The 214,252-nt window shown below is 35.9% G+C and overlaps 10 protein-coding genes and 1 long non-coding RNA gene across 12 annotated transcripts; 5 read left to right on the forward strand and 6 right to left on the reverse strand.

The window, feature by feature from the left end:
• Window positions 1–29,079: 29,079 nt before the first annotated feature.
• Window positions 29,080–31,495, reverse strand: LOC136808915 (uncharacterized). Its single transcript, XR_010846932.1, has 3 exons — window positions 31,171–31,495; window positions 30,418–30,564; window positions 29,080–29,297 (listed from the first exon to the last, which is right to left on the reverse strand). It is a non-coding gene; the product is annotated as an uncharacterized lncRNA (long non-coding RNA).
• A 3,642-nt stretch (window positions 31,496–35,137) lies between these two features.
• On the reverse strand, window positions 35,138–41,111 carry LOC136808916 (ubiquitin-conjugating enzyme E2 Q2-like). Its single transcript, XM_067065477.1, has 11 exons — window positions 40,829–41,111; window positions 40,306–40,512; window positions 39,830–39,960; window positions 39,470–39,560; window positions 39,030–39,114; window positions 38,712–38,775; window positions 38,248–38,341; window positions 37,658–37,716; window positions 36,959–37,106; window positions 36,496–36,568; window positions 35,138–35,633 (listed from the first exon to the last, which is right to left on the reverse strand). The coding sequence occupies exons 1-11, from the start codon at window positions 40,985–40,987 to the stop codon at window positions 35,602–35,604; spliced, it is 1,143 nt and encodes a 380-aa protein (XP_066921578.1). The 5' UTR covers window positions 40,988–41,111; the 3' UTR covers window positions 35,138–35,601.
• Window positions 41,112–53,528: 12,417 nt separating this feature from the next.
• On the reverse strand, window positions 53,529–59,759 carry LOC136808917 (uncharacterized). The gene is made up of 9 exons (XM_067065478.1): window positions 59,609–59,759; window positions 59,128–59,211; window positions 58,447–58,566; window positions 57,544–57,615; window positions 57,134–57,226; window positions 56,216–56,248; window positions 55,594–55,992; window positions 55,218–55,379; window positions 53,529–54,577 (listed from the first exon to the last, which is right to left on the reverse strand). The coding sequence occupies exons 1-9, from the start codon at window positions 59,679–59,681 to the stop codon at window positions 54,006–54,008; spliced, it is 1,608 nt and encodes a 535-aa protein (XP_066921579.1). The 5' UTR covers window positions 59,682–59,759; the 3' UTR covers window positions 53,529–54,005.
• Window positions 59,760–71,004: 11,245 nt separating this feature from the next.
• Window positions 71,005–74,259, forward strand: LOC136808958 (salivary glue protein Sgs-3-like). Its single transcript, XM_067065531.1, has 4 exons — window positions 71,005–71,242; window positions 71,706–71,930; window positions 72,388–72,987; window positions 73,514–74,259. The coding sequence occupies exons 1-4, from the start codon at window positions 71,194–71,196 to the stop codon at window positions 73,765–73,767; spliced, it is 1,128 nt and encodes a 375-aa protein (XP_066921632.1). The 5' UTR covers window positions 71,005–71,193; the 3' UTR covers window positions 73,768–74,259.
• Window positions 74,260–87,207: 12,948 nt separating this feature from the next.
• On the forward strand, window positions 87,208–89,958 carry LOC136808959 (zinc metalloproteinase nas-14-like). The gene is made up of 4 exons (XM_067065532.1): window positions 87,208–87,452; window positions 87,891–88,106; window positions 88,632–88,925; window positions 89,260–89,958. Exons 1-4 carry the CDS (start codon window positions 87,407–87,409, stop codon window positions 89,514–89,516), a joined length of 813 nt encoding a protein of 270 aa, XP_066921633.1. The 5' UTR covers window positions 87,208–87,406; the 3' UTR covers window positions 89,517–89,958.
• A 6,451-nt stretch (window positions 89,959–96,409) lies between these two features.
• Window positions 96,410–98,634, reverse strand: LOC136808925 (salivary glue protein Sgs-3-like). Its single transcript, XM_067065487.1, has 4 exons — window positions 98,396–98,634; window positions 97,980–98,153; window positions 97,227–97,643; window positions 96,410–96,783 (listed from the first exon to the last, which is right to left on the reverse strand). Exons 1-4 carry the CDS (start codon window positions 98,439–98,441, stop codon window positions 96,527–96,529), a joined length of 894 nt encoding a protein of 297 aa, XP_066921588.1. The 5' UTR covers window positions 98,442–98,634; the 3' UTR covers window positions 96,410–96,526.
• A 5,562-nt stretch (window positions 98,635–104,196) lies between these two features.
• On the reverse strand, window positions 104,197–136,811 carry LOC136808921 (putative uncharacterized protein DDB_G0279653). The gene is made up of 9 exons (XM_067065481.1): window positions 136,686–136,811; window positions 136,265–136,327; window positions 135,540–135,588; window positions 134,453–134,598; window positions 133,085–133,337; window positions 131,790–132,344; window positions 130,649–130,807; window positions 130,031–130,126; window positions 104,197–105,547 (listed from the first exon to the last, which is right to left on the reverse strand). Exons 1-9 carry the CDS (start codon window positions 136,742–136,744, stop codon window positions 105,449–105,451), a joined length of 1,479 nt encoding a protein of 492 aa, XP_066921582.1. The 5' UTR covers window positions 136,745–136,811; the 3' UTR covers window positions 104,197–105,448.
• LOC136808919 (stimulated by retinoic acid gene 6 protein-like) lies at window positions 106,567–108,705 on the forward strand. Its single transcript, XM_067065479.1, has one exon. It carries the CDS (start codon window positions 106,636–106,638, stop codon window positions 108,406–108,408), a length of 1,773 nt encoding a protein of 590 aa, XP_066921580.1. The 5' UTR covers window positions 106,567–106,635; the 3' UTR covers window positions 108,409–108,705.
• A 1,225-nt stretch (window positions 136,812–138,036) lies between the features above and the next one.
• On the reverse strand, window positions 138,037–140,061 carry LOC136808920 (Golgi pH regulator-like). Its single transcript, XM_067065480.1, has 2 exons — window positions 139,321–140,061; window positions 138,037–138,874 (listed from the first exon to the last, which is right to left on the reverse strand). Exons 1-2 carry the CDS (start codon window positions 139,994–139,996, stop codon window positions 138,168–138,170), a joined length of 1,383 nt encoding a protein of 460 aa, XP_066921581.1. The 5' UTR covers window positions 139,997–140,061; the 3' UTR covers window positions 138,037–138,167.
• A 14,185-nt stretch (window positions 140,062–154,246) lies between these two features.
• On the forward strand, window positions 154,247–163,025 carry LOC136808924 (aldehyde dehydrogenase, mitochondrial-like). The gene is made up of 13 exons (XM_067065486.1): window positions 154,247–154,320; window positions 155,561–155,665; window positions 156,466–156,606; window positions 157,021–157,150; window positions 157,543–157,733; window positions 158,086–158,199; window positions 158,610–158,683; window positions 159,410–159,623; window positions 160,007–160,171; window positions 160,531–160,688; window positions 160,890–160,964; window positions 161,143–161,182; window positions 162,644–163,025. Exons 1-13 carry the CDS (start codon window positions 154,285–154,287, stop codon window positions 162,674–162,676), a joined length of 1,476 nt encoding a protein of 491 aa, XP_066921587.1. The 5' UTR covers window positions 154,247–154,284; the 3' UTR covers window positions 162,677–163,025.
• Window positions 163,026–170,398: 7,373 nt separating this feature from the next.
• On the forward strand, window positions 170,399–202,057 carry LOC136808923 (alpha-2-macroglobulin-like). 2 transcript variants are annotated; one of them, XM_067065484.1, is made up of 31 exons: window positions 170,399–170,541; window positions 171,356–171,616; window positions 172,422–172,564; window positions 173,443–173,492; window positions 174,276–174,299; window positions 174,885–174,936; window positions 175,260–175,333; window positions 175,571–175,610; window positions 176,088–176,172; window positions 176,387–176,510; window positions 177,035–177,274; window positions 177,626–177,844; window positions 178,167–178,361; window positions 187,495–187,680; window positions 188,129–188,278; window positions 189,175–189,282; window positions 190,187–190,262; window positions 191,489–191,702; window positions 192,502–192,730; window positions 193,132–193,320; window positions 193,903–194,104; window positions 194,354–194,530; window positions 196,652–196,733; window positions 197,709–197,865; window positions 198,115–198,349; window positions 198,552–198,772; window positions 199,512–199,739; window positions 200,223–200,341; window positions 200,767–200,929; window positions 201,347–201,449; window positions 201,757–202,057. In XM_067065484.1, the coding sequence occupies exons 1-31, from the start codon at window positions 170,459–170,461 to the stop codon at window positions 201,816–201,818; spliced, it is 4,491 nt and encodes a 1,496-aa protein (XP_066921585.1). In that variant the 5' UTR covers window positions 170,399–170,458; the 3' UTR covers window positions 201,819–202,057. The 2 variants fall into 2 exon arrangements, with proteins under 2 accessions (XP_066921585.1, XP_066921586.1); XM_067065485.1 differs by having other exon boundaries at window positions 178,170–178,361.
• Window positions 202,058–214,252: the final 12,195 nt, after the last annotated feature.

Raw genomic sequence — 214,252 nt, forward strand, 5'->3', positions numbered from 1 at the left:
TTTGATAAAAACAGCCTTTTTAGTGGAAAAACATAAGAAAAAGTGCCCTACTTGGCCACCAACAGACGCTGCCTTGCCTTTCTAAAATATGGCCTGTCGTCCAACCACGGTGGATGAAATGATCTTTTGGTCCCTGTACTAATAACACAACTACCGTAAGTTGGTCTAATTTCGACATTCCTCTTCGAATTTCAACACCCTTCTTTGGAGATAGGAATAATAGGAAGGTCAGAATTGAAACTAATTTTCTTTGCTTAGCAATCAGAAAGAAAAAATATTTTCTCTATCAGTGATCCTGACCTTCATATTGTTCCAATCTCTAAAGAAGGGTGTCGGAATTAGAAGAGGGATGTCGACATTAGACCAACTTACGGTAATATCTGCTTCACTTTGTAATACCAAAAGCTGACTGGCTTCGTAAAAAGCCTTGTAAATTGCTTCAATACACTTTAAACAGAGAAAATTGAAGATCTTGATCCAAAGTTTCAGACTTTAAATTAACAAAATAAACATTGTTGCAAAATAATGAATGATCAGTGTTGCAAATAGAGAAATTTCAGTTAGCTCTGGTTAGCTAGTAATTTTGAGAGCATAGCAAGAATAATTAGAGCAGGGGTTTTGCAGGCACTACGGAAGCTTTTTATATCTGGTACGGCGAATGAGGAAATTTAAGCGATTTTACCGACGAAGAGGAAAACTTCGGGTATTTTTGTGAAAATCTGGTACGCGGCCGCCGTACCTGCCGTACCCGTTGCGTCGTGCCTGTTTTGGGGAGCTCTAAGAAGGCCCAAAGCAAGGGTTCCAGGGGACAGAGCCCCCTTAAAAAATTAGCTAACCGGCTATCTTAATTCAAAGAAAGGAACTAAAGAAAGGAACTTTTTTTTTTTAATTGCAAAATCCACCACTTTCATATAAGAATTCTATGGATTTGAGGCTATTTTTGGAAAGCGTGTATGCTGAAATAGGTTGTTATGGTCTTAAGTCAATTTTTGAAAAAATGGACATACGTCGCGTCAAAATAAAAAAGCTTTAAGTCCATTTTTTGGAAAATCGAGTTATGGCCATATTGATGCTTTACACCTCATTTTTTATCAATTTTTTGGCTCAAATCCAACAAAAACCAACCAAAAGTAGCCTAATTTAAAGCTTTTAGAAAAACAAGAATTTTACTTTTCACTTTATTTTCAGGGTAAAAAAGCCTTAATTTACATCAGTTTAGGGTAAAAAGCCTGAAGTCCAGAATGGAAACAATTTTGAACTAATGGCTTTTCTAACACAAAAATATTTTAAATGTTAATGATTTTTCAAGATTTAAGGAATGATAATTTAAAGTCGATTTTCTCAAAACAACAAAAATGGACTTAAAGCTTTTTTATTTTGATGCGACGTAAGTCTTTCTTGAATTGACATGGCAAATAAATTTTAAGGGTATTTTCCAAGCACTTTTCCTTACCACTGTTTTGGTCTTGAAATTGAGTTTCAATGCAGTGGTTTTGAATATATCACCCACCATGGTTGGGTTATGAAGAGAACTTTTGCCCTCTAAAATCCCTAATAGGTGTTTTCATGCATGTTAAAAGTTAAATTTGTTTAATAATAAATTTCAAACTTATTGAAAAAACAACTTTGATACTTGTTAGACTCATTATTAACACATAGAGTTCATTTTCCTTCGAGTTTTATACCATCATTTTATTTTTCTACTTTGCATTATTTAATCTTCATTTATTTTCTACACAAAATTGAGTTTGAAAAGTCAATTTAAAATTGAGTTTTTGACACCGAATAACGGTGGTAAAAAAGGGCTTGAAAAATACACAGATTTTCCAGGCATTGTCAGAGAGCTTCACCTACATTTTTATAACTAAGATAAGATCTTTGCATTTATTGTCTAAATGTTTTTGAAATCTTAGAAAAATATTTAGTGCGTCAGGTGTTCTTACCTTAAGTGGATTAAATTTGGCGTGGATTAATTTTGGTCATTTTCGCGAAAATTGGTTTCTTGCAAAAAAATTTAAATTATGATTGTTAGGATTCCATTTAGGAAAATGGAAAAAAATAGGTAAAAAAGAGGCTGATTTGCTAAATTTAGTCCATGCGAATATTTATCTACTTAAAAGGTACAAATTGTACAGGGCTGCAAATAAGCGTCGGTCATCGGTCAATGTCCGACTGAAAAAGCTATTTGACCGACTGAAAATCTTTTGTGTCGGTCATGATGTCCGAATGAAAAAAGGAATAAACCATTAACTTGAGAGTTGAAAATAAATCTCTTACACCCCTGTCTCTTACTTAGCCTATTCTTTTAATACTCGCTTCCTTTGTAGCTTTCAGGGTGTTTCTAAGTTAACTTTTATCGACTTGCTTTCTTCGTTACTTTCTTTGTTTCTAAGATCACTTTTATCAACCCGCTTTCTTTGTAACTCTTTTAAGAGTGATTCTAAATTACTTTTGTCAACTTGCTTTCTTTGTAACCTTCTTTGTTTCTAAGATCCTTTATCAATTTGCTTCTTTTGTAACTACAAGGGGTTTCAAAGTTAACTTTTATCGACGCGCTTTCTCTTCGTAACTTTCAAGAGTGTTTCTAAGATCACTTTTATCAATTCGCTTTCTTTGTAACTTTCAAGAGTTTTTTTGAGACCACTTTTATCAACTCGCTTTCTTCATAACTTTCAAGAGTGTTTCTAAGTTAACTTTTATCAACTTGCTTTCTTCGTTACTTTCTTTGTTTCTAAGATCACTTTTATCAATTTTCTTTTTTTGTAACTTTCAAGGGTGTTTCAAAGTTAACTTTTATCGACTCGCTGTCTTCGTAACTTTCAAGAGTGTTTCTAAGATCACTTTTATCAACCCGCTTTCTTTGTAACTCTTTTAAGAGTGATTCTAAATTACTTTTGTCAACTTGCTTTCTTTGTAACCTTCTTTGTTTCTAAGATCACTTTTATCAATTTGCTTTCTTTGTAACTTACAAGGGTGTTTCAAAGTTAACTTTTATCGACTCGCTTTCTTCGTAACTTTCAAGAGTGTTTCTAAGTTAACTTTTATCAACTCGCTTTCTTCTTAACTTTTAAGAGTGTTTCTAAGTTAACTTTTATCAACTTGCTTTCTTGGTAGCTTCCAAGGGTGTTTCTAAGATCACTTTTATCGAATCAATTTCTCTGTTATACAGTAACAAACTGTTCAAAGGTAACTTTTATTTTTTCTACTCGCTTTCTCCGTAACTAATATACACTGAATGACCGACAGGATTTCATTTCTGTCGGACATGATGTCCGATTGACTAAAAATATTTATTTGCAGCCCTGATTGTATCAGCTTTTTGTATTACAAAGTGTGGGGTTATTACAATACAAAGTGTATTAGTACAGCCCCCTCTATCTGATCCACGCGCCAGGGGCCTGTAAAAAATTCCATATGTTCAATCTTATATTGAAGACAAATCACATTCTCGAAAAGTAAAATTTGTATGTCCACATACCATCATCTACTAATTGGGGCGCTGTGGTATAGTGGTCACCTTGGCTGACCTTGGTTGCTGCACAGGCGACTGAGGTTCGATTCCCACTCGCAGCGGTTCAATTGGAAAGTGAATGAACCTTCGCCCAGGTCAACCGAAAGCCATTTGAGGAGAATTGGGTAGTCAGTTCAAGGTGCTGACGGGGCACTCATTGAAAGCGCCTATAGTTGCGAAAATAGGCCTCAAAGCCTCCTGCAACTCAACCAAATAGAAATTCTATCAGCTTTCTTTAGAGATAGGAATATTAGGAAGGTTGGAATGGTAAATTGAGATTGAAAACCTCTCTGGCTTTTGGCAAAGAAATTTAGTTTCAATGAGAGTGATTTTGAGCTTTGAGTAACCCTTTTTTCTTGGAACAAACTTTTAAAAGTGTTGATGGTTGAAAGCCCTGGGGGGCTAGCAAGAATTTCATGAATCTTTAGGGGGACTTAAAACTCAGGAGGCACCTAATTTTTGCCTGGGACCTAAAACCAGGCTGACGCTATGGGTTCAATGACAAAAATTGGTTTGGTAGGATTCCATTTATATACATTGCCTGGAAGCATTTCCTGTTCTTTTAACATATAGAGTTCATTTTCCTTCGAGCTTTAAACCACCTTGGAACCAAAAAATCAAATTCCATGAAACACAAATGTGACTCCCCAAGCGATTTGAAGTACATTAAAGTCCGATCGGTAAAAAGGCCGTTCTTCTTTGGCCTCTACTCTACCGGTCTTTTTACTGTTTGGGCCACTCGGATATTGAGGAAGGCCGATACGAGGCCGCTAATTAAAAGTGGCCACATAGTAAGTTTTAAGCTGCTAACAGCGAACGACGCAAACACAAGTTATTTGTGTTTACCAAGTCGGTAAAAAGGTCAGATTTCCTCATCTTATATCAATTTTATATCAACACTTTGTCATGTCATACATCTTCTTCATCGTGATATATTCTACTTTTGCCGCATATTATATGGATTTTTGTAGTTTTTAGATTTTGTAACGAGAATGGGAAATTTTATGTCCAATGCTAATGAAAAGATGGAAAGATAATTGCTTCAGTTAATTAGGATAATGGAATCTGGTCTTGTAGGGAAACTTTTTTGACAAAAGAATGATAGTTCTCATTTTACAGCCACTTTAAATTAAGCTAAGGATTAATAAACGAACATTGAATAAACGTACAGTATAGCCTTGAGCTCTCGAATTTTGTTTTTCAATTTACTTACATTTTCAAGTACATTCAGAACAAAGAAAGTTTTTTTCAGCCAGGGTGTCAGGTACAGACAGCAGGGGCGTCTTCTTCCATTTCACATACATGTTTGAAAAAGAAACTTCTTACTTCAAAACTTTCCTTCTTCAAGCTTGTGATATTTTCAGGAATAAATAACTTAGTTTTCGTCAGTCACCGGCAAACATTCATACCGGCTTTTTAACCGATCAAAGAGAGGCTACTAATAGGCCGCTAGCCGCTAAATAGGCCGCTGGCCGGTCTCTTGATCAAGAAAAAGCCTCTAATAGAACCCTTCAGGCCGTTCTTGGAAAAATTCCATTGGCCGCTTCATGGCCGATCTTCTAAAATGTTAGGCCACTTGAAATTTCACTTTGCCCGCTATGAGACCGGTCTTTTACCCGCTTTAGCCGATTGGACTTTTGTGTACTTCAAGTCGCTTGGGGAGTCACAAATATTCTTAGAATTTAAAAAATCACCTCTAAAATTGGCCTTTTAGGACGAAATAGGCCATGTATTCTAAACTAAAAATTCTCTAAACCGCGAAATTAAAGTCTGCCAAACTTCCACTGGAATTTTGAGCTGTGAGCTGAGAAATTTTAAATTCTGTGAAAAATTTTTCGCATAAAAATTTCCTCCCTTAAGGTAGCTCCGTCTTTTGGGCTTGTATTTTCAGTGGCTTAGAAACCCCTTTAGAAAATACATATATACCACAAGTTGGTAAATTGTAAACAATATCTTCATACAATCTCAATCAACCGGAACCTTACGATATAACCAGTCGAACCAAATTGAACACAAGCAATCAATTGAAATTTGAGCATACCTTATGTCTAATTCCTTCGCAGCAAATATCTGGTAATTTAATTTGTTTATAAATAAAATTGCTTGTTGGGTAAGATGTTTAAGAAAATCACTCTAACTAATTTGCAGACCAGATAGTTGGTGTGAGGGAATTAGACAAGGTATGTTGGCATTATACAAAGTTATGGTACTGCCATTATCAGATTCGATTAGATTGAAGACATCGAATTTGAACAAGATCAAATGTGAAGATGGCAATTGTGAGTCAATCAAATATAGCCAGAGTGTCAGACTGATGTTTAACCTCTGTTCAGAGAGTTTTCACTTCACTTTGATAACAAAATATTTTTAATACCTTTGGAATACGAAAAGTCTTCAGCAAATGCGAGCATGTTTTAACCAAGTTTGTTTGCAACTAAGCTTGCTAATACTGTAATCTTTTTAAAGTCAAAATTATACCGTGAGATCGGGTAACTTGCATCAGTGGAGGCTAACATGCATACCCCTCAAATGAATGACCTGGCTGGTCACTAAAATACAAAATTAAATCAAATTAAAATAGTATGGTCGAGTAGAGCTGCGAGCGGAGCTGCGTAGTTCATTTGTTTTGAAATTTTGCTGCTTTGATTGGTCAGTCATTTGATGGCTATGATGCAAGTTTCCCTCTACTGGTTGCAATTTACCCGACTTCACGGTACTACTAGCTTAGAACCTTGGCTACAATCAAATATTACCTAGAATTTTATCATTCAATTTTCAACAATTAAATTTCAAATTGTGGTCAATTACATTCAATCTGATTTGATAGAGCTTTTGCAAGGTTATCGTAACTTGGTCTAATGTCAACACCCCTCCTTTAATTCCGACACCCTTTTTATCAGCTGAAATTCACAGTCAACTGCTCTAACTTGGGACTATCTGACAAAACATGCATGGGACGGCAATTCGGCCACCATTTCACCGTACCGAACCACCAAAGTCATTTGATTTGAGTTAAGGAACGGTGTATTAAAAAAATACACGATTTCTCTTTCGATTTTACAGTAAGTGAAAATACAGACCAGATATGCAACAGTCCCATGTTTCGACCAATTGTCTCAAGTTAGAGCAGTTGACGGTATGAAACAAACTTTATACCAAAATTTCTTACACTTTAGTTTATATACACGCTGCCTTGAATGTTCAAGCATATAATTTCCAAAGGTAATAGGAAGAAATCAGTTTAAAAAATCTTCAGATTCGTAGCCAATAGCAAATATTTTCCTTGTTTTTATAGAAATTGCCCATAGTAACAAGTCTTAACAAGTCCTCAATATGAAATGCAATCGAAAGCCACAACGTGAAGTATAAACATGCAAAAAGAGGGAACACAGATCATTAAAAAAAAACAGACCCATATGATCATAACAATCAAACAGCTCCATAATGATTTGGTAAAACAATCCATTTTGTCATTATTGGTCAAAATATCTATAAAAATAAATAAGATTTTCAGTGTAAGTTTTAAGCAATTTCAACCTGTCGCAAATTGAAATCCCATGGAAAATACATTGAAGAAAAACAGATTTCCTCGTTACCGGGGGATCAAAATGAAAACACTTTATAACAATCACCAGACATTGTAAGAAGTTAAAGGGACGAAATCTCTTTGAAAATATATTGATTTCAAAGAAAACCTTCAAAAAGAAGAAAACATTGAAACAGTTTGACACTTTGATCTTGATTACGGGGTTTTCTATTGATATTTTGCTCTTTTAAAGCCGCCATCTTGAATCACTTGACCCCCGGCAGAGGGAAGCGATATGATTTTATTTCAGAACAAGAATTGATTGGAACTTTTCCCAACATCCAGAACAAAGGCTTTTTCCTTTAGACGCTTCTTTTTTCTGCCACTTAGCACCTCTATATTTTTCTTTCACAGAAAAAAAGAAATATATAGTAGAGAAAATATATTATAGTGTGACGCGTATATTTGAAGGCTTTGAAAATCGAAAAATAGAGAGAAATGACGTTATCTTTTTTCGAAATGTAAAATATCGAAGCCAAATCAGCTGAGTTGGGTAAATCAAGAGAAAATGCACTGAAAGGGTACCTTTTCACCCATATTGAACTGCACTGTAATACGATATTTTGAAAGGCAGATTTTGCGCGGCACATACCGTCGTTTCAAAATCGAGTGCCCCAGTTTCCAGAGATTTGCCGCTCTTAGCCTTATACTACCTGCGGTTTTTTATTTATAGTAATATATTTCGCAGGTCTATCGACCTCTATGAAATAATCATATTTATTTAACATTTTGTAGGCGCACAGTTGGCCTCTAAATCAGTCGTCTTTACAATATTTCATTTTCAGTAACGCGTAAGTCACAGCAGATCTTCTTGAAATAGAGTCTAGTCCGAGGACTTCCTCTAACCTTTATTTGACTGCCATCCTTTTGTAACTTTGTCTTCTCTTTTGCGTTCCTATGCCATTCTTTGATGGTTTCGCGTTCTTTTTTAGAAAAATCATCGGTTACTCGTAAATCAGTTATAATTTTCTTTAGCTTGTGGACTGATGCTAGAATTTGACGTTTCTCTTCTTCATTCCTTAACACAACTTTTAAGGGTCGCCAACGTTTCGTCCTGAACATCTCGTTTCTTTCGAGCTCCTATTCTTTCTGCGCTGACGATGTTTACCTTTAGTCCCATTTGGTTGCTCACAAATTCTTCGACGTAATCTTTATCACTTGTTCGCTGTTCTTCAAGGGTTTCATGTTTGAGTTCACCAATGTTGTGAACAATGATATTGCACTTTGTCAGGTTCAGCCATCGTACTTCTTCTTTCTCTTCTTTGATGAAGTTCTTGATCGTTACCTCTTGTTTCTTTAACTCTGTAATGCTAGCATATGTCTGTTGTTTCATAGTTACCTCTTGCTTCTTCAGTTCTTCTTTGGTAGTTTCTGCGTATGTCCTTTGTTTTTTATCTTTAACGACATCTTCCTTATCTAAAAGTTTCTCGATTTTCTTCTCCAGCCTGTCCAATCGAGCGTTTGTAGATTTATCTCCTTGTTGCTCTCCATTATAAACCTTATCAGTATTTGTTGCCTTGTCCTTACGCACTCTTTCTGTACTTGTTTTGATTTCCAGAAGAATTGGCGTGACTGTAACACATTTGGCACATTCGAAGCGCCGGCTTTTGTATTGGAGACACAGCTGTATCTGGTAGGCAGGTAGCTCCGTGCATGCATAATGGACAAACCTTTCGCATCTTCTACATTGTAGCACATCATTGTCCTTCACAATCTCGTTCATGAAGCAGTTGTCAGGGGTGCAGAATCCATTATTTTGTTGAATTTCGATGTTTTTTGGTATTTCTTTAGTTTTCGCCATTTTGATGCATTTCGACGAGCACAACCAGCCAGAAAAAAATTTGACGTCAAATTAAAATTTTGCAGAGGTCTGCGATTCAGACTAGGTTGATGCGAGGTATGATGTGGACGTTTTCAACCAATTATTAGCTAAGTAATAAAATAAATTCTTCAAGGAGCTTAAACCTCGGTGGTACACCTTGCTGCTGGACGGATAAGCCTCTGTTTAAAATGTTTTGACTTCAAATTTGTCACGTTCACACTAAAATTCTGGATTTACAAATTCACGCAGGAAAATTTTATTTTCACGTTCACGCTGATATTTCAATTCACGTATTCATTCACATTTAAAAAAAACACCAATCACTCCTGATTTTGACTACAAGGCTGAACCTGTGTCGTGGGAGAAGCCTCTCTTTTTTAGTGAAAATAAAAAAGAGAAACAGAAAATAAAACAAGAAGTGGAAAAACTGGTTTGTCATTGTGGAAGTACTGTACCATTTGACAAGAAGGATTGATTTCACAGCTTTTGACCCTGGAACAGCTACGCATGACAAGAGAACACCTGGGTTCCCATGCGTAGCTGAGCAGGTACCAATCCTTTATTTTATCTGCATTATCTTGATCTACACGTTGTGCGAGCATTCTTCGGATACACCCCTCCCTCAGTCTTGTTTGATCTTCTAAGTCTGGGATGGCAAATAATGAGTGCAACAAAACTTCCAAACAAGAAGATGTTAACTCAGTAATTAGTGAGCTCTGCCTACTAGCTCCTACCGACGACATCAAGAGATGTATCAAAACCTACCAATATGGAAAGGACCTTGATCGTTTGAGGAAGAATTTCAACGGATTTACCAAATCTATTTTAGAAGATACCTTGTCTTTTCTACAAGTACCTGAGCAAAAAGACTATCTGAAACCTTCAAAACATACATAACCTTATATGTAGGATCCAGAACTTGCTTCCAGAGAGATGCGTCATCTGTAATGAATCTTATTGTGTAAGGTTGGAGGATAATCCCCTTCTTCAATGCGTCATGTGTGGACAGGATGTTCATAGGCCAATGTTTTCTTCTTCAACTCGGTGCTGCTGACCAAAATATGGACAGTGATAGTCTCTTGTCTATCATTAATCCACATAACATCAAAAACCTCTACTACCTTTGTGATCACTGTGCTAATGAGAACCTCCCAAAGAGCGAAGCAGGAAAGAAGAAAAACAAAAGACAGAGAGACCTTAATAACCTTGTCAAGCCAATACCAATGGCAGGCAAACAAGATGAGGATGACAATATGAGTGATCCAATCCTGAGTGATAAAGACAACTCAGAGTCAAATGAGAAAATTGAAATAAGTGACAATTTGACGGACCAAAATCGACAGATATCCAAAACCTGTGCGCACTATGTAAAAGGAAAATGCAAGTACGGAATAAAGGGAAGAGAATGCAAGTTCGACCATCCAAAAGCACGTCGAAAATTCATGAAGCACGGAACCAGAACCAGAGTTGGCTGTCAAAAAGGTAGAAACTGTCTCTTTTTTCACCCAAAAATGTGCATTGATTCACTGAGGAAAGGAGAATGTTTCAATAAGATGTGTCAGCTAACACACGTAAAAGGAACAAAAAGAAATGCCGAAACCTACCCACAGAGAGAGAGAGAATATCAAAACAAATGGGATGTCAAAGAAAATCAGTACCAAAATGATTTTAAGGAACAACACTATCAGCATGACAACAGGGAGTATGGATCTCAAGAAACCCATCAAAGGAATAACCAGAATACAAACAAAGAAATGGATTTTTTAGCTATTTTTCAAAAATTCAAAAAAGACTTAATACTGGAGATCGATCAGAAAATATCCACACTGATGGACAAACAAGTGAGGAAGGAAATACCACTACAATACCAGTATCCTCAACGAATGATGTCCCCTCAGAACACCAACTGGGGAATAAACCCGTCAATGATCAACCCGTCTCGCTAAATTCATTATTCTTCATCATCATGATATCAGACATTGATGAAGGGACAACCAAAGCAGAACTTGCAAGTTTTGCTGATGACACACGAGTAAAGAAAGGAATCCAAAACATCATTGACCAGTTTCACCTACAAAACGACCTTAACAATGTTTATCAATGGTCGACCATAAACAAAATGATGTTAAACGGAAAAAAGTTCGAGCATCTCCATTATGGAAACGGACCAGCCACCAGTTATTTCACAGGTGAAGGAAAGATAATCCAAACCAAATCTTCAACAAGGGATCTTGGTGTTACCATGTCAGACGATGCGAAATTCAACCAACATATTCTAACCATTGTAGAAAAAGTACAGATACTCATTGGTTGGATTCTGAGAACATTCAGCTCAAGAGAGAACATGATGTCATGCTCACTCTTTGGAAGTCTTTAGTCATACCACACATCGACAACTGTTCTCAACTATGGTCACCCAATGAAGTTAATCTGATCCAGCAGATCGAAGATCTCCAAAAATCATTCACAAGGAGGATTAAAAACCTACACAACCAAAACTATTGGGAAAGACTACAAAACATTAAAACTGTTTTCACTGCAGAGAAGGCGTGAAAGATATATTATCATATACACTTGGTGTATTATTGAGAAGCTTGTTCCAAATCCTGGGACAATCACGTTCTATGCCAATCCCAGACAAGGAAGAAAATGTCACATACCACTAGTGAAAAGGGGGGGCCCTGGCAAAAAGTCATATACTCAAGTTTTAAAGTCCAAGGACCAAGGCTTTTCAACTCGCTGCCAAAACGTCTGAGGGATCTCACTGGGTGCAAGAAATTGAAATTCAAAACTGAGCTGGATAAATATCTTTTTACAGTTCCCGACGAGCCACTCGTGACTGGCTACACTATGATGAGACGAGCTGAAACAAACAGCATCATCAATATGAAAATTTACATCGGTCCTCACAGGATGGATGCGTAAAGATATTACGAAACAAGCTCAAGGTAACTCAAGGTAGGTAGGTATTCACGCGCTACAAATCCAATTTACGTATTCACGGCAGAAAAAAAGGCTCATTCACGTGTTACGCAACCCCTCCCAGCTGGCACACAACGTTGTTTTAAGGTTTTTCTAACGTTATATGGATACGTTATGAACGTTGTATGGACGTTAAAATAACGTTGTAAGCCGGCTGGGCTTTGAGAGAGCCCTTATCAACGAAAGTAATACCGCGTTGCACCTAGTCAATATTTAAATGCATGAAAATTTTTTGAAATACAAACAACAAAATGGGCTCTTCCAGAAAAAATCCGTTCATGGGGGGTGGAGGATATATAATTTTTTTCATGAATTACCCCTGGACATTTTGATTTTTAACCCCCTGGATACGGGTTATACCCCTGGACAAACATCAAATCAACCCCGTGGACACAAAAATTACCCCTGGACATTGGAATTTACCCCCTGGACATTGTAATTTTTTGGTATTTTTTCAATACCCCTGGACAATTCATCCTCCACCCCCCATGAACGGATTTTTTCTGGAAGAGCCCAATACACAAATCAAAATGAGGAAGAAGATTTTCACTTTTCCATCCACGACACGAAGAGGGTTTCAATGAGTTTACTCTTCACTTAAAACTTCACACTTTCGTTAATTGCGTCAAGACAACTTCTAGAAGGTAGTTGCGAAATTTCGCATTCTTCGACGTTACGACTAAAGTCCATTTTCTTACCTTGCACTTAATGTGCACTACAATCATATTGAGATTTTAGTGTATCTTAACGTTTTTCAGAATCTAGAAGTTCGGGCGGGAATTGCTATTTTAGCACTTCCACTTTCTTTCATTGAATATTTCGATTTTAGAGGGGTTCGGTGGCTTCTAGGCTATATTCCAACATCCAAGCCTTATTCGAGCAAATTTGAGCTTTCAAATCCTGAGATCCTAAGGTCTAGGTATTAAGTCTCATGTTAAAACTCAGAGTTAAAACTCAGAGTTAAAACTCTCTACTTTCCAACTTTAGTTTAGGGCACTTAAAAATCATGTGTGATGTTTAAAATTTCGCCGGGAAATCCCTTTTGTCTCAAATATTTTGTCCATGATTGTAGGACTTGTAGACTAGCAAGCATCTTCACCCCCTTCACAGACCCAGTGGAAAATTACACTCTAATTTTTGTCCACGCTGAAAATAATCAGATGAGCAAATCCCCACTGCAAAATATTGTGCTATTTTTCTATCCCCACTAAGATTTTCTGGCTAGAAAACAATGGAATTCAAATCCCCAGCCATAAAAAACATGGGAATATCAATCCCCATCGAGTTTTGGTACGTCATTTTACTCCCACTGTCGGATAAGGCCCCACTGGGTCTGTGAGAAGGGGGTGTGAAAGCTGCAGCGAAAGACTATGACGTGGTCCACTGTCTATGAAGGTGCTTGCGAAAACGCATTTTCGATCACGACTAAAGTTCATTCACTAATATGCAGTAGTTCTTGATGAAATTCAGAATCAGAGAAAGATTAGGATTCTGCTCATCTTCTAGCGAAAAAAGTTTCTTATAGGAAGTATATCTATAGAGGTCTGCGATTCAGACTAATAAAAAACAGTACGTATTTCGTGCAGAGCTTGCAACCGCTTTTTATACAATAACACAGGACGTAAAGTGGCGATTCAGACTAAGATAAAGATGGGATTTACAGTACAATCATGGTCGTAATATTTGAAAAAAAAGGGAAATCCGCCGGGAAGTTTTGACACCACAATCAATTTGTAAGTGCTCTAAAGAAGGTTGGAAGGGTAGAGTTTTAACTCTGAGTTTTAATAAGAGATTTATGATCCAAAAGTTCAAAAATGGTCCAATAAGGCTCATAATATAGCCTGGAGGTCTATAAACCCGAGCCAAATTGAAATATCCGATTAAATTTGAGAGATGGCCCAAAATCGACTTTCGCGCCCGAACTCCAAATTTCAAAAAACGAGCTTAATAAAATAAGCTTAATTCTCAATAGATTTCGACCATGATTGTAGTTTCTGATGGAATCCAGAACTGGATCAAGATAGGATTTGCAATAGTTCTTGATGAAATCCAGAACCGGATCAAGATGGGATTTGCAGTAGTTTTTGATGGATTATTCCCTGATTCTTTCTAGCTGAAGCGAAGAAACTAATCGCGGAGCTTCTCAACCCTAAAGGAGATACCTTCTTCAAAACACCCCTTTGTCACCACAGACCCGGTGGGACCTCCTACCAACTGAAAAATTTGGCTAAAATTTCGTCACCGGTGGAAAGAATACACTTCAATTTCAGCCACATTCGAAAATCGATTCCATTTGGAGTTATCCTATCATCATTTGAAGTTCCATGGAAAAATGCACTCCAAAACCATCCCCACTGGACTTTTTGCTGGGAAGAATAGAATTTCTATCCCCATCAGAATTTCGATATAAATTTTCATCCCAACTTTGGGAAGAAATTCCACCGGGGCTGTGAGACAAGGATGTTTCAAAGACTGTAACTTCTGATATAGACCTTTTCATAAATTATACGTCACGGGTAACGCGTGTCTCGTTTTCAAAATATTGCTATCAATAGTTATCAGAGGAGTTTATAAGATGTTTACTTTCTTATAAAAGTAGCACTTGAAGACTCAAGGAATATAACTCCATGGTTTCAAAACGAGGCAGTCGTTGCACTCAAAATAACTAATAAAAAGGCATATTTTTTGGGAAAAAATTGAAATCAGGTGGTATTTTTAAGTACTTAAAAGTACTAGCTAAAAGTGAAGCATATAGCTCCAAGAAATAAAAATGTTATTCTTCTTTCATTGTTGTACACCCCTTTTCACAAATCCACTGGTACCCTTCCCACTGGAAAAATTGGCCTAAATATAGTCCTCGTCGGATGAAAACTTTAATTTAGTTTGTGTCCCCATTGAAAATAATCAGATAAGAAATTCCTCACTGCAAAATATATATTTTCGTTCCCACTGGCTGAACAAATCCTATATCGGGTCTACGTGAGAAGATCAAAGTGTTTTGGTATGGTATTTGGCTAGTGTTAACCTGTTAGACGAAAACCGCTTTTTTATCGGGTTTTAAAACAAAGAAAAAATTTGGTTTGTGGGAAGGTATTGGCTAACCTAGTGGTAAATTCTTCAAAATACGATGTGTCTTTACCCCCCCCTCCTAGTCTGAATCGCAGACCTACTAGTAGATATACTTCCTATAAGCCTTTTTCGCTAGAGGATGAGCAGAAGCCTACCCCACTCCAAAAACAATTCACCTGAAATTACGATGTATAAAATTAACTTCGGTCAATGGTTTAAAGAAAATTTCACATTTCAAATTTCTTTAGATAATATCGAGTCTGTTTACAGATAATTGTCTCGGTAACCTGACTAAAAATCTAGAAGCGGGTAGAGCTTGCAAAGCTTAACGATCGTAACAAGGAAGAACGCAGACGTAATGGTTTTGTACAGAAACGAGGAACGTTGCCAATGAGTCGATTAAGAGATGGCCTTCATTATCGTCATCTTTCGATATAGGTCTTTGAAGACGTAGATCGGAAACATACAATAACCCTCCCTCCACATCTCACGGTCGTCCATCGCTGTCTCCAATTCTCCCAACTCAAGCCCTGTTGTTCTTTTTAAAACTCGTTTAAAATATCTAAAAAGGTATGTTTTCTTAGACGCTTTGGGCTAGCAGGACACCAGAGTAGCAGATCAGACATAACTTCCTGTTTTGAGCGGAAAGAGTGTCCAGAGAAGGTAAGCATTCTGCTGGTCAGTACAGTTGAAATTCTCGGCAGTCCATTATAGATTTCTTGTAACATTGGAAGGCTTCGCCAGTCCACTTTTGGTTTCCACCTTTTTTAAAGAGTATAACACCCGTCCAGACTTTTGAGCATAGTTTTTTATCATTGTTCAAGTCTAAAAGAAGAAAGAAGAATTGGCTCTACGAGACTTTTAAAAGTTTGGAGTTTAAAAACATTAGACATATTGGAGTTCCAGATCTTATTTACTTTATTACTTGCCTTCCACGCGAGGCCTTTTCTAGTTTTAAAGTCCCTTTTAGAGTTATTAATGTAGGATCCTTAGTATTTGAAGTCTTTTAATGACTTTATCTTGATACCGTGTAGAGAAGTTATAGAAGGTGGGCATTTGCTGAAGAACTGATGAATTCGGCTTTACCTTCGTTACAGTAAAGACCGACTTGGCTAGCTGACCTTTCTAGGGAACGATTAAGATCTTCAAGATTTCGGATAGTTTCGGCAACAAGTGCAAGGTCGTTGCCAAAATCAAGATCAGTAAAAAACAAACCTTTCCCACGCTTACGGAGAGGTGCCTTTATTTTGATCCCTTTTTCACGGAAATTCTTAAAATGTCATCTAGAACAGGGTATTACCCTGAAGGACTCCTGTAAGAATATCAAAAGTATCTGAGTCTCCGTCGGCAAGTTTAGACCATAGAGGTATAAAGAAAGACAGGAGATGAATTTGTCGGTAATTGGTCGTTAAAGTCTTTTGATTTCTTTTATGTAATAAATCAAAAGAAATTCTAGGCTCACCCGATGAAATACGACTTTTTAGTAGAACTCAAGTTTGCTCCGAACATTTTTACTATCAGCATCGAAGATTTCTAGCCTTGTATTATACGAGAATAAAATAAAATTTAGCTCCACGAAATAAGTTTGCGTTCAATTTTGTCATCCATTAAATTTTGTTTTGAAAAGATATTTTCTCAAGCCAGAAAATAAAAAGTTCTGTATAAGCACAAACAATTTCAGACCCAATTTGTAGACAAAAAGTTGCTGGAGAATTTTGGAGGGAAGTATTAAGCAATAGAGTTCACCTTGAAGAAAATGTTGATCGAAAAATCTTGTCAATTGATGAAGGATTGCAAAGTTTACAGGCCTTTTTTAATCCAAATATTTTCTTACACCAATGGCTGCGTTTAGACCAACTGGCATTTGTAATTTGGCATTTGCTCATGAGGGATTCGATTTTAATAGCTCTTCCATTGTATTTTCTTTCATGGCATTTAAGAAATCATCTTTTTAGAGTCATTACTGAAAAGGTGATTCCCTCAAGTTCAACTTTGACAGATCAAACAATGAAAAGCATGGAATTTCTCAAAAACTGCAGTCATCAAGACTGAAACTTTTTGCCGTAGGGCTAGGCTATGGCAAATCTTGCAAATTTTACAATCTATAGAAAGAACTGAATAAAAAACGTGCAAATACTTTAAAAAATCAAAAATGTCATTTTTTCTCTTTGTTTTGGTTCCTTTGTTTGATTTGAAATGCCAGAAAAGGGGATTCCTTTGCTCAAAATGGCATTTCAAATGCCAACGAAATGCCAACACGCTGGCATCATTAGGCATTTGACAAACCGAACAATTGTGCGGAACAATAGAATTCAAAAGAATACTGCAAGCAATTACAAATGCCAGGCTGGTCTAAACGCAGCCAATGTCAGAAACAATGAATCTCGTCTCATCTTACTTCCAACACTTAAGTTAGCCAATAAGATTTCACCTATCAACAAAAGAGCTCATTAAAAATGCACGATATATGAGATTATGAGCATGCATACCTCGTAATTTTTTTAATCGTAGGGCGAGCATGGTTACAATAGCATACTTCTCCTGTTTCTTTATACCTCCATGTTTAGACTTCGTAGAAACATAATACACCGTATTGGCACCGTATTATTACTAGGATTTGGAAAAGCGTGCTTCTACCTTTGCGGAAACCGTTTTGGTTTTTCCTATAAAGTAGATCAAGTACCGGCACAATGCGCCTTAGAATCATTAGCCCAGCGCACAGCGGTATGGGCCTTTAAAAAGCAACTGGTCGAAAAGATTTGACTTTGTCGGGGCCTATGCGCGCAATTATCAATTGACGCGTCCAGGCTAAAATTGAATTATCTGACTTTCTATTGTGCGCATGCGTAAGAAAAAATCACATAAATAATCAATACCTCCAACTTACATGGTCAAATCTTTCTTTCTCAATTAGTAAGAGGTACTTATCTCAAAATGTTAAAGTAATTAAATTTCTATTGCTCGCGCGACCCGAGTCAATACATCAAAAGAATTTACTCCTGTAAATTTGTATTGCGACTCTGCAACGAAAAAAATATGTTGACACTGCCAACACTGCTGGGCCTTTACGCTGCTTAGACTTTCTTGTTTTATTATATATTTTGGCAGCGATTGAAATCAACGTTATGCCTCTTCTATAATTACATAGTCATTATAAAAAACACTAGCCGTATGCGCAGCGTCGCACGCTGAGTGTCCCGATCTAGTGAATCACTACACATCTAAACAATTCTAACGGAAGAAAGATAGCCGCCGATTGATGATTTGATTTAGATTTTAGGAAATAAAGAAGAAAAAAGATAACATTGCATTGCAATTTTTAACCACAATTAAATAAATGGCTTAGCAAAAGTATATTTTAGATCTTCTTAGCCATCGTGGCTAGCCATCGTGGTTGGACATTCGAGGGTGACTTTGAAAGACTTTGAAAAGTTTTGAAAGTGTTAGGGAGCCGCTGTTGTAAACAGAAAGTTTAAAAGAGCATCTGAATAGGAATTCTTTAAAATGACAAAAAAAAATTTGGGAAGAAGCTTGATTTTCACGCATCAAGCTCCAAACTTGGTGAATAGAAAATAGTTTCTTGGGGTCTCAAAGTTAGTCTAGTGGTAGAAAATCTGCTTAAGGTGCAAAAAGATGATGGTTCAACGCCATGAAGAGAAGGCTTTGTAGGGCTTTGTTAGATTTTCGAAAACTTTTTACAAAACGTTGTAAACACACACGTTTAAGCGTATTAATATATAGACTGGTCTGGAAGGCTTCTGTCTCTGTTTTATTGTTAAAAAATGAAGCTTACGTACCAAACTTTTTGATCATGAAAATAGACCAATCCAAAGGGATTTTGGTAACGTGATCAAAAAGTATGCAAATCGCAACTTGTCTTTTGTTTGTAACAAAAGAAAATTGAGCAAAAAGCTAAAACAATACATTGCCAGACCGGTGTTTTTTATAACGACTATGATAATTAGAAGCTACAGTCATTGCACCCTTTTTAGGAACAGGGATATAATAGCACCAGTTAACCAAGAAGATGGTGGACTGGAGTTTTCAAAGGTTATAAAACTCAAGGGTGGCCTTTGTATTGAGCTATGAGGAAGCTACAGGTATCTCTCGGTATTCTAAGTCGATCGTTCGATCAATGATCTCGAAGGCAAAAACATTGTATTTCAATACGTTTTTCAATCTCTAATAGTTATGTTTTTATTACTGAAGAAGTCAACCACAAATTTGTCGCTAAATACATCTAATGTCAGTTTATGCTTGTGCCCTGAATTCTACAATGCCCAAAAGGCTTTCCCCTTCTTCCAGTGTTGGGTTCCAGATTCGATCCTAAATACAAATTGATTGTTATCAGAGAGACAGTTTCCTTTGTCTCCGTGACAATGGGATTCTTCTTGCCTCTAAGCGAAGAAACTGATCACGGAGTTTCTCAACTCCAAAAGAAGATACCTTCTTCAAAACACCCCTGTGTCACCGCAGACCCGTATGCACTGATGGAAAATTTATATAACATATAATTTTTATCTCTATGAGATTTCGATAGAAATTTTCACTCTAGGAAGAAGTTCCACCCGGGATGTGATGCAGACAGATACGACATACAGCTGGAGAAGATCTATGCATCACCTCTGTCTTAGAACCTTGTACCGTAGTGTACTTAGCGTAGAGTGGTAGCAAAGTTATCAAACGGCAATAACTTTCAAAAGCTGGTCAATCTAATCGGCAGATGGAGGGATAGCTCATACAGTCGGAGAAGAGGTCGTAAATCTTGAAGGTTTCCCCCGTCTCAACATGGAGGTAATAAGAAATAGATGGAGAATAAATGACTTTTATTTCATTGTACCTAATCATCGGAAGCAAACGGCTCCTTGGTTGCAATGGGAAAAAGTGACTAATTTTGTGTGCACTCGTGGGAATATTTAAGTTCATAAAAAACTGAATAAAAAGGTGTTGGATTTTTAACAGCTCTATTGTGAGATAATAGCTTTGTTGATCAAAATGAGAAAAAGCTTGCCGGAACAAGCACAAAATCCTATATTTTTAAGGGCCCCCTCTCATAAAATCATCGATAGATTTTAAAGAAAATCTATATTACGATTAGGTAACCTTTGAATTAATCATCCACCAGAATTTGAAAGCCCCCTCCCTTTTAGACGTAAAGATTTCCAACGAAGAAATTTTCAAGGAAAATGTGCTGAAACTCTCAAAATTAGCAATATGTTTGACCAAAAATACATCGATATGAAATCATAGAACTATTGTAACCTTACTACGAGAAAATTATTTTGGTATCGCGTTTGAACAAGAACTTTTTGCATAAAATGTTTATTTCAATCAGGATAACATTCTCACTTCTGTTCTTATAAATTTACATTTCGGATTTTTTTGCTTCCAATGATAGTAAATCAAAGAAAACCGATTTGAATGAAAATATAAAAGAATTTAACGATAACTTAGGCCATTACCGAGTCATTTATTCTCCATCTATTTCTTATTACCTCCATGGTCTCAATAACCCTAACTAAAATCCAGAAGCGGGTCAAGGTAGAATCGGCAGTTGGCAGTATTATAATATAATATTTGTAACACGTCAATGCATTAATTGTAGCATATGAGAGCGTACGTTAGATGAACAATTTTTGACGCATTTGTGCCATTGCCATGGTTACTTTTGTTATAGATGAATAAAATTTGAATTTTCACATATTTTGCAGCTCCTCTCCCCAGGGAGGCACTGAGGCAAAATTGGGAACGTGCCGCTGGTCAGGATCCCTTTTTTAGGCTCTGACAGGGTCCCAAATTTACTAATTTCAACATTTGTACCTGACAGGGTCGTCTTTTGGTAGTTTTGGACAATTTTAGGATGGAAAATTTTTCAATCTTTTGTCTACATTTTTCAAGGTGAAAATGGGAAATATTTTCGATTTTCCTTCCGACAGGATCCCAAATTTACCAAACATTCATATCTGACAGGGTCTTCTTTTCAAACTCCAGCGGCACGTCCTCGTCGGCCGTCAAAGTCCCCCCGGGCTTCTCCCCCTTCTAAAAAGGTTAGAGGTGAGCAATGAATGTCATCGACTTTCCAAATCAGCTTAGGAGGAAGAAGGCTTGGATATATTGAAGTAGATTTTGCAAAACTTTCATATATTTCAAACAATGTTGCAGTATACCTTGAACACCTCCCTAAAAATGATCAGATTATCAGGCAACCATTTTACACCTGAGATACGATACCACTAACCATTCAAAATCAAAACACTACACTTATCAACCCTTATAGGCGCGGTCAGCTATGGGTTTGTAGCAGGTCACTAATATACGTCATCAGAAATGGGTAAAAATTTATCTTATCTTGTTTTTCTATCATCAAATCAAATGGTTTTGTAGAAGCGATCTCAACCGATCGATCATATCGCAGAGTATCAAATACAAACAAACTGTTTTATGGTTTTTGTTAGACCATGTATTTACTAAACTTTCATCATCTGTTTCAATACACCTTTTCGACCGTAGTCGCGCGGTCAGGTGCGTGCCACTTAATTATTTAATTATCCTCCTAAACTCAATCCAATTCTTTTTTGACACATTTTTCTATTGTTTATAGGTGCGAAAAAGGACTGGGATGGTTTTAGTTGGATAAAGCGGACAAAAAAATGCCCACGTGGCAATTGGCGGCTACGGTCGAAAAGGTGGATTTTTTCATATTCGCCTCTATCTTATATGCCATTTTGAATAAAGTTCACACTTCTAGAAGCTCTTTTTTATTAAGAATATACATTCATGACATATACATTCAAAATACATGTCATTATTAAATTGGTCAAAATATTGACAATAGGCTAAGAATATCACCATCATGGAATTTGAAAACTGAACCTAAGAATGCCAATTTTTAGAGCATTTTAACTGTAAATTGTCAATTATCCCCCGGTAACGCTAAAAGCCTTAACAAAAATGCCAAATTGCTTTGTTTGAGGTACTCCATGCTACATGCTATATTTAGGCTGGGTAGGATTCCTAATCTAAGAATATATTGTAAGTTAATTTTAATTTTCCCGAAAAAGTTAAGAATACTGCTCGTTTCCATGATGAAATGGAAAAACACCACACAATATAACAAAATTGGCATTTGCGATTCGAATACCTATTCGAAGTGTAAATTTAATAAAGAGAGGGTTCTTAGTTTTTGTAGAAGTATCTATGGAAGTCTGCGAATCAAATCAAACACAAGTGGCTAGACATTCAGGACAAATGTTAGAAGAAAGGCAGCACACAATACAAATAAATTACCCCCAATGACTTCAATACTACAATCATGGTCGAAATATATTAAGATTTTAGTGTATTTTAACGTTTTAAGTTCGGGCGAGAATCGCTATTTTAGCACTTCCACTTTCTTTCACTGAATATATATTCCAAGCCTTACTGGAGCATATTTGAGCTTTTAAATCCTGATATCCTAAGGTCCTCTTAAGTCTTAAGTCTAATGCTAAAACTCAGAGTTTAAAAATCTACTTTCCAACTGTAGTTATATTAACGCGTTTAAAAATCATTTGTGGTGCTTAAAATTTCGCAGGGAAAACCCCTTTTTCTCAAATATTTTGTCTATGATTGTAGTTATGCTAGACTAATAGTCAATGGTGTAGGTGATCAAGAACTGTGATATTCTTGAAAAAAAATGCTGAATTCTACGAAAGTGCCTCATAGAAACTAGGAAGATTTTTTCATTAAGATTACATCTACGACGTCATTTCATTGCGTAACATGATTATCAGCTGATAAAATGTTTTTAAGATAAACTAGTTATTAGCGAGCGAGTACTTTAATGGGATAAACTTTCGCGGGGATTAAATTTCGCGGATTTCGTGGATTTTGGTGTCATCCGCGAAATTCCACGAAATTAAGTCCCAATGGAAATTTGAAAGGGTCTCATCCGCCAAATATTTCTAAACAAAACTCAAAATATGTCAAATAAATACTATTTGAATGGTTATTTGCATCAAAGAGGCGCCAATAATGTGTATTTCGACAACCAACATGCATGATTTGACAGTAAAAGTCACAAAATCGTGAAAATATTGCCACTCAATAGTGCCATCCGCGAAATTAAGTCCCCGTGAAAGTTTATCCCATTAAAGTATGTTGGAGATTTTTCTTTGTCTCGATGACCCAGTGGAAAATAAAGGGAGACAAATGCTCATCAAGATTTTAGTGAGTCACATTTGACAGTAGTCGGGTAAACAGTTCGAAGTTCAAAGTTCGATGAAAAAAGCTGTCTCAAAATATATTCACAGAAAAAGAAAAGGCTGTAACTTTTGCTAGATTTTAAATTTATTAACGATTTTCTTGCTTTTGAAAATATATTCAAGAGTAGAATATTATTAAATGAAAATTTTTTTAAAAGTCACTACCGGAGAAATGATAAGTAAATCAGGAAAGAAGCGAAAATCATTATTGTTGATTTTGCCAAAGATTTCGACAGGTCACCATATAAAAGCAATTTCACATTTTACAGAACTATGGCATTCCTGACAATATCATTGGTATCAAACGTGGCCATTGTTGTCATATTTGAAAATTCCTAAGACCGATAGAATTCACTTTACAAATATTTCATGGCATCAACACAAAACCAATTTACGTAACATAATACAATTCAGCCTCCACCATAACCCAAACCGGCGCGGGGAAGACGAATCTATTCAAGTTATTGAGTAAGGTTTGAAAGACATTGTTAACTGAAGGGACCATAATGAACTTGTTTGAGTTAAGGAGACATTCGAGTCATAGAGGTTCGAGTTAAAGAGAATCTACCCTTTTTTTGGACCGTATCGGGAATGTTGATCTATACGGTCATTGTCAAAGGTCGAAGGAAAATATTATTTTCGATGTACTGTGATTTTAAGGTTCAAGATATTCAGACAGAGGGGGACATCCTTTTAACTTTCCCAGAGAAATAAATGCACGGCTAGAAAATTTGCCGACAATGATGGTGACATGATGAGATGGTTGGTAATTATGAAGACATTCTCCGCTAATCAAATTTACCAAAACTCTGATAGATCAAAACATTAATTTTTACCTGTTTCCTCCCTCGGGTAGATCGTGTGTATTACTAGCCACCGCACCATAGGCTCGAGAAATCTCCTCAAATGTTCCCAAAGTGCACTCGAAGGACTTTTGTAAGATTAGTTTTGCTGAATCAGAATCACTGATCCCTAACGGCTTTGGCTGTAACGGCCCTTACAAAGAAAGTGTATCTAATCTAAGAGCCGAATGGTACAGAATACATGGTTGAGAATCCCGGCATTTGAAATGTTTCAAAATTCGAAGCGTGTTTGAAAATCTTACTTTTGGTCGGTCGCTAAAAATCTAGTCAGAATCGCAGACCTCTACAAATATACTTAGATGCAAGAAACTCTTTTCGTTAGGCAGAAGCCTTCAAAAAACTGAACACACGCCAATCATTAGAACTTTGATAGGCTGCTGGTATGCACTAACGGGTTCGTTCTCCTTCCTTATATACTACCTGCAGTTTTGTAGAGATCTGAGATTCAGACTTACATGTAAAAGCACAAACCATTCACAGCAATTTAACGGGGACGTTAGAAAGAAATAACAAGGAAGAAAGATTAATAGCAAGGTACGTCACTGACGTCACCACGCCCGAAACGAGAAAAGCCGAGCTTTAACCAGCTAAGATAAGCTTTTCACTGTATCTTTTGGAATTTCAACAAATATTGTCACTTGACGTAAGGGTATTTTTTAATCATCAATAGATGCCGAGCTGCATAAAAGTGCCTCTTCATGGAAACAAGGAATCAAACATTTTTTGCTGACGTCATCTACATTTTTCTCCAACTGATAGGCGCAGTATGATTATCAGCTGATTAAATTCCTTTCGGTTGAAGGGGTATTTTTTATTGTCTCGAATTCTTTATAAGAACAACTTTTTAAGAACAATTTTAAGGATAAACGGGTCATTTTTAAGCATGGGTTTCATGCAATACACTGGAAATAAAATTTCTTCAGAAATCTAAAGATAGTAGGGCGATGAATAAAACAACGACAAAACTAATCGACGGAATCTAGACTCGGCTACTAAGAATTGCATTAAACGTCAGCTGGAGGGACCATGTCACAAATAAAGTTCTGTACGGTTCAGTTCAAAGGTCACCACCAAAATTAGAGAGCAAAGAATGAGACTGACTGGCCACTACAAGCGATACGATGAAGAAATGACATCCAAATTGGTGTTTTGGCAACCAGAAAGAGGTAGAGCCAATAAAGGTAGAATATGAATCACACTTATTGACACGTTGTTCAATGACATTGGCTGCAGTACAACACAAGAACTAAGCACTGCAATGGTGGACCACGAGCCCGGCATAGACTTATTCAATTTAAGAATTAATTAATTAAGAGTTTTAAGATTGAAACTGTCGATTATAAAGCTAACTGCGAGTCAAAGTAATAGAAATCTTATTTTGATGATAAAGTATTCGTTACACGATGAGAACAAGCCTGTGATTATAGTTGTTCTTAGATGTTCTTAGATGTTCGAGGGAGTTGTAGATTCTGTAAGGTATGCTGCACCTGATAGACAACATTTTCTCTGGTGACAGATTTCATCCCTTCATTAAACATTGGAAGCGATTGGAAGGTGCCAATGACATCATGTTATGATAGTTGACCCGATTTTTATAGCCCTGTACCGATAGACCAGAACCCAGGAGTACTGTGACCCATGCTACTCTATTTTAGAGTAGATATTTTACGTGGATAGCCCAGTAATCTAGGTCTTTTAGACAGTCTTTCGATTGTTTTCACGGGGTCATGGACAGCAGGCTCAGCTATCTATGAACTGAACGGAACTTTGGAAGGAACGGAATTCGAACCGCGAGCCTCTGGTTTAAGACGCTTATGCCTTTGATCACTTGGCCATCGTTCCGTAATTCCGAGTCAAAAGAATTGGTGCGTGTACATGTACGCACATTAGAAAAAATCGAAAATTGAACGTAATAATGGCATTTGATGGGTAAGATACTGTGTAAAATGTGATATTTTAAAGTGTTGCTGTGAACTTGAAATCTGAGAGAGTGAGTTCCGGTTTTCTTTCTTGATCGGATATCAGACACCACTGTTAAACACTGAGGAGAAGCTATTCAACTATGTTATTAGAGAAAAGAAATAATGACAATAATTGAGGCGAGATACTGATAGCACTGTAACATGAGGTTGTTTAGAAAGTGAGCTTTGATTGGCTGATTTAATTCAATACTTTTTTTCCAAATTATATATAAGAATATAAGAATTCGACTGCCAAAATATTAAAAACGAGTTTTAAGAACATTTTAAGGCTTTGTGGACTCTAAAGTACCCTATTTCTTTGGAAAATTGACAAAAATACTCACAAAATGGTGAACTTAATAACATGATAAGTTGAGAACATCCCAAGGCTTAGAAATTGTGTGTGATCTTATTTAAAAAAACGTAAACTTTTACTTTTACATCCAGGTATAAAAGATTTTTAATGAATGGAGACGTGATAAGGTTTACAAGTAATACATTTTTGCTTCTTGCAAGGAATTTACCAAGTTAACCAGTTTACTAAAATGCTTTTTTATAAGTATATCCAAAATTTTTTTAAGCCTTTAAATGTTCTTAACCTTTTGAGATTTAAGTCTCAAAATGTTCTTAATAACTATAAGAACTATGTTCTTATTTTCACCATTTTGTGAGAATTTTTGTCGATTTTCCTAACAAATCGGGTGTTTAGAATCCGCAAAGCCTTAAAATGTTTTGACATGTTCTTAACATTTTGGCAATCGAAACCTTATGTTCTTATATAGTTTGTTCTTTTATAAAAAATGTGTATCCTACTATGACATAATGGAAGCCACTGCCCAATCATAAGTAGTCTTGTAAAAAACTGTAACCTTTATCAGACAGGCACGCGATCAGATATAACATTTTAATGGAGAGATAACATAGGGTACAAAAGACAAAGTACTTAAGTTCGGCTTATCCATTTGACTGTTGACAAGTTAATTGACGATAGAGGTGGTACAACAGGAGAAAATTTGATCACTAGGAAATTTGTTTGTTTTGAGTTGGGTGCAGTGCAAGATTGTAAAGAAGTCATTGATCTGTATAGTCTCTCTTTCATTTGGGCTTATAGAGTGGTTGGGCTATACACACAATATCTCCTTCTCGGAAATGGGGTTTAAGATTTACATTTAAACGTTCTTAATTTTTACTTTTAGAGACTATAGATTTGAGAAATTATTTCACGGGTCCGTGACGCCATCAAGAAGAAAAGCCGCCGAAGAGAAATTACCAGATTAGTGAAGATGGCATCGTTATTAGCGTTAACAAATGCATACGGTAAAGCAAAGAAGCAACTCGATGTACAGAAAAGATTAAAACATGGCGGCTCATCACCCAATATAAACCACTGTGGCTCCACAAGCGGTAGATCACCAAGATCAGAACGTAAGGGATATACAGGATCTAGTGAGTGCATATCTGGGAAGTCACCACGCTCAGAGCGCCGCTCACACACTGTAACTGGCTACGATAGCCCGAAGCATCGGTCTCCCCGTTCGGATCGTCGTTCGCACACCATAACTGGATATGATAGCCCGCACCATCACCACCATAAACCGCACACTCCACCACAATCAAAGTCAGCTAAAAATTCACCTAAAACATCTCGAAAACGTACACAAACAATAGATCCTTTAACAGGGTATTACCAAACAACCGCCATAGCTGCTAGTGTCAGTAATTTGGTGGATAGAGACGAGGAGCTGTTTATGAAGTACCGGAGCTGTAGTCGATACAATATCAGAAGGACTTCATCGTTGCCAACACTGGTGGTAACATCAATCCAGTAAAATGGATGACTCGGGGTGTGGTTTATAAAAGTTCAATCAGTTGACGCTCTCTTATTGGATTTTCAAAGCTTATTGGATTTTCATTGAATAAGGGAGCGTATCGAAAGTAGAGCGTTGTTTGTGAGAGTTTTTTTTGTTGACGGCAACTTTCAATATTATCGAATAATGGAGGGTATCGAATGGCAGAATGTCGAATTAGAGGGCGTCAACTGTAGATTAAATTAAAGTCTTAAACTTTAGATGAACTTGAAGATTTATGATGAAATCATGGGAGAATTGACATTTGTTTGAGCAATAACCAAATCTTCGATAGGTTGGTTTTGTAGAGTTTCCTGAAGAAGAATTGTGACTGATTTACTTCAATGGAAAGAACTTCACAAGAAGAAAATGGTGATCTGTTACATGAGAAAATTTATGACGATAGGAAATTATTCCTGCTGAATAGTGGGCATTGAAAAGAGTGGGCATCATGTTAAGTAAGGATGTCAAGTGTAGAAGATGTTACGAGAGAAAATGAGGCTATCACATGGTGTATTGAAATCAATAATATACTTTGGTGGACGTGCTTATCCTGAGGAAAATAAGTAAAAGAGATATCATTACTTTTAACAGTCTCTGACTGTGCTTAAACCTGTGACTATTAGAATTTATGACAAAAGTATATTAATAAATTTCTCAATGAAATACATTTTTTACGATATCAACCATAAATGAGATATGATCAATCCAAAAGAACTTATCTTTTATAAATTGAATGGTTTTTTTCTTTCTTTGAAAAAATATTCCAAGATATGTCTCGCGGAAAAATCTCGTCGTTGTATTTCACTGCATTCCACTACTGAATACACCTCGCTGAATACGCCTTTTCGACCGTAGTCGCGCGGTCAGGCGCGTGCCACTTAATCATTTAATTAGGGGATCCCTAAACTCAATCCAATCCTTTTTTGACACATTTTTCTATTGTCTATAGGTGCGAAAAAAAGGACTGGGGCGGTTTTAGTAGGATAAAGCGGACAAAGAAATGCCCGCGCGGCAATCGGCGGCTACGGTCGAAAAGGTGTATACACGACTAGTCTGGCTTTACAAACCACTCTCACAGCCACCCTTTTTTAACTTTTTATAATAACTTTTTATAAGCAGACGCTTGCTACCATGAAAGCAATAAAGTTTTAGAAAGCGATCGGATGAGAATTATTAATGATTTGACCCCGAATTAAAGAGTTGAAAATATTTTTCGTATATCTTATCATTGATATGGACAATTTTAGCTGAGACAACTTCTAAGCTGCCACATAAGCTGACGATTGAAAAAAAATTACTGCAATGCAGTAAATGACATTAATAACATATAAAAGTATTCTTTGTCTTTCATCGAGTGCCATCTCAATTCCTTAAGTGTTTTGATGGATCATCCGCAATATACGAAGCAATCTAGAAAAAAATTGAAAAGACACTTTCAACTTTATTCATGCCCAAGAAAATATACACGCTTTTTTTTTTTATAAGAATGGTGTAAATCCATTTCATCATTGATATTCTTAACTTTTTTGGGAAAATCATCCTAAAATATTTTTACAGCATTCTTAGGTTAGGATCCTAATTGAGACTAGATTTAACATTTAGTACATACGTCTCAAGCATAAAATGGCCGTACTTGAGGATAATTTATAATTTATAATTGAAAACGTTCTTAAAATTGCATTCTTAGCTTCAGTTGCCAAATTCCATGATGGTAATATTCTTAGCGTATTCTTAGTTTTCTGGCCATTTTCATCATGAACATTCTTATAAAGTGTATTCTTATAAAAAAAGAAGCGTGTACTTGAAAAAATTCCCCCGTGTCACAGGCCTAATGGGACCGCTACCTACTGGAAAAATCAGCCAAAGAGTTGTGACAGTGAGAAAATACACACTCATTGGCAAACCCCTGTCTCACACTCACAGCCCCGGTAAAACTTTTTACCACGGCGGGGATAAAATTTTCCATCGTAATCCAAATGGGGATAGAGGAGGCCCCCCAGTGGCACCCCTAATCACGCCATCACGGGAAAAAAATTTCTTCATCACGCATCACGAAAATCGCCAAAATTTGTCATCACGCAAGAAATAGCGAAAAATAACTCAAATCACGCATCACGCCTCAAATTTTTGCCCTATCACGCATCACGCCAAAATCTTGATCACGCCATCACGCCAAAAAAAATCTCCAATCAAGCCATCACGCCAAAAAAGTCCCAATCACGCCATCACGCAAACCACTGGGGGCCTCATAGAGATTATATTGTTCCAAGCTGAAAAAATCCAGTGAGGATGGTTTTGGAGTGTGACAAAGGGGTGTATTGGTCAACCTGGGAATGACACTGAAGCTTTTAAAATTCTCACTGGATTTCTGAAAATCCTTACAAACTAAGCGCAGGACATTTTTCCATTCTTTGGAATTTAGTTCCTTCATTTCATCTCCAATGACTATATGTAATACTCTAACAGGGTCACTGAGACAGGGGTTAAAAAAAATAGAACGCAGCTACTAAATCATCTGAGTTTCACATACGTCGGCAAGGTCCTTTATGTTTAATCTTGACATCTACATTTTCGTCACATATTGCGTTCTCAAGACTGCATCGGCTGCCGTAAGATTTGCCATCCGTTCCACACCATGGTTCCCAGTACTCCATTGAACAATCCTTTAACTCGCAATCTAGAAGTATTAAAGGAATGATAGTTCCGTTAGGAAATCCGTAGCATTTTGATGTCCATCCGACACGAAAATTCAATTCAACCTGGAGGCCAGGCAAAGCAACATTTGGCCTAATTAATTCTGCATATGAGAAACATTTTGATAGACTTTGGAAATACAATCATGGACAAAAGGTCTGTAGACTTTTAAAAAAGTCCTTGCGATTTTTAGACTTCCAAAAATGGATGAACTTCAGCCACACAGGTGGTGAGTGCACCAAAGAGCTGTAAAAAGTTGTTTATAATTGATTGAACCATCTCAAATATGTGATTGACAAATTAAGTTTATACACAAGTTTTTTACAATATCTAAACACAGGAGGAAAACTTTCGCTAGAAGAAAACACCGGGATGGGGAAGACTCAAGTTAGAATTCTTTCTTCAATGACAGAAGATTTAGTCAAACCTAAAAGAGCAAAAAGTTAACTGTCTAAACCCAGCTGGCACACAACGTTCTTTCAACGTCAATTTAATATTAACAAGGTCCATTTAACGTTAGATGAACGTTGGAACAACGTTGTGTGTGAATGTGGTAAGTTCCATCACAGAATCGAACAAAATGACTTACCGTTTTGAGCCACGTCATTTTCAGAGTGTGTTGGAAAACTCTCCACTTCAAACCATGGTAGCACGAAGAAAGAAATCGTGAACACCAACAAAATAGACGATTTCATAAACATTGCAATATCTTGTGTTGGTTCTGTCTGGTACTGCAAATCAAGGACAATCGAATTTGGTTTAGTTGTATTATCTATAATAACAACCAATCGATTATAGCAAAAACTAGCACCAATAATTAACCAGAAACTGTCAAGAATTATATTTCTTAAAAGTCTAGTAATAGATAACCCTCCTTAACACAAGTTAGACTGATGCATTTAAAGACATCGAGAAAACGGTTTCAAACAGTATTGAGCTTTATTTTTATTCTAAATAGCCTTTTTTATGACCCATCAACGTCACTTCACTTCATTGGGAGATTTTGACAGATTATAAAATTAGACAAAATTTGTCACGTCTTTAAACCGTTTGCTTCACAGAGAAACAAAATAAAAAAAACATCAAATTTTTGGAATTTATATTTTACCTGAATTTGCGGTCGTTTCTACTTTATATTGCGTCAAGGTCAAATTCTTTTTCGTCCTCATGCATACCATCTACACTTCATCAAAACCAAAAATTGGCTAAATAAATTATCGATCTTTTTTCACAATAGGAAAAGGGATTCTCACAGACCCGGTAGGATTTTTTTAGCATATGTAGTAAAAGTAAAACGGACTGAAACTCCATGGGGACTGCTTTTATGTAAAGAAATCCAGTGGGGATGGAAAATATAGCACAATATATTGTAGCGAGTAATATATTTTTATGATATTATGATATAACATAGTTGTATATTGAAAACGTAATATGTTGCGCGGCGGAAAATAGAGTGTTTACTGACATTGAGCCCCTCCGACTATTTTTCGCCCGCGCGGACAAAAGTTCTTTGCGTGTTTGAGGTTATTCTTTACTTTTGGAATTCGTCTTCAGACTATAGTACAGTCTATGTTTTGACCAATTCTTACAGTGGGAAGAGATCCCAACGGGTCTGTGAGAAGGATTTTTTTTCAATGAAAACCATTTTGTAGCGAAAGAGGTTTTAAAGCGTACAAAACAAGGTGTTCTAAATTCAAGGCCTGGCAGACGTACTTTGAGGGTTTAAGCCAAGGAATCAGTGTGTGGAAAAGTTCAGTCAAATCGGACCACTTTCTGAAGGTTACCCTGAGTATCAGAGTTCGAGTTTCCAAAGAGAAATCATTAATTTATATTTATTCGAGCTGTGATACTCACGGTAGCCAAACCTTTCCTAAAGTTAAAAGGGGACGTCCAAACAAAATGGCTGAATAACAAAAATTGTCAGATTCTAGTTCAACTGAAGTTGAGAATAATTGATTAAAATGATGTAATCCGGGCAAATAATTACAAGGTGAAATTTGTGTACCGGTTAAAAAAAGCCGGCTTCTACCTGCTTCCTAGAAAATTATGCACACATTCTGCATAATTTGATGGAAAGTGAAAAGAAATGGTTTGAAAAACAAAACAATGGAAGACAAAAAGCAAACAAAAGAATTATAAACAACGGGAACAAAAAATAAGCAAAACTAAACAAAAGAAGACGAGCAAACAAAAGAATTACAAAACATACCCAATAGGTTGGATTAAACGTATAACAAGATCAATTATTGAAAAATTGGTGGATGAAGTAAACGTATTAATTCATCGATGGTAGTTGTCGTCTAACTCTGCATATTCTTCTAAGATTGTTTATGAAGTTTCATCGGGTGGCTACGTAGAGGAAAAGAACCAGGAAAAGAACTTTTGACCGTCACCGCATTGGTTTGAGGAACGAAATAATTGTTTTGTATCTTGACTGGATGGTTTAACAGTTAACACTGCAAGAAGTTTTGCGTTCACTGGAGCTAAAATAAGTCAACATTTAAATTTAATAAAAAATTCACCTGAATTAATGCTTACATCATTATCCTAGTTAATTTTACTATAATTTTGATGATATCCAACACAGTATACTAGTGTTAGAAACGTTGTTGAAGGTTGAAGTTGAAGGATTAATTGACCGGTTATCATGGAATCAGCTTACGATTTACTATGCAAACTATCTGACTTACGTAAAGATATTTACGAGAGTGCACGGTGTATTACGAGCATGCTGGAAACTATCGAAGAAGAACGATCAAGTTTATTTGTTGTCGATACGAAGAAAGATAGCGGGGTAAAATCTAAAGAACTGAAGCGAAAACAAGGTGTTCAAAGTGAAGAGGAAGTTGATCGTAAAAAGAAGAAAACAGGCTCGTAAAGACGTAAATAATTTCGAAACAAGCATGAGACGAGCGTAAAAAAGAAAGAACGGAGGGATGAAAGCAAAGATGCTCGTAAAAATGTAAATAATACCAGTACAAGATAAAAATCGAACAATTTATTGCGAAACAAAAAACAATCATCGAATATCAGATGCCAGTACAACAAATGCTTTGGTGATTGAAAAATATATCTAAATTGAAAACAAGTTAAAATGAAGTACGTTGAACTAAAGTAAAAGAGAATGGAGTGAAGTGTTTGCATGTTTTATTGATAATAACTTTCCATCAAAATTTATTACGAAATATACCAAAAAATGCCTACCTGTGATATGATGGCTGAAATCATAACCATTGAGAAAATGTCTAAACCCTATTTTCGAGGCTGGCATTTCTCACAGCTTCGCTGTTCATTTTGAAACACAGTGCGATGCAATGAATTACAGACAAAAAAGTCTACCATCTATTCTTTATAGCTACAGATTGAACAGCTAAACAGATATTGCTATGGGATGCAAATTATAATCTCTGCTGTATAGTTACGCTATTACATGACACTTAAACGTCAAAAGAACAAAACTGGTCCGACTGAATGGATCCATCGGGTGTCAGTTTCAAAGATGTTTAAGGTAGCTGAGAGGGATAAAATCAAATTCGAAATGATAAATTCAAAATAAAAATTCAATTTACTTTTTTGGTAAATGAAAGAATAACTATTATGTACAAAAGTAATGTTTTTTTAGTATGTACATATCTCCTTTTAATATTAGTCCTGAATAAACCCATTTAAATTAGACACCTTTCCCAAACTAAACCTTAAAAATCACAAGTTACTCGTAGATTTATTGGCAGGTCTAAATTAAAAATAATTTTGCTGATGAAATGGTTTTTACGACACTATGAGTAGAGCTGATTGAACATTTCTTTTGTGAGGAGTATATATAGCTTCCAGGATCAGTGGCGTTGTGGCAGGGGGGGGGGACTTTAACATCTCTACTTTATTTCCCCAAGGTTCTTTTTTAAAATTTTCAATTCCAAATTTTTTTCGATCACTTAAAGATGGGTAACTTTTTTCTAATGGCCCACAAAAAGTAGGTTTACAGAAAGATTTTCCCACAACGCCACTGTCCAGGATGATGACTTTGAAGTCACTTCTTTACTTTACTTAAAACGCGAACAAAGGTTTGTCCTTTAAAAAGCCTAACCGTATAACCCGAAGAGGGATATTAAAAAAGTAAGAATTGGTAAAGAGTAGAATGCAGGGGTCGGGAATTTCTACACCTTAGATACATATTAAGATGCTCTTGGGTGATAGATGGGGGGGGGGTCGGAACACGGGAAGGGTGGGAAGTTTAATAACGGGGAGGGGTTGGAACAAGAATGTCCAGAGTGGAAAGTTTGGAAAAGGAGGATAATGCAATGAATAAGGGCCTTAAAAGGGACTTGGGGTTTGACTTTTGAAAAATTCAGTGTAAGGAGATTAAAATGAGCCATCACACTTCCAAAGTTATCTTTACGGCGATTTAGAAATTTCCTCTTTTTCAAAATTCAAGACGTAGATGTCTTGAACAAGTGGGTGAAAAAGATTGTAATAAGTCTGCATATACCGGGTGGAAACATTTAAACGGGGGTGTAGGGGTCAATATAAGATACACGAAAGAAAAAGCAAGAAAAAAATTGAAAGCTTTTGGCAGTCTACTTTGTTCAGCTTTTTAAGAAACTTTAAGTTTCATCTATTAGATTTATAATGTCCTTTGTAGTGTCCAAAATATAAAATAATCTATTCTTGACACATCCGATCAACAAATAGCATAAAGCATTATTATACTGTTGTGGTAAAAGACTCGAAGTGCTCTTGTATAACTTCCATTACAAAATACCAGCAATGAGTTTTTATATCAAATGAAGTACCAAACCAAAGAAAAATGAACATGTCTTTTTTTCGATTCCAATGTTCAAAATCGAATTGAAGTAACAAAAAACGGAGGGGATGGAGGGTTTTCAAGTCACCAGGGATGATGACACCTCAACGTAGGAGGACTCTTTCTTAATCACCAGCACAGCTCAGGAGAACATCAACGTAGGAGGACAAACAAAACAAAACAATAAAGAAGGAGAATACTTGACGTGTGTTTGCATGCTTAACCTTCGTCTTTTGGCGGTGTAAACCAACCTAGAAAATTCGATAACAAAAGATAAATTTTTAAAGTCTATTAGAACTTTTTACTCAGACTTAAAATAATTTGATGATGATTCTCTGGTCATAGCCTGTACCACCCCACCCATGGGTTTTTTTATCTAGCGTTATCTTTTCAGTCAGCGAAGAAAAGTTTGCTTTTCTGGTCATGGAATTAGGTTTTTACCATGAACTAATTTATATTGCTTAGGAATAAATGAAACGTTCATTCACTTTAGGTTTGCACCTTTTTCATTTTGCTACCATTCGGGAACATAACTTCCTGGATGGTTTAAACCCCCCACCCTAAAGGCCGAACCCCCTATATATGAATCTCTCAGACCCCCCCCCTCCCCCTAATAACCGAGGTCGTGAACCTTGGGATCAAATTTTTGACTGAGAATGACACTGAAAATGATAAATTTTGGAGCCCCTCTATACAACCATCCCCCTGTATAACCATACCCCCTATAGGCCAAACCCCCGCTAATTATTGAGACTTTTTCAACCCCCCCCACCCTTACAGGTTGTCTGAGAATTTGAAGCCCCCCCCCTAAACATAGGGGGGTGAAACTATGGGGAATCATGCCAACATCGATGATAATACTTTGTTAAGGGCAGATAACAAATTATAAACCGTTGAGAAGAGTATTATACTTTTTGAGAGAAATCTATGGAGATGAAAAACAAAGAAGAAGTGAGAGGGTAGAACATTTATTTTAGAAATCTCAAATAGTCCTCTTCTGTCGAGGTAAGAGGAAAAGTCCCCATTATCCGGGCAAGATCGGGACCGAATGAAGGCTATAGTGGTTTTTGGATAGGCTTTTTTTTGAAGTGTTGATAAAGAGGTTATTCGTACCACTTTTTTCGTGTATCTGTACCATGGTTTTATATGATTGTTGTGCTTTATTGAGCGAGTATACTGTGTTTATCTGAAGATAAGAAAGAAAAAATCAAGAGTAAAAAAGTCTAAACAAAAACTGCTTCTAGGATGGATCATAGATTAATGGATGGTGGCGCAAAACTGTTACTTAGAAATGTGAATGTTTTCTTTAGCGTTTCAGCATCCTCTTAGATATGAATAAGTTGGACTAACGATTCTTCGTAGAACTGAGAGCCGTGGAGCCTATTTACGAATGCCAGATTGACGGTTATATGTATACTTATAATATTGCCACGTCCATTGTTTTAAATTCCAAATTTACTAAAACCTAGATTAGAATATAGGCTTCCCTGGTCGATCCTGAGAGCCTCCACACATTGGCTTGCGATACGAGTTTTCAAATAAGAAGCCTTGTAGAAATCGCACGAAAAATAATTACCCTGTTTGTGCTCGAGAAATCGACTCGTGCTTTTCCTTTCACAAGGGTGGCCGATATTTGCATGATGAGAGCTTCTATACTGTACGCACTGCTCCACCCTTGTGGCGTTAGAAGTTCCATACAGATTGCACCGCCATTCAAGACGTATCTGCAAGAAAAGTTGAAATATAAGGAAATTAGGTTTCAATTATTATTCATATTAAGTGCTTTTGAAGGGGTTGAAAGGTTTCACCTTGACTTGGTGCAAACAAACGTATGGTACTAAATGCTCAATAAAATTATGAGTATCTCGGGCCATTCACTCAAACGAAGTAAACTATACGTCATGATTTGAGGGTTACAAATAATAGCTACAGTAACGTGATGGATACATAGACAAGTAGGGACAAGTAGGTATATTTAGTTCGCATGGACTATAGTCGTAAGTTTCAAGCAAAATCAGTGAATGTGAATTTATGGGTCAAACAGTAAAATTTTGAGGTCCAGGCCTGGCCGTGTATGGCGTGCTATTGCACTCGCACACGCTGGCACACACCTTAAATGGTTTGCGAGTGCTGAAATAGCACTCCTAAAATATAAAAGAATGTACAAAATCTATGACATTTATTTTTTATGGTGTGCTATTTTGGCACGCGCAAGGTATTGTTCATGGCTAGGCCTGGAGGTCCATTCATTAATCTGTATAAAAAGATTGTTTACCCTCCAGTGATTGCTGGATAACAAACGCGAACAAACGGTGGTTCCATTGGAAAACGTGACTAAGAGGGAAAAGAAGGTCATCAACATCTATGTTCACCAAAGAATGTTATACGTAATCCTCTGTAAAACACTTTTCTTATTCATGAACACAACATTGCAACATATCCAGGCTAAAAATCTTGAAAAAACCAAGCATTGTCTTTATAAAGCGCGTGCTGAGCCCAAATTCATGAAATTTCAAAGCATCATATGCATCATATCTCCCAAATATCAGCACAAAAATAAACATGAATAACAGCGCATTACGTAAGAAAGGCGCATAAGAATATTCGAAAGCGCAAAAGAAACTAAATTACAAAAAGCTACCCAATTCTCACAACAAAACATGTTAATACTTTTCCCAAAATGTTGCCGGCGCGAAAAAATTTAGATCCTCGATTCCTGAAAAAAGTGGACGCGAAAACTTATCAGCTTAAGGGTATAATAAACACCCTGCGTCTCGAAGAAAATGAAAATGATTTCATAATTAACAATAATCAGAAATTATAGAGCGAGATAGAACATTACTAAGCAGAAAATTTCATGGATACCGTATAACTTAGGTTCAAGCATATGTGATCGGTTTTGGAGTCTGATTTGAAAAGTTTCAGTAAATCCTTATGTAAGTGGCTTTCTTTGTCGAATCTGAAAGAAAAAAATTTCACATTTGACATGAAACTTTAGAGTCTGAATCGGAAGTGTTATTGTAGAATAAACACATTATCATATGAATTTATAAGTCTGTCTGAAAGAGGCTGCATCGTTCTGGTTTAATTATATTATGTGATGTGTAGAAGCCGACAGGCAGATCGAAAGAAAGGTCCATTTCCGGCTCACAAGTAATAGTTCAGCTAATATCGGCTGTCCCAGAAAACTGACCAATTTGACAGTTGACCCCTCAAAAGTTAAGTTTATTCTTCCTCTTTCAAATGCAAAAAATATAGATTAGAATTCGCTTCAAAGATGGAGACATTTTCCTGGGACACTCAGTATGACAAAGAGAACTAATTCATACCCTTTCAGTTTTACAAACCAGTCATATAAATTACTTTCTTCTTTTAACTCCAGTGTATATAAATCTGAAATAGACAAAAATGATAAAATCTTAAAATCCCATATCTATAATCCCGAAAAAGCACCACACTACACCCGACGTTGCAATATGTCTAATACTTTAACTTTCAAATCGAAATATCTTGAAAAAAAATACAATGCTGTCTACCATTTTTATAATTGCTTTTTAAATATTCGTGATAAGGTGAAAAGTTTAATTCAAAGGACTTCTTTCTAGGTAGGTCCAAAGAACTTTGGTCATCAATATTGGAGCACTTACTTTTTTTGAAGCTATCTGACTTATAAATATTTTTTAATTCTTTCATCAATCGATCTGTTGCTTGTACTGAGCCGCTTACTTTGCCCTGAAAATATAATATAGAATCAGTTATTGATGTCATGTATGTTTTTGAAGGATAGGTAGAGAGAAAATCAAATTTGTAAGCCTCAATTAATTTTGGCTGGAGCTTGGCTGTTCTTATTTTTTTTTTTTTTTTTTTTTTTTTCAGGCTTAAAATGTTCTTCATATGCTTACTACCGTGTTAACAAATTTACTATAAAAAGGAATTTAAAAACTTAGGCAGGAATTGTTCTTAGTTTGTTCTTTGGTTTCAGGTTTTTTTTTTTCATTTTTAGAACATTATGTTCTTATAAAATCGTTCTTAAAGAAAACGTGTATATATGATAAGAAAATTTTAGGAACAGTTTAAGACCCCTTACCGATAGATATTCTTCCCTTTGGACGCCTCGTAACTTTTGAAGTTGTGAATAATTGGCTTCCCCAACTTCATCTTTCTCCTTTGATTCGTCACTAAAGTAAAGAAAAATAAATAGATATTCTTTTTAATGATATAGAAAGTCAATAATGCTGACAAAGCAGAAATAACAAAACAGTTTCCAAACAAATTGTACTTGCAGCGCAGCGAGAGAAGGGGGATAAAGTTTTTGCTGAAAAAATACTGGGTGAAGCACATGGTTGAAGATACGTTTTATGATGTCCTTTTTAGAACGAGGAATGAATCTCAAAAGAAACGAAACAGCCTTGGAAAGGTGAAGATAAGATACTTTCAAAACACTCACTTGACAGGGTCTTCCCTGAAATCGAAACACTCTTGGTCAATGGGGTCATCGTCATCATCTTCATCTTCAATTTCATTTTCCTCTTCATCATCACAGTCTACTTCATCCATCTCGTAATCTTCATCTACTCCCTGAGTAAAGAGAAAAAAAACTGAAATTTTCTTTCCGTTTATAAATGGAAGTTTTTCAGTACAATTTTTCATCTTAAAAGGTGGGAGGGAGAGACGGAAAGGTCAGGAGAAATGTCACAATTTTATTTTAATAAAAAGAAGGTTGAATACTATTTGAAGTATAAAAAGCTGCAATAATCTCTCCAAACTATCGAACATCAAGCTTTGTTTGAGGCCTGAGATATTTGACCCTCTAATAAGCAAAAAAAACAAAAATGAACACTTTTTGATATTTCCTGATTCACCACTTTTTTGAGCAAAATTAAGGGAGATGAGCATTTCCAGAAATCCAGGTAAAGTAAATACCTTCTCATCAGAGACTAAAGTAGCTTCTAGTACACTTGTAGGTACTTCAACTTTGATCATTGTAAAAAGTTCAATAGCCAGTGTTTTAGTCATTGTAAATAATAAATGATTGCTTGATGTGATTGCATTAATTTTTTCAACGATTTCGACAAGTTGTGGCGCCTCAGATTCTGAGCACCATATTGGAGGAAAATCGGGATAGCTATCCTGGAAGAGGAGACGATAGAGGATTTTCAAACTGTTTTAAAACAATAGTATATGAAGAATCACTTTATTATAATGCGTAACCTTTTTTAGCAAAAGTCAAATTATACCACAATAAAAAAAGAAAACATCAGAGAACAAACAAACAACAAGTTTATAATTCAAAAGCCAATTTTTGTTTGATCTAATGCACAAGTTGATAGATAATTCTTCCTGATATAATTTGCCTCTTCAGAACACGGAGTATCCGGCACAGTACTTTATTATACAGAGTGCTTACAGAGAACAATAGTTTTATTTGAAATATTTCATAACTTACTGTAATGCTACATATAATTGTGTGCTTCTTGCCAGAGTTGTCGGTAAATGAGCAAGTCAGATCATCTGTACTTGCAGACAAGATCCGTAGAACATGTTGAGTCTTCGGAAAGACTGTTTTCAAGTATTCAATTTCCTTTTTCAGCTCTCTCCGAGACATATTTTTTGTGATATTTGTGTCAACCAACCACTGCACATCAATTTTACTGGAAATCCAAGTTGTTAAGATTTCATTTTTATGTGTTCTGTATTGAGGGACAATTTTCAAATGTTTTTAATTATTACTGTAAAAGAAAAAGAGTGGAGAAAGATACTCTCCTGGTGGGTTAAATATAAATTTTCAATGTACCTTGATATCGTGATGAATTTTCACAAGAAATAAATTTGCTGATGAACCAACCTGTCTGCAAAATTTAGATAAATTTGCGGGAATTCTGTGGGTGACGCGTTTTCAAATATTTTCTGGAACTTATTTTCGCCAATGGTTGAAAAAACGATAATTTTCATGAAGGAGTTTTCCATTCATTGAAAAGTCCATTTACTGTAAGAATTTTTTTCGCAGCTAAAACTTTTTTGAATTTGCCTCTAAAGTTATTCCGATGCAAATGACACCAAAATTTGCAAATGTCCGAAATTTAATCCCCAAAAAATTTCATCCCATCAAAGTATTACAAAAATAGCTTTATTTATAATTTTGCTGTTTCATATTCTACATGAGGTTCTTGACCTTGAGAATTTGCGCCTTCGTATATTTTCACGTGCCTATATTTTTAGAGCACCTTAATTCATTTTTGCTTTACTTAATAAAAAAGCGAGTTAAAAAAGAATTGGAACAAGTGATACTTTTATGGACCTACCTGGTTATGCATTTAACACATATTATAATTGATATCTACGTGAGCGTGACCATTAAACAATCATTCATAACGCAAATAGTGACGATCTATCAAAATTAGTTGTTTGTTTCTTATAAAACAAACGTTTAGAAAGCAAAATTTCATGCTTTTTAAATATTCTTTCATATTCAAGACTTCGTGAGCAAAAAAACATATCTCATCAAAAAATTTGGTAATTTTAAGAACATTGATGTATGCTTATTAATAGTGATTCTTACAGATAAACATGCGTTTTTTGAGCTAAAAAATTATTTTTTTACAAAAATCAGCTTGAGCCATCTTTTACCTACTTTCATGCAAAAAGTCAATGATCCAATATTTCACAAAGTCCAAAAAACCCTTTTTTTTGTTGCCGTTTTTTAGCTGAAATTTAACCCAAAATTTTTTTTCCAAAAATCGAGCTCCATCACATTCGAGGGTTTATAGTTATGCATCTTTGTGCAAAAAATCATAAAGAATGAAAGAGCCAATCTCGAGAAAAGCTAATACCTGAGTAATTGATAATGTGCTTATAAAAAAATATCGAATTTGGCCAGTTTTTCTATAAAAACACGCCAAGCAAACAAAATTTCATATCCAAACACATATATTCTTTAAAAGTAAGCCCTCGTGAGCAAATAAAACATCTATCTCATAAAAAAATTGAATAATTTGACTAAGAACATTGATGTATGCTTATTAAAAGTGATTCTTGTAGGTAAACATGCGTTTTTTGAGGCAACAAAATTTTTTGCAAAAATCTGCTTGAGCCATCTTTTACCTATGATGGTACCTACTTCCATGGTGAACATCACTTCTTTTTCAACAAATTCAAGGGTTTCTTTTCCATTCTTGACTAATTTTCCAGGGTTTCAAAGGTTTTTTACCACAAACTTTCAAGAGTTTCTAGGGTTTTTAGTTGATCTTTGCTAGCTTTAAAGGATTTCAAGGAAATCTACCAGACAATAAAATACCCCAGACGTTTTCTTTTAACAAAATCATAAAAACCTTAAAATCTTTCGAACAAATCAGTCTTTTCAATCCCCTTGATTTTAAACATAACCTTAATAACATTCTTCAACAGACACTTTCTTTATCGTTGTGGTAAAGGAGGGCAGTTGGGTCCGACAGAGAAAATCTTTGATTTTCAGTTCTTTAGATTGGCTGATAATTGATAATTTTACAACCACCCATTCTATCACCCAGACCTGCCGATCTCATGTAATTCCAGTGGCACTTAGCTAACGGATTAAAGGGTAAACCATTTATTAAGAATGAGCGTGGAGTCCTAAATCTGACAGCCCTGCCTAAATCTGACTCCCCAAATAACTGCTATGAAAATGTCTATAAACATTCGCTCTCCAAGTTGAACAATAAACTGTTGTAAGAACTCTCGAAACAAAACATCTAACAAGATGACTATAATGACAAGATGTCAATTAATGTGATTAAAAAAGTTTTTAAAACGTTTATAACAATTTTGTAATAAAAAATTATGTTTTGTATAATGAAGCAATTATTGTTATTTGGTTCAATTGGTTCAGTGTATCAAATCTCTCAGTTTAATTGACACTTTGGTATCTTCATTGCGTCACAGCAAAAGGTTTTTTTTTAGATTAAGGACCACTCACGGTATTTCCGAAAGTTAAAATGGCTGAAAATGGCTGCAAAATTTGGCATTTCAAGGGTGTCAAGGGTATAAATCTTGCACATCAAGGGTCCCCAAAATAATATTGATTCTTCAAGGGTTTGAAGGAAATTTTTAAGAGCAGGAAAAAAATCAAGGGTGTTTCAAGGAATTCAAGGGTTGCTGGCCACCATGACTTCATACAAAAATAACAGCCCCCGCGCCCACTTGTGAAATTGCAGGTACCCCCAAACACCAGGTACCCCCTAAATTTAAGAATAAGAATACTTTAAGAATACTTCCAGGTACCTGGTATTTTTAACACTTTTTTTTTGCGAAGCGAATTTATGAGCATTGTGTGCACGTACCTTTAACTTCTATCCCAAGCGAAACTTTGCTATATAAATCACATCTTCAAACCGATGATTTTGTCAAAATGACCTTGAAGGATTTGGCTTAAAGCCACGAAAATTTTCTCGGTTAGGTAGCTAGGACTGCGAAAAATGCTGTTTTAAAATGGTGTACCCTAGCAGTGAACAGGAAAAATTACCGGAAGCCGAGACACGGACTTTAAGAAGCTGAAAATTATCAAATTGATACGCGGTGCGTATCTAAACAGTGTTTTTTTGGTTTTAAATTTTTTTTTGCTGTTAAATGGAGAAAAAAGTAGTTAGTACTGAACATAAAGCTTTTGACTTGATTATGGTTTCTCTGTAAGTGTAAATTGGAAACTTTTGCAGCTAAACACCAGAGGCTTAATTTCTTTTTCGCAAGGGGACAATTTACCCAGGCACCACTTACAGAACTAGAAGGAAAGAAGAGCGTTGTGCCAGGCGGTGGGTGTGTTGTGCCGCCGTGCTTTGTGTGTTGTGTTTGGGGTATTATAAGACTTAAGACCCTGTCTCTTTTGGGGTTTTATCAGAGTGGCTCTTATTTTGCTAGCAACTTGAAAATTGAGGTGGAATCCGGAACGCTTCGCAACAGGACCCTCCCGGCGCTCCGGAAACTTCCGGAGTTTTCCGGAGCAGCTAAAAAACACTATTTTCCTCTCCGGAAAGTTCTGGAGCTCTTCCAATGCTTCCGGAGTAAGTGATTTTTAACACGTTCTAAAAAAACATTTAAACATGGTTACAAAATTGTATTTGTCCCCAGAAGATGGACTTTGGTCAAATAAAATACTTATATATATATAGTCTTTGAGGATGATTGTTCAGCCATTAATCCAGACGTAATTAATCGAACAGTTCGATTACCGAACTGTTCAAAATGAAATTGGTCAAAATTGGAAAAAATGACCTCCTTTGGATACCACCGTGGCCGGCCCCTGAAGGTCCCGGCCGGGGTTCCGGGGAGTTTGATCGGTGCCCACTGGTCAGGGGGTGTGAGGATACACGTCTGCACCAGCAGGGGTGCTTCAAAGTTCCTAAAAGTGTTGTCAAAGGCCGGCAAAAAGTGCGATCGAATTTCGCGCAAGTGAAGCGGCCTTCAGTTGCTCGGGTTTTCTCAAATTTTTGTTCGATTTAACTTGACAAAGTTTGATTTTAGTTCGATTTGTTCGATTTAGTTTGATTAATGTAATCGAACTAATCGAACTGTCAAGGTCTCTTTAAAAAAAGTTCGATTGAGTTCGATTTCAGTAATCGAACTTTGTATTTTGAGAAATTTGTGAGAGTATTCCATTAAATTCGACAACCAAACTTAGTCAAACATTATTCGGCCAACAAAGTTCGATTAAGTTTGACAAAGTTCGACTAAAAATACAGTTCGATTGGTTTGATTAATTACTATCCATTGATGACCCGCGGCACTATCGTAAAGCTAGAATCGCTTCGCGTACTCTTCGCTTGAGAAAATGATTGACAGATTGAAGTTTTTCACCCGCGCAGGAGTTCGAGTAGCGATTCTCGGCTCAATCCTCGGATCGCGCTAAAAATAGTGGACTGAGCTGTGATAGATCATTTCGATGGAAGTTGTTGGAATGTTTACAAGGCTTTGACAGAAAATCGTTTTATTGTCAATGATGACAGTGCAGTTATTAATTTTGTTAGATCTGACAAATTGATGTTTGTAAGTGCACTTTATAGTTTTGATTCCCATTGAAGAATCATATTCTGGTTTTCATGTTATTAGATGCTGTTTTAGAGCTTTAGGTCTACACTGCAGTGAGCACTATTGTAATTATATCGTGGATATCTTGCTCCAGAATACTCATATGGAGAATGCAAATCGCTCTAGGGCGGGAGACCAGGCTAACCATTGAGTTTAAAGCCCGAAGGGCTATAGTTCAATCTCTAACCTTTCTCAGGCAAGAAAAAGTGAAGCCTTAACTGTACAGCTAAGTGAAGCCTAACATGTACAGCTGTCTGTTTTTTTGACGAAAGCATCCACCGAAAGGAAGGGGACTTCAAAATATCTGTTCTGTTCTAGTTCTAGTTCTAGTTCTAGTTCTAGTTCTAGTTCTAGTTCTAGTTCTAGTTCTAGTTCTATTGAATTATCACATAATACATTACGTACATTTTCGTGATTTTAAACATAAAGGATAAAATAAAATAAAAAGTTAAAAACATTAGCGCAAGATGTTCTAAGACGCTGAATGAAGGCGGCACGTTCCAGTTAGTTTGCTGGAATTTTCAGGAGTCGGTCGGGCGACACGAAACGAAGATATTTGTGATTGCCGCCTTAAAGAAAATCTCTTTGATCTTTCTTTTTTTTATTTTGTTAATTGCTTGCGTCATCGCAAACAGAAACAGAAACAGAAAGTCCTCTTGAAAAAAAAGAGGACTTTGCTATACCAGGTTACGAAAAAATTTTTTACACCAACTGAATCTTCTAAAGGTGGAGTGGCCTTATATATTTCACACTCTTTCTCTTACAAACTTATGACAGACCTAGACCAAGTGATTCTGTTCAAAAAAGAATGACACATTGGAAAAATGCAATTTTTGTTGATTTTGGATAATGTCGTGTAACTTCTCAGCAAATGTTTCACGAAAGAGGGAAAAATACAGGATTGTGGATTAGGACTCTAGGAATTCACTGGAATTTTTTTTTATCAAAATGTGCAGTTTTGAGGCTAATATTACCCTTTTTCTATCTTTTTTTGAAATAGCCTCAATCAAGCACTTATTGAATATCCACATTTGGAACTGGTTCAAAGTTGAAGATCACAGATTGAACTTTTCTAAGATATACTTATGTGAAAGAATTTCAAGTGATAAATGTGAAAAATTGTGGCTTGAACTCGCTGTTTTGATATTTTTTCAATAGTTAAAAAACCAATATAGCAAATAAATACTAGTGATGAAAATAATGAATCTGGTGTTCTTGAAAAACTAGTAAAAAATAGAACATATTTGAAGTATTTTACCTACTAATTTGTGAAATCATGCGGCTAATATTCACACTTTTTTGAAAAAAGGCCCTTATTTTAAATGGTAGCCACACCCATTCACAAAAGAATTCCAAAGACCTGAATTGTTTGAGACTATAGCTTGAAGATCAAATTTTCACTTTCTGAATTCAAAAGTATCAACTAATAGTTGCCCTGTGATTCTACGTGGCTAAAAAAAACTTACTAAAATTTCCGGATTATTAAAAAGGCTACCCACATTTTTTCACGTCGTGAGTGAAAGAATAACCTTGTCTAAACTTTGGAAAATTCCATTGGCTTTCTTTTGATACCTTGTATACCTTTCTTTAAAATTGATATGTGAATAATTGTGGCAATAAAACATGACAGGGGAAATCTATAAATTAGGCTTAAAATGAAAAAAACTGCTAGTTACTAAGTATGCAAATAGCCACACATTTTAACACAAAATCATACAGGAAGTGTTACAAAAAGTATTTATATGGAATTAGCCACATATTTAGCACAATATCCCAAAATTTCATAACTACAGCTTTCTTACATGGTGAATAAAGTCAGTACGTTTTTCCTCAAGTCAAACATCACAATTGCAAGGAGTATTTAGCCACTTAAATTCACATTTCTGATGTTGTATCCTCAGAAAATGAAAACAAAACCATTCAATAAGTATCATCTCCAGCAAAAAACTTTCAAATTCCACGATTAGACTTTTTTATTCAATACTTTTGTCTCTGGGTGCATTTTAAGTCTATTAACCACATTATTTCACTTTCAAGGATCAATAGCCCACATCTTTTCACATAATCTCAAAATTTTATTATTCAATGTAACCTGTGCAAAATTTGGGTGACTGATCTTTTAAATTGAAGTTGCTACACCTTTTTGAAATTAGTTGGTAGAATTAGCCACTCAAAAAATTAGCCACAATCTTTCACACACTTTAAAGGCTAATTACTAGCCCCTGAAGATCACTAGAAATTTCGTTTCAAATGCAAAAGAAATTTTTGTCATTTTGGGACGTGGGAATAAATTTTTTTAACTGTAGCCACAAAATATCACATTATATAGGCTTTTTGAAATCATCACTAAAAAAGTTGAATTATGTCATTCTTTTTTGAACACGATCAAGTTTGCTATTCTTCATGTAGTCTTGAATCATGCTTTGCTGAAATTATCCTACCAAACAGTACCAATATCATTGTTAGTACTATATATCGCCATCCAAAAATGGTTGGCTTCAATCAAGATTTTCTAAAACCTTTGCTAAGTAAAATTTCTTCTGAGAAAAAGCAACTCCTCCTTCTTGGAGACTTCAATCTTAATCTTTTAAAATGCGAGGATGACTCAGAAATAATGTCCTTCATGGATATCCTCGATTCTAATCTTATACTTCCACAGATCCTTTTACCAACAAGAATAACTGAGGACTCAAGGACTCTCATTTCTGTGCCAATATTGGCGCTGATAAACTACTCCTTTCTCAGTGGTATTTTTCCCTCTACTCTCAAAATATCTAAAGTTGTGCCTGTCTTCAAACACAAAGGTTCTCCCCTTGAAGTCTCTAATTATAGGCCAATTTCACTTTTATCCAACATTGAAAATTTTTCTGAGAAAGTGATGTATTCACGTCTCTCTGACTTTCTTGAAAACCATAATCAAATCTACTCTCGACAATTTGGTTTTCGTAAGGCTCACTCTACTGAGCATACACTCATTAATATTGTCGAACGTATCCGAAACTATCTTGACAATGGTAGGTTTGCCTGTGGTGTATTTGTCGATCTACAAAAGGTTTTCGACACAGTTGATCACGAAATTTTACTTGAAAAACTCGATCACTACGGAGTCAGAGGCATTGTTAACGACTGGTTCCGATCTTACCTCACTAACCGCTCCCAGTATGTTTCTCTTGCAGGCTCAAATTCCCTTTTAAAATCTATTAATCATGGAGTTCCTCAGGGTTCAGTCTTGGGTCCTCTGCTGTTCTTGTTGTATATAAACGATCTTCACCGCTGTATAAGAACCTCTGAAACATATCATTTTGCTGATGATACTCATTTACTAAATTTTTCAAAAACTGTATGGAGTCTTTGTGGGAGGGTAAATGCTGATCTCAGAGTTTTAGTCAGCTGGCTTAATGCCAACAAAATTTCTTTGAATGCTAGCAAAACTGAGTTTGTTATTTTTCGTTCCCCTTGGAGACAGATGGACTGTATTCCAAGAATTAAGCTTTGCGGGAAAGTTCTATCACCAAGTAAGAGTGTGAAGTATTTGGGTGTTCACCTTGACAATCATCTAAACTGGAAGGTTCATACTTCTTTCGTTGCTGCTACATTGAGAAGGGCAAATGGGGCAATATCCAAACTTCGTCACTATGTTCCAATTCACATCCTTCTAAACATTTATCATGCAATTTTTGCTTCTCATGTTCGCTATGCTAGTCAACTCTGGGGACTGTGTGACAATACTGTCACACATAGAATTCTTACTCTTCAAAACACTGCACTAAGACTCATGACCTTTAGTGAGCCAAGAACCTCTGCCACTCCTCTGTTTGCTGAGCTTAAATTACTCAAAATCTTTGATCAGGTGAAAGTAATGAATATCTTATTTATTCAAAAATACCTCCAGGGTAATCTTCCATCTGATGTCCTATCAACACTTAATTTTGATGAAATTGATCACAAAACTGGCACCAGGGGCAAAGCTATTAAATAGACCATGGCCAGGTACCTCAAAACGTTTCACTTTTTTTCAAAATGTCGGTGAATAAACTTTTGATATCTTTCTTGGTCAATTTGAGGGTGCTGATTCGGAATTTGAATGTTACCAAGCTTGAAAACCCGCAGTTTTTACGTAATTTTGCGATTTTTTGGGTTTTTAGGCAAAATTGTAAGCCCTGAAAATTCATGATTTTGGGGGGGTCTTCAAATCAAAAAAGACCTATACCACGTGATAGAGCTCTTCAAACTGAGCAAAAAAATGTATTATATCAAAGTCTCAACTTTTCTAGATCAAAAGTTATGGGCGTTTTTGTGGTAAAAAAGTGCTATAATTTTGCATAAATTATGCAGATTGTGGGGAAATTCCCTGTTTTCAATCAATTTTTGACCATAAAATCGTCTATAACTTTTGATCTAAAAAAGTTGAGACTTTGATATAATACATTTTTTTGCTCAGTTTGAAGAGGATAACGTCAATTTGATGTTTTGCGTTGTCAAATGAATATGGACGGGTCCCCTAAAACTTTCAACGGTCAAAACCACAAATTTTGGACTTAACTCTTTCTCTCGTCTTTCGTCAAAACAATGGAATGAGTTACTAATAAATCATCCTGACACTGATTTTCACAACCTTGATACTGATGAACTAAAATCTTTAGCTACAAAATTCTATTTAGACAAATACAAAGCTGAAGACGAATAATCTTTGTGTGTGTGTGTGTATGTGTGCGTGTATTGTGTGTGCGTGAACTTAGTGTGTTTTCCCAGGGTGGGAGGGGGTGGGTGGTGTAACAGGAAGAACTTTATAAATAAAACTTCTCAAAGAAATTGTCATAAAATGAAAATAAAAAAATATTTCTTATATTCATTATTTGTTGTCACTATTAATATTATGATAATCGTTTATTCATTTTTTCTTTAGTTCTGTAATAATTTTTCAGTTTCTTCTAGGTTCCCCATTGTATTAGAGAAATCTATTTTTTTTTTTGTAAGGGGTTATCCTGCTGTGTTGCAGCGAAAATATATTCAGTTAGGAACATTTGACGAGTTCCTGTAAACCGCGATCTAAAAAATCATAACAACACTCATTAAAAAATGACGTTCGTGTATTTTCGCACTTTTTTTAGCCTAGACGATGTAGCAAACACAGTAAATATAAGCACATTGTGCTTTTAATTGGCTGAAATTTTTTTTAGCGTCGGAAAAACTTTTTCAAACTTTCAGCTATGATTGACCAAACTGTTACAATGAAAATTATCCAGCGCATTTTTTATCTTCTTATCTTCTAAATCTTCAATGAAGAACTCAAAGTTTACTGAATTTAAGCACATAAGATTTTCTTATAATTATTGATATTCACTGAAACACCGTTTGTTGTGTGCTGCGGTGGAGTGTATGACGTAACTCGCGCGGTAAATAACTCGCCTTTTGTTGGAAGATCGTATTGGGCGTTTTGGCGTTGCCACCCTCGAAGCTAGCGGGCGCCCCTGTCTTTCCGCAACTCTTTCCACCATTTTAGATGGCCATAACAATAGATCTAAAAAGGCGCCATAATCTTGGAAGATAATTTGTTTTGGTCTCCAGCTTTGGGAAGTAGCAAATGTTTTTGGTTGTTTTTGATGGAAAATAGTAAGAAACTTAAGTTTACAAGTGTCATTTAGTTTTTTCTGGCTTATAGAATGGCAGGATCCTGGATGGTTTCCCTAACTGATATTCAATTCAATTCAATTCAATTCAATTCAATTCATCATCGATATCACACTTGGACTTCTGCGAGGTATTTCTCAAAATGAAAACAGATTTTACCAAGCTGTCTGTTTTGATTGCTAATCTAAAAAAAGGCTTAATCCAAACACAGTAAAAAACTAAAGATAGGAACATAAAACTTACCAGCCGAACGGAAAAGGTGAAAAATACACAAGTCGTGAAAAAAGAAAGCTCGGTCGTCATTTTTAGATTTTTTCTCGCGACACTACTTTGTCTACCATTTTCGATTAAAGATCATGCTTTGAAATAACATAAAAGGAGGGTGGACCAGGGCGTGTTTGACTGAGTCCGCCTAAAATTGTTCTGTGGTGATGATATGACATCGAGCGGGTCGTTGATACAGGGGTGTATATGTCTCCTCATCAAAAGAATCGAAGACCCGGGGCACTCATGGTCCGACCCACAGCATGTGCCCCGCCGCCTTAATTGAAATTAAGGGTAGGTTTTTCGAGCACTTTGGAAATGCACTGTAAGGGTGTACTTTTATAAAGTGCACTAAATAAAAGGGTCTCCTTTTAGGTAGATGGCACTGTAAGGGTCTGTTTGGGAACTGCCAAATCGCATGTCTGACAGTAAAAATCTGGTGTATCTTTATAGTTTTGACTTACATTCATTTTAATTTATTTTGCACATTGTGTCGACATCTCAGAGGCTCATTTTCAGGTGGTTTCAGCAAAATAAGGTACGTAATCTATCTAGGGTGAGAAACATTCGGTAAAATGTACTGCAAGGAGTACCTTTTCACTGCTCAAGAGCTGCACTGTAAGGGTCCAATTTTGAAAGTCAGTTATTTGGTGGCACATTCCGGTTTAGAAATCAAGATATAACGATGACGACCTATTAGAATTTCATCGCATCAGATGTCTCGTTCAATAAAGAATCGGAGGGGAGATCGCATTTCCTCACATTGAAAGTAGATTAACACATTGAAAGTAGATTATGAAATTACATAATTTACATATACAATCTAGTTTTTATTCTGGTTGAGACTTGTAAATATGTATCCGTGCAATATGAGTTTCATTCAAAAGAAATGTATTCTCCATCAGTCCATGTCCAAGTTTCTCAGAGTACCAGTAATTACCCAGTCATTATTCAAGTTTGGCTCTTTTCTAGCGTTAACTTTATTTATTTAATAGCAAAACCTGTATGTAATGTTTTGAGAGATGGCTCTCTTTCAAATCTTTTATGGTTTTATGATACGTTTTTTACTTGAGATTTGATTTGTACAGCATTCATCCAAGATCCTGGACACTGGGCGAAATACAGTGGAAATATCTTGAAAATATGATATTTCCATATATACATTTATAAATATGAAAATATGACTTTTCTATATTTCCAAAGTTCAGGAAATATGATATTTCGTGATATTTCCAGGATTGAAACATCATATTTTCAAAATATGATAATTCAATGAATTTCAGATCTGGAAATATCATGAAATATCATATTTCCTAAACTTAGAAAATATAGAAAAGTCATATTTTCATATTTACAAAATGTATATGGAAGTATCACATTTTCAAGATTTCCAAGGATTGGATATTTTGCTCAGTGGGATGATTGACATGGTTACTTTAGATTAGATTTACTAAATGCGCGTTGAATGGAATCTTCATTCAGTCATCAAACGGCGCCATAACAGTCAAACAGCGTGATACTCGCCCCTGGTGAATTAAATATTGGTTACTTTTGTTCTCACTGTATCTCATCATACATTAGTCTACACAATAGACGGATCCAGGCATTTAGGCCTTACTCTTAGAGAGTAGGAGTTTTACGCTCGAAACGAAGGAAGATATGACGTAGCCTAACCATACATAAACTACAAGTTAGTCGTCGCTAGAAAAATGTGAAGAAAGAATTCAGGTATTGACATGTTGATATGATAAAAACTTTCATATAATCTTAGTTAGATATTAAAAGTTAAATATTTTACAACCTAATAGTAAAATAGTATAACCATCTATTATACCAGTCCTGAGTCTATTTCACTTTCAAAATTTTACCACAGACAAAAATATTGTTATAGTCATCCAATGCACTGACCTTTATATACCCTGGACCAAGCTTTATCCACCATCTTTGATCGGAGTTTTTTGAAAAGCTACACCCGAATGGTAGTACTCAATTTATAATCCAATGAAGTGTTCAGCTAAAGGTTTTTCACCCTCATTGAAAAGTCTAAGGAGCGCTGGGGGTGAGAAACTTTTTTGAGGGTGTATATAAAGGTCAGTGGTCAAATGCAATTCAACTATCAAAGTTTTGTCTCGTTGATGCGTATTCTGTTACTGTATCTTTGTACCCAAATCTTCGAAAACGTCTTTTTTTCTTTTGTGATAGTATAATGGTGGCATATGGTAGGTTCATTCATGATTTAGTATGTTATTAAATAATGATTTTATCAGTGTTAGTACAATCAAGGTCGTAATATTTGAGAAAAAAAGGGAAATCCACCGGGAAGTTTTGAAACCACAATCAATTTGTAAGTGCTCTAAAGTAGGTTGGAAGGGGGGAGATATTAACTCTGAGTTGTAACTTGAGACTTAGGATCTGAGCATCCAAAAGTTCAAAAATGGTTCAAGGCTCATAATATAGCCTGGAAGTCTATATTGCCTGGAAGTCTATAAACCCGAGCCAAATTGAAATATACGATTAAATTTAATTGATGACCCAAAATTGACTTTCTTGCCCGAACTCCAAATTTCGAAAAACGAGGAAATAAGCTTAATTCTCAAAAGATTTCGACCATGATTGTAGAACGGCTAAAATGTTTCTCCACCAATTAATGAGAGTGAAAATAATTTTAATGTTTACATACAAGGAACATTTCCTTCTGACGCTTTAATGTACGCTAAAATGGTCTCTCCTTTATCAAATGTAAAATGTGCAAAGTTTAAATTGTTGCCTAGCGACGTACCACTCGGCTCCGGTAATTTAGTAGCAGCATTTTGCGAGATATTGATGACGGTTTTATCTTCGCGATAAGCATGATCGACTTGCCTCAAGTCCTCTGTCGTTATGGGATCTTCAGTAATGACTATTAGAACTTTGAATCGAGAAGTTGACCCAAAGTCTTCGTTCATTTCATAATTGACAGCTTTTTGTACACGTTTCGTAACGCTTTGGTATGGCTGCATTGATTGGTCAAATACTGAGCCAAGACGGAAGACCTGCTTTTGAAAAGTGTTTTCGGAGTATAACTTAAAACAACAGCTCCATCGGGGTTTTGGAAGATTTAAGAATCGCATACGGATTTTCAGGTTACTGCCAATATTGTAGAGTTGGTTTAAGAAAGTCTTGACTGATTCGAACCGTAGAAAGTTTTGCTTTTTCGTTTCAACCAAGATAGCTATATCTGCATATTGGAGATCGCAGTTCGGTCCTAAAAGTGAAATTAATAAGTCATGAATTGTGTATCGATATTTAAAGTTCAACACGGTATCAACGTCTAAACGTTAGTTAGAGGTCAATGAGCATAGGGGTAGCGCCAATATATCATCTACAGCAGAATCTCTAGGACTTGAACCTCTATAAATCGAATGTCTCATTCAACATTCATCTTCTTAGCTTGAACAAATTTTTATTCCCCGTGCGGGTCGAGTTATGCGGATACTCAACTATGATAGCTTGTAATAACGAACTGAGGGATGAAATGAGAATCAAGCTCACGAATTCTACCACGTGTTTTAGTTTTGGTATAGTCCGTTTCACATTCGAAATGAATTATGGGTAATGAGCTATTCCTATCCTGGCACATTGTTGGGACATTACACTTAACACAATAAACAAAAATATCGATAAAACACACCCCTAAACCCTTATTCTACGCAGAAGATAGGTTGAATTAAAAGAAATTTTATTTTGTTATACGCATTATCGCACCCTCGTAAACTTGAGTCTCAATTTTCTTTCGATCACCGTTTTAGACACAGGCTGCGTAAAGAGAGGCTTAGAGGATGCAATGAGCTTATTTGACCCATGAACGAGCAATAGACTTAAAATCTTTTATAAAAGATACAAACCTGATTCGATAAGGCGCGCTATGGTAGGTATGGAAATTTCATAAGCAGTCGTTGAGTTTGGAGTACGAATGACATGGTCTGTTTTTGTGGGTGAAACTAAAGCACGAAGTACTCTGAAATCTGTGTATCGTTTGTTTAATGCCACCGTCATGATGTATACACCTGAAAAATTAGGACATTGTATTTAACATATATTGATGATTTCGTGAAGTAATGTCTTCTACTGAAACAACCCGCTTTTTACTAGCAGTGGCAAAAACCGGGAAGTTTGGGTTCATAATTTTCATTTTCATTGGATTTAATTTCACGAGCATGCCAAAAAAGTGGTAGCATTTTTTCCTTAAATGGATTCAAGATTTAAAAGAAAAAAAATCACCTTCTCGTCTCATAATAATTGCTTGTTGTCTACTCAAATGAAAACCACTTTCACCAAAATAGCGATGCGAAATACCCCCGGAAACGATGACCAAAATTCGTGTCTCGTTACGTGAAGACATTGTTCGAAACATAGCTTTGGCGGAGCGTAGTCCAAGATGCATGTAACGCCAGGCTCCGCCAGCGTTTAGCCTAAGTACCGCTTCTTCAAAAGTACGCTGTGAATCTTTCAAAATTTTGAGTTTATAAATCCAACTGTGATATGAGATAAGACCGAAATGGACTTTAGGGATTGTGTTGGAATAATGTTTGTATACACCCATCATATAATTTTGAACACGCTTCTTGTAATATTTCATTGTGTATTTGGAAGCATCGACCAGGAAAATGATGCTCGTATCTAGAATGGAGGAGAATAGAGGAAAGGTACTAGTAATTATCAACGAGTCTAAGAAAAAGAACATGTCAAAAAATTCAGTTTTATAGTTATCAAAAAACGTCAAAACTGGTTAAGTTTAAAAAGATTGCCATGTCACGACATTCAATTAATTAGTTGGTCACTTGCAGTTTAGCCAAAATTTGAATATTTGAATGGTTAAACCTAAAACTTTGCATACAAATACCTTTCGTAAGATCACTGTTGTGTACAAACGGCTCTAGAAGGTGAAAAAAATAATGATACGGGTTATTAACGGGTTATTAACAGTGTAAGATATTTTTAAATTGGACCTCTAATTCAAGCACTGACCTGTATACATCCCTGAACCAATATAGCTTGGTTAACGCCATCTTTGATCGGAGTCTTTTGGAATTGGTACCAGGGAAAAGGCCATTGCTAAGAATTAACGTCTAACGGCGCTACATCATCACCGCTATTGAGTATTTTTATCCATATAGCGGTCATTAAGTAAGCCATTAAAGATTCGAACGGCGGGCGGTATTGAAAGGTTCTATGACTGAAATAGTCATACCCGCGCTGAGAAAACTAAGGCGTCGCGCTTCCGAGGGCTGAAATATCATTAACCACCCTGGTTATAGGGCGATAACGTCATTTGCAGCCCGCTCGGAACTTTATTGAAGTCGTTGCATTGAAGCGAAAAGACTAAACTAACGTCAGAAAAAAAACACTTTTTGGTCATTTGCAGCCCGCTTGCAAGGGTATTCAAAACTTGTTAAAGTCATTGCATTGAAGCGAAAAGACTTGGCTGACGCTAGAAAAAAACGTTGTTTGAATTTCTGATATGGATAATAATAACAACAACGACCTCAAACTGAACGCTATTGTTATAGTGCCGCCATTAGGGTACCAGTTTAAAAAAAACTCCGATCAAAGATGGCGGATATAGCTTGGTCCAGAGATATATAAAGTTCAATGAATTCAAGCTATAGAAAGTATAGAAAAGCTGTAGAATTTTAGATCAAATCAGTGATAATCCATTGTTGATTGAGATAAGTCATAAAAATCGGCACAATTTATAAAGATTTTTTTAGAATGAAAATTATGCTACATTTCTTATGGACACCCTGTAGAGAGCTCTTACCAAATGTGGTTTCAGGTTGTAATGTGGTTTGAGGTTCAACAGCATCTTCTGTCGATTGTGTTGTGGTGAGTGGCGTTTGAGTTGTTGACGGTTCTGGAAAAAAGTACAATAGTAAGTAAGTTTGCAACCATAATTGAGGATCGAAAACTTCCTTTTTCTCAGCTGTCTACTGCAAAGTAGGAGAGGGTGCCACTCCTTTCCCCAAGATTTTTTCGTAAAAGTACAAAAGATAAATAAAGGCGTTAAAAGCAAGATACTGACATCGGTTAACGGAGTTAACATTTTCTTGTTAATAATACGAAGCAACAAAGCAGAAAAATCATACAGGATAAATACAACTAGGAAATGTAAGATTGGAAAAATAACGTTATTTTGACTTATGTATTTCAAAAATCATTATATCGTCTTACCGGGCGTGGTGGTAGTTTCGGGGAACAAAGTAAACGGGGGTAAGGTTGTGGACGAACTTGAAATCTCATCGCCTGTAATCGAAGTGATGGTTTAAAATAAGACTGTCGACTGTCGAAATTTTCCCTCCGCCCTTTACAGAGGGTAGTAGAAATGGAGGAATCTGGTGAACTACATTGATGGTCAAAAATCATAGCGTCGTCGAAGCACTTAACTATCCTACAATCATGTGCAAAATATTTGAGACAAAGCGGATTTCCCTGCGAAGTTTTAAACACCACAAATGATTTTTAAGCGCGTTAAACTACAGTTGGAAAGAAGAGTTTTAACTCTGAGTTTTAACATGAGACTTAAGACTTACGACCTTAGGATCCTAGGATTTAAAAGCTCAAATTTGCTCCAAACCCTTGGAATATAGCCTAGAAGCCACTAAACCCCTCCAAAATCGAGATATTCAGTGAAAGGAAGTTGAAGTGCTAAAATAGCAATTCTCGCCCGAACTTTAAATTCTGAAAAACATTAAAATACACTAAAATCTCAATATATTTCGACCATGATTGTAACTCTCCTAGCTTCTAGGTGTGTTAAAAGAATTAAAAAGCGTGAAACAAAAACAACAAGATATAAATAAAAAATGAAAGAAAACGTTTGACATTTAATTGATTTTTGACCCTTTTTTGGACGATTCCAGTGTGTATATCTTACGTATACAGACAATTTCATTATGACGAAAAATTGACTCTACGCCGCATTCGAAATTATTATTCCAACGGTATATAGAAACCTTCTAAAAAATTTTTCTCTAGGTTGAGCCTATTTTTGATGGAATTCTACTGGACTATATTATTCGAGCACGATTATTGCAACCCAACTTCAAGACCAAGTTCTATGATTGGTCCACTTACCTTCAAAGCAATTTCCGCACGTGGAACGACACAGGAGACTGGGTAAGAAATCATTACAAGCTCCTACATCTTTATATGTTTGACAGTCTTCAGCAGGAATCGAATCGAAACAGTAAGGAACTAAAATGCGGTGAAAAAAGAAAATTAAGAATTTAGGCCTAGCTGTGTAAGATTCAGTAGATTCCGGTTGCAGAGAGTCTCTTTAGAAATCCTTTGAATCAGGGAAATCTTTATGAGACAATCTGCATATTCATTCTCAGGGGGGGGGGGGGTACTAGGGCAAAATGAGTTACGGGGATGTGCCGCTGGTCAGGGTCCCTTTTTTAATCTCCACGAGTCCCAGGTAGGGTCGCAAAAACACCAAATAGAAAAATCAGTTCCTCGTAGGGTGCTTTTTTCGGAAAATTTGGGTAACAAGTAAAAAATATGTAATTTCAGTCCCATTCCGGGTCACTTTTTCCCTCAGATTTTAAAGATTGTTTTCAAAAAACCAGTCCCACGTATGATCCATTTTTTGAACCTTAGCAGAGCACCCCCGTGGGCTAGCAAGGGTAGTACCCCCCACCCCCAGGTTCATTCGACACGAAGGAATGAGAATTTCAATGCTACCAAGAAGCAAGGCACAAGCACTGCCTACAATTTTGAATCATCCGAACTAAAGTGAAAATGAAAATCTCAAACCTGGGCCAGTTGATTGTGGAGTCGTCGTCGGGGTGACGGATGACGTACTTGTGACGGATGTCACATTGGCTCCAGCAAACCCATCTAGTGGGAAAACGTTTATTAAAAGAATTATAGGGAAAAAAATTGAAAAATTTACCGTGACGTTTAGGTGAATTTACCCAAATTAAAGGGATAATCAGATGGTTTGAGAAATTTGGCCTGCAGAAACCTTCTGTGGTCTAGAGTGAAACCCCAGAGAATTTTTGTCTAATCACCTCTCCCTCCCTAAGGTTTAGACTTGTTAGCCAAGAGTATACAAAAAACTTGGTTTTAACCACCCACAGCCTCTTTGATACCAGCACATAATCTGTAAAACACTCTGCTAAAGTGTTTTTATCCAAATTTTCATATCAGTAGATTTAATAATTTAATTAATGTGCTTAAAATTAGTCAACTTTGATTTTTAAGGATTTCAAAAACAACAACAACAGAAACTCACTCGCGCTTAGCTCCTGGGTATTTGCAAAAGCAATGGCCGAGGCAAAAACGACTAAATATACAGATAATTTCATAACAGTATTTAAAAAATCTCGTCAACCAAATTCTAAACTCTAACTCCTTTTTACATAACTGAATTAAAATTTAAATCTATAGATTAAAAAAGTCTGACGGTTTAAATAATAATTTTGCATATATCACCTCGTAAACCTATCGCTGTGGCTAACCTTAGAATGGAAAGATAAAACATCTGTGAAAGAGTGTTTGTATCTCCCTAAAGTTACCTCTGAAAAGTAATTTCCAATCTCCACCCCAGGGTTGAAATCCTACCTGCTAGAAAAATGGTTCGTTTAATTTTGTGGTGGGTCAAAAAATAATCCCTTTAAAACCCACTGGAATTTCTCCTCTTAAAAACCAAACAAGAGCCGCAAAGATGCGGATAAATATTTCCTTTACAAATGTTAAAATAATAATTGATGTCCTCAAAAGATTTCAAAGTGCTTTAAATCTCAGACAACATCAAGCAACAAGTCCCTAAGAATTTCAAAATTCCATTTATGTTATTGCCAGTTTACAGGATTATTCATAAGATGACTGTAGGTTCAAAGCTACGGACCACGAAATATATCCAAGCTGAACCCGACTGAGAACAACATACAGTAATCAAATTGGCTAGAACTTTAATTTTCGTTAGGTGGACTTTAAATGGATTTTAGTATTATACTAGCGGTCACCCGGCGTCGCACCGCCAAGTAGAGTGTTGTTGAGCACATCAAAGGACCTGATTATATATAATTATTACAGTATTTTAAGCGCTGATTTCCCAGGATTTCCAGAAATATTATGTAGCCAAAAAGGGCAAATATTTAAAATGAAAGAATAACAAAAAGGAGAATATTCCACAGTAAGAAAACCAAAGAAAATTTTATATATTTTCCAATAAATGAGATGAAATATTTTGCATTATACTTTCATATATAAAATATAAAAAATGTAAAAATTTAAAGTAACTTTTGGAGTTTTTTGAAATAATGTACGTGCTAAAAAGTAAAAATCTTTCAAAACAGGGAAACAATTTGATATTTTCCGACAGAATGCAAAAAAAAAAAAAACAAGCAACATGCTGAATGGACCTACCTGATGATGAAAGCTGAATAATAAGGCAATAAGGAGAAAAATGAAAACAATCAGTCAGACGATATAGCGCTTTGCAAAAATGCATAACACATTAAATCTTATCATAGATTGTTGATGGGGGAAGAGGGAAGGGGAGTAGGGAAAATAGAAATAGAAAGTTCCGGTTGCAAAAATCAGTTTTATTGACAATTGAATCATGCTTAATGGTGGGATTTGTTATCAATAATGTTTTTGTGTGAAAAAACAAAGAAGTAAGAAAAAAGCCAAGTGAAAATCTGCAAAAACGGCGATTACCGGCATATTTCCGGCATTTTCAGCCGGGAAAGAATTTTTCGCAAAAAGTAAACTCGGTCATGTTTTGAGCATTGCGAATACGCATCTTTCTGCAAAAAATCATTTCAATTTCAAAAATCAAATTCGAGATAATGTCAAAAAAACTGGTTTTTACCGGCATATTTCCGGCATTTTCAGCCGGAAAAAAATGTTTTTTCGAAAATCGGGCTCCGTCACATTTTAGGTATTGTCATCTTGCATCAGTGTGCAAAATTTCATAAAAAAATATAAAGTACAGCTCGAGAAATTCAAGAAATACTGTCTTTCCGGCGAAAATAGGTTGTTCCGGCGATTTTTGAGTAGTCCCGGCTTCAAAAATCAATTTTTTTGAAAATTGAAACATGCTTGATGGTTGGCATTGCTATTAATAATGTTTTTAAATGAAAAAACAACCAATTATAAGGAAAAAGTCCAATGAAAATCCAGAAAAACGGCGATTTCCGGCATATTTCCGGCATTTTCGACCGAAAAAAATTTTTTCTCGAAAATTGGACTCGGCCATGTTTTGGGCATTGTTAATACGCATCTTTGAGCAAAAAATCAGAAAAAACTAATGATAAAATCTCGAGAAAATGCCAAAAAACCAGTTTTTCCGGCATATTTCCGGTATTTTCGGCCGGAAAAATTTTTTTTTCGAAAATCGGGCTCCGTCACATTTTGGGCATTGCCATTTTGCATCATTGTGCAAAAAATCAAGAAAATCTGTCAAGTATAACTCGAAAAAATGAAGGATATCTGTTTTACGCCGGTTTTCGGCTGTTCCGGCGATTTTTAAGGAGTTCCGGATTGAACAAATTATTTTATTGAAAATTAAATGATGCAAAGTTTTGGGTATCACCACAGAGAACCTTTTTCTGTAAAAAAACGGTCAAATAAGTTGAAAAAGTGTCACGGAAATACGAAAAACGGCGATTTCCGGAACATTTCCAGTTCTACAGGCCGGAAAAATTTTTTTTTCGAAAAGCAGTTTTCAACATCTTTTCGGTAGTACTAAGGCGCCTCTATGTACAAAAAATCAGAAAAAACTAATGATAAAATCTCGAGAAAATCCCAAAAAACCGCTTTTTCCGGGACATTTCCGGACCTGGCGACCGGAAAAAATTTTTTTTCGAAAATCGGGCTCCGTCACATTTTGGGTATTGCCATTTTACATCATTGTGCAAAAAATTAGAAAAAACTAATGAGCCGATCCCGAGAAAAGCTGGCAACAGACGAACGAACGGACGGACGAACGGACAAGGGTTAATTTAAAGGACTACCTTAAGGTAGGTCCAAAAAAAAATCTCATACTGGGAAACATTTCATAATCTGAAAGAATGGCGATAGGAATAAATTCCCCAAACAGAGGCCATTTTATGATTTCTAAAAGCATGCTGCAAGAGCAAAAAATGTCACATACTTGGAAACAATCAAAATTTCCAAAAAAATGTCAGAAAAGAAAATAAATTGTCATGCCAGGAAATCACTTGAGTTTTCTTCATTTTTTAAATGCATGTGGAAGAAAATGTCAAGCTCACGACAAAAGTTTTCCATGTTTTGAATGCACGTGTAAGAAAATCTCCAAATTTATCACAAAAGTTTCCACGTTTTAAATGTACATACCATCAACTGCTTTAACTTGGGACGATCGGTCGAAACATGGGACTGTTTGATATCTGGTCTGTATTTTCACTAACTTGTTAAATCTCTTTGACAACAAATTTGTTTTGATAACTCCACCAAGCCTATCAATCATACTTCCTTTCGTAACATGTAACGATAACTTTCACTGATAGTGCCGATCGGAGAATGGGCTCTTCCAGAAAAAAAATCTGTTCATGGGGGGGGGGGTGAGGATAGGATTATATTTTTTTTCATGAATTACCCCTGGACATTTAGATTTTTAACCCCCTGGACACGGGTTATACCCCTGGACAAACATCAAATCAACCCCTTGGACACAAAAAATTACCCCTGGACATTGGAATTTACCCCCTGGACATTGCAATTTTTTGGTATTTTTTCAATACCCCTGGACAATTCATCCACCACCCTCCATGAACGGATTTTTTCTGGAAGAGCCCAATTAGAGAACCCCCGCCGCCTAACAGCCTATCGCCCGATGGGATTAACAAATAACGTGTGTGTAACTTGCAGCGCGAGTGATGTCAAACGCTCCATCGTTTTGCCATTTTTTTAATACGCTGTTCATTAACTCAAATCAAATGACTTTGGAAGTCCGGTGAAATGGTGGCCAAATTGCCGTCCCATGTTTTGTCAGATAGTCCAAGTTGGAGCAGTTGATGGTAAGAAAATCTCCAAATTCACGACAAATGTTTCCACGTTTAAAACACACGTTGCACGCGGGGAAGAAAATCTCCAAGTTCAAGAAAAATTTTAATAATATGTGAGGTGATTTCAAATTATTTACATCCATATTCAATGCAATAAACCTTTTAAGAAGTATAACATAACATTCTTCATATTGGGGCCGTGGTGTTCCGGATCCGGTTATCAGCTTTAAAATTTGAAACTTATAACTGCAACGAGTTTTCACTAACTGTCACTACAGCAGTTTAATTCATTGTTGCAGATAAAAAAACCAAAATTCAATCATTAACCAGTCAGATTTGCTCCATGTTTAAATTTTTAGCTAAAATCAGTTCATCAACCATTCCCATTGTTGCATTTGCCGGCGCATTTGCTGCATTCGTTGGGTGCAAACTTTTTTCATTATTGCAATAGTGTAATTTTTCAGGTATAAAATGGTCAGATTTATTCACAGTCACTTGCCTTCGTACTATTTATGTAAATATACAAACAAAATGGAAGTTAGTTTGTTGTGAAAGTTGATAAAATGTCCTGTTTTTCCAAGACCAAGAGATTACATCATCTCTCATTCCAGCTCATTCCAAACCAACAGAATTTGAACGAAACATCAAATCCAGAAAGAAATATTAAGAAAAGTTCACTATCGACCATTCCTTGTGACAATCTTTCAAAAATCATGATCCAATTCAACTCATCAAAGCATAAAAACCAAAGCAAAGAAAAGTAGCGAAAGAGCAAAAGTTGTTGTCTATTTTCTGCCATCTTTGGTTTGACAGTTAGAAACAAAGCAGTATGGTCCGATCAACAATACGCTTCTGAAACGGCCGACGTTGCCCGATCGACAAGGAGAATAGAGCGCCGTACGGATATCTACCATAGACGTTTTTCGAAGAAATGACGTCTTCCGCCTCGAAAAAAAGAACTTCGTACTGTTTTTACCGCCGGAGCTTGATTTAAAAAGAGACTCATGTACAAACTCACGAAATTGACCAAAACCGAGCGTTAGACTTGAAGAAGGAGAAGAAAAATTACCGTTTTAACAAATATTTCCTTCTCAAAGGAAATATTTAACAAGACTTTATTGTAAATTGTGAGAATTCTAGTTGCTTGAGGTAAAAATATAGACCATTACTTCATTAAACGGTCAGGAGTGGATTTTTTAATCAATTCGAGAATTCATCTGAGGTGGGAGTTGCCCGCGGTTAGATTTGGGATTCAATTTTGGTCACAAAATATCTTTTACAAGGAAATTTTATTAATGAAGTTTGGCCAACAAAGCCTTTGTTGTTGTTCGAATTTTAGCTGTCGTTCCCAGGGAGGAGCTAGACAAAGACGGAACGACATTTAGGATTGCGTCGTCAAAAGAATCCTTTCGACGCTACTTTGAAAATACAGTAAAATAAGGCCATCCAGACAATCGCTGACGTTGATATCATCTGATTTTTGTAATCGGGTTTGGGAAATCGGCTCCGTAGGTGGAGAGATAGAGAATACCCTCAACCTTCCTCTAGTGAGGCCACCTCCTTGTTTGGGAATTCAAAATTCAAGACTAAAACCCTTAACTTCAAGATTCAAGTCTGGCATATATACACGAAAGATCTTTTAATCGTGATGTATTGCCCAATGTCCAAATGAGACGATACAAAACATTGAAGCTCTGTTCAACTTTCGTGGGAAAGTATTTCCTGAAATTGAATGATGAAGCAACGTCTTTGATGACGCGTGTGCAGTTTAATTGGTATCAGTTTTTCAATCAAGAAACATTAATTTTCACTCTGTCCATTTAATTAATTAGAGAAAAGAACCAGATCGTGATCAATACAGCCATTCATACTTGGATTTTAAATAGGAGCAAATTTAACTTCGCCAATGTCATGATAGACTAGAAATTGGGAAGCCCGTCAATGAGGCGAGAGTACACTGGCCTTCAGTGGCGTTTTGGGAAAAATTTTTCTTGAGGGGCCAAAGTAAATTTTTTTAAATGGCACCCCCAATTTTCCAAAGTGGCACCCCCACCCACCAGTTTCTGAACTTTTACTAATTCGTTTGCCTAGGCATAATGAGGAAGGAAATATTTAGTGGATAAGAGTAGATATATCTTTGATGAATGGAAAGGTGAAAAACAGGCCCCATCATGGTTGGGGCCGAGTAGAAAATTTTTGAAAATCGACTGCCAAGATACCCTAAATCACTATAAATAAAAATTGACAAATTTGATACTTATTAGAGTGAAAAGGAACTTAAAGAAACAGTGTAATGCGAGCCGAAGCGAGCAAAAAAATTGATTTTTATGATTTCAATATTGTTGTCAGCAAATGGGTATTGGGGCGCAGTTAGATTTTCATTTAATAATGCTATAGTGTACACAAACAAAAAAAAACTTGTAAATTAGCTAGATTGCAAGGAAGTTACCAATTAACTTTATTGCAAGCGAAAAAAAATTGCAAGTAATTTAAAATAATCTCAGTAAAATTGGTCCTGGGGCGCAATTTAAGGTCATAAAGTATGATTTTTAAGATTGGGGTGTTTAAAAAATTTCTTTTGGCGCCCCTTGCTCTTTGGCGCCCATTCAAAAAACCCGGCCCCCCTGCCACAACGCCACTGCTGGCCTTGTTCCCTAATGGTTCACACTGGATAAACGTACAGTTATCAATGGGAAGCTACCAGTAGGAATTTAGCAAATATCCAGAAGGAATCAATTTCGGATTACCAATTAATTAAGTTTTGTCTTATTGGGTTGCCAAATTCATTCAGAATTTTCCATCAGTTATCACTATCAGTAACGTCAGATTGCTAACTCAATTTGATTTTTGTATTGATTTAAATTCTCCAAAGTGGATTAAATTTACCACCGAGGGCGTACCGAGGGTGATGCCAAGGTCCCTTTTCATTTCACTTCCTACACAAAAGGCACGGCACCACTTTTATACCTGAATTTTCACTTGCTGAACCGGTGCAGTAGCAGCCAATAAATTTTTCAGACATCGTTTTTTGCTTGAATTTAATGATTTTTGGTGTATTCTCCAGAAATTTAGAGGTCTAGTTTTTCAAATCCCCCCTCGAAGTGTTACTCAAACCCCCTCTCCAACATCAAAATGCTTCCTACAGCACAGTTAGCATCAACAGCCTCAAACAGCGAATCATTAGGAAACATTTTGAGGTAGTAGTAAGTAGTAGGTTGGACCCCAACCCTAGTTTTCGGGGATCGACGGGTTCAACCCAATTTTTTTTAGCTTTATACCCAATGGTAGTTGAACCTGATTGGGCACATCAGAGGCCGACTACCATTCCTCTTCGATGGGCAATGGCCCGCCCCTTTAGAGCTTTAGCGTGGGCGGCCACTAATCTACCATCGGAATATCAGATAAGTTCAGCGTGGCCGTATCCTTCAATATCACCTGTGTCTTATAATCCCGTGAGAAACTGAAGGGTGGCGAGTTTTCAATAAAGGGGTCAAAATTAAAAATTATTTTTGTTTTATAATACAAAAGACAAAGAGTTTTTCAGAGATAGATAAAAATTTTTACAAAAGGTTTTTAGAAAACGTGCAAAATTTTCGAAACCTTCTGACTCCCCTATAAGATATTGAGTTCTTAACTTCTTAATTTTGTCTTTGAAGCCTTTTGTTCTTATAAAAAAAACATTTCTCAATTTAATTTGTATAACCAATATGTCTAGTGGTAGTGCAGGGGTCTAAGACATCAGACATCCATTCAAATATCGCCATCGGAAGTAGCAGAATATAGGCCTTACAGTGAAAAATACCATACTGCAGACACTACAAGCAGTGGTCGTTATATCAAGGATATCCACGTTGGTAATACCTAGAATACTTTTGATATCAAAATAATCAATAGAAATAATAAGACAAAATATTTATACCCATCCCGTTTTACAATAAGACGCATATTGGATTCGAAGAAGAAATCCAGTTTTCAATACAAAAAAGATACTACGTACACGTTCTTTTTTTATAAGAACAAACTACATATATGAGCATAAGGCTTCGATATCAAAAATGTTAAGAACAAGTTAAGAACATTTTAAGGCTTTACATACTCTAAAACACCAATTTCTTAGGAAAATGGACAAAAATGCTCAACAAAATGGTGGAAAATAAGAACATCTTAAGAACATTTTTAGGCTTAAAACTCAAAAAGTTAAGAACATCCTAATTTTGAATGTTCTTATAAGAAAAACGTGTATACAACATTGAAAGGAAAGGAATAAGAAAGAATCTCAGATATTAATAAATGTAAAGAATATTGTCCGAAATTAAGAAGCTTCCTTCGTCCGGTTGTTTATTTAGAGTTTTTTGTTTATGTTTACATTTTTTTGGATAAAATAGTGATGCATAACAAAAGTTCCGTGGATGTAATATGAAGAAGACTATCAAAATAGAATATTACGTTCATTGTAAGGAAAAGGACTGAAAGGAATTATTTTATTTTGAAGCTCGATTAGGCATATCAGATTTAAAGGTTTTGTTTTTAAATAAGAGTGACATCGTTTGCTTACTCATCAATTTTAATTTACAAGCATTTTAACATTGAATTGACATGAATGTGGAGCAAGATTGGTCAGAATGAGGAAAAAAACCATTTTTTTGTTTATATCAGCACAATATAATAATAGGCAGACACTGTCCCGATATGAAATATGTGTCTGATATGAAACGGGAACACTAATGTAAAAACAAAACCTTCAATGTAGACAATCAAATATATTTTCACGAGGGAATAATTTAAACCAGAAATGTATCAGAGTTCATTCTCTGCAAAGGAGAGTGAAAACACATAAACAAGCTGAAAAGATCTGATATTCTTCACATGGTATAACTTATTGGGTCGAAGCCAAATTTATGTTTCGGTCCGTAAATTACAAACCAGATGGGTGGCCGAATCAAAATTTACTATTCATCTTCAATAAAATTTCCAATGCCATAAGAAATGTCAATCTCAAGTTTATGGGGCCCGCCCTAAAATGCAATCTGTAAGTTACTCACACTATAAGATGATATCATAAAAAAGGTTACGTCATGATAAGTGACACGATTCTATATATCATATATGACTTTCTCTCTCTCTTTCGTTGCAGGCACGAAAAACATCCTACGAAAGAAGCATTAAGATCTTACGATTTTTCCGTCCTAAAACACTTGCATCCATTAAGAAGGACTAATCAGTGCAGGCGGAATGCATCTAACGGAGGGCGTTACCGGTCATTTGTGAGTTCCGATCCGTTATTTTAACGATAAAAACATAAATGCAGCAGTTTTGCTTTGTTTTTGGTAGACTGGCGAATGAGAAATTAACTCTAGCGATTTCTAGATTCTAGGCCGGCGAATTCTTAGTAAGCGTAGTGTATTAATTAGCGTAAATATGTACTTGAGACGGTGAACCGAACTTTTTTAAACGACGAATTGTATTTTTTTCGTGCCTTGGACCGGCGAAATTTGCCGTTCGCCGGGCCGAAATAAAAACCCTGTCAATGCCAAATTTGATGTTCCTTTACATAATAAAAAATAATGCCTGTAAGAAAGGATTACCTCATAAAAAGGCTCGAGGCTGTAATACTTGCACCTCACAGTATGATTATTCGATGGTTTGGTTGTTGACTAATTCCACAGTCAACAAATATTTCGAAGTTTCGAAGTATTGGAGTTGTTAAAATCATATTGGTTATGTTACTGATTTTCCTGCAAAATTTAAAAAGTTTTCTTTCAATAAAAGTATATAACTTAAAGTTTCAAATGTACAAGAGAAGATCTGATTTCCCTGCATGAAACTCGCTCGTTGAAAAAAATGATAAACATCCAACGATGGAGTCATTAAGATCTTTCCGATCTTTTCCTATCTTTAAGATTATTCTGTCTAAAACCTGTCATCCATTAACAAGGAGTAATCAATGCAGGCGGAATGCAGCGAACGGAGGGCGTTACCGGTCGTTTGCGAGTTCCGATCCGTTATTTTAATGATAAGTAAACAGAAATGGTTGACAAATAATATGTTTCTTATATATAAGAAACATTACTGGCGGACTTTTTTAAATAAGGGTTGAAGAAATGTTATACGCCCACTTTTGAAATCATATGTTTGTTCTAAATGGGAAGAAATAAATTGTGATACAATATTCTAGAATTGGAGAATGACCTTAAAAACACATATGTTCATCAAAATACCAAAACAACCAGTACCACACCCCTGTGTTACAGGCCCACTGCGTCCCCAGCCCCACTGGGAAATTGACTTTGATTTCGTCCCCATCCGAAATTCCATGTTTAAAAATTGCACTCCAAAACCATCCCAACTGGATTTTTTAACCTTTGAATAATAGAATCTCTATCCCCATTGGGATTTCAATATGAATTTTTATCCCCACAAAAGCTGTTTGTATCATCGGTAGTACAAAGTTCCAAAGTATTATCTAATAAGTCGCTGTGTCAACTGTGTTAATTTTACACTGGATAATTTTTTGGAACGCGCTGTGCACTTAAGAATAGACAGGTATAATGCTGACATTATTATTGATCTTTATTAGCCTTTGTTGCTAACTGTTCGTCAACTTGAAATAAACTATTACATAAATTGTAGAGCTTAGACAATTTTCAATTGTATGTGCCAAGGCTCTCTAGTAATGGGATCTTAAAGGAAATCAGTTTTAGAATCGATCAATGAATGAATGAATATTGAAAAAGAAAAATTAGGAAATTGAAATCTGAAGGCGTTAAGACGAAAGAATTGGCATGAGAAATTACAGCGATTGCACATCGATTCGATCGGACGAAACCACCGCCTTGGCAAAAAGCAAGCCTCAAAATTTTCTTTCATTAATATATAAAGAAAGTTCAATTCTCTGATTTTAAGGCAAATTTTATACGTTATTGATTGGCAACTCGAATTTTCCGATGAAATCGATCTTTCCGATTTTCCGATTTTCATGATGGCAATCGCTTCAGCAAAGGATGTTTTGCCGATCGTTAAAAAGAAATAAGCCAGAGCCAGATAGTTTTGCTATTCGACGACATGCAATTAGACTTGATGAATTGAAATTGAAATGATACATCTAAGAAATGAGTCAGTTAACAAGCTAGTTATTACAAAAAAGTGTATAACGAAGCAAATCAATTCATTTAAAAGAACATAAGGCTTCGATGGCCAAAATACTAAGAAAAAGTTAAGAACATTTTAAAGCTTCACAGACTCTAAAACACCCGATTTCTTAGGAAAATGAACAAAGAAATTAAAAAAAAAACGGTGAAAATAAGAACATGTTAAGAACATCCGAAGGCTTCAAAAAATTTTGATGTTTTTTTTAAACGTGTAGAATAACAAAGAAGAAAAGAAAGATAATTCGAAAAAATTCGAGCGAAATACGGAGAAGAACTAACTTACAATTGCTACTCAAGTTCTTATAAACAATAACCACGAAAAAAATAAGCGCGTGCGTAATCAAAAGATGAAACACTTGGTTTTCAAACGGGAAGGAAGTTTGGGAAAATTAAGAAACCAGATGAGCCAAAAATGAACAATCTAATTACTAATCGCAATTAAAACTCTCCTATAAATACTCGTACATCGTGGTTTATGAAATCGATTTATTGCATCAATGCAACGAGCAGATAGATGTTCATAATTTCTGCTTAGGCTAAAGGTGACAGAGAGCTTTGTTTTTTAGCTGCGAGTAACTATTTTATCAATAGAGCTTACACGTTAATTGGACCAAAGTTTTATTTTTTGAGAACCATCTGAGATTAACAAGGAGTTTCCACGATTAAGCGATACGTTAAAGAATACTCAAGGAGAAATGAAAATGTTATTGACAAATATGATGATGTTAGCGACAACAATTTTGGGTAAGTCTAATTTCGCAGCCTCTAAAAACGATTATCGATTTTGTAGCCAGCCATGATTCCGTAGAAGACGTTACATCATGAATATCATCAAGTAGCTAGGAAGGGTAGTCAAAGAGGATGTTATCGTCCATTTTAGAGGGTCTGTAACCGCGGGAAAATATATAAGTGTAGAGTCAGGGCGTCAGGGCGGTTTACGGGAAAAAAGTAGCGGTAGAGTTTCGAACAAACACCTCCGCCACTGCTTACTCCGCCCGAATTTATCACGCCTCCTAAACTATTTCCTTTTTAGTGATCTTGTGTAGACGGTAGGATCGTCTAGGGTAGTCATTGCACTTACAAGATACAACTTACTCTGTGTTCAAAGCAGAACGGAGCACATTAGAAAGTCGAGAACAGTGATCGCTCAATGAGAACTTTCATTAGATTTTATAAAGATGTACATCCTTTTCTTTCTTTACAACAGTGACGACAGCATGGAACCCTTGTCAAGATAATATTTGGCGTTGCAACAACTATCACCAACCTAAAGGTCTGAGATACGTCAAACGTGCGTGTAAAGGGTACGTCAAAATATATTGCCGTAATTTATGTTCATCAAAATGTTGGCAACATATAGCAAAGAAAGAACCGACAACTACAACAACAACGACCACAACGACTACCCCTACGACTTCCACGACAAGAGCTAGTAGGTTAATTTACTATATTATCAAACTGCATTTTTATTTTAGGTTAGGTTAACGAGATTTTACAGTAAAAATAGTATCCATGATTGTATTCCACTGGAACTTAGTTGGAATGTGGTAGGATTCGAATAAAAGAAGTTGGAATTATGGATACACTGTATTAGCTTTAAAATTATGCTAATTTTCAGTTCCTGAAGCTTATAAACGTTTTTATGTTCTGCAAACCCAGAAGGCTTTAAAATACGTCCAGCTGACGCTCTGTAATTCAAATTTAAAAGGAACTTTCACTGAATATGGGAGTGTACGAATAGTATGTATGATATGATATATATGCATCGTGTATGAGAGTGTCGATTTTTCGCTTCAACGATTAAAGACTAAGTTGTATTTCAATAGATTCCGGCTCAATTCAATTCCGGTCGTGAACGTGACTGACTGAATGCTCTATTCTTCTTCTAGGAACGTGTTTCGATAAAAGCAACGCCTGCAACCGATACACAAATTATTGTCGAACAAGTCTTTGGATGAAGAGAAATTGTCAACAGACATGTGGCTTTTGCAATGGGGGAACGACAACGACCACTCCAACGACAACAACGACCATTCCAACTACAACAACGACCATTCCAACTACAACAACGACAACCCCTACGACAACAACAACAACCACTCCAACGACAACAACGACCACCTCCACAACAACAACGACCACTCCCACAACAACAACGACCACTCCTACAACAACAACGACCAACCCAACAACGACAACAACGACCACTCCCATCACGACAACGACCAACTTATGTAGAATCAAATCAGACGATCGTTCGTGCGCAACCGTCCAACGAAAGGAATGTTTTTCAAAAATAATTGGAGAAATAGTCCGATGTTTTTGTCCGATAAAATGTGCGACAAAAATAGTGACAGCCACACAAACACCTGTTGTCACGACAACAAAACAACCAAAGACGACTAAAACAACGACCACCACTAAAGCCTCTACAACAAAACGTAAAATTGTGAGACCCAAAACAACAAAGATAACTATCCCTAATGGAGGTAAGATCTCTTTTTCCTTTTTTTCATTCTTGATAGGGTTGTTTGAGAAATAAAAACAAACAGGCAACAGCATCAACAGGTTCTTTTAATCAGTTTCTGGTATCTATCACATTCACATTAAAACAGTTGAGGGATTATACACAGAAGACACACAACGTTGTTTCAACATTCATCTAACGTTAAATGGACGTTGTGAACGTTAGAAAAACGTCAAAACATCGTTGTGTGTCTTCTGGGTATAATCCCTCAATTGTCATCAGAAAAGAATTAATCAATTTTTCGACCGTAGTCACGCGGTCAGGCGCGTGCCACTTTATTATTTGATTATCCCCCTAAACTCGATCCAATCCTTTTTTTACACCTTTTTCTATTGTCTATAGGTGAGAAAAAAATTCGGACGGTTTTAGGGTGGTAAAACGGACAAAAAAATGCCCGCGCGGCAATTGGCAGCTACGGTCAAAAAGGTGTATTGATAAAAACTTGATTTAAAACATTACCGACTTATATTAATTTTCATATTTTGTAGTGTGTGGTGACAAGGCTTTCTACTGTATGGTTCCCCGTCTATTCAACCCGGAAACGAATTGTATCGGACACACAGCCACTTGCATCCGGACGTGTGGTGTCTGTAATGGACCTACTAACGAGAAATGTGCAAATCTCAAAAACCGCGCGTTAGATTGTAACCGCCGTAATTGCCAACATGGAAATCTAGAACAGAGACATAGGAATCGCGTTAATTGCTCTAAAACGTGCTGTGAACGTAATCAGTTACACTGAAATAAATAAAAAGAATATGTTTGGTATCAGGAAGGGAGATTGAACTTTTTCATCAAGGCATCAGCTTTTAGATAACAGGCAAATGGGGAAGACGATGAAGCACGAAGGAGGAATGATCATACGAGTTAGAGGGAGAGAGTTAGTCAATTTACAGAACAGAAAAAACAGTTTAAGATCTCAAGATATCAAGAGGTCGGAACAACCATCCGAATTGCAGAAACCGTTGAGTGTCACGTAGTCATAAACAAAATTCTGAATTTTCAAAATGGTGGGAATTCATAGACCGTTGGCATATTTTACTTCCAGCTGAAGAGCTTGCTTGGCTGTATTGAAAAATGACTTATTAAAAGGAGTTGAGGCTTTGCGAAAATTGAGCCTTATTTTCAGATGAAATCGTTCTTATAACAAAAACATGAAATTTTCAAATTACAAGCAAATTACTTAATATGGTATTTATCTTATAGTATTTATTCTTTATTTATCATTTGTCATTATTTTTTGTTTCGGAAATATCAGATTAATTTTAAACATTATATTTAAATGATTGTATAAAAAATACCCCTAACAATGTTAGAAATTACCCCATTTTGAATATTTTGATGCCAACCACATTAAAAGAATGACTAGTTAGTTACACCCTCCTATAAGAGATTCGATGAAAAACCGGCCGAAATACTATCGCTAATGAGGAAAAACCTTGCCCCCGTGTATTACAGGCTTTATTTACGTTACTGATTGACGCCAGAGAATATTTTCTAGCGCTATGAGTAAGCATCAAAAGCCAAAAGATAATACGCAGGGAAGGAGGTTGAAATATACCAGTAGCGCTGTATTGGAGCCTTACTTTAATAGGATAAACTTTAGCGGGGATTAAATTTCGCGGATTTCGCGGATTCGGGTGTCATCCGCGAAAATCCGCGAAATTAAGTCCCAATGGAAATTTGGAAGGGCCTCATCCGCGAAATATTTCTAAACAAAAATATGTCAAATAAATACTATTTGAATTGTTACTTGCATCAAAGAGGCGCTAATAATGTGTATTTCAACAACCAACATGCATGATTTGACGTAAAAGTCACAAAATCGTGAAAATATTGCCACCCAATAGTGCCATCCGCGAAATTAAGTCCCCGCGTGAAATTTAATCCCCGCGAAAGTTTATTCCATTAAAGTAGTTAAGCCTATTCTGAGCTCCACACGGGGAGCTGGTTTACAATGTAATTTCTGATCAAGAAACGAAGGAGATCCTTAGTTACTCTCGGGTACCTAATAGCCGGTGGGGTTGGAATAAGCAGGGGGGTTGGAAAAAATCTCAAAATTTAATAAGCAGGGGGGGGGGCTGGAATAAAAATATCCTGGGTGGAAAATGTTTGAAAAGGAGGCTAATACAGCAGAATTAAGACAAAAATGGGAACTTTCAAAAACATTTTCCCAAAAATTAATAAGCGGGGGTGTTGAAATAAGAATGTCTTGGGTGGAAAATTTTCGAAAAATCAATTAGCGGGGGGGGGACGGCTATTAGGTACCCGAGAGTAGGTGAACTTAGAATGTCTTGAACTTTTTAAAGACTTTTTCTTCTAGAAGAATAAACTCGTCGGTGTGATATTTGCAAAGATTTTTTACTCAAATGCTCAAAATCTTACAATTACAATTAAAGGGCGCAAAAAGCGAAGTGAATGGTTCATTCGATGTCAATTCACAATGCATGTGCAATAGAGTGTAAAGCAATATTTCGAATTTGAGCTCCCTTTATTCAATTCCAAATGCATATTTATTTTTTTCAAAAGAGCACTCCTACGCATTTATTTGTCGATGATGTACGATGAACCTCTATAGCTCAATTGTCTCTTTAACTCGAACAAGTTTTATGGTTCCTTCAGTTGACTTCAGAGATTTAGCGTGTCGGTTGAAAATTTCTGCATCTAGTTGCCAGATCTGGCTTGCATTTTTTCTTTTCGTATGTCATTTTGTTTGTTTTCTAAATCTATTTCTATGATTCACCATCTAGGTTGTCTTAAGTTACAAAATTTGAAGAAGAGGAAAAAGAGGTTTAGTGTTAATACGTTTTAAAGCTGTACACGTTTTTTTATAAGAACATCCAAAAAATTTTAAGCCTTCGGATGTTTTTAACTTTTTGGGTTTTAAGTCTAAAAATTTGCTTAAACATGTTCTTATTTTCCCCATTTTGTGACAATTTTGTTCCTAAGAAATCGGGTGTTTTCGAGTCTTTAAAGCCTTTAAAATGTTCTTAACTTGTTCTTAACATTTTTGCCATTGAAGCCTTATGCTCTTATATAGTTTGTTCTTATTGACAAAAGATATAACAACTTGCACGTATCTTTAATTGAGCCGCGTTGAATTGTGGGATTGCAACTCGTACAAATGTCAAACAAGACGACTCGGAAGTCGAAAATTTCGCATAATATTCGAAATGAGAAAAATTGACCATAAAATAACGAGGTCAAGGGGGGTATCTGCTGTACAACGACGTGTTAAACGTGATGCATGAAGAATATTGTACACGAGGTTGTAGATACCATTTTACTTTTTCATAGAGAACCTAAATGGGGGGGGTTTAGCATCGAAACCTTTCTCAGGCAAGAAAAAGTGCATTTTTGACGACAGATTGAATGTAGCAATTCCTTTGTTTATGATTGATATTTTTTTCGAAATTTAGCGGTAAATTTTAGTTTCAATCTGGCATTTGTGTAAAAACCAGGCGAGCCGCTCAAGGCCGCGCAAGTTTGGTAGGATTTGTTGGCTTCAAATCCTACCAAAGAGATTTTTTTTTTTTTTTTTGATTTCTCTTTAATCACCATAAATGGTATATAGAAGAAAAAAAAATAAAACATCTTTAATACAATATTTACAGTTGTCGTTTTTGTTGAGGAAAAATTGATGAGAAATACTAGTTTGTAATTATGAGGTTAATGCTAATGCGAGCAATAAGGCGGGAACGTAAGACAGAGGGCGGACAACCGAAATTGTCCCGCCCCTGTGAGGAACTCACGAGGGAGAGCTGGGAATAAAACAAACAGGGGAAGGGAGGAAAACCGCAAGATGGTAGACTAAATTCAAAACAAACTCGAAAGAAGTAAAGGTACAAAAGAGTACTTGACTTCTAGCCCATCGGGCTTATATTTCATTGGTTTGTAGGGGTTCGAAACACCGTTTTCCCGTCAAAATTTTGGCTGAATCCCGTAATCCCGAAAATTGAAAAAAATGATAACACTGTCACACCAGTTTGTAGAGGTTAAAATACCGGCATAATAGCAAAAAAATAGGCTAAATACCGTCACCGTCTGATTTTAAAATACCGTTTTCCCGTCTTTTTTTCGTCAAATCCCGTAATACCGTACTAAAAAGGGCCAATCCCGTCACACTGTAAAAGTACAAACCACCCCTAAATCCTTTCCATAAATCATCATCAAGATTCTTTTTTATAAGCGTAGAAAAAGCTTTCTATAGATGGCAATTTCACAATTGACTTCATACAGAAGAATAGTATAAATCATCCTAGGCTACAGTAGTCTAACACTTTATACTTCTTATAAAGTTTACAGAATAAGTATAACTTGAAAATGAATACTCAAAAAATAAATATACCCAAAGGCTCAATCTGAGTTAGATTTTTCCAAACTGAAAAATGAGAGTATCAATTAATAAACTAACTAAAATATGGCTGTTTTAGGCCCAAATTTTCCAACCCAATGAAAATATGCTAAAAAAGCTCAACCAAGGCTTGTGGCCAAGACTAAGGGGCTTATTTAGCACTGTCACTCAATTTTTTCCCACCTGCTGTACCCCTATTTCAGGTTCGAATTTTATTAAACAATAAGAGCCATTGTTTGGATATCAAAATGCATGCTTATAGAAAGGCAATGTTATGCTTATGGAAAAAAAACATTATTGACCTTTACAAATCTTCTTAACAGCATAGGGTCAACCTTCCTCTACTCGTTAACAGCCGAATGCCATTAAAAATTGAAAATGATTTGTTGATGGCCCCTTCAGGAGTGCAATGTCAAGTTGAATACAATTAAAAACTCCAGACTCCAGCATCAAAACAACAATAAGAATGAATAAACTCATTTATAAATTATTCTTTTGTGTTTTGTTGTTGTGATGTTGGAGCTTCATCTACCCTGCCGATGCACCAGACTGTTGCTCATCTTCTGTTGGATGCTGAAAAGTATTATTAGCAAGCACCAGACTTTTTCCTTTTACCCAACAACAGAGACCTTTTTTCAAAGAGGACGTCCTGTTGAATAATTATGTAGTCCAGCCATAAAAACAATGATAGAGCCATGCATAATTACTGTATCATGCATATTGTAATAATTATGCATGGTTTTATCATTGTTTTTCTGCTGGACTACATGATTATTCAAAAGGGTGGCCTCTTTGAAAAAAGGTGTATTCAAATCCTTGTCCAGTGAAACAAAGTTTTCTTGACGTTGACACCAGCCATTTTGTGTCCAGTGCTTCAGCAAGGCTGCTGTGCTGGCAGGGTCGTAGCCTTATTTAACCTGGACAGTGTCCTATGAAAACAAAGGTCTATTCAAGATAGACCTTTTGCTAGTCAGGATGTTGAATAATTTAAAAAGACCAGCCTCAAAACAATGATTAAGAAAAATAAATGCATAATCAGAATAATTATGTGCTATATGTGGTCATTGTTTTAGTGCTAGAGTTTTTAATTATTCAACAGGACATCCGGACTAGCAATAAGGGGGGGTTTTCAGGGGTCTTAAATACCGTCGTACCGACAAAATTTTGGGTCAAATACCGTAATACCGTCGGTGAAGGAAGCCTAATACCGATACCGATATTATATTTATGTTTTTTTTCGAAAATAATGAATTTTCAGTTATCAAATCTATTGTGTAGTAACAAAATAGAAACTGTACAAACAAGTCTTGTACTTTATGAGGCCCCCCAGTCAACCCTCAATTCAGGTATTCACGCACAAATTTTTGCCAATTCACGTATTCACGCGCGAAAAAAACCATTTTCACGTCCACGCACCAATTTTGCTTTTACATCTTTGGTTAAACGATTGTGACCTTATTGGGCTAAATTTAACCTTTTTATATGGCTTCTTTTAAACAGATTGACCTATTCTTATACCAAACACTTTCGCCAATATAAAGTTTTTTGCTAGTTTTGTGACCTTATTCTCGATATCGTCGACTTTTTAAGGCCTCTTTTACAGCTATTTGAGCTTTCATAAAGCAAGATTTTAGGTCTGCCGCGCCAAAGTTACTTGCTTGTTACGGGAGGCAAATGCAAAATTAAGCCTTTCCCCTTTCCCCCAATAATTTCTTCCACCCGTAATATTTCTTTTATATTGAGAATTAATTTAAAATCGAGGTTTGGGCCAATCATGGTCTGCGAAGCCGTAGACTTCAACACAGGCTTCATAGAGGTGGTGCTGTGATGCAACTAGAGGACGCGAATTCTAAAGTTGAACCCCCCCCCCTATCGGAGGAAAAAAATAAATGGAAACTAATAACGCGAGCGAAGCGAGCGCGAAAATTTTTCGACAATTTTCGCTCTCCTTTGTTATTGAAAAACGGCCTTAATACGCTATTGTTAGCCAAGTATGCCTTGTTTGGTCACAGAATTTTTGATTTTATTTAACACTAACTATTTGTTGGCAAAAACATGGTACGGCGAGCGACGTAGCTGCCGTACCCGGTGCGGCGTTCCAAGAGTTTTGCCCAAGAAAAAAATTAAAAATTAGAATGCCTAGATTGCTTGAAAACGCATCATGTGCATCATGATGTGAATTATTTTTTAATCGTTCGATGCTGCACAAGATGTTTTTAGAACTACCTACTTTTACTAATTATTGAAGGAGTAAATACCATGCCTTTACTGTCTCTAAGTTACTGCAGTATCAGTGTATTGTATTGTATTGTATTGTATTGTAGTAGCAATATAAGTGAATACGGAGAGACGACCATATCATTTAGTGCTGACGGAGAAAATTTTATCTAGACTCATTTGTTGGATGAAGTATTTGCATCACAAAAGTTGTCATTAAAAAAATGCACCCGCAGAAAAATAACGAAAATATTTGTTTAAATATCGTAAAGTTTTGCTTATTTAGAATAACCTCACTATGACAATAAGTCAATATGACATCCAAGATTGTGCAAGCGAAGCGAGCAAGAAAATTTTACTGGTTAAAATAGCGGAATAGACTTATCTTTTTTGAAAGTTTTTCTGCATGAAACTAATGAAAAAACTAAAAGGTAAATAGTTTTATACCGAAATACCGTTTTTTATTGATAAAAATATCGAAATACCGACAAAAAAACAGTGAATTTACCGATACCGGGAGAAAATGAAATACCGTAATCCCGTCGTTTTTTTCTCGTAATACCGATTTACCGGGGGTAAAAAGGCCCAATACCGTCATACCGTAAAAGTGAAAACCCCCCCCCCGCAATAGGTCTACCTTAAAGGAAGAAATTTTGGCGGGAATTTAATTTGGCGGATGACCAAAAAAGTTTTTTCAGAGGGAATTTAATTTGGCGGATGGACGAAAAAACTAAATTTGACGGGAATTTAATTTGGCGGTCGCTTAAAAATTTAATCTTAAGATGGCGTCAAAACAGCGAAAAAATAGCAGCAAAAACACCTTAAAAGAGATCATATTTTCAAAATGTTTAATTTGGCGGGAATTTAATTTGGCGAAGGCGGAAAAAATTAATTTTGGCGGGAACTTAATTTGGCGGATTTTAGTCAAATCCGCCAAATCCGCCAAATTTTCTTTCCGCCAAAATTTCTTCCTTTAAGGTATTTAACATTCTCCCACTCGAATAGAATAATAATCGCAATCGAATATCACCAAGGATTTGCCGTTCGATTGTACTGATTATGTTCGATTACACTCGATTGATTTAATTGTATTCGATTTTATTCACTATCGTACCGTATATACTTACGCGCTTGGCCGTCCACGCTAAAAAAGCTCTAAAGAAGTGATCCAATTTAATTTAATCCCAATCAAACATAATCGAAGGTAATTTACAATCAATCAAACCAATCAAACATTTTACTCGAACGCGCAATCGAACACACGATCGAATATTACCAAAAATCAAAAAGTTTGTGGTCTATATAACCACAGAAAGCCCTATTTCCACCAAACAGCGCTTGAGGTACAGGTACAGGTGAATCATAAATTGAAAAAAGATAAATCATTTTGAAAATGTCATTTTCTACATTTATTATATATGCAAAACCATACAAATCTATTTCGGCAATCTATGATTTGTATAAAAAAATGGCTGCTTCCATATGAATGTGATCAACGACGAAAAGCTCTATTCATCTCACTATCAACACCTATGACTAATTGCTAAAAAATATTATACCTGTGTTTTTGTATTGAAGGGTTCTGTTGTCAGTTGTTGTGGGGGTGTGGTGGTCAAAAAGAAGCCAAAAACTCTGCTGAGCACTGTAACGCACTGTAAAAGCTTATTGGTGCATTCAATAACTACACAAACATAAAATACTAAGTAGTAAACGAATGACAAACCTCTTTAAATACTCTACAAGTTACCAGAAAACATAATAAAAATATATACACAGCAGGAAAAGTGTACAAAAAGTGTTGACTTCAAGCAGCCATTAAAAAGCTTTCACAAGGAATGTTTACAAACCCTTGGTTACATTCACCTTGTAGAACCATTAAAGAAACGCTGTTATTCATCTTTGTGCGTGAGTCCATCTTTAGAATATTCTAGAATGTTCTAGAAGAACATGTGGAGTACTATGAACACGAAGAACGAGTACTGAGTGTTGATTTTTAGCACTACGACCGCAGAAAACCGATTGTAATACTTTCGCTATGCGAAATTAAAAAAGTGAAAAGTAATAATTATGACGTATGCATTGCGGAGCGCTATTATCAAGGATCTGTGAAAACGATGTTATCATTGGTGATTCAGTTAGAAATGCGGTAAGCAATGAGGCTTTGACTCCTGGTATTTTTCTCATAAAATGAAAAACAGGATAAACATTTTCGTTAAGTTACAAAAGTTAACGATGGAAAATCAAGACAGCTAAAATACTGCTATGTTTCAGATGGTAATATTGGTGAAGACACAAACAGATTTCTTCAAGACCTGGAAAATATCCTAAGGAAAAACGCCCTTTTTTGATAAGAATATACGAGAATAAGATAAAAAATATTTATAAAGAAATTGGCCAACAAATTGAAAATATACTAAGAATATCACCATCATGGAATTTGGCAACTGAACATAAGATTGCCATTTATAGAGCATTTTTAACTGCAAATCGCTAATTATCCCCCAGTGAGCTCGATACTTTCACAAAATTATCCATGTCATAGTTTAGGTATGTATTACAAGCCATTACATGTTAAATTCAGGCTAAGAATACATTGAAAATAATTTTGGATGATGATTTTCCCCAAAAAGTAAAGAATATCTAAGATGAAATGAAAGAAAATCATTCTTATAAAATCGATCTCAAAACTTGGTAATTTATACTTATACAAATGTCACAGTACTAGTAACAGGAAGTCATTGCGGGGGGTTTGGAATAATGGGGGTTAGTAGAAAGATTCTCAAAACTTAATAAGCGGGGGGGGGGGGGGGGTGGTTGGAATAAGAATGTCCTGGGTGGAAAACGCTTATTAGGTACTCGTGATCACTCACGTATAGTATTTTATGATAAAGTTAAATATGGAAACACACTAATCTTTCTTTTTCACAAGAACCAGTGAATATTTGTTGAGACTCGGCTCGAATTTTTCTTAATCCTGTTCTTATTATAAAAGCAAAGTTGAGGTAACCGCCGACTTTTACTACTTTGACCCTTAACCCTATTAGCCCAAGGGGGGGGGGGTAGAATCTACCACGATGGAGTTCTTTTGCGTATATCTGTCTCAGAGAAAAATTTTTTAAACGACTTGAAACATTCTGACTTTTGTCAAAATCTTATTAAGAGTATTTGTGCAAAATTTTAGGGTCATAGATCGTCCAGATCAGGTTTTATGACTTTTTTGTGAAACATGACATAAAACCCAGCTAAAATCGCTTAAAACTCAAAATTTTAAAGTGCTGATAACTTCTGAAATATTTATTCAATCATTTTCAAATTTTGACACGTAATAGGCATTGACAATAGAAATTTGAAAAATTAAAAAAAAATTGAAAATGATGACGTCATCATTTATAACGTCATCAAATTTCGAAAATTTAACTCATCTTCAGCACTCATTTTAAGAAAAAAATCTTTGTGGAAAATGCAAAACCGACAACTATGTTCAAGAGCAGCTTTTTATCTTTCAGAATCTTTCAACAGAATCTAAATATCTTTATTGGTTCGACTGTAATAGACATTTTTGTAAACCATATAATTGGGCTTTTTTCCGACAGGTGGAAATTTTAGGATGACGTCATCGGTTTTTGAATGATGTCATCAATTATTATTCCTGGAAATTTGTATCATGATGGAGAACATCTGTACCAAATTTCATGGTTATAGCTCTGCGAGATCAAAAATAATCGAGGGTTGTAGATTCTCCCCCCCCCTGGGGATACAAAACTCAAAAAAGCTTGGGGCTAATAGGGTTAATTTGTTCAAAAGTCAGAAATTTCAGACTACTAAACATTTTGCTTAAATTGCGCTTCTATTTCGACGACTTTGAGGCTCGTTATTCTTATAAAATTGCTCCTATAAAAAAGTGAAAGCCCGTATGTTATCGTACCCTACACGTTTTTTTATAAGCAAAAATTAAGAACATGGTTAGAAATTATTAAGAATGCTTTATGGGCTCTAAAACACCCCATTTCTTAGGATATTGCTCGAAAGTGATTACAAAATGGTGAAATTAAGAACATTTTAAGAACATTTATTTATCCAAAAGCTTTAAAGATATTGGATGTTCTTATAAAAAACATTAGCAATTATTTCCTGTGAACTATTTTTTTTTGTATTTTTCAATCCCTTGAATCCAGCTAGTTTCTTATTCCCGTGTAAGATGTTCTTTAACATAATTGAACACGTACTGTAGTATCACATACAGTGACTCATAAACTCAGAGTTACTCAATTTTCTACAGTCGAATTAAGAAGCTAAATGTTAATAATGATGACATAAACTTGAACACCGCTTGATAAAATGTCGGTGGGGTCGGTTAAAAAAACCTACATGAATCGATATGAATCGGACATTTTGAAAATTCGGTGTCTCCTGCATGACCACGTGATACCGAGTTATCGTGTTTCCTCAGTTTGCCCCGCCTTCGTAGATTGCCCCGCTTTCGTAGTCTCCTTTAATAAGAAGACTTCATAAATGCATCGAGGATTGTGAAAATTACAGTTCTGATGAGTAGCTTTTTTGAAATCTTAGACCTTTTTTCCTTTTGGGGCCTTTTTTCCTTTTGGGGCCTTTTTTCCCTTGGAGGCATTTTTCTCCCTTGGAGACCTTTTTTCCCTTGGAGACCTTGTTTCCCTTGGGGGCATTTTTTCCATTGTGGGCCATTTTCGAGCAATTTTTGTAGGAAGGAGGTCCCGCCAGCAGAAGCGTAGACAGGAGGGCGTAAAAATTTGTGAAGGAGAGTAGTTTCTTTCAAATCTACAAAACACTGCATTATGGAGGTTAAGTATCAAAGATAAATCTACGCGACGAACGGACCTTTTCTCTGCAAGGTGGTAAGGGTAGCAAAGTAGATGTTATATCTTCTTTGTTCAACAACAAAGATTTTCACGGTTTTTCGTTCTTGAGCTGTTTTAGCCTGGATTCTAGAAAATGCAGGTCCACATGTTTACTGCAGGTTACGGGTCAAAACCGTCCGTTCGTCGCGTTGATTTATCTTTGATACTTAACCTCCCTATTGCCTGAATATTGCGCCAAAATGAAACACCGTGTAGCAATCGTAAGTTAGTTCGTTATTACTTGATATTCATAATATAAAAAGTTTCATAAAAAGGTCCTGAAAAAATGAAAAAAAACCCCAGGGGGTCACCTTTCCCAAAAAATACCTCCTCAAAGATAAGGGTTACAAATCTTTTCTGGAATAGCCCATCATTGCAACTGTAAAGATTTGGAATTTAATCGCTTATTGATTGGCTGCGTCAAGATTAATGTTGTTTCTACTAACACACAAATTTGTCCTATCATTCGTTGTCGGACACAATCTGTATTGCAATAGTGAAGTAACCGTGTCGATTGAAGTTACGAATATTCTAACACCTGATTTGTCATTGCACAAAAATACTCACAAAATAGGGAAGTTTAGAACATTTTAAGAACATTTCAAACTCACATCTAAAAGTAGAGAATTTCTAAACACAGAGTTTCCATGGAGCAGCTAGAAAAAGGTCTTGCGTGCAAGTTTTTTAACCCTTGTAGTACCAATGACAAGTATACTAGACATGGGCTATAAGGAGCCCTCCTGTAATGCCCATTTGAGTTAGAAATCGTCATCTTTGGTCTAACTCGTAGGAATTAGATTGAGTTTCATGGTCAATCAAAAAAAAAAAATCAAAATTGAGTCTTTCCAGCGAGATTTTAATCCAAAAAGTCAAAAAAATGCAAATCCACTCTTTTAAGATTTGACAGTTTTTTGACCATTTTTGGTCAACGAGTGATTCAAGAACCTCCAAAATTGGCCCTGCTTTACTTGATTCTGTCCTCTAGCGAATTAATTTGAAGTTTTACTACCGGGCACCTATCATTCTATCATTCAGGCAGGTCCATACGCAGCGGACCTTTCTTTTACTTTTTTTTCTTTTAAAGGTATGGACACCCGTGTCACAGACCCACTGGTACCCCAGGTCCACTGGATAATTTGGCTAAAATATTGTCCCCGTTGGGAAAATGCCCTGGAATTCCAACCCCACTGGGAGATTGACTTGTTTGGAAAAAAGTTCTAAGGGTTGTTCATGCGGGCTTTGAAGAGAATCTAATCAATCAGATAAGAAAAAAAGCGTAATCAGAAAGAAACACTCAAAGACTGAATACAAGAGATTTACAACCAACCATCCGCCACTCGTTAGCGGTTTCCAACCATAATTACTTTATAATTACCATCTATTGTAAACATGAGGAAATGATGTGCAAAATTTCTGGAAACAAATAAATTATTCGTGGTCATTAAAAAAAGCTATTGAAATTGTATGTATATGTCATCGACTGTTGTCTCCTATGACAGCTTTTTTATAAGAAAAAGCTCGCAATAGAAAACAGAATATTTCGAAATTCGAAGAAAGAGAAGAAAATAATTTCTCATTTTGAATCATCACCATCCCGTCATCATACTAGGTATGATAAACATCAAAGCTGGTATCATATCTAGCTTGATGCACATTAAAGTGCATCAACCATTGACTGCCAAGCCCGAAGGTCTAGGCTCGAGACTCCTGGATGGGAAATGAAGCCACTTATTTCCCATCCAGAACGCCCGCGCGTGGTTTTTACACAAACGCTGGATTGAAAGTAAAATTTTTCCCTAGATTTAAAAAATTGCAGTCCTCAAAAACAAAAGAACCGCTAGATACAATCCGTCGTCATGATTGCAGCGCGTTCTAGGCGCGTTCTGGATGATAAATAAGTGGCTTCACTTTTTCTTGCCTGGGAAAGGTTAGAGATTCTACTCTAGCCCCTCGGGCTTTAATCGCCATGGTAATCAACGTCTGTTGTAAGAAAAACGCCAATTATTAAAATCGCCTGTTGGATGCTACTCCAATACAATCACACTGTACATTATTATGTTGCTGAATTATGAAGGCTTTTCGTCCATTTTCGACCATGGTTCTCCCAATTAGCCATTTTGGAATCTTATATCTCAGGGGAGGGGGTTAGCTGAACCAACCAACTTAAGATATTGAAGCACCAATAATTAAGAGTCAAAATGTTTCACCACCCCCCTTTTGAAGCCTTTAGATGTTCTTAACCTTTCAAGTTTTCAGCCTAAAAATGTTTTTAACATGTTCTTATTTTCGCCATTTTTTTAGTATATTTGTCCATTTTCCTAAGAAATTGGGTGTTTTAAAATGTTCTTAACTTGTTCTTAACATTTTAGTCATCGAAGCCTTATGTTCTTATAAAAAAAACGTGTACTGTGCGTATATATTTTCCCACTTTTATCATCGTCTATAAACAATTTCCATTAAAGTGCTTATAAAACAAATATTGGAGAGTCAGTCTCGTCAAAAGAAAAGAAAAGCTGGCTAAGGAAATTTACGCACGTTCCTCGTCTTCTCGTTGTGCCGGATTTAACACGTAACCGCCGGCGCAATTCTTTGTCTATACAATATCATGTATGTTCCAAATTAGATTTGTATCCAAACAAATACCTACTCTTTTGTTACAATTCCTCCTTTTAACGTCATGGAAAAGGAAATGGTAGACTAAGCTGTAGGAGTATAAATAAGGGTGTAATTTGAGTTTGAAAATCAAATCAGCTTTGGTTCAGTTTGGCTTTCTTGATTAAGAAAGAACATCTGAACACTTTGTGCTTTTTTGTGTTGGTTGGTCAACGAACGAAACTTTGCGATTCTACTTATTTGATATCATTTGCTGTTAAAAAAGAAGAAATCTTTTCTTGCACGCATTTTTGACAATAAATAATACACTAAAGTAGATCGAGATGGTTTCTATTATCAAAGCCCTTCTTTTTTCATCACTGCTCATTGGTAAGATCTTACTGTAGTTCTTTATGTTTAGTTTCTCTTGCTTTACCTGATTAAAAACCAGTGGACAAACTCTTGAGTGCAACAGCTAGAATTTGAAAAAAAGCTACTACTGACTTTTTAGAACTCGAAGTCCAATGCTAGAATGTAATGGCACTGTAAAATATGACAAAAAGTTATTTCAAAATTCATCTAAATATTTGATAGATTTTGTTTCGTACTTTAAGGAGAAATAGAAAGAAGATAGACGATGCTATCGTACGCTACACTCTCCGTGACACTCCGTCCCGGGCGGGATCACTTTCGTTTTTAATTTCTCCTGCATCCTATTGTATCATTCTCTTTTTAGTGACCCTGCAGCCGATAGGATCGTATAAAAAGAAAACTGCTCCAAATAATATTCTAAAAGTTTCTTAATTTCTTGACTTTCTTTTCTCTCAGCATTCACATACGGACAAGAATGTAAAAACAGCCATTGGCGTTGTGATAGTTACCACGCCAAACAAGGGGCGGCATATTTGAAAAGAGAATGCGGTAATAGTCGATCAAAAGTCGCACGATATTGTAAGAAATTATGTGGTTTGTGTGACGGTGAAGTTAAGACCACAACAACAACAACAACAAAAACAACACCAACAACAACAACAACCACAACAGGTACTTTTTTATAGAACCATTGTAATTTTGTTGAAACCCTGCTATTTTTATTTATCTGAGCTCCGAGCTTTGAATTGTTATATTCGGTCCATATTTCTTAAATATATATCTTTTTGTAGTACAGTTTAGTCTCGAACCTCTACAACTTGAATGTCTCCCAGCTGGCACACAACGTTTATTCAACGTCAATTTAATGTTCACAACGTCCATTTAACGTTAGATGAACGTTGAAACAACGTTGTGTGTCAGCTGGGCTCTTTTACATGTTTACCAGTCCTTTAAAAACCTTACTTCATATCTAGAAATTTCCATAACTCGAACAAATTTGTGCCCCCTTGCAGATTCGAGTTATGATGACTCTAATATACCAACGTTGATTCGTAATTTGCTTAAATTTAGCCGTCCTGGGTATATTTATTCTCAAATTGTTACTTTAGGCGGTTAGGAATTTTCAAATATTGGAAAAAAGTAAGAAATAATATCACATGCATCTAAGAAACTAAACGAACCCTTTTTTCTCCATAGGTGATTGTAAGGACGAAACAAGGAGCTGTAAACAATGGAAGCAATATTGTACCACAAGTCCATTCACGCAAAAAAGCTGCAGAAAAACATGCGGTCTTTGCGATGGAGGAAAAACAACAACGACCACTACTAAAAAGCCTATGACCACCACCAAAAAAACTACTACAACCACCACCAAAAGACCGGCCACCACCAAGAAAATTACTACGACCACCACAAAAAAGCCGACCACCACCAAGAAAATTACTACGACCACCACCAAAAAACCTGTTACAGTTAACCCACCAGCAGGAGGTATAAAAAAACATTCTTTATTCAAAAAAATAAAAAACAGAAACTTCATAGAATCTAACACTAGGTAGATGTTGGAAAATAATCTGAACACTAATTTTAAAGCATTGTCAAACCTTCCTTTATCAAGCACCTATATTAAGAGTATGGTTTCCACAAGAATAAAACCACCACATAATCACACCGCTTCATTTAAAAGAAGAAATTTTAAGCAGAAAAAAAATCTGGCAGATTTGTCGAATTTACCCGAAATCCGCCAAATCAAAAACTTTTTTCGCCATCCGCCAAATGAAATTCCAGTCAAATGTAATCAATGTTTATTTTTTCATATTAACAGGATGTGGAGACAAAATGTTTTATTGCTTCTTGAAAGAGATGTTCAAGCCAGCACAACATTGCTCAGGATCACATGCCGATATCTGTATCCGATCCTGTGGAAGATGCAATGGTCCAGATAACCAGAAATGCGCAAACTTGACCGATCGTGACCCACAATGCAGTCAACGCGATTGCCGTGCATCGAATCTCATCGAACGAAATCGTGCACACGTTAAATGTGCTAAATATTGTTGTATGCGAGGTGAATTGTATTAAGTGATTTTTCACTCCCCATTCAATAAATTTTGTTAACCTTTTACGGGTCCCAAAAGAAGGCCCTATTGTTAAGGGATAAAAACTAAAAAAGCCAACTTTCGAAATCAAAGAACCTTTGTTAATTTAAAGACTTTCGCTCTTGATCAAAACTCAAAATAAACGCCTGAGACTTCTCTCTCGGCTTTTGCCTTTGAGGTTTTTAACCCTAACCCTTTAAACCCTAAAACACGATATTTTTTTGTGATTTACAAAAATCTACTCTATTTATGAGATTATTTAATAACAATCCTTGGTATTTTATTTATTAAAAAACGATTATTTATTGAATTTAAATTTTATATCCTTAAAATATTACTGCACTGTGAGTGTAATTTCTTTAGCTATTTCAATTTTTGTATTACTCTATTTTAAAAGGGAAAGATTATGTGTTTGTGTCATGCTTAAAAACTTTATTCACATAAATCTTTAAAACAAAAATATTCCTGTCCTGGAAAGTTCGGTCAACAAGGAAAAAATCAAAATGAGGTTTTACGCAGCTGCAATCTCGGTCAAAATATATTGGGTATTTTGGTTAATTCCTCGTTTTCAGCAATTTAAAGTTCGAGTGAAAAAGTCACTTTTGGGCAAATTGATAAATTTATTCGAACATTTCAATTCGGGAGGGCATTATAGACTTCCAGGTTATATTCTGATCCTATTGGACCATTCTTGGACTTTTAGTTCCTCAGATTCTAAGGTCTTAAGTCTTAAATCTAGTGTTAAAACTCAGAGTTAAAACTCTTCCAATCTAATTTAGAGCGCTTCCGAATCCTTTATGGTTGGAATTTCCCTTTTGTCTAAAATATTATGACTTTTGATTGTGGGTTTCACCCTCTTTCATACATCAAGTCCGCGTTCTCCGGTATCGGCACGAACAAGGTTAAGGCGACACAAATTTAATTTATTGTTCTTCCATGATTTTAAACAAAAATATTCCTGTTCTGTAAAGTTCGGTAAACAAGGAAAAAATCAGAATGAGATTTACACAGCTAGGTTTAACCCATCGACATCCAAGACCGAAGGACTAGAATCGAGACTCCTTGATGGGAAATGAAACTACTTATTTCCCATCCAGAACGCCCGTGCATGGTTTTTACACAAATGTTATCTATCGCTAGATTTCAAAAAATGCAGTCCTCGAATACAAAGGAGCCGCTAGATACAATCTGTCGTCACGTCACTCTGACAGGAAAGGGTTAAGACGACGCAAATTCAATTGTTCTTCGGAAGGACTTTCGGAAAAATACAAGTCGGTCGGTTGGCACAATAAAGATAAATTTCTCAAAATCTAGGGTCAGAAAGTCAAGCTCCAAAAGATATTTTTCAATATCATTTTTCCGATTTTAGAAAAAAACAGCGTCCGTAGAAGATTATATTAATTTGATCTGACCAAAGTTTCCATTGAAATTCCATTATTTCCGGTTAACATTAAGAGAAAAATATTTTTGTACTGGATTGAATAATTTCAATAATGTCAGTAAAAAAGTATTGTATTTTCACCTTACAACATGGCTACGTAGCTACTCTACATCCCACCTAGCAACCAAGTTAAATCAAAATTATGTGAGTTCTATTTATCAAATTCCCCTGAAATTTTATCAACCCTGACGTTCGCACCAAAATAAATTCCTGTTCCAATTTGAATCATTTTAGGAATTTTGCTGATTGCTATAAAATTATTTCTCGCCAAAATTAATTTCCTTAAGGGCTCTGGACATACCCAATTTTCTTAAATGGCTATTTCTGCATTTTAAAAAGATTAATGTATAACTTTTTTTATATGTCCTGTTAAACCTACCTTTTTAGAATTTAAAAATGGAAAAATTGAAATGAAAAAATTAAATGAAGAAGAAAACGAAGAGTTTTTCGAAGAGGAGTATTTCACCTTTCAAAGCCCTAATCTCGGTAAAAATCAAACATTTTGGAATTTTTTTTGTTTCAGGTGATGTATCTATTTAGTATCTAAAAATACAATTTCGGAAAATTTTTGTGGAAGTATCTTTCCTTTAAAATCTCCAAAAAACTTCATTTTTGGCAATTTTCTCCACTAAATTTCCATACGAAAACAGCTATAACTTGGGATGTAGCCAAATTTTCAAAAGCATTAGTTTGTTCTTAAACAAAGAAAAAGAAGACATAATTGATTTTTCACTATGACCAGAGCCCTTAAGATACGGAGCAACGCGGAAATTGAGAACGAGATCGTATTTTTCCAGCTGAAACGTTAAAAAATACCAATAAGAAGCAAACTCTAGACAACGAGGAAAAAACTATATTTCACTACTCTGTACCACCAATAAAAGTAGCGATGCGGAACTTCAAAAGTTAAAGTGTTTTTCCAGTTGAGCCTGAAAACGACAGTTTACCATTTTGCGGGCGAAAGTGAAACAAACACATAAACTCGCTGCACGCTTTTTTTATATAAGAATAGTGTACTTTGGCTTGAGAGTGAGCATTATTCTTATTTTTCTATGGTTCTAGACAATAGGCCTATTGTTCTAACTCTGAAATCTCACCCTGATATTCTTATAGAAGTTATTCTTATAAAAAAAGCGTGTATTGTTTATATAAAACTAATACAGTAACTTTAAAAAATCCTTTAAATTAGAAAAAACAAATTTTAATTCTCATTTGTACCAATCATTCTGGAGAGTCAGCAGCAAATCAAAATTCAACGCAAAGTTGGGACTATAAACACGCTTAGCTGGGCTTGGTAATTTCAAAGACTTTAGAATATAAATCAGGTTTGAACAGTCTCATAAGTTTATCAAAATGTATAGTCTAGCAAGCTAGACGACTTATTCAGACATGCAAAAAGTAATGAAGGGAACAATTTTAGTTTATACAAACTAAATCCCGTAACACTAATCGTATTTTCATATAACACCTATACTACTGTATTACACGCATTATAAACTACTCCCTTCTAGAAAATGTATGGCAAAATGTTGGTTTGGATATTACCATTACTGGGTATTATGATTGTTGCATAGTCCTTTGAAGAAACAGGGATAGTGAAACGAAAAGTCATTCCACCAGGTTAAACAAATACACGCTTTTTTCTTTATAAGAATATCTTCTATAAGAATATCAGGGTGAAAATTGGCCAAATCGTAAGAATACCCTAAGAATACCCTCTAGGGTGAATTTCACAGAATTTGATAAGAATACAGTCATTTTGTATTTGGTCAACAGAAAAAACTGCTTCCTTTATTAGAGATAAATTGAAGCTTTGAGGAAGAAATGTAATTTTAACCCGAATATTCACTCAAAATTCCAAAACTCTCAAATTGATCATTTCTCATGTTTGTAAAAAAGTCAAGTCTAAAAAAGTAAGAATACGTTAAGAATATTTCACCCTCAATAATGGCACTTTCTTAAGAATACTCGACCCTCACCCGAAGTACACTATTCTTATAAAAAAGCGTGCATCTTTTGCAATAGGCTCTCGTTGGGCTTCAATGTGTATGAAAAAATTGGTATTTTTTCATTTTATTTGCGTGAGCATAAAATTCGATTTTTATATCCATTTCAAATTTCGCGGGAATGCAAAATATTCCGGACACTTTTTTAGCTTTATTTATCAATTTTTTCCCCGATTTCCACCAAACAAGATTAGATTTGTGTGAATTTCGAAAGTAATAGGTAAGTTGGCGAATCTTGTGATTGCTAAGTGAACTTAGGGTCAAAAGCGGAAAAGGAAAATTGGAATCTCGGGCTGTGTGAGACAATTCCATTCCATTCCATTTCATCTTTAAGGATTTGGTGGCAAATTGGAAAAAACGGGAAACGAAGAATATCAAGTTTTCAAAAAAATTTGGGGTGAAACGTTCGCAAAAGATGCATGGAAACAAGCCAGAAATTATCGTAAAAGATATAAGAATTTGTGTGGATTCCAAATGTCGTTTGCTAAATACCATTATAATACCTACGCATCATTTGTCAAAGCAACCGAGGCTAAAATCAAGAAATTGTCATCATATCAAAGAGGAAAACTGGCAACCTTGGTGAAAGGAATCATAAACTTCAGAGAAACAAAACAAAATTGCTACAACGACAATGATGGTGCACATAATCATGTCTTGAAGTTATGGGTCAATCTTTATAATGCAATCAAACCTATTCCTTTATGGCATAAAGTAGGGAAATAGGGAAAAATCTAAATATAATACCCACATTCTTTTTTCACCGTTCAACATATATCTATATGGTACTATACATCTATATGATACTATAGATGTAGTACATCTGTGTTTGTTTTTTGTCTTTTAGTTTGTCCTTTTTGGCGTTTTTCAGTTTTTTTTTGTTTTCTTTCATAGGTCTTGGTTTGCCATTTTCTCATTTTTGGGGTAATTTATGTATTTTATTCATAACTTATATATTCAGTATTGTTCATGCAACAGATCTTTGCTGATAATTTGCTAAAGAAAAAAAAATCAAACCTTAAGGCTTGGGGACACAAGAAGTTTTTTTTCGTGTTGGTGCAATGCAACATGCTCTATCCCACCAACACAAGAAAAAAGTGTGCGTCCCATGGTTTCTTTTTTTTTTGTTTCATGGGACAAAAAATGAGGGAAATATCCAAAAGACTTTGTTCCTGGGACAAAAGTGAGATTTCACTTTTATTGTTAGAAAGGAAAATGGGGTGGAGAAACGAGAAAGCGTTTCAGGTTGATCGGATGGAGTATATAGCATTGCACCAACGCGAAAAAAACTTCTCGTGTCCCCAAGCCTTTAGAAATATTCATCTTTCTTAAAACTAAAAAGCATGGAATTTTTGTTAAGGCTTTATTTCTTTTGTATTTTTTGTTCTTATTTTTTCGCACTTTTAAGCGTCAATGTAGTCTTATATTGTTCTTAACTTTAGGGAAAAATTGTAAAATAGAGGTGTTTTAAACTTTGTATATTTGAGTTAATTTTTGATCATTCTTCTTATGGAATTCATCTTATAAAAGTAGTATAGTTTCTTGACATAATTTATAGAAAAATGTATTCTGGCTGGAAAGGGTTAATTTTACGTAGTAATAGGGAAATTTCGGGTATCATACAATTTCTACGTTTTATTTTATTTACAATTTACAAACAATACTTTATTGTTATTATTTGAAAGGGAGAAAATCATTGAGAAATTTACCGTCTTGTTCGTTCGTTACTTTCCCAGAAATTGTTGCAACTTCACAAGCTTGCTTTTTCACACCCCCTTCTCAGACCCGGTAGGATTTTCCAAGCTAGTTGGGGTTAAAAATAACGGACTGAAACTCCAATCATCCCTTTATATTTGCGAGATAAAGAGTTGAAAAAAGGCAATGCCATTTTTCGCAATTTTGTCTTTTTTGAAAATGTGTCTGATATGAAACGGAAACACTTATGTAAAAATAAAACCTTTAAGCAGGAGGTTGGAGTTCCTTTCAATTATCGAGAATACTGAAAAACACCCCCTTCTCACAGACCCACTGGGAACCCTTCCCACTGGAAAAATTGGCCACAATATCGTCCCCGTCAGAAAATTATACTCAAATTTTAATCCCCGTTGAAAATAATCAAATTAACCAATTATAACTGTAAAGTATATTACATTTTTCCCATCCACACTGAGTTTTCCGACTTTAAAAAAATGGCCATAAAAAACATGGGATATCTATTCCCAGAGTTTAATTCCGTTATTCTTATGACCACTGGCTGAAAAGACCCCACCGGGTCTGTGAGAACGGGGTGTAATGGTTTGAAAGCTGAATTTTCGAATTGACCGCTGATTCTCTTAGAATATTTTTGTCAATTCTAAGCGGTCAGGTCATATACTATTCTTTCAGGGTAAAACCTCCTTGCAGTAATCCATCAACATATGCGATATTGAAGCGACTTTTTTATTTTTTCCTATTAAGTATGTCACACAATTTCACTAAATAAAGTAAGTCTCGCTCAAGTAGAACTAAGAAATCACAAATGTTAACATCATCCATCCAAGGCTAGTACCCAAACCCAAACCTCTTACATAGTTCGAAAGGGGGTCACTATCCCCCTAGTTTAGAGCATTTAGTCTAAAGAATCTAGAATGAGGGGGGGTTGATTCTAGGTTCTACCCCCCCCTCCTTTCAAAATTTGATGAAAGCCCCCTCAAAATTCGGTGTTATCGGGATTTTTTCCCACTTCCAATACATTATGCACCACTCATATTAACTAAAATGAGAGTACCGGGTGGTCCAAAAAATGTTTCCATAAGTTTCAAATTTTGACGTAGACTGCTCTAGTTGTGCTATCAACTTCAAGTTTTGTCTGGCTAACGTGTTAACCCTCCTTTCTAGATGAACAAACCCCCCTTTCTACAAGAAATTCTCTTACCCCCTTCCTTTATGCTATTTTAGGACATCTCTATACCCCCTCCCCTAGGGGGGGGGGTTATGCTCTATCCAGGATTATCTTTGTTCATTTTTAAAAATCATAAACAGATATTTCAGAAGTTTGCAAACCAAAAGTGCGACATTATTATCGACTACTTTAGGATTTTAGTGAATTTCATATTTTATTAATAGTGAGGTTGATAAAAATTCTTTTTTAAGTGAAGACAATTAAAATAAATTAGAGTAGCTCATAAATATTAAATAATTATAAATTAAACGAGAGGTAATGATATAATCGTAAAATAAGTTATAAAAAATGTTAAAAAGCATTGGTTTAGCACAAAAAGTAAACATTAATTTGAAATTAATTTTTGACAGAAATTAGCACAAAATTAGCATTCTTCGTGATATTAATAATAACTGCTAATTGTACTTGTGCAAGGTGATAGTTCTATTTATACTGAGACGATTAATTTGTCTGCGACGAGCAATTTAGAAAATGAGCATTATGAAGAGTTTACTTTCCATTCATGTTTCAATAAATAGGATCTCCTCCACAGATCACATTTTACAAACTACTCGTCTCAGACGATTTTTCGTCTAAGTATAAATGGAACTAATTTCATCTCATCCTTAATTAAGTTGATTCTTATCGCAACACGTGCGTGTGCATTTAACATGAGCTCTGTGTTTATCCAATGGGTTACTCGCTTGACAATCTTTGTTACCACAGAATGAATTTGGAGCACGATCTTTCAGATTGGAGCATTTCTGGTTATCAGGGCCATTACATCGTCCACAAGATTTGATGCAAACGTGACCATATTTTCCACAATGTTGATTTTTGTTGAACATGCTCATAAAACAAAATGGTTCTTTGTCACCACATCCTAGATAATGAAAAAAGATTCGAATGGATTGACATGCTTTAGACCACGTTCACACGTGACGGTTCCGTTTCGCTCCGAAACGAAATGAAGCCATTCTATTGATTAAGCTAAGATTTACGTCAATTTTAACCAACATAATGGCTTCATTCCGTTTCGGAGCGAAACAGAACCCCTACGTGCGAACATGGTCTTATATAAGGAATTAACAGATGGTTTGAAATCACAAGACCACAAGATGAAGTTTTGTATAACACAGAGGCCTACTACAATAGGGTATCCATAACTCGAAAGTCCATGGGGAACGAAAATTTGTTCGAATTGAGGAAATTTAGAGTAATAGAAGTTAAAGTTCATGAAGATTTAAAAAAAAGGTTTTTTTGCGGTTTTTTCCATAGTTATTTTTGTTCTTTTCGATGTCATAAAAAATAATCTGAAATATTTACCTCCTGATGGTGGATTGACAGGTCTTTTGGTGGTCGTTGTAGTTGCAGTTGTGGTCGTTGGCTTTTTGGTTGTGGTCGTAGTTGCTGTTGTGGTGGTCGTTGGCTTTTTGGTGGTGGTCGTAGTTGTTTTCTTAGTGGTGGTCGTAGGCTTTTTGGTGGTGGTCGTAGTGGCTGTTGTGGTGGTCGTAGGTCTCTTTGTGGTGGTCGTTGTTTTTGGTGCTTGAGTAGTGGTGGTTGTCTTTGGCTTTTGAGTAGTGGTGGTCGTTGTTTTTGGTGCTTTAGTAGTAGTGGTGGTCGTTGTTTTACCACCTCCAGTGCAAAAACCACAAGTTCTTTTACATTCTCTTTTCATGTAACCACTTTTTGCACAATATCGTTTCCATTTGGCGCAATCATTGTCATTATCCACACAATTTCCTATAATTTAGAAGCAATTGGTACAAATATGACTTTGAACATTTGAAGATCGAAATAAATGTGAAAGCAAAATAATACAATGGTGATTTCTACGGCTGGCTTGTCTATACTATTTGTTAGAGTGGGTAAAAAATCGGCAGAAAGTTGGCTGTTAGAATCTTGATAAAGAAGTTTTTGTATTGACACAAAATCGCATGATTTAGATTGACGAATTTTATTCACAGTAACAATTGACGGACAAAAAGTAAGCTGTCTAGGATTTTTATTGGAGTTTGGTAAAATTTGAAGCGTAAAGATTTCGGTGAGATAGAAATTCGCATGACAGAAAATTCAGACCTTTAGGTGCAGCAGTGGTCGTCGTAGTAGTGGTGGTTGTTGTAGTTGTCTTTCCATCGTCACAATAACCACACGTTTTGCGACATTTTACTTCCATCCATCCGTTACCTTGGTTACAATAACTCAAATATCGTTTACAATTTGGATCAGTATCTTGACAGGCTTCAGTAATCACTATAATTGATGGATGAGATAAAAACAATTGATAATCAATACTTTAATTACATCCCTCTCATTCCGGACCAGTTAACTGACCTTCATATATCCCTAGACCAAGCTATATCCACCTCTGATCAAAGATTTTTGCTTGGCCGGGATTGAATAACTTGGTCCAGAGATATATAAAGGTCAGTGGGTCAGTCACTATAGATCCTTTTCATTCCATTTTCAAGATAGCAAAATACAAAGAAACTTACCAATGAGGAGTGATGAAAAAAGAAGGGCTTTGATAATAGAAACCATCTCGATCTACTTGAGTGTACTATTTATCGTCAAAAATACGTGCAAGAAATGATTTCTTCTTTTTTTAACAGCAAATGATATCAAATAAGTAGAATCGCAAAGTTTCGTTCGTCGACCAACCAACACAAAAAAGCACAAAGCGTTCAGATGTTCTTTCTTAATCAAGAAAGCCAAACTGAACCAAAGCTGATTTGATTTTCAAACTCAACTTACACCCTTATTTATACACCTACAGCTTAGTCTACCATTTCCTTTTCCATGACGTTAGTTTTACGGTCCCCGGCCAATAAGACGGTGTAGGGGATATTATGTGCGTATGATGCTTTCCTTTGGGTTTTCGGGTTTCCTTGGCCAGCTCTGAACTTTATGACAAACGAGAAACCACAAAAAAAAAATTGCTTACACGCTTGCTTTTTTATAAGAGCAGACTATATAAAAACAATGGCTTCGATGGCCAAAATATTCAGAATAAGCCCGTTAAGAACATTTTAAAGTGTTGTGGACTCTATACACCCAATTTCTTAGAGAAAATGGACAAAAATATCCAAAAAATGGCGAAAATAACAACATGTTAAGAACTTTTTTAGGCTCAAATTTAAAAAGTTAAGAACATCCGAAGACTTCAAAATCTTGAATGTTCTCATAAAAGAAATGTGTACAATAGAAGATCGGTGGATCTCTTTTGGCGAGAATAAAGAAATATTCTTAATTCAAAAATATTCTTTGTAAGAATATAAGAATGCTAATATCAAGTTTTCTTATAGTTTCCGAAATCATTATGGTTTCTTCTTAAGCAGATCTTGACTTCAGAGATGTACTAGCCCGAGGTCCACTCAAAGCTTTTTTATAAACTGGATGGCGCGATTAAGTGGCCCGGTAGTACAATGCTGGACAAAAGGTTTGTAGACTTCTGCAATAGTTGCAAAATACTTCAATATCGATCAAAAACAAGTTCCCAAGAGGCTCTGGGTGCTTTCCAAACCTAAAGCTGTTCAAAGTCTTTCAAAGTCTTTCAAAGTCTTTCAAAGTCTTTCAAAGTCTTTCAAAGTCTTTCAAAGTCTTTCAAAGTCTTTCAAAGTCTTTCTTTCAAAGTCTTTCAAAGTCTTTCAAAGTCTTTCAAAGTCTTTCAAAGTCTTTCAAAGTCTTTCAAAGTCTTTCAAAGTCTTTCAAAGTCTTTCAAAGTCTTTCAAAGTCTTTCAAAGTCTTTCAAAGTCTTTCAAAGTCTTTCAAAGTCACCCACTGCAGTCTAACCGCAAGGGCAAACCACAAGGGCTTGGTTAACTGGCTTACACCAGTATCAAAACGCTGATTTTTTGCTTGTGGTTCCCTCAAAAGCAATTCAAAAGCAATGCAACGACTTCAAAAGTGTTTTTCTTAACTTCCATCCCCTTTCAGACACATTGAAGAGTCATTTTGCTCTATTTCTCATCATTTTTTACTGAAATTCCATTTGTCTACAACCTTTTGTCCGGCATGTGTATATGGTTATATGGTTTTGCGGATTTTCGTTGTTTTTGGAAGGTAAAAAAAGAATGAAGCAATGCAATTTTATTTGAAAGTAAGCGATTGCAAATCTGTTATTGATGTTTGTTTCTCATTCTTAATCATATTTTTCAACTTGAATTAGCTTTTTTGTTACTTGGATTTTAAACATTTTTTTTTCAAAATGACAACCTCGGCAAATGCTCCTAGTCTACTTCACTGGACTCAGCGTCATAAAAAATTATTAGAAAACAAAGTTCAGCCAGAAGTAGACTCTAGTCTAGAGATGTACCAGTTTCCTGGTAGCTCTTGCAATATGTTGTGTTTAGTAAGAGTGCGGATCGAGTACAGAAAAATTTCTTTGTATTCAACACTCAACGTATTCCTTATTGGGATTTGAAGGTTAAAGTTTTTGAAACATCTCAAGCTTTAAAAAGGTACATGCCTTGATTTATTTAGAATTAGGATTTGCAGCCAGTATTTTTTTTAATGAAATTAAAAAAGAAAATATTTAAGAAAGTGATAAGGTCTTCCACGCCCTTCTCGCAAAACAAAGGCTTCAGCCATCCTAATAAAACCGAGTTTATGTATGTGTGGTTTTCAGCAACGGAGACGGTAAGGTTCTAATTTTTCTACATCCTGACCAACTGAGGACGACGGTAAATCAGCACTTTTACCGTCCTCAATTTTGCGGCTCAAAACTGCGGGCTATTTCAAATTGCTTCAGTCACTTTACCGTCCTAAAAAGCGCAAATACATAAACTCGCTAAAATGTTTCTTACGAAAGAAACATTTTATATTAGTTGCCAATAATATATCGATGCTATTTACGTAGCAACATCCAATACGTATTAATTATTTTGACACGCTGCAAAACCACACTCGTTATTATAATTACAACGTCAAATTATGGTTTCCTGTAAGGTTGGCTGTGATTACCTTTTCAAATGCGGTACATGTTTTATCTTGTTAAGCCCACTCACATCACTTTTCAAACGATTCTCTTTTAACATAATATATCAGTAGCGTGGCAGGCGAGGCAGAGGGAGCCTAGTCTAGCAAGCTAAACTACTAATTCAGACATAGTAGAAATAAAGTAATGGAGGGACCAATTTTAGTTTATACAAACTAAATCCCGTACCAATAATCGTATTATCATATAACGCCTATACTACTGGAGGGAGCTCAATTTGCCCTAGTTTTCGGCGACCCACCAAGCTACTAGGTATATGCTAAACACTAGAAAAATTCGGCGAAAAAAAACATTTTCCCTTGCAAAGAAAAATACCCTCCAATTTCATACTTTTATCACCAATTGGAATGCCACTGAATTTTTATGACTTTTCGGAGGTGCAAACTAAACAATAGAATTTGAGATCTGAAATATTTTGGTTGGACTAGGGTTGGACTACAATCCATGAAATAGGTAAAAAAGTATCCTCCACATAAACAGTACCATGCCCAACTGACACACTACGTTTTTTCGACGTTTATCTAACGTTCACAACGTCTATATAACGTTAGGTGAACGTTGAAACAGTACCATGCCACTCGCTTTTTTGGTATCATGTAGCACATAAAGAACTAGATAAATCAATTCTCACAGACCCAGTAGGATTTTTACAGCCAATGGGGACTCAAACTCGATGGGGATTGATATTCCCATATTTCTTACGACTGGGGATATCAATTCTTTTGTTTTCAAGTCAAAAAATTCAGTGGGGATGGGAAAAATAGTAAACATTTTGCAATGAGGATTGGTTTATTTGATTATTTTCAATGGGGACGAAAGTTGGAGCATAATTTTCCAACGAGGATGATATTTTGGCCAATTTTTCCAGTGGGAAGGGTTCCCAGTGGGTCTGTGAGAAGGGGGTGTATTTAAATCTAATCGAAGTCAATAAGAAATATTCGATTGAAGCTCGATCAATATTCGAATAAATCAATCGAATCAATTTCGATTGAAGGTTATGAAGTCGGGATAAGTCAATCGAGAGTAATCGAAGTCTGTTTAATCAAATTCTACTAAACTTACAAATTTTTAAATTCGGAATAATTTTTTGAAATCGATCACCAATCGATATCGGTATCGATTGACTATTTTCGATTGATTTCGATTTAAGCAATTAAGGTAGCTCAGGCCCCTCGCTGTTCAAAAACTCAATTGGTTAAGATGAGGAGCGATGGCCAAGAGGTTCGCAGTTCGAATCCCCGTTCCTTTCAGTTCATAGATAGCCGAGCCGGGTTGCCATGGATCCCGTGAAAACAATCGAAAGACTGTCTAAAAGTCATAGATTACTGGGCTATCCACGTAAAATATCAACTCTATCTACCGCTAAAAAGAATTCCTTTTTTTTTTCAAGGACGAAAGATAACTTTCGTTGGACAAACCTTTATGAGCATAGAAGTGCAATTAATTTTCCAAATACGCAGACCAAACATTGCGGACCATTTCTTTCATCCTGCATTTAGTAGAAATTCTCGGTTTCTTTCTCCACATTGATAAGCTTCAGTACTTTCATTTTCTTTTAATTTCATTATTTTTTTATTATCATTTCTGTAAAAAAAAAAAAAAATATCAAATTGTGTAAAAAGTTCTTTTAGGGCCGCTCGCAAAACAGTCTTTTCAATGACTTAACGTCAAGTTGAGGTGAAGGGTTTAGGGGTGTCAGAAGCATTCGAGCTGAACGAAATCTAACAAAAAGACATGGGAAAGGAGAGTTGGAGGGCCCTAAAGATTTGATACCGTACTAACCACAAACAATCCAAAAAGTCGCTATGTCACTGATTGGTTAATTTGGCTCAATGGGCTGCTCCATTAAAAAAACATACAGCATACAGGGGGGGTGGACAAACCTTTTCAAGTCAAAAATATTGAAAATGTGTGGATACCCCCTGGAAAATGGCGAAATTTGCAAAAGTGGCCTTGGAAAGATTCTTTTCACAACTTAAAATGAGGGTGGATGAACTGACATAAGTATTTTACCCCGTGGAAATCTTAGAATAACTTTTTAGCCCCTTGGAAAAATGAAAAAAGACCCCCTGGAAATTTTTATCGGATTACCCTCTGGCGCACCCCCCTGTATGGATATAAAATGTAATTGCCCAATTACATCACAATTTTGAGATTTAACCAATCGGATTGGTTAGATTGTTGAGTGAAGTTTTGGATTACTAGCGGGTTAAGTATGGGACTATTTATGGCGTGAACTAATTTGTGCCCAACTGTATATATTTTATTAGAAACAATACTGTACACATAAGTACAAGATACATAATGGGCTTATCCAGAAAAAATTTGACTATGGGTGGGGGGGGGTATTGGAGGATATAACAATTTTCAGCGATTTACCCTCCCCCGGACAAAGTGACTTTTGGCCCCCCCGGAGAACGGGTTTTACCCCCCAGACAAGCATCAGTAAACCCCCCCCGGACAACCCAAATTAACCCCGGACAGGGCAAATTTACCCCCCGGACAAGGCAAATTTTAATGATTTTTCGCTACCCCCGGACAATATATCCTCCACCGCCCCCCCCCCCATGTACGAATATTGTCTGGAAGAGCCCAATGTACAGCTGGACACTATCGCCAGATCGAGGTGCGATTCTAAATTTAAAGGCGTCCGTCGATCGAAGGATGAAAGTACTACATTTTCTAGAATGTGCATGCGAAAGCACAAATGATTTTGGAAATTAATGAAATTGGCAAGAGCAAAAGTTAGAAAATTTTCAACAAAAGGGTAAAAAAATTACCAAAAAATCTCTCTTCGATTCGTATACAATGAGCCGTCAAAGTTCGTTTCCTCTGCGGCTTTTATGTTGAACGGTTATACAGCTCATCTGCTAATCACTTATACAGCTGCCTCTCTCTCTAATTCTATCCTCATGGGACTACAGTAAGACTTTTTTTCCGAATTAGAAATATTCAAATTATAGAGAGCATTTTAAACCACTTACATGTATTCCAGCTGAGTTTCAGTTCGAATTGACAGAAAAATTTGTATTGTATATACATGTTTTTTTTATAAGCAAGTGTATGTCCCTATCAGGCTCACATTATGCTTAGAATTTTTATTGTTCTCAATAAATAAAGCCATTGTCTAGTTACCAAAAACTGACCCTGCACATGATTATAAACGTTATAAAAAAAACATGTATTTCGACTTAGAGCGAATTAAATGTAGAAAATCGTTCCTCAATATATTGAATGATCAAAAGAACGTCGTCTACAAACACAAGAGTTTGTGGAAAATGTGAAATATAGAATCGATTATTTATTCCTTAGTCTAAAATTGATAATGATACTTTGACAATATAAATAACATCTTACATAACATATCTTGAAAAATTTAAATTCAATATAAATTATAACACAATTGAAGCTATCATAATACTTGTTAATTACAATATCCATTTACATACATACATAATAACTTTCGCTTTTCAACAAATTCATGGGCATCCCGTTTATAGCCAGCCATCCAACAATCACAATCCTCCTGCTTTCAGGGAGGCGCTTAAAAAGTGGTTTCTAACATTTTGAAGAAATTTTATTTTGACCAACGAGAATTCATCTTAAGGGTACGACAAGTCCTGATTCCCCGTGGTTCATAGAGAATATGAAATGGCTTATACACTTATATATTAATTCTCGCGCTAAAGGCAGCTTATTCATGATATATACCATTGCATCTTCTGACATTTGACCATTTCATTTTATATCCATACATGGGATATTTCCCGACATTTCCCGGGGTAGTTTAAGAGGAATTTCCAGGGGGTCTAAAGGAGAGTTTTCACAAGGCCAATGGCAATATAGCATTTTCGGCGCTTAGATTTTTTATATTTACGGATTTTAAGTTTGCCTTGGAATACTGTTATTCAGTTACAACTTACCATCAGATTTAGATTACAATTTGACGTCATAAGCCCCCATTATAACTCAAACCTAATATTCATGATATGCACCATTGCAATGTCTTTTAATATTACATCATGGACCCAATAGCTGATTGGTTGAAAAGGACGTAAAATCAGTCAATACGTTACTTTCAACCAATCAGCTGTTGGGTTCGTGGAAGACATTGCAATGGTGCATACCATGAATATAAAGGCCGGTTTCCACTTGCGCGCGCTACGATCGCACTTTTGGGCTTCAATCCTTTTTGCTTGAAAAAAGATTACGTCATAAAAATGTAGCGCGCGCTCGAAAAAAAAGTTGAGCACATTTCAACTTTTTTCAACCGTTACGTCAGTTCGCGCCAGTGGAGTTGCTTCATTTTTCTTTTGACCAATAGCGTGGAAGCTTTGCTCGAAAAAGCGCGATCATTGTAGTTTTTGTTAATAATATACAGTTGACACATCGAAGCGCGCGCTTGTGGAGACCGGCCTTAAGGGTTGAATGACATCAAATTTCTGAAGCTGTTACATTGAGATTATAATTTGACGTCATAAACCCCCATTTTGACTCAAACCTAATCTTGTTGAGTTAGGATTTTGGTTGATAGTGGCTACAATATGTTCAACTATATAACTGTATTTTTCTGTGTTTGCTGTGTTTGGTCCAAAATGTCGATCAAGTTTTCCAGATATTCAAGATCAGGTGGCAAATCAACACCACATATCTAAAAAAATGAACGTGAAATTACAAACAATTTGTTTATTTGATGCACAGTTACCTTATCGGCCGTAAGTGTCTAAATTTTGGTTTGGTGATTAAAATAAGGGCCGACTAAAAATTTGGGCCAACTAAAATTTGGGCCGACTAAAAATTTGGACCAAATTGAAAGTTTATAATTAAGCTTTCCTTATTTTGCAGTAATGGGCTCTTCCAGAAAAAAATTGTATATGGGGGGGGGGGGGTGGAGGATGAAGTGACTTTTGGCCCCCGGACAACTCAAATAACCCCCGGACAGAGCAAATTTACACCCGGACAACGAACTTTTTTTGGAAGAGCCCAATTAGCGGACACCATCGGGGAGACAGGTTAGTGTCTGTTAATAAGAGGTATCCGACCTTTAGAGCCCCAATCTTGCAATCCTAATATTTCGACCTTAAATATTTTTTCTTTTTTTGAAACGTTAGAAAATGCCCGAAATGTTTTGAAAGTTTGATCGAAATTACAACGGGAGAAAGCAAAAACTTAAGTCTTGAAAAAGTAATTTGTAGTTTCAAAAAAAGTATTGTACGACTTCTTATCGAATCGAAACATTCTTTTCTTTTGATGGCATAATGGGGACATTATTGAATTTGACCCTCGATGTCCACTAGTTGGAGGGAAAACGATGTTTTTTTCCCGCTGATCAGAGGTCACCTTTTAGAGTGTCCGCTAATTGGAGGTTCTACAATGTTCGGAAACATTATTCAGTTCAAGCTCTAAATGCTTTTTGACAAGTTTGTTTACATTTCCAAATAATTTCAAGTTTTTAGTTTTTCGAAGCCTCTATTTACCTACTTGAGTTTTAATTTAGATTTTGAATTTGACTCTAAATGTTATGTCTCCTTGAGAAAGTTTATTCGCAGACGAAACATTGTCAAAAGATTTTGTCTAATCGAGTCGTTTTCCTTTCATTGTGAAATGTAATACCACCACGTGTGTTAAAGGTTTCAGCAATTCGTGTGTATGAAGCTATATGGTATATCGTAATGAAGTAGAGGGAGAAAGTGGTGGTCTGGTTAAAGAAATAAGTTCGGTCACAAATTCGACAAAATAATGTCTTGCCAGTCAACTGCTGTCTCTAATACCGCTGTACCGGTGTTAGCCTTCTTGATACCGACGCTGATTTTGATTATCATGCAGATTTACTCGCGAGTTAAGAAAGGGAAATTGACAGCACAAGCACCATTCCTGTTTCTGCAAGACAATGACCGAAATCGATTGATGACGTCATTAGTGTTTGGTCATCTATCGCTCCGTGTTTTTAACATGATCTTCGGAGATACCGATAAAACTTTTGAGAAAGCGCTTTGCTCAAGCATATCATCAGGCTCCGCACCAGAATATAACATGTGTTCATTTTTCTCAACGATCTTGTTAGCAACTTTGAATGGGTTTTTAGCTTTCCCGTTTTTTGCTTTGATTTCCTCTCCGCATTTACTGGTTTCGTCAGTTGTAGGAATCGGATTTACTGTTTGGGAGATTATTTATCTCGGACTACAGTTTGACTATGACGATGACTGTAATTTGAAAGCTACCTTGCAACGAAACATTGCAATAATTTTGGTGCCTAGTTTTACTTTTCTTGCTGTCATCTTGTTCGGTTTCGGACATCGCTTATACACATGCTTCAAAACAGGATGTTATGAACTTCCAACGAACGAGAAAAGCGTCGTAGATACACATCAAATCCTGTATTTGAAAAATCTTCTACAAAGGAAAAATATTTCAAATCAGTCACAGTTAACTCTGTTTCAAAAACTGAAAAATGTTTTCAAACCGTGGTTTAAATTTCCTGGTGAAATTCTTCAATGTATGTCTGTGATTTTCGTCTTGCTGTATTTGTATCTGTTTAAAATACAATACCAAGGGTTAAAACTACTCGAAACTAATCCTAACACAGACATCGAAACAGTCTGGTATTTAGGGTTGGCCATCAGTATTATCTTGTACCTAGTTATGGTGGTTCATTTTTTGTACTGTTACCAAAATGATACTCTGGCAATATACACGGGAAATCACAACCTCTACCGGAAAGATGATGGTTGCCATAATATCGCTTTGTACCATCGATTGGTGTTTCCAGCATACTTAATCAGTGCAATGCTCATTGGTTTTCTATGTTGTTATGTGTTGGTTGGCATCATTGTTGCGATTATTTATCTCCTAGCAACTAGAGCAACAGGAGCACAAGTCTTGATATTGCTTCGCTACATATTATCTTTCGTTGGCACTGGTATCGTTTTTAAAATCATCCAACGCTTGAGCATCCGTTATTATTTCTCCGATTTGGAATCATCGAAGCTTCAGATTAATTTGAAACATCCACGTTTGTTTTACGTTCTATCCTTCTTTCTATTCTTCGTGAATGTGTTCACGGGTCTGATGTCCCTGGTCAAACGTCTCTTATTCATAATTTTCAGTTTTCTGTTGTTTTACGGTCGCATTGATCGTAACCCAATGATGTTCTTCAAGAGTATGGATATATCGAATTCGTACAGCTCCTTTTTACGTGTGGAGAACGTCTTCAAGAACCCCATTATGCGTTGCTTCTGTCAATTCCTCATGGAACCTCACATTCGAGACATATCACAGCTCACTTCTCAACAACTCACCAGAAACGTGTGGGGAAGCCCTTTGATTCTTGGATCCGACCGCTCGCTTCAACCAATCACCGGGTCAGGAAAAAGCGGGAAAGTGGCGCGGAACCGTTGGTACGTCACGTACACGCTACTACGCAACCCAGGTTTGACCAATGAACGATACCATGGTAGACATCGAGATAACAGTCGAATCATACCCTCGGAAAACGGAAGCATTAATGCGTAAATGGTAAAACATTCGAAAGTGAAAATGAACTTCAATTTTTTATGTAAAAAAAAGGATTTTTGAGACCACAATTTGGATTTTCTTCAATTTGTCAAGAAAGGAATAATGGTCAATTTTGACCTGGATTACCCGAGACCTGGTTTATGGAATAATTCTGTGTATGAAAAAAAAAAAACACGTGAGACTTTTACTGTAGTAGTTTAAATTTGATATCATATTTTTTTAAAGTTTTTTTGTGGGGTATAATTTCAATGGTTTTTGAATGAGGTCACTAAAGAATAACAACAATTGGTTAAATCAATATCGTCTTCTTTGTTTAGTACTCTATTAACATGACAAAACACCCTTATCCTTACATATAGTCTTTGTGAGCGCATCAAAGATATTCAAAATGTTGTGTGTTTTAAATGAAACTTTAGGTCTACACGTTTTTTTTTTTAAGAATAAACACAAAAAACTATATGGAACATTCGGTTTGTAGCCAAAGAATTTAAGAATCCATTCTAAGCATACTAGGCTTGCGAAGACTTAAAAAATGCAATTCTCAAGCAAACTTCAACATCAAAATCAACTCAAAAAAATTTTTAACAACAAAGCAACATTTTCAAGAACATTTTTAGGCTTCAAATCCAAAAAACTAAGAACATCCGAAGGCTTTGAAAATTTTTGACGTTCTTATAAAAAAAAAACGTGTAATGCATTTGTCTCAAATTTTTTTTGTGAATTAATCTCCCAATTACGCTAAACATATCCTCCTCCAATTTGATGGACTCTATCTCAGAGTAGAAACACCCTTACTTATTCTACCCACCAATGAACATATCTCGAGTAAAAAAGTATAAGAAGATAAAGATAAAGAAATTTTTAGAAATGAGATAATTAATCATTTTTCAAAATCAGAGAATTTTAAGCCGCCATAACAGTTGTCCTTTGCGATCCACGATTGTTTCCTTAAACAATGGAAGACAATATTTCGCTCTCCACCGTTTTATGCGTTGTTCATGTATATAATAAATTCATGGTTGCAATGAATAATTATTTTGGACGCTGTGCGTGAGAAATTAGAGAAAATAAATAAAAATTTGACGAATGAGAAATTAGAAACATTAATCGCAATATTTAGGCCTTCTACGCGTTGATAATTAGGGAAAAACAAATATCTATCAGTCACGTGTCAATATTCGTGATTAATTTAGGACTGCTTGCATCCTCTAACGAATTCCTGCTTCTTTTAGTCGGTAAATCCTCTCTCCAGAGATTTGCCGCTCTTAGCCATATATTGGCTAAATACAGTTTTTAGCTGGCGAGAGTTTAGAAACTACCTGCGGTTTTGTAGAGGTCTGCGATTCAGACTATGATTAATTATTACTTTTACCCGAAAATAAGTTAAGCGATAAATTAGAATACACGTAAATCTAGAAAGATTCAGACTGCTGGCATCCACTAACAGATTCGTGCTCCTTATTGCCACCGGAGGAAGCCTAAAACTTCTGAGGATGGCATTCATAGCTTCACGCATAAGGAAGTTGGGCAAACATCTCATAATTTTGCGCGCGTTTTTCAGCATTTTAGTTCCGCTTAAGGTATGTGTTCACCTTTCTTGACACATTCTCTTTAATTGATCATATCTTTAGAACAACAAATTTTTATACATCAAAAGTATATATTTTCTGAAAGCCAATAATATTCTCTTTCTAATGGTAAAAGTTTCAGCTGAATTCAAAAAACTGGGCAGGATATAATTAAGATCTTAAGAANTTCCGTGAACTTTGAACCCTTGGAACTTCTTTTCTATGTATGCTAAAGCGTTCCGGTTTTTACTAAATGAAAGCCCGTGATCTTAGCTTTCCAGCGGTATATAACACTGTGGACACCACGGGCTAGACGGCAAATTGGTAAAATGCCGAACGTTTTGCAACATTTTGAAAATTGTTTGCCGACGGGAGAAAAAAAATTTGCAACTTTCAAAGAACAAATGTGTCTGGAAACGGAGGAAAATGTATTTGGAGGCTGAAACTTTGTATGTTTATCAGAAAGGAATTCAAAAATCACAATCGCTAATTCTAGTTCTTTCATTTTCATGTAGTTTTTTTAACTTTTTTGCTTCTTTAGCATGGGAATGTCCCAAAAAAAAGTTTTTATTTCTGCCGAAATGGATTTTCTTTTCATTTGGGGTTTCTCCTTTCAGAAAAACTTATTGTTTAAATACTCATAAGTTTTTGTTCCTCCATTTCCAGAGGCCCCTTGAAAATGGGTCCTACCACCTTTTTTGACTCATTTCAACCTTTTCCAAGCTATTTTCTTCAAAAACAAAAATAAAACAATGCAATGTCTTCTTTTTGTCAAAAAAAGATATATCTTCCGTTATTTTGATAAATATACTAAATATTTTACAAATATTTTTATATAATAATATTTTAACACCATCAAAGAATTCTTCCTCCAAATTTGAGGTCTCTAGCTACCGTAGGACGGGGTGAATCAGATAGAATTGGAAGGTTTTGGGCAAAATGCCTCTTCCAGACGAGACCTACCACCCAATTATACCGCAGAACTTGACGAGTGGGGTCTAATTCGCGAGTTTAGAAAATTTCATTTTCAAAAGTTTCTTCTACGAGGAACAATCTTCAATCGAATACAAGAAAATCGAGTCACTCGTTTCGGGGTGAAGTGGATAGAATTTGACGGGGCGCCATTCGAAACATAAACAAACACTCTCTATATTTTGTGGTGGAGCAATACCATTTTTCAAAAATTACGTTTTGCCGAAGTTATAATTTGAATTTATGCAATTCTCACAATATAATTATTCATTAGATGGAGCGTCATAAAAATGTAATACCTAAGGGATATATATTTGGGTAGTACGTTTAGTATCATTGATAATAAAATTTTGATTAGTAGTTGGCAGCAAACATTTTAAGCTCTTATATATTTGGAAAATATGTACTTTTTAATTCTTTTTTTAGCGCAAGGCTCGAAATAACGATTTCAAGTGGGTCGGACAAAATGTCCGATCAGGGTTGCTTTAGCTTGAAAATTATGATTTTTGGGTCGGACATGAAGCTATTTGGGTCGGACAATGTCCGATGTCCGACCGTTATTTCGAGCCCTGTTAGCGAAAGAAAATACTTCATAACATTGTCTCTCTCAGTGCCCGGTGAGAACTTTTGTACCCTTTGGAAAAATGAAGGATAAAAAACAGTAAGAAATAAAGAAAATAAAAATTTCTCGGGTTCTTAAATATCTGGGGCATATTTTCTCACCGGGCCGATTATTTATTACCAATTGTTCCACTAGGAAGGGGCTCCACCGTGTCATACTTTCTTGCCCCTTTTTCCAATTTCCGTTTGCAGAAATATTTGTACCCCTGTCTCAGAGATGGTTTTAAGCCAGGGGATGCGAGTGGGGCGACGATTTGCACACTTACTTCGGCGCTGCGCGTGGCTTACGCAGTTAGCGCACATATTTTACGTGTGCAAGCTTTTCGCGTGTGATGGGGGCTATTCTAAGTCTGAAATGACCTTCGCGACTTCGGCGCAGCGGCGAAGGATGTTGCGCAGCGCGAGTCTTTCGCATATGGTATAAGTTATTTTATGTCTGGAACAGCTTTCGTGACTTCGCATATGGTATAAGTTATTTTATGTCTGGAACAGCCTTCGCGACTTCGGCGCAGCGACGAAACATATTGCACAGCGCGAGTCTTTCGCATATGGTATAAGTTATTTTATGTCTGGAACAGCCTTCGCGACTTCGGCGCAGCGACGAAACATATTGCGCAGCGCGAGTCTTTCACATATGGTATAAGTTATTTTATGTCTGGAACAGCCTTCGCGGCTTCGGCACAGCGAAGAAACATATCGCGCAGCGCGAGTCTTTCACATATGGTATGAGTTATTTTATGTCTGGAACAGCCTTCGCGGCTTCGGCGCAGCGGCGAAACATATTGCGCAGCGCAAGTCTTTCGCATATGTTATGATTTATTTTATATCCAGTTCAAATGTTGTCACAGGAAGTGTAATCATGCAAAAACTTGCGCTGCACAATATATTTCGCCGCTGCGCCGAAGTCGCGAAGCAGTATTATCCATGCTAAAAATATCATTTTATATGATTAGTTTTACATCAGAAATGGCCTTCACAGCTTCGGCGCTGCGGCGAAAGATATTGCGCAGCGCAAGTCTTTCGCGTTTATAAAGAGTTATTTTGTGTCCTGAAATGACCTTCGCGGATTCGGCGCAGCGGCGAAACATATCGCGCAGCGCAAATCTTTGTTAACAGCAACTGAAGCTCATACAGAGTTTCTGAGAATGAAAGTGACGTCAGATCAAATGTCGTCAGAAAAGAAAGTGTAATCAAGCGAAAGGTTGCGCTGCGTAATATGTTTCGCCGTTGCGCCGAAGCCGCGAAGGTAGACATTTTAAAGAATAAATAGGTTTATGTCATGCAAAAGGGTGCGCTGTGCGTTGGGTTTTGCCGCTGCGCCGAAGTCGTGAAAGTAAAAATTTTGAATAAGAAAAAACTATATCTTGCGAAAGGCTGCGTAGCGGCGAAGTAATTGTGCAAATCGCCGGCCCTTTGGGGGATGCGAGACCTCCGAGAGAATGAACAGCATATAAGCGAACGGGAAATAATGTCTTGCTTCATACTGTACCCTGTCTCATTATCAAGCCTTTAGAAATAATCCCTCTCGTCAAAGACATTTCTTAGGAAGGACGAGAAACCGTGGCGTCCGTTACTTTAATAAATGTTCTTATTGTAAAGTGTTTGTAGCCTTACCCGTCCCACTATTTTCTTCTGGAAAATAATAACATATAAACTCCTAAATTATCACTATACAAAATATACAAAGACATTGTATTCACATGAACAATGAGCGACTATTAACATTTGAACATTTATTCCTAGCTACTCTGAACACTAACAAGCCTCCTTTGGATAGTGTGGCAGTAATTAAAAATGACATGATGACGGTATTTGATATTTTTTAATTATTCAATAATTAACTCCTTTCCATTTCTCGGCTCCGTATCACTTAACAACGCCTTCAACTTGGGGCGCAAATGGGCGATTCGCGTTTTAACGCGAACAATTTTCCGCCCTAACTTTAGAATGAAAATACGAAGAATAGACATTGTTTTTCGTTTAGTGAACCAAAGATTGTATACAACTGGCTTTCGTAGAACACAATGCCAAAGGAATCTCCAATCACGGTCGCTTCATTATTTCTTATTCGGCATTTCAAAAGACGGTCCGAAAATCAGAAGGTTTTCTTCTTCAATTTTCGAAGAACATGTTCCAAATCTTCGAAGTCATATTTTTCCGATAGCTTGATCGATCAGCGAACGTGATCTGAAAACAGAATGGAAAAAGACATCGTCAGTGAAGTATGAGAGGCGATTAAACAAATTATCCGATTCACCCCGGGTATCCGATTCACCCCGGGTATCCGATTCACCCCGTCCTACGGTACACTGGAAAAAGAGATATGCAAAATTTAAGAAGCATGACTGGAAAATTTCTTTTTTTTCTTTTTTGACACATTTTTCGAATTTTTCCAAGCTATTTTCCTAACCTTTTTTTTGACATTTTTAGTCAATATCTTTACAACCACTAATCCTCTGGAGGCCTATGACCCTTCACTTTCTTTCTTTTTCAAAGCTCTACAAGATAGGATAGATTTTGAAAAAAAAATTAAAACTTGAAAAATCTTCTGGAGTTGCTACTATAGACATAGTATTACCAGATGGTGTCGAATCGAACAACTTCGAACAAAAATCGCAATCGAACCAATCGAACGTAATCGAACGCAATCGAATAATTGCGATTCGATTGTCGAAAGTAATCGAATCTCAATCGAACGGCCGATTCCTGGGTAATATTCGATTGCGTTCGAGTAAGGTTAGATTGGTTCGATTGATTGTTGACTATGTTCGATTGGTTTGATTGATTGTCAATTACATTGGATTAATCTTCGATTATGTACGATGAGTTTGAATTGCGATTAAATTAAATTGGATCACTCTGTTAGAGCTTCTTAGCGTGGGCGGCCGAGCGTTTAAGTACCATACTAAAGCGAATAAAATCTAATACAATTGAATCAATCGAACGTAATCGAATACAATGGAACGTAATCGAAGCAATAGAACAGCAAATCCTGGGTAATATCGATTGCGATTTGATTGCGTTCGACAATCGAATTGCAATTATTCGATTGCGTTCAATTGCGTTCGATTGATTCGGCGTTCGATTCGTTCGATTGACACCGTCTGGGTATTAAAACCATGCCGCCACCGGGGCGGGGGGGGGGCACTCATATGATCTGGCCTACATCATGTGCCGCACTTAAAGGGACATAACAGTACTTGTGAGATTTGTAAAAACAAATTGTATGCAGCGGATACAAAATCAAAACAAATGTCACATGTCAAAATAAAAAATGTTTGTATGTATTGGACATGTCAGTGTACAGACCTAAAGCTCTAAAACAGCATCTAATAACATGAAAACCAGAATATGATTCTTCAATGGGAATCAAAACTATAAAGTGCACTTACAAACATCAATTTGTCAGATCTAACAAAATTAATAACCGCACTGTCATCATTGACAATAAAACAAATGATTTTCTGTCAAGAGCCTTGTAAACATTCCAACAACTTCCATCGAAATGATCTATCACAGCTCAGTCTACCATTTTTAGCGCGGATTCTGTTCAAAAAAGAATGACACATTGGAAAAATGCAATTTTTGTTGATTTTGGATAATGTCGTGTAACTTCTCAGCAAGTGTTTCACGAGAGAGGGGAAAATACAGGATTGTGGATTAGGACTCTAGGAATTCACTGGAATTTTTTTTTTATCAAAATGTGTAGTTTTGAGGCTATTATTACCCTTTTTCTATCTTTTTTTGAAATAGCCTCAATTAAGCACTTATTGAATATCCACATTTTGAACTGGTTCAAAGTTGAAGATCACAGATTGAACTTTTCTAAGATATACTTATGTGAAAGAATTTCAAGTGATAAATGTGAGAAATTGTGGCTCGAACTCGCTGTATTGATATTTTTTCAATAATTAAAAAAACAATATAAAAATAAATACTAGTGATGAAAATAATGAATCTGGTGTTCTTGAAAAATTAGTAAAAAATAGAACATATTTGAAGTATTTTACTTACTAATTTGTGAAATCATGCGGCTAATAGTCACACTTTTTTGAAAAAAGGCCCTTATTTTAAATGGTAGCCACACCCATTCACAAAAGAATTCCAAAGACCTGAATTGTTTGAGACTATAGCTTGAAGATCAAATTTTCACTTTCTGAATTCAAAAGTATCAACTAATAGTTGCCCTGTGATTCTACGTGGCTAAAAAAACTTACTAAAATTTCCGGATTATTAAAAAGGCTACCCACATTTTTTCACGTCGTTAGTGAAAAAATAACCTTGGCTAAACTTTTGAAAATTCCATTGGCTTTCTTTTGATACCTTGCATGACTTTCTTTAAAATTGATATGTGATTAATTGTGGCAATAAAACATGACAGGGGAAATCTACAAATTAGGCTTAAAATGAAGAAAAACTGCTAGTTACTAAGTATGCAAATAGCCACACATTTTAACACAAAATCATACAGGAAGTGTTACAAAAAGTATTTCTATGGAATTAGCCACATATTCAGCACAATATCCCAAAATTTCATAACTACAGCTTTTTTACATGGTAAATAAAGTCAGTACGTAAAATGCCTGTTGAAACGTTTTCCCGCAAGTCAAACATCACAATTGCAAGGAGTATTTAGCCACTTAAATTCACATTTCTGATGCTGTATCCTCAGAAAATGAGAACAAAACCATTCAATAAGTATCATCTCAAGCAAAAAACTTTCAAATTCCACGATTAGACTTTTTTATTCAATACTTTTGTCTCTGGGTGCATTTTAAGTCTATTAACCACATTATTTCACTTTCAAGGATCAATAGCCCACATTTTTTCACATAATCTCAAAATTTTATTATTCAATGTAACCTGTGCAAAATTTGGGTGACTGATCTTTTAAATTGAAGTTGCTACACCTTTTTGAAATTAGTTGGTAGAATTAGCCACTCAAAAAATTAGCCACAATCTTTCACACACTTTAAAGGCTAATTACTAGCCACTGAAAATCACTAGAAATTTCGTTTCAAATGCAAAAGAAATTTTTGTCATTTTGGGACATGGGAATAAATTTTTTTAACTGTAGCCACAAAATATCACATTATATAGGCTTTTTTAAATCATCACTAAAAAAGTTGAATTATGTCATTCTTTTTTGAACACGATCCGCGGTCCGAGGATTGAGCCTAGAACGCTCACAGAACTCCTGCGCGGGTGAAAAACTTCAATCTGTCAATCATTTTCTCAAGCGAAGAGTACGCGAAGCGATTCTAGCTTTACGATAGTGCCGCGGGTCATCAATGGATAGTAATCAAAAAGGAAAAATAGAAAAGTTGTATTTTTAGTGCTCTATTCACATACTGAATTTGAAAGATCTTCTATGTGGCGTTTTTTTGCAAACTTCAAAAAACTGATTTTTGTCCCGCCTTTGCGGGACTTTGGCTTAAGTGCTTGAGTGCAGCATAGGGTACAAAGTCCACACATGCGTTTCCCGTAATTTTTTTGTGAAGAGTTAGGTCTACACTGCATGTATGTGAGTAGTAGTAGTAGTAGTATTTTATTTTTCATGATTGTAGTAGTAAATATTATGATACAAAGTTTTATGTTAAATTATATAATAAAACTAAACAATGCTAGAATGGAGACCTCATATTAGCAAGCTATTCGAGATGGGCCACCTTTTTGTAATTCCAAGGAATACTAGTATAATTAGGAAGAATTTCTTAAACTACTGAACACGTAAAAGTCTTAAAACAGACAAATAAAAATGAAGGAGGAGAACAAAAAGTAGAAAACTAAACTTAAAATATCAAAAAATAGAAAAATACACAAATGAAATAGACAAAAAGAAAAAAGAAAAGAAAAAAAATATGTATGTAATATAATCAATGAGATTATTATAAATAAATTAAATAAGTATTTAGGTATATCAAAATGGAAACATGATTTTGAAAGGTGAATTTTGAAGTAATTCAAGAAAAAAGAAAAAAAAAAAAAAAATAATAAAAGTTTTATACTTTACTGTCACTGTTCAATCAAAGCAATTAGTAATCAGATACAAGATAATTGTGTAAGTTTTATCCTAAGTTCACAACCAGTTAAGTCAGTCAAGGATAAGCAGGAAAATTCTGTTGTAATAATTCCACTGGACAATGGTACTATAGGTGATAGATTCTGTACCATACATAAAAGTTCTGAAAGAGGCCTGAAAGAAGACGCACTGATTTCCCTCTGGTTCTTGTTTATGTTGATAAAAGTTTAGAGAGAAAGATTCTTGAGTCTTGGAGAAAAGCCACATAAGATCCTGTGAGCAGAGTTATATTTAGTAGATTAATGTGATCAAAATTTTAAGAAGATTAAGTTCATAAAAGATTTTACTAGAGTGAGCATTGAAATCAAGAAAAGTCATGATTCGTAAGCAGCATCGTTTTTGAAGTTTAAAGACTCTTTCCACATTATAGTTATGTTTTTGACCCCAGATTTGGCAAGCATAATTAAGATGCGAAAAAAATAGAGCATAATAAATCTGAAGTAGTGTAGATAGAGGAACAAAATGTCTGAGTTTAGAATTATTCCATTGGCACTACTTAATTAGAGCATAGATTGTTTGTGTTTATTCTCCAATTTAAAAAGTGATCAAGAGTTACTCCAAGGTATTTGACTGATTCGCTTAAGTTTAGGGGAATATTATTTTAATCGAAAGCTGAAGATTATGTTTGATTTGTTTGTGTACATTCCTGAAAAGTAGAATTTTAGTTTTAGCTACATTCAAAGAGATTTTGTTTGCACAAAGCCATATATAAAGATTTTGGAGATCTGCATTGATACTTTCTTCAATGTTAATAAGAGATTTATCTGAGTAGATTAGACTCGTGTCATCTGCAAAAAGGGAGGTTAGGGAATGTTCAATTGCATTACATAGATCATTAATGTAAATTAAAAATAAAAGAGGGCCTAGAACAGAACCTTGAGGAACACCTGTTGAGATTTTACGTGCGTTTGAATTTGCACCTGAATATGAAACATATTGAATTCTATTTATAGAAGATATGATTGAAACCAATTATTGGGAATACCTAGATACCATAGAGTTCTGATTTCTTGAGTAGGATTTTGTGGTCAACTGTGTCAAAAGCTTTTTTCAGATCAATGAAAACACCACAGGAGAACTTGCTATCATCTAGTGACCTACGAATCTCTTCATAAGAGAGAGATTAGCAAGATTTGGAGAATGATTTTTTCTAAAGCCAAATTGTCTTTCTGAGAGAATACCATGGAAATCTAGGAAAGACATTAATCTTGAGAAAACAAGTTTTTCAAATATTTTATCAATGTTCGATAATAGTGAAATTGGACGGTAGTTATCAACATCCTGATTAGATCCCTTATTTTTGAAAACTGGGATTACTTTAATAGTTTTAAGGGAGTTTGGAAAAATTCCAGTTTGAAAAGTGAGATTTAGGATTTTTTCTAAAATAGTTGCAAGGGGTCTGAACTGTGTCAAAAATGTTACCAGGAATACTAAAAATCACCTGAGCTTTTACTGTGATTTAGGGATTTGAAATGTTTAATAATTCATCCTTGTTAACTGGGGTAAGAAAAATGAGTTGCCTGATGTTGGTCTTTTTATGTATTCTTTAAAATCTCCAATGTTTGGGTATCTCAGCTTGAATTTTAGTTGCTATGGTAGTGAAAAATTTATTAAACTCATTAGAAACTTCAGTAGGCTCAGAAATGATTTCGTTTTTTTAGAAGAGTTTTTTAAGACAATATTAGACGTTCTTCTTCTTTTGTATATGATTTCATTTATAGCTTCCCAGCTTTTTTTAGGGTTTGGTAGAATTTAGGTAGAAATAATTTTTGAAATAATTCTTTTTGCTGGCTTTCAGTAAATTGATGATTAAGTTTCTATAAAATTTGTATCTTTGACGTAGGTTTAGCTTCATTGATGGATCTTTAGCATTGATGGATTTTTTTAAAAGTTTATCTCTGACTGTCATTGAGGTAGATATACCATTTGTGACCCATGGCTTTAATTTTTTCTTTTTTTTTTGCTTTTTGGAAATTTTTTAATGGGTACATTCTCATTAATCAATTCTGCAAGTTTGCTGTAAAAGTTATCAAATGAAATATTTGGGTCATTTTGATCAATTTTTAAAATTTCTTCCCAGTTGAAATCATTGAAGTATTACTGAAATTTTGTTGGTTAAAATTTTTCCAATCTTGTAATAGCCTTTTGTTTTATCATATAAGTTATCAAATTGAGAATTATTAAAAATACAAAATTGTAAAAGGTGATCAGCTATTCCAGTAATGAAATTGCCACTACTGGTGCAGTAGGTGTTGGAGAAATGAAAAAATTGTCTATCAATTTCTAGATTTATCAGTGATTCTTGTAGGAAGGGTTATGTGTGGTTTGATTAAATAACTACTGAGGATATCAAGGAATTCGAAAATTTCATTCAGGTTTTGATTCAAACTCAAGAAGATCTAGATTGAAATCCCCTAATAAAACTAAAGTTTTGTTTTCTTTGCTTACTTTATCAAGGAGAGACCAAATTTTGGGTAAAAAATCTTTAATTTTGAGTGTTGGGTGTTTATAGATTGAACCTACAATCAGATCAGATGTTCCAACAAAGACTTCTGCAAAAGTTGATTCAAGAAATTTAGGGACATAAAGGAGGTTTTCAAGATCATTTCTTCGAAAAGGCTTCAGATTTTCATCAATGTAGAGTGAAGAACCACCAGCTTCAGCCTCAGTGGGTGTATGAAAAGATTTATAATCCTCAATAGGGAAATCAATATGCTCTGAACGAATTCTAGTTTCAGTGATGCCAATAATTTTAAATCTGTGATTTATTTTTTTGCTAAGAAAAGTGTGGGAAGTTGTCGAAATGCTTGTTATGGAACAGATGTTAAGATGAAGAAAAGACAAGTTCTTGTTGTCAAAGTTTTCAGAGTTAAAGGAAGATTCATCAAAATATTCACAAACTGTTATCAACATGATTCAAAGCGTTCAAATTACAGCGAATACAGGTCCAGGGGTCTGAATCATCAGAATCAGCCAGCCTATCAAACTCAAACTGACTTAAATGATTGCACTTAGGGTGGACCCAAAAATTACATGAGTTACAAAAAATAGCATCATTGATTATTTGTTTACCACAGATTGAACAAGGACAGTTGTCGTTTACGTCCGGCATAGTAAAAGGGACTTGTAGAAAATTGTTAAAACACAACAGGAATAGAGAAAAGGAATTCAGAAAATCTGATTAAGATTAAAATAAAGAAAAATACTTATGTAAACTTGGCATCAAAGTCAAAACCAGGGAAACTTACCTTCAGTGCATTCATATGAGATATTTTAGTCCTTTACTTTCATTTGGGATGTCATTGATAAAATTGCCCATTGAAGACACAGAATCTGTCAATGAGCTGTGCAGTATGTAATTGTTTGCATTTACCCCAGAGGAATTTGTTATAGGGACAAAGATTGTTGTTGATGAAAGTTTTTGAATTATCAAGTCCATATTGGTGGAATTTCCTTCTAATGTTTTGTTATTACCATCTTTAAGCATTTTTTTGTTTCGGTGAAGGTCATCGCAGAACTTTCTGTTGGTAAAGCGTACAATAGTCTTTTTCGGGTATTCCCTTAGTCTTATCTGCTAAACGGTGCAAGCCTCAATATCTTGCTTTTTGACATGAACATTCAGGCTGAACAAACCTCTACAACTTTTCTTTTCCAGATCTTTCTGTTCAACTGTGTCGGGGATACCATGGATTTCAATGTTGTTGCGGCGAACATTTGTTGAATATCATCAGTCTTTCTCTAGTCGAAAGATTTGTTTATCTTGGTTTTAAGTTCATTCTTAAGTTTTGTTGATTTCATTGGTCAGGTTTTCTTTTTTGATCATTTAATAATAGATTAATGAAGTCCATTTGGTTCTTTGTGAAAGGAGAAGATTTACCATAGGTGGACTGAGCATACCTTCCTCTTGATTGTTATTATCTGTTTGATCAGTGTTTGTTGAATCAAAAAACCAAATATTTCCTTCAATGTGAGTGGAGGCATCCTTTTCATGACTTTGAATGTTTGATGGAGCTGATGAAGTTAGTGAACTTGATCTTTGCTTTTTTCTTTGAGTAATATTATATTCCTCCATGATGATTGTGTTAGTATAATATCAAAGCAACTTTAATATTAAAAACAAGTCAGAAAATCACACGCCCTTTTTGAAGTTTTGAAAAGAGCACGACCGAACTCGACGAGAGCAAGATGCAAGATGATGTGATTTTAATTGTTCTCTTTAAAAAATGAAACGTGGTGTGCAATGGTGCAATGTTTACATTTTACTACTTTAATGTCCCTTTAAGGGTGGGGCTTTTTCAGCATCCCAAAATGCATAGACCTACCTTTTTTTAAGGTGAAGGCTTCTTCATAAAGACGAAAGACATGTATCTATTTTTCGGATCCGGTATGCGGGAATAGTGTCAGGACCTGCAGGCGACCTGGTAGGGCTGGGAATGGGTGTGGTTTGGGTGTGGTTACGTTTCAGATTGGCTAGGAATTGGGTTATTATCAGTTAGGGTTAGGGTTGGAGCTCGAAACAAGCACTCTTTTGTGATTTTTTCTTAATACAGTCTGGTCTGCAGTTTGTACAATATAAATAGCCGTCAGAATCGCTATCCTGGCATGAATCCGTGGCGCAGTGGATAAGGCATTGGGTTTCAAAACATCAGAACTTTGTATTTAGTGGGTTCGAATCCCACGTCGGTGTGGCGATCTGTCGGTAACTCACAAAGAACCAGAAAGTCAGAAAAACTACAAGCAAGAGACTGGAAAGTACGAAATAAGTCCAGATTTGTCTTTCGTCTTTGTGAAGAAGCCACACCTTTTTTTAAAGAGGCAGCCATGTTGAATAATTATGTACTCCAGCATAAAAACAATGATACAGCCATGCATAATTTTTAAAATATGCATGATACAGTAATTATGCATGGCTGTATTTATCATCATTGTTTTTATGCTGGAGTACATAATTATTCAACATGGATGCCTCTTTAAAAAAAGGTCTATTGAAAGGGTGTGTTTCTGCGAGATTACACTACAAGTGGGTCAAATTTTAAAACAAATTAAAAATAATTGATAAAAACTAAAAAGAAAGGTTTTTACTTCTCGTTTTTTTGAAAAAGTTTCTATTGTCTGATAATTACACAGCTGACAATAATAATTTTCTCAGTTTTTCTTTGAAACAGAACATTTTCCAAGCTTCTTTTTTTGCGTAGCTGAAAAATATAGCGCTCTATAATGCCAATGGTTGGGTAAATCATGAGAAAATACACTGAAAGGGTACATATACCTTTTCAACCATATTGAGCTGCACTGTTTATAAAGGGTACCACAACGTCGTTTCAAAATCGAGTAACCCCCCACAGTCTAGACTGGTCCTGACCGCTCGTTGGACCGGTCCAGGCCGCTAGTTAGTGATTTTTAGTAACAACAACATCAAAAAATTATTGTAAAAGGATGTCAACCCAACGATCGGGGCCGGTCCCCTAAACTCNGTTACAGTGAGGATAATATCTTTCTGTTGACCAAAGACTAGGACATTCTTTCTAATTAATGTCACAGTGTTATGTAGAAGAATCGAGATTATATCACCAACTTTTAGTAGAATGAAGTTTTTTCGTGTTTTCAAAAGATAACAATCAGCTTCTTTCTGGCATTAAAAAACCGCCAGGACTGCCAAATGAAAAACAAGCTTGCTGGCCCAAAATGTCTTTTCAACGTTCATCTAAAATTTTATATCCGCCTGACGTTAGATGAATGCTCAAACAACGTTGCGTGTTAACAGAGTACTAATAGAGATAAGGGCGTGTAGGTTTTAAACCACACATACTCTATTTAGTCGGGGAGCAGAATCCAAAAATGGCATTTTTGCTTAACCCTAAAAAAGAATGGGGTTGTTATATACCGTTGGAACGGAAATTTTATGCTGATTATGGAAACCCAGGTCTTAAAAAGTCTTTCCTGGACGATTTTGAAAACAAGGCTGGAGTTTGCATTCCTCCGTGGTGTTTTTTCGATTTTACCTGTTTTAGAAAAATGCTGACTGTCAGCAAAGTAAAGGTTTTTAGAACTCAATTCTTTTCGAAAATTGCTACCAATAGAATTGCCTTTTAGCAAAAAATTCAAAATTTTTGAAAAAAACATTTTTTGCACTCCTTCTTGGAGGTTTTTTGCAAAAATCAGCGTTTTTGCAAAAATATACTGCTAAAACAAGTCTGCTGGCAACTGAAATCCGGTTCAAATGACCCCTTTAATGGTTTTGACGGAAGAACTATATCTTACCACGACAAAAAACCGAAAACTGCTGTCAAAAAACAATTATTTGGCTTTTTGCTCTCCTTCTTTGGATTTTTTTGACAAAAATCGATTTTAGCCGTTTTTAACCAAAATTCGACTTTTACAAACTATTCCCTTAATTTTGGAAACTGAATGCCTTCGTATCTCTAAAAGTTATTCTCCATTATGTAAAATGATGAAAAAAATCAAAAATTGATCTCCTCTGTTGATGCTTTTTGACCAAAAAGTTATGTTTTTGAACGAATTTCTGCCTAATTGTCCAGGGGAATTTCAGGCTTAATTTAGGGAACCCAAAATTTGCGTACACATGAAATTTTTTGATTGAAATGTGTTCGTTAGGTCCTTAGGAGTGAAAAACCATCGAGTGACACTTTTCACACCTTGGGCATTTTCCATAATGGTGGAAATTTCAAAATGGCGGATTTTGTATTTTTTTGAAATTTTGATGTCTCTGAACATGGACATATTATATACCGTTGGAAAGAGTTTTTCACGCTGAACAACTTTTTTGCTTACAAAAAAGTCATAAAATGTACTCAATGTGAGTAAAAGTACGAAAGGTGTTAAAATGATGTCATCATCACCACCAAAAATTTGACATTTGCTTCAAATTATTGAAAAGAGAGTGACCACAGGACATTGAAAACCTTGAAAAGCTTATGAAGAAACTTTAAAATAGACCAAACAACCTTGAAAAGTGTACATGATCTAAAGGAATTCCTTGAAACCTTGAAAAAAGAGCATTTTGTCTTGTGGTTCGATTTGTGTTTTCCCGAAGTCTCTTTCTATACAAGCAATATTTCCAAAAACATTGCGTGCTTGCTTCTCTCGTTTCTCTCGTAATCTCGAGAATACTACGAAATAATCTTTTATACACACCTCGTTCAAGAGTATTGTACTACCAGTCAAAATCAAATGGAGCCCCGAGAAACTTTATAGATACTCAATAAATGAACCGAAAACCGTGAAAAATGCCTAAAATTTGACCCTACAAAACATAAAACCTTGCAACTAATGAGAACAATTCTGTAGACACCCCGGAAAAGGATTTTCGAGCTGAACATTCTTTTCGCTTAATACTAAAAAGTCTGAAATTTTTGAGCGTAATGTGTTATGTAGGATGTAATGTAGAGTATAAAGCAATAGCAATGAAATATAAGCCGAAGGCTAGAAGTCATGCTCTGAAATACTGATTGAAAGTGGAAGAGATTCCAATGGTTTTAACTCTCTAGACCACCTTTTCTTTGTTCGCTTGAGCCACAAGGGTAATCTAGTTCATTACAGATTCGCTTCATCTAGTTCGCTTACGTAGCAGGCAGCTACAAAGAAGCCATCGGTGTCATCAAGCAAAACTCAATAATCGTCATTTTTATTTTTACACCCCTGTAGCATATATAAACCGTTGAGAATTTCTTAGCAGGTGGGGAGCTTGAAGGGGCTAAGTGCTAACGGAAATGGCAAATCTCTTTTTTTATCATCGAGATGGTTTTTTAGTCCACTTTTTTCAATTGATCTGAGTTCTGGGGTTATACGTTTGTGTGTTTTTACAATACCTTGCATCTGTGGTACATCACATCACATCCTGTCTGTAGAACTGGCGCTTAAACCCTTTAGGTAGATCTCCTATTTGACGATGGATTAGGTTAAAAGGTTTGATTACCAGGTCAAACTAAGAGGCCCCCAGCGGACCAAAAATACACGCATTCACGCAAGTTTTTTCTCAATTCATGCAAACCCGATTTTTTGGGAAATCGGGGAAATTTTCGGAAAAAAAAAAAATCAGGGAAATTGTCAAAGATAGGGGAAATTTGCACAAATTTTGGTGAGAAGGAAAAATTCACGCGTTCACGCAAAAAACAGGGCAGATTCACGCATTCACGCAATAAAAAAAATGGATTTTCACGCATTAACACAAAAACCGCTGGGGGCCCAACTAAGTAATAGTAAAGCTTTACAGATTCCGAAGCAAGCACATGGGCATCTATAAAATCACTCACACATTGGTTTGTTTTATTACAAGATACAGATATTACAGATATGCAACAATAGTGACATTTTCAATCATACCCAAACATTTCCTCTTTCCAAGATCTTCTTTAAATTCTTATATCTTGGATGATTGATGATTTAACTACTTTTTCAGACAGACTATTCCACTGTTTGATGCCTCGATAGTAAAGAGAGTTGCTATAGGGTCCACGATCACCATAACTTTCGAAAACTTTTACCAGTTTAGAGCTGTGTTCTCAGGTCTTATGTATTTGTTGGTTAAATTTTTTAGAAACACATGATTTGTTGTCATAGTGATTCAAAAGTTTGAAGATCTCAACTATATCATAACGCAAGCCTATATTTCAGACTTGGGATTCCGATTCTTTGTAATCCAATCATCAATTCAATTACAGAACAAATACCATCGTTAAATCGCCTTTAAATGATACAGATGCCTTCGATAAAAGTGCGCTGGCACCTTTTCTATTAAACTGTCGCTAGACTATGTATTGAAGACTTCACTCAACCGCCATAAACATACGGTGTAATAGAGGCGTAGCCACGAGTTTTCGTTTCGGGGGCGAGATTGGAAAAATTTTCACCTTTTTTAGAGGAAAGTTATGCTCCGCAGGCGTAAATTTTTGCTGTAAGCAAGTTCAAATAGCTTAACAAATGGCATTGGAAATCTCAAAGTTAGTGAGAATAAGGTCATAAAAAGTGTAAAAAACGGAAAAAAGATTTCTAAGAAATGTCAAGCAGCTTAAAGGATGCCTTAAGGTCAGATTTAGCCAGAAAAAGGTTACAAAAACTACAGACCCCTTCACATTCTATTGGGAAAACTTTGACCTTTTTGGTCAATTTTTATTTTTTTTTTGGGAGAATTGCCCATCCCCCCGTGGATATGCCACTGTGTTATTCCCCAAAGATCAAGAAGCAGGTACTACTTTACAGATACAATCTGGGCAATTCCGAAGATGCAGAAAAACTCTTCCACACTATCAAAGTTTCTCCTGTCATAGTTCTACATGTTAGCTCAAAAAAGATCGAATACATGGATATACTCTTGTAATGTAAAATGTAGAAGAATTCAACTGCCTTGGCAGTCACAAATCCTCCACTGGCATGTTTTTATGTGAGAATCTCAAAATGATTAAGTAATTACTACTGAATCAAACCTTCATCGCAAGATTAAACACAACCTTTTTCGTGCTACAGTCGAATCAGTGCTTTTTTATGGTGCACCAACATCAGCATGAAAATACTTTTCAATGGTATATAGACATTCATCAATATAATGGAGCAAATGTCAATGCTTTGGACAGTGATGACGTTATTTTGATACCTTCTATCACTTTTTACTCGTACATTGCACATTACTTATTAGATTTTCAGACTTTTTCGTGAGTAATGAAAAATCCTTTTCAATAATTTGAAGCAAATGTCAAATTTTTGGTGGTGATGATGACATCATTTAAACACCTTCTGTCCCATTTTACTCACATTGAGTAAATTTTATGCCTTTTTTGTAAGCAAAAAAGTTGTTCAGCATGAAAAACCCTTTCCAACGGTATATAATATGTCCATGTTCAGAGACATCAAAATTTCAAAAAAAATCCGCCATTTTGAAATTTCCACCATTATGGAAAATGCCCAAGGTGTGAAAAGTGTCACTCGATGGTTTTTCACACCTAAGGACCTAATAAACACATTTCAATCAAAAAAATTTCACGTGTACGCAAATTTTGGGTTCCCTAAATTAAGCCTGAAATTCCCCTGGACAATTAGGCAGAAATTCGTTCAAAAACATAACGTTTTGGTCAAAAAGCATCAACGGAGGAGATCAACTTTTGATTTTTTTCATCATTTTACATAATGGAGAATAACTTTTAGAGATACGAAGGCATTCAGTTTCCAAAATTAAGGGAATAGTTTGTAAAAGTCGAATTTTAGTTAAAAACGGCTAAAATCGATTTTTGTCAAAAACACCAAAGAAGGAGAGCAAAAAGCCAAATAATTGTTTTTTGACAGCAGTTTTCGGTTTTTTTGTCGTGGTAAGATATAGTTCTTCCGTCAAAACCATTAAAGGGGTCATTTGAACCGGATTTCAGTTGCCAGCAGACTTGTTTTAGCAGTATATTTTTGTAAAAACGCTGATTTTTGCAAAAAAACCTCCAAGAAGGAGTGCAAAAAATGTTTTTTTCAAAAATTTTGAATTTTTTGCTAAAAGGCAATTCTATTGGTAGCAATTTTCAAAAAAAATTAAATTCTAAAAACCTTTACTTTGCTGACAGTCAGCATTTTTCTAAAACAGGTAAAATCGAAAAAAACACCACGGAGGAGTGCAAACTCCAGCCTCGTTTTCAAAATCGTCCAGGATAGACTTTTTAAGACCTGGGTTTCCATAATCAGCATAAAATTTCCGTTCCAACGGTATATAACAACCCCATTCTTTTTTAGGGTTAAGCAAAAACGCTTCTAACTCGAGATATTGAATTCTGCTTCCTGACTAATTTCTTTTTGGGAAAATACAGCAGCAAATCGTAGATTGACCATTATGGTTGTTCATTTGTAGCAAAACTCTATGGCCTATATTTGGTGAAATATTTTTTGCATATAGTGAAATATATTTTGCATTTAGTGAAATATATTTTTTTTATTTAGTGAAATATTTTTTGCATTTAGTGAAATATATTTTGCATTTAGTGAAATATATTTTTTTTATTTAGTGAAATATATTTTTTTTATTTAGTGAAATATTTTTTCATTTAGTGAAATGCTTTTTTATTTAGTGAGCTTTTTTTACTTTGTTTATTGGTTTCATGGGGCACAGTTCTCGAAAAAATATGACAAGAGGTCATTCTGTAGTTTATATCTCTCTGGTCAGTATTTTGTCCTATCAAAAAATTCAGGGTTATGAAGGAAGGTGAAACAGCGCAGGAAAAAGAAAAAATGACATTTTAACATAACTCCCTGTGTACTTGGGCAATAAGGGGTACGACGGGAATGCGCCACTTGTCAGAGGGTGATTTTTCCACCTCAATGAGACCGAGGTAGAGTCGCAAAAACACTAAATTAGTAAAATTACCCGTCGTAGGGTACCTTTTCTGGAGGAATTAAGATGAGAAGATCGGAGAATTTTGAGAAAATTTGGAATTTCATCCCCATTCAGGGTCACTTTTTTCGCAAATTTTGGCAACTTTTTTAATGCTTGTTTGCATGTTGTGAGTTTAATGGATCGATTTTGACCAAGGATGTAGATACAGTAGATGACTAAAGTAGTAGTAGTAATAGATTTCATCAACGGATCCTGCACTAATGTACTTCCCAGTTTTCTCAAAGGTAACGAATCGAGTGGGGATTGAACCCACGACCTCTCGCTTGCCGGGCGATTGCTCTCACAACTGCGCTATCGGTTCGTTGCTATTACACTAGTTCGTAGTAGAGCTAACTACGGACTGGCCTCGTGCCATATTTTTTACCGGAACGGCGTTCTATAAAACCACAAATGAAAAAATATCCATTGAATAAAAAAGATCACTAAATAAAAAAATTTACAATTACAAAAGAAAAGAAAATTTATCTAAAAGAAAACAAAACATTTCACTAAATAAAAATTTTTTTTCATTAAATTGAAAAACTTTTCACTAAATGATTTTTCACTAAATTGAAAAACTTTTCGCTCAATCGAAAAACTTATCACTACAGTATGTAAATGAAAAAATATTTCACTGAATGAAAACTATATAATTAAACAAAATTTAAGCTTTCTCCTGTTTTCCATCTGCTTGTAAATTTAAAAATGGCCCAAATTTTTAGTCGCTCTTAATTATTAGTCGGCCCTTAGTGACTGAATTTTGACAAGATGACTAAAATTAGGGCCGACTAATAATTAAGGCCGACTATAATTAAAGCCGGCTAAGTTTTGGCCGATAAGGTATCAAAGAGAAAGAACAATGGGTAACCTAACTGTGGTTAGACAGCTGCTTAAAAGAGTGATGCGTGATGCATCTGGGATACAAATATGCTTTGTTACAGTGAATTTAACGGAAGCCGAAAATAAATTGGATTTCTCAAACCACCGAACGCAAAATTAAAAATGAAATTATACTTTATCTGTTTTCGATGAGAACAATGGGTGTTCTTGAGTGAGATTGGAATCTTGCGAATCCTCATCTTCATCATCATCTGTATCATTCCAATAACCCTAAAGAACAATAGATTAGTTATTCTGGAACAACCGTGATTACAGTACTTGTGTTCAAGGAGAGGAAATTCTAGCCTAGAAATCTAGGCCTGATTGATTCAGTCACTTGGTAAAATCTGATGGTAAGTTGTGACTGAATATCTGTTTTTCAAGGCAAACTTAAAATTCTGTACTTACATCATCATAAAAATCATTAAAGCGCCGATAACGCTATATTGCCTTCAGCCGTATCTTGGCCTTGTAAAAACTAGCTTGGTTAACCAGGCTAAGGATATTCTTTAATAGGAATAAAGTCATTTTTCCTATCCAAAACGAGTGATCCCCGTGGTTTTCATATAGACGCTAAATTGAAAATGAAATCAATCGACGACGGGCTTCGAACAATGTAACACGTGAAAACAAAAGAAATTGCTAGACTTAATCCGTCGTTCCAAAGCTGCACAAACCTTAAGGCTTCACTTTTTCCTGCTTAAGAAAGGTCGAAGATTCCTCTAATCAATCAACCGAGAACCTATCTCTTACCTCTCCCCAGATACATCCTCTTTGATTTGTTCTTTCTTCTTCTGCACCATTCAATAGATTGTAACTGTCAGATCTTGCCAAACCTCCGTTATCTTTCCTTATTGTCGAAGATGTCTTTTTGAATGGATCCATCTCAAATTGTGATTCCTCTTTTACAACCTTGTAAAGAAGATGACCGAAAAACTGATGCATGATAAATAAACAACAAGAGCTAACGAGGGAATCTTCTTTCCTAAAGAACTTCGGAAATAGTGCTAAAGCAAACCGATCTTAACCTATAATGCAATGCAATACTTAAAAGATAGTGGGTACGGCGTACTATATATTTCCATCGATTTCTTTGTTACGATGATGACAGATATCTTTGATCAGAGTTTTTCCTGAAAGTGGCAAGAAAGAAGAAACCATTGCATTGTTAAAACTCTGGCTAACGTCAAAAAGCGCTGCATCACAAGTTTTCAAGGATAACAAGCAACATGCTGAATGGACCTACCTGATGATGTGAATCAGATAAAAATAGTACAAATAGCAAGAGAATAAGAATAAGTGTAGTGAGCAGTCCAAAAAATTAGGAAAAAACTAATGAAGCAATTTTACACAAAGTCCAGAAAACCCCATTTTTAGGCACATTTTGGTCCAAATTTACCCCAAAAAATTATTTTTTGAAAATGGGGCTTTTAAATATTATTATCTTACATCAAAATGCAAAAAATCTCAATCCAATGGCGATAAATGCTCTTTTCCCCTAAAAATGACATAATGGAATTTCCCCAAAAAAGAAAATCCGATTTTTACGACCAAAAAAATTGTTCCGTAAAAAACTGCTTGAGCCACTTTTTAATCTGGTAACAGACGAACGAACGGACGAACGAACGAACGAACATCGGTTGATTTAAAGGACCTCCTCCCACCGGGGTAGGTCCAAAAAGATATAGTGCTCTCAAATCATTACGCCGCTATTGAGCAACGCCATTAGGGTATCATCAAATGAATTTGCTTGCTGCCTTTAAAGATCCTATTCATGATATTCATGACATAACAGTCTATACGGAAGCAAAATTGGTGGCAAATACACGTGGTCTACTGGGTGCTTCCGTATGAAAAATTACGTCATGAATATAATGAATAGAAATTTTCAAACCTTCTTTTCCGAACCAAACAAATTCTTTTTCGCTCTATCAACCAACAAGCCATTCTCATCTAGCAAGGAAACCTGGTCTCTCCCATACTCTTCACTTTCTTCATCTGGATAAATATCACTTCGTGGTAATTGGAAAGAGAAGAGTTGCGAGAGCTCTGACGGAGGCTGAGGGTTTCGAGTTTCAAAGCTATCGTGATGGTGGAGTTGAGTTTCAAGGCTAGTATGCAATTGAAAACGGTTGTTATTTTGTGACTTGGAGACACGAAGTCGCTCGTTGTTATGCCTACTATCGGAGGTTTGGCAATAGCTTCCAGTTGTTGAGTTAGAATTTTTATTGGGTACAAGTCCGTGGTAACGATAAACGTTTTGAGCATCAGTGCTGCATTGCTCCATTGAATCTCTTGTAACTTCACCAGTTGTTAAGAATCTATTAGCTTCACCAAAAAGACTGTTGCTATTGTTCGGTTGGTTAATATGATGTTGTCTTTTTGAGTTATGGTGTTGCTGTAAGCGAGCATATTGGCGATATCCGGTATGGTCAAAGTCGTTCGATTCCTGTGATATATAGGAATTATAGTCAACTTTCTGCCTCCCTTTCCCTCATTTATGGCGAAAGACGAAAGAAAGTTGAATGTCTAAGAAAATGTTCCAGCCCCTCTCCACTTTTTGCAAAATAAGCAAACCATGGTTAAACCTCCTTAGACTCTATATTACCGACTTTATGTATGTGCTTTTCAGCGACGGAGACGGAAAGGTTCTAATTTGACTAGATCATGACCAACTGAGGACGACGGTAAATCAGCACTTTTACCGTCCTCGATTTTGCGGATCAGAAGTGCGGGTTTTTCCAAATAGCTTCAGTCACTTTACCGTCTTTAAAAGCGCAAATACATAAACTCGCTATTCATTGCCCCCCCCCCACTTTCAATTTTATGGCGCGTGCCCTGTGTTTAGACATAAAGCTTCACAAAAAAAGGTTCAAAAACACTGTGTAAACACCAAATTCAAAGCGTGAAAGTAATTAGATGCTACAAAACAAAACAGAACGAATCGGTTTCGCTGCACTTTTTTTATCGAAACAGAACTGCTCTGCTTTCCTGCTCCGAAACGTTCCGGAGCGAACATGAACATCTCCTACACGCAATTTGTAAGGAGGTTCTAAGGTGGTTCTTTTAAGATTTACTTGACCCCTAAAATTTAAGTGGCCTCTAAGTTTGAGAAACTATTTGAAAAAGAAACATTTGAAAAAATTGATAATGAAGATGGAAACCGGTTTATCAAAAAAGAATAGATACCTGGTTTCCATTGGTCAAAATTGGTGACCGTGTCACTTGTTGAGATGAAACCATAAGTCGTGACGAAGTTGCAGAATTGTTGTTGTTGGTTGGCACAACTTGTTGCGAATGAGCGTTCAACTTGTTGTTAAAAGTGTTGCATGTGTTGTCGATGAGGTCGTTTGGTACGACATGGTCTGTAGATTGTTGAGTGCTAGATAATGTTGCTGAAGAATCCAAGGCGAAGGAGGTTTCTAAAGGATTTTCTTTATTCCTGTAGGTAGGAAAAAAATACTTATTAATTCATAAAAAACAGAAAGCAGTTCTTATGATTTACAAGTATGAGGAACTAAAGAAATGTAATTAAAATTATAAAAATTACGACGAATCCAAGGAGATTTCTAAGGGATTTTCTTTATTCCTGTAGGTAGGAATAAAATACTTCATAATTCATAAAAACAAAAAGCAGTTTTTATAATTTACAATTTGGTAAGTATGAGGAACTAAAGAAATGTAATTAAAACATGATCAAAAATTACGAAAACAGCTTATAAGCCGGACTAAATGAGAAAGTAACCTTTAGAATGGCCGCTAGAAACTATGGCCGACCGTTATTTGCAGCAAATGGACAAGGAGGATTCTTCAGGCCGCAACTTTTTCACAAAATAGATTCTATTGCAAACGTAGTAACAAAACAAACTGTTTTGAAAAATTATTGAGAACTTATAATAACTTGTAATAATCGATATGGTTCAAATATTGCACTAAATTTGAAAAGCTGTGGAGTTTCTTTTTCCGCTTTGAGAAAGATTTTCCTTGTGTACTTAAAGAAGCTTTTATTTAATTCTATAACACAAAAGCAGGAAAGCTGGAATGGAAGTATTTCAACATTTTGTTCATAGACCAGCGGCCGAGGTAGTGAATTGAGTCACTTCGTAGGGCACCCCTTAGGTCACGGCATATTGATTACCTTAAGGGAACTATTTTTTGCGGGAACTAATTTTTGCGGTTCGCAGTTCAAGATTTAATACTCAATATTTGCGGGAACTTAATTTTGCGGATTTCTCACTTGAAAGAAAATTAGAGCCGTACTGTGAATCATTCGACCTTTGGTTTTCGCATTTGAAAAATTTTGCGGGAACTTAATTTTACGGTTTGGGCCTAAATCCGCAAAAACCGCAAAATTTAGTTCCCGCAAAAATTAGTTCCCTTAAGGTAACTAAATTAAAACTAAAAAAACTGCAGGAGACTAGAAGGGCAAATTATTTTTGTCGATTCTACACCCTATTAGGAGCATAATATAAAAAATTTGCCCTGATCTAAGGGGTGCCCTACGAAAACCATTTTTAAGGTCTTTTCTGAATCTCAGATGCACCAGTATCAACTTACCATTGGAAATCAGACTGTTTCTTTTTCAATTGCTGTAGATAATTTTCCACAACGGAATACTTCTTTCGACGATATTTTGAAGTGTTCTTATGACGATGCAAGGTAGACGGGTGAGGTAAGTCTGCTATGGATAACAGTTTCCCATTCTATGGCAAAGTTGGTATTCATGATATGCACCACTGCAATGTCTTCTGACATTACATCGCGGAACCAATCGCTCATTGGTTTCACGTGACGTAAAATCAGTCAATAAGTCACTTTCAACCAATCAGCTATTGGGTGGAATGGAAGACATTTCAATGGTGCATATCATGAATTAATTTTCAAAACAAATAGATTTCTCTGTAGACACAAACGAAAATTATAGCTCTGATGATGTTCGAATGTGACGTCAAAAACATTTTTTGAAGACAACAATATTGTATTTTATTTTCTAACGTATCTCATTTCACTGATGATTGGTATCTGAGCACCATGAAACTCTGAGTTTGAAACAAATATTGTGTCAACTCTTTATTATAATGATTTCTCTGTAGAAAAATTATTTTAATTTAATGTCAGAACCCTCGCGTCCAGAGAACGAGTTGGATCAGTCAGTACTATTACTTAAAACTTTTTGTTAATAAAATCTATTTTTATCGACAAAAATACTATCAAAATAAGTTTAAAATCAAAGTCTGATGAGGGAACATTCATTTTCAAATTTGACGAATTTATTAGGGGTTAAACAATTAGAAAAAGAATTAGAAAATTCTGGACGCGAAACTTTTTTATAATTAGTATTGACTGAATAGCTGCCTGCATTAGAATACTGTTTGTGGATTTTAAATTTGGTGATTTAAGGGGTCATTTTACCAAAATCGAATTAACTATGGACAGCTGAAGCTTTCTGAAAATTTGACAATAAACTCGATGACTGGCTGGATATAAGAACTTTCGCGAAAAAAAATCTTCCCCTTAAAGTGTTTCGTGAAAATAAGATATTATCTGAAAGTGTCTGTGAAAATGGCAATGAACTTTTAAACTCTAGTTTCCCCTTCTTCTAGATGGCTGAAGTTAAGTCTGAACAACTAGCTTCATTTTATACCTCATACTTTCGATTGATAATCTCATCAAAACACTTTGGTGTTTGACTTCTAAAAAGAAAAAAAGCAAGCCTTGATTAAGAGTTTTTCTTTACAGTTTTTCAATAAAAAAATATCACCTGAAAAGTGATTATTTGGCTCTCTCCCCCTTGTAATTATCGGAATAAATTTAAGTTAGTGGCTTTAACGTTGTACGAGACGATTAGGATTTGTTTAAGTATTTTCCGAAGTTAAGATATTCAAGTTACAAAAATAAACCATGGGCTCTTCCTGAAAATGTTCTTACATGGGGGAGGGGGTGTGGAGGATATATATTGGATATTTTGTCCAGAGGGTAGTGAAAAATCTACAAAATTTGCCTTGTTTGGAGGGCAAAACTGCTCTGTTTAGGGGTAATTATGAATGTCCGGGGGGGGGGGTCAACTGATGCTGTGCGGGGGGTTTAGAACTGTTTGTCCGGGGGGGGGGGGTCAAAAGTCACAATGTCTGGGGGGTAAATTTCCAAAAAATGTATATCCTGCAACCCCCATATTCAATTTTTTTCTGGAAGAGCCCGATACAACATTAACGAGAACCGTGTAAAAGAAATTTTAAAGATTTTAAGTTACCTGGCTTTAGAAGAAGTTAGGCCAAACTTTAAATGTTATAAACTATAATCCAATAACTTAAAGGTCTATCATCTTAGTTCCTAATAAAACTTCTACAATTTACAAAGATAAATTTATACTTTTGAATATCTTCTGTGTCTGACAACCTTGATCCTTTTTCTTGACTGACTACATCTGATGAACTGAAAAGAAATCAAATCTGGTTAAATTTTACGTTTTGTTTTATTTGTTATCAAATTTTCTGGCAAAAATGAATGTTAAAAGTTATTAGAGCCTCAGATTTTTAAGGTCTTTTCAGACAACAAATGAATAAAAAACGCATTCCTAAAAATAGGTAAACTTGACTCTACAATAAATTTGACCACAAAAAGATCAAGTAGGATAAAAGCTAGAGGCCACTAAAGTAACGTTAAGTTAGATAGACTTTAGTTTAGGATAAAAACCAAAACAAAGGCTAGGGAAAACTAACTTTTGTACTTCTTAAAAAGTAACAAATACTCTATGATAATCAAAACTAGAAAGTTACTGTTGCATTCTTACATATGAGGTCTCTTCTTGTGAAAATAACTAGCTGGTGATGGCAAACATCTTTTAGCCATAGCTTGAAACAACTTCTAACAGGTATGAAATTTTTATCTTTATGATTTTCATTTCATCATAATTTTTTTCCCTGAAAAAAAAAATTATGCAAAGTTATATAGAATAAGTATGGAAAGTGATAATAGAAAAACTGGAAATTTTGCTTCATGCTTGGTTTACCAGAAGTTGAATAAAGTTTTTCTTTTTTATTATTATGGACTGAATTTAATCAATAGCAGAGGATATGGATGCGTTACTGGAAGTCTCTGGTTTATTAACAACTTATTTTCCTTACTGGGTGTCTTTTCTTGTGACTCATAAAGTAGTTTGCTGTCTTCTGGCCTGAACAAGGGGGAGCTCCTGGCACCCAAACACTCGAATCAAAATTAAAACAGAAAAAAGTCATCAAAAATTCGTTTATGACACAAATAAACTCATTATTTTATTAAGAGAATATCAAATTAATGGCTTTAGAAAGGGTGGTGTCAAAAACAGCATTAACTTACCCAGGAGACATGGATCAAACTTATTCAAAGAAAATTCTATATTTAAGTTACCAAATCTACAAATTTTAGCAAATAATAAATTAGAAAACTACTACTACAACAACAGAGTACAAAATGAAAATAAAATACCTAAAAGATTTTTTTTTTTGAAAGAACAAACAAGGAAAAGGTATAGTAATTTAGACTATTACAAACAGAATAATTGTAAATATAATCATAAAATATCGTGTACAGGAAAGGTGGTTCACTTCTGTGTGTTCAGACTGTATTTGTACAAGGGTTTCTTTGATAATCATAATTTAACTACACACCTTTAGTTCCAAACCAAGTTACATTGTAAGAGCATTCCATTCAAATTCAATAAGCATTAGTCCTTTATAGTAACCAGGTCTTTACACTCAATAGACTTTTATGAAGATGATATGCTGAGGCAACGATATACATTTTTAGTATTCCTAAGTCAAAGAAAAAGTTTTAAATTGATTGTTGAAGTTATTGGTTATCGTTGCCTCAGCATGCCATCATCTTCATAAGTCTATTGAGTTTTAAAGACCTGGTTACTATAAAGGACTAATGCTTATTGAATTTGTCTACTGCATTTATAAAACAATACCACTCCGACCATTTCGACACCCTTTTTATCAGCTGAAATTGATAGAAAGGTAAAGGCTATTTTTCTTTGCTTAGTGGTCAGGGAGGAATAATCCTTTTTCAATGAATGATTCAAACTCTCCATATTACTTCTGTCTCTAAAGAAGGGTGTCGGAATTAGACGAGAGATATCGATATTAGACCAACTTACGGTATTTAAAAGAAAACGTAACTCTCTGTTTCAAATTTACCATCCCACTAAACTGTATAATGACCAGATTGTTTAAAAGAGAATTCATCAATTGTAATCAATCTCCTCCAATTCATACAATACAACCATGCTCGATCAAGAAGCATTGGCAGAATAACCATGAATCTGTTTTTCTGGTGCCTGTTTGTGTGCCACATATAAGAACCCCATACTCGCTAAAGCACTGACCAGGAAAATCACATCAAACCAACGATGGTAGAAATGAAATTGTAGATCTCCCAGTACAACTGTCACTATTTCACGATACTTTGGTGGCATGTTCATTCTCATGAGTAATACTGACGATATGAAATACATTCCCATGATTTCAGCTAGCACCAACACTATGATATTAGATGATTTATGGCTGGATAAAGCGTAAAAAAACTTGGTCAATGTTATCAGTAAGCCACGTATTGATGTTACTATCAAGATACCAACCAGGAAGAAGGACAGCTGCTGTGACCAGAACTGAACATCAACATCAATGGTCAAAAACATGAATAGAATCTCAAATCCTTTGGTGATAGGGTCTTTCTTACCAACACGATCAAATATAATATTGACAGATGAGATAAAGATCTTCCACATGCAGTATAAAGAGAAAATATGACCCATGAAATCAAAATAACGTCCTTGAAGAGTCTTGGAGAGGATCATTCGTTGCTTGGTATTGTGTAGATCGATAACTTCAACATATAATTGGCGACTTAATTCTTCCATTGATTGGACTTCAGTTTCAAGTAAGGTGGTGTTTTCTTCGTTACTGCTTGATGCCATGCCACTGAATACACTCCAAAGACCTTGAAAGAAAGCAGAGTGGCAATTATTTGTAACAAGCAAGTAGTAACTAAAAGGTCAATAGCACACGGCTATGCAAACGTCATAGTTATTACTTTGTAATTGACTTACAAAAACAATTAATGCCAAGGACGATGTGATTAAAACTCAGACAAACTGTAATTTTGATGTCTATTCTCAGAATTACTGCAGTATGCTATTGCAGATGTAGAACGATAAACTTGGTATACAAGCATAAAGTAAATGTATCAACTTTAGAGTTGAGCACATTATTATTTGACATGAAATACACTCAAATTTAAAAGGTATTAGTTCAGTTTGAAAATTTTTGTGCATAAAAAAAGTACACAATTATCACGATGTAATGAATTATTTCAACCAAATGGATAGATTTAAAGGAGAACCAAGGCACCAATTGGTCATTCTTATTCAATAAAAAGATCCTCACTTTTTGAATTGTTCTTCTTTTGGTTATCGAACCTCTTGCGTTTAGCTAATGCGATTCTCTTCTTTTTAGCGATAATCAATTCCATTGTTTGCATCAATCTCCTTTCAACGGTGGCAATATCTGCATCAGTGACATGCCTCATGAAATAAGACATATAGGTGTATGGGCAATTCACGGCACCAAAACCTGAGAGAATCGCCATTAGTGTAACTCCAATAACACCAACACGGCTAATACCTTGCTCAATAGAGAAAATACCATGTTTGGCACTCAATATTGGAAAAGGATTACGTAATTTCCAAAACACATACAAAAAAGCAAACCAGTAAATTAATGCAACAATTTTCTTTAATCCTCTCGGTACCCATTGTAAATTCAAGACCAGGAAATAACCAATGTAAAGTGGGATCAAAAATATAAGTACTAATAACATTGAGTAGATTAACAACTTCCAGTGGAAAAGCCTTGAGCTTGGATCCAAATAGCCCAGGATTTCAAAAATGACCAATTCGAACATCATACAGGAAAAGGAGAATGTAACAGCAAAAATTAGCTGCACTACTACATGACGTACTTCATAATTCTTGAATAGCTTACGCATAAAAAATATCCATCCAAAAGCGAAATATAAAAGCTCTGATCCAAAAACAACAAAGCTATCAAATATGAAACTCATATTTTTTGGTTTTTCTTTTTAATTATCTAGCCACCGTATATCTAAAATAGAAATAAAGTTGATAAAGCTTTATAGTGAGATTGAAAATTTGTTCATCAGTGCATCAAACTGTAGTTATTATTAACTCCTAAGTTTCTTGTGTCAATATCCTTTATTTCAATACTTAATATTGGTTTCAGCCAAACTTTTTAGCAGGCTGGCTCTATTTACAAAGCTCTAAAACAGCATCTAATAACATAAAGCTAGAATATGATTTTTCAATGGGAATATCATCAAAACGTGTCATCTGTGACAAAAACCATTTTTGTTATAAACAAACATTCCAACAACAACTTCCATCAAAATGATCTGCCTTAGCTAAGTTTATTTTATTTATTTTACTGTTCATCTACCGCACGGGTGAAAAACTTTAACCTGTCAATTATTTTCTAAAGCAAAGAGTACTCGAAGCAATTCTAGCAATTCTAGATAAGTACTTAATTATCATTATCCCGTTATTTTAATTTCTGGAGCTTTTGCAAAAAAGGAAAAATACAAAAGTTGGATTTTTTACTGCTATATTCACATGCTGAATAGACCTTTTTTCAAAGAGGATGTCCTGTTGAATAATTATGTAGTCCAGCCATAAAAACAATGATAGAGCCATGCATAATTACTGTATCATGCATATTGTAATATATGCATGGTTTTAACATTGTTTTTCTGCTGGACTACATAATTATTCAACAGGGTGGCCTCTTTGAAAAAAGGTCTATTTGATCTTAATATCTTGATTAAAGATCTTAAATGTGGCATTATTTTGCAAACTTCAAAAACTTGTCCTACTTTTTTGGGACTTTACCTTTATAGTGCTTGCGTGCAGCATTCCATTGGATACAAAGTCCAAAAATATGCTTTTACCTTAAATTTCATATATATGAAGGGTTATTAAGGGCTATACTGCTTGTCAGAGAAGAAAATCAATCAGTTCATTACTCACCGTTAGTACATCTCTAACATTGCGCAGAATTGATGTTGCACTTTTTGTCATCTCAAAAATGAAGTCATTGCATTGTTTTTCGCGCGAGTTCTATTTTCTGCCAATCAAATTGCGTCACGCATTCGAAAGATTCGGAAATGTTGCAGTCAAAACATTGAATTCATTTGTGAGTTTGGTTTTGAGAAGAAAACATTTTCTAAAAATTAAACCTAAAATATTGTGATCTTTATTCATATTTTGAAAAGACTTTGAAAAACAGAAAGTTATAAAATAGACCTTTTCTTAAAGAGGTAGCCATGTTGAATTATAATTATGTACTCCAGCATAAAAACAATGATACAGCCCATGCATAATTTTTAAAATATGCACGATATACATTTTTACTGTCGGACTAAAGTGTCGGACTACTGACGACCACCCCTTTTTAAAACCTGAGAAGAGCCCGCGAGATTGTTAAAGTACATCGCACGGACCGCGCGTTCAGTCCAGGGCGTCCGAGGTAAGTCTTAAAAAGTAATGTTAAAATCCCTGGCCATACAACAAGAAAATCCCCGGAGTCCGGGGAATCGGCAGGGTCGTTAAACGAGCAAACCCGGTTAGCCATTCCGGGTTTGCTTGTTTTTTATTTGACGCTTATCAAAATCTTCAATTTTAGGTCAAACTTTGACAAGCAATTGTTCTTTGTGTAGTTGAGCTATAAAATTAATTATTTTTGAGTAATTTAGAGCTTTCTTTTAGCTTTCCAACCATATATAATATGCAGGTGTAATATTCAACACTTTTGTCTAAAAATTCGTTTCAACTAAGGCCATTTTTAGAAAAATTAGATCTGCGGCGGGACACAAAAAATTTCACAACTCATATTTGATTTCAAAGCGCTGCGGAGGAAAAAATGTTCAGACAGTGAAACTTTCCATATTTATCAGAAAATACCTGAAAAATCCAATTGTGCTATTCTCTGAAATTAATTCTTTCATTAAAGTTACTATTTTTTACTTTTCATACTTTGGCAAGCATTTTCAGCCTGAAAAGGCCAGGCCCAATTGATTGTTTGGTTCGTGTCCTAGAAACTTTGAAAAATGGGTCGGTCGGTCGGTCGGTCGGTAGCTAACCTCAATTTTTGAAATTCTTCTAGCAATCGTGCAATCCTGGCTGGAATCCATACGCGAATGTAAAGAAATAGCCTAAAGCCTGGATCCACAGAGGCACGCGCCGCGATAGCAAGATAAATTCTAGTTGGAGATTAAGGCGTTCGCGGCGTTTGCTTAAAGGAATACAGCTGCGAGTCTCTGCTTTTAGGTGGTTAATATTTGTTTTTAAGTACAGGTTACACCGGGACATTTTCTGTGCGCAAAGATGTTGTTCAAACAGTCAGTTAAAAAAGAACCGCAGAGATAGTAGTTATCATGTGAAAAGGATAGGAGGTAATTTTTTTTGATTTTTCCGACTCAAAGTGAAACACTTTTTCTAAAAAATTTAGAGTCGGTCGGAGGACACGAACCAAGCTATCAATTGGGCCTGGCCAAATGAGGACTAGAATTATAGAGAGTGATACCACTGAAAAATTTGACCCTTTTTTAGCCTAAAACAGTTATTTATATATATGCCATGGGGAATTTTTCCTCCGCAGCGCTTTGATTACAAAGATAGGTAGGTTCAGCAATTTTAACTTCCGCTTTTATATAACGTTTTTATTATTTTTTGCAATGCAAGTAAGCCAAGCCATTACAAAAAGAATTTGATAAAAGTCTGCAGTCAAAATGAAGATATCTGGAATATCTTGACTCAATACAAAAGCTTGAATTTTCAATTTTCGCAGCATATTTCGGTGCCATTTTATATGCCATTTCTGGGCTAAATTGTCAACCTCAAATGTCTAAAAAGGTGCTATTTTAGCGGAACCAAAATCTCAATATCTCCGGAACCGCTTATCATTAGGAGGTGTATGACCCCTCATTTTTTTTCTTTTTTGAAGCTCTACAAGATGAACTAGGTTTGATTGCCACCAGAATAGTTTCAATTTGAGCCTGGGATGGCTACCGGAATGGCTATCTGTGTCGTACACTTTCAGAAAATCAAAAGAAACCTGTTGAAACTTGAACCCTAAGTCAATGAAAGGAAACAAAATTTCATACTAACATCACCTGCTTAGTTCTTGCGTTGGTGTAAGATGAACGATCTAACAATTTACTTTGTGATGCAGAATTCATCCCAGAATTCAAGCCATGACCTCAAAATAAGACTAAAAACTTTACACGTAGCTGGGCTACCATTTTGGCTTTCCTTCTAGTCTAGCAGTATATATTATTTTCCTCAGCTAGACCATTAAGCGATCAAAAATGTCAAGACCGCTTGAAATATTTGCACGCGCTATTTGTGAGTAATAGGATACAACTTCAGGTAATACAAACATAAACAAAAATTTACTAACCAACAGAGCTCCCAAGCTGCATGGCAGGTGCATCACCATCACATCAGATCAGAGACCAGGCAGTAAGAAGGTTGGGAAACTTTTTGTGTTCACTTTAGCACTTGTTGGTGATTGACTTATTGTTGATGCATGCATTATCATCCAACCTGATGTACCAGGGTGGCCACCGGCAAGAGCAGGCCACCGGCTAGCCTACTAAGGAGGACCCTGCCGACGCACCGGACTTAACAAACACCGGACACACGCAAAAGTCCGGTGTAAAATGAGAATTTTTTTTACCACCGGACAATCTCTACACCGGACTTACTGTAAGTAAGTCGGATGTCCGGTGTCGGAGAAGGATATTTTTTTCCACCGGACATGACCAGTCCGGTGCGTCCGGTGTTTCTTAATTGTTTGTTTCATAAATGTCCGGCGTCCAAAATTCCCTGTATGCAACACCGGACTGACACCGGACTTATTGTGTCCGGTGTAGCGAAAGGATACTTTTTGTCACCGGACAAATACACCGGACAGTCCGGTGCGTCTGCCAGGGTCCTGCCTAAGGAAGGAAGTATCCAGACGGTGTGTCAATCGAACGAATCAATTGAACGCAATTGAAAACAATCAAATAATTACAATTCGATTGTCAAACGCAATCAAATCGCAATCGAATATTACCCAGGATTTGCCGTTCAATAGACCTTTTTTCAAAGAGTGACCCTGTTGAATAATACTATTACACACCGTTTTTAGTAGTCTCGCCTCCTCCACCGTGTTCCACCGTGAAAACGGTAGGTAAAAATGCGCACTTCAGTACTGTGGAAGGTTAGAGGAATGTAAACATTGTCAATTTTTTTCTTTCCTTTAAAATAAAAGAATGATTTACCGTGCGAGTGGGTAACTTGCATCAGTGCACAGTGGAGGCTAACATGCAAAGCCCTAGAATGAATGACCTGGCTGGTCATTAAAATAAACTATATCCAGCTCCGTTCGCAGCTCTACTCTGCCATTTTTGTTTTGATTTAACTTTGTATTTTAATGACCAGCCAGGTCATTCATTTGAGGGCTATGCATGTTAGCCTCCACTGTAGCCTGGATATCCAGGCTGTAAACTATTTCACAGTCTAGTTTTTGATATTTTTATGTTCTGGTTTACAGCCTGGTCTCCCTAGAGCGATTTGCATTCTCATATGAGAATGCAGTCCGCTTGCTTGCGCTCACTTCGCTAAAGCCGTAAGGGCCAATCTACACAGCGCGGAGCAATTCTAAAGCAAAAATAGGATAGTCCTCCACTTGCTAGTGAAGATAGGGCTTTCTGTTACATGAAAACATGAAAAAGAAGAAAACAGAGGCATGTTCATTTTCCAAGAAAACATGGTTGGTCATGATAATGCATGTAAACTTGTTCATGGACTCTGGTGTAATCTTTGGATGTTTTAAATAGTTTTAGATCTTGTAAGACTGCTTTTTATTAATTTCTGTTTTGCTGCCCTGGGTTGGCTAGGAAACATGGGTTTTCACTTTCATTCTCTAGGGAGACCAAGCTCTATAATTTAAGAACTTTGTATGTTGAGGTAAATTTTGTTTTTTCTTAAATTTTGAGCTTGGATATCCAGGCTACCTCCACTGATGCAAGTTACCCAATCTCACAGTATATATTTGAACATGATATCAATGATAATTTTATGGATCTCTCCTGAAAATTTCACAAAAATTCATCAAGAGGAAAAGAAGTTATGATAAAAAGGAGTTCTTTACCTACCATTTCTCTGCTGAGTTTCCTTATGAAAACCCAATTTTTACCTACCGTTTTTTTATGCTCTCCCCTGTAGTTTCCCGCAATCACTAAAATCAAAACAATGGAAAATTGGTTGGGCGCGTGCGCAGTCGACACTACTAAACGGTGTATTATGTAGTCCAGCAGAAAAACGATGATAAAACCATGCATAATTATTACAATATGCATGATACAGTAATTATGCATAGTAATTAAATGCTCTATCATTGTTTTTATGGCTGGACTACATAATTATTCAACAGGACGTCCTCTTTGAAAAAAGGTCTATTGCTTGGATTACGTTCGATTGTATTCGATTATGTTCGTTTGTATTCGATTTATGTTCGAGTACCTTCGATCGATTTAGCTGTTATTCACTTTTGTACAATACTTAATAAGCGCTCGGCCGCCTGCGCTAAAAACTCTAACAGAGTGATCCAATTTAATTTAATCACAATCAAACTCATCGAACATAATCGTAATCGATGGACAGTATAGACTTAAACTTGTATATCAAGATTACAGGATTTTGAGTATGGGCCGATTTTATTTTCGTTTTGAATGGTTTCATTTTCGATTTCAAGCCAACATCTTAGCAACGAGGTGCTCCCCCATAGTTACAGGGGTTTGTGCAAAAAACTTAACATAGAAAATTTTCCGAATCCCCCATTTCAATAGCACACCGTTATGCAAACGTCATAATTATTACTTTTAACACTTGACCGAAAATCAATCCCACAATCCTTTTCGTCTTAATTAAAAAGTCGTGAAAGTCATTACTTTTTCTTTGTAGTTGAGTGTAATTTGCATGCAAGCGTAGTTAACGCGAAGGGTGATGGGATTGAATTTCGGTCAAACAGAAAAATCAATGTCTATTTTTAGATTCACTGCGGTATGCTATTAATGCAATGAAAAATGGAACTTTTCTATGTTTCACTTTTGTGCACCTATTCTTCAAAATGAAAATATTTAAGTTTCTAAGTTCTTCTTTTATTCAAAGATTCTTTACGGCACTTTGTTGACAATCTAACTCTCGCATCAAATTCCCGCCTTCTTCAGCAAATTGAAGATGAGAAAAAACCTAAGCCACGGATCACAGATTGAAACAAATATATGAAGGGTGGGATTTTACAGCCGCCCGCCGTGCAAGGCACTGAAAGGCCACGGGTGCCAAAAAAAAGAAGGGCCGTTTGAATGCGGCAACCTCATGGTGGAAATTTGATAAACAGCTGCAAAGAAGCGCTGGGAAGCAACCAGTAGAAGAGACCACTTTCGTTTTTGTTGCAGATTTCTATTAAAACTTCTCTCAGGGATTCCTTGTCAATGTACATGTACACATGTGTTGTGTCAACTTGTCAGCATTGTATTGTTGTGAAAGAAAAGATAAAAGAGGTAAGACTAGCCTAGTTTCTAATCCTGAAATAGGAGTTTAAGTTTAGACTGATGGAACATATAGTCAACTATTAATTGAACCAATCCAACATTACTCAAACGCAATCGAACACAATCGAATATTACCCAGGAATCGACCGTTCGATTGAGATTCGATTACGTTCGACAATCGAATTGCAATTATTCAATCGCGTTCGATTGCGTTCTATTGGTTCGATCCAGGCGTACCCAATCGATAACATCGATTGTCGATTCAATCGATGTCAATCGATAAAAGTCGTTCGTAATCGATGATCGATCTATTACTAATCGATGGCCAATTGATAGGAACGTAAAATTTTATTATCGATTTTCATCGATTAAATTCGATTATTATCGATTAGTCATCGATTGAATTCGATTGTTATCGATTAATATCGATTGCGATCGATTGTGCTAATTTTCTGTGTGTATGATCGCTACTCTGTGTACCAGAGTGTATCTCACGATAATATCGTAGCGTACTTTAAGGGAAGAAATTTTTTCGCGGAATTTAATTTCGCGGTTCACAGCTCAAAATTCTGAAGTTTCGCAGGAATTTAATTTCGCGGTTTTCTGAACTCGACCGCGAAACCGCAAAATTTTCATGCAATAAAGTATTTCGACGGCCGGATGACTATTCTGACGACCAATTTTCCACTGGTCAGTGAACGACTATCCACCGACCGAATAACTATCTCGATGGCCAAATTTCCCGCAATTCTAACCCTCTTGGCGACCAGGGCTTGGGTAGAATCACACAAACAAATCACTGTATTAATCGGATTAATGCACAGGGGAATAGGGATGGCCAAATACCATGTACCGTGGTTTTTCTAATTTAACGTGTAGGCGTAGTCTAATTTAACGCGTACCCTGTTTTTGGCGAAAATTCGTAATTACTCGTAATTAATCTTACTCTAATTATTAACGCGTAGCCAAAATTCTGCATAATTAATTTCACTCTAATTATTACGCGTGATCAAGTCTTGGACAAGAAAAATTAGACAGGAAGGTTTTATTTTTGATAAACTTCTTTCTTTCAAAAACACAAATTAAAGGGATCTTCGTCATCCTCCTCTGGCTCCTCCAAATCAGCTAATGCTTGTTAATACATTATACGATCTCTATGTAATATATATTACACAAGCCTTTAACGCATACTTAAAACACTTGAATATTGTAATTAATTGTTCTCTAGTTTTTCATAATTATTTATTGCCACGCATTAAATTAGAAAAACCACGGTAGGGTTGCGTTTTTAGCGAATATAAAGAAATCGATATTAATCGATAACAATCGAAAGCAATCAGCGATTAATCGATAACAAGCGATACAATCGAATCAAATCGATAAGAACATAAAGTCTTAGTATCGATTGGCTATCGATTGTTTATCGATTAGTTATCGATCACTATGTCTGGTTCGATTGCGATTTTTGTTCGAAGTTGTTCGATTGACACCGTCTGGAAGTATTGAGTCAAGAAATATCTGTTTTTGAGAGGTCCCTTTCTTCTGGAAAAAACTATCTGCTCTATATCCTGGGCTCTCCTTGATTATATCATCTGTTCTGGGAAAAAATGGGACTCCTGGAAAATGTATATCTATTCTCTAGAAATATTATGCTCCTGGAAAAATATAAAAGCTATTCTCTACTTTAGTCAAAATGCTCCTAGCTAGAAAATGCCAAAAATTAGATCTTTTAAGAAAATTTTGAAGCTCCCTGGAAAAAAAATCTGGCATCTGGTTGTGTTTTTCACAATTTAGCTCCTGGATATTTTGAGCAGATTGGCCGCTGGAAAATTGTATATGTTTTTCCTTAAAATGTGCTCCTGGGATTTTAAGAACAGATGTTTTTTAAGGAAGCGAACCCTGGATTTTACCATGACCCACGGCACGCGATTATTATTTTCTTAAGAGCAGTCCAAACATGGCCTGGGCTGACCCGAACATGTTCGGATCAGCTTCTTTGGAAAGTTTCTATGATCCTATGTGTAATTTCAGGACTTCATGTTTTATATATTTTAATCTATAATAATAATAATAATAATAATAATATAGTTTTACAAATTTGAAGGCCACCGTGCGGACACATGGGCCTCAATGAATCGCTCATACATTCAGGTTAATTATTTACATTGACATTGTTATAATATAGACAGGTATGCAACAATAGTGACACTTGCAATCATATTCAAACTTTTTAGCTTTCCAGGCCACACTAAGGGTCTCTTTAAATTCTTCAACTGAGGATGAGTTGACTTCTTTTGAAGGCAAACTATTCCACTGCTTAATGCCCCAATAGTATAGGGAGTTACTCTGCGGACCACAAACACTGTTGTTTCCAAAGATTACTACTAATTCAGAGTTGTGCGTTCTCATAGGTCTTCCTCGCTGGTTACATTTCTTAGGGACGTAAGATTTGTCTGTATTTTAGACTAGTTATTCCGATTCTTTGCATTCAATTTTCATAGCTTAGCTGTCCACATGTCTCAACTGTTTGAGATGCGTGTTGCTGAACACCTTCTATCAATCTCGAGTGTTTTTTCACTTTTGGTAACCAGATAACCTGGGCGTATTCTAAGTGTGGTCTGACAAAATGTTACATACAGTTTTCGAAACAATTCAGGAGTGAGGTACGTGAAGGTCCGCCTGATAAGACCAGCCATTGAATTAGCTTTTTTCACCTGGTTTCATATATGTTGGTCGAAGGAGAGATTCTTATCGATGATAACACCAAGATCTTTTTCGAATGATACATGTTCAAGGATTTTATCCCCTAGTGTGTATTCATGTACATGTTTGATAATATTTGGCTTTCCTAGGGTTAGCACATGACATTTGTTAGGATGAAAAGTTAATAGCCATGTTTTGGACCACTTTGGTAGTTGGTTGATATCGTTTTGTATTACTAGCGCATCCTCAACTGATTCCACTTTATTGATGAGTTTGGTGTCGTCAGCAAAAAGGAATAGTTTAGACTTAACGGAATCTGGTAGATTGTTGATATAGAGAACGAAAAGGGTAGGCCCTAGGACACTACCTTGAGGTACTCCACTGAGAACTGCTTTTTGCACCGATTCAACTCCGTTTACTTTGACAATCTGGGATCGATCCTTCAGGAAGTCTTTGATCCATTCAAGCAACTTGTTTTTTATCCCATATGCTTCTAGTTTGATTAGGAGCCGTTGATGAGGAACTGAGTCAAATGCTTTTGCAAAGTCAAAATATATTGCGTCTACGGCTTTACCGTTTCCAATATCTTTGGTACAAGCATCTAGGTAGTTTAGTAATTGTGTTACAGTTGACCGGCGGTTGATGAAGCCATGTTGTTTGCTAGATATTAATTTTTCTTGGTCAAGATATGTCATAATATGGGCTTTGAGAATTTTTTCCATTATTTGGCAAACTAACTATAGATGTTAAACTAATTGGACGATATTTTCTGCTATGTTTTTGTTTCCTTTTTTTATAGACAGGTGGTACGTTTGCAAGCTTCCAGTCCTTCGGAAGACAACTTTCATTCAATTATTTTGTCATTATCAGGAAAATCGGTTCTGCGATATATTCAAGCTCCTTGAGCATCCTTGGGTGAAGCTCATCTGGGCCAAGGGATTTAACTTTTTCAGTTCTTTCCTTATAGTTTCAGTGTTTCAAGGTTGATCCCAACCTCTTTATCCGTCCTAGAATTAAATTCAGGGAGGTCCTCGAGTGGCTCACGTGTAAAAACACTGCAGAATTGGTTCTGGAGGATGTCTTTTATTGTCATACTTAATGGAGTTTTCGTCATTTGGATTCTCAAGCGGAGGGTTGATTCCAGATCTTGCCTTAAGGTTACTACGTATGTATTTCCAGAATCTTTTTGGGATCGTTTTGGACTGTTCGCTGATCTTTTTCTCAAATTCTCTTTTGGACCGAGTCAGGTCTCTTTTGGCGATATTACTGGCTATTTGGCTTATTACATACTCTCTTCATATCTTTCAGTGTCTTCATCATGTAGAGAGTCGATAAATTTTCTATGTGCTTTTCGTTTCTCATTAATTAGGTAACAAGTGTTTGGATTTAATGGGTATTTGCCTTTTTTGATCTTATTTGACAAGTCTTTGTTGTTATTGTTGGAAGTTGGCAGCTCAATCATTTGCTTTAGGAACAGGTCCCAGCTCTCATTTACATTTAATTCTACTGACTGCTGGATGAAGTTAATGGACCAGTTCATTTTGCTCAGATTGGTTCGCATTAGGTGGTAGTTAGCTTTGTTATATTGATATCTATTTATTTCATCCTTGAGAGTGAAGTAGCCATAGAATTCAAAAGAGAAAATATGTCATTATACCATGCCAACTGAAGAAAAAAATCGATTTCAAGAATCTGAATCGTTTCTATCAGCTCACAGGATTCATTCAAATGGAACTCAATACTGTGAAACAAAAAGCTCTTTAAAAGACTAAATATGAACAATCTTACGCTGATATGTACTATAAGAAGATCGCTTCAGGTTTTAGGGCTGGATCCTTGATATTACAATACTATCCCGGTTATTACTATTATTGTTTTGATTTGTGCGTTCCATTCTTACCTTGACTTTCGTTTAGGGTCTTATAATATTCAACTCGTCCATTCGCATCATTCAAATTAAAGATGATCTTCATATTCTGTGTCTTTGCAGATGATAATTCTTGTAAAACACTGTAGAGCAATGGCTTGAGTTTTATCACTGCCCAGGTCATGCCAAAGACTTCATTCTTAGTACCATTATCGTGCTTGATGCCTCACTGGTTGATGCTCAGCAATTATGAGAAGGATAAAAGATAAGTGGAGCAATCAAAGGTCCTCATTGGAGAAGGGTAAGTGGAACATTCCATGGAGAAAGAGTGAAAAACCCTCCCTACCTTCAGGTATTGAAGCTATCAAAAGAGGAACCTTATAAAGAATGTTTGGTGGTTTGGAGACTTTTTGAAATTTCTCATGACATCAGTTAAAAGGTGCTGATGTCAGCAGAGTTTCGGTTTGTCTATTTTCTTTTTCAGAATATCACTGTGCATGTCTTTGCCAAGTTCCACAAACTGAAATATGATATGAGTAGAGCTTTTTTTATAAGAAGTGTACGCTATTTGCTGTTTCACATGGATTTTCTAGATGTTTTGGGCAAACCGACTGAAATATTGTGACAATTTGTGAAAGTCTTGAGCCTTGTTGGAGAACGATGGCGAGTGCAGGTAAAAAATGTTCTAAGAAAAAAAAAATTAACATATAGCCAAAACTTTCAACATAAATTTTTGGAATTTTATTTTTCTTTATATTTAGAAAATAAAGTCTGCAATATTTCTTGCAATAGCTTTTTGTACTGCTTAAGAGTTTAGCCAAATATAACTTCAGTTGTGTTTTTACCAAATATATTTAAAGTGTTATTCTCGTGATAAACTGAGACTTGAGTCCTGTTAAATCAGAATGAAATTCTAAATAATAGGCTCACTGAAATGAATAGTTTTTTTTCCATACTAGTTTACGTGACACAATATTAACCTTTTGAAAGGGTGTATTTCCTATCATAACACGTGGACATTAGAATCAAAATATTCAAAGAGCTTTGTGTCAGTGTTATTTAAAGGTTCTCTAAATAAAAAACACAGAAAATCACATGGAAATTTGAGTAGCGAACACTTCATGTGTTTTGACACAAAGTCAATAAAACATGCGTGTTTTAAATCCTATAGAAATGACAACGTGCTGCCTATGGCAGACGTGTTTTTGCATGCATATTTTGAAATACTGTGCTGTGGTGGAAATGGGAGTGTCTGTGTTTTAAAATACTCTACATTAATTGAGTTTGTTATTTCTTTAGTTCGTGAATTCTCTAAATTGACTGCAAATGAATATTCGAAAACCTGATTTTCAATGAGTGGTATTTCTTGGCATTTCTGGCAGAAAAAGATTTGTTCTGAGGAGCTGTTGATTTTGGGGATGGTAGTAGTTGTTTTTGGTGTATACTGTTTTTATTGTCATCTACAAGTGTAGATAATATTCTTCAAAAATAATCCTCTTTTAAAATTTTGTTTCTTAGTCTCGTTGGCCTTAATTTGCCTCAAAAATGTGTAGAATATAATTTATGAGTTAATATAGCATGTTTTATCAAAGCCATTTTTTCTGTTTGTTCCTTTTATAAGAAAATTAAAGTTATTTTAATTTTTACCCGCAGAGGTATTTTACTACCCTGGTAGTAAAAGTTTTTGGGACAATTTGTCATGGAGACCACCTATTTTTTGGTTGCTTTTTGGACTAGTATTTAACTACCCTGGGTAGTAAATTTTTTTTTCAATTTTTCGTCACACCACCACCGTAGTAAACGTCTGAGATTTTACTACCGACCTCCACCCCCCCTGACTGACCAACTTTGATTTGAAGGGATTCTAAAAATGACACGTTTTACATTTTTATATTATATTGCATAAACCTTTAAGCCTCTTTTTGAAGGTAGACTTTAATTGGCTTTTGGTAATCAACTTTTATATATTCTCGCATGCAATGCTAGTTTATCGCTACCGTAAGATTATACACTATGATTAGATCTAGAATGAAATGAGTTTGGACATTACACGACATGCTTTCTCTCTCTTTTAACAGTAATGACTACAGTGTTTGTAATAATAATAATTTGTTAGCTTTTTTTTTTTTTGCGAGGCGAATTTATGAGCAAAGCAGTTTTGCTACATTGTGTGCACGTACCTTTAACTTCTATCCCAAGCGAAAATTTGCTATATGAATCACATCTTCAAACCGATGATTTTGTCAAAATGACCTTGAATGGTTTGGCTTGAAGCCACGAAAACTTTCTCAGTTTGGTAGCTAGGACTGCAAAAAATGCCGTTTTAAAATGGTACCACCGAGTAACGAGTGTTGTGCAGCTGTAGTTTGTGTGGTTGTTTTGGGGTATTATAAGGCTTACGACCCTGTCTCTTTTGGGGTTTTATCAGAGTGTCTCTTATTTCGTTAGCAACTTGCGAATTGAGGTGGAGTCTGGATTGCTTCGCAACCCTTATACAATACGGCTAGTTTGAATTTGATGATCTATCAGTTATACGCATTTATGCGCCTTCATAAAATGACCTTTGGTATCAATTTAATAGTGTAGGCATTCATTTAAATAGTATTTAAAATTGTTTAACGACATTCTGCTGTTCGGTATTTTATCGAAGCCTTTTGTTCTTATTACACTTTGTTCTTATAAGGAGACTTGTGTTCTTTAGGTACAATGCCCAACACAATATTGAATTTTAAACACGAAAAAGAAACACAATAATCAGATATTTTTCTTCTCTCTTTCTGATTGGCTAGTTCAAATAAAAAAGAAATAATGGTGGGACAGAATACTTTAGGCGTGCAAACTTTCGCGAGCTGAAACAGTCTGATGTTCTTATTACACTTTGTTCTTATAAGGTTCTTTTTCAAGTTGGTTTCACTGAATGGTACTTAGACAAGTGTTAAGAATAATTATAAAATCATCAGTTTGCTAGAATTTTAAAGGGCATTGTTAGGTTATGATGTTTGAATATGTAAGTTGTTTTCAGGTATTCTCTACTGTTTCATTACACTTCTTGTGTATGTGTTGAACGTTCTGCGATGAAGAAATTAATGAAAATTCTCTTGATGAAAATCTCTTCCTGTTTTTTTTAGTTCTGTGTAAAAAAATCTTCACTAAAAAACTATTCAAGATGGCTGCTCCAACAGTAGAAGTCAAATACACCAAGGTAAGGAACCCATACCTTTTTTATTGGTATATTAGTAGTCTGTAAAGATGTGAAATCGTCAGTCTTGAAATATATATATTTTCTCGAAGAGGAGACGTTTTCCGTCTAAATATTGTTATGTTAAAGAAGTTAAAGATCGACAACTTGAAGCTTTTCTAAGTAGAAAAGTGGAGCTAGCTTTCGTGCTTATGTGGTTGTTGCGCAACCTTGTATCCCAGGCTTTATTTACGTTACTGATTGCCACCAGAGAATACTATCTAGCGCTATCAGTAAGCATCAAAAAGCTGATAATACGCAGGGAACGAGGTTGTTTGTTGCGTCAATAATTTTTTCTTCAAATGGCTGATTGAATATTTAAATCTATAACTGAAGCTTGCAAAAACCTGGCAAACCCTAACCCTGACTTTCTATCGAGCCCTTGCAATATTATTGGTGCCCTTTTGATTTAGGAAAAGTGACACTTTTACATTTGATGAAGTTGATTTTTTATATTCCAGACAATTTTGAAAAATGTCATGTGATTTATTTACCAAATTGTCAAATTCTGTTTGCATTCATGTCCAAAAAAAGATTTTTTTGTGCCTGCCTCCAATCAATCAATCAAAATGTCGGCTTGACGTCTTCACTTTTTGACATGGTTTTCAGAGTTTTATCTAGGTGAGGCTATAACCTAGGCTAGAAAGACAGGGCTGAGCGGTCAGGAACGTTCGAAATCTGATTTTTTAGAAGGTCTGAAGGCCAATCTCATTTGACCGCTACTGCAATCAAGGTTTATATTTGAGAAAAAAGGGAAATTCCCCAGGAAATTTTGAAACGACAATCGATTTGTAAGTGTGTTCGAAGGGTAGAGTTTTAACGCTAGACTTAAGACCTAGGACCTTAGGATCTGTGAGGATCCAAAAGTTCAAAAATAGTCCAATAAGGCTCAAAATATAGCCTGGAAGTTATTTCAACCATGATTGTAGACCGCTCGTGATAACGTACCGTAAAACGGTTCCAATTTTTAGGTACTTTAAATCGCTTGGTTAGTCACATTTACCTGACCCAAACCCTACAGGATAATTCAGCCATGAAAATTATTCTTGGAGAAATTACAAAATATAAAATTACATGCTTTCCAAAATCATGCTACTTGCTTTTTGAGCTGACATTGAAAAACTGCATTGAATTCCAAAGGGATTCGAATGGAGGAAAGCTCAAAATTAAAAATGTTTTTATTTATTTGCTTTTGTTTGTTTAGATTATGATCAACAATAAATGGGTTGATTCGATCAGTGGTAAAACTTTCCCAACACTCAACCCTTGCAATGAAGAAAAAATTGCTGACGTTGCAGAAGGAGACAAGGTAAGTTCTTATCAAAGTTGTTTATCTTTTGAATGGAGTCAACTACTGTACACGTTTTTTTTTTTAAGAAACACACTTTTAAGAAACATGAGGCTCAGAATGCCTAAAAACTAAGAAACATCTAAGAAACATGCTGAGGCTGAGAATGAGAAAATAACATTTTGTAATTCAGTTTTTCTTTAAGAACCTTCCAATCCAGCCTTCCCTAAGGCTGAGAATGCTAAAAAGTTTAGAAACATGTAAGAAACATTTAAGGCTCAAAAGGCCGATTTCTTAAGAAACATTGAGGCTGCTTGGTAAAACTAGTTTCTTAAAAAAAAAAAAACGTGTACATTCTTAAGGTTCGTGGTTTGTACTTACCATTGAAAGTACAATCGACATTACCTCTTTATTTTTTGGCATTTCTTAAAGTTTTTTATGAGTTTTTTTTATGGCTGTATACTAAAGGGTTTTTCGACGCAATGCAAATTCGTCCAACATTTCATCTTAATTCAAAAACTTTCAATGTGGGATCAAACACTGAATGCATATCGGGTGAAACATCAGTGGTGGCCAAGTGATCAAAGGTGTCAGTGCTACGATGCAGGGGTTCGCTGTTCGAATTCCTGCTCTTACCAATTTTCCGTTCAGTTCATAGATAGCCGAACCGACTGACGGTGAACCCCGTGAAAACAATCGAAAGACTGTCTAAAAGTCCTAATTTACTGAGCTATGCACGTAAAATATCGACTCTATAACTTATGTTTGTGAGAGACGAACGTTGTGAATTCAACGCCAGACTTCTCTTATTTCTTTTACAGGCTGATATTGACGTGGCTGTGAAAGCAGCTCGTGCAGCATTCAAACGAGACAGCGAATGGAGAACGATGGACTCTTCAGCGCGTGGTCGATTGATCAACAAGTTTGCTGACTTGTTGGAAAGAGATCAAGAATACCTTGCGGTAAGTTTTCGTGAATCTAACGTTATTCCAACGCCCGCTTGACGTCCATTGACGTTCATAAACGTTGCTTCAACGCCCGCTTGACGTCATTAAGGTTTTTATAATATGGATTTTTCAGCACGTAAGTTATTAATCAAATATTCTCTTGCTGAAAAGAGACCAAGAATACCTTGCGGTAAGTTTTCGCGAATTTAACGTTGCTTCAACGCCCGCTTAACGTCCATAAGGTTCTTATAATATGGATTTTTCAGCACATAGGTGATTAATCAAATATGCTCTTGCTGAAAAGAGACCAAGAATAAAGTGCGGTAAGTTTTCGCGAAGCTAACGTTATTCCAACGCCCGCTTGACGTCTGGTAGAAGATTCACCAAGTTTTGTGACCTCTGATGTAACGTATGTCCGTTTCATATTAGAAATTGGAAACTTTGGACAATGGAAAACCTTACAGCGTAGCCTACAATGTGGATTTGGTGAAAACGATCAAATGTTTCCGTTATTATGCTGGATGGTGTGATAAAATCCAAGGAAAAACACTGCCCATCGGTAAGACGACCAGTCTCTTGTAATCGTCTGACTAACAACATTACACAAATCTGAGAAAGTCTCGAGGAATAGTTCGGGCTTATTTATATTACTTTATATTACTACCATTCGGAAATGACATAAAGAATAGCGTTTTCGGCAGCGATATTGGAAACGCCAATCTCAAAAACTTTAATTTTTCCCATTTGAGCTAAAATGACGCCAAAAACTGTTTTATGGAGCTTCAGGTGAATGGCCGAAGAATCTTTCATAATTCCGCCCTTTGATCACGTTACTAGGCTTTTTTAAATTTGAATATCTATACTTCTAATCTATCTGTAATCCGAAGAAATTCTTTGCCCCTTGAAGATCGAATTAGAGAGATTCAACTGTATTATTTCACTCTTTAACAGACGGAGACTTTTTCTGTTACACACGTCACGAACCCATCGGAGTTGTCGGACAAATCATCCCATGGAACTTTCCTATGTTGATGTTAGCCTGGAAAGCTGCCCCTGCACTAGCCGCTGGAAACTGTATTGTTATGAAACCAGCGGAACAAACACCGCTCACTGCGTTGTACACTGCTCAATTGATCATCGAGGTGAGATATCTATACCATGATGTTCGTTTGTTATTTTGGTGAAACCATGGAAAACTGAAACCCTTGAAGTAATTTTGTCGGTTTCCTTTTCTACTGCGACAATTAGTGTTATTTCACCTCACTTTCAATATTTTCAAGCAATGTCCTAAATTGCTGCATTTGCCGAATTCGACTTGTAAAAATCGAACCAAGTTTTGCCTGTTATTTCAGTCATTTCCCTCTTAAACAAGTCACCAATTCAATCCTTCTTTCGAACGAAAAAATAAATTCCAGTAAGAAAATCGTTGTCAACGCTCCTAAGGAGTGCTCCCTTATAGAACACCCCTTTGTATTTCCGCTCGTTTATCACTAGGCTGGATTTCCACCAGGTGTTTTCAACATTGTTCCAGGCTATGGTCCAACAGCTGGAGCTGCCATTTCTGAACACATGGACATTGATAAAATAGCTTTCACTGGATCCACTGAGGTATAAAGTTGTTCCATAAACCCTTACTAAGGAGAATGGGTCAGAGTTTTTCCAGTAGGATGGATATTAAATGTCAGAAGTCGTTGCATTGACTTTTGACGTCATTTCTCCCTTGAAAACTTAACCCAATCCCTTCATAACGTTAGGCTTGATAAGTGTTTTTTGGAAGCGTTATGAAATTTGATGGATCCACTGTAGATTTGTTAACGTATGTAAAATCAAGGTCAAAGACGTGAGACTGGACTTCTGTGATATTTGGTGTCAAAAAGAGTACAGAATTGACGTTTTCATTGTATTTTATTTTTTGGAGTTACATCGAGAAATCGATAAAGTCCACTAAAAAGTCAATTTTATCGTTTTCAATGATGATTATAATGCCGATTTTTAGCTGGCATTTTTGATAATATTAGGTTGGAAAGATTGTTCAGAAGGCAGCTGCTGATTCCAATCTAAAGAATGTTACACTTGAACTTGGGGGTAAAAGGTATCATGTATAAAGAATAATTTCATTTAAATTTTTCATCTATTTTTCCAATCATGCTTCGTTTCATTTGCAACTCTCGTCACTTCGAATCTTGAATGTCAAATTATAGAGTGTATTTTACTAGGGTTTCATATTGGCAGGAACAGGCTCAGAAATTGGTTCGAATTATAGAAAAATTCGATTAATAGAAGAGTCCATTGTACCTCCTTTATAAGCTGAAGTTTTAAACGGTCAACTTTCTGCCTTTCTTTCCCTCATTTTTGACGGAAGTTGAGCATTCTAAGTCAATGCTATCTTTTCTTTCGATACTTTTTTCATATAAGGCTTCTTGTTGTCGACTTTTCGTTCACATTCTTCCTTCCTTCACGTCTAACAGTGGATTGTAAGGAAGGTCTAATAGTGGAAGATTTTTGCTTAGTTTCCATCTTATTTTTCTTACTCATCATGCGACCGTAGTGCAATGGTAAAGCATCCGGCTACGGTGCGCAAGGTTGTGGGTCCAACCCTCAGCCGGGTCATACCAAAGATTTCCAAAATGGTACTTGATGCCTCTCTGCTTGGTGCTCAGCAATTGAGAGAAGGATCAAGGGTAAGTGGAACAATCCAGAGAGAGAGAGAGTGGTGCCCTCCCCTACCTTCGGGTAGATCTATCGAAAGAGGAGCCTTCGGGTCGCCTCCGACTGCGGTCGCAGACTTATTTACTTTCTTACTCGTGTAATTTTTTAGCCCGCACGTCGTATTTGCCGATGCTGATCTCGAGCAAGCAGTCGAATTGTGTCATTTCGGTTTATTTTTCAATATGGGTCAGTGCTGTATTGCCGGTACACGAATTTTCGTACAAGACACAATTTATGATGAGTTTGTCAAGCGATCTGTTGACCGTGCGCTCAAGAGAACGGTTGGAAGCCCATGGGATGAAGGAAATGAGCAAGGGCCACAGGTAAGGCTTGATGGGAAATTACTATCTGGACTACGAATTGTGAAGTCAAACCCGGCGTAAGATATTCGAGATGCTTCCCCTTCCCTTGTTACAAGACAAAAATCTTTCCTTGAGTCACTCCGTAGACATTTCACATATAAAATGACAATATGAGATGGCCAAAAACCGAAACTTTTTCAAGTTAAACTACAGAACTTGTGCCATAATCGAAGCAATTATTTGATTTGTGTAAGTAGTCGCCTCTATAAATTCGAACGTATGCTTCCACAATGGCGGATTTTCCTTAAGTTAAGTAACTTTTGCAAAAGCTGAAAAAAAACTTCTATAGATAGTTTCTGAAAAAGATCTCCACTTGAAATCTATTCCACTTTCTTAACTTCCAGATCGATTCGGAACAATTCAACAAGATTTTAGGACTGATTGATACTGGAAAGAAAGAAGGAGCCAAGATGCATTGCGGTGGTAATCGTCATGGTGACAAAGGATACTTCATTCAACCAACCGTCTTCTCTGACGTCACAGATGATATGACCATTGCTAAAGAAGAGGTAAGGAGAATGGGGCGAGTTAGGAAAGAGTTGAGAATGAGTGGTATTAGATTTTATTTTCCTTCATGGCGCATTGAATAACTGTTAAGGATTTAAAATGAACCAGATGGTACTTATTTTAAAAATCTTTTCCCACTCCATTTCTCACTTTTTGTTACATATTATTTCCAGTAGACACACAAAATATAAATAGACCTTGCCCAATTATTCAAAAATATGCAGGCTAGTTGTTGTCAATTCTTTAATTATTTTTACTATTCAAATACATTCAACTTTCAAATGAAATTCACGTGGTTGCGTCCTAGAAAAGTTGCCATGGATCCTAAGGTTTGGCCCCCTACTATTATTCTATTTTAAAGATTTTCGGTCCAGTTATGCAGATTATGAAATTCAGTACAATGGAAGAGCTTCTTGAACGTGTCAACAAAACAATGTACGGCCTTGGTGGTGCTGTACAAACCTCTAGCCTGGATAATGCACTCACTGTTTCTCATGGAATACGGGCTGGTACCATCTGGTAAGAAATGCGAATAATCGACTTGTTTAGTCTTTCGTTTCTTTTTATGCCCTTAATCTGCACGACACTACCCAGTTTGGAATTTTCACCAAAACACAGGTTGCAAAATTAGTCTGAAGACAAATCACGCTTTTACTCGAAAATTTTATGTGCTTGTTACCAGACATTTATTTCTGATTAATCTGATCTTTTTGTTTCCAGGGTGAATTCATACGATAACTTCGACTGTATTGCTCCTTTTGGAGGTTACAAAATGTCTGGGGCAGGGCGTGAACTGTAAGTTTAAATGATCTTTATCCTCTGATTGGGCATTCATACCAAGAAATTCTTCAACAAAGCAAGAAACTAATTTCCTTCATTTAGTTAAAGATTCGAATCACGGAGGGTGTTTATACGGCTTTCAAACTGAAATTTAATTAACGGGTAATTATCAATTTTATCTTTCCCCCTTTAGCGGTGAATATGGATTATCGCAATATTCAGAAGTTAAAACGGTAAGTTCATCTTTGTGTTCATAGGTCAAAAAAGGTTTGTTTCGTTCCTGAAAGTCCTTAAAAAAGTCTCACAGAAACACGGATTTCATACTACCCGCCGCAAAAACGGTAATTTAAAGGCTCCCAAATCTTAAGGTTTCACTTTTGCTTCCCTGGGAAGGTTTGAAGTTTCCATTGACTTCCAAGCCCGAGGGGCTAGACTCGAGACTCCTGGATGGGAAATGAATCCACTACAAACGCTGGATTGAAAGTAAAATCTATCGCTACAATCCTTCAAGAAATATTTGAGACAAATGGGAAATTCCCCAGGAAGTTTTGAAACCACAATCGATTTGTAAGTGCTCTAAAGTAGGTTCGAAGGGTAGAGTTTTAACTCTGAGTTTTAACGCTAGACTTAAGACTAATGACCTTATGAGCTTAGGATCCAAAAGTTCAAAAATGGTCCAGTAAGGCTCAGAATATAGCCTGGAAGTCTGCCAACCCCTCCCAAATTGAAATATTCGATTAAGTTAAAGAGATAGCCCAAAATCGACTTTTTCGCCTGAACTTTAAATCTCGAAAAACGTCAAAATAACCGGAATTCTCAATATATTTCTTGAAAGATTGTCTGAGAAACTGAAAAATGCCAAATTCTGCTCAGCAGGGGTTCTTATTCTAAGTTTAAAGCAATTTTTCTGGCTCAAAAATCCCCTTTCTTCAATTTTAGGGGCTAAAACTCGAAAAAAAGTCAGAATTTCCTGAAATTTTCACGTTCTTGACTTTTCGTAAATTGGACCTTTGCAAAATATTAAATATTTCATAAAAAAGTGATTTTGGCCAGGAGCAAACCCTTCAAAATGGTCCGAAACATGCTTTAAGACGAAATTTAGAGGTTTTCAGGTAATTTTGGACCCCCCGCAGAGCAGAAATCAGCATTTTTCAGTTTTTCAGACAATCCTTCAAGAAATATTTGAGACAAATGGGAAATTCCCCAGGAAGTTTTGAAACCACAATCGATTTGTAAGTGCTCTAAAGTAGGTTCGAAGGGTAGAGTTTTAACTCTGAGTTTTAACGCTAGACTTAAGACTAATGACCTTATGAGCTTAGGATCCAAAAGTTCAAAAATGGTCCAGTAAGGCTCAGAATATAGCCTGGAAGTCTGCCAACCCCTCCCAAATTGAAATATTCGATTAAGTTAAAGAGATAGCCCAAAATCGACTTTTTCGCCTGAACTTTAAATCTCGAAAAACATCAAAATAACCGGAATTCTCAATATATTTCTTGAAAGATTGTAGATTTCAAAAAATGCAGTCCTCAAAAACAAAGGAACCGCTAGATACAATCTGTCGTCATGATTGCGGCGCGTTCTAGGCTTCAAACTTAATGGAAGATTCCACTCTAGCCACTTCTTCTAGCCCAATAATCCCAATAGTCCCACCCTATAGTTTTCATAAAAGACCCGTTTTATATCATTTTTACCAGGTGATGATCAAAGTGCCAAAGAAGAACTCATAACTTGGTTTGTATTTATGTAAAGAGACACCTGATCACTTAAGAATATTACTAACATCTCTTTAAGCAGGGCTCAACTAAGAATTAACATTATGGAGGTAATATTTCTGTTAAATAGTTCTCAAACTTATCAACTGTAAATCGTTAAAGGTAAATGACATCTTTATTACGTGTAAGCTCGTTGCACACGAGCGATAAATTTGGTTGCACCCTCCACACACTAACACATCTTCTTGTATTTTATTTTTTATAATTTTTTTTTTAATTTTAGTCCCATCGTAGAATGTATAATTTATTGATCCGCGAATTTAGAAGAATATAAAATAAAAAGTCGGAAATTCTTAAAACAGAATTTTAAAATGTACATCATTTTTTTCCAGGACAGGAATGGGTTTTATTCCTGTAATTTCTTTTAGATGAAAGTCTTCGGAAATAAATCTTGTTTTTATGTGACTAAAAACTTACAAAAAACGTTTTCGGTGAAGAGTCAGAATTAAAAGTGCTTTGTATGTCGTGAAAGTAATATTCAAACCGTCATTCTGATATTTTTTTTCAACTAAATTTATGGACGAGTTTGAGTTCGAGAATATTTTTAACATTGATTTATTCAATTTTACTTTCCAAAACAACTACAATCTGCGCCTAAGCAAAATATCATAATTTAAACTGGGCCACTTAATCGCGCCATCCAGTCTATAAAAAAACTTTAAGTGGACCCCGGGCTAACAGTGTGGGTAGTAGAAACTTTCAAACCTCTAGTGAAGAAAGAGCATGAGTGCAAACATAGTAAAACCAAGTGACAGCGTAGGTTGTATATTATGTGAAAAAATTGAAATGTGGTGGCCACTTTTCCTTTTCTGTAGTAGTGGGTGCAAAGTCATATTAGATGTCAAAGGAATAATGACGTCATTGTTACTAAACTCATATAGAAACCACCCCTTCCGTAATCTTATGTTTGCATTTATGATTTAAGGGGTATGTTATATTCCATGCTAAACAAACTTGAATTGTTCTATGGCTGTCTTGACTGGCCGTTGGTTACCGTCAATTATGTTACAAAAAGTAATGTATTGATAGATCCGATTTGATCAAGATCAAGGCAGGCACGTCCTTTCTGTCCAAGCTACACGTTTTTTGTAAGAACATAAGGCCTCGATTGCCCAAATATTAAGAAGATTTTATGAAGATGTTTGAGCCTGCAAAGTTAAGGCTTTTTTGTATGTACTTATAAAAAAGTGGTAAAGAAAGATTCTTTTTATATAAGAACAAAGTGTATGAGAATATAAGACGTCGACGCCAAAAATTGAGGAGATTTTGCAGAATCTACGATAATAGAATTTTAAGGTGTCCTTGACCTCATATCCTGTTTACAATCTAAACATATTTCATCCTTTTAATGACCTTACCAAATTATCAATCATAATAAATTTGTTTACTACAAGAATTCCGTACTACTAAAAATTTTGCGAACGAGACATAAACATCAACAGAAAACTGAGAAAGTATACTATACCCTCACTGTATTCCACTCTACTGACATTGAAATATGTTTTAGTCATTTTGACAGATGATGCACATTTTTTATAAGAAAACTATATAAGAACATAAGGCTTCGATGATCAAAATCTTAAGAATAAGTTAAAAACATTTTAAGGCTTTGTAGACAGAATGCTTAACAAATGGTGAAAATAAGAACATGTTAAAAAGATTTTCAGGCTTAAAACCCGAAAAGCTAAGAACATCTGAAGGCTTCAAAAATTTTTAGATGTTCTTATGAAAAAAAAACGGGTAAGTTGGATTAGAACATCCCGTTGAAAAAATACTAGAAATAGCCAATTTAAGATGATCCATAACCATAAGGCACCGAGACTGGTCTGTAAGAGGTACCATGATAAAGTCAAGGACTTTATTCTGGGCAATTTGTTTAATTCTTTGGTACCTTTTTAAAGATTTTCAAAGGCTGATGAAGAAACCTACCCACCAACTCTTCCGGATCGTATTTTATTTATAAGAACATCAAAATTTGGAACCTTTCGGATAGTCTCAACTTTTTGGACCTATTCGTATTCGTTCGTTCGTCTGTTGCCAGATTTTCTCGGGATCGGCTCATTAGTTTTTTCTAATTTTTTGCACAATGATGCAAAATGGCAATGCCCAAAATGTGACGGAGCCCGATTTTCGAAAAAAAAATTTTCCGGCCGAAAATGGCGGAAATATGCCGGAAAAACTGGTTTTTCGGCATTTTCTCGAGATTTCATCCATTAGTTTTTTCTAATTTTTTGCTCAAAGATGCGTATTAACAATGCCCAAAACATGGCCTAGTCCGATTTTTGAGAACAATTTTTTTCCGGCCGAAAATGCCGGAAACATGCCGGAAATCGCCGTTTTTTCTGGATTTTCATTGGACTTTTCCAAATAATTGGTTGTTTTTTCATTCAAAAAGATTATTAGTAGCAATGCCCACCATCAAGCATGTTTTAATTTTCAATGAAATTGATTTTTGAAGCCGGAACTTTCTAAAAATCGCCGGAACAGCCGATTTTCGCCGGAAAAACGGTATTTCTTGAATTTTTTGAGCTGTACTTTATATTTTTTCATGATATTTTGCACACTGATGCAAAATGTCGATACCTAAATTGTGACGGAGCCCGATTTTCGAAAAAATTCATTTCCGGCCGAAAATGCCGGAAATATGCCGGAAAAACTGATTTTTTGGCCTTTTCTCGAGATTTTATCATTAGTTTTTTCTGATTTTTTGCTCAAAGATGCGTATTAGCAATGCCCAAAACATGGCCGAGTCCGATTTTTAAGAAAAAAATTTTTCCGGCGGAAAATGCCTGAAATATGCCGGAAATCGCCGTTTTTCTAGATTTTCATTGGACTTTTCCATATAATTGGTTGTTTGATTTCATTCAAAAACATTATCAATAGCAATGCCCACCATCAAGCATGTTTCAATTTTCAATAAAATTGATTTTTGAAGCCGGAACTATTTTAAAAGTCGCCGGAACAACCTATTTTCGCCGGAAAGACAGTATTTCTTGAATTTCTCGAGCTGTACTCTATATATTTTTATGAAATTTTGCACACTGATGCAATATGACAATACCTAAAATGTGACGGAGCCCGATTTTCGAAAAACATTTTTTTCCGGCTGAAAATGCCGGAAAAACCGGTTGACTTTTTCTCGAATTTTTATTTTTATTTTTTTCAGATTTTTTGCAGAAAGATGCGTATTCGCAATGCTCAAAAAATGGCCGAGTTCGATTTTTGAGAAAAATTTTTTTCCGGTTTCCGGAAATCGCCGTTTTTGCAGATTTTCATTGGATTTTTTCCTTGTATTTCTATGTTTTTCACACAAAAACAGTATTGATAACAATGCTCACCATCAAGCATGATTCAATTGTCAATAAAACTGATTTTTGCGACCAGAACTTATTTTTTCCCTACAACCCTTCTCTCTCCCCCCATCAACAATCAATGATGAATTTATTGTGTTGTGTATTTTCGCTAAATGCTATATTTTCTGACTGATTTTTTTCATTTTTCTTTTCGCATTGCTAACTAACTTTCATCATCAGGTAGGTCCATTCAGCATGTTGCTTGTTGAGTTTAAAGCCTTAAATATCTGTTTCTATGTTTACCAACTTTTGAGTATTTTGGTGTAATTTTCATTAAAACAATGGACGTTTCAGAGTCTGTAACGCCTTAAAATGTTCTTAACATTTTGGCCATCTGAGCTTTATGTTCTTATTTCGTTGGTTTTTATAAAAAAAACGTGAAGTAGTGTATTTTTTTAATAGAAAATGGATCGTGCTACAGTATTAAATCTTTAAATCTTTCAAAAATGTTAAATAATCTATCAGGCTTTAAATTCTTTCGTGTTGTTGCTTTTTGATGTGATGATACTATTTTTATCTCTTGTAATGTTTTGAATGTAAATTCTAAAGTCAAGTGAAAGTTTCTTCTCGATTTTTACGTCCCAACTTCACCATCCTTATGTCACGTATTATGAAGGTTTGGTATCGCACTTTGATTTGTTTGTAGTATTGGATTCGGATTCGTGCTCCTTATACTACCTGGGGTTTTGTAGAGGTCTGCGATTCAGACTAACAGTTGCGAGAATGGGTCGAATAGCCCGCAGTAACTAAACCAAATACATAGGTTGATGAGATAGTCTTTGCTTTCAGTCAATTCCAGCCAAAGGTGATCAGTTTTTATTAGAATATCTACTGTAGTAGGTTTTCTCCCAGGGTTTTTAATCCTTTTCCATTTTCAATACTTTTCAGGGGCTATCAACCAAACCAGAGTGTTTAAGTTCTTCCGTCAGGTCTTTCGGTCTCAAAATTATATATAGCTCACGAAGATTTTCAGAAATATGTGCTTATTTGCTGTGTCAAATACATTGTACGTCTCAGGCGAAAAACCTTGCTTTGACCAGTGAGCCAATAAACTCTATTATAATAGGCCTTGCTGAATCGCATGTCCGTTTCGCAATCAACTTGAGTGATCAAAAATTCGTGTGTTGGGATAGAGATAGGCTACGAGCCAAAAAACTCTACTAATATTTAGGCCGATGAATTGCATGTCTATTTCGCAATCGACATTAGGGCAACTATAGCACCTCATTAAATACGTCACACGGTCATTCTCCCTTAGATAGAAACCAGTTGAACAGTTAATGACGTCAAACTAGACCAGATAATCTCTTGAATTACATCTCTTAAGTGTCCAATTACATTTTCCACTCTCCTGAGACCTCAAAAGTGTCAAAAAGTAAACACCGTCATCAATTAACCCCTCTTTTTTTGCTAAATGGAGCATAAAAAATTTTGTTCCTATTTTGATAAAGAGTTTGATGATAGACTTCGAATTAGTATAAAAAGGGTTCACTTGAAAGTCGAAGTTGGTTATAGAGTATTATCATTCTTCAATGTTATACCTTAGGTGTTTAGAGGAGTGTGGGGAACAAAAATGAAAATATTAGGTTGGTGCAATATTGGATAGATAGAGAGTTGAATTGAATTGAATTGAATTGAATATATTTTCGCTGCAACACAGCAGGATAACCCCTTACAAAAAAAAATAGATTTCTCTAATACAATGGGGAACCTAGAAGAAACTGAAAAATTATTACAGAACTAAAGAACAAATGAATAAACGATTATCATAATATTAATAGTGACACAAAATAATGAATATAAGAAAAATATTTTTTTTACTTTTATTTTATGAAAATTTCTTTGAGTAGTTTTATCTATAAAGTTCTTCCTGTTACACGACCCACCCCCTCCCACCCTGGGAAAACACACTAAGCTCATGCACACACAATTACGCACACACACACACACACACACAAAGATTATTCGTTTTCAGCTTTGTATTTGTCTAAATAGAATTTTGTAGCTAAAGATTTTAGTTCATCAGTATCAAGGTTGTGAAAATCAGTGTCAGGATGATTTATTAGTAACTCATTCCATTGTTTTGACGAAAGACGAGAGAAAGAGTTAAGTCCAAAATTTGTGGTTTTTGACCGTTGAAAGTTTTAGTAGTTTAATAGCTTTGCCCCTGGTGCCAGTTTTGTGATCAATTTCATCAAAATTAAGTGTTGATAGGACATCAGATGGAAGATTACCCTGGAGGTATTTTTGAATAAATAAGATATTCATTACTTTCACCTGATCAAAGATTTTGAGTAATTTAAGTTCAGCAAACAGGGGAGTGGCAGAAGTTCTTGGTTCACTAAAGGTCATGAGTCTTAGTGCAGTGTTTTGAAGAGTAAGAATTCTATGTGTGACAGTATTGTCACACAGTCCCCAGAGTTGACTAGCATAGCGAACATGAGAAGCAAAAATTGCATGATAAATGTTTAGAAGGATCTGAATTGGAACATAGTGACGAAGTTTGGATATTGCCCCATTTGCCCTTCTCAATGTAGCAGCAACGAAAGAAGTATGAACCTTCCAGTTTAGATGATTGTCAAGGTGAACACCCAAATACTTCACACTCTTACTTGGTGATAGAATTTTCCCGCAAAGCTTAATTCTGTCTCCAAGGGGAACGAAAAATAACAAACTCAGTTTTGCTAGCATTCAAAGAAATTTTGTTGGCATTAAGCCAGCTGACTAAAACTCTGAGATCAGCATTAACCCTCCCACAAAGACTCCATACAGTTTTTGAAAAATTTAGTAAATGAGTATCATCAGCAAAATGATATGTTTCAGAGGTTCTTATACAGCGGTGAAGATCGTTTATATACAACAAGAACAGCAGAGGACCCAAGACTGAACCCTGAGGAACTCCATGATTAATAGATTTTAAAAGGGAATTTGAGCCTGAAAGAGAAACATACTGGGAGCGGTTAGTGAGGTAAGATCGGAACCAGTCATTAACAATGCCTCTGACTCCGTAGTGATCGAGTTTTTCAAGTAAGATTTCGTGATCAACTGTGTCGAAAACCTTTTGTAGATCGACAAATACACCACAGGCAAACCCACCATTGTCAAGATAGTTTCGGATACGTTCGACAATATTAATGAGTGTATGCTCAGTAGAGTGAGCCTTACGAAAACCAAATTGTCGAGAGTAGATTTGATTATGGTTTTCAAGAAAATCAGAAAGACGTGAGTACATCACTTTCTCAAAATTTTTTTCAATGTTAGATAAAAGTGAAATTGGCCTATAATTAGAGACTTCAAGGGGAGAACCTTTGTGTTTGAAGACAGGCACAACTTTGGATATTTTGAGAGTAGAGGGAAAAATACCACTGAGAAAGGAGTAGTTTATCAGCGCCGATATTGGCACAGAAATATCAAGTCTTAAAAGTTTAAGGATTTTTATAGGAATACTATGAGGACCACTTGCTTTATTTATTGAGAAAGAGCCAATCACCCTTGCAATTTCTTGATTAGTGGTTGGTGCTAAGAGGATGGAATGCAGATTTGGATCTTTCATGAAACTGCTGAAGTGATTGTAAGAAGGCGGCATTTTTTCACGAATAGAATCAGCTATAGTAGTGAAAAAATCATTGAAGGAATTGGCTACTTTCTCAGGATCTGATGTCAAAGAGTCACCTGTGATGATTGAAATGGGTGATTCTGAGTTAGCCCTTGTTGAGATTATATCGCGAACACCAGACCAGACTTTTCTAGAGTTTTTAGAATGGAAATCAAAATATCTGATGTAGTGGTTTTTTTTTACTACGTCTAGTCAAAGTGACTATCATATTTCGATACCTACGATATAATTCATAGAGTCGATCTTTGGACTCCTTAGTTTTAGCCTTAGCGTGTTTTGTTTGGTAGTGGTCACGTTTTTTGATTGACTTCAAAATTCCTGGCGTTATCCATGGTTTTGTTTTTGATCTAACTTGACGTTTGGTAAGTTTGACTGTGGGTAGATGTCTCTCTACAAGTACTTTAATTTTGTCATTAAAAATATTGAAACAGGAGTCTGGATTAGTTATCGAGAAGAATAGAGTCTGCTACACTTGATACATTTTACAAATCTATTTTGCAGGCATTTGCATTTTTTAGAGCCTCCTTTTGAGAAATTTTGAATCTGTTCTTTACTTTTTGAATTTTATGCCTAAAAGTTTTCTTAAATGTTCTTACTTTCACCATTTTGTGAGTATTTCTCTGTAATCTCTTAAGACACTGGATGATTTAGAGTCTGTAAAGCCTTATAATGGTTAATGTACTTCTGTATTTGATATATCGAAGCCTTATGCTCTTATATATTTGTGTGTACAAATAGATATTTAGACTTTGAACAAAAGAAACAAAGATGGCACTGCAGCCGCGAACGGCTTTCATATCTGCACTGGTGATATTTTTTGTTGTTGGAGCTCAAGCACGCATCAAAATCCGGTAAGTACATATTATTCTGTCGGAAATATCAGAATTTATATTTGATATTTGAATGTATAGCAATGTGCCCTCCCATAATGGCTTTATGGCAACTCCTGGACTTGGGCACAGGATGTACGGTTACACATTTTGTGGATTGCATTGTGGAGTCACAAGAGTGCTCAAACTGCGAGCAGCGAGCAATGCATAATGCAAATAGTGAGCGTCTTAAATGAAGACTCTCCACCCAATCCAAGAGTGCTCAAACTACAAAAGCAGTGAGCCAATATTTGATATTTCAGCGATGTTTAAATTTTCAAAAACTATAAAAAATCTGTGATCGAGTAGTGAAAATTTCAAAATATGTTTTAAGGATAAGTCAATCCACTCAAAAGTTAGCTTTCACGTACTTCTATTAATGATGCATTTTTCTACCAAAGGCAATGTTTTTAAACATATTACCAAACTGTTTGGAACGAACATTACAAGTACGAACCCGGGGGGGGTGCTACCTATGCCGACCGAGGGGGTGTGTTGCTGAAGTTCGAAAAATGAACCCTACGTGGGACTCGTATTTTTGAAAAAAGTGACCCTGAATGGGACTGAAATTCAAAAGTTTTCTCAAAATTTTCCCTATTTTTTCCAATTTCCCCCAAAAAGGTTCCACACGAGGGACCGATTCTTCTATTTTGGTGCTTTTGCGACCGTACGAGGGGCTGAAGTATACCCTGGCCAGCGTCAGATCCCCGTACTGCTTTTTGCCCATGTACCCCTCCCCCGGGAGTAAGAACCCCTCTTAGTTCGATCTATTGTTTAGAACCAAATTATATTTCAGCAAAATCAAATTACCTCCTCTACCCAAGAAGCCAGTTTACTTGGTGACCATACCACGAGTGGTATTCCCTGGTGAAATTACCACAGCCACTTTCAGTATCCCACCTTTGAAGAAAGGTTTCACACTAACTGTTCGTCTGAACCATCGAGAATCGATCGATATCAGTCAAGAGGTTGTGACGGAAGTCATGGCTCGTGATCGCAGACAATTGATTACGATCCCGATTAGAGTAGATGAAAGGAAATTTGGATCAGAAAAAAGGTTTGTCAAAACGTTTAATGTTTTTTCATATATAGTTTAGCAAGCACTAATTTAGACATAGAAGAAAATAGAGCAAAAAGTAATGGAGGGAACAATTTTAGTTATACAAACTAAATCCAGTAACAATAATCGTATTATCATATAACGCCTATACTACTGTATTACACGCATTATAAACGACTCCAGTCGTATATGAAATAGACTGTATTATTAAAAAAGTTGCTTCGTCTTAAATCAGTGTCAGCTCTCTTTCTGTACTCGTGAATTTTAAGGCCAAAATATTTTTATAAGCTTACTTTCTTCAATGTATATTGACCTGAAGAGCTTAAAATCAGCATTTTCTTCAATTGTTCTTTATTCACCCCTACAAAGCTTGGTCGAAATATATTGAGATTTAACGTTTTTCAGAATTTAGAGTCTTGGAGAGAATTTCAAATTTAGTACTTACACTTTATTTTATTGAACATTTCGATTTTGGAGGGGTTCGATGGCTTCTAGGCTATATTTCCAGCCTTATTGGAGCAATTTGAGCTTTTGAGTGAAGGATCCAAGTCTTCAGTCTCTATTTTTCAACCGTACTTTAACGCGCTTAAAATTATTTGTGGTGTTTAAAATTTTGCAGGGAAATCTCCTTTGTCTCAAATATTTTGTCCAAGATTGCAGGTATTGGCCTAAATTGTAACAAGTTTTAAGCTATTCATAAATTGTTTTCGTAAAGCGTCATTTTACGCTTTTATTAATTTCTTTAGAGTAAAACCTAGACTTATCTGGTATTTTATCTGGTTTCTCTATCATTCATTCCAAGGATTGTTTTCAAATTCTCAACCGACTCAGCCGAGACAGACGAAATGCCCTTTACAGCGAAACCACTTAATTTGGAAGTCAAATCGCTAAAAGATCGGTTATTCATACAAACCGATAAACCGATTTATAAACCCGGTGGAAAAGGTATAGTTTCTTAATTCATAATTATCTAAACATAAAGCAAGTCCTGCATGCGTCTGCACAGTCCCGTACAATCCATAGTTTACCTATACCAGACCCGGCAGAAACGGGAAGACTGGGGAGACTCAAGCCTCCCCATTTTTGAGCAAATGAGTTTTTTTTCTCGAATTCTTAGGGAATTTTATCTCATTTTGAGCCTTCAGCCTCCTCACTTGTTGTTCCACCGGGTCTGTATACCCAAAGGTGGGGAAGGACACCTTCACTTACCCTTGACAACTGTTTGACGAGAGACATCAGGTACCCTTGCCAAATCATTGGTAAGACTTCAAAATACTGTGATAACTGAAGTCTGATATACTGATACCATAACTGAAGGCTCTACAGCGTGTCCTGGAATCGTCCTACGTCAGAACACGACTAACAAAGTAATTGAAACTTTAGAGCAATCCAGGGAGAAAGAGTGGTGCCATCCCCTATCTTTGGTTAGATAGCTATTGAAAGAGCCTTCGGGTCGCCTCCGATTGCGGTTGCAGACTTACTTACTTAAACACTTAACACTTCTTACGATGCAACAAAAACACAATTCACTTATAAACCTAATAAAAATTTTAATTGTGTAATAAAACATCTTAAAGGAATTTCTCATATCAGACAAAGAAAAACGACATTAAATAAAACACACAAATTCTAATTTTTGACATACCACAAAAGCCTTTCTATACTTGAAGTCTGTTCTAACACAGGAGTTTTCTGGGACACCCTGTACATTCTCCGTAGTGTAAAAGTAAAGTTCAACCTTCGGGTTGGTGGAGCTATCGACAGAGGAGCCTTCGGATCGCTTGTGTTGATTTTTTTTCATTTAACTCATTTTTTATTTACAGTTCGATTTCGGTTGGTCAGTGTAAACAAGAACTTGAAACCAAATAGTGAGGTATAATTTTTGAATAATCTTAACAATAGAGCTGCCTGGTGCAGCAAATGTCGTAGAATAAATTTATTGCAGTAGACTCTTGCTAAATCGAATTTCCATTATTCGAATCTTTCTACAAATTGAACCTCAGTCCCTGGACAATCTTCGTAAAATGCTTTCTGAAGCTCTAATCCTCATAATACACCCCTGCGTCACAGACCCGCTGGGACCCAAGCCCCACTGGAAAATCTGGCCCAAATCTCGTTCCCGGTACTAAAAATACCCCAAAATTTCAGGCCCACTGTGAAATTGACTTTGATTTCATCCCCATTCAAATTTCATTGTAAAAAATTGCACTCCAAAACCACCCCCATTGGATTTTTAAGCTTGGAACAATAGAATCTCTATCCCCATTGGAAAATTTTACCCCCGATGTGGAAAAAGTTTCACCCGAACTATGAGACAGGGGTGTCATAATCTCTCTGTAATTCAAACGAATTTCACTTTCCGTTGGACTTCGAATTAGCGAGATTTAACTGTTCAATTTTAGGACTGATATATCCAAGCTTTTCCAATATAGAGTGTTATTTTTATAAAACGTTTTAGGACATTAATCGGACGTCATTTATACAACATATAGTTCACATTCTTCCCTGGAAACAGAAGAAATTTTTTCCAAAGTGTTTTTAAATGTTTGACGGAAAATTCCGTCCAAGATTTGCGCCAAATATCTTAACTAAAATTTACTTGTTTTTGTTTCATAATCAGACGATTTATATTCTTTATCTTTCTCCTTTTTATTAGACTATCGATCAAGTTTACATTTTGGTAAGTTTTCTAATAAAGTCACTCTTACTTTTCTGTGATTAAATTAATTTTAAAAAACATTTTTATTTTCCGAGTGAAATACGAAGCTTTTTGGTAAGAGAAACTTAAATTATTAATTATCAGAATCGTATTTTTCGGTGACTGTTCACTAATTCCATCAAACATCGAATATAGAATTTATATTAACGAAGTAGGCTGAAAATGGGCAAAATGGACCCGCTTAGGAGGGTTATAACTTTTGCTCAAAGATAAATATAAAAGATCTGATATTATACTTGAAATCAGCTAGGTTCAAACTTTCAGAAAAGGATAAATTCAAAATTTGGTGGATTACGAGAAAAGTCATCTTTTTTTAATGTTCATTTTTCATCTTCATGTAATAAGTTCTTAATATCATCCGCTCTTAAGATTATTATTTCAACGATAGGTATTACTTTTAATTATACTTATTCTCCTTCCTTCACGTGAAAAATGTACGGACTGCCAAAAAGAATGTACTTTACAAATTGACTGTGACGCTTTTTTGGGGAAACTTTTAAAGGAATTTTTATATTTAATTCATATTCTTTTATCTCCCATTTTTAGAATCCAACTGGGTCACGTGTCATGCAATGGACCAATCATACTCTTGATGGGGGTAAATTGACTTAGTTGAATTTTCCGGTTATCAATAGTTTAAATGTTCAATACAACCTTTTTAAACACAATTATTTTTTTTATAAGAACAAGTTAATTTTTGATGAGGCTCGACTGCTCTTATGATTTAGGCACTTTGAACTTCAAATTTTTCTTACTCTATAATCTTAGGACAAAATTTAAGTTCTTCTTCACACCTTTAAATTGATTGAAATGACAATTGCAGGCTCAGAATTGTTCTTAAATTGTTCTTATTTTTTGACGATTTTGAGCCTCGTTGTTCTTATCAATTCTTTCTTATAAAACAACGATTTTTTTCTTTAGGAATGTCAAGTTTCGAAATGGCGCTATCCATCAAACCAGTCCTTGGTACATGGAAGATTGTTGCCAAATCTGAAGTAGGTTTCTTATTTTATTGATAGGATAATTTCTGATTCTGATTTTCTTGATCAACTTTTGAAAAAATCTTAGCTTGATAGTCATCAAGTACATTCAAGTTAACACTCTTTTTTACTACCATGTAGAAACCACTCTCAAGGGATCAAGTCTTATTGCACTTACCATGGTTTCCACATAATAACAAGAAAAGAAGGAATATTGATTCTAATTTTCCGATTTTTCCCACTTTTTTTTAGAAACTAAAAGCAGAAGTCAGTATTAAAGTTGAGAAATATGGTAAGTCGAAATTTCTAAGCTATTATACTGTGTGTCCTGATGAAAAAAGTTGAATCGAATTTATATAAACACACCCCCTTTTCTTACGGACCCGGGGGGATTTAATCAGCCAGTGGGGGTAACAATAACGGACCCAAACTCGATGGGGATTGATAGTCACATGTTTCTAATGGCTGGGGATTTGAATTCCATTGTTTTCTGGTCAAAAAATTCAGTGTGGATGGAAAAAATAGTACAATATTTTGCAGTGGGGATTTGCTCATCTGATTATTTTCAGCGGGACAAAAATTAGAGTATAATTTTCCACTGAGGACGATATTTTTGCCAATTTTTCCAGTGGGAAGGGGTTCCCAGTGGGTCTGTGAGAAGGGGGTTTATAAACAAAAATCCTCATAATCTATACACATTTTTATGACCTGATCACTAATTTTTGGTAATTTTTTAGATTTTTGTATCATTTATTGATTTCCCTTTTAGTCTTACCAAAATTCAAAGTGGACATTACGACACCTTCGTATATTATGGATGATGATACTACCATCACCACCAAAATCTGTGGAAAGTACGTTAATTTCATACCGCCATACCTCCCGCCCTTATTACAGGTTTCGTTTTTAAATCTGAGTGATACCGTTCGCTTAACTCGTCAATTTTAATTTACAAGCTTTTTGAGATTGAATTGACACGGATGTGGAGCAAGGTTGGTCAGAAAGAGGAAGAGAAAAATATTTTTTGCTTATATCAACATGTGATATTCATTCGAATTTTTCTTATAGATATACGTATGGTAAAGAAGTCTCTGGAAAGTTGGAAGCATCACTTTGCTTGAAACCAAATTCTTATTTACTAAGAATAAGATCAGATGATAAGAAAACATTCTGCATCAACATTAACAAAAAGGTAAAGACAACACCTATGATCAACCTATAGACGATCCTATCGATTTTATCACTAAAAAAGGGAACAGTTTAGGAGAGGCGTGATAAATTCGGGTGGAGTAAGCAGTGGTGGTGATGTTTACAGTGTACAGTGTTCCAAAAACTTTACCGCCACTTTTTTCCCGTAAACCGCCCTGACGCCCTAACTCTTTCCCGCGTTTACTGGCCTCTAAACGGACGAAATAATCGTCTATTATCAACCTTAATGAGGGGGTAAAGCTCTAGTTAAGCGCTGTTTGCATGTCAGTACAACAAATGACGTCATTCGACACTTTCAATCTTGAATCTAGTACCCTATTTCTACCTCATTTACATTTGGAGAGTAAAAATTTAGAGAGTAAGGAATTTTGGCATGCGAGAATAAAATTGTAATGTTGTTTTCAATGATTTTCCAAAACCTTTTCAGGATGAAAAATTAAACAGTGTGTAAGTCTTTTCAGACGAGGATGGCTATTTGTTAAATATTTCTTGTTTTTCAATCTTTAGATTAAAGGATGTGAAAACATTGAATTCCCCTTGAAGAAGATGATGAACAAACCTAAACGGCTTCGTTATTCAGACTCCTACAGTAAATATTCCCTCAAAGTCATTGCAAATCTAACTGAGGAGGGAACAGCTATCAAGCAAACTGAGGAACACCAATCAAAACACTTCTCGAGACAACCTTACGAAATCAAATTTGAAATTCCAAAATATTTTAAACCTGGAATGATTTTCCCAGTCAAGGTAAGTTTCTTTAACATTTCATAAGAAGTGAGTAAAAATGTCTTAACTTTGCTTGTTGAGTATTATAGGATAGGTTACTTTCCGAAACTAAGCAAAAACAACAAAAAGTCAAAAGCAGTCTCTCTAAAAAGCGGGTTTTTTAAATTAGCAAGTCAAGAACGACTAATGCAATTGAAGAAGTTGTTTAAAAAGGGATCTTTCTAAAGGCCACCTTTTCAACAGTTTAGTCTCTCAAGAGGTAACATGTTCAGCAGTTGACCATGCCCAGCATACCATCCCACCGTCGCGTGTACCAAATTTACTGTATTGAAATTCACTATATTGAAATTTACTTATTCAATCAATTTTAAGATGTTGGTCAACACACCAGATGGTCGACCAAAACAAACACCAACCAAAGTCTGGCTAACCATTTCTCCGACTCCCGGCCGCCGGCAAAAACGTTTAGTCACTGTTATAAATGGTTATGATGAATTCAATGTCTTCCCCAGAGCTGATTCAACCAAATATATTTTCAATGCGGAAGGTGTTCTTCCAACCAAGAAGTCAGAAGTTATCAAAAAGAAAAAGGTAACTCTATTGCCATTATTTGGAAAACATTTCGAGAATAGTAAAATTTAAAAAAGACTTTATTCCAATCATTTTAATCATTCCATTGGGTAGATTGACACCACCGACAAAAGCTTGGCATTTTAAGCAAAGATGACATATTATTCTTGACGTCTTTTAAGAAACGGTTTTCGCAAGCTCAGCATTTTTTTTCATGTTCAAATATCGTTTAAGATAGCTTTAAGAAAAAGTTATTCCCGGAATTCATCAATCTTAAAACCCTGATTATAAATAATTCTATAATTTTTATATTGTCCTCTATATTTTCCTACCTTTATTTAAGCAGGGCCGTGGACAGGGCTCCAGACACTTACGCCAAAGAAACCGCCTCCCAACAGCCTCAGGGCGGTCAATGGCGTGGCATTCAAGGAGCAAAAGTTTTTTGAGTATCTCTGGACCAACATCGGTTGCTGTTGACCAATACGCCACCTTTAATGTTGATTTCACCAAAGCTGATTACAAAGATATTAATTTCTTGGTAAGAACTCTAAGCTGAACCTGTACGCTTTTTGGACCTAACCCGGTGGGGTGAAGGTCCTATAAATTAACCTGTGTTCGTTCGTCCGTTCGTCCGTTCGTTCGTCTGTTACCAACTTTTCTCAGGATTGAATCATAGGAATCTTTTGATTTTTGGTACAAAGGTGCAAAAGTGGTGGTGGCCAAATGTGACGGAGCCCGATTTTCGAAAAAAAAAATTTTTGGGCAAATTTGGGATAAAAGGATAAAAAACGGCTAAAAAACGGGTTTTTTGGACTTTGTGAAAAATTTGATCATTAATTTTTTCTGATTTTTTGCATGAATGTAGGGTACCATCATAGGTAAAAGATGGCTCAAGTAGATTTTTGCAAAAAAAATTTGTTGGCTCAAAAAACGCATGTTTATCTATAAGAATCATTATTAATAAGCGTACATCAATGTTCTTAGCCATATTATTTTTATTAGTTTTTTTTTAAGATGAAAATGTCACGGTAGATGGTTCGAGTTTTCTAGAAACTCTTATTATTTTTTTTGGCTGAAAAACGAATCTTTATTTATAAGAATCACCATTTATAAGCATAAATCAATGTTCTTAGCCGAATTATTATTTATTATTATTTTTTCAAAACGAAGAAAATGTCACCTTAGAGCTTAGGTCCATAAAAGTATCACTTGTTTATGACCAAATTTATAAACACAAGGCTCAATTTTAGCAATATCTATAAAATAACTTCAGAGATCGTCAAAATCTCGTAAAATTTAACAAATTTCAGAACTATTATATGACCGGGACAAGAGTTTTTACAAGCTCTTATTTGATTTGGTTGGTTGTTAATCAGTTACAAGCCAATTTAATTACTTTTTCTAAAGAACGCGTCATTTTGATTACTTCAAATGACCAATTATTAAAGTATCTTATAAAAACTCCATCTCATCTGATATGACCTTATGCTTAAAAAAGATATCAGGATATGATATGAAGAGAACCATAGATATTGGTTTTGGTACAGACAATTCTAGGCGTGGCCCGAATGATTCTGTCGCGTGATCGCTTTAATGACTTTTACTTTTATGAAACACGCAATTCACAAGAGACAAATTATGTGACGTCATAATTGGTATGCGCAAAGAAGAAATTATATTTTATAGAAATAGGCGTATTGATTTTTTTGATACAACACACACAACAATTTTGACTTCATGAGAGAAGGTTGACGATGTCAACATGAGTTTTTGAGTATGAGTTTTACTTAAAATTTTGACACTTTTATGAAGACTTTGATTTGACTTTTATTTACTGGACTTTTACTTACTTGTGGTTCAGTTTTGGAACGTACACACAGTTTTCACCTAGTCGTATGCTGGTAAGCAGATATTTTATTTACATTTATTTCACATATTTTTCTTGTATTTTGTCACTTTTCTAGACTTAGAAATTTGCTTGTCAAGCCAGTTTTTGAAACAAATTGTCAACTTTTAGGCCTTGTATAATTTATAGTGAAATTAATGAAAATATATTTTGCCTTTAGTTTGAACGCTCAGTTACAAACACTACCGACTACGTTCCATTTTGCTGCTCGCACAACATTCAAACAGCTATCGAGTCATGTTATAGATGAGCGACAGACCAAAACGAACAACAGCCCAGCGCATTGATTATAGCCTCACCCGGAGGCGTGCTGCAAAAACGACCGAAATGGACGAAAAAGCAGATGCAAAACCAGCTATTGATATTGATGACTTTATCATCAAATCCGAAGTTCTCAAGGACGATATTTCAGACTTTGTTGATGAGATATCATTTGATGCCATGTCCGCCCTTGATGTTATTTCCAGATTGGAAGAAATGAGGACGGATTTCAGAGCCATTCATTTCAAATTGAAACGAATCATCGGTACCGAAGTATACGACAAGGAATTCAAAAAGGAATTTGATGACGTCATCATCAAAATTAAGAGTGGAATCACCAAATCAAAGGATGCTAATTCCAAGGTAGTTGCAAAGGAGCAATCAGTTGTGGACCATCAGGAAAAGGCGATGTCATTCCAAGTGCAGACAGCTGACGAACTTGCAGAGGAGCTCAGAACGGACTGGTGTAATCAAGAATTGGTGATCTCCAGGCTGACAGATGAACAACTCCTGAAACTCAAAGACAAGCAGGAGGAATCTGGAAAGAAATTTGAACGTCTTACCAAAAGCTACCAAGAAATTCTCAAGTACCCTGCAACCTCCACAAAACTGGTAACTGCCATTACAGAACTTGGTAAGACGTATAATTTACTTTCTTCTAAGAAGACTGGGTTTCTGAAAGATCTGGAGTCTCAAGTTGACCAGAGGGAGCTCAGCAAAAGGGATCTCGTCAAGGAGGGAAAGTTGAACATAAATCTTGGAAAGTTTTCTGGGTATGATTCAGCAGTGGACATTTACACATTTCAGTCTGAATTTGAGAAGCTTTACCTTCGAACAACCACTAAGAGAGTGCTTCCGGACCTCTTGAGAAACAACCACTTATCAGAGCCAGCACTGTCTCTGGTAAAGCATGTCGATGACATCAGTGAAATCTGGGATAGACTGAAAGCTACTTATGGGGAAACCAAGACTCTTTTGACCAGAAAGCTTGCTACCCTTGATAACATCTCTCAGTTGGGGAGAACCAAGGACCCTGAAAAGTTGATAGCTGGAATCAGTCAAATCATAAGTTTGATGAGGGATCTCCTAAATTTGGCTACTAAGCACCGGATTGAGAAGTACCTGTTTTATGGGGAAGGCTTGGAACGAATCTACCGTTTGATGGGGAATGCCCGAACAACCCAGTGGCTTAAAGAGTCTTGTGAGATTGAGCACAACGAAAAACTTATTTGGAACCGTTTGATTACCTTTCTCGAGAAAGAAATGAAGGTCGAACAACAGAGGTTAAGATTTTGTGGGAGTCACAACGAAAAACCACCTCAAGGTCCAAAGGGAGGAAGAGGCCCATCTGGATTCTATGGGGGCAATTCTCAAACCAAGAAATGTTCACTCTGTGGGGCAAAGGATGGGGAAGCTGATCATGTTGCGATTGGGTCAGTTATTCAATACTTTTCCTGTCGAACCTTTGCTGAGAAAACACCATCTCAACGTTTTTCGCTTCTTCGAAAGAAGGGATTCTGCTTTCAATGTTTGTACCCTGGGGCTGACTGGAACAAAGGGAAACATACAAAAGGGGAGTGCCAGGCCGAGTTTGTTTGTCCACACCCATCTCACCAGTCCTACCCTAAAAAGAAACACGTTTTGCTTTGTGATGAGCATAAGGATTCTCAAGAAAACGAGGATTTGTTAGAACGATACAAAGCGAAATACATTAAGAGCCAAAGCTTACCGTCATTTTCCAGGGAGATAAAGCTATCGTTCCACGCGAACAGTGCGGTCTCAAACCAAAAATTGCAGCAAACAAAAGACCAAAATGTTGCTGAATCAAATGTTGCAGAGATCAAAGATCGTGGTATCTACATGTTGCAGCAAATCAAATTAAATGGAGAGCTGTTCAATATTTTCTATGACTCAGGCTGTAGCGATTTCTTGATCACTCAGGATGCTGTCAATCGTCTTGGAAACAATGCTACCATGCTATCAAAAGTGCCAGTATCAGTTGGAGGACTTGGAGGATCCAAAACCCTTACCGAACATGGACTGTACCGTGTAAAGTTACCGTTGATTACCGGAGAGAATGCAGTAATGACCGGAGTTTGCCTATCGAAATTAACCGATGAATTTCCAATGTATCCTCTCAGCGAAGCGGAAAAAAGTCTGTTTGTTGCGGCGGGCGTAATGGCGAAAACATTTCCAAAATTGCCAAAATCTGTAGGCGGCAAAGTCGACATGATGATCGGTATCTCAAATTTCTGCCATTTCCCTAAACTCATCTTCCAATCACCAACGGGTTTATCGATTTTAAAATCCGTGTTCAGAGGTTCTGATGGCACCACAGGTGTTCTTGGCGGTCCACACGAGTCATTCTCTCGAGCTCACGACGCCCACCTTTCCTCTACTTTCTATACGGAACTCGCCCAGATCCGTAAACTTGCTATCGTGGAATCTCCCACGCCCATTCATTCGACCGAATCTTATCGATCCACTGTTCTAACATCGTTTGAAAATGTCGAAAACGCAGGCTCACAAATTTCGTACCGTTGTACCAAGTGCCGTAGTTGCAAAGATTGCAAAACCCATGACACGATCGAGGTTATCAGTCTGAGAGAGGAGGCCGAACAAGCTGTCATTAACGCATCCGTTTCGATCGATGTCGATTCATGCACCACAACAGCCAGGTTACCGTTGATGTATGATCCGGTGAAACGTCTTGCACCTAACAAATCTATCGCACTTCGAACGTACACTCAGCAAATCAAAAAGCTGAACTTACCTGTAAACGCACAGGATAAACTTGACGTGCTTGAATCTGAAGCCAAACTTCAAAAGTTGGGATTCGTTGATTATGCCAAAAACCTACCATCTGACGTTCGATCCAGGTTGAAAAACAATCAAATTCAGAATTTCATTCCCTGGAGGGCAGTGTGGAAGCCCACATCCATTTCAACTCCCTGTCGTATAGTCTTTGATGCCTCAATGACAACTGCCTCAGGATCCAGTTTAAACGACATCCTTGCCAAAGGAAAAAATGGTTTGAATAAACTACAAGAAATCGTCATACGTTGGTCAACCCATCAAGTTGGTATCCATACCGACATTAGCAAAATGTATAACACAGTTCGCTTAGATGAGAGAGATTGGTGTTTACAGAGATATATTTGGCATGAGGATCTTGACCCAACCAAAATACCTGATGAAAAAGTGATCAAAACACTGATTTATGGAGTAAAGCCCAGCGGAAATCAAGCAGAATATGGTCTCAGAAAATTAGCTGACATATCCAAGGATGAATTTCCTGAAGCAAGTCAAATCATCAAACAAGACATCTATGTTGATGACTGCATTAGTGGTGACTCTTCATATCAAATAGCCAAACAAAGATCTGAGGAGCTCGAAACAATTGTCAATAGAGGTGGTTACAAACTTAAAGGAATTACTCTCAGCGGTGAAGATCCCAAGGAGAACTTATCTGACGATGGCAATTCCTTGACTGTCGCTGGATTGAAATGGTATCCAAAAAGTGACTTGATGTCATTGAACATTGGAGAGCTGAACTTTGCCAAACGTCGACGTGGTAAGAAACCACCAGCAAAAGACAATTCAATCCCAGATAGGCTCACCAAACGTCATTGTGCATCCAAAGTGGGAGAGATATATGACTTACTTGGTAAAATGACACCCATCACAGCAAGATTCAAGCTAGATCTACATGACTTAACCACTCGAAAACTTGATTGGGATGATCCTATTCCCAATGAACTCAAACCAACTTGGAAGGATAACTTTCAAGTGATGCAAGAGATGAACTCAATTTACTTCAAACGATGTATTGTACCAAATGATGCTGAATCATTGACCATCGAAACAATTGATACAGGGGATGCTAGTCCTCAACTTGCATGCTCGGCCATCTACTCAAGAATCAAGAAGCGTGATGGTGACTACCACTGCCAACTATTGTTTGCTAGATCGAAAATACTTCCTGATCGTATCACACAGCCAAGAGCAGAGATGATTGCTGCACTCCTCAACGTCTACACAAGTGAAGTTGTCAAAAGATCACTTGGTGGGCTTCACAAATCTTCAGTCAAACTTTGTGACAGTCAAGTTGTATTACATTGGATTGGAAACGAGGGCAAGCCTCTCAAGCAATGGGTACGTGACAGAGTGATAGAAATTCGTCGATTTACTTCACCAACTGATTGGTATTATGTAACTTCAAAGCAAATGATTGCTGATCTTGGAACAAGAAGAGGATGCTCAATCGAAGATATTTCAATGGATTCAGATTGGATCAAAGGACTTGAATGGATGTCAAAGGACAAGGCAAGCTTTCCAACAACTTCAATCAGAGGTTTGACACTTGATACATCAGAGATCAAGGAAGCTGACAAAGAAACCTATCCTCAACAAAGCAATTTCGTTAGTGAAGCAAAAGTACCACCTGAAGTAAAGAAACATTACACCTTCTTACAGTATCTTGTCGATCCAAACTCACACAACTTTACAAGAGTCATTCGAATAATGACTTACGTGATAAAATTCATCAGACTGATTCTCACTCGTCGTATTGATTCTTCCAAATCAAAGACTTTTCCATGGATCATGCTCACATCAACTTCAGACACAGCAAAAGCAAAGTCTTATTACTTCAGAAAATGCACAAATGAGATTCAACAATTTGTACCCAAAAAGAAGTATGAGAAGATATCAAGGCTCAAAGATGATATACTTGTTTACACTGGACGAATCCTCTCATGTGATGACATCACTGTATCAGGAAGATTTACAGAAGCCATGAAAGATCTGTCCTCAACAAGCTTTTGTGTACCATTGGTTGATAAACACTCACCAATAGCATATGCAATCATTAATGATGTACACTGGAATGATCCAAACGTTTGTCATCGAGGAGTAGAAACGACATTGAGGGCTGTTCTCAAACAGGCCTACATCATTGAAGCAAGATCCATTATCAAAGCTATTAAAAGATCATGTCCAAGATGCAGATATCTTGAGAAGAAGGCAATTGATGTAGCCATGGGTCCAATTCCAAAGTCAAGTCTCACTATTGCTCCTGCATTCTATATGTGCCAGATTGATTTATCAGGTCCATTCAAGGCTTACTCACCTCACAACAAACGAGCAACAATCAAGATATGGCTTGTAGTGTTTTGTTGTTGCACTACATCTTCTACATCAATCAAGGTTATGGATGATTACTCCACGCCAGCTTTCATTCAAGCCTTCATACGCTTTGCTTGTGATGCTGGATTTCCAAAAGTTCTCTACTGTGATGAAGGAGGACAACTACTGAAAGGTTGCAAAGACATGAGGCTAAACTTCAAAGATGCTACCAATCAACTACATCAAGATGTTGGTGTAGAGTTCAACTCGTGTCCAGTCGGCGGACATAATTTTCATGGAAAGGTCGAGAGACGAATTCAAGAAGTCAACAAATCATTGGAACGAAGTATCTCTAACGAACGTCTGTCATTGTTGCAATGGGAGACATTGGCAGCCCAGATTTCCAACTCAATCAACAACTTACCAATTGGAATCAGAAACGAAGTATCTGATTTCGAATCAATTGACTTATTGACACCCAACAGACTTCGAATGGGTCGAAATAATGAACGGAGTCCCGAAGGAGAATTATTGTCATTGGTGCACCCAAACAGAATCATTGAGGCAAACAACAAAAGCTTCGATGCATGGTTTGAGGTTTGGTTATCATCTCATGTTCCAAAGTTAATGGCTCAAGAGAAGTGGTTCAATTCAGACAAACAACCATCCAAAGGAGACGTCGTTCTATTTCTCAAGAATGAATCAAACATCAGCAACACTTATCAATATGGAATGATCGACAGTGTTCATAAAGGCAAGGATGATGATATCAGACAAGTCACTGTGAAGTACAAGAATCATCAGGAACAATCATTCCGATTTACCAAACGTGCTATCAGATCATTGGTTCTTATCAGATCATTCGATGAAGTCGACATCCTGACAGAGCTCGGAACAATGGCTTCGCTTGCAGACTCAACAGTTCACCTGAGCAATTGACGATGCTGCAGTTCCAGGTGATGCTTTCTTTTATTTTCTTCTTCAAATTTCGTGTTCCTGAATCTTTCAATTGACGTTGACACTTGGAATCAGCGTTTCCCAATCAATTCAAGCTTGATGATGTCAAGCAAATGTTGACTGTGATTAGCCAGCATTGTCTATCATTTTGAACTTATGATGACTTGTTTGAGATGAGTCTCTCTAGAAACAATTCGTGATGTCCAACAATTCGTGATGTCCAACAATTCGTGATGTCCAACAATTCGTGATATCCAACAATTTGTGATGTCCAACAATTCGTGATGTCCAGCAATTCGTGATGTCCAACAATTCGTGATGTCCAACAATTTGTGATGTCCAACAATTCGTGATGTCCAACAATTCGTGATGTCCAACAATTCGTGATGTCCAACAATTCGTGATGTCCAACAATGTCGTGATGTCCAACAATTCGTGATGTCCAACAATTCGTGATGTCCAACAATTCGTGATGTCCAACAATTCGTGATGTCCAACAATTCGTGATGTCCAACAATTCGTGATGTCCAACAATTCGTGATGTCCAACAATTCGTGATGTCCAACAATTCGTGATGTCCAACAATTCGTGATTGAGTTGTTACGTGAGTCCGTAGCAACGTGCTTCTTACGTTGAGTGTTTGATTACATACTATGAGCTGAGTATGATAATAGAACTGATTACGCACATGAACTGATACCTGAGCTCAACGCCTCAGTGTTGATTTACAAATTATGAACTGATACGTATACTTACTTTATACTACGTTCGATGATACATTTGATGAACCTTTGACAGACACGCCCTTGAATTACGATTGTTTCATGGTGGGGAGTGTCGCGTGATCGCTTTAATGACTTTTACTTTTATGAAACACGCAATTCACAAGAGACAAATTATGTGACGTCATAATTGGTATGCGCAAAGAAGAAATTATATTTTATAGAAATAGGCGTATTGATTTTTTTGATACAACACACACAACAATTTTGACTTCATGAGAGAAGGTTGACGATGTCAACATGAGTTTTTGAGTATGAGTTTTACTTAAAATTTTGACACTTTTATGAAGACTTTGATTTGACTTTTATTTACTGGACTTTTACTTACTTGTGGTTCAGTTTTGGAACGTACACACAGTTTTCACCTAGTCGTATGCTGGTAAGCAGATATTTTATTTACATTTATTTCACATATTTTTCTTGTATTTTGTCACTTTTCTAGACTTAGAAATTTGCTTGTCAAGCCAGTTTTTGAAACAAATTGTCAACTTTTAGGCCTTGTATAATTTATAGTGAAATTAATGAAAATATATTTTGCCTTTAGTTTGAACGCTCAGTTACAAACACTACCGACTACGTTCCATTTTGCTGCTCGCACAACAGATTCTAACATATGTTTCTAATTTTCTCTTTTTCAGGTCATTTGCAGAGGTGTTGTTCAAGAATCGTCCATCTTAAGCAACATTGAGAAATACACAAAACTTCGCATTTTCATTCGAAATGGGATGAGCCCCAAATGTCGTCTTTTAGTTTATTACTTCCACGAACGAGAGTTGGTAGCCGATAGCCATACTTTCGATGTTTCGATGGATACGAGAAATAAGGTATTATATTATGTGTAATTGTTGTTGGGCTATTGAAGGACATTTTTATTATTTTGAGGAGGTTTTTTCTGAAAGGTCAACCCAGAAATTTTAGATACATTCCTCAATATTTTGCCTATTTTTTAAATATCCTTTAGATTTCCGCAGCAAAAAAGTCATAAGAAATACGGCAAAACTACCAAAGCCATTCTGACAAGTTCGTTGCTAAATTCGAAGGGTTAAACAATCTAGCATATAACAAGGCTTCTGCTCATCCTCTAGCGAAAAAGTTTCTTATAGGAAGTAAATCTATAGAGGTCTAAGATTCAGACTAGCACAAAACGTTGTTTCAACGTTATCTAACGTGTTACGGACGTTTTATGGACATAATATGGACGTCGACGCAACATCGTATAATAGTTCAAAATTACATAGTTGTAGAAAAATTTCTTGCTATCTATTTCATTAGGTATCAATGAGTTTCAAAGACTCTGAAAAAAAACCTGGCTCACAAGTTGAACTTCTTTTGAAAGCGTCGCCTGGATCGAAATTTGCTGTGTCTGCAGTTGACGAAAGTATTCGCTTGATGGCCCAAACGAATGATATCAAAGAGGAACAGGTAACATCTCATTCTCATTACTTTTGGCGGATAATCTTAAGACTCTCCAGCATAAACTTTGAAACCTCTCAGATCTACCACTGCATTATAACCTTAAAGGGGGGGATGTAGGGATTTGAAATACCATTTTCCCGTCAAAGTTTTTGCTGAATCCCGGAATCCTGTAAAAAATAATAACACCGTCACACCGGTTTGTAGAGGTTAAAATACTAGAATACTCACAAAAAAAGGCTAAAATGCCCTCACCATCTGATTTTAAAATACCGTTTTCCCGTCTCTTTTTTCGTCAAATCCAGTAATACCGTACTAAAATAGGGCCAATCCCGTCACACTGTAAAAGTAGCTCAGGATTTTTACTTAACGAGTGTTACGGGCACAAAATGTACGTTAAACATGTCCAACCTTATTTTGTCGTGCTTCGAATCTGTGTATGTCTCTGTTAATATTACAGGCCGGGTAGGTCAGTCGGTAGTGCATTGGTCTTACTATCCAAGGGTTACTGCCAGCGAAGAAGAAGCTTAAGTTGGGTAATCTGATCTGGGTAGTAAGTAACTGGGAGCTGAGAGTAGGCGTCCCACCTAAGCATTAGACCGACCACCCACAAATAGATCAATATTAAAAGGGGTTGCGCGCGTTTCAGAACTCTTCCGTCCCTCCAATCTGTTTGCATAGCAAAGACATGACGAGAGGCAAGAGTGACAAAATCAAGCCGTAAATGTCATATATATGTCATAGATTTATAAAGCCCGAAGGGCTAGATGTCGTACTTTTGCTGAAAAGTGTGTCGTGGTTAGGTAGGAAATCCTACCTTACAGATGCTCCCGGCTCTACCGACATTCATCAGATGAATATACTTAAATATAACATAATTTGATATAATTCTTTCCTATCTTTAGTTAAATTCAGTGTTGTTGGAACAAGACGTAGAACGTCGTACCAGAAGAAACCGTTGGGGCTGTTGGAATCATCATGAGCGAAAAGTTGATAGCACAGAAGCTTTAGAGGTGACTTACTTTTCATTTTCCTAATTGTCATCTTATACGATGATGTGGACCGTCAAATGGATAATTAACGAAGGAACATATACACGTTTTTTTACAATAACATCCAAATTTTTTAAAGCTATCGGATGTTCTTAACTTTTTGAGTTTCAAGCCTATCTTCTTAACATGTTCCCATTTTTTTATATATTTTCGTCCATTTTCTTAATAAATTCGCTGTTTTGGAGTCCGCGAAGCCTTAAAATGTTCTTAACTTGTTTTAACATTTTGGCCATCAAAGTCTTATGTTCTTATATAGTTTGTTCTTATAAAAAAGCGTGTAGATGTGCAGAGTTAACATCCAGTGTGACACTAGTTAGCAATACAATAGCCGCGTTAGAGTTTCGAAGAGTCGCCTCGAAAGAAATACCCGTGTTCATGTTTTTGGGATGAGCTGGAGTTTTTACAAGATACTTCGCTAATTGGTCATTTAAAGTGATAGAGATGACGCGTTCTTTAGAAAAAGTAATGAGATTCTTTTATTACATCTTAACGACCAACCAAATCAAATAAGAGCTTGTAAAAACTCCAGCTTGTCCCATGTTTTTAGATAGTTTCAAAATCTTAGACTGTGCTGTGCGCGTATCTCGTTTGGTAAAATGTGCGCGCGATATAGTAAATTGGTCCCTATATGGCTAAACTTTTTTGAAAATTCAGTGTTCGTGTATGACTACATGACACCAAATTCTCGTGTTTCCTCAGATCGCATCGCTTTCGAAACTAAATCCTCGTGTTGCAGCAAAAAAAACTCTTCTTATCGGTTTGTTTTCCCGCGCTACTAGCAAACTGACAGACAATTTTTTCTTGATTGGTTAATTTGCCTTTCAAATAATGACTCGAATCCACACTTTCTTGTTCTTTTTCTTAGGAATCAGGGTTAAGATTTCTGACGAATGCGGAGGATCGGCTACCTGACAGAAGTTATTGTATTTATGATTACGAAGGTATTTAATGAACTAGTTTGAGTAAAGAAAACGGTTAAAGTTAATTTCATACTCAAAGTTACATACCATCCAGGATGGCCATAGTGTCCTCTAGGGTTTGTTCCCCCCACCAAATTTTTGATTTTTTTAAATCTACCCCTCTTCTCCCCCCTATGACTTTTCAGTTTTTTAGTTTCCCCTTCTTATTTTGCTTTCCCCCCAGAAAATTCTGAAAATATCAGTTCCCTCCATATACGCATATAAATTTTTCAAATTTCAACCTGACACAAACGTAAAATTTTGCTGCAAAATGAATACTAGACAAAATAGAAAGAAAATAGGTTAATGTAAACAAACATGTCAAAATTATGATCTAATCACATAATATCATGTGGACTGACCTTGGTTGCTGAGATAAAGTTGAAGTGATTTCACACTTCCCCCCTCCCCCACCAAATTTGCCAACTATCGATGTTTCCCCCTTCTTTTTTTCCCCCTTTACTATTCAAATCTTCATCCCCCCCTCATTCATCCAAAATTAGAAAATTGGTCCCCCCCCTGCTATAAAGGGTAGGGTAGGACACTATAATGCCAATTTTCAATGGAATAAACGTTCTATAAAAATCTACAATTAAGGTAAATAATGAACTCTATGACCACGCCCATATCTAACGGTTTTGTTCCATTCAATATTGAAATAAAGCCATTCTATTGTGTTTCATTACATCATATTGAAAATTGCACTTTTTTCTTTTGTTGAACGAAGGCAACGGAAAAAAATGTTTTCAGTCGTTAAATTATTGCTTCTCGAAGGACAGATTTTTTTGAGGCGAAGTTGCAATTCAATGGTCACTTTTTATTTCTACCTTCAGTTACGAGACTAAGCTTCAGATGGACTGGCGGGTCTGACAAACCCCGTCGACCAGTGAAATTTAGACAGTTGTTCCAGAAACAAATTAACGTGAATTGAGTAAGGGAGGAGAAAGTGACATACCCTACCATATACACAAATAAACCTTAAGCGTAGTGGAACTGATTTTGGTTATATCGAATTTCGCCAAAAAAACGCAAAATTTTAGTTCCCGTCAAAATAAAAAAATGCTGGCTCACCAATAGAAGTTCCTTGCCAAGCTAACGGTTTTTCATTCTTTTCTAAAATAACACGTAGACGTTTTGCTGTTTCTGGAACAACTCATTCTGTCAACCACGTTTTACTATTTTCTAATTCCTATTTTCATAAAATATAGATAGACACATGGTTGCTTTTGCAAGACCAGCATTGGAAATGGGGGCAGTACCGGCTCCAGGGGTTCGACGCATGAGACCCAATATACGTCAGAATTCTATGGTCCGTAAAACTAAATTTAGAACAAAAATCCAAACAAAACAAGAGGAGCCGCAGCAATTGAAAGTTCGAACGGAATTTCCTGAGAGTTGGCTATGGTTTGACGAATATATCAGGTTTGTATTTTAAAAGATCTATCTATGTATATTTTTCTTACCGCAAGATCAAATGAGATCAGTGGGTTTTCGGTTTTTCCAAGGCAAGTGAAGAGTAATGTCTTATTGTGCCTCGTTTCGGACGCCGCATTGAATCTAGCGCTTTCTGTGCCTTCGTGTTAAACGCTCTTCGTAATCTAGCGGTAAATGTCACATTCAATCCACCGTTTGTGTGAAAAAATTTGAAAGGTTCTTCAAATACTACTTCGGAGATTTACCTAGTATTCGGCTGCATCTCATTGGTCAAATGTAATACAAATGACTATCCTTACAGTAGGGTAGATAGGAAGGGCGCAATATTTGTGAAGAAGGCAGATTTTTATGACACTGTAATTATCATAATGTAAAAAGATAATTACAGTGTCATAAAAATCTACCTTCTTCACAAATTTCGCGCCCCTCCTATCTACCCTACTGCCTTATGCATTTTTTTTTAAAATAATTTTGGAAACTTTTTTAACGGGACAGTAAAAAATATTGCAATTAAGAAGTGTCAGTCAAAGTTCCATTAATCTTAAAGGAACATAAAAGTACTTTCGAAATTTGTAAACAACTTGTATGCAGAGGGATACAAAATCGAAACAAATGTCACATGTCAAAATAAAGAATAAAATCAAATATGGCTGATTTCGATTGTTTCAATTGTTTTACAAGTTTGTTTTGGACACGTGATTTTAATTGTTCTCTTTAAATGACACGTGGTTCGCGCAATGTTTACATTTTACTACTTTTATGTCCCTATATTTTTATGATATTACAGCTCCAACGGCGAAAAGAAAATGAGCGTCAAAATCCCAGACACGATCACAACATGGCATGCGAACGGATTTGCTTTATCCGCATCTGACGGTATCGGAATCTCAAAACCTACCACCATACGTGGATTCCAACCCTTCTTTATATCACTGACATTGCCGTACTCAGTGAAACGTGGAGAAATTTTGAAAATCCCAGCTACTGTTTTCAATTATCTGGATAAATGCCTAGTTGTAAGTTGTAACATTAGTTTAAAGGTTTTATTTTTACACAAGTGCTCCCGTTTCATATCAGGACAGTGTCTGCCTATTGTTGTATACCTTATATTATACTGATGTAAGCCAAAAAAAATTATTTTCCTCTTTTTAACCAATCTTGCTCCACATCCCTGCCAATCCAATGTGAAAAAGCTTGTTAATTAAAATTGATGAGTAAGTAAAGGATATCACTCTTATTTAAAAACAAAACCTTTAATACACTCCTGTACACGGACTGTCTGGAAATAATATACTCTTGTCTCCAAACAGACTGGAATAGAAAAGCGCAAGGGGAAGGGGGTAGGAGAAATATAAAGTCCTTAATGGGTTTAATGCATTTCAAGTTTTTTGATATATATTCAAATTTTCTTCACAAGATTGGTATTGAACTCGATGAAAGCAAAGATTACGAGGAGCTGACGTCATCACAACAAAAACTCTGTGTTTGTGGTGGTGAAGCCAAGACAGTGAAATTCGGTATCAAACCAAAGACATTAGGGAAAATTGATATTACTGTCAAAGGACGTTCTTATGAGGCTTCTTCTTCAGTTTGTGGACCAAATCAGGTAAGATGTCCTTCGTGTGTCTCTTCGTTCGTTTTTCTTGTTTGCTCACAAGCAAGGAGTTAGTGAATAAATAAACTAGCCTCTAGTTTGGCTAAGAGTAGTTCGCGCGGTACACTCAACAAAGATAACCAATTTGAAATGAAAATCACTAAAATAATTTCCAAACAACTAAAAAAACAAATACTCGGAGCTGCCAAAAAACAACAGATAGAAAGCGTTCTTTTAAGCAAAACCTAAAATCAAATTTATGCCCTATTTTGCAAAACAAATTTATTTTGAGACTTAACCCTCTCAGTCCTTGGGTAATGCTGGGCGGTCCCCTGAGAGACCCATCTTTAGCAGTCTATATTTTTGAAAGAGTTAAATGGCCTAAAAGCGGAAAGGGGCTTAAATTATGTAGCTATTAGGTTGGATTAGAGCCAACCTTTGCCGTTTACAGCTCTGAAAATTCTGATTTTTTTCAAAAAGTAAAAAGACATCGGAGTGAAGGGGTTAAATAAAAGATTTTAAAATTACTTCAAGGCCATTTTATGCACGTACTAACACTGCCTGACAACAGTTGTTTCTTTCCTTTTTCACCAGGTGCCGATCTCAAACGTTGTAGCTGCGGACGCACTTACTAAGAAACTTTTAGTTGAAGCTGAAGGTATCAAGAAGGAATATTCAACAAGTTTATTCTTTTGTCCAAATGACCATGCTAATGGAACCTTTAGTGACGTCATCAGTTTGGATTTACCCGAGAAAATTGTCCCTGGATCGGTGTATGCTGAAATTGAGTTTGTCGGTAGGTGAACTAGAAATGATAAAATTTGATTTCATTACTCTACGGCTTAGAAGTCCCTTGTATATCTACATTCTAAAATATCTAAAATGAGATCAAAACAGTTTTCATCATTATACATTTACAAACTTTTCCAAATTCGAAAATTTCAAAAAATCCATTTTTAAGATTTCTTTGTCAATAAAAACGAATGATGATTAATATCGAATAGAACTTAGAATGTTGCTTGAAAATAAACATTTATCTTTGTAGGTGATCTTTTGGGACCTAGTATGGACGGCTTGGACAAACTTCTCGCGATGCCTTATGGGTGTGGAGAACAAAACATGTTGAAATTCGCGCCAAATGTTTACATCATGGATTATCTTACGGCAACCGAACAATCTGATGGAAAAATTGTCAACAAAGCAAAGAAATTCATGCAGTCAGGTGAAATAAGTTTTTTTTATTTTTAATTAGCAAGTAAACTCCCAATTAACGCCATCACACAACTCCCTCACACAACGCCATCACACAAACCGCCATCACACAAACCGCGGTTTACCCCTGTTCCTATTCCAATGTGTCGTTCAGTTCATGAGGCCCCCCCAGCGGACCCAAAATTCACGCCATCACGCCAATTTTTTTTCGATTTCACGCCATCACGCCTGAAAAATTTGAGTTTCACGATCACGCCAATTTTTTTCGATTTCACGCCATTACGTCTAGAAAATTTAGTTTTCACGCTCATATTTTGTTATATAAACAAGTTTTTGCCCACATATATGTGTGTTTGGTCGTCAATCAGTTTTCCGGCATTCTCATATGCTCAAGTCAAGATTATATCATTTTTCCTATTGAAAACACCCGAAAAATCTGGAAGAAATTTCATCTCTGTTTTTCTATTTTCTATTTATTTTTAGTTTTAGTTTTTAGTGTCTAGTTTTTTTGGGTGTTTTCGATAGGAAAAATGACGTAATCTTGACTTATGGATATCAAAAATTGTTGGACAACTGGTCATATCAAATTTTTTAATTTTGAAGGGTTCAAAGTGCTATTTTAGGACCCATTTCAATTCAATTTGAAAAATAATTCATGTAAAAATAATGGCAATCTTTTAAAAGTACAAGCAACATGTGGGGCCATGCCCCCTGGTCCCCCGTTGACGGGACCCACGGGCATTAATTGTAAATTAGCGTGAATAGTTTTCAAAAGGGGAACGAGGAGGCGCAACCATGGTTTGAGCCGACGGGAGAAATTTTCAATTTAGTATGGCTAAAATCGCCCTCATTTACTCTCTTTTTTTCCAAAATATGGTTTAAACATCATAGGATTCCTTTGATCAATCCGCTTAAAATTACACCTCATACACTTTTTTTTATAAGAACCAGTAAATTCTTGCTGAGACTCGGCTGTTTTTTGGCACTTTGAGCCTTGAATTGTTCTTATTGTGTTCTTATTTTTTCTAAGGTAAAAAACAAGTTTTGGCTATTTACTTTACTATTTAGAGGATTTTAGAAACCAGTGATTCTTTGTGCTATAACTTTCTAACTTCAGCCTCTCCACTGTTCTTAAATTGTTCTTATTTTTTGGCATTTTTTAGCCTCATTGTTCTTATAAAATTGTTCTTGTGAAAAAAAAGTGTAATAAACCTGTTGCTTCTTTCTGTTTAAGGCTTTGCTACAAATGTATGTTTTCCTGAAATAAAGGACCTGTCTTTGATGTATCTAAGAATAAGCATCTAAGAAAGAGAGGAAAACGTTAGTTACGGAGGAAGCGCAACCGTGGTTTGCGCTGACGGGGAAAATTTTCAATTTTCGACCCTCTCATAGCATTCGACTTTATTATTTTAAAGACTAGCTAGCAACCACCCTCGCGAGCCAGGGCCGTTAAACGATTCTGCGACTTAAAGAGGCCAGTACCGTATAATTGGAGGAATCGTTTAATCTTATATCCCCCGTCAACGCGTCCATCAGAATCATCAATATCGTAAGGGGGTTAGATAAGCCATGGGGTCGAGGGTGGCTAGCAACTGCTAAAAACAATCGGAAGTTACAAGGATAAATGGCAGATGAATAGAACTGTTGCACCGTTTCTTTTGTGTTTTAAAATGAGATCTATTGGAGGCCCCACTATAGTTGGGGCTGACCAAGAAAATTTTGAAATTTAAACCCTCTAAATTGGCTAAAATGGACATAGAAATACGATTCAACTAATAAATATAATTTTCACGATCACGCTGAACTGCAAATTTCACGCCATCACGCCTAAAAAAACTCGATTTCACGATCACGCCGGCACTTCATTTTCACGCCATCACGCCGTTTTTTTCGAAATTTCACGCCATCACGCCATCACGCCAACCACTGGGGGGGGACCTCGTTCATTGATGGCCCCGTCAAATCAATTAAAATACTGTCTAAAAGTCCTTTATTTCTGGGCTCTCCACGTGAAAAATATTGACTATCTATCAAGAAAATCGGAGTCTGGAAATTTTAAATGAATAAGGAACAACATAGTTGAATCCTTAAGTTTCCAATCAAATGAATACGAATTGAATTACTTCTCTAGGTTACCAACGTGAATTGACATACAAACATAACAACGGTGGTTATTCAGCTTTCGGTAAACGAGATAAAGAAGCTAGCACATGGTAAGTCTGTCTCAAATATACCCTCTTTTCAGTACCCATCTATGTATTATAAAAATATTTTGTTTGATTCAAAAAAAGGAAATTTTGACGAAGTAAGTAAGTAAGTCTGCGACCGCAGTCGGAGGCGACCCGAAGGCTCCTCTTTCGATAGCTGTCTACCCGAAGGTAGGGGAGGGCGCCACTCTTTCTCCCTGGATTGCTCCACTTACCCTTGATCCTTCTCTTAATTGCTGAGCATCTAGCAGAGAGGCATCAAGTACCATTTTGGGAATCTTTGGTATGACCCGGCTGGGGGTTGAACCCACAACCTTGCGCACCGTAGCCGGATGCTCTACCACTGCACTACGGTCACGAAGAGCACTCCAAGCTTTGACCAAACCTAGGGTACTCCTGTAGAATTTGATGTTGGTAACTAATTTTATCCTTTTAGCCCATTTTGGTGATCTTTTGCCGGTTCAGCTCTACTCCAAAGTCTGTCTTTCTTATCTTACACATTATGTCTCAAATATATTTTAAAACCAATTTGCTATACTGGGTGGTTTAAAAAAAGTGTCCATAAATTTCAATTTTTATGGCACCCCGTTCGTGCTATCGACTTCTAATTTCACATGACCTAGATTTGACCTATTTCAGTGCACTCCTGAGGGTTTTAGGAACTAATTTCTTGATAAAGTTTTTAAAAAACTTTCTAAAAAAATAAATGAGAAAATATAAATGAGAATGATTCAATCAATTTAAGATTTATGAAGAAAACGGAAGTTGATACCCAGCTGGCACACAACGTTGTTTCAACGTTTATCTAACGTTCACAACGTCCATATAACGTTAGATGAACGTTGAAACAACGTTGTGTGCCAGCTGGGTAGGGCCTTTTTACCTCTGTTGATCAAGTTAGCCTGTTCAACTCTTCTCCAAACATTTGAAAGAACATTTCCTTTCTCATTTTACACATTACTACGGTCACTTTTTTTCCAGGTTAACTGCTTTTGTACTAAGAACATACGCACAAGCTCAAAAATATATTTTCATCGACGATAAAGACATAAAAGACAGTGTCAACTTTTTGTTAAAATTACAACAACGGGATGGTTGTTTCAAAAAAATTGGAATGGTGCACCATAAGGAAATGACTGTAAGTTTTCCCCGATTTATCCTGATTTATTTGCGACCATTTCTTATTTAAGATACGGAAGCCAACCAATCTCATGGCTCTGAGGTTTAAGTTTTGCTGGATACTCTAGGTTTTGAGCATTTCAAAGCGACTACGGATTCGCCTGGTAGATTTTATTTTAATTTTATTTTTCATTAAAAGATTTGAAGAGAGCATTTCTTTTATGGTCTTCTATTTGCTCTTACTTGAAAATTTGTTTCTACTTTTTAGGGCGGTGTAACAAGTGGCGTAACAATGACTGCTTTTGTGGTAACTGCCCTTATTGAAGCAGGCGTTACAGAGAATGACGGGCGTATCCAAAGTGCGATGAGATGTATGGAACAGCAACTTGATAGTGTTAAAGATACTTACACCCTTTCTGTGTTGGCGTTCGCCCTCAAAATGGCGGGAAGCTCGAAGACTGATCAGTTATTGAAGAGATTGGACGACAAAGCAACGAGAGAAGGTTGATTATTGGAATTTCATTTTCGTTTATCATTTTAGAGAAGTCCAAATTTGGAAAACAGTTTGGAGTCTTATTGAAAATATCATTATGTTGATAGTCGATAGGAATAGGTTGCCCAGGTAACCCGATCAAACGGATAAGTTAATAAAATCCAGGATAGTTCGAGCCCCTTTTAATCAATCTAACTAATGTCTCGTTGTAGGAGGGCTTATTCACTGGGATGATGGAAAGCCAAAACCGCAATATTCTCCTAGAACATGCTACATACCACGCGCCAAATCTCTCGATATTGAAATGACATCATACGCATTAATGGCGCTTATCAGTGGTGAACAACCTTACGGCAACCGAAGAGAACATTTGGATATCGTCAAATGGTTGGTGAAACAAAGAAATTCTTATGGAGGATTTGCTTCAACACAGGTACTAGATCTTTATTACAGTAACTCCTATATAAATATCTGACATAATTTTTTATTACTTAAGGCGTACAAACTTTCGTGAGCAGAAACTTTCACGATTTTTGTGAAAGTTTATTCTTGCGAAAAAATTTGTTTTGTCAAATTCGTGAAAGTAAATGTCGCAGATTTCGCGATTTTGAAATAATGCAAGTAATTTTTTTTTCAATGTTATTCTCATGACTTAGGAGAAAACAATGACCAATAAAAGTGACTTAAAGTTTTTCCTACATCATTCATAGCATCAATAAAGTAAACCAGCATTAAAACGTTTTATTACAATTTCGTCTCCGTAATTCGAACTTGCACGGGGAACACAAATTTGTTCCAGTTAAGGAAAGTTCAAGTTAGAAAGATTGGTTTGTAAGCTCTAGTTTAGATGCCCCCCCCCCTTTTCGCCCTGCCTATTCTAATTGTGAATTAAAGTGGGCTTAAAGTGGGCTGTCTAAAGTCAATGAATGCATTGCCCTCTTTTGACGTCAATGCAATGTCTTCTTTCAATCTTTTTCAAGCAAAGATTTTAACTGCCAACTTTGTGCCCACTTTCTGCTTACTCTAACAATTAGAATAGGCAGGGCAGAAAGTCGGCCGTCTAAACTAGAGCTAAGACATTGTTAACTGAAGGGACAAGAAAACTTGTTCCAGTTAAGGAGATATTCGAGTTATAGAGGTTCGAGTTAAAGAGACTTCTGCAACATTTTCAGGATACTTGTGTTGGTTTACAAGCGCTCGCTCAATATTCCGCATCTACCTTCAACGGAAATTTCGACATGTCAATCAAGACGCAATCTAATAAACAATCAGGGGGTACTGATCTCGATGTTTCCATCACCAAAACAAATAGATTGGTCTTACAGAAGTTTCATCTCCAAGAATCGTTACCGGTGAATTTGACGGTGACAGCAACAGGTCAAGGATGTGCTCTCGCTCAGGTAATTATAGCTTTAATCACTAAATAATAAGATGGGCATTTTCAATCTCTATCGAAAATACGACACCCTTGAATAAGATTTTGCTCAGTAATTCTTCAGACATTTCAAAGTCCTTAGGACTCCATTTAGCATATAATTCCTGTTCAATCAAAACACGTCATTGAAGCTATGACCTAAAGAGTCTGTCTAAATTGCTCCGTTATTTGATAACACCAACCCACAACCAAGAAGTCTGGCAAATAAATATGTCAGATGGTGGTCGTCGAATGGCGGGATGGTGTTTGCTAAAAAAGGAGCAGCAGAGGCTAGGAAATGTTGGTTGGTAGTGTGCTTTTAGCACAACATGCTAACAAGTTTTCTTTCCACGCTTACCTTACCTTGACGCTCACTTTTCCCGCATGACATCATTTGCGTGCCAACCCACAAGATTACGCATTGTATTCGAATGGTTACCTTAACAATACGGTCATTCATTTCTTATAGGCAAACGTGAAGTACAATGAACCACAACCTGGTAAAGAAGAATCATTCAAACTGAAAGTCAATGTCAAGAAAGATGAAAACTCGTTGACTTGTCGGCACCAAATGAAAATATGCGGAAGGTACATGATATCTTAAAAAGAGTTTATTTTTTACGTGAATAGCCCAGCAATTTAGGACTTTTAAGCAGTCTTTCGACTATAATTTTCACGGGTTCCACGATTAAATGTAATCGAATATATCAATTTAAGCGGGGTTATCGACTTCCACCAGGTTATATTCCATATTCTGACCCTTATTGGACCTTTTGGAGTCTTACGTTCTTACAATCTAACTTACGTTAGAGTGCTGTCAAATCGTTTCCATAAGGGAATTCCCCTTTTTCTGAAATATTATGACCATGATTGTAGGTAAAAATTGACTCAAATAATTTTGGTTTCTGGATTCGAATTTGAAAAAGACAGCTTTTGCTCTAAAACATCTTTCTATAGACCTATGACTTTCTAAGATCTTTTACATCCAATTTTTATTATTGTTTATCTTTCAGTTATACCGGTACCGGCAAATCTAACATGGCTTTGATTGACATCAATATGGTGTCAGGATTTGAACCAATCATAAACGAGCTTGAAATGCAACAACAAATGACGGACGTGTCTTACACACAATTCGAATTTATTGATGGCGTTTTGTCATTTTATTTCAACGATGTAAGTTTCGAGAACTAAAAGTCATGGTGTTTGTATACATGATATGCACCATTGCAATGTCTTCCATGGACCCAACAGCTGATTGGTTGAAATTGACGTATTGACTGATTTTCACCTCACTTAAAACCATAATCAGCTGTTGGGTCCGTGATGTAATGTCAGAAGACATTGCGATGGTGCATATTATATATCATGAATAGACAATAACTTGATTTTTAAGCATATGATTTTATACCTAATAACGAGGTTTTGGAGGCTCATAATATTTAAATTCACAATTTCATTCAGTTAGGGCACATAAACGTACCCATTTATCGCCTATGCATCCCCCAGGCTTAGATGATTATTAAAACAATGTAACATTTTAGCTGAAATACATTCCTTTGAATAACTTCTTGTCTTTCTCTGTATTTTTAGTTTTCCGAAACAACACAATGTGTTGACTTTTTCATGGAACAAGTGGCTCAGGTGGAAGGTCGAAAACCGGCTTCCGTAAAAATCTACGATTATTATGATAAAGGTGAGTTGACTCTCTCTAATCCGATCTTCAAGAGACTAAGACTTTTCTTCGAGTTAGAGAAAAATTCGAATTACAGAATTACTAACTTCAAGCCAAGAGGACCAATATTTTTGTTCGAATAGCAGAAGTTCGAATTTAGAAAGATTAGACTAATATACATCTTACGTCGATTGACTTTGATACCCATTTGGTAAAGCTTCGTGCGGACCTCAATAATATATTTTCAAGAAATCCAAAACCATTGAGAGTTTCATCTTTTTTTTCTGTCAATTTTATTTGACAAATATTTTCTTTTCTTCTTCCTTAGATAACGAAGCAACTCAAATGTATAAGGTTGGCGATTGTCCGGAGATTAACACTGTTTCTTAAATACTGTCCGTATTGAGAAAAGACTCAAGACAGTAGTAATATAAACTTTATAAGCAACCCTATCACCAAATTTGGAACATTTTTCACTTCTCATCACGAAACTTCTTGAGGACTGTCATATTGCAGGACATGTGTAACGGTCCAAGTATCTTTTATAACAAGCTTGATATTTCAATATACTTTTATAATTTTATAAAGTTTTTTTTAGTAAGGTAAATATATTTTTTAAGTAACGAAAACTGTTTCTTTTCCAAAATATTTTATCCGAGCCAAAAATATGGCGACCCCGGTGGAAATTAAAAAAAATTCATTGCTTCATAACTAACATGATTTGAAAACCGTTTTAGACATTTTATATACCATTCAGACAACGAAATCCCAAATCGAAAGCTCCGTATGCCCTATTTAAAAAAAGCTATAGTATAGGGGCCGGAATGATTTTAACGATGTCAAATTTTTATTCGATGAAAACCACTATAGGGCTCTGAGCTGACTAACTATAGGGAATTTTTTATATTTGCCATGTGCAAAATAAACATTTCTACCCGATGTAACCAACAAAACTATGGCATGTCATACATTTATTTTAGGCCAACTATTCCTGAAGCTGAATCTGAACATTTAAAAATCGCAATGAAAAAATTTGATGAAGACTCGGACTTTTGCAAAGAGAAGAGGAGTATTTCAACTTTGAGGACCTTATTATTTTCGAGGGAGAAAAAACATTTTGAAAAGATTTTTACAGAAGATGGTTTATCTTTACGCAACTAAAAATAAATTTTCGCTAAAATTTTGTAAAAGCTTCTTTGTCCAAAAATCTTTAAAATAGAGGTTGACATCTCCTGAATTGCGTGGCTCCTCCCCCATATCCAGCCAGTTACCTGACTTTTTTTACAAACACGGCTGGAACGGAATGAGCCCCCCGGCAAGGCTGCACTCGAGGAGAAATTCGGAAATACCAAGTTCCGCACTGGAAGAGCGCACCTGATAAATTTTACCGTGAGTATCACAGCTCGAATAAATAATAATATTTTCTCTTTGAAAACTTGACCTCTGATACTCAGGGTAGATAAATTTTGGTCCGGACAAGGCACCTATACCCAACCTCGTCCCCGTGTATCCCAGGCTTTATTTACGTTACTTATGGACGCCAGAGAATTATCTAGCGCTATCAGTAAGCATCAAAAAGCTGATAATATGCAGGGAACGAGGTTGACCTATACCTATACCACTTCGGAAATTGGCCCAACAAAAAAGCAAAAAGTTGCTAATGCTAAAATAAAACGAGCTATGCACTTAAAGAGAAAATAGCGGAACTCTGCACTTGAGGTTAAAAAACCGTCTGCACTTGCACCTGAAAACCTCAAATTTTGCACTTGCACTCGACTTTTTCCGAGTTTGTACACTCGTAAGTACTCGAGCAAACGTTTTTCCCGAAGATAATTTTCCCGGTTTCGGGATTTTTCGGAATAGTTTCGCGCCGCTTCAAAAACGAAATCGAAAGTTTCAAAGTGGCGGGAAATGTAAAAAAAAAAACACTCTTGGAGGAATTTTTCTAAGTAGTGTTGTCACATGGATCCAAGTAAAGATTTGGTAAGTATGATGAGTATTTCTCACTGCAATTTTATAATCTCCTATCCCTAGATCTTGTCACTATCAATTTTGTAGAAGCAGCCATGTCACTGACTACTGACAAAAACTTTGCAAATATCTGTTCTTTTTTGGGATTGGCAATACACCTTTCCCGTAATTCGTAAAACTAATGCGCGCGCATTATTTCGATGCTCTCCACCGTTTGGTCTCTGGAGGTAAACAAACCCGTTTTTGCCTGCGTTCCCTTAGGGAAAGTTGGTTTTTTGAGCTTTTCTTAAGTTCTGTCTAACAAAATCCCCTCAAATTTTAGTATGTTCAATCTATTTATGATATTATACCACCCTGAAAATATTTTGCCAAAAGAAGGTCGCTGTCAAAAGTTAGAGGCTCAAATCCCACTTTCCCTAACCCCTCGCAGGCAAAAACGCGTTTTTTACCTCCCAAATAATTTTATACACAATGGTGGAGCGCACATTTTCCCGGGCCATTTCTGAGAAATTTGAATTAGGTACGGGAAAGGTGTATTCCAGTGTGGAATCCATGCAAAAGCCACACCGAAGATATTTTGAGGATCAAGAAGGTTACACCCAATTAAGGGCATTCTCACGCCGAATATATTCGGCGTACTGTGTATGAATTCCAGACTGGGGTGTATTCATGGAAGATCTTTCAATATTTAGAACAGACCCCCCAACTTTCAGGGTACTCATTTTATACACAGAACAGCTCAAACAGTGTGATCATATCTTCAAGTGCCAATATTCCACTCCGTACACCCTTTCAGCTGGAAATATAAGCCTAGAACAGATAATGAAAATTACCATCAGTTGGTCCCAGTGGAGTTGGTCTAATCTCGACATCCCTCTCTTCTAATTTCGACGCCCTTTTTCAGAGATAGGAATAATAGGAAGGTCAGGATCACCATAGCTGTCACATTTGCCTTGCAAAAATGTGGGAGAGCTTCTAGTCAGAAAAACTTTCCCCGATAATCCAATTTTTCTGAATCGGAAAATCAGGAAATCGAGGGAATTTCCCTGTGAAGTCTGATTTTATTGGAAATTTTTTTTGGAAAATCGGAGAAATTCAGGAAATTTTGACATGCCGCTTTCTGAAAATCTGATTTTTTTGCAGGAAGTCGGAAAATTTTTCGAAATGCGGGAAATGCGGGAGAAAATCCTGAAAATGCAGGGAGATTTAGCTGAATTATTTTCCTGTGGGAAAAAATATCAGCATGCGGGAGTCTCCGGCCCAATGCGGGAGAGTTGACAGCTAGGATCACTGATAGACAAAAGATTTCTTCCTCCCTGATCGCTAAGCAAAAAAGATTCCGATTCCGACCTTCATATTATTCCTATCCATCTCTGAAGAAGGGTGCCAAATTTAGAAGAGGGATGTTGACATTAGACCAACTTACGGTAGTTTTCTTGGAATTGAAAAAGAAAAATCTATAGAAAAGATCAACTTTCAGACTTTGATTTCTATTTAAAACAGATCTAAATTTCAAGGTAGGTAGATTTTAAGAACAGATCTACATTTTCCTCCAGGACGGCGTGAGGTGTCAAAATTTTTTCCGATATCCTTTAGCTTAGGCTGACATACCTTGGTTCAGAACAAGCCTGTACAACTTCCAAAAAAGTGACAAAATTGATTGGGAAGCTATTAACATAGAGTTATATCCTATCTTATCTCTTAGTTATTATTATCTGGACACTAATTTTGATGACCCAAATTGTTAATACACCAGTTTCCTGGAAAAATGCCTACTGTGAAAAAGCATTTTACCAACTAGAAATCCGCCAAAAAAATTTTCAAAGGTTCCAAGAGATCTTTGTATTCTTATGAGGAAGCCTTTGAAACTCTCCCCAAAAAGAATTTTAGAAGTAACAAAATAAAACAGAAAATACCATAAGTTGGTCTAACATTGACTTCCCTCATCCAATTTGGAAACCCTCTTTAGAGACAGGAATAACCAGGGGGGATCTTTCATAAAACTGCTAAAGCTATTATAAGAAGGGGGAATTTTTTAAAGAATGGATGGGGGTGGAGCTGGAGGTCCTCTTTTGATTCCAAATTGGAAGTTCTGGTTCTGTCTCGCCAGCCATGAACCTTAGACAGCTGTTTTGGAAAACATAGAGTTTATCAATATCTCTCTTTTTGAGGGATTAGGTTTCACAGGCATAGATAGTTAAATTGGTATTATCAGCGCGTAAAAAAGTCTCAACTTGATTTAGTAGGGGAGGGAGGTCATTTCTAGACAATATGTTTTGTTTCAATTTACCAAAAGCAACTAATGCTTTAAGCTATTTTCTGCATGCAACATCATCACTAGTTACTTTTACTTTTGGTTACTTCGAGCATATATTATTTCTGGCAAAAATCTTTTGATCCACACCACACAATCTTTATCAAATCCACAAGTCCTGAAGACAAAATGGAAAAGCAGAGAGATTTTGTTTCTAAAAATTGAGTTTGAGTCAACTCTCCTAAACTCTGCATAACCACCGAATTGAACTAATTAAAATTATATCCAGTGAATTTTTGAATTTATCCGTTGATATTTTTTTCAAGTTTCTAATGCTTTGCTCCTTGTATTGCTGGGATGCGTCAATTTTTAGGTATCATTGACCTGATATGATTTTAATACAAAATTGTTTACAGTTTCGATTTTCTTTCCATCAATGAATATCGAATCATCTTCATTTGACAAAACTTCATATCTTTTCATGTTGATTTTCAAAACCTCATTTCCAGTGGGAAGGGTTGCCAGTGGGTCTGTGAAAAGGGGGTGTATTTCTCATCAGAGTTTCGAGTAGGAAAGATATATTAAGTTTGTTTGAAGATGCTCTTTCCATAGATTCAGGACAGTATCAGGGTCATGCTTCATTCCTTTTGAGTCTTTTACATTGCTCAGAGACTTCAAATACTCTTGCAGTTTTGAAGAGGTTGTGCCTATCATTTTTTGAAAGTCTTCGTCCAATTTGTTAATTTTAGCTGTAATATTATCCGTTTTCAGTCTTTTGACTGACGATTTGACTATATTATTGATCTCGATATGCGTTTCTTTGGCAGTTGGCGAGTTTGGTAATTTAATAAAGTGCAATCATAGTATAAGAAAGCCGCGGCTGGAATGATCTGAATTTCTGTTGTTCTATCTCTGTCGTATTTGATGAGTATTTTTGTTGATCAAGAAACCAGTAATACAACATCTTTAATGGTAAATTTTATTGGTTTGTCGTTGATACTTACTTCTCAGTGCGTTTTAGACATTAATGATATGCCCTTGATAATACACTTGCATTATAAAATGATTGTAAAGGAAAAATCAACAATAAGAAATTTAAACAAGCACAAAATGGCTTGGTTGAAAGAACTCAAAAATTAATAAAGTGCCTCGAAATGCCTTCACAATATTTCAGTAAAATCTTTTTAGAAATCAAATGAAAAAGTACATCAAGATAATACTGTGAAAATTTCAAGCCAACGCCTTCAAAAGTTATCATTCAAACTGACAGGAAAGTTGTCATCTTGAATATAGTTCTTATAATTTTAATTTTGGCAAAAAACTATTGTTTCCACAAAATACCCCTGAAACATGTCCAAAAATCAGTTCAAGTGTTTCATTGGGTACAGATTCGAAGATATCTAGCAATAAAAAAACTTTTTGTGAAGGAAAATAAAACAAGACGACTTAAAGTCGAAAATTTCGCCTAAAGTTTAAACTGCATGAGAAAAAACAAGAAGTAGAGATGAAAGCTAATCTGAAGTCTACTTTACATCGACCCTTGATGAAACTATTTGATATGAGCAACGAGGCTCAAAATCGCTAAAAAGATAAGATCAATTTACGAACAATGGTTGTTTAATTCTTAAGAACTAATAACTGAAGGGCATATCACCATCTATAAAGAGTTATTAATTTGATTCTTATAGAAAAAAAGACCTTACCAGGGAAAATTTCGTCGGGGAAAAGTGACGAAATTTTGGCCAAGTGACGAATATTTTTCCCCGACGAGAATTTAGCCCGGCCTTAACGCCTTTACCAACTACCAGCAAGTGACGAATATTTTTCCCCGACGAAGTTTTCCCCGATAATGTAAATATGTTCATATGTGCGCCATCCCTTGATTACTTTGTAAGAACTAATTACCGAAAGGTATATCACCTTCTATCAAGAGTTATTGATTTGATTCTTATAAAGTATATGCTTATAAGAAAAATAAATATGCTCATATTGTGTGCCATCCCTTGTTTACCTTGTAAGAACTAATTACCGAAGGGTATATCACCATCTATCAAGAGTTATTGATTTGATTCTTATAAAGTATATGCTTATAAGAAAAATAAATATGCTCATATTGCCTGCCATCTCTTGTTTACTTTGTAAGAACTAATTACCGAAAGGTATATCACCGTTTATCAAGAGTTATTTTTATTTTTTTTATTTTCCAATTTATTTAACGTTGGTCTGACATAGTTATAATTAAATACTAATTAATACCAACTATATAGAATACAATAATATAGTACAGAATGATAAATTAAAAAAAAAGAAAAAATTTTATGTACATATTTTACAAAGACAAATATTTTTAAGATTTAATTTTTCTTTCAGTGAGGATTTAAAAGATTCAATAGAGGATTTGAGCTTAATATTTTCAGGAATTTGATTCCAGAGCAGGCTTCCTCGAAATAAAAAGGATTGAGTTCCAAAACGAACAGAGCTTGCCTGAGGTATTGACATTAAGATTTTGTTTCGGAAGTTGAATTTGATTTTCTTTGTTACGTAAATTTGTTGCATGAACTTTGGATTCAATTTGTTCTCAGATTTATAAACCTCACATAGTAAAAAGCAAAGATGAATTTCATGCACAGTTTTACATTCGGCGTTTTGCAACAATACTTCATAATCATTTCTAAAATCACAGAGTAATATTCTTAAAGCCCGTTTGTGAACTTTCGTGATTTCTTGGTATGTAGTTTTATTACAAAACATCCAGATTATTGGTGCATAATTAAATATTGACATGATATAAGAGTTGAAAATCAACTTTCGTTGATCAAAAGTTAGATACATACGAATTCTGTTTAAGCTCCATACTCTTGATCTAGCTTTAGAACAAAGTTGGTTGATATGAATATCAAAAGAAAGATTATTGTCAATGGTGATACCAAGGAGCTCAACAGAGTTCGTAGATTTGATAGTTATATTTCTAACAGTAATTTCTACAGGAACATTTCGATTTCCTAAAACCAACATTTGAAATTTTCCGGGATTTGCGGCAAGGTAGTTGTTTGAAAACCAGTCTAAGATTGCTTCTAGGTCAAACTCAAGATTTGAGATGACCTCTTCAAGAGTGTCCGCACAAGAGTGTAAAGTATTATCATCGGCAAAATTGCAAATGCTGGCTTTTACAATAAAGAGAAACAAATCATTTATAAAAATATTGAATAAAAGAGGCCCAAGTATTGAGCCTTGAGGAACACCTAGAGTGATTTCCAACCATTCGCTATATTCGGAGCCGATTTTTGTTCTCTGATAGCGATTACTTAGATAACATTTCAAAAGTTCAAGACTCTTTGTATCGAGTCCATAGGCTCTGAGCTTTGCAACCAGGAGTTTATGGTCAATGCAATCAAAAGCCTTTGATAGGTCCATTAAAACTGCCCCCACCTTTCCGGACCCATCAAGACTTTGATGCCATTGTCCAATCATTTGAATTAATGCATGCTGGGTGCTGTGTTTAGCTCTAAAGCCACAGAGTCTTGAATCGAAAATGTCATCGAAGTACGAAGAAAGTTGGTCATGCATTATTCTCTCATAAATTTTAGAAAAAGCTGGTAAAATACTAATTGGTCGATAATTTTTCTTCAGAAATTTGTCTTCCTTTTTATAAACAGGTGTAACTCTTGCCTTCTTAAGAGTTTGGGGGAATTGAGAAGACCTGAGGGCAAGATTTATGAGTCTTGATAGCGGTTCTGACAATATGTCAGAAACCATTTTTATTAATCTCACTGAGAAAGGACCACTGACAGATTTATCTTGATTTAGTTTGAGTATGACACGAAGTATATCGTCAGGACTCACATCACTAAAGGAAAAAGATTTGTTTTCAGACAAAGATTCAGTGATGCGTATTATACTGGGATGGTTTGGCAGCGAATCAATCTCAGAATCTAGTGGAAGACTGGGATCTGAAGTTTTTAGACCAAGATTTGATGCAATATTTACAAAATATTCGTTAAAAATTTTAGCAATAGTTGCTTCATTGATTTGATTCTTATAAAGTATATGCTTATAAGAAGAATAAATATGCTTATATTGTGCGCCATCCCTTGTTTACTTTGTAAGAACTAATTACCGAAGGGTATATCACCGCCTATCAAGAGTTATTGATTTGATTCTTATAAAGTATATGCTTATAAGAAAAATAAATATGCTTATATTGTGCGCCATCCCTTGTTTACTTTGTAAGAACTAATTACCGAAGGGTATATCACCGTCTATCAAGAGTTGTTGATTTGATTCTTATAAAGTATATGCTTATAAGAAAAATAAATATGATCATATTGTGCGCCATCCCTTATTTACTTTGTAAGAACTAATTACCGAAAGGTATATCACAGTCTATCAAGAGTTATTGATTTGATTCTTATAAAGTATATGCTTATAAGAAAAATAAATATGCTCATATTGTGCGCCATCCCTTATTTACTTTGTAAGAACTAATTACCGAAAGGTATATCACAGTCTATCAAGAGTTATTGATTTGATTCTTATAAAGTGTATGCATATAAGAAAAATAAATATGCTCATATTGTGTGCCATCCCTTGTTTACTTTGTAAGAACTAATTACGGAAGGGTATATCACCGTTTATCAAGAGTTATTGATTTGATTCTTATAAAGTATATGCTTATAAGAAAAATAAATATGCTCATATTGTATGCCATCCCTTGTTTACTTCGTAAGAACTAATTACCGAAAGGTATATCACAGTCTATCAAGAGTTGTTGATTTGATTCTTATAAAGTATATGCTTATAAGAAAAATAAATATGCTCATATTGCCTGCCATCTCTTGTTTACTTTGTAAGAACTAATTACCGAAAGGTATATCACCATCTATCAAGAGTTATTGACTTGATTCTTATAAAGTATATGCTTATAATAAAAATAAATATGCTCATTTTGTGCAAGAGTTATTGATTTGATTCTTATAATATAAAGTATATGCTTATAAGAAAATAAATAAAAAATCCAAACTGTGAAGCTAAAGGACACTAAGATATATGACGTAATCCAAAGAAAACCCGCGAAAATCGTCCGTGGTTATACGAGCGTATAATTTGTAAATTAAATTTAGTGAGTTCGTCCACCGTATCGAGTACTTTTTAATTTAACCTTGATGTTCTTATAAAGCTCGGAGACAGAGATAGAACAGCAATTAACTGAAAAGACAATGCGGTACATATTCCAGCTGCGGCTTTCTTACACTATGGTGCAATAAATGACTTTAACAGTGAATCAATTTTCTTCCTCAATGAATTAATAAGCTTCGAAAAAAATCTGAAAAGTGAAATTCTCCTATATTTTAGTCAAAGACATTCATCACTCATGTTGTTAACCCAGTTGGAACGTCATTCAACCATCCATTTCAAAGATAGCTTTTGGGAGGTGCTTCGTGTCTGAACTAGAACCGGATAACACGACTGGAACACTGATATCAAAGCTGAGAAATTTGGGAAATTGCAGGTACCATTTTTGTTTCATGTGCGACTTTCAATATTGCTAACTTAGCCTAAAAAACCAAGCCAATAAACCAATATATGAATTGAGACCAATTTACACATAGTTTTCTGGGTGGTTCAAACCCCCTATAATCAACCCCCTAAAGGCCAAAACCACCCCCTCGCCCTTAATAACTGAGTTAGTAAACCCTGTGATTAATTTTTCGACTGAGAATGACACTGATAATGATAAATTTAAAAAATTTTGAACCCCTCCCTTTATAACCATACTCCCTAAATGCCAACCCCCTCTAATTATTGAGACTTTTTCAAACCCCCCTCTTACAGGGTTGTCTGAGAATTTGAAGACCTCCCCCCCCCCTATGCTCCGGTCCGTAAAATAAAAGTAATTTGCTACATTTGAATATCGATGTGATGATTCTTTTCATTAAAAAAAGATATATGTTTGGTACTACAACGAGAAATTAAATTTATCTCGCCTAAGTTTAGCTCTTTGTGGCTTTTAACAACTATAAATCTGACTAGACATTCAATAGAGCCTCAAAGACAGATTATCAGCGAAACTACAGGTTTGAGAAAAACCTCAGATCTGTGGTCGGATCAGCCTCTATACTTTAAAGATCTAACATCAATTCTCACATCTTTAGCCTGGATTATGGTTTGAATTTTTGGTCGTTACAAAATTTAAAGAAACTCGACAACGAAAAGCATCATGATTGATTTTTCTTTAAATGTTGATGTTGTTGTTTTCCGACTTTTAAAAGGTTGAATTCGTATTTGAAATTAGCCTGGACATCCAGTCTGAATACTCGCTTTTTTAATTTGATGTTTCTGGTTTACTACCGAGTTTATGTATCGAAGGATATCGAGGGCGGCGGTAAGTGAAATGATACAAAACAAAGTCGATAGTTGATGTACGGCTCTATATCGGTATTTTGGTGTTTTTACCGTCGTCGAGTAAAGTGGACGGTGATTTTGGAGACATGTCAACTTTGCTTTATAACGTCCACCTCGATTTATCTCGAATACATAAACTCGCTACTACCTAGGGAGGGGGGGGCATAGCAGTTTGTCGGTGTGTCGGTATTGACCTTTTTTTGCGTCGGTATTTCGGTGATCAACAAAAAATGTGTCTGTATCTCGGTGTTTGAGATGCTTTTCGGTGACGGAAAGATTTTCAATCGGTGATACGGTAATTTTGCTCAAAGCGTAGGAGAAACAGTGCTAAATCAACGGCTATCTCTCAGAAATCCTCTTATCCTCTTCGTATCGGTTTTTCGTAAAAAACTGTCGGTATTTCGGTGTCCAGAACCCTCGTACGCCCCCCACTACCTAGTCTCCTAAATCGAATTTACATTCTCAACAGAATCGCTTGCTGTCAAGAATTTTAGCCTATCCTGCCTACATAGAGGAGTTTAAGGAAGCAGTAAGCAAGGAAAATATGAAAATAAAAAGTCTACAGTTTGGATATCTTGTTATTTTGAAATAATCATGAACCACCAAATGCAGAGGCACCGCGGCAATTTTCGCCCGTCGGTCCCACCCATGGTGGCGCCTCCTTAGTCAGTATATCGTGGCCCTATCACTTTCAAAGTGGAGCCGCGGCCCCTAAAATGAGGCTGTAGGCATCATTTAAGTTCAACTAAAAGCGAAAGAACTGATTGTATTCAAAAATAAAAAAGGAAATTATGATATCATTCCACCTGCTGAGTTTGTGAAAGTCATTATTTACATCATCCAAAGTGATTTTAATGCTTTCATAGTGGTGTAATAAGTTTTTAGGGGGGTACCTCCTTATAACCTCTTGCGGTTCCTATTAACTTTATCATGTCTTAAAAGTTAATGAGTGTAAATAAAATTAAAGGGAGGTCATCATCATAATAATGTCATCAGGCTAAGAGGCTTTACCGAAACAAAAAAAGTGACGTATAGTAGAAGGATTTAAAATCATCATTTCTCTTAAGTGTTTTTATATATTTTTGTCTTGTTTCTTTATAATTCTTTTTCCTCCTAGAGACTGACGCTTTTATACTCGTGAGAAAGTAATATCCTTTATCGCTCTTTTTTTGAGGTAGGGTGGAAGTGACAGCATTATATTGATGAAAGGGGCCTGACTTTTTCAACACTTTTTTGATTTCTTTTGACACTGGATGGGATGGTATCATATATTATTTCGGCGCGTGAACAGTTTTTCTGTTTTGTTTCTCCATGAACATGGTTTCTCGTTTCTCTGAAGTTTATTTATTTTAGTTAAGTAGAGTCTAGAGATTGATCGAGTGCATTGCTTTGGTTACAATTCATCAGTAGTCTAATTTTGGAGCCGTTGGTTGTATCAAAGGCAGCTTTTATAACCCAAATTCATAAAGTGTATAAATATTTTAAAGTTAATTATTAGTTCCGTGATTATCGAATTAGAGAGATTCATTGTATTTGTAAATCACAACAAAGCTGATTGTATTGTATTCTTTATTATCGGACTTAAAGCTTTAAATCCAGGCTCTAAAGAACTGTTTTCTCGGATAGAAGAATGATACAGTCCAGTCATTCCTAAGTTTAGATTCCAGACTCTAAAGAATTGTTTTTTTAGATATAAGAATGTCAAAGTCCACGTTTAGCCATTCTTTCAACATGAGCTTGCACTAAATCATCAATGGAAGTTAAAAGTGTCCTGCCTCGTTAGACTACAATTTTGACATTTAAAAAATATAAAGTTGCTATATCTTACTGAAACACGGTTATGGTTCACAATGTGTTTGTTATGGCACTCTGTTTTCAATAGAGTAAAGGTTGCTAAAAGTTCCTTGTATGTTATCAGTAGCAGTGAGTGACACCCCTTTCTTCGATGAACACATTTCAGGTCCTCGGCGGAGAAGTGTCAACAAACGTTTGTTTTTGTCCTCAAGCGCATTATGATTTACTCCATCGGAGAGCTTTTTCGATAATACCTTAGTCAACATCTTGCCTAAACTCAATGTTTCCGACTCAGTTGCTTACATAATATTCTCTACGGCGAGTTGATGTCACCAGTGGTGCAGCTCCGATTTTTTACGTTATCGCCTAATATAGACACTTTATGCGTCTTCTCTAGAGAGGA

The sequence above is a fragment of the Clytia hemisphaerica genome, unplaced genomic scaffold (genome assembly GCF_902728285.1).
Source record: "Clytia hemisphaerica strain Z4C2 unplaced genomic scaffold, Clytia hemisphaerica genome assembly, whole genome shotgun sequence".
In the NCBI taxonomy this organism is placed as follows: domain Eukaryota; kingdom Metazoa; phylum Cnidaria; class Hydrozoa; order Leptothecata; family Clytiidae; genus Clytia; species Clytia hemisphaerica.

Bases quoted from the DNA above. Each gene is read 5' to 3' on its own strand.
- LOC136808916 (XM_067065477.1), bottom strand. From the start codon at position 40,987: ATGTCTCGGAGAGAGCTGAAAAAGGAAATTGAATACTTGAAAACAGTC. The intron at 39,961-40,305 runs GTATTTACTTTA...CTCTTTACTCAG, and splicing joins CTTTAGTCTCTGATGAGAAG to GGAGTAGATGAAGATTACGA. The intron at 39,561-39,829 runs GTGAGTGTTTTG...TCTTTACTTTAG, and splicing joins TTCAGGGAAGACCCTGTCAA to TGACGAATCAAAGGAGAAAG.
- LOC136808917 (XM_067065478.1), bottom strand. From the start codon at position 59,681: ATGAAATTATCTGTATATTTAGTCGTTTTTGCCTCGGCCATTGCTTTT. The intron at 58,567-59,127 runs GTTTGAGATTTT...ACCGCATTTTAG, and splicing joins TCCACAATCAACTGGCCCAG to TTCCTTACTGTTTCGATTCG. The intron at 55,993-56,215 runs GTATTTGTATGC...CCTCCATTCTAG, and splicing joins CAACAGTGATCTTACGAAAG to ATACGAGCATCATTTTCCTG.
- LOC136808958 (XM_067065531.1), top strand. From the start codon at position 71,194: ATGAAAATGTTATTGACAAATATGATGATGTTAGCGACAACAATTTTG. The intron at 71,243-71,705 runs GTAAGTCTAATT...TCTTTACAACAG, and splicing joins GTTAGCGACAACAATTTTGG to TGACGACAGCATGGAACCCT. The intron at 72,988-73,513 runs GTAAGATCTCTT...CATATTTTGTAG, and splicing joins GATAACTATCCCTAATGGAG to TGTGTGGTGACAAGGCTTTC.
- LOC136808959 (XM_067065532.1), top strand. From the start codon at position 87,407: ATGGTTTCTATTATCAAAGCCCTTCTTTTTTCATCACTGCTCATTG. The intron at 88,107-88,631 runs GTACTTTTTTAT...TTTTCTCCATAG, and splicing joins AACAACAACAACCACAACAG to GTGATTGTAAGGACGAAACA. The intron at 88,926-89,259 runs GTATAAAAAAAC...TCATATTAACAG, and splicing joins AGTTAACCCACCAGCAGGAG to GATGTGGAGACAAAATGTTT.
- LOC136808925 (XM_067065487.1), bottom strand. From the start codon at position 98,441: ATGGTTTCTATTATCAAAGCCCTTCTTTTTTCATCACTCCTCATTG. The intron at 97,644-97,979 runs GTCTGAATTTTC...TCTAAATTATAG, and splicing joins GACCACTGCTGCACCTAAAG to GAAATTGTGTGGATAATGAC. The intron at 96,784-97,226 runs GTAAATATTTCA...TTCATTATCTAG, and splicing joins TGTCAATCCACCATCAGGAG to GATGTGGTGACAAAGAACCA.
- LOC136808919 (XM_067065479.1), top strand. From the start codon at position 106,636: ATGTCTTGCCAGTCAACTGCTGTCTCTAATACCGCTGTACCGGTGTTA.
- LOC136808921 (XM_067065481.1), bottom strand. From the start codon at position 136,744: ATGGCTAAAAGATGTTTGCCATCACCAGCTAGTTATTTTCACAAGAAG. The intron at 133,338-134,452 runs GTAAGTTGATAC...TCCTACCTACAG, and splicing joins AAACAGTCTGATTTCCAATG to GAATAAAGAAAATCCTTTAG. The intron at 105,548-130,030 runs GTATAATTTCAT...TCATTTTTTTAG, and splicing joins TCTCATCGAAAACAGATAAA to ATATGTGGTGTTGATTTGCC.
- LOC136808920 (XM_067065480.1), bottom strand. From the start codon at position 139,996: ATGAGTTTCATATTTGATAGCTTTGTTGTTTTTGGATCAGAGCTTTTA. The intron at 138,875-139,320 runs GTGAGGATCTTT...CTTTCTTTCAAG, and splicing joins AAAGAAGAACAATTCAAAAA to GTCTTTGGAGTGTATTCAGT.
- LOC136808924 (XM_067065486.1), top strand. From the start codon at position 154,285: ATGGCTGCTCCAACAGTAGAAGTCAAATACACCAAG. The intron at 157,151-157,542 runs GTAAGACGACCA...ACTCTTTAACAG, and splicing joins AGGAAAAACACTGCCCATCG to ACGGAGACTTTTTCTGTTAC. The intron at 158,200-158,609 runs GTATAAAGTTGT...TGATAATATTAG, and splicing joins CTTTCACTGGATCCACTGAG to GTTGGAAAGATTGTTCAGAA.
- LOC136808923 (XM_067065484.1), top strand. From the start codon at position 170,459: ATGGCACTGCAGCCGCGAACGGCTTTCATATCTGCACTGGTGATATTT. The intron at 187,681-188,128 runs GTATTATATTAT...CTATTTCATTAG, and splicing joins CGATGGATACGAGAAATAAG to GTATCAATGAGTTTCAAAGA. The intron at 194,531-196,651 runs GTGAAATAAGTT...TTACTTCTCTAG, and splicing joins AAAGAAATTCATGCAGTCAG to GTTACCAACGTGAATTGACA.